Here is a 288,358-nt window from a genome sequence, read left to right as displayed (position 1 = left end):
TCCATCGTGCACGTAGGCAGAGATGTCCAACGCTTACAACACATTACCCAGCATATGACAGCATAAACTTCAACCCTCCTCTACATACTTCCCTCCACGAGAAAGGATTCTCATCCATGTAACCCTTCTAGGCTTTCTCGTCTCCCTTCTTCCCCTCCTCTCCAGAGTGAGAGGAGTTAATTTATCTGATTCGTGACCTTAGTAAAAGTTAGACACAAAGATTTTGGCTCTTTCTTTTACCTTTTCTCTCCAGCTAACCCTCAGAAAGTCTGCTCCCCCAAGCCATGAGTTCCTAGAAGCAGAATCTGTCCTTGCAGCAGGAAGCCTGCCCCAGTCTGGTGCTGCCCGTCACTGGGAAGGTCTGGGCTGCAGCCCATCTACCTGCAGATAAAGCTTCATCTTTTATTATCACACTTAACCAGTGATAAAGGTGATATTTTGGCCTTCCAATTGCCTCATTCTTTTTGTCTTACCCTTTAATTGGTTGAGAACTCAGGTGGGGAAAAGGGTATTACTTACTGGACTCTTTTGAACCCCAACAGCAGTTGCCCCCAAAATATTTACTGAATAATTAAATTTTTAATGGACATATACAGTGGCAACCACAAATCTAGATGTGGAACTCAGGACAGAGCTCAGACTAAGAAGGTGGGTTTGGAGATGCTCAGCTTAATGGAAGTCATGCTTATTGGGCTCGAGTGGGGTCCCTCTTAGTGTTACAGGTGATACCTGTTGGGTGCTTATTACATGCGAGTTCCTGTTGTATCTCAGGCTTTACATCCTCAAAACAACTCTGTGAAGCCCATTACCATCTTAGCCTTATTTTCTAGGTAAAGAAAATGAGGCATGTTTAAGCTGAATAGCCTGCCTAATAAAAGTCAAAGCTGAAATGAATTAAATGGGATTAGATTGCCTAAGGAGCAAATACAGTAAAAGAAGAGTAGTCTCATTCCTTCACTTCTCCCTTTCTTGGCTTCAAAATGGGAACAATACTTTCACATCGCCTTGTAGTAGTGTGAAGGAAATGTAAAGGTCACTGCCTACAGGAAAAAAAAATGTGTCTGAAACCAAGGACTGGCCATGACCCCTTATCCTATTCTTTTTTTGGTAAGCAGTAACAATCTCTTTATTGGTCTAGTTTCTCATTTGGCTGAGTGTTCATGGGAGTGGATAACAGAATGGAACTTCTTTTGAAGAAAGAGAAAGCTCTGATTTTAAGCCAGTTACAGAAAGGTAGAGAATAGGGTACAAAACTGCCCCCAAATGGGGGTAAAAAGTTGTATTAGAAACAACTTACTCTATTCTTCAGGAACTTTTCTTTGCCAAGCAGCCACGTGAAGAAGACATCCAGCTTTTCCTCTGTGACCCTGAACTTTTTTCTCTCCCTTTGCAGACTCTGAGATTAAAAGGCGGAGTCACCTACAGCTGCTGAACTCAAAGGCGTCCCTGGGTGTCTCTTCTTTCTTTGCCATCAGCTGGGTACTCCTGCCTCTCTCCCCTTACCTGATGCTAAAATAATGTCCTCTGGCCACACAGAAACATGCAAAGTCATTGGTATGACAGGTGAGATGAATCACGAATGGTGTGGGGATTGGATCTGTGTGTGCTGTGTTCCTAACAAGAGTCAAGCAACCTCCAGCAACAGCCTCAGAAAGAAACATTTGACAATGCCAGGGCAGTGGGTACTGTTCCTACTAGTCTTGTGAAAGGTAAATATGTGTGAACAAAGAGTGTAGATCTCATCGATACACTTACAGCAAAAACAACTCTGCAAGTCAAATATTTGTGCAAATTCAAACATCTTTTCTTTTACCAAGTTATCTAGCCACAAGGCAAAAAGAGAAAGAGAAAGAGATGTTTGGCCCTGAGAGTTCCTCTGGATTTCACGGTTATCTTATAAAGCCTCAGGACACGCATACACTCACTCACACAAGTGACTTCCTCCTAGCCCCTCAACAAAGCTCCTACTGACCAGAAGTTTGACAAAGGACTCCCCAGCTGGCTCCCCGTGTTGAGACTTCTGCCTGTCACTTCAGTCCTCTGGCTCCAATTATTGGTAGGATATTGCTCCCCGAATAGTCTTGTATGGAGTCTGTGTGGCTAAGTTCATGAAGCTCCAGCCAGCACTGCCCCATGACTCAGCGGCATCACCACAAGGCATCCGGGCTCGCAAGCTTAGAGCTATTTAGATCCCCCTCTATCCTTGACATTCAAGGCCGCATGGCATTTTCCTGGGTTGTCCCTCAGACCGACCCTATTCCAGCCTCCATTATTTCATACACCAGCCTAGTTCTAAAACCCTATACTTGCTTCTTCCTTTCCCTGCATCCACTGATAGGAAATAAGATGCCAAATATATATATATATATATATATATATATATATATATATATATTCCAATGCTATTTTCATCACAGCATTCCTTTGCTCTGGAACCTAAGGTGACTCTCTGGGCACTCTTGTGTCAAAGTCCTCAGCCATGTGGTCACAGCTCTCTTTGAGTTTCTTTCCTTGCGCTTCCTGCTTCTGTCAGCTGCCTGCTCCGCTCTCTGGCCTTGCTCCCTCTCTCACTGCCCTTCCTGGAAGTCTCCTAGACTGCTGGCAGTTCAAAGCCACACTTCCTTCACCCATTTCAATTAAGTGCTTCCCAGCTTATAGCCCACTTTCCCAGTGGTCTGTTTCTTCCATATCCCCTTGGCATGCATGAATAATTCATGATATCTTACACTCTCGAAGGCACGTATAATCCTTGCCCAGATTGTTAAGTAGGGCAGGCAAAGATCTGTTGACCGCTTTTCCTTCTTTCTCTTCTCCAAACACAACAGTGCAGCACAGAAAATGGATTCTTTATAAGGAAACCCACCGGTTCCCACCTCCACGGTTTTCAGCGGAGAGAGATTTCCCTGTGGAAACGCTCCCTTGAGGATCTCACTAGCAGAAAAGGAACACGTTCTTCTTTCCTTGATTCCCCACGACACTATAAATGAATTTTTAACATTCTGCAACTAGATAATCTGACCTACAAAGTATGGCTTATTCATCTCTATCTTGTATTCCCTTCGAGCAGTAATTGGCAGCCTTTTTTAAAAGCCATGACGTGCATGTAAAGAATGTTCACTCACAGCATACATAGGTTATATACGATTATCAGATTAGCTACAACCCCAAGTCTTTCTCCATACAACTACAGAGGCATAACCTTAAATCAATTTTTAAGAAATAAATAAGTAGATCATTATCATTACTTGTAAAACCATAAGGAACTGTGGGGGAAGGTCATTGAAAAGATGTGACTGTCAGTTGACTCATGAGCTAGACCCAGGTGATCAGGGGCTCTTCACCTCCACCCCTGTCCTTGGGACAAGGATCCCACTTGTCTGTCTTGCTCCCAGAGGCTGCTCCAAGGACACAGCCTTGAGATAATATTGTGGCGTTGAGAACACCTTGCACAGTATATGTGACCGAACCTAGTAATGACCTCTATATTAACTTTTACGACTTGCAAGGATCTACTCGTCTTCTTGGTACCCAGGACAAGCCTCGTGTATAAATGACCTTTGCTTACTGAAACTGCCACCCACCAACCTGGAGTGGCCTGGAGTGGCCTGCCTCTTTCTTCTGTCTCTCTCTGCCCTACAAGTAAGGGGGTGTGGTTTCAGACTACTCCCAGGGAGCTCCTGGGAGGGTTGCACATCAAACCGATGCTTAGCACAACATTTTAGGTCACATACATTCTTTGGTTGGACACTCAAGCAGAAGTCATCTTTCTACTTCTACCCAGGAGACTGCTCCTGGCTCATCTCTCTGTTCCTGTTTGCTCTAAGCATGATCCCCTTCCTGAAAAAGAGACTCAAGCCATCTCATCCCCCAGCAACCCATGGTAGCAAGTGGTCTTGATAGAACATCATCAAAATAACAGAAAAATGAGCCCATCTCTGAACAAGAGATACCCTCATACAGGCATAGAGACAACTGGTTCTCCATAAATGTTTACTGAATGGTTGTAAGGACATCCTATTTGTGTTATTTTCAGAATCCCAGGAATCTGCAGAACTATTTCACAGTAAGATCTGACCTAGTTTTGTATTTCTGGGGGGAAATGAATTCATGTCTAGAGGTTTGGAATGAACAAATAAGATCAAGAAGCAAAAAAAAAAAAAAAAGTCAAAAGCAACCCACAGAAGACTCCAATATGAACCAGATAAATCTCCCTTCAAAGACATATATTAAAAGCTGGGAACATAACTCATCTGAACTGGATATGTGTTAGGACTAAGTCAATTGCAAGTGGAGACAAGTGGATCTCTGTACCTCAGGGACCTCCCCTTACTAACAAGCAACCCCCGCCAGCAACATCCAGGGAGTGAGAGGATGGGATATTGCCTCTGACTTGTCTCTGCATCTTTATATTGCTATAATATTGCTCTAAGTTCCCAGAAAGTTTTGACTTGCAATACCTCCACATTTTATAATCCATAAATTAAACCTCAGTATATATAGTAAGAAGCTGCTAATTAGTTGCCACGTCACAATTTAGAGGTAGTGATGGGTCAAATAACTCACCTTTCCTTAGGATGCTGCCAAAAGTGCCTTGGAATCTCCTCCCACTTGACAAATGTTAAAGAAATGTGGGCACGGTCATAATTGTAACTTAAAACATGTAGTTGGGACACCCTGGTTTCCAAATTATCCAAATATCTTCTTTTTTAAACAAACCAATGCCATTTGATTTCTCAGATGACGTGCATCCTTGAATGGTCCGGGAAAGGACCTCTCGTCATCGCTGTATACGGCATTATGTCAACATGAAGTGTCAGGCTCCGACTTTCTATCTTGCACGGACAGCGATAACCTCAGCTTTCAACAACATCTAGAGTGGTGGGACTCACCCAGTGTGATTTTTCACACTCCTCCCCACACAAAGCGGACATCTGAAAATGTTTGGAGACAATTTTAGTTGGCACAACTCAGGGGAGAGGGGAGGGTGCTAATGTTATGGATAGAACCCAGAGATGCTGCTCAAAATCCTACAATGTACAGCATTATCCACCCACAACAAAGAATTACCCAGCCCCAAATGTCAGTCCTCCAAAAGGATCTAGAAAAGAGGGAACTAACAAAACCGGTTTGCTTCCTACAGATAGGCACTCTCCTCTGCCTCTTTGGCTATTGTCTCAGCACAGAGAGCCAGAGCTCAGGAAGCCAGGAATTCCTGACGGAGTCATCTCTAGCAGGTTCCTTTCCCTTCATTCTAAGGTACAAATTAGGTTCTGTGAGAGCTGCCTGAGTTCTATCTCAATGTCTCTCGCTCCAAATTCTGATCTCAGGACCCAGTCACAATTCCAATGAAGGAAATAAAAACGTGTCCCCTCCTTGAAACACACAGAGACTTCTGAAAGCAGGGACAATGGACCTTTGAAATGGGACCGGGGAATAAAGCTTTGATCAAAAAGAATGTATTGCTCACACCCCTCCCCCTTTCCATACTTTTCACATGTTGAGGTCTGCCTCCCTGGCACTTTGGACCCACCATGACTGTATTACATTTTGTTATAGAAAACTTAAGATTTCTGAGTTCTGACCATTCAAGAGAATGATTAAATGCACATTTCCTATACTGTTGTCTGCCTGGCTTGTCAAAGAAAGCAAACATAAGATGGATAAAAAGCCATGGGTCAAGTTCTAAAGATTAGCAACTAGCATGTAACAGACCTTAAATAAATGTTTGTTGAATGAAAAGATAATAAATAGGAGTGGCTGGGCCTACTTTCTTATGGAAACTCCACAGGCTTTGCCAGCCTGCTGTGTGTCCATCTGGGAAAGATCTCAGTGGCTTGAGGCAGGTAACATTTGGGAGAACACATACAGGTAAACAAACCCATTGCTCTGGTGTCAAAAAACCTGATGTTTGCTATTCAGGAATTAAGAAATTCTCAAATCTTAGAGGCGAAGGACCTCAAAATCATCTTTTCTAGTCCTTTCACTTTTCAGATGATCCAGAGGCCCAGGGTGAAGTGTGTGTAACTTGCAATCCTCAGATTATGTGACTTGCCAAAAATTGCACTGACAGTTGGCAGAGGGATAAAATCTATAGAAAATTTAATTGGCAAAGGGCCAATTCTCAGGGGACTTTCAGAACAACTCTTCCCTGCTGTATTTCCAGCTTGGTCCCAATCAGCCTTTTGCAAGAAGGGACCAGTGCTGAACCAAACTGAAAAAGCAAACTGTGAGAGAATAAACATTCCCAACCCAGGTTCATTCTTTGGCCTTGTCCACGAGCACATGGCAGATTCATTAGACAACCATATTGTATCAGCTAAAGTGCAAGAACCAGAATATGACACACCACAAACATCTGGAGAAGCTCAAATCTGATGCCAGAGGCACATTTGACCAAACAAGTCAAATTTCAAGGTGAAGTATCAGCTCCCAGCTATCCCCAGGTTGTTTGAAGATTTGTTTTAAGTGCACAGTGACCTCAATCTGTGCACTATTAATAGAGGGAAAGGGTGTGCACAGTTCAATACTGCATAATAAAGCTTCTGCTTCACAGCATACATGGTATGCTTCGGTTCTATTGATGAAACGGAATTCCCAATCTCCCTCCGGCTGGGGAAGTCTCCACACATCCCACCGGCTGCTCTAATTCAGACTGTCTTAAAATGTGCCTGAGCTCCTGCTTCTTCTGACTTTGTCTTGTTTCCTCTTCCACATCAGTCATCTCCAGGAGTTTCAGTATGAAAGCCATGAGTGAGAATTAACTGTCACAGAAACAGAGCCTTAGCAATGCTCTCTACTGTCTTTTTTTTTTTTTTTTTTTTCGCATTCTACCTCCCCTCCAGCAAAAATTCTTTCCCCGTGAAGCTGTTTCTGAGCAGTTTTATACAACATGATTTTACTCTTGGTTTTTGGTCTATTCACGCAATTTAGCACCAAATCGCACACTGTTTTGTCTATTGGTTTTCACTGCTGTGTACTTGGACTCCCTTGAAGATGATGACAAAATAAGGACGGGGGTCCAGGCAGGCAGCCCTTGGAAGTCTGCTCTTAGAAGAGGGTCAAACAGATACACGCAGGAAGCCTTGTTTCCTGAGGCAAAGCAGTTAGATCGCAGCTTGGAAGGGGGCCCTGCACTTATCGCTACAGAAGCCCCTATGTGTACTGAAGGGTTTGGCTCCCCCAGAAAATTGTATGTCTGCATCTTCTAAAAGTCATAACTTGACCTTCAGTGTTATTTTACCGCTTCGGTTCAAATCTAACCTTCTGGCCTAAAGAGTATCCTTAGGAGGTTCAGTTAGAAGGTCCCTTACCCCAAACTCTAAACAACATTTCAAATAGGAAATTTATGAATACCTTGGTCCTATATCCCTTCTTCATAACAAGCCAAAAGTGATGCTCCGTTAATATGGTCTGTGAGCAGTTCATAGCAGACGGAGGCCATTTCCCTTCTCTTTGCCCTCTATATTTGCAGTTACCAAACACTATGACTACTCATGTGTCATTCTAGCGAGAACAATTTAGGTTCTGACGGATACAATTCCAGGACTTTATGGTACTTAATAGGACTTCAATTAATTGGTTCAGGTTAGCCATACAGGACTCCAGTGGTGGATCCAGGCCTCATACCCAGGGTAGGTAAGACTAGAAGTATGATAGTGTTATCGCATACAGGTAAGAGTTTCTATTGAGAGGGAGTGGTGCCCCAGAAGGAGCCAAGTCACAGCCTGCTAAATGAGGATCTAGGAGAAAAATAATAATTGTCTTCAGTTTCCTCTCCCTCCCCTTTTTCCATTTTCCCCACATGGCCCAATCAACTCTTTGTGTTTCCACCATTCTTTCCATTAACTGCCTCACCTCCACTGCCCAAGGAGGAAAAAAAAAAGTGCTTCCCAGCCTCTAGCTACACATGAGAAGGTAATAATGGACAACCTTGGGGTGCCTGGGTGGCTCAGTGGGTTAAAGCCTCTGCTTTCGGCTCAGGTCATGATCCCGGGGTTCTGGGATCGAGCCCTGAATTGGGTTCTCTGCTCGGCAGGGAGCCTGCCTCCCCTCTCTCTGTGCCTGCCTCTCTGCCTGCTTGTGATTTCTGTCTGTCAAATAAATAAATCTTTTAAAAAAATTAAAAATTAAAAAAAAATAATGGACCACCTTTTTCATTAGCTTCATGTCTTACCCTCCCATGAAGGCAAGTCTTTATTGAAATAAAGCCATGAGTGAAAATATCAAACAACAATATTAAATTACTGAGAGATACTTGGGATATCAAAGTGTAGCCCAGTGATTCTCAGCAGGGAAGTCTGGGGGCAGGGGATGCAGGGGCTTTTTAACCAGACAGACATCACTCCCCCCACCCCCATCACTGCAGTGAAGAATCACTGTGTGACATGAGACAGATCTGAAGAGACTATGTTACCTTTCTACACATTTGACTACTCTGGAAGTTTGAGGTCAACTGATGCAAATAGCTACCTTTAGAGAAGGAAAGGAAATTGAGTGCCTCCTATGTGTCAGACATCATACTAGATATTTTTCTCATTCAAGCCTTATCCTATGTGGCGGGTATCACCTTGCCCCATCACCATCACCATCACCATTTTACAGAGGAGAAAACAGGTCCTGAGAGGTTAAGTAACATACTTAAGATCACACAACCAGCAAGTTGAACCAGAATTTAAGCTCAAATCTGTCGTCCCAACCCATACTACTTCTGAAAGAGTCTGGTCATGTGTAAAAGTGCTATCAGAGGCTTAAAATATTATATAAATATTGGCCACCATGTAATTATATGTATTAAAATATGAGGAGGCATTGGAAGCTTTCAGCTTCTTTGCTCCTGCGGATTCGCTGCTACGTGTGACGACGGCTCTTCTGCCTGAGGGAGACTGGGATGTTGCCTCAGTTACACTTGGGGCCATTTCCCACCGCAGCCCCTCCCTGGGTCATGGAGGGTCTAGCAGTGGAATCTCAAGCCTCTCCTAACCGGTTCTGGCGACACCACCTTGTGTGTTCTCAACAGTCCTTCCGGGACTACGTCTGAGACTTCAGAAGAGGACTGTAATCTGCTGAGGTGAAGTCTTTCACAGTTGATCCAAAATGTCTTCTGAGTGCTCGCTTCGGCAGCACATATACAAAATGTCTTCTGAGACCAGTTTATATGTTCTTTCTTGTCCAGCCTCAAGTACACCTGGAAAGAACACATTTAATTACTGTAAATTCTCCCTTAAATCCTCTAATGTTGAGCACTGGATCACGCATGATCCCTTCTCCTCTGCTTTTACATAATCAAATCTATCAGTTTTTCCACTTCTGTTTCTTCTTTTTTTTTTATTTTTATTTTTGTTTTTTAATTTATTTGGCAGACAGAGATCACAAGTAGGCAGAGAGGCAGGCAGACAGAGAGGAAGGAAAGCAGGCTCCCTGCTGAGCAGAGAGCCGGATTCAAGGCTCGATCCCAGGACCCTGGGATCATGACCTGAGCCAAAAGAAGAGGCTTTAACCCACTGAGCCACCCAGGCACCACAACTTCCATTTCTTCTTTTAGTACTTCTGTTTCTGTATTTTAAATATAACCTTCTGCAACCCTGGATTATGTCAAGGTATCCATCTTTATAATACTTCTATGTTTTTATTTTTAACATTTAAAACTTTACTCCATCTTGGGCTCCTGGGTGGCTCAGTGGGTTAAGCCACTGCCTTCGGCTCAGTTCATGATCTCAGAGTCCTGGGATCGAGTCCTGCATCGGGTTGTCTGCTCAGCAGAGAGCCTGCTTCCCTCTCTCTCTTTGCCTGCCTCTCTGCCTCCTTGTGCTCTCTGCCTGTCAAATAAATAAATAAAATCTTTTAAAAAAAAATTTACTCCATCTTAATTTTTGGTATAATCTGTGAAGTAAGGGAGTTAACCACTGTTTTTTCAAATTCTCCAATACTATTTATGAATTAATCCTTACCTCCAAGTTTTTAAAAGATTACGTTCCTATACGTATTTGTGTCTGTTCTTGAACTTTTTTAAAAATTTCTTTCTTTTTTTAAAAATATTTTATTTGAGAGAGAGACAGCGAGAGAGGGAACACAAGCAGGGGGAGTTGGGGAGGGAGAAGCAGGCTCCCCGCCGAGCAGAGAGTCCAACGCAGGGCCAATCCCAAGACCCTGGCATCATGAACTGAGCCAAAGGCAGATGCTTAACGACTGAGCCACCCAGGCGCCCTTGTTCTTAAACTTTTAAAAACCTTTGAGACCTACCATTTTAATAAGTCTATACAGGAAAAAAGAACGAATAGATAGTTACATGCAAATACAGTCTTCCCAGCTGTTCCCTGGAGAGGGGTAAGAAAGAGACCAAAACAGAGGGGAAAATTAGAAATGAATAGTGAATGATCAGAAGGGACTTATCAGTTCGGTAACTAAACCCTTGTAAGAATCTGCCCAGGTGTAAAGGAAGGTGTTGCCACTCTCGCTTAATGGAGTGAGCAAGGAGGAAACAAACTCAGGGTAGAGATATACCTGTCAGAAAAAAAGCTTGGCTCCATTTAATTGCTCTCCCCACCTCACCCATTTATGAGCCAAAGTATTCTACTTACTTAGCTACCTTCAGGGTCAGGGCCAAGCCTGCTGTGAACAGAGATCCTGCTGTGGGCAAAAATTATATTGGGAGTCCCTGTCTCAACAGGACCTACTCCATTTGGTAAGTGCAACTATTAAAGAGATAATTCATGAAAAGCAGTTACTACATTGCCTGGCTGTAGGACTTTGCTGCCATAACAAAATAATATAGACTGGGGGCGCTTAAACAACAGATATTAGTTTCCTCACAGTTCTGAGGGCTGGCAATCCCAGATCAAAGCGTCAGCAGGTTTCATTTCTCCCAAGGTTTGTCTTCTTCGCTTGCAGATGGCACCTTCTCGCTGTGTCCTTACAAGCCTTTTCTCAGTACATGTGCATCCCCGGTGTCTCTCCCTCTTCTTATAAGGACCAGTCATATTGGGTTAGGGCCTATTCATATGACTTCACTTAACCTTAATTACCACTTCAAAGGCCCTATCTCTGACGAGTCACATTCCAAGGAATACTGGGGGTTTGGACTACAATATGTGAATTTGGGGGGATAAATTCACACAGTGACACTGGCATGTATGAAAGAACTCATAAAAACGAGCTATCCGTAAGTCCATGTGTTGTGCAAGGCAAATAAACATCGATGCAACCATAACAGGAAACATGTGAAGAGCTTTCTGACCAAAAATAGATGTCTAATGCTTGAGCAGCTCGGGAACAACAGAAAGCCTTGTCCAAAGAGCTACTGATTCCAACCAGGTCAGAGGATACTTGAAGGCTAGAGCACAATGGCTCAGCAGGGGGATGCAGCAAAGGGAACTGAATTGGCTAATGGCCTCCCCAAAACCATAGGTTACTATTTTAAATGTTACAAAAGACCGTAGAGCATGAAAAGATGAAAAAGAAAACCAGTGTGGGTCCAGTCTTCAAAGGAGGAGAACTGAGTGATAGGGGCAGTTTGGCTGCATGACACTAAACTAAGTTGCTGAGTACTAAGCTGTCTGGGGGCTAGAGGGAGATCACCATCTCTTCTGTCCTGGGGCTCTCGGGACAGAAAATAGCCTTTTCCCTTTTTCTTCCCTTTTCACTAAAATCCTTTTTGCAATCCTTGAAGATGGAAAAGGGCTGTGTGCTAGCCAAAATCCTGCAAAAGGGACACAAATACACTTACCCCTAGTGCTACTTAATGTAAACATAAAAGAGGGGAGGGCTTATTTGGGGAGAAACCTTCCAAGCAGATTTGAAGGAGCACAGCGAGCCTCTGCACCCTTATAAGAGTGGCCCGCTTAGGCAGGGCGTAGCTGTCCGAGACCCAGCAGGGCCAAGCGTTCAAGTTGAGAGTCGTTACCCAAGGCCATGACAGTGCAAAGTGACCCTCCTCCTCAAGAGAGCAGTAGGTAACTCTAATGCCATGGGAGCCCCCAATTAAGGAAATGGCCTTGTTAAAAAGGGGGTCACCCAAAGCTCAGGAGCTAATATTTCTTTTTAAGATTTACTTGTTTTGTTTTGAGAAAGAAAGAGAGAGCATGAAGGGGAGGGGCAAAGGGAAAGAGAGTGTTAAGCAGACTCCAAGCAGAGTACAGAGCCCGACATGGGGCTCAATTGCAGAATCCTGAGATCACGACCTGAGCCGAAAACAAGGGTCAGCTGCTTAACCTACTGCGCTCCCAAGGTGCCTCTGCAGGAGCTAGTATTCGGTCATTCTCCACCCAAGGGCTTTCAGAACCCTCCAGAGGCACATCTGCCCAGTCAAGGGAAAGGAATATGTATGAGCCATTGTAGGGAGGGTGATCCTCGCTACATATAAATGTCATCAGACCACTGGTCCGTTGAAATAGCAGCATGAAGTGGAACTAATTTTCTTTTAAGAATTCCTAGGTAGGTGTGGCCACACATAGATGTGGTCTTTTAAGAGCCAGGACTCTGCAGGACTCTTGGGTTATTTTTGCATTAGGGCCCAAATGGTGATTTTAAAACAACCAACCACACGAATTACCCTCTGGAGTTACACTGCTAGAAAGTATCATGAATATGGGATCTCTAAATTCCTTTGTGTCATTTGAAGGCCATCAAAATCTTTTATCCCCAGAGCACACTCAGATAGCCCTCTGAGTTCACCAAGGGATGAAGTCTTTTCTTGGACTTTCCTCTCTGCTTCATGTGCTCATTTGCTCCCTGGAGAAACGGTGGTCCAAATGTTATCATTAACACTATGAAAATAGTAAAAATGTCTCAAACATATATTGTAGATCAGATGTGATTCACACCAAAAGAAGGAGGTCTCTTTAGCCAAAAGATTGCATACATTTTTGGTAGTTACCAAACAAACAAAAATCTGATGATTCTCAAATTTGTATCTCCAGCTATCATCACTCTCCCCCAATCCAGACATGTTCCCAACTACTGACCAGCCACTTCCAGCTGATGCTACCTCATTCTAAACATATCCAAAACAAGATCATTTTTGTGAGAGACTATCTACTTAAGTCATCCAAGTTAGAGATTTCAGTCTTTGAAAGCTTTGACCCTTAAGTCTTAATTGGTCCTCACTTTTTATCAATTATACTGCTCAAATGCTTCTATATCCTTACTGTTCCACTGTTCTTTTTTTTTTTTTAAAGATTTTATTTATTTATTTGACAGAGAGAGATCACAGTAGGCAGAGAGGCAGGCAGAGAGAGGGGAAGGGAAGCAGGCTCCCCACTGAGCAGAGAGCCCGATGCGGGGCTCGATCCCAGGACCCTGAGATCATGACCTGAGCCAAAGGCAGCGGCTTAACCCACTGAGCCACCCAGGAGCCCCTGTTCCACTGTTCTTTATCCATATTGTTCCTCAGTTTAGTATCTTTTCTCAAGTGAACAATTGCTCAGCCTCTCAACTAATCTTTCTGCCTACAGTTTCATTTTGATTTTTGAATTTTGATCTGAGAACCAACCCTTTGAGACATGGTAGATGGGAATAAAAGCTTAACCTCTCCTGAACAAGAGGGAAAAAGCAAGACTTCTTTAGATCCAACTCAAAGCAGAAGAGTGACAGAGCTGAGAAACAAAGGAACAAGTCTTTCCCGATCAATGTCGCATGCTGCTGGGGTTTGACCCAATGATTCTGGCAGAGTTCTAGGTATTTTCTTGAGAGGAGACGGGAAGATGTTCTTGATGAAAGAAGGGAAGACAGAGGAAAAATGGCTACTCAACTGAGCGGTTAAATTAGCCAAGAATCTATTAGGACTCAAGACAGGAGACCCTTAGCTTTCCTTTAGTAATACGCAAAAGAACTTGCTTATGTACACACTCTAAAAATTATAGCCAAATTTTAATTTTTAAAGAAAAAAATTACTTCTAAATCTACCCCCTGGTAATGACTACCATGTCTGTATATGCCCTTCTAGTCTCTTCCCACTGCATACATATTTTATCTAGCTGTAATCGCAGTCTTTATCTTGGGTAAATATATAGAATTATGTATCTAAAGATGTGGTAAGTTATAAAAAACAATTGACCTGGGACACCTGGCTGGCTCAGTCAGAAGAGCATGCCACCCTTGATCCCAGGGTGGTAAGCTCAAGCCCCACATTGGGTTTAGAGATTACTAAAATAAATAAACCTGACCTTACCTAATTTCATGCATTTCACTTGAGGACTTTTCAATTTGGTGTATATTGCTCATTAGAGAGTAACTCCTAACTGTGAAAGGTGACGTTGGAGCCTGGTTGTACCTACACAATTTTACTCAAAAGGAATAGTGCAGAATTTGGTAAAGTTCTAGCCACTTAATATCACTGGACCCCAGATATGGGGGAAAATGCCTAATGTCTAGGATATAAACAAGAGAATCTCCTATCTTCATAGCACATTCTGGCTCTTACTGGCAGCATCTTTAAAATGGGGTTAATACCTACTTTCTGGGTATTTTGGTGGCTCAGTTGGTTAAACAACCTCCTTCAGCTCAAGTCAAGATCCTGGAGTTCTAGGATCAAGTCCCACATCAGGCTCTCTGCTAAGCAGGGAGTCTACTTTTCCCTCTGACCCTCCCCCGCTTCATGCTCTTTCTCTCTCAAATAAATAAAATCTTTTAAAAAATAATAATACCTATTTTCCAGGGCTTTTGTGAAGAATAAATTATGTGAAATTACATTGTAAGCTATTAAAAAATGATACAAACGTAAGGAAAAACTATTAGTATCACTCCTAAGTCTGTATCTCTCACTAAACTCCAAATTCCTTAAGAAATGATACCCTTACTTCCTATCTTTGTGTATCTCCCCTCTCCACCCCTCAGAATGCTATTGTAGCAGAAACTGAGCTCTACTGGGGCTCAGAGAAACAATTTTTCTCAGAATTCTCAGGGACATCTCACCAAGAGTTTTACAGGGGTAATAATAGGGATCTGGGAGTTATTTTTAGTATTTATATAAGTCTAACCTGATATTATACTGTTATCAGCAGTAAAGCTTTACAAGCTAAATAAAACACCAGCGTCTTCCCTAATTTTTCTTGTTTTCCCTTGTAAATGGAATTTTATAAAACAAATATGCATCTCATAGAAAAATTAATTGTTGCTTTATTTAGTAAATATTGTGTGAGGACCTGTGGTAACTGCCAAGGAAAAAAAGACGAATAAAAGAACCCTCGCCTTTATGGACGTCACAATCCAGTGAGGGCAGACAAGTTCAATGTGCAAGTATATTATACAACAAGCACAATAACAAGGACAATCACAATAAAGGGAAATGCAGGATGGTCAACCTAGACAAGTGGGGCTGGGCGGTTACGAAAGGCTTCCTGGAGGAAGTAAAACCTTAAAAGACTTCTGGGAGTTATCCAGGCAAAGGCTGGGTGTAAAGGAAGAAACGGAGGCCACACAGTATTTCCAGGCAGAGGGAGCAATATATGCACAAGATCAAAGGTCACAAACATGTCACCAAGAAATTTTGGTTCAACAGGGCCCCTTGTGTAGAATCAGGGTATAGGAGGGGGTAAAGATTAGGATGGCATTTTACCCTGGCTTTTATTTTGAAAATTTTTCACACCTGGGGCGCCTGGGTGGCTCAGTGAGTTAAAGCCTCTGCCTTCGGCTTAGGTCATGATCCCAGGGTCCTGGGATCGAGCCCCACATCGGGCTCTCTGCTCAGCAGGGAGCCTGCTTCCCTCTCTCTCTGCCTGCCTCTCTGCCTACTTGGGATCTCCATCTGTCAAATAAATAAAATCTTTAACCAAAATAATAATAATAATAATAATAGTGCAGTGAATATCTATATACTTTCACCTAAATAATCCAGGGAGTGTTGAGGGTTGGTGGGGAGAAGGAGAGATTAAATGAATGAATGAATGAACAAATGAAGAGGCAAAATGTTAATAATTGGTGATCAACTGGTGGTAGAGATTTCTAACACTCTTCAGATGCTCCCTCTCTCCCAATCTGTAAAGGTAAATCTTCCTACAGCTTTCCTCAGTTTTCTAATCTTCCTACAGTAAATCTTCCTACAGCTTTCTGCAGTTTTTTTCCTTCTCTCCCTACTTGGGAAACTTTGAAGACTAACTTAACTGTTAACTAACTGTTCATAAAAACATTCTGCTGTAATGTGAAAGCTGCAGTAATTTCTTATCCAGATAAACCAGTATTTCTCATCATGTTTCATAACCAAACCCTAAGGAACATTTTCAGACTTCTTTTCTAACTGCCTCTTAGGAAACTATATATGCAGATATACTGTATATTTGGCTTTGTAATGTGTGTGTTTATTATATACACGTTACATATATTATGTCTAAGTAATATATATGCTTATATACTTAAAAGATTTGGGGGGCACCTGGGTGCTTAATTGGTTAAGTGTCTGGCAAGTGTCATGGTTTCAGCTCAGGTCATGATCTCAGGGTCTTGAAATCGAGCCCTGCTTTGGGCTCCCTGCTCAATGGTGAGTTTTCTTGAGATTCTCTCTCTCTCTCTCTTCTCCTGCCCCACCCACCCCTGCTCTCTCTCTCTCTAAAATAAATAAGTCTTTAAAAAAAAAAAAAAAAAGGAGTAAGATATTTCCATACCTCAAGAACCAATTTTTGCCCACTTGTGGGCATTAACACTCCTAATGAGAATGCATGATATAAACAGATCCAACATAGAGAGGCATAAATCAGATTATAATAGAATGAATTTCCATTCCAATTAGTTTTTGTAAACAATATTAATGTATTAGTCACTTAAATACATGTAAAGCAAGATAAATTCAAAGATATCTAACAAAAAATAAGTTAATTCCTAAGGCTTTGTGTCAGATCTTCTACAAAAACTTTTTTATTATAAACCACAGACATCATAATTAATATGCTCCAAAGAACCTAGTGCAGTGATAAAGGACCCAATTCGTCAATTGTCACCTTACTGACAAAATGAGTTAAATAGAGTAAGTCTCTGTTGGGAAAGGTAGGGGGAGGACCATGGCAATCCCAAGTAGCTTGGGGTCAGTGGAGGAACCAACCCAAAGCAGACAAGTCCTAGAGAAGGAGAATGCTCTTTGTAGGAGGCAGCAAAACTCAGGCAGATGTTGGAATAAGAAGACTGTTTTGAAGATAAACTACCAACAGCATCATTTTACCAAGGTCACAGCAGCTCTGTCCAGAAGAAATCTAATGTAAACATTGTATACAACTTTATTTTAGAAACCATATTACAAAAGTAAAAAGGAACGAGTAAAAATAATTTTAATAGTAGATTTTATTTTATAGATTTTTATTAAAATATTATCACTTTTAGATAAACTGTAGCAGATTCACTTTGGAATAGCATCCAGTGTGAAAAAGAAATAGGCTATCAAGCCATGAAAAGATGTGAAGGAAGCTTAAATGTCTATTTCTAAGTGAAAGAAGCCAATCTGAAAAGGCTACATACTATATGATTCCCATGATATGACATTCTGGAAAGGACAAGATGATAGACAGTAAAAAGATCAGGGATTGCCAGGAGTTTGAGGAGAGGAACAGGTGAGTAAATAAAGCATGAGGGATTTTAGGAGAGTAAAACTATCCTAAAATGGTGGATACATGTCATTATATATTTGTCAAAACCTACAGAATGAACAACACCAAGAGTGACCCTTAATAAAAACTGTGGACTTCGGTGATAATGATGTATCAGTACTGGTTAGAGCATACCAAATCTAACTCCCTGGTGCAGGATGTTGATGGTGGGGAGGCCATGCATGTGTGTGGAGACAGGATATATGGGAAGTCTCTGCACTTTCCACTCAGGTTTGATGTGAACCTAAGACTACTCTAAAAAATAAAGTCTGTATTAAAAAAAAAAAAAAAATATATATATATATATATATACACACACACACACATATATTTATAATATGTATCATTTTAACATGCAATCAATATAAAATATTACTAATGAGATGATTTACCTTCCTTTTCGCATTACAAATCTTTTACAACCCACATGTATTTTACATTTCACCATTTCTACTTTGGATTAACCGCATCTCAAGTGCTCAAAAGCCACACGTGGGACAGCACAACAAGTCTAGAGCAGGGGCAGCACCAAGCCCCACTGGATACTTACACGATACTTAGATTTGCTCTGCAAGGACAGTTTCCAATGAAGCCTCTGAATCCTCTTTGCACCCCGATTGCCCCCTCACAGCTCCCCTCTTATAGCTATTTACAAGCACCCTCCCTACAAGCCCTTTCCCCAGGCCAGCCCTCCAGATAGTATCACTCTAGAGATCTTCCCGATGGGACTCTGTCTAAAAGAGAGGCACTGAACACTGAAGAATATAAAGGATTTATCACATCAGAGTTTCCTGAAAACACCATGTACTCCTCTCATTAGTAAAAGGAGAAAAAGCTTTCAGGTTCTGCACACTGTGCAAAAAAAAAAAAAAGAAGAAGAAGAAGAATTTATTAAAATGCAGTGCAGATTTAAGTGCTACCTAGAAAATAGGTACTTAAGAAAGAAAGAGTTGCTGTCAATGTAGAAATAAATAACTTGGCTTTGTCTCATCTGGTGGGGATTATATATATTTCTATACAACTAGGAGCATTAATGTATAGACTTCTCTATAAGCCATGGTATATTATAAACTGCTCATGCTCTAAATGCTATTACCAAGATGTGGGTGCACTTCAGCTCAGAAAAGTTAGCTGTCATTTGAATTAAAAAGGCACTACATTAAATCACAGTCTGCCCTTTTATATTAATCATTTTCAGGTTCTGTCACTCAGAGAAGGGAGAAAAAAAGGTATTTATTTCCTTATCATTTTGAACAGCTCTTCCAAAAGAGGGGAAAAGAAAAAAAAAATAGAAAGTAGCCCCTGTGGTCCCACAGAATCCTGAGAAGCAAACCAAGTGCTATAACACGAGCTGCATATGTATACGTTTTATTTATAGTCACAGAAGTCATTATTAAATGCCCAGCCCCCATCTCAGTCCTCTTTGAAATGAAAGAAGGAATTTTAAAATAAAACAAATAAAATCGGTATTGCACAGTGTACGGTATTCTTTTTAATATTTTGTTTATTTATTTGACAGAGATCACAAGTAGGCAGAGAAGCAGGCAGAGAGAGAGGGGAGAAGCTGGCTCTCTGCTGAGCAGAGAGCCGGATGTGGGGCTTGATGCCAAGACCCCAAGACCATGACCCAAGTCGAAAGCAGAGGTTTTAACCAACTGAGCCACCCAGGTGCCCCTGTGTGTGGTATTCTTAAAATTAAGACTTCTACATGAAAAGTCAAAATATTTTCTATCGTGACAGCTAAATGTTTTCAAATAGGTATCAATATAATCTTAATAAAATTTAATAAAAGGACATGATATCTGGGATTCAATTGGAAATATTCGAACAAAGAAAAATGATAATAAAAGTTGGGGGAGGGAGGCCTGGGTGGCTCAGTCAGCTGAGCGTCTGCCTTTGGCTCAGGTCATGATCTCAGGGTCCTGGGATCGAGTCCCACATCGGGCTCCTTGCTTAGCAGGGAACCTGCTTCTCCCTCTGCCTGCTCTGCCTGTTCTGCCTGCAGCTTTCCATGCTTCTGCTCTCTCTCTCTGACAAATAAATAAAATCTTTAAATAAGTAAATAAAAGTTGGGGGAAATACCTGAAATAAAAATGATACTGAATGAGAGATAAGTGGAGATTCATTATACTCTCTGCGCTGTGTGTGGCTTATGTCTAAAGTTTTCCAAATAAAAAAGTTCAAAATTATTGGTGATAAGTTTTAAAATATGTAAATATCTTTTTTTTTTTTTTAAAGATTTTATTTATTTATTTGAGAGAGAGAGAGAGACAGCAAGAGGCGGAATACAAGCAGGGGGGCTGGTAGAAGCAGGCTTCCTGCTGAGTGGGGAGAGCCCAAAGAGGGGCTCGTTCCCAGGACCCTGGAGACATGACCTGAGGCCGAAGGCAGATGCTTAACGACTGAACTACCCAGGGGTCCCAAATATGTAGATACCTTTAACAAAAGAAATTGTTACCTGGTTATTTCTGACTCAGGGCATAGCACAGGAGATTTACTATTTACTTATGTTCTTTTAAATTAGTCACCTTTTTATCAAACATTATTTTCTCAATTAAAAAACCTATATAAACTCATATGCACACACACATATTCGCACACACATTAGTGTTTTGTTAAGTGTAGAGTACTCTACACTTCCTGAAGAAACTGGTTACGCATTTAGCTTTGCACCTGATTAGTTGTGGGTCCTTAAGCAAGTTACTTCTGAGACTTATTAAGAACAAATTTAAATGAAAAAATATATTTGAAAATACCCAGCACAGTGTCAGGTACAATATAGGTGTTTAAACAACATTAAACACATAGGGAGAACTAGATTTACTATGGAGATATGGCCACGCCTAACGTTTGAGGGGTCATGAGCAAAAGGAAAAAAAGTCATATGCCCATATTGTTTTTCTTTTCTTTTCCACCCAAGAGAGGACACCCCAACAAACTCCATCAAGCTCCACCACCCCCAACAGCTGCCCTTTGACCACTTCTGAGGCCAAAGTGAAGGGGGTGGAGTGGGATAATGTACTTAGTATTCCTTGTCCCTGGGTGAGGATGTGACTGAAGAGGGGCCTAAGTAGGTCCTTCCAAAACAAAGAGCTCAGGGCAGTGGCCAGGACTAAAACCTGTACTGATTAGAGACCAGGTGTTACACCAAACCACTCATGGGTTCATGCCCCAGTTCTTCCAGAAATTCCATGTGACCTCAGGCCATGTCTCTACCTAGCTGTGCCTCAATTTTCTCATATATCCATGTAATAAATATTTATTGGGCTCCAACTATGGGCTAGGCATGCATCTAGATACCATGAATACGTAGAGTATACAAGAGACAATAGGCCTTGCCTTCAGAGACTTACCATATGAACAAGCTAAGATATCTGAGGCAAATGTATTCCAGACAAAGGGTCTCCCCTAAATTAAATTTTCCTGATTAATCTTGCAAGTTGACATGTTCATTAAGCACAAATAAGAAATAAGAAAACACAAATCAGAAAAACATAGCATAAGTTAAATTATAATGCAATATTATAAAGAGTGCAAAACGTCTTTTTTCTTCCTTTTTATTAACCTTTAAAAAAAATTTTTTTAAGATTTTATTTATTTACAAGAGAGAGGGGGCAGGAGAGCTAGTGAGAGAGCAAGCACAAGTGGGAGGGGAAGGACAGAGGGAGAAGCAGACTCCCCACTGGGCAGGGAGCCCAAAGTGGGGCTCTACTCCAGGACCCTGGGATTACAACCTGAGCTAAAGACAGACGCTTGGCTGAGTCACCCAGAAGCCCTGTTTTTGTTGTTGTTTTTTAATTTTTTTTAGTGTAATTGACACATGTTATGTTAGTTTGGGGTACAACATAGCCATTTGATAAATTTAACTATTAAGCTGTGCTCACCACAAGTGTAGCTACCATCTGTCACCATACAACACTATTACAATACCATTGACTACATTCCTTATTGCTGAGACATTCCCTCCATGACTGGAAGCCTGTAGCTCCCACTCCCCTTCCCCTATTTTGCCTACCTCCTACCCCCCACTTTTCTGGCAATCACCAGTTTGTTCTGTGTGTGTACAAGTGTGATTCTGCTTTTTGCTTGTTTATTCATTTAAAACATGCCTTTTAATATCTGTTCTCTAATACACCAGTATGAGCACTCCACAACTGCTGCTCTAATTTTAATCACAAGAATTATCACCATATGCCATACAAAATCCAATCTCTGAATGTGCCATTTTCTTTATATTACCCAGCTTATGTATATTTTATGTGGAAGATAAATTTATATAAAAGATAATGTAATCACAAAGCATTTATCCACATTAATTTTTTAGTAAATATGTTAATATATCAGGCGCTTTATGAAACATCTATTTCAAAAAAGGTTAATAATGAGCTTTATTATTTGATAAACATAAAAAGGGAATTCACAGAAAAAGATAAATAAAGTATGTAATAAAGTATGGCCTAAGAATAGCTTATATTTAGGCTAAACTAGCTAATATTGGGTGCAGCTTTTTGACTCTATCAATTCTGGAATGCTGGGGGTCAGGACAGAGCCTCTGGTCAGAGAAGGAGTCAAGTGAGAAGAGCTAGAAGATCTTAAAGAAAGAATTCTTTCTGAAAGTGTGAGGAGTTAAGTAATAATGGAACTTATATCTTATTTAGTTCCAGTTTAACCTGAAAGAAGTTACACACGGAGAGTTCCAAACCTCAGATCAGTCTAGCCATTTCATCCTACACCTTCTCAAGGCTGAAGAGTTGCCCACTTAACATAAAATACCACTTCTAAGGAACTACTTATACTTGTTAGATCTCACAATTAGAAACATCTCAAGGTACAGTGAATTCCTAGATAAAACGCAAAGCAGCCATAATGCAACATAACCAAGTTTTCTCCTGTCCATCTCAGTTCAACACAAGCAAAATAGAAGTGTGCACGGTCCAAGCTCTCTTAGTAGTGTAGCCGCTATACTACTTAGCTTGGACCGTGCACACTTCTATTTTGCAGCTACTTCCACTAGATGGCACTAAAGAATCTTTTAGGAATCAGGCTCTTTCAAAAAAAAAAAAAAAAAAAAGCCTGGATGGGGCAGTCAAAAAAAAAAAAAAAAAAAAAAGTGTGGGTGGAGCAGTAGAAAAAAGGAGGTTGAGTAGGCCTGCAGAGGTAGAGCTAAGGGAAGTCGCTATTAGAACACAGCTTCCATAAAAGGAGGGATTTTTGCTTGTTCTACACAATGATATATCCTGGCAATCAAAAGTCCCTGCCCTCACTAGTATTCTAGGGGGTAGCTAGCCACGAAGGCATTCTGGGAAAACACATTCCAGGTGCTTAAAGAATATGTGATAAACAAATGAAGGTCCTGGAGTGCCACGGAAGATGATGATCAAATTGGGAGTTTCAGAAAGATCTCTGACAGGATTATCGAGAATGGACTAGAAACAGAGACACCAGTTAGTAATCTAAACAAAATATGATAAGGACTTGAACTTGACTTGAAAGCAGGAATAGTGGGGATGGATGGGAAGGAGTCAATTCAGAGATACGGTGTGGATAATAATGATAACAGTAAAAAGAGCCCTTTATATCAAACGCGGGCTCTAGAAACACCACCTTCAAATCTCACAACAATCAAGGGAGGATGAAGATTTTTATTAAATAGGGCTGAGGAGCCTGGAAAATACCAACATTTCAGAGCTGGGTGGAAGAAGTCATGCTCTGCAGCGAGAAAGACAAGGAGTCGTCAGAGGGACAGGAAGTGGAAGGAAAAATCAAGAATAGTGTTATGGCAACCAAGGAAAGAGAAAGTTCGGTTGTTGTTGTTGTTTTTAAGATTTTATTTATTTATTAGAGAGAGAGAGATCACAAGTAGGCAGAGAGGCAGGCGGGGGTGGGGGGTGGAGCAGACTCCCCACTGAGCAGAGAGTCCGATGTGAGACTCCATCCCAGGACCCTGAGATCATGACCTGAGCTGAAGGCAGAGGCTTAATCCTCTGAGCCTTCCAGGCGCCCTGGGAAGAGAAAGTTTTAAGAAATCTGTCAAGGTCACAAGCAGGGGTGACTGGCTGGTTTGGTTGGTAGGGCCATTTGGTGTGACTCTTGATATCCAGGTTGTGAATTCCAGCCCCCGCTGGGCACAGAACTTACTTAAAACAAAATAAAACCACAGCCAATTCTGTTTGATAACAACTGAAAATTTTTGAAGTAAGGAAGCAAGAGGGATGGTTAAGTGAGAAAGAGGTGCAATGGTGAAAGTAAGTCAGACACAGCTCTCTGGTTCACTTTCTATGTACTCACTCTGTCTCTGGTAGGGCTAGTCGATCACTCTTCATTCTTTTTTTTTTTATATATATTTTTATTTATTTATTTGACAGACAAATCACAAGTAGGCAGAGGCAGGCAGAGCGAGAGGAGGAAGCAAATTAAATTAAATTTCAATGAAATTTAAGGCAGGTGGGCCTGAAGATGATGGGGACAGACTTGGGTGCAGATTTAAAATAGATAGTTGTGACCAAAGCTCAGGGGAGAAAGTGTGGATCTGGGAATCATCTGTGTAGAGGGCATGTAAAGAGAAAAGGTAGGGTATAAAGAGGATGAAAGGGAACCAGTGAGGAAGGAGAGTATGAGAAGCAGCCCAAGAGATCAGAAGGCCAGGAGAGTAGAGCATTTCAGAAGTCAAGAAGGAAGCAAGTCTGAAGGATGAGGAAGTATGTAACAATGGTGACTACTAGAGACTGTATATTGAGAAAGGCCAGTGACTCGGTCACTTGTAATCTATAAGAGAAAAGTTTCAATAGAAAAGAGGAGTTGGAAGTTAGTTTATTTGAGGGAGGAAAAAAATGGGTGATTGATGGTGATGACCACAGAAAGCAGGACTACTCTTCTGAGAAATGTAAGGGTGAGAGTCACAAAAGTCAGTAACTGGAAAGCGAGCTCAGTCAAGGGACGATCTGCTTCCTCCTTTAGGATTTGATCGTAACTCTTGGCATAAAGAATATGCTAGTAAAGGACTGATTAAAAATGTAGGAGCAGGGGCGCCTGGGTGGCTCAGTAGGTTAAAGCCTCTGCCTTCGGCTCAGGTCATGATCTCAGGTTCCTGGGATTGAGCCCCGCATTGAGCCCCACATTGGGAGCCTGCTTCCCCTCTCTCTCTCTGCCTGCTGCCCTGCCTACTTGTGATCTCTCTCTCTCTGTCAAATAAATAAATAAAATCTTAAAAAAAAAAGAAAAAGAAAAGAAAGAAAGAAAAAAAGAAAACGTAAGAGCAGCAAGGTTTTGAAGAGCCAGGAGAGGCTAGAATAGAGTTGAGGAATGGAAGAAAGGCAGTCAGGATGGGTATGAGAGGAGGTGTGACAAACCACAGATTTGGAGGGGGGGGGGGAGGGACAGAGGGAGAGCCCCAACAGCCAGACTTGATCTCACAACCCTGAGATTATGACCTGAGCCAAAATCAAGAGTCAGATGCTTAATCCACTGAGCCACCCATGCCCCTGATAAACCATAGATTTTTAAGTAGAAAGTGAGGGAGTTCTCCAGATAGCCCTGCTTTTCTCACTCCATTAAAGGCAGTTATCTGCTGAGTATATAAGTGATTAGATGCTCAAGAAGAAAGGAAAGGGAGGTCAGGGTCAAATCTTAAACATGGCATCCCAAATAGGAATTCAAGTCTCAGAGGTGTTACCTTGGGCTGCCCACCAGACCTCTCTGCCACTCCATTTCCTCACAGAGTTGTTAAAAGATTAAGTGAAATAATGCACATGTAAATTCTAAAGCACTTCGTAAACAAGAGAAGCTTGGAACACCTACCACGGGAAATGTGACAGTGCATGAATAAGAGATGAAGCCAAGCATCACCCAGCATCAGGTGAAGCTGAGAGCAAGAATATATAGCAAACAAAAGTCTGCACAGTTTTTGTGACTTACTCTGGCACACCTGAGAGTAGAAAGCAGATTCTGAGTCGGGGTAGGTGAGGAAAAGGAGGAGGAGGAGAAACTGAAGAAACCTAGGTAAGGAGTATTTTAAGACCTTGGTAGGCATATTTATTTTGGGGAATCACATGTAATTTTTATATAAAAGTGGCATTTGGGGACACCTGGGGGGCTCAGTCAGTTGGGCGGCCAACTCCATGACTTCGCTAGGGTTGTGATCTTGGGGTCCCAGATTAGAGCCCTACACTGGGCTCGGCGCTTGGTGGAGAGTCAACGTAAGGATTCTCTCTCTCTCTCCCTCTGCCCCTTGCCCCTCAAGCTTGCCAGTGCATGCCTGCACACACGAGCGCACGCGCGCTCTCTCTCTCATAAATAAATGAATCTTAAAAATAAATTTTAGGGGCACCTCGGTGGCTCAGTTAGTTAGGCATCTGCCTCCAACTCAGGTCATGATCCCAGGGTCCCGGGATCCAGCCCCATATGGGCTCCCTGCTCAGCAAGGAGCCTACTTCTCCCTCTCCAGCTCCCTGGCGCTTAAGTTCCCTCTCTGTCTCTCTGTCACAAATAAAGTCTTTTAAAAATTTAAAAATAATAAATTTTTTTTAAAGTGGCATTTGACTTCATCGACATGGCCAAACATTTCAATTCCTCAAAGCTTTTTATAGCTTTCATATTTTAGAGTCATGTTCTACTTTGTTTTGTGTTTGGGAATTCCCTGTATTTGTAAGCTTAGGCTCCAGGCCGTGGGCCTATGGCAGGAGATGAGTAATGGGAGACCCCTCGGGTCCAAACCAAGGAAGGAAGGTGACAAAACCAGCAGGGAGAGAATCAGGCATACGAGACAGGCTGAAGCAACCGGAAATCACAGGCACAGTGGAGGATAAGGAGCTAGAGTGTTACCATTTCTGGAAATTGAGGAGTTACGGGTCCCGGATCCCAGGTGTGGCCAAGCCCCCACAGGGCCGAACGAGGAGACTCCTGGTACGGACACTGAGAGGAGGAGACAGAGAAACTGTCAAGGCTGCCTGACGCGTTCATCTTCGCCATCAGTCTGTGAGCCCACAAAGCGTCCATCCCTCGTCGACATCCTCCCCCCTCCACGGTGACCAGTCACGGGCCCTCCGCCATGATCAAAACGGCAGGACAAACGTGCTCCGTTTCTGGTGTACAGAACTGGAGCGTCCTGGGGGACAAACCCTTACGCCCTCAGAACTTCCGCGGCCCTGGCCCCGAAGGGAAACAACGGCTTCTCCAGCCCCAGACGCCGAGGAGCCGAGCTCCCCAACCGCCACCCCTCGGTTCAACAGTCAACCAGACGGGGCCACAGAACCAGGGCCTCAGGGCCCTTGCCCCGGGAAATGAAGCTCTTGTAGCCGGAACTCTAGGCTTGAGGGATTCCTGAACTAAAATAAGCTGGGCAGGCCCCGAGGGGAGCTCCGGGCTCACGCCGGCTGAGCAGAAACGTCGGTCGTCACGTCGGAAGCCTTTGGCACTAAGACGCCGCCGCTCCTACAACTCCCGGCAAGCTGTGCGCTGAGCTCGGGGCGCCAGCCACCAATGGGAAAGCCCAGGCCGGTTCGTGGGCCCAATCCGAAGGCGCGAAGGAGGTCGTCCCCGGGGCTTAGCAGAGCGGATTTTTAAGGGGTCCTCTGGCCTCTCTGGTCGCTACAGCGATAGAGAGAGAGTCCCCGTAAAAGGGTGACGCTGGCTATACTGTGCCGCTCACTCCCAGCCCTGCTCTTTTCCTCCCCTCCGCCCGAGCTCTCAACATCCCAACCCGGTCCCTCCCCTCCCGGTCGTAGTGGATAGGCGAAGATGTGGAATTTCCAAGCCTTATTGGATGCTGCTGGTGTCACTCTGGTGGGGGGCTGGGCCCCCAGCGGCGAGGGCCGCCCTTCTCGGACGGTGATTGGACTTCCCTATGTAGACCCGGACTGGGATTGGTGCGAAGAGGCCAGAGCCTCCGGGCACCTTGGGCCGCGGTGTTGGGGAGGCGGCGGTCACCGAGAAGCCGGCGGGACTCGCAGCTCCCATGCCCGCCGTGTGCGGTCCGCGCAGGGCCGGTCGAGGAAAGGAGGAGGAGCCCCCCCCCACCTCATCACGCAGAGGCGGGGGAGGCGCTTGTCGCGTGTCGGGCGCGGGGCCAGTAGGGCGGGCGGCGGGAGGGGGGTGGTAGTGGAGGGAGTGAGAGGCGCGGGGGTCCGGGAATTGGCGGCGGCAAGACCAGCTCAAGACCAGACCTGGAAGCGCTTCCGGGGAGGAGGACTTGGGGGGCACCGGAGGGCGTGGGCGCGTCTGGTATGGGATGCCATGGAAAGGAGGGGGCCCTCCTAAGTAGATCTGCGGGTGGTTCCTTTGACGACTCCTCTTCTACCATTTTGCCCTGTGAATTGCCGAAGAGAGAGTCCCCATGGTCTCTGTTCAAATTCTGGGAACTTTCTCTTTGGGTGGGCTTAACCACCTACTACTTCATTATAGAGCTCTCCACCGCCTTTTCTGATACTGGGCACAAACGTGGGGATTATGTCAGAAAAGAGGAAGCCGCTGCTGGGTTTCCTAGGCAAACTCCCCAGGGGGACCGCATTGGGGAACTCAGGCAAGACTCACTGCCCTCTGTGCATGGGGCTTTTCAAAGCCCCCAGGCTCTTGCCTTGTTTGCACACAGTTTGCACCACGTGCCTGGAGCAGCTGGAACCCTTCTCAGTAGTGGACCTCAGAGGGGGAGACTCTGACACAAGCTCTGAGGGGTCAATATTCCAGGAACTCAAGCCACCCAGTCTGCAGCCACAGATCGGCATCCTCTGTCCGGTATGTGATGCTCAGGTGGACCTGCCCATGGGTGGAGTGAAGGCTTTAACCATAGACCACCTGGCCATGAATGATGTGATGCTGGAGAGTCTTCATGGGGAAGGCCAGGGCCTGGTGTGCGACCTGTGCAGCGACAGAGAGGTGGAGAAAAGATGTCAGACCTGCAAAGCCAATCTCTGCCACTTCTGCTGCCAGGCTCATAGGTAAAGATGGGATACCCCTCCCCACCCCCCCACCCCCCAGGTGTGGCTTAAGAGCAGAATACAAAGAGGTATCAAGCCAGAAATCCCCCAGAGCAGATGGGATGGAAAGCTCTCTCAAATGCCATGTAAGGTCAGAGAGCAGTATACGCTGTCATAAATACTCTGGAATGGTAGTTAACTCCTGCAGTCTTACATAATACATCTCAGAATAATAGAAGCAAAGGTTTGCATAGTCCTTTTCAGTTTGCAAAGCACAGTTGCAGTTTCCTTGGATCATCAATCGTTTGTATGGTGAATAATTGTAGTGGGTGCTGGATAAACAGAGAAGAATGCACAGCCCCTGGCCTTGATCACATTTGATGCCTTGCAACTCTTATAGAAAAGCAGGCGCTGTTTTCCCTCCCATTTATTATTTGGGGAAACTGAAGCTCAGCAAAATGTGATTTGCCAAGGCACCACAGCCAGTAAGTAGCATATAACAGAATCCAGTTTTTAAATCCAGGTCTTCTGACCACATTCTGTGCTCTTTCTAGTAATCCGTGCTGCCTTCCCAGTATAAGGGCTATTTGACTGTACCCCATCACAGCCTTGCCTTGGACCCTAGAGTGACTCTGGAGCTTGGGAGGTGGACTTATCATCGGGGTGCAGATTTTTGTCCTTTATGGCATTTGGTGAACAGCTGGTCACATGAATCACTCTCTGTCCCTTCTCCACCCCCACCCCCATTCCAGGACATCAGATTATAAAATAGCCAAGATTTTAGGATTATCTTAAAATAGTTTTTGAATTCTGCCTTCCATTTGTTTTCTGGTCTCACCAACAGAACAAGTTAGTAATCTTCAGTCTTTCTATTTTTAACTTGTAATTATGACTGCCTTGCTACCAGCTACATGGCTGACCCTGTTTTCTCCATAGCCACTCTTCTGGTGCCAGAATAGTCATGCGAGCTTCGAGTTGCTATCATGCTACCGGGGCATCTTCCCACAGTCATCGGGTTTCCTGGGGATTCTCCTGAATCTCTAGAGGGTCACCGGAAAGGGGAATTAAAAGAGAACTGTGAAGACTGACCATTGATTTCAGTCTTTCTAATAATGCCAGTGACTTGGGGAAAATTCTAGCATGCTGCTTTGGGTGATGCAGGCACTGGCCAAAGGAAATGCTTTACCAAAATCTCAAGTGAAAGTGGAGGGAGACTCTGTCGGGGCCAGCTGGACACTTTAATTGCTGGGTCTTCTTGCTGTGCCACGTGGCACAGTTTCTGTCTCTTGGTGCTGGGTTCCCACCATGCTCTCACCTCTAGCTTGCTGAAGTAGGCCATGGCTCTTGTCTCAGCTTGCCAAATTAATGCTTCAGAGAAAGTTCCAGGCCATAGGCTTTAGTGTTGCAACCTTTGGCAAAGTCCTGTCCCAGGTCAGAGAGCCATAGTCTACTATCATTTTATTCAACATAGTAGCCTTTTTTGAATAGGTGTTATTATTTCCTCCCCGCGCAGATGAGGAGGAACTGGAATCAGAGGATTACATGGTTAAGTAAGAGGTCAGAGCAAGGGACTGAACTCTAATCTGTTTGACTTCCAAGCCATGCTCTGAAAACTGCCAGACTTGCCCAGCAGAACCGGCCCCTAATTGCCTGTCCCTGACTCTGTCCCTGACTCTGTCCCTAGGCGGCAGAAGAAAACAACTTACCATACGATGGTGGACCTAAAAGACTTGAAAGGTTACAGCAGGATCGGAAAGCCCATTTTGTGTCCTGCGCACCCCGCAGAGGAGCTGAGGCTGTTCTGTGAGCTCTGCGACCGGCCCGTGTGTCGGGACTGCGTGGTGGGGGAACACCGGGAGCACCCCTATGACTTCACGAGCAATGTTATCCACAAGCATGGGGACTCTGTGCGGGAACTCCTGAAAGGCACCCAGCCCCACGTGGAGGCGCTGGAGGAAGCCCTCCTACAGATCAAAGGGGTGAACACTGCCCTCCAGGAGCGGGTGGAGGCCGTGGCTGCCGACGTGCGAACGTTCTCTGAAGGCTACATCAAGGCCATCGAGGAGCACCGGGACAAGCTGCTGAAGCAGCTGGAAGACATACGGGTCCAGAAGGAGAACTCCCTGCAGCTGCAGAAAGCCCAGCTGGAGCAGCTGCTGGCAGACATGCGGACCGGCGTGGAGTTCACGGAGCACCTGCTGACCAGTGGCTCAGACTTGGAGATCCTCATCACCAAGGGGGTGGTAGTTGAACGGCTCACAAAGCTGAACAAAGTCGAATACAGTGTCCATCCTGGAGTGAACGATAAGATATGCTTCTCTCCTCAGCAGAAAGCAGGCCGGTGCCGTGGCTACGAAGTTTATGGGGCCATCAATACCAAAGAGGTCGATCCGAGCAAATGTGTCCTTCAAGGAGAAGGTAGGAAGGCATTTCCCGCTGGCCTGGAGAGGGCGGTGGGCGAGGACATGGTGTTTAAGGAGGTGTGGCTTTTTCAGCTGGGGCCCTCATCCAGCTAGGAAGAGTTTCCTACCAGCCAGTTTACTGAGGGCGAGACCATAGTGATAGAAAGGACAGTGACTCCCCCCCCCTTCCTCGCCCTTTCTTTCTGTTTCATTCTGGCCAGGGTACAGTTAGTATCCCATACAGCAGTGAGGCGTGACCCTTTTCCAGTTGAGCGAAGCAGTTACTAGCAAGGACCTCCAGGACCATGCTGTTTCTTTTCTTTCTTTCTTTCTTTCTTTCTTTCTTTCTTTCTTTCTTTTTTTTTAAAGATTTTTCTTTATTCAAGAGACAAGGATCACAAGTAGGCAGAGAGGCAGGCAGAGAGGGGGAAGCAGGCTCCCCGCCGTGCAGAGCGCCTGATGCAGGGCTCGATTCCAGGACCCCCAGACCGTAACCTGAGCCGAAGGCAGAGGCTCAACCCACTGAGCCACCCAGGCGCCCCGAGCATGCTGTTTCTATCAGATGGTAGAGCAGAGATAGTGCCCAAAGACGGTAACAGGATAGGCCGGGGTGAAGTCCTGCCTGCCTACAGAGGAGCATGGCAGGGCCGCAGGGGGCTTGGATCATTCCAAAGAGTTTCAGAGGAATGAGGAAGACAAGGTTGGAGCATACTTTCATCTGTGCCCTTCTTGGTTTATGTAAGCCACATCATGACATTTGAAAGATTATGGTAGGCATTTCATTTGGTAGAGGGAGAAATAATTTCCTTTGACTCTCCTGTCCTGAAAGGACCCTTCTGTTCCTAAAAGCAGTTATTCAAACACAGATATGTCGGAGATTGGTCCTGATGGGCAGACTGGACCATGGATGCAGCCTGACTCTGGCACGGGAATTCTTAACCTTTTGGAGGTCTTAGGTCCCTTCGAGAATGATCTCTCCCCAAGAAACATCCACTAATTTGGGCACCCCGCTTCAGGAGATTCTTTGACCCCTCATAAGCCTCTGCAGAGACCACATGGTAGTTTATGAGCCCCTCGTTAAGAAGCCCTGTTGCAACTGCTGGGCCGGAAGCTGCACCTAGTGACTATTTTCCCAGCAGCTTGGCCCAAGTGCTGAAGAGGCCAAGCCGATCAGCTGTACCCCCCGACCAATTCAAGCATGATCTGCAGCTCGGACGGGATAGCTTTGGGCTTACAAGCTTCCCTCACAGGGTCTAGAGGTTTTCTGCTCTGACTACAGAGGACCATCCCAAGTCTTTTCAAAGCTCCCTTAGGGCTGCAGTTAAGGTTCAGGATCCTGGGTGATCCAAGAGCAGCAACTGGCTGAGAGACAACCAGGCTTGCCAGGAGGGACTCCCAAGAGGTATGCTCTGGGGGCCGGAGCGGGAAGGGAAAAGAAAGGGAGCAGGGTGATTACGCTAAACAGGAAGCAGGACCTTTTGTTCTAAAGAGAAGAAGGAAGATGGTGTCTGCTCCGCAGAGGCAGGCACCCCGTCTGGCCTTTCAGGTGAGGACTGAGTGTTTGATCTTCCGCAGATCTCCACCGAGCCCGGGAGAAACAGACAGCCTCTTTCACTCTGCTGTGTAAGGATGCAGCTGGAGAGAGCATGGGTCGGGGAGGAGACAGCGTGCAAGTCGCGGTCATCCCTAAAGATAAGAAAGACAGGTGTGTATTACACAGCCAGGTGTCAAGGGTAATAAGCAGTGACGAAACTGGACACTTAAGGCCCCTTTGTAGTTAGGGAGGTGTGCCTGCAGTAGTTACATCCAACTCCCCCTTCCGTGCCCCCCAGATGCTATTAAAATATGTGATATGACCAGGTGGAGCAGACGTGTTTTCTTCTGCGGGTTTTATGCCAGTGCTCCACTCTCTCCCAAAAGTCTGCTCCCTGAAAAATACTCTTATGTTGGACCCAACGGGCCCCTTCTCAAAGTTCAGCCCCACTCTGCTACTCCATTGGGCTGGGAGTATATGCGTGTGTCTCCTGGAATCAGAGGAGGGAGTCCAGCAAGTCCATTAAAGAGAACACAGTGATGCTTTCATGGAATTCCTCTGTACATCAGATTAAAGCAGCATTTATATTGCTTCCTTCCTGTTGTGAAACTAGTTTTTGAGACCAGTGGAAGGGGCGTCCTGTTTGGGGGACATTTCAGATGAATGTGGGGCAGAATGGTGTAGGGCTCGCACCTCAAGTGGCAGGCGGCTGCAGCAGGCCTGTGAGAGTGAGTGGTTTTTTGAACCCCATCTGCATTCAGTCCGGTCAGAGCGCTGGTGCGAGATAACAAGGACGGGACATACTACGTCTCCTATACCCCCAAGGAGCCGGGTGTCTATACCGTGGTGGTCTGCATCAAGGAGCAGCATGTGCAGGTGAGTAGGACCTATGCCTGGCCCTGGCCTCCTTTCTCCCTGCTTCCTCTGGCTTCTATCATCTCAGGTTGTGGAGACATGACTTGGGGGATCAGCTGTGTGGAGGGATTGCATGGGATCCTTTCTTCCTTCTCTTCACTTGAGAAATGACGTAGATTTTGCTGGTGACCGTAAGAACTCTGTGCCTATTCCTCCTCCTGGCTGTTGAGCTTGTATTTTGTCATTCTTCCCATTGGAAAATTCTTTTTTTTTTTTTAACAATTTTTTTTTTAAGATTTTATTTATTTATTTGACAGAGAGATTACAAGTAGGCAGAGAGGCAGGCAGAGAGAGAGGAAGGGAAGCAGGCTCCCTGCTGAGCCGAGAGCCCGATGTGGGACTCGATCCCAGGACCCTGAGATCATGACCTGAGCCGAAGGCAGAGGCTTAACCCTCTGAGCCACCCAGGCGCCCCCGGTTGGAAAATTCTTAATTTGGGAAAGATACCTTCATCCCAGGGGGCATTCTGCCAGGGGACAAGCATACCCATTCAAGTGATATCCTTTAGCTCAGGATTGTTCAGACTGTAACCAGACAGACTGGAACGTACTGGAACACAACTGTGGAGACTTGTGCCCTCTCCCCTCAACTGACCAGTCGTCTCTCTGCATGACCATCTACCCTCGTAACTCTTTTGCCTATTTCCGTATGTGCTCGGCTCTTACCACCTCCTCAGACAAGGATGACACTTTCTGGTCTAGAGATTGTGAATTTTTTAAAATTGGGCCATACTCAGCAAGTCCAACAGAATCCCTAGTACTCATAGGTTTTCCCCAACCGGAAAGCAGCACTGACAGGGACAATGAAATATCATAGTGTCATGACGTGTTGGGCTTGTGGTGTGTGCAGGAAGGGCGGGGAAGACTCCTGTGCAGCAGCCATTGCCGCCCATCTAACTACATTGGCCGGAGTGGGCTACTTGCCTCTGCCTACATTCTTAAGCCTTTGTTCCAGGCTGTTCAGGCCTAGGGATCATTATGCAGTTGGACTAAGGAACAAACGTGCTGATGTACACAGTCCCTATAGAGCTAAACCAGAACTTGAACCCATTTCCTTGAACTCCAAGGTGTTTTTAAAATGGATCGTAAATTCTTGAAAGGAGGAGAGATGGAACACTTGAAAGGCTTTTGAGGTACCAGATTCTGAGTTTTGTGCTTCTGCAGACAGCATGCTTCTCAGCCAGAGAAAGGCCTATGAGCTCCCTTCTTAGCTACTGATTGTCTAACACAGGACAGAAAGTGGAGAATGGAAGTTGTCCTGGAAGGAGAGGGGCAGGTGGGAGAGTTTTGAGTTTGAGGATTATTGAGCTCTTCACCTTTCTGCCTGTGTCCTCACTGAATGAGACTAGGTGGATGGGGAAACAAATGTCCAGGATGGACGGGAGGGAGGAAGGGAGTGAGGCTCAGTGTGTGAGAGGAGCAGGTGTGTGACAAGGCATTGGAGAGAGGATCATGGGAACGGCGTAGCCTTGTGGTTGTGGCATTCTACTAACGAGCCCCAAGACTCCCCTAGATTGGAGAAGATGGTGACACCAGTGACACAAAACACAGCTTTTTGGGCACCTGGGTGGCTCAGGTCGTTGAGCGACTGCCTTCGGCTCAGGTAATGATCCCGGACATCCAGGATCAAGTCCTGCATCGGGTTCCCAGCTCCTTGGAGAGTCTGCTTCTCCCTCCGACCTTCTCCTCTCTCCTGCTCTCTCTCACTCCACTCTCAAATAAATAAATAAAATCTTAAAAAAAAAAAAAAAAAAACACAGCTTTTTAAAAAATTTATAAATTATATTTATTTATATGGGCTTATTCATGTATCAGGTGGGCTCCATGCTAGAGGGGCTGCACAGAGCCCTTGGCTCTCATGCCTTTGTACATGGCGTCACACAGCTTAAGCACCCAGCCGGTCACTGGTCCCTCATCCGTTTCCCTCCTGCTGTCCTCAACTCTCCAGGGCCATGCCCTGTGACTGACCCTGCATTTAAGCAAATGGATGCTCAGCACATCCCTGTTGACTCGTGCTGTTCTTTGCTCTTGGCCTCAACTTTGAAGGGCTCACCGTTCACCGTGACCGTGAGGAAAAGGCACCGTCCACATCCGGGTGTGTTTCATTGCTGCACGTTCTGCTCCAGCGGAGGCCAGAAGACAGCCCGCTGTGCCTGTGGAGGCACCATGCCAGGTGAGGAGGAACACTCTCGAAAGTCTCGCGGCGGTGCGGGGTCAACTACTACACAGCCACTGGGTTTAGGAGACTCAGACTTAGGCTCTCTTGCTAGGAATATAATCCATGCATATCAATACACCACAGTTCTAAAAGTTCGCTTAAAGCTTCTCTGTTCTGAAAAGTGAAATAATAAGCTTTAAAGTTCTGAGTTCTTGCAGTTCTGATCTAGTTCACCAGTCTTAGGAGCCCTGTGCTTCTCCCCGGGATGTTCGATTTCTGTCTATACCCTTTCCAACAGCCTGGCAGTGTAAAAAAAAAAAATCTAAACCCACTCTGCTTAGAAATGCCAAGCAAGTCAAGGATGGGAAAGTGGGTGATTACATCATTTGACCAGGTCTGGCTCTTTTCTTAGGGGAAGGAGGGTCGACTCAGGCAAGAGACCTTTTCTTTTTTTTTTTTTTTTTTTAATTTTTTTTTTTTAAATGATTTTATTTGTTTATTTGACAAACACAGTGAGAGAGGGAACACAAGCAGGGGGAGTGGGAGAGGGAGAAGCAAGCTTCCCGCTGAGAGGGAGCCCAACTTGAGGCTCAATCCCAGGACCCTGAGATCATGACCTGAGCTGAAGGCAGACCCTTAATGACTGAGCCACCCAGGCGCCCCTCTAATTTTTTGTGTAGCCCAACACAGGGCTTGAACTCAGGACCCTGAGATCAAGACCTGAGCTAAGATCAAGAGTTGGATGCTTAACCGACTGAGCCACCGAGGCGCCCCCCTAATTATTTTTTAAATAGTATCCTATTGTGTCCTTACTTTGGTAGTGGGCCTTAAGATAGGCTCATGCACCCTTTTGCATAAACACTTTAGGAACTATCTTCTTTATTTCAGCCACTCTTCCCATGTCTTTCATTTCAATTACTTTACAGCTAAACCGGTTCATCTCGAGTTAGCAGGATGTTAAAACTATGCTCTCAGAACTTCAGCAAACCTTAATTGATGCGCTATCTTCAGTCCTCAGGAGGTCTCCTCCTAGACAAGGCGCCAGACAGCTTGTTTCTCTTGCCGAGTTTTTATTACATGTTTTCACACCCATGAGTCCACGTGTTGCCAGAAACATTAAGTTTCCACGGAAAACTGCTGGACTTTATTCTTAATGGTTGTCTTCTGTCTCCTCTTGGTACCGCACAGGTGGGTACCTAGGCTGCGGCCACGGACACAAAGGCCACCCAGGGCGCCCGCACTGGTCATGCTGTGGGAAGTTTGCCGAGAAGTCAGAATGCACGTGGATGGGTGGGCAGAACGCACCAAGGAGTCTACTCAGGACCGTGGCACTCTGACGCCTTCCTGAGCACGTGGTCGACCCGTTAGCTGCAGTCAGCACAACTTACAATTACCAGAGGACCCCAGACCTTGATTAATTCTGAAGAAACGGATAGAATTAAAAACAAAGTGCCTTATCTTACACTCTCGAGTTCCAGTCCTTTCTTGTGAGTCACTCGCTGATGGTATGTACGGACGGTTGAGCACCAGAGACCACGCTTCTCTCTTCGTGATGGTCGGCGGTGTTCATTCTACACCGAGGCCCCTTCTCTCGCGCAGGAATGGAGCACTCTATCCTGTTGGAATTTTGCGATCATGCAGGGCGTCTAGTTCCTAACTTTTAGATATGTAACTCGTTTATTTCTCCCAGAGCCACATGTTTCCTGTTTCCCTCAAAGAATTAAGACTGCCTTTCATTGTATCTACTTTTTCCTAGCACACTTTAAATGATTCATAATGGGATCTTGCCATTGGGGTGGAGGTTCCCGGCTTCACCCCAGGCCACGTCCATCTCATACTCTTCAGGCTAGGTTAGTATTTAATCAAGGGCAAACAAACAGAAAGTAAATAAAGGGAAACAGTGTGAAATACCACCTCAGAAATTGGCTACGGTTCTACTCTTGCCAGGCAGTCTAGCTACTTTCATCCTCCTCACATCTCCCCACCTGCTGTTATTTACAGAGGAGTCTTTACTCTGGTCTGTAAAGCTAGGAAGTTCGGTTGAAGCCCCGAGTCCTGGAGCGAGCCTGCTTAGCTGTTAGAGGCCACAGAGAACTGTGGGAAGAGGAAGCACACAGTGTTGGTGCGTCAGGCCTGCCAACGGCTTCACTGTATATACTTGGTGTGACCTTCTAGGACTCTGGATTTCAGTATGTATTAGGTATAAGTACTGAAATCTGCATTTCAGGAGCCATTAAAAAGCAGGTGACTCATTTGAGCAGTGAGTTGGGTCAGGCAAAGGAAGTGAAGCAAGCAGACGAAACACACGGACTGTCAGTCATCGCGGGATGCATTTCTTTCCTCCTTAGGGCTGCGAGATAGCTACGTCACAGCCGTCATCCTAAAATAGTCACGGTATTCCCACCCTTGTCCAGGAAGATTCTTTTCGGTGCTCTCTAACCCAAATCTGATCTTCCCACAAGACCGTGATAGCCCTGTGACCCTCTCAAAGTGTTAGCTACTTGCTTTTCCTCGCTTCTTATAACCGCTGGGTCCCACATCAGGAGGGTGGCCTGTGAGCTGATCATTGCTGCTTTAGGATCAGTGCTGCTTAGCCAGGAGGTATCTTTCCCCACAAGGGATATTTAGTCAAGACTTAGAGACATTTTTCCTTGTCTAGCTGGAGGCTGGTGCCGCTAGCATCTGTTGTGTAGAAGTCTGGAACACTGCTCAGCTCAAGGCAGCCTTCTGCAGCAAGGAATGAACCAGTCCAAAAGGTTCACCGTGCCTCTGTTGAGCTGCTCTGTTCCAGGTCATTACCTCTCTTTTTTCAAAATATGGCCAGCCTTGAGCCTCATGCCTTTCTACAACTTGCTGCCCCTCCATGGTCCCCCCTCATTCCTTGACGATTCTAGCCTGAGCTTGCTGCCACAGCAGAACCATGCCTCATAGTCTCAGATTAATTCAGTATTCACATAGGCTTCTTAATTCCGTGTTCCTTTTCCCCTACCTTAGCCATACAGTCAGTCATCCCCTCCACCTGGCTGCGTTCCAACTGCACCCTCTTTATCGATTCCATTTCAAGCATCCCATGACCACAAGCTCCCCCATCTTTACGGCTCACCCACAAGAATAACCCAACCCTCTTCTGGAACACAATGCAGTGATTCTACCACCTTCTCATGGTTCCCCTCACACCTGCATGTGCTTTCCTTCATCCTCTCTCAGATTCTACAGACCCAGCATTATAATCACTCTCTTGCATGTGGTCTCCCTATCATTTTTGGTAAAACCCCCGGTTAGATCCAACACTCTATCTAACCCAACTGGATGATCCTGGAGAAAAACACGAGCACGAGGACTTAGCCTTGCTTTAAATCTACGACCACAGATTTCAGTGGGCACCTAGTTGTCTGACATCTCCCTTGTCAGTTGGCTCCCCCCTCTACTAGACAATTAGTTCATACTCCCCTCACAAACTCCACTTTCTACCCCACTTCTCCTCCCCACTTATGACCTTGCCTCCTATTTCACCTAGAAAATAAAAGGATTCAGAAGAGAATTCTCCTACCTTCCCACCACATCTACAGATCTGCCTATATCCTTATCAAAAGCAAAACTCTGGGGCGCCTGGGTGGCTCAGTGGGTTAAGGGTCTACCTTCAGCTCAGGTCATGATCCTGGGGTCCTGGGATTGAGTCCCTCGTCGGGCTCCCTGCTCAGCGGGGTATCTGCTTCTCCCTCTGCCTGTTCCTCCCACTGCCTGTGCACACATGTTCTCTCTTTCTCTCTCTCAAATAAATAAAATCCCAAAAAACAAAACAATGAAACAAAAAACAAACCTCTATACTTGTATGCTAGATCTCATTGCATCTCCACAACCCAGGAACATTGCTCCAGGAATTCCCTCAGGAACATGCTACAATATTTCCCCCTCTTAAAAAAACAGATTGCCCTTGACTTTTGTACTAGTCTGCTAGGGCTACCATGACCAAATACCACAGAAATTGATTTCGCTCAGTTCTAGAGGCTGGAAGCCCAAGATGAATGTTTCTCTTGAGGCCTCTCTCTCAGCTTACAGGCAGCTGCTGCCTCCTGTGCCCTCATGTGGCCTTTCCTCCGTGCAGACACTTCCCTGGTAGCTCTTCTCATAAGGACACCAGTCCTACTGAGTTAGGGCCCACACCCATGACCTCATTTGACTTCAGTTACCTCCTTATAGGCCCTGTTTCCAAATACTGTCACACTGGGGATTAGGGCTTCAGTCTATGAATTTGCGAGGAACAAAATTCAATCCATAACATGTTTCAATGCTCCATTTTCTGCTTCCCTTTAAAAAAACTTCAAAAATAATCGTTTACTAGCTCTACGTCTCCTTGCATCCTCTTAGGTCTAACCCCATCAGGCTTTCTTCCTCACCCCTCCACCGCTTCCTCACCCCTCCACCTCTCGTCAAGGTCCCCAGTAATGCCCACATTATGGAACCCAGTGATCAGTTCCCAATGTTTCCATCAACTGTATTTAACACAACTGATCACTTTCCCTTCCTTGAAACATTCCCTTCGCTTGGTTCGCATGGCATCACTCTCCTTCATTCTGTCTCTGACTTTTCCTGACTCTTCATCTTTGCTAGTTCCTCTTCCTTGCTCCCGATCCAACATGTTGGGCTGCCCTAAGGAACCATTCCTGCATTTCTATGTCCTCCCCCTCCCTAGATGATCTCCTCCTCTCCCGACGCTAACTACCATTTAGACACGAAAACTCTTACGTTTATCTCCCCCTCCAAATTCCAAAGGATTATATCCGATAGCTTAACACCTCCACTTGGAGTCATCCCAGGCGCCTCAAATTTCAGACGTCCACAACATGACTCCCAGTTGCCCATTCCCACTTCCCACCTGCCTACACCAGCAAACTGCTTCTCCCGCAGTCGGCTCCACCTCTTTCAGAGGAAAGTCCAAATCTATTCTTACAGGTGGTAGGTAGAGTCAATGTCCTGGCAAACATGTTTGACTCCCCCCCCCCCCTCACGTATACATCCAATCCACGGGTGAGTCCATTTGGCTTTCCCTTCGAAATACATCTGCTGAACACTGCTCTCCACCTCCACGGCCACTGTTCTGGTATAAGACACCCAGATCTCTCCCCCGCCTCCTCCCTGGTCTCCCTGCTTCCACCCTTCCCCTCCTGTGTCCTCTTCTTCAATCAGGAGTTAGAGAGATCCTTCTGAAATACCTCAGATCACGTCACTCTCCCACTCCACACCCAACATCTTCCCATTGTACTCAGAAAGAAGCCAGCGTTTGCATTAGCATGTAAGAGGCTGCACCCTGGCTCCCTGTTCTCTCATTTCCTTCCCCCTCACCCCTAGTCACTCTGTTCCAGCCCAACCTGCCTCCCTGGGCTCCACAAACCCTCCACGGCTCTGTGTAGCAGCCTTTACAATCACTGCCTCACCATCTGGAATGCTCTTCTCACAGATATTTAATGATTGTCTCTCTTTCTCCTCAGGTTTCCACTCCTACATCAAACATCATCTGTCAAACATCATCCTATCAGAGAGGTCCCTAACTACCCTGCATAAAATAGCAACTCGTCACCTCAGGGCTCCATATCCCCCTCACTCGGCTTCATCCCCACCTCACATACATTTCTATTTGTTTAATGTTTGTTCTCTGTCAGCTCCATGAAGACAAGGATTTGGCATTTATTGACCACATTGTTCCTGGCACATAGTAGAGGCTTAATCAATATTTTGTTGAATAAAAAAAAAGATCTCATTTGGCACAAGTTTCAGTTTGGCTGTCCTTGGTATCTGTTTCTATATGCAAGACTTTGCTTCCCCCAAACGCCAGATTTGTCATTTAACCAAATACCACTTGGGGAAAAAAAATATCAGCCTTTCTCTCAAACCTGCTGGATAAATTGTACACACTTTAGGGACCAGCCTTGAATTTTCCAATTACCTCAGACATCCAGGGAATTGCTTTGCCGTGGAGAAGCTTATTGTATTACATCATTTTCCCCATGTGTCTTTTAACAAGTCACGTTTCAGAACCAAGGATAAAAAGCTTTTCATGTATTTCAGTTGGAAAAGGGTTTTGGTAATTGTAGAACTCTACTGTAGATGAAGCTCTGTGCAAAAGAAAATTTCTGTCAGACATCCACGTTCTGGCAAATGCCCTAGCCTTGAAGCAGTATTCATGGTAGCAATTCCTTTACAAACACTAAGATAGTTTGTGTGGGAGGAGGTGGGTGGCTTGCTCATTGGCCTGCCGTACAGTGGGGTCCAAATTCAATTCTACTGTCCTACCAGCTGACAGACCTGGCAAAGTTAAGAGTGATCTGCAGAGATTCCTGAGGTGAGGAAAAAAAAAAAAAAGAGAGAGAGAGAGAGAGAAATCTGAAGATTTAGGAATTGTTAAAGTGCTTCAGAAATCACCCTTGAGCTGTGAGCAGTGAAGCATCAACATCAACAAGGTACAGTGTCATGAGGTAAGTTTTGTCTCTGGTGTTACAGGTAAGACAAGAGAGCCACAGATTATCGCCTCTGTCCTCTGGGATGTTGTCAAGGGATAAACACCTTGGCTGTCTTGGATAACAAACACACACATCCACCAGGTGGCCCGCCCACTCTGATCTCTGAAATGCAGTCCTCACTCAGCTTTACCCCAGAGGATGCATGCCTGCTGAGTTTGTCTCCAGGGGAGGCTGGGTGAAGTGACCCCTAGTGGAAGCAGGACGCAGAAAGGCATTTCCCTCTGCCTGGTTAGCCTTTCGGTACTGACTTCAATTCCCTCACCGCTTTCCCAGTCTTCCCTAACTAGTTCTCGTTCAAGCTCCTTGTTCCAAGCCATCCCAGCGACCACACCTCTCCCAGCAGCCCTTGACATCTCCACAGCCATTCGGGAGACTTTAAGCCTCAGGGAGGACGGGGATGGTTTCAGGTTTCGCTTTGACCCTTTGGCTTTCAGTGCCCAGCAATGCCTGGCATATTTAATATCAATTTTTGAACTGATGTACAAATGATTTAGCAGTGCAAGTATTCTCCCCATCCAACCTTGCATACATCATCTCTGCCCTCCCTCAGATTAGCTAAGGATTCTGGGTAAAAGGACTCAGGCAGGAGAGAGGTGTGTAGCTGCGGATCTGTGTGCTGGGTTCCCTCCCTGGCGGTGAGGTTCTTCCTTACTTCAATCCCCACCTACTGACTCTGGGGGGTACTTGGTACACTCACTGACCCGAATTTCATTTTTACTTCTGAAAATATTTTCATCTAGGTGACATGCTTAGGAATTCTAAGTTCTTATTATAATTCTTGGCGTTGCCAGCTATTTTTAAAATTCGTTCTGCCTTTTCTTAGGACAAGATGCTAGACAGCAAAGAGCAGTACAATCTCCCCCTTTGTAAACCCAATTCTCTCAAGGCATCACGGTCAGTATCAAGATTCCCAATGACCACGGAGGTCACACTGAGCACTGACGGCTCTACGACTGTCCTACTAGTGCAGAAGAGTCTGGCTTTACCTCTGAGCCCGGCTGAAAGCCGCTTCCTCAGGCAACAGAGACAACCACAGAGTAAACAAGCTGGAGGTCACACACAGCTGTTCGCAGTCACGCAAACAGCAGCTAGAGAAAAGGGTCATACTCCACGCAGATGGCATCCTACCTGCTGCTGTTCATGACTGCATGGAAACAGGAGTCCTTGGCGGGATTTTTAAAGGGCTCGATTTTCTGTCCAGCCATGACATGCACTGCACACCCTCTGTGATCAACATTGCTAACGAGAAGTCAAACTGTAAACCTGCCACAGAGGCAGATTTATCACACGAGAAATCCCTGGTAAATTGGGTGCTCCGTGGGGTTGTGCTTCTGGATGGATGCTTGCCAGCTGGCTTTCAGCTGCACCCAGGCTGCTGTATTACTCTCATATGCCCAGACCCGGTCCCACAGCAGTAATATGCACGCCCGTGTGACCCTTCACTGCTTCTAAAGCCTCAGTGACATCCTGTCCCCACCCGAGTCTGGTCCGGTAGGCAGGCAGCCGTAAGAAAATCCTCCAAGTTAATAGTGTTTCTCTCCTAAACAGTGCATGGGATGCACATGTTCATCGAATATGCCTTCTGACGTGACCAATGTCCATCCCCTCAAACAGGCTGCAGTGTATAGAGCAGTTACCACATTCCCAGTGGAGCCTGATGGGATATATACTAATCCATACACCTTACAGATCAAAGAGCTGAGCCTCGTGGGGAACCTGTAGCTAGCCTAGTATCAGACAGTCAGCCCAGGGCAGAGACTGGCTTTGTACATGCGTGCTGGCCTGGGAGCCAGTTTTCCAGGGACTGTACCTTTGCCCTGTGTGTTCATCTTAAAACCTGCAAGAAAGGGCAATCTTACTTCTTTGTTTCCTGATCTCATCACGGACCTTATTATAGTTGCTGGGTTCTGAAAACAATGCCCACTTTACAAATGGGGCAACCAAAGTGCAGAGAAGTCAATGATCTTTTTCAGGTCTACATCCCCAGCTAAAAGGAACCTGGAACTCAACTGAAGACTGAGTTCTACAGGAGAACTCTTCCTATGGGCCATATTGTCACCTTTGTCGGTCTTTAAACCTTGTCCTGAGAAAGGACCTTTTCTTACCCAGGCTCTGATGCCTCAGCCCACACTGTCACTGGGTTAGCTTCAACTCCCACCCCTGACTCAAGGTTGGCACTCATAGTTCCATCTAGGAGAACTACAATCCTTTCTCACAGAAATTAGCAGATGTGTTTTGGAAATGATTGCTAAGAGGAAGAAGGAAAGAGGAACAGCTTCCCAAAGCATACAAGTCTCAAGAGCTTTTATCAGTTGCTATCTGACCAACCCTAAAATCTCAGTGGCTTAAAACAATGTTATTTCATGATCATGTGATAACACCCTGGGTGAGCGGAGGTGAGGAGGGAGGCACACATGCAGGCTTTATTCCAGTCATTTGGGAACTGAGGCTTACTAGTCTGGCAAAAGGTCCATGGCCCCAAAGGAGGTTAAGAATCCCTGATCTCGTGGTTTCTCTAGGGCCTTGTAGGCTTCTATCAGTAGGAAGAAACAGTGTGACGAATCACTCCTAAAGTTGGAGGGGAGGTTAAGAAATGACTTACATTACCTCTCTCCTTATCCCATTGACTAGAACTCAGTAATATGGACCCATGTAACTGCAGTGAACGCTGGGAAATGTAGTCTCTCTGGGTGCCCAAGAAGAAAAGGAGATGGGGTTAGCAAACACACATTATCTCTGTTACACTGTCATGCACACATTTATTGGATTATACCAACCATAATGCAAATACTAAATGATACAATGCTAAATGAGAGAATGACACTACATGCCACAAATACTGTCAATCTGTAAAAACGCAAATACAGGCATACCTTGGCTACTGCAGGTTCAGCTGCAGACTAATACAGTGAATATCATAGTAAAGTGAGTCAAAAGAGTCTCTTGATTTCCCAGGCACATAAAAATATTTACACTATATTGTGGTCCATTAAGTGTCCAACAGTAGAATGTCTAAAAAACTACCTATCTTAATTAAAAAATCCTATATTGCTGGGGCGGCTGGCTGGCTCGGTTGGTTGGATATCTGACTCTTGGTTTCAGCTTGGGGTTGTGGGATCAAGCCCCGCATCCGGCTCCATGCTCAGAGTGGAGTCTGCTTGAAATTCTTTCCCTTCCCTCTGGCCCTCACCATGCTCGTGTGTGTTCTCTAAACAAACACATAAATTTTTTGAAAAAATTCTCTTATCGTGAAAAATACTATCATCTGAGCTTTTAATGAGTCGGTGGAAGGTCTTGCCTCAATGTCAGTGGCAGCTGACTGGTCAGGGTGCTGGCTGCAGTAATCTCTGAAGCTATGATGATGGTGAAGTCGGCCACACCGAAGCGCTCTTCCTTTCATGGATGATTTCTCTGTAGCATGGAATGCAGTTTGATAACACTTTCCCCACAGCGGAAGTTCTTTCAAAAATCACAGTCAGTCCTCTCAAACACTGCCGCTGCTTTGTCAATGAAATTTATGTGATGTTCTAAATCCTCTGGCATTATTTCAACGACCTTCACAGTGTCTTCACCAGGAGTAGGTTCCATCTCAAGAATCCACCATCTTGGCTCATCCAAGAGCTCCTCATATGTTCAAGTTTTATCATGATATCGTGGCAATTCAAATATAATAATGATGAAGAAGCCTCAAACACTGTGAAGTTACCAGAATGGGACACAGCCACCAAGTGAGCCGGTGCTGTCGCAAGAAATGCGGTGTCGGCAAGGCGTGACGAAGGGAGGTCTGCCTGTACTGGAAAGATGCCACGTAGTAAATTGTGTTTCACAAGCAGCACATGATACTCTAGCAACGGGAAATTATGGAACACCACGAATGAAACGAGAACAAACACTGGATGGTTCGAGAATACCCAAACCAGACATCTGTTCATGGATGACACACCTCCTTGCCCTGAAGCTGGTGTGGCAGAACTGTCTGGCCAGAGACAGCTGCAGAGGCCCGGCCTCCGGGTCCACTCTCCGCCCTGCCCTGAGACATGTTACCAGCCTCACTGGTAAGAGAGAGGGAGGGCCAGCACCGGAACGGGCAGTGACACTGGTCTCCCGTGAGCTGAGAAGAACAAGGCAACGGAGGGCTTTCTGAGTTTGTACTGAGGCTTTTGTAACAACTCCCCTGGTGTTGTTTTCCAAAATTATCTAACTCTAAGGCACATTCTTTTTTCTGAAGTAATTTTTTGGTTTCTACGTTACCCTTAAATAAGTTGACTGATCGACCTGACGACCCAAGTGTTTAATGTGATCACTGGCATCCAATTCCTTGGATAAGATGGCGGCTCCTACTGCAGAGGGCCTGGCACTTGCCAGTAAAATGAGAAGCCGAGGAGGGCTTATATCAGGTCACTGTTCCAGACTACCACAAACCTGCAGCAGTACGACCCTGAGCCCTAGAAAAGTTAGATGCCAAAAAGGACTTTGAGGTCAGCCAGAGTGAGCTTCTTGACAGATGTGCCAGATCCTGATAGGACCTGTTTGGCCAAAGTTTTCTTCTTCTCTTGGAGGTGTAAGATCTTCTCTTCTACTGTTCCCTCACAAATAAATCTAAAAAAAAAAAAAAAAAGATAAATAATCAGAAACCCCAAAAAGCATATTTAATAACCTAATCAAACTTGCAATTACGCTTGAGTTTTTACATGAGATTTCTTTCTTAAGTTGTCTTAAGGTTTAGTTAAAAACTCCATGTTTATGAGAGCCAAACAACCTTGACTGAACATGTGCCCATTTAAAATGATGTGGCTCAAATTATTTTTCATTTCTTTCTGAAGCTAAGGTAATTGGGAACGTGCCAAAATAAGCAAACGCCATCCCTATCCAAAAAAATGCAGAGATCCAGCTGTCCCCCAAAAAGCTCAACCTTGGTCAAGTCCGAAGGCCCTAGAGCTTATCAAGTTCCTGCCGTGGGTGCTGGTGTAAGTACAGTGTCTTATTTCTTGGCGAATTTGTACTGAGGACAGGTTTTACCCCCTGAAGAAATGCCACTATACTCATTCCCTCATTCAGCAAGTACTGATTGCGCATTTGCACTATTGCCAGGCGCTGTGCTAGGTCCAAGGATGGAGAGATGCATGCAGCCCAGTCTTGTGCTCTCAAAGAGAACATAGGAAGAAAGGCATGAAAATACACAATCACACAAGCTGGAAGTGCTACAGTCCTATGTCCAGTGTGCACAGAGTAAAAGGAAACATCTCCAGTGTTCAGGGAAGTCTCTGTTGAAGACCGAGTTCGTAATGTGTGGCCTGTAGGACGAGCAAGGGTTTGCCAGGCGCAGCAGAGTGGGTGTCCCAGGGAACGGGAATGGAAAAACCACGCCGAGTTCAGAACAGGGTTATGTCAGAGGAAGATCAGGTGGTCCAGTCTGGCCAGGGCAAAAGTCAAAAGGACTCTACCATGTTACAGAGCAATGACAGAAGCTCTGGAGGATGGTAGGTCAGATCATGAGAGGCTCTGCACTTCATGCGAAGAAATTCAGACTTGAAAGAGGGAGATGGCAGTGTGGATAGGAAAGAGGAGATGGTTTTGAGACATTTCAAAAATAAAATGAATGAAAAAAAAAAAAAATAAAATAAAATAAAATGAATGGACTTGGTATGTGAAAAGGGAGGAAAAGGGAGGGACCCCATCTGTGGCTCTAGGATTGGATTCAGGGATGCTATTCATGTAGAGGCAGTCTTCAGAAGCATCGAGAGATTGGAGGCGGTATCTCACTTCAGTCTGTGACATTCTGAGTTCCTGGAACGTGTCATAGTACTTGCTCCATAGTGAACACTCGGCAGGTATCAGATTTAGAAGCTGAATGAGACAAGTGCACGAGTGAACGGATAATGGATACACACTCGGATTCAGAGCGTTAGCAGGGATTTGAGTATCGAGGTCTGATGCTATAGGCCTTGGGGATGCAGGTTCAGACTTTTGGACTTCCTGGAGCAGATAGGATTACTAGGGGAGGACCATACAGGGTGAGGTGAGAGCTAAGGACAGGGTAACCAGCCGGATCACTGTGGAATTCACGGATGATCTGTAACAAGAGCGGTTTCAGTGGAGCAACAGGGGTGAGAGGCTGAGGAATGAATCTGAGAGGTAAGGAAGACAAGACAGTCAGCGACTGCTAATTCTTCAGGAAACCCAGCCCTGAAAAGGAAGGAGAAAAAGGGGTCCGTTGCTAAAATGGATTATTGCATTAACGCTGGTTGTGGTTCTTAAGGGAAAAAGTCCTGAAGAGTGGAACATTCTATAAAAATCGCTGGCTTGTGCTCTTTAAAAATGTCAATGTCATAAGACACAAAGAAAGACTGACGTATGGTCCCAAATTAAAGGAGACAAAAGAGTCATGACAACTTAATACTACACAGCCTCTAGGATTTTCCTTTGCTGCAAGGGACCTCACTGGGACAGGTGGCAAAACAGAATAGTCCGCAGCTCAGATAACAGCACTCTATCCGTGTTAATGTTCTGATTTTGAGCCGTTTACTGTGGTTATGTAAGAGAATGTTCTAATTTAAAACCACACCCTGCAGGGGGCACCTGGGTGGCTCAGTGGGTTAAGCCGCTGCCTTCGGCTCAGGTCATGATCTCAGGGTCCTGGGATCGAGTCCCGCATCGGGCTCTCTGCTCAGCAGGGAGCCTGCTTCCTCCTCTCTCTGCCTGCCCCTCTAACTACTTGTGATTTCTCTCTGTCAAATAAATAAATAAAAAAAAAATAAAAATTAAAAAATAAATAAATAAATAAAACCACACCCTGCAGTATTTAAGGGTAAAGGAGCACCACGGTGGCAACCAACTCTCAAGTGGTCAAGAAAGAAGTCTACATGCACACAGACACGTGCTACAACACACGAGCAGTTTCTGGTATTATTTTTACAAACATGATTTTGGGGGATATTATTCTTTTAAGAACTCTTACATCCTTTTCTGCATGCCCGAAGTTACGTCAACATAAAAGTTAAAAGCAAAAAACTAATAAACAAAAGGCGGGAGGAGGGTACTTTCCCTAACCCTAACATACAAGCCTTTTCTTCTCTTGCAGGGACCAACCCCAAGGTCACCCCCAAATTGCTTGTGTTCCCTTCTGGACTGTGAATACCAAGGGCGCCGTGACTCAGGAGCATAACTAGTCAAGTGATTGCCAAATATTTTACATTCTGTTAAAACAGGACCCAAGAAAAATTGGCACAAAGGGAAAGCCTGTGAAGGGGCCTAAGCCCCAGCAGGTCTTCACTTACTTGTGCACAACAACATCTTTCTGCTGCCCCACACGGTAAATTCGGTCACAGGCCTGGTCTTCAAGTGATGGATTCCTGTGAAAAGAGAGGCAAGACTCAAAGGGGCTGCCACCCTGGACTCGGTGGTCAAGGGCCCTGGGCAGAGGCGGCCTGCAGCTGTTTCTGGATGGTTCTTCACCTACAAATGGGGTTCACAGTTTTCAAGGGTCAGAAAAAACCCAAATAAACAAAAAGCCCACAGTGAAGAATGCGGGACAGAGACCCATGGGGCCTGGGAGGTCTAAAACAGCTACCATCTGTCCTAAAATATTTACAGAGAGCTTGCAAATCCCTGTCCTTGGCTATGCTGGCCCCAGAAAGGTTAGTGTCAGATACCTTCTTGCCCTCAAGTGAGAAACTCAGGTCAGTTTGCCAAGAGAAACTCAGCACCACCACCAGCTGACTTTAAGTAACACAGGTGAACCAATGCTCCAATTCAGTCACTAACCAGTTGGATGAACTTGGGCAAGTCACCTCACCTCAACCCTTTGCACTTGAGATAGCCGCATGGAAACATGATGGCTACCTAATGAGAGGAAACAGCTTTCTCTTTCTTTTTTTCTGTAAAGATTTTATTTATTTGAGAGAGAGAGTGAGAGAGCGAGCGAGCAAAAGCTGGCGGGAGGGGTAAAGGGAGAAGCACTCTCCCTGCACTACGTAGGGAGTCGATGTGGGCCTCGATCCCAGGACCCTGAGATCATGACCTGAGCCAAAGGCAGATGCTTAACCGACTAAGCCACTCAGGTGCCCCGGAACACCTTTTTGATATTCTGGGATTCAACTAAAGAGACTTAATTTCTTTCCTTCTTTACAGATGCTATCAACACTAAACTAGTTTCTCATCTTATCTCTTTAAAACCTTGGACAACATTCCTCCATTTCAGAAAACAGCATTTCTTTATTTTTTGAAGATTTTAAGTAATCTCCATACCCAACAGGGGGGCTCAAACTCACTACTCTGAGATCAAGAGTCGCACGCTCTACTGACTGAGCCAGCCAGGCACCCCCAGAAATCAGCATTTAACTCCCACTCTGCTCTCCTCCCTCAAACATATCAGGGAGTCCTAAGACCTAAACACATTCTCCCAGAAGATGGTACTGGGTTGGCCTGAGTGTGCCAATCTGGGCCGCCTGGAAAACCAGACGAATATGCAGCGATCTCTGCTTGGCATAACTAGAAAACCCCAAACTGAGACTAATTAGGACATTTTTCTCCTACCAACACACACACTCATTTATCTTATTTCCAGGAAATTTGCGGTTACGCTCCCAATGTTGATACAACTCATGCAGCCAAGGGCCTTGTGTTAAGCATATTCCTAACATGACTAGAAAATTCCTTCTCCTTTTCCTTTTGGAGTAAAGCTTCTCCTTCTTTTCCAGGGCTGAGATTTCCTTGGATGTCCACAAATGGCGTGAAATATGGTATTCTGAAGAGGTAAAACTGAGTGATGTGGCTCTTAGCCAGGAGAAAAAGACTTCTTCCCAGTTTCCATGGAAACAGATGTAAGATTAACAGTAAGGTAAATGCTATTTTAAGCAGTCATTTGAAGCCTGGCTTGCTCAGGAATTCGGGGCCATCAATAGCCCCACACCCTGTACAGACCAGGAACTGTGCACAGGTGTGCAGCCGAGGCAATGGCCCAATACAAAAAGGGCCGCCTCTCCATAAGAAGTCAGCAACCCCCCTGCCCCCACCCAGCTATGCTAAGACAAGGCAAGATAAATCCAGAGTCATTACCAGTGCATGTCCAGAAGAAAAAGGTGGTTTCCTCCAGTCAGGTTTAGACCCACACCTCCAGCTGAGAGAGATATTAGCATAACCTTCAAAAGAAAGCATGGCATTCCCTTTACACAGATCTGATCTAATACACCTCTCCCTCTGTCTCTGGTTCAAATCCAAGATCAATACAGATAAGTACCACGTTTCTATCAAATTTCCCTCTGCTGTCAAAAAAAACTCTTAGAGATGCACTCCCCTCACCCTGAAGAAAACTGTTCACTTCTGATGTTTTTGTGACTCAACCTCAAAACATGAATTGTACGCCTGCCAAAATACACAAACGCTGCAATTCAGAGCATGGGGGGTGCCTGGCTCAAGGCACTTTCATGGAACTTTCCATTAATCAGATTCTGTCCACTCCCACGGTTTCTGCACCCTCCACCCTCCTGCCGCTGCTGCTCTTCCTGCCTCCCCAGGCCACCAGTGCTTTCCACGTTCCCTCTGTCCCTCCAGATCTCCCCACACTTCCTTGTATCCAACTCCCACCTACCCTTCAAGGCTGGCCTCGTCCACAGAGATCGCTTGAGCCAATGAGCTCTGCTCTTCCTCTGCTTTTAGCCCTGGTATTTTATTTTCTTTCAAGTACCAGTATACTTCGATACGTACCCCAGTAAATGTCTAATAAATTAAAAGTACGGGGAAGGATCAAGGCAACAAATGTGTTTACACTGCAGTTCTCGCCACGTAACTGAGAACAAGGTGCTCTCTGTGCTCTCTCTGACAAAGCTCTGGTGTGACCAGCTCATACCTGAGGACCCCTGGAGCTGTTAAAGGCCTCCACCAAGTCCATCCTCTGTTTGGGGCTGACAGAACCATCAATGGTGGCGTAAGTCAGGCCGTGCCTCTGAAGGTGCCTCGCTACAACCTGCAGCATGCTGGTCCACTGGGAGACCACGACACTGGAAGGAAGGAGAACACAACATCAGCACGCTGCCCATCCCCCACCCCAAAGAGATGAAACAAATTCATCGGCAGGGTCTCAATGCCCCTGTTACTCAGTCATCAAATGTGGATCCAGAAAGGCCTTCTGTCCCCTGCGGGGCAAAGGCACATGTTTAGGTCACATCTCAAGGTGAGGATGCTTCCAGTTGTTTCCAGATCCAGGTTGTCATTTGTCTCATGCTAGATGAGATCAGAATACAGTGGTGGTCAGCCTAATCTAAGGGCTGCAGCTTCCTATCACCTGGAGACCTGTGGTCCTGCAGGGAAGGGATGCACGGGCCGCCCTCCCTTCGCCAGCCCCTGTAAGCTACTGGCACGTCTCTACCCTCACACCTTGTGCTGTGTTTCAATTAGGGTTGTAAGTTTTAAAAATCAAAATACTCCACATATACAAATGCAGATCCCTAACACACATGTGAGGCTAACAATGAATGGATCCATGCACCCAGCTCGAGAACATTCCCAGCACCTTGGGGCTCCCTGCTGACCACATACCTCACCCTGCCTTTTGCACCTGTCACTCCCCTGCTTTTCTTTGGGGGTTTCACTACTTTTAAACACTTCTGCAGATGCTTCGCTCACTCTGATCCTCTAGGGACTTCCTTCTCAATCAGTGCCACAAGTAATTTAACTAGGAATCATAGAGAATGTATGCTGTAACCTCAGTGCTTTCTGCTGAGGAGGAGTCAAGGTTCTGGATTTATAAAAAGCTGAGATTCAGAACTATCAGCAATATCAGAGTTTCTGGACTCACCACAAACAATAACTTGGATAATAAAATAACATTTACCTCTTCTGGGACCCTGAATTTCCTCGGATTGCCTCCAATTCCACCAACAGAGATGTAATCTGGGAAATGTTATTCAGTATATGTTAAGTTGCAGCAAATTCGCTTTTCTCCAGCATCCCTCACCTGAACTTCTGAATGGCCTGCCTCTGGTCTGACCCCACTCTAGGCCACTCCCCTCTCTGCAGCCCAAGGACTGTTTCTAAAATGCCAGTCTGTCACTTTCCTCCCCTCCCGCAGGGCCTTCCCACGAGGACCGAACCCAAGCTCCTGATAATGACCTACCAGCTCAGCCCCTCCTCAAATGATGCTCCTGTTATACCAGAGTTCCTCCTCTGCTAAGCCATGCTTTGTCTTATCTTTGTCCACTCTGTTCCCTCTGCCTGGAAAAGCCTTCCATGTCAGATCAACATCACTTCTTAGGGGTCCTCACTAATCCCAAAGTAGGGTTAGGTGCCTACTGCCTCCCTGCTACTAGGGCTCCCTTTGTTTCTAGCACTGCCTTTTCCACACTACCCACTGTGTCTTAATCATCTCTTGCCCTCATGGCCTGAGGTGCTGCAAGGAAGCCAAGCAACAGAAGACTGGTTCATTTTGGTTCATTCTCCTAGCGGCCAGCACGGAGCCAGAGCAGAGAAGGTACTCTCCTAACATTTGCAGGAAGAGAAAATCCAAGAGCTTTACCCAGTTTAGGGCCCACTCCAAAGGCTGTTAAAGAAGAGACCCACCCACCAGTCTGAGCGACACTTGCTAAGGTTTCCCCCAAAGGCTCTCCGGGTATTTATCAAACCCCCTCAGAGCCCATCTGAGTCCACAGGGAGCGGTCGGTAAGAACCGTGCACATGAGCATGAGCTGGGAAAGCAGCTGGATTCACCCCTCCCAGCTGCTAATGCAAAGGACCTTTTGAAAGCCTCTAGGGTCCCTGGAGTTTGTCCCTGGGATGGTGGAGAAAGAAGAAAATGACCAGGAATCGGGAGATGAAGAGAGCTCTTCTGCTGTACTCCTTCGGGGCTCCTGGTGAAGAGCGTGAACGCCTCATCACGGAAACGATGAACTCTGAGACACCCTCAGCGCTTATCTTGTACTGCCCTTGTTTGGGTGCTCACCTCTAAAGGCCCCTACTACCCACAAGGCTGCCTTCCGATCTCAAAAAATGTGCTGGACAGGAAGTGAGGACAACACTGGACCATTCTGAATTCATAGGGAGAAAGAAAGCAGGTACGTGAGGTGCCCGGCATCTTGGCGACTTGAGGTTGTGGTAAGGGCTTGGACTGCCTCATAAAAAAGCTAGTGATAGGTATTTTGAGAAAACATCAGTGGGAGAATGAACTCACGGTCCATGAGCAGAGGTCCAATTCCAGGAACATTCTACATGAGGTTAGTGTGCACTGCCAAAACTCCCTTCCCTGAGTAAAACAACCTTAAATGGTTTGAACTACTATTAAGGGGCTCACATTAAAACACCCTGTGAATAAATACTACCCAAGTATTAGGTGAAGCACACAAATTATGAAGACTCGAAGTTTTAACCCAGTATTTACTCTGAAGGTGCTACGACAGGAAGTTTGTCCACATACGGTATCCTTCCTGTGTTTCTCTCAGTTACTAGTGGTAAAGACCTCAGTAGATATTGTGAAAGTTTAATTAAAAGTAATTCTTAAGTAACACCATTCCCTTGGCAGTGACCTCATTTCTAGTCACATTAAAAAAAAAAAAAAAAAAAAAAGAACCACTTGGGGCGCCTGGGTTAAAGCCTCTGACTTCAGCTCAGGTCATGATCTCAGGATCCTGGGATCTAGCCCCAAATCAGGCTCTCTGCTCGGTGGGAAGCCTGCTTCCCCCTCTGTCTCTCTGCCTGCTTGTGATCTCTGTCAAATAAATAAATAAAATCTTTAAAAAAAAACAAAACCAAAAAAAAAAAAGCCTTTGAAGAGAAGCTGAGGCTGGGAATGGCAGCTTCAGACAGCAGTCGAGAGAGAGGGCCTCGCCCCACTCTCAGGATACGCAGACTAATGGTGTATACTCCAAACCAGCCAACAGAAAGGCAGCCCTCAAGTTACAGCACCTCTCAGCCTCCCTCTACTACAATGCTTCAGCCTCGAAAAGCTTTAATGAAAATAGAACAAAATGACTAATGAAGATAGAAGGCAATTTAGGAAATAATGCTCACAGATGGATGCCTTTCAACAAGTCTAAGCAATTGGTGCTCGGATGTATTACACAGTCTCTGGGGTCAAGCCTTTGTTGTTCTCCTTTAAAGCTTTCCGGCAACAAACTGCTCACTCACTGAGGCCCTGTCACTGGCGTAAACCTGACAGGCAACCTTCCCGGTGATCCATGACAGAAGATGTGCCTTGCTGCCGGGGCTGGCCCAAGTCACTCTCTGAGAGCCCACGAGGTAATAAGACTTGTTATACTTGTGAAATAAAATAAGAATTTAAGACTGGAGGGGCAACTGGACCAGCTCACATCTAATAGTTTTAGCCTCAGCATTCAATGGCTGTGCACACTTGGACAAACGTGTCGCTCTCACAAATGGAAAAAATGTGTGAGAAAATCCATGTTTTTCTATCAGAACGGAGGTGACAAAAGTACCTTGCTGCTCGCCCTTGTGTTCTCAAAAAGCTCTGCCTTGAACCGTTCACCGTTAAGGGAAATGATGGGAGATGCCTCCCTGTCACAGAGTTCAGACAATGTCATGGCACTGAGCTGCTCTTCCAGAGAAAGGGCGAGGTCCTCGCTTTTCAGTTCTGCCGGGTCCAGGGCCTGAGGAGAATACAGGAAGGGGACAGGGTGGGGGGTGCAGATGGACAGTTGAGGAAGCAAGCCACATTATTTGCCAACGAACTGAGGACTATTTAACATTTCACACAGCAAAATGTCTTGTAATTTATCACTGGTATTTCCTCAGAGAAACCCTGATTAAAATGTAATTTGCAAGTTTTTCACAAGATGAAAGATAAATCAAATGATGGAACTTCTTAGAGATTTGCCAGACAGATTACATGATCATTCTGTTTTCCCAGCTAAAGCAGTATAGTTAATTAAGCTATTGGTAATCAAAACACATTACCACAGCTCCTCTGAAAGAGTAACAGACTCATCTTAATTATGGATGTGCCTCTAGCCAGTGTTAAGGCAACTTTTCCAACTGTATTTTTTCCAACTTGAGTTTTCATGACTAGCCTTAAAAGCCCCTGTGCTGCCTGAAGGCAGAAAAAACTAGTAGCTAAACTGGCTTTATGACATCCTAAAATACCGAAGTATCCATGAATGGTTTAGCAGAATGACATTTTCCATTCTAAAATTAAGTTTATTTACAAAAACAAAACCAATACAAGCTGTTCTCAACACTATGGGAATAATCTCAAGATCAATAAAAACTAATATAAAGTAAAATAAAGAAGCTTCCACTTCTCTGTCCCACCAGAAAAACAGAAACACCCCAAAATGCCATTCCCCTTGATCCAGCAGGCTGGACCCCAGTTACAGAGGCCTGAAACGGACCTCTCTGGCAGCCGCTGCGGAGGGGAGCACACGAAGAGCTCTTCTTACCGACTTCAGCAGAGACAGGTGACAGCAACACTGGCGAAGTCTCAGCAACTGGGTCAACAGTACATGGGGGGTGCTGGATCTTGGCAAGCTTGCCGCCACCTGGGGCCCAGGCCCAGTGGATGCAAACTCCTGGGCCACTTCCAAGAAGGGACACAAAGCACATGGAACAGGACAGGGTTTACAACGGAAAAGCAGGGAAGAATCACAAACTGAAGGAGGCTGTTTTGAACTTCTCTGATCTGCGATTCAGTAACAGAGCTATAACTGACCTCTCTACCAAGGAAGCCAGACAAAATACTGGTTTTCTTTATGGACCTAGGTGCATTATAATCACGTGGATTTCAAGAGTAATTTTTAAAAAGTTAGATCAGCAGGTCTGGCGATAGCAGATCGGCTTATTTAGCTTTGGTCTGAGTTTCTAGCTAAGGTCAAGTCTCTGATACCAGGCATTCATAATGTCCCGCAGCCGTGATTTTTACCAGATCTAAATCCACATCTCTGTTACTTGTGTGTACTTATGAGTGTCCCACCGCTTACCTTTACTGAATGGATTATCAGGGCTTCTTCCAGACTGGCTGCCCCCACCTTCCTGCCCTCTTAGATAGGATCGCAGAGCTGACCTGCCTCAGATCGAAAAAGAAAATGCACATGGAATGTTTGCTAAGACCAAAGAGGTTTACTAGTGGTCACTGCTTAACCGAAGCAGGATCTTGACTAAGACTTGTTAAATAAAGTCAGGCTCGTGGCAAGCACTGGCAAAGGTAATGAAAATTAATTATTTTAAAAGCCAAATCATTTTAAAAATAAGTGTCAATAAACACATTAATATTATAAATATTATGTCTGATAATAGTTATCAATTTATAACATATTATAATGTTAATGTTAATTAGTATTGGTTTATATTTATCAATAAATACAATAATATTACATCAGGTATACAAGGAGAAAATAAAATTCACATTGGAAATGAAAGGCATCAAGCAGGAAAGGTTAAATCTGGAATTTTGGGAAGGATAAGAGGTTTAGAGAAAGTACAAAGAACACATGACAAGAAGGATTACAGAGCAGTTTGTTGTTTTTAAGTTCCAATGAGATGCTGAGTAACAGGTTGAAGGTCAAAGAGATGTTCTTTCCCAAAATAGCCCCACAGAACCAGACACACCTGGTGTAGAGAGACCACACTGTTTGGCTTCTACGCAAGGAAGCCGATGAAGAACAGGTTCAGTGTGTATACAAGACAAAGGTAAGCCAGGGAACAGGTGAAGGGAGAGAAAGGGAGATTTAAAACCAAAACAAACAGAAAAAGGAAGGTAGACATCCAAGTCATCAACAACACTATAAATGCAGTCTGAAGAAAGTGGACCCTTAACTCACACCCAAGCAAGGACAGGAATCACACAACAATAAATGTGAGGTACTTCCTCTATGCACACACCTTGATCTTGCCAAAAGGACACTGTAAACATTCTCTTCATCTTCAGAAAGCTTTAAACGGTGCACTTGAAATTTACGTTGGGGCAGCATCACCTGGAGGAGAAGAATTCAGCTACAGAAGTCCGACAAATGACCTGGGCATTACAGAGTACATTCCCCATGGCGGACCCTGGAAACCTAGTCAAGCCCTAGGTAGCTCTCTCACCTGCCCTAAAAACAGGATGACTATGATACATGACCACTGAGGCCCCCTCACAGAGAGACGGGACACTCAGAGGCTCCGGAGCAAAGCAGATGGCTGTTCAAGCCAAGGCAAGGACAGGGCAGCCTCCTTCCCTGGCCTTCCCCAGGGACAGGGACAAACGAGATTACCAAGGGCTGGCCAGTGGAGTCCAGCTGGTCTTTTGTTCTCCTCAGCAAAAGGCTCTTGGTTAAAATACTTAACCGTTCTCCTCCTTTCTTTGAACCATTGTCAACCTGGCTCTTCCACAGTCGGAAATCATCGAATGGAGAACAACGGAGAAATCTTTTTTTGTTAAGGAATAAGAGGGACAGTAGGAAAAAAGAATTAGCGAATGGTTTAAGGAGTAAATAAGGGTCCAAGGAAACACACAAGATGAGAAACAAATCCAATTTTCTGTTATATCTGTCATCCAATCATTTTTTAATAGTGAATTTCATACTAAAGCTCTGCAAGACACAGCAAAAGAATCTAAGTTGATAACAAAACCACATTATAAAATGTGAATTTTCCTATATCTGTATCATCACAAAAGGACATACAACCAATAGCTGGAATTTATTCCTAAAGCTTCAAAGGCCAGCAAAGAAATTCTGTATTCTCTTATGGGCTGACTTGAATAAAAGCAAGGGCTTTAAAATCAGCATTCTTTTCGGTTTGCTTCGAATAAATAGCAGGCCTGACCCTAGGCCATACATTTTACAACAGAAAAAGCCCAAAACATTCACTGGTCTGAAGAAAGAGGGCTTCTGTTTCCTTTTAATCCATCCTATATTTTTCCATATATAGGGCCTGGATAGAATCTTAGTCCTGCATCTGCCAGGCCATCAGCTGATTATCTTCTCATAATATGAATTCATTTGCCCTTTAAAGGTCGAGAAGCTTGCCATCCCCTACGTGAGATAATCTGGCATGTTCTGGAGCATTATTGTGAGATATGCAATAATGACCAAGGGTTAACTGACTGGTTCGCATTTACATAATCCCGAGGAGTTTTACTCACTTCAGCAGTGAATACATGTCCAACAAGGTGTTCTGAATGGGGGTTCCAGTGACAGCCCAACGGGCCCGGGCCTGAAGCCTGCACACAGCCATGGAAGTCTGAACTCGTGGATTCTTCACACAGTGAGCTTCATCTAGTATGATTCGAGCCCAGACTATTCGAAGCAAAGGTGTTTTTGCAGTATCCTGGAAGAAACCCAAGTGACATCATCAACAGTATGGAAAAATGTACATGTCTTCAAGGAGAGGAGGGGGAACAATGAACGAGTAGTGAGGGTTCACTCTCGCCATCCAGTTTGAGGGCTCAGATTGGGTATACTGAAATGAGAATTAAGCTGAAGAAACCAAAAGTGGAGACTCTCAGTGGGTAGAAATAAACAAGTTGACCCAAGGGCTCCAATCCTTGAGTTTAAGATGCTTGAGAGTAGGGGTACCTGGGTGGCACAGTCAGTTAAGCCTTCAACTCTTGGTTTCGGCTCAGGTTGTGATCTCAGGGTTATAAAATTGAGTCCCACATCAGGAGTCTGCTTGAAATTCTCTTTCTCTGTCTGCCCCTTGTGCTCACTCTCTTTCTCCCTCTCTCTTTCAAATAAACAAATCTTTAATTTAAAATAAGATGCCTGGGGCTCCTGGGTGGCCCAGTGGGGTAAGCCTCTGCCTTCGGCTCAGCTGGGCTCATGATCTTAGGGTCCTGGAATCGAGCCCCACATCGGGCTCTCTGCTCAGCAGGGGGCCTGCTTCCCTCTCTCTCTCTCTGTCTGCCTCTCTGCCTACTTGTGATCTCTGTCAAATAAGTAAATAAAATCTTTAAAAAAAAATACTTAAGAGTAAAAATCTTTTAACTTGAGTTTTCAAGTTATAACTCCAAAGTGAGCAACAGCTGTGGGTCAGGACTGCACTAGGGGTCGAGCCTGGAAATTCACCCATTTGAATAAAATATTTACTAAACTGACAAAAAAGTCACTATAAAAAAATTCACTGCCAAGTCTACTTTATAACGTAGGGTATGAAATCAGCCATAAAGGACGGTTCCTAGCCTTAAGGAGTTCACAATGGAGCGGGAAGAAAAACAAGCAGAAAGATTAATCACAGGCAATGTTTCTGTACGAAGTCCCACTGGATAACCCAGTAGATCCTGGAGGACTCTCGTCAGCGTGGGTCACTGCCGTATCCCTAACACCTGAAACAGCAGCTGGCTCATAGCGGATACTCAGTATCAGCTGAATGTGTGGAGGGCGAGGACATAAATAAGCTCAAGGTGCTGAGAGGCATTTAAACAAAGGATTAAAGGATTCTTGAAGGTGAAAAAAACAAACCAAATTAACCTGGAAAAGGCATGAAGGCAAAGCATTCCACTCAGAGAGAAGGAAAAGGCACCGAAGCCATGACAGAGCAGGGCAGACACACATCCCGGGGTACTGAGCATGCGAGGCTACAGGGAGGGTTGGGCCGGGCCGTAGGAGATGAGGGACGCCCAAGCAGGGCAAGGTCATCAAAAGCCTCATACATCATGTACAGGAACTAGGGTCTTATCCTGAAAGCCGTGAGGAACCACTAAGGGATGGGAATAGTTCATTATCAACCAGAAGTCAGAGTTGCTGTGCTGAAGAAGCATTCTAGAGACTTCCGCAAATATGGAGATCAGACAAAAAAATAAGAACGTCCAAAAGATTTGTTCTGGGAACAGTGCTGTATTTTCAGGAGAAAAACGCCCCATAGTAACTATGCAAAAAAGCCTCCATGCTGAGTAACTGAGAGGACCCTGGGCGTCCTTGGGAACAATCAGACAATCAGGGTTTTGGCCCGGTTATCATTTAGCCTCAGGCCCCTTTGTGGCCTTACCGTTTGCAACCTCTTTCCCTGGGAGGCAGAAGAGAGGCAGGCAATTACCGCTTAATACAAAAATACTCGTCCTAAAATACTGGTCTTTGGGGGGCCTGGGTGGCTCAGTGGATTAAGCCTCCACCTTTGGCTCAGGTCATGATCCCGGGGTCCTGAGATCGAGCCCCACATCAGGCTGTCTGCTCGGCAGGGAGCCTGCTTCCCTCCTCTCTCTGTACCTGCCTCTTCTGCCTCCTTGTGATCTGTCAAATAAATAAATAAAATCTTTAAAAAAAAAATAAAATACTAGTCTTCACAGTAAATATAAAAAATATCCTACGAGTATACCCCAGAAGATTCTAAGATAAACAGTGCAACAGGTGGGGCTCCCACAGTCAAGTGATGTCTAGTATAAAAAGAAAGGAAGAGAGAAAAGAACTTTCCCCTTCCATAGATGGATTGTTTAGGCCACTCCTGACCTCATAGGAAGGTACCTTTGCTGTCTGTGATGCTGCGGAAAGACACTAGTTAAACTATGAGGTATGGGGGGTGCCTGAGTGGCTCAGTCGGTTAAGCATCTGCCTTCGGCTTGAGTTATGAACTCGGGGTCCTGGGATTGAGCTCCATGTTGGGCTCCTTGCTCAGCGGGGAGCCTGTTTCTCCCTCTCCCTATGCTCCCCTTGCTTGTGCTCGCTCTCTCTCAAGTGAATAAATAAAATCTTATTAAAAAAAAAATTAGGGGTGCCTGGGTGGCTCCTCTGCCTTCAGCTCAGGTCATGATCCCAGAGTCCTGGGATCGAGCCCCGCGTCGGGCTCTCTGCTTTGCAGGGAGACTGCTTCCTCCCCCCTCTCTCTGTCTGCCTTTCTGCCTATTTGCAATCTCTCTCTCTCTCTCTCTGTCAAATAAATAAAATCTTAAAAAAAAAAATTATGAGGTGTGGCTCCCAGACTCACCTTCCCCACACTAGGGTTTGCACTGGGGGTCACTCCCTCTTCTTTCTGTGTAGGAATCTCCTTGGCCAGAAGGCTATAGGTAGTGATCACGATGTCGTATGTAGAGAGGCTGCACAGATAGGACACAAAGCAAAAGGTAAACAATCCCTCCATGACTGACAGGAGAGGTGGAGAGGATCCCTTTATGAAAATGCCCACGGCTGGAGGCACATCGGCAGAATTCATCAATTCATGTCCTTAATCCACATATACATGGTTCAAGAGAGGTAAATTTTACTCATTGCCTTATGTTTTATCTCTGATCATTTTAATAGTCTGTTTACTATAGCTAAATGGCCTACCTATTCCCATCACATGAGTCAGAAAGAAAAATCTCTAGCTGGAGTCATATAAAGCTGGTTAGGATCTGGCAACAACAGGAGTAGGGTAGGGTTAGGAATTAACATTTAGTAATGCTTTGAGCTAGATAGGTGCTGAAGGCCCAAGGAAGTAAGAAACCCTCAAAGCACTGTTCATCTAGATCTGATCTTTTTTGCCTTATCATCCTATAAGGGATTTCTGAAAACCCATTAATCCAGCCTTGACATTTGGGTAAAAAAACACATGCTGTAAGCTTTGAGTTTACCTTGCCTATGCTCTTTACATGTAAAGATTCTTATCAAAAGGCACAACCTTCTTTCCAATGAAACTTAATACTGTGCACCTGGGAGAATGTCCATAAATACTTTGATAAAAATGATCTGCCTAATTCAGAGGGAGCACTGTTTACACGCTGGCTTAGCATAACAGAGAGAAGAAAAATTAAGAAGGACTCCAATCAGTCAACTAGTACATTCTGAATACAAATGACGTATGACTAAAGTGCAAATCAAGTAAGGTACAATTTATTTTTAACAACTATCTATTACAGCGCCGTCTGGGTGGCTCAGTCGGTTACGCATCTGCCTTGGGCTCAGGTCACGATCCCAGGGTCCTGGGATTGAGTTCTGCATCGAGCTCCCTCCTTGGCAGGGAGTCAGCCCCCCCCTCCTTCTGTCACTCCACCCTGCTCATTCTCTCTCTCTCAAATAAATAAGTAAAATCTTTAAAAAAAAAAACAAAAAACTGTCTAGAACAAAGGCCAGCCACTGACAGTACTCTGCTGGAGAAGGGACACAGGCCTATCACTGATGCCCTGACACCTTCTGTCTGCTAGACTGACCCTCACTCGTGAGAGTGGGTGTAAGACCTAAGGCCCCAGCTTTTGCAACTCACCTCTAAAAGACTACCACTCTGTTCTTTAGGAGATAAAATAATCTGCTAGGACAGGCTGGGGAGATTATTTAGAAGCAGAAACAACTCCGTTCTTGATTAGATCAACAAGTATTCAACCCAGACCATCATATTACAATTAAGAACAAAAAACAATTCCTTTAGGGGTTCCTGGCTGGCTCAGTTGGTGAAACATGTGATTCTTGGTCTTGGGGTTGATGTTCTTGGGGTTGAAGTTCGAGCCCTACATTGGGTGTACAGATTACTTAAAAATGAAACCTTAAGGAGGGGTGGGGTTATTGACATTGGGGAGGGTATGTGCTATGGTGAGTGCTGTGAAGTGTGTAAACCTGGCGATTCACAGACCTGTATCCCTGGGGATAAAAATACATTATATATTTTTTAAAAATTTTAAATTTAAAATTAAAAAAAAAAAAAACCACCTTAAAAAACAAAAAAATCCTTTAAAGCCAAAAGGCAAAGACTAGGACTAAAATCACCATCTGGGGAAACATTTTCCTTCCTCCTTCCCAATCCTCCTCCTTGAGGAGTTCAGTTGGGCCTAATTCTAAACTCTTCAATCTAAAACTTCCTAAGATGATTTCTATATGAAAAACACAGCCAGTCTACACCAACTAATCATTAATATTCTACCAAGATGCTCTGTAAGACTGGGCTGGTTGCACTCACATGAATGGAAAAAGAATAGGAATTTGGAATCAGAAATTCCACAAGAATGCAGTAACTGTGGCAGACCCCTGTTCCAGGGCTTGCTGGCCGAGAGCTCAGCAGCTCAGGCTACCTCGCACAGCTACTCTTGCTGAGGATGGTGACAAGAACAAAAGAACACCATTCTCTTCAAAGATGCATCTCGTAGCACAGGTGACAGATGCTGGGTGGTGACAGTGCCTTTGGTTCTTCACAAGAACCATGAGTCCTGACTATCTGAGAGCTTGGGGGGAACAGGAAGGCAATAGGGCCGCTCAAGCCAAGAGGCTGAGGGCTCGTGCCCACTGCCGTTTTTCTGCACTTACACTTTCGCACGTTGATCCCGATTGGGCCCGTGATAGAGACAGACTCTTAGCATGTTGTTGCTCACACGTTTCATCACCTCATTTTTCCAGTGATGGATCAGGGAGGCAGGACAGATGATCAGCGTTCCACGGGAAGTGAACTCACAGGAGTCTTGAGGGGAAAAAGAAATCAACACCCCATTGCTCTCACTAAATAGTCTTAAACTCCTTCAGGGTATCTCCTCTTCCTCTTGACTTTTATTCCTTCAATCAGTATTTTTAACAGACTGGTGCTCTTATTTCCACACACAGCGCAGAATAGAATGGAAAATGACTCAAACTGCTTCTTTATTTTCCCTTGTACAAAGGTTAGACAGAGAGTAGCTAGAGAGAGGAAGGGTGTGGTCCGTAGCCTTGGTCTAAAAAACCCAATGTGCTTCCACGGTGGTTAAGAGGTAGAAGTGGGATCTTTTCCTACCTTGTCCTGAGTTGATGCGTTACAGGGGCTATTATTACTTTTTTCTGGAAAGCATAACTTAATTACATCCATGCTATAACACAAGTACAAAACCCCTAGGACAGGCCATGTGTGATGTGGGGTTGCTGACATGTTACACATAGGACCTTGAAAGTACTCAGACAGTAATTTTATCTTAACAGCAGCAGCTGTGGTGAGACAGAAATTGCCTAGAATTGGGAAACTTACGGAATTTCAGAAAACTTGGAAACAGTTTCTGCTAAAATCAGAGGTTGTGACGGACCTTCCTTTAAAAAATTATGTATTAACTCATTTGACCCGGTCCTGTACCTGTGTCCTTAATGTTAACAAGAATCATCATCGGAGCCATTCCAGAGGCTTGGCTTTCTCTATACACTTTTTTCGAATCACAGGTCAGGTTATATTTATGGCAAAAGAGGAAATGATCACTGGTAACGAGTAGATTCAGCCTCAGAAATGATGCCAGAGGACAGAGTCTAACACTGGTTTTCTGATCGATTAATGACACAGGACCAAAAGTATTCTTTCACAGCTAAAACACGCCCACACTCACTGCTGGCTCAGACAAGTTAGGAAAGAAGAAGCTATGAAGACATTTGTATACCATCTCTGGAAAGCCAAGTCAAGGCTGTGTTTTTGTCCTCTTCTTTGTTCTTCTCTTGATTCTTCTGGGACAGGATGAGTGCAATCATCGTCAGGGTTTTCCCTAATCCCATATCATCTGCTGGAAAAACAAAACTGAAGTCAGAGAGTTTATCACTTAGAGCAAAGAATCCCATCCACTTCCACAGAAGAAACCAACTGGTAGACCTGAGTCCTTGATGAGCAGCCGCTGCTGGTTCAGGCACTATTATTTCTGACCCTAACAAATCCTTGACCTTGGGAACAAGGAGGAACCCTCGCCCCTCTTTCTCATTATCAAAATCAAAGACATTTACCATGACCTTTGCAAAACTCAAAGTTTATTATTTAGACCTCACTCCTGTGTGCGTTGTAGTGTTACTTACCTAACACATTCACTGGCTGGCTGTTTCAGTCGGCTGACACTGCCCCGTCTTTCTTCACTCCACAAATCAGAAAGATCCAGCAGATGGAGTTAATTCAAAACAGTCCTCCATTCCCTTAACTTACTCATCAAAGAGGAGCATAAACTAACATTCCTCAGACACTGTCATTGTGCCCATCACTGAACCTCTCTCTTTGAATTTGCTATTTATACCCTAAAAAATATTCTCACCCTCACTGTAACAGTTTAAAATGTCCCAGCAAGGGTTCTGGGTCACATTCTGGCTTCGAACTCCAATGCAAGCAGGGTTCCCACCACTCCCAGAACTTCTTAGGGCAGCTCACTGTGCCTACACTCCGTGCACAAACACTGTGGTTTATGCCGAACACCTGCTTTCCTTTGGGAAGCCTGGCATTTCAGGACGGACCAGGCCTGAAGTTACCGGTGTGACCAGCTCCCAGCAAACACCTGCGGCCCAAACTCCCATGCTTGGCAATATCTTATGCATGTCATCACCCTGTGTGACTTCACTGGGAAAGGCCTCTGGAAGCTTCCACCTGGTGTTCCCTGAACTTTGCCCCGTGGTTTTCCCTTTGCAGATTTCAAGTCATAGCACATCAAAATAATTTTATTTTTTTATTTTGCAAGAAATCCTAGCCATGCATATGACTATATGCTGTGCCTCCTCCTTCCAAATCATTGACCCTGGACGTGGTCCTGAGGAGCCCTGTCACAGCCACTTACTTCCTAGCCACTGTGGCCACCTGTCATATTTTCTAGAAGCTGAGCACCCTAGAAATTTTTAGTTTGATGAGTCTCCAAAGCAGAGCATGGAAAACTTGCTTTTAAGGGTTCCCTGCACCTAAGTCCTTGGCAGTGTGCCTTGCCTCGGGAGAACACACGTACTCCCACAAGAGCTCAATTTAGATGCAAGCAACTTGAGAAAAGAGGCTCCTGTGAATCCCTTTCTGCAGGAAGGGGTGGAGACAGGAGTCTGACTTTGGGGTGGCAATGCTTTCCTTTAGAGTCTAACAGAGCAAAGCAGCCATGAGAGTTCCCACAAGACACTCAGTTTGTACTTGGCTTTGGCCATGCTCCTAGACATCTGGCCTCCAGCCTACCTCCCCACACGTCCTCGAAACTCTCTGTGCCACCAGAGAATGAATTCTCCCTCTGCTTAGTTAGCCACGTCAGCTTCTACCACCTGCAGCCACGACCTGCCTGATCCTTCAGCTGCGTACTCTTGACCACATTGCTTTACCATCCTGCACCTCAGTTTCTTCACCTGTAAAAGGGGGGCAGCATAGTGCCCACCCCAGAGTTGTCGAAAGGATCAAATGAAACCATACCATACACCTGTTGCTCTTAGCGTAACACCAGACTCACCCAGAATTCCTCCGTGTGGCTTCTGACTTTCCCGCCATGACAACCAGGCCAATGCCTGCTTCTGGTGTGGTAGCAAAGGGACCTGACAAAGGAAGAACCAAAAGCTGAGTATAAATTCCTCAGGAGGGGCTGGATCCCGACTCCACTGACTCCAAGCTCTCCTCTCCTCTTTTCTGTAAGTGATCCTACCAATAATCCGGCTGTCATGGGCTGCCCACAGCATCTTGGAGGTCCCTGACTCCACCTCTCACCTCCAGTGGCCGAATGTCCTGGGCTGCCCAGGACAGACTTGCCCCTACTGGCCAGCATGTCTATCAAGAGCATCCCCAACCCCCTCAAGTGAGTCTCCCTCTGTCTGCTTTAATCAGCCAGGCAGTTTCTACTGCTTGCAATCAAGACCTCTGACCGGCCACCTTCCTTTCACTGATGAAGCCATTCTGATGGTTCTTCCTCATTTTCTCTCTTAAAATATGACTCTCCTGGGGCGCTTGGGTGGCTCAGTGGGTTAAAGCCTTTGCCTTTGGCTCAGGTCATGATCCCAGGGTCTTGGGATCAAGCCCCGCATCGGGCTCTCTGCTCAGCAAGGAGCCTGCCTCCCCCACCCTCTCTCTGCCTGCCTCACTGCCTATTTGTGATCTCTGTCAAATAAATAAATAGAATCTTAAAAAAAAAAAAAAAAAAAGGTGACTCTCCTCTCTGCAGGCAAGGTTCCCCTCGCACCATGAGTTGTAAATTTTAATAGCCTTTTGGCGAACACCCCCTTCCAGTCTTTTCTTAACTCCAGTTCATCTTGCACTCTGTGAATAAAACCACCTTCAGGAAACTACCTGGCTTGAGATTCTAGATGATTTCGTCCCATCTCTGGAGCAAGTCTCTCTGAGCTGCTTCCCTGTGCCACACCACACTGCCAGGGAGACCCCCACTCAAGGACGTCACCTGCTCCCCACCTTCAGTTGCTGGTCCTGCTCCCGGGACCTTCTCTCTACCCAGAGTGTTTGGCTTCTACCCTCTCTGCTTCCTTTGGGCTTGCAGCTCTGTCAAAGCACAGGGCAGGCAGGCGACAAAGAATGCTTGACCTACAGAGACTTCTCCCTTATTCAGTACACTGTGTCCAGTACAGGGCACACTTTACCTATGTTCCTGTGTCCTTTTCTGTTTCACGGATGTTGTAGATGCACTCCCCCCCTCAACCAGTTAAGAGCAGCAAATCCTCTGCATCCTTGTAGCACCCCTGAAGCTCAATAAATGGGTCTTCTATTGCTACTGACCTACAGAACCTTATGGTTTTAAGAAAAAAAAAAAGTGGGTGTGGTTCTTTTTTTTCTCAGTGCTAAACAAAAGGAGAAAACACTCCAAGGGAAGCCACGAAAGCATTACGTGTAGGAAATGATCCATCAGGAGGGCGCTCTACCAGGCAGCCCCCAGGGTCTCCCTATCCATGGTGCAGGGACACTCTTGGAGGAAGGACATGATGTGCCTCGAGTTTCCCCCAGCTCACCTTCAGCCCGGCTGGGTCCTCTGCCATGGCTGTCTCTCCTGGCCGCGACTCCAGTGACGCGTGCAGCTCATCGATGGCTTTACTGATGATTCTCCACGTAGCATGAGGGCCATCCTGTGCAGGGCCTGCAGACAGACAGGTGGTATGGAAAGGTGTCACAAGGGCCGCAATCTCGCAACTCACGATTCGCCAGGTAACCGATCTGCACAAACTACAAATTCTCACTCCCAGATTTTCCTTTCTCACAGGCTCCACAACCCCATTTTCCATTTGTTTAACCACACGCTTCCAAAAATCAAGAGCAAAATAACAGAAAACAGATGAAAAAGAGAGCTTGGAGTATTTTTGGTGGGCTTTTTCTTCCCCCTCCAGTTTTGAAGAGGTGGCAGAGGAAAAGGTAACGCCACCATTATTTTAGGAAGAAAAGCTCCTTGGGGCTGGATGTAAAGAAGGGAAGCCAGCAATAGGGAAGGCTGGGCTAGTGGAAGTCTGTGGACTTTTAGGGAGACAGAGGGACACCCCCTGATGTGCACGTCACACGCTGACTGCGCCGTGCCAGGATTTTGAGAACGAGCGTGCACATGTGAGCATGCAAAGTAGGGACGGCCCACCCCCAGAGAGACAGAGACAGAGACCAGCAGACTCCCTGCAGAGCCCAATGCAGGGTTCGATCTCACGAACCTGACACTCAAGAGTCCGACACTCAACTGACTCAGCCGCCAAGCGCCCCGAAACAAGCGCATTTTCTGTTTTTTAGGCCACCCTCAGTTGTATCCAGCTCCTAGTCTATTTCTTACCCCTGTTAACTATCACTCTTCCACTTTCTCCCTTTCCTTCCCTTTTCTGTTTCCTTGCTTCCTTCCCTTTCCCCTTCTAGATCGCTAGGGCCTTCAGCTGGGAGAGAACTAGCCTTAGCTTTTCCAGTCACTGACAACCAAACAGACCAGCGAGCTTGGGTACTGTCTCCTCATCAGCAAACCAACCCATCCTAAGACATACGACCTAGTTACTTCTGAGCCATAGTTTTCTGGTAAGTTCAGGACAGAAACTCATTTAAATAGGGTATCACTGCTCTTGGTGGGTCTTTGGTCATCAGATTAACTTCTGCTGCTTCTCCGCTCGGCCTTTATACACAGGGTGCAAATGTGCCCACTGGTGTGCCTACCTCACTGTGGAGTAAGTCTGAGTTTTCATTCACAAAACATTTACGAGAGGATTCCCACATGCCAGCTCCCGGGTTAACTGATTACGGCTCGTGACCAAAGTCAGTGAACACAGCAGGCACAGAAATCTCAACATTGTGCAAGCTCAGCTAAGCAACACAATCTGTATCACGCGGGCAACTTAAACCTCCAGAAGGGCTTCTCCCTTCATACAGGCACAGAGACCTCTCCTAGGCAGCATTAAATTTGTAGGAGTAGCCATTCACACTGGGCCCAGGCCCTTGGATCTTACCTCCATAGCCATGACTGGATCCCCCAGCACCTGCTGGGCAGGCAGCCTTCCATCCTTGAGAACCCAGAGGCTCGAGACCCTGACCCTGCAGGGGCTGGGGAGGCACCCAGGGAAGGGACTCAGTGGTAGATTTGCTGAAGTTTCTCTGTTGCGGCACTGGAGTGTTACTCTTCTCATTGGCGTCTGCTCAAAAATCAAGGAAAGAACAGGCTATAATTCAGGAAAGCAAAGGAACTGTATGTGGGAGCGGAGGTCAAGAGGGGGTGGGATCACTACCATTCCTATAAGCTGGGGAAGACCTCAAGGGCACAGCACTGAAAAGTTCTTAAACAATAGAAAAGAGCTGAGTCCACAGGAAATGAAGGAAGCTTTCATAAATCACAGGGGTCATTTTGAAAAGCTCAGAAGTAGATAATCAAATGGGACAGGTAAATGGAGCAACAGATTCTTTACTTAAAGGCCTTGTCAAATGTGTCATTTAAAGTTCCTGCAGACCCCGAGTTCTGGGGTGTAACCCATTTTACCTGGCTCTGGGGAGAGGGCAAGAGCACCAAGGGCTTCCTCTAACTCCTGAATTTGCTTGAGCAACTTCTGACCCTTGTCTGGAAGAGCCTGGATGTTCACTGACTTCAGTGTGCTCTGAAAAACAGATCCTGTAAGATGATCTCTTGTCTCAAGTTGTTAGAAAGGTAGTTTCAGAATAAAGTAATCTAAAATGTGAAAACACTGCAATTAGGGTCCTTTGAGTATATGTGTGAAAACCTGGGTTTTGTTTTGTTTAAATCCACAAATATAAACCCAGAAAAGACAGAACCTAACTATCCACCTACAAAACCTTTCCCACACTGACACAGTTGACTTGCCTGTAGCCCCCACCAACCACTGCTCAGACCTTAAACACAATGGACACGGTGGGTCAGGAGTAATTACCTTCTTTTGCTTCAGTTGTGTTGTGAGGTACACACGTTGGGCTGCTGGATCTGAAGACTCTGCCTTCCTGGAAACACCTGAGGCAGATGTTTTTGTTTGCATACTCTGACCAGGGAATGGGAGGCTCTCCTCCTTCTGTGAGTCCGGAGTCGAGTCAAAGAACAAGGGAGGCTTAGAGGAAGTGAAAACGGCATTATTCTCCTCACCGTCACCACAACTGGAGGCCGCCTCTGGCCTCTGTCCTGGGGAGCGGACCGTGGCCAGTGGTGCACACCGTGCGGCTGGTCCTCCCGGAGCAGGCCCATGCCCAGGCTCCGACTGTCGGGTGGTCTGAGAGCATGAACCATCCCTTGCCTTTGTTTCTATCACCTCCTGGCTCTTGGGGTGCTCTTTGCTGACCTGTTGTTCTTTCTGGGGCTTGCTTACTGGGTTCTGACTGTGAATAATCCCAGGCAAAGGATTGGTTCCTTTTTCCCTCAGAGGCTCTGACGTTTTTTGGACATGATGACTCTCAACGTGTGACTTCTCCCGAAGAGACCCACATGGTTTTCTCGGCTCCTCACCATGGCACTGCTTGGATTTAACCTCAGAAAGGTTTCTTGTGTGCGTCCCTTCCCTGTCCTTGGCTTCATGCTGAAACTCCGCCTTCTCCCCTCGCTGCTGCTCTTGAGGTATAGGCTGCTTCTTCATTCCCTCCACCAGGCCAGAAGAGAGATCTTTCTTCATCCAGCAGTGGGATTCAGGCTTCCGTTCTTTCTTTTGATCCACGAGCCCATCTCCCTTTTCCTTCGGCTTATCAGCCACCTTTTCCTCACATTCGCCTTTGCTGAACTGCTTCCAGAGTGATGGTGCTTGATTCTTGTCCAGCACCTTGAAAGGGTTTCTCGGCTGGGTGGAAAGACAATGAAGAGGCTCCGAGGCATGCTGAGACTTGTTGGTTACAGAATGTTCTCTGGAACAAGGCTCCTAAAAGACACAAAAAAAATAACCTTAATATAAAACATTAATGCAAGCATCGTATCTAGAATGCCTTTTTTTTTTTTCCAGAGGAAATGGAAACAGTAGTCCGATATTTCTGAACATTTTTAGCTCTCAAAAGGACTATATGCCTAACTCATGAAGTATTAGTTCCTGAACAGTACTTTTGAAGCCTGGTTCCTTCTCTGTCCGTGACCACTGCTTTCCTGGGTCTCAAGGACAAGCACTGACCCAATCAAGTGCTTTTGCAGTTCCAATAGCCACAATGTATACCATTCACAAAAAATTATTCTCTCGAGATGAACTGATCCTCAAACGTATACAATGTCCTATGCTTGGAGTTTGGCTTTAGGACAATTTCACTATAGGAAGCCAGAATGACAAGTCTGAGCTACATTTCGACCAACGAAAGTCTTGCCGCTTCCCCTGCGTTGAGCCTCTCATGCTCTGGGTATCTGTCAATCTCTCACGGTCTAGGAGCTTACGAATAACACGCTATTTATACCAACATCAAGGAGATACAGTCTATTACAAGATGCTGAAATTGATCAAGTAAATCCAAATTTTTTCCTAAATAGAACAGTGACTCCATTTAAGACCTTGATTATTTAAGTGAAACAAGAGGCAAATGATTAAATCTCCACTATAACCAAGAAGTCCTTTGAATTAGAAGACCCAATAGGGTCTACGTTGCTTAAGGAAAAGAACTATTTTTAAGAGACAGTATGACGAAGACCAACCAGTTTATACTGGACTTCAAGGTCTTTTCCGGTGACATCACAGATTAACCAGTCTTGGGAGAGCAGGCTGAAAGACGGGAATAACTCCTACCTGCCACGGGATACTTCCGCACCATTGCTTCCCCGCCGCCTTACTTCTAACGCACTGGAAGAACAATCTAGTGAAATATAAAACACAAACAATCAAGGCTGTGGAAATCCATCACAATGAGACAAACTACTTTTTCATCCAAAAAACATCTTGCAACTATTTGGTGCTGGTTTTGAAAGGTCACTTGAAACCAATTACTCCTATATTTACATTTAGAAATTCTACTGCATGAGGTATGTAGAAGGACTAAGAAATGGAAGAAAAGAAGCGTCATGGAAACCAAGATGTACACAGGTTTATCCTTTTCACTCTGCAAGGAATGACTGAAATAGAAACATGATCAGCAGCGGCTGCTAAAATCAGAAAAAGAGAGAGAACCAGACATTAGGTATCCCTGATGGGAAACCATGATATGACCTATACAGTAAAACAAAACAAAACTAAGCCAAACCAAAACAAACAAAAATTAACCCAGATCAGGTCAAACCCCCAGATTCAATTACCAATTTACGGAAAATACAAACAACAGGAACACACAGAGCTCAGCCACAGGGATATGACCTGTAAGATCTTGACCGTGAGAAATGATCTATGACAAACAACTGCCTTCCTTTGAAACATATATTACAAGGGAGGGAAAAAATGGAGAGAGAACTTCAGAGACTTCACAGACACATCAATCAATTGCAACTGTGAACCTTATTTATTGATTTAAACATATAAACAGAAAATTATTAAAAATAAACTATGACATCTATGAAGCTCCTGGCAATCTGCACTCCAACTGGTTAAAAAGAGAGAGAATCCCTGTCTTAGAGCCATACACTGAAACATCTACAGAATAAATGATGTAATCTGGGACCTGTCTGAAAATATGGCAGGAGATGGCAGGGAAGAGAGGGTAGAGAATACACTGAACAAGACTGGCATGAGTTGGTAACTGTTGGAGCTCATATGTTGTAATAGTCTATCTTGTCTACTTGTATATATTTGCAATTTCCCATTAAAAAAAAAAAGACTGTACTCATACATTCCAATACAAGACTGTCCCTATACCAGTAAATACAGCCTACGACCCTCCCACAGAAATGGCTATGCTGCTCCATCCACAAATGAAACCATGCATGTGCTCTCTGGCACGCCAGATTTTGCATGTGATTCTCCCTCCATCCAAAGAATGTCTTCTTCATCCCTGTTTGCCCACCACGTCCCCCATCACCAGTTCTCAAAGTCCTACATGTCCCTCAGAGCCCAGTTCAAGCCATACCTCCTTTGCAAGGTTTTCCCATATTGCTTTCCCTGTTCATCCACTGTATTGTTTCTGTATTTCTGTTGTATTGAGTTGTATTATACTCGTATCTGCCTGTCTGCCCGACATTTTCAGCAACCAGAAGACTATAGTCATATGTGATCTCTTTATTCGCAACTATGCCTTGCTTTTTGTACATACCTGTTAAGTATCGTGGAATTAAATAGAGTGAGCTGATTTTTTCCTTACCCAAAATGAGTCTTCAAACACATTTAATAATCAGTCAAAGAGAAGCAGCTTTTAAATATCATTTTACTTAACTGTTTAACTAGGCAACAAACTCAACCAGAAAGTATAAAGCCATGAAAAGGATCATCTCACAGTAACCTATTCCCAGTTCCCATCCTTTCCAAGTACCCATTCCTATTAGCTTTCTGTTTACCTTTCCAGAGATTTTAATATATTCAGATCAATATAAATATATGAATCATAATTTCCTTTTCCACACAAATGGATAGCATTGTTATACATTATACTAAATACACGGCATTTTTTAACAATGTAGTCAAGATTTTTCTAGAACACATAAAGGGTTCACACATATATATGTGCATATATTTTATGTGTATATGCGTGTATATATATATTTAATATGTATGCACATATATATATTTTTTTCGTATAGCTGCACAGTTTCCCCCTATCTAGAGCTCCATTATTTATTTATTAAGAACCTTCTTGATAGACAGTTTGGTTGTTTCCAATATTATGCTACTAAAAACAATGTCACAATGAATCTTAATGTATCTGTAGGGTAACTGCTTATTTCTCATATTGTATACTAGGGCCGTCTCGGTTTTTCTTGATCAATTACCTTCTCGATTTTATTTATTGCTGTTATCTGACTCATTAAATTCCATTTTTACCTACATTAATCCTTTCTTTCTTCTTTCAGCTTAATCTCTTGCTCTTTTTCTAACCTCTTAAATTAGTCACATGATATACAACATGAATCGTGACAGTCCAAGTCCCAATTCAAAATCCCCAGATGTCATTACCTCACCTGGACATAAAAGCAAAGATAAGCCTCAAATGAACAAGTGTTCCAGTCAAACTGAAAAGAAAACAGGTCCAGCCCCCCCAGTATAAACTCACAATTTTCCCGTTCAAGCTCACAATTCTCTGAAAAAAATTTGCTGGTCTCTTTAGTTTTTCTCACTGCAATAGGATATTATATTGAACATGTGTAAAAAAATTTCCGAGATGCTTCAAATGCATAACAATCTAAAGTCCTGGCAACTATCGGGCAGTACCACTCCTTATCTAAGTAAATCAGGAATAAATTTCTGCTGTTATTTTAAGTGTATCAAGTACTTGAAATCTTCACTGACTAGAACATTTTATAAATCGTATCCATTTGAAAGCCCAAGTGACTGCAGACTTTCAAAAGGGTGGGACTTAAGAGACCAAGAAGGGACAAAACAACATATCTCTGATTTAACAATTAAGCATCTACTATGTTCTAGGCATGGTGCTAAAAATGCCTGTACTTGTATTTTTATTAAAACCAATCTGGGTGGGCTTCTCTGTTTTTAGGATAAAAAGTCTACTATCTTTATTAAATTGCAAATCAACAAAGAAAGCAACGGAAATATATGCTCAGAAAAAGCAAATATTGATTCTGCCACAAAGAAGAATGTAACTTCTGCAGTATATTCATTATCTCCCAGGATGTAAGCAATAAACAGTAATAATGAACACAGCTAGAGGAAACCAGACCTCTTCAATGCTCCACGAGAAGGCATATCCTCCCTTCCTCCTACAGGTTGATTGTCCAACCCAGATTTACACTGTCAGGCACGTTCACTTTAGTCAGGCCAGGATTCCCTTGGGCCCCAGAGTCTTCTCCCATTGGTCAGAATCCCAGCCTCAATACATTTAGCTCTGAATCCTCAGATAATTCATTTGATTAGCCTCTGTGCCAGTTTCCTATTCTCTAAAATGGCAAAAAAAAAAAAAAAAAAAAGTACCTACCTCTTATGATCACTGTGAAGACCACATGCATTAATACATGTAAAGATAAGGTTCAGACCAAAGCCTTTTCTAAGTAGGACCTAAAGCCCTGCAGCTGAGGGGTGAAGGATTTGGCAATTCTGGCCACATCAAAGTTTTAAACTTCCACCCGCGGGAACCACTAAGGAGCATGGCTCTCCTCTACCCTACGGCCATTAAAATAAAGTTTTAAACTTCCATGTGGTGAAAACATCGTTAGCAAGATTATAACACAAAAGGCAAAGTGGGAAAACTGTGACACTTAGAGCTAACAGCCTTCACATATGAGGATTCCTTCCATTACACAGCACAGTGTATGATACTCTACCATATAAATACACTACAAGATGTACTAGCTTTAATGAAGGGGGCTCTTCGTGGGGGTGGAACTTCATGAGCTTCTGCACGGGCCTGGCTTAGACCCAAATTTCTGTCATCTGCCCAGAAAATCATCACTGGGCTATATCGTCTGCACCCCAATCTTACCCAAAAACCAACCACACAAGGAATCTGCTAGACAAAGACTCAAATGATACTAAAAATAAAATAGATTTTTTCAATTTAAATTTTAAATTTATTTGAGAGAGAGAGAGTAGAGAGAGTAAGAGTGTGCACGAGTGGGGTGGGGGGGCAGAGGGAGAAGCAGATTCCCCGCTGAACAGCAGGCCCATCCACAGGGCTCAATGCCAGGCTCGATCCCAGAACTCAGAGCTCATGACCTGAGCTGAAGGCAGCCACTTAACCAACAGCCACCCAGGCATCCCTAAAGATAAAATATTTTGAACATCCCACAACAATCAGTTATTTAAAGAATTAAAACCTATTTTACCTAGTTACAGATAAAGAATACTTCCTTCTATTTTGATTCTAGATCTTTGAGAAGTTGAAAGACAAAGGAGAGGAGGGGGAAATGGGAAAGGAGCAAACAGAAACTCAGGAAGCTCAATGACATGTCCACACTTGATGTGTAAATCAAAGTGTATCACATCATTCAAGTCAGGGCAAGAGTTCCTTCCTCTGGTTCTACTGAAGTGACTGTTTCTTGTCCCTAAACAGATGGCCAAGGCTGAAGGGCCAGTCAAATGCTGGTAAGTGCCACCATCTGGTGTTTAAGTTAGAGAACTGCACACAAATGCAGCTACATGCCAAGGAATGAAAAATGGGCATCTTTGCCTCATCTGGGCTTATACCTCCTTCCCATTACTTGGCTACACCTGTCACCTAGTTGGGTTAAGCTTCAAACATGCTGGAATTAAGTCAAAGACACGAAGTACTTTAAGTTCAGTTTTCAGAACAAAAGGTTGTATTCCCTGAGGTTATTCTCCAGAGTACAGGGGTCCTGGCTAAAAGCCCTTACTGTCTGCTAGGGAAGTCATCTACTGACATACTAGATGTATCTAATTCTGTTAAAATCTCCAGTCTGGACTATGTATCAGGGTACTTGACTGTTTCTTGTTTTTTATTTATTGTGTGTTGTTGAACTGTATTTTATTATCCTAAAACAACCTCTTAAAACCTCCAGTAAGTACCTCCTAGTAATAATGTTCCAGACTTGGGCTAAAAGAAAAACATTGACATACTTTACTTTTCTATTTTTTTTTAGAGGGGGGAGGGGCAAGAGAGGGAGAGAGAATCTTAAGCAGGCTCCACGCCTAGCAAGAAGCCTGACACAGCACTCCGTCTCACAAGTCTGAGATCATGACCTGGGCCAAAATCAAGAGTCAGATGCTTAATCAACTAAGCCACCCCGGTGACCCTTTACTTTTCTATCTTAAAATAATGATCATGTCTCGGCCTCATCTACCTAGTATGAAAACTATTCACGGTAACTTGTCAGAATTCCATGTTGAGCTTAGACCTTTCTTTGGAGCTGCACTTCCTTCTCTAGCTGGTCTCCTATATATGTAAGACGTGACTAGTTCAAAGCTGTCTGTGTTGTCCACACATCCCAGTCCTCCACTGATACTACCTTTCTTTCCTTGTCTTGCTTAATGGTAAACTCAGCACCCATAGATCCCAACTTGAGCAGCATTCACTGAGCACTCACAGTGAGCCAAATGCCAACTGCATGCATCAGACCCACGACCTCACTGAATCCTCAAACCCAGGGAAGTCGGGACCGCCAGGGTCACTGCTCCTGAGGGGAAAATGAAGGACACAGATACAAGCTTAAATGCCCTACCAAAGCTTTTCACAATCTAAGTACACCCAACTCCACTGCCAGTGCCTCAGTCCAAGCACACCTTTCACTCAGAGACTAAAGGGGATGGATGCATCTAGAACCAGCAAGACCAAGGTCTGAATCTCAGCAATGCCACTTCACAACCCTGGGACCTGCTTCCTTTCCTAACCTCTCTAAATGTTAGTTGTCGCATTTTCCTATCACAGAAGAGTCTATGGTGGTAAGTGATACTGACTATGCCATTTACTAGACATTTAATAGCACCTCTATACCCTAAGTCTCCTTGCCTCCACCGTCTTCCTTTCTGACCAACCTTCTTCAACCATCTGTCTTTTATTAATGCAATTGGAGCAAACATTCTTCAGTGGCTTCCTACAACCTCAAACAGTCTTCCCATATGGTAGAGGGGTACCCCCAGCAGCATGTAAATGGTTTTAGGTGTCAGGACATCCTGACTTCATGCTCTAGAGGCTTACCAGCCCCACTGTACTAACAACAACAACAAAAAAAAAAAAAACAGTCAAAAGGTGAAAATTTCAGAACACCTGGGTGGCTCAGTTGGTTGAGCATCTGACTCTTGGTTTCAGCTCAGGTCATGATCTCAAGGTCATGAAATTGTCCCTGTGTGGGGCTCTGTGCTCAGCGGGTAGTCTGGTTCAGATCTTCTCCCTCCACCCCTTCTCCCACTCCCTCTCTCTCTCAGATAAATAAATCTTTTTTTAAAAAAGTAAACAATTTAAAAATACCATTTATAATAGCATCAAAAACCATAACACTCTCTGAAGATTAAATTTAACAAAAGGAGTAGAGTACTCTACAATGAAAACTATTCAACAATGCTGTGGGGAAAGAAAGCCATAAATATACCATGCTCATAGACTGGAAAATCAACTTTAATGTCAGTTCTTCCCCAAAGGATCTATACAGATTCGGTATAATACCGACCTAAGGAAATGTAGAAGTTGATGCTACATTTTATATGGACATGACTCAGAAGAGCCAATCTTGGAAAAGAATGCTGGAAGACTCACACTATCTTACCTGCTTGTGTCAGGATAGGCAAAAGGACCAACAGAACAGGTTAACAAGTTCAAAAAACAGATCTGTAACATGGTGGTCACTGATTTTTTACAAAGTGCCAAGTACTTCTACGGGGAAAGGGAAGTCTTCCATAACGGTGCCAAGACAACCAAATAATATATTCACTCAGTAACATACGGAAAAATAAATGAACTATTCCTATCTCATAAAATAGCCAAAATTATTTGGAATAGATCACAAATGATAAAAAAAAAAAAAGCCATTAAAAAAATAAACTATAAAATCTCTGTATCACTGCAAATAGAAGGAGAGATAAAAAGGTTCCAGGACGGGCACCTGGGTGACTCCGTGGGTTAAAGCCTCTGCCTTTGGCTCAGGCCATGATTCTGGAGTCCTGGGATCAAGCCCTGCATCAGGCTCTCTGCTCAGCAGGGAGCCTGCTTCCTCCTCTCTCTCTGCCTACTTGTGATCTCTCTCTCTCTCTTTCTCAGATTAAAAAAAAAAAAAAAAAAAAAAAAAAGTCTAAAATTTTTTAAAAAGCCTCCAGGACAAACAAAAACTAAAAGAGTTTGTAAACACCAAACCAGCTCTTCAGGAAATATTGAAAGGGGTCCTCTAAGCAAAGAGAGAACCTAAAAATAGTAGACCAGAAAGGAAAAGACACAATATACAGTAACAGTCACCTTACAGGCAATACAATGGCACTAAATTCATATCTCTCAATAGTTACCCTGAATGTAAATGGGCTAAATGCCCTAATCAAAAGACACAGGTATCAGAATGGATTAAAAAAAAAAACAAACCCATCAATATGCTGTCTATAAGAAACTCATTTTAGACCCAAAGACACCTCCAGATTTAAAGTGAGGGGGTTGAAAAACAATTTACCATGCTAATGGACATCAAAAGAAAGTTGGGGTGGCAATCCTTATATCAGATAAATTAGATTTTAAGCCAAAGACTATAATAAGAGATGAGAAAGGACACTATATTATACTCAAAGCGTCTGTCCAACAAAAAGATCTAACAATTTTAAATATCTATGCCCCTAACATGGGAGCAGCCAACTACACAAACCAGTTAATAACAAAATCAAAGAAACATATAGACAATAATACAATAATAGTAGGGGACTTTAACACCCCCCTCACTGAAATGGACAGATCATCCAAACAAAAGAAAGGCCTTTAATGACACACTGGACCAGATGGACACCACTGATATATTCAGAACATTCCATCCCAAAGCAACAGAATACACATTCTTCTCTAGGGCAGATGGAACATTCTCCAGAATAGCTCACATCCTGGGTCACAAATCAGGTCTCAACCAGTACCAAAAGACTGGGATCATTTCCTGCATATTTTCAGACCACAGTGCTCTGAAGCTAGAACTCAATCATAAGAGGAAATTTGGAAAGAACCCAAATACATGGAGGCTAAAGAGCATCCTACTAAAGAACGAATGGGTCAACCAGGAAATTAAAGAAGAACTGAAAAAATTCAGGGAAACAAATGATAACAAAAACACAAATGTTCAAAATCTGTGGGACACAACAAAGGCAGTCCTGAGAGGAAAACAGTGTTTAGTTGTGTTTATAGCAGCAATGTCCACAATAGCCAAACTATGGAAAGAACCTAGATGTCCATCAACAGATGAATGGATAAAGATGTGATACACACACACACACACACACGAATACTATGCAGCCATCAAAAGAAATGAAATCTTTCCATTTATGACGACGTGGATGGAACTAGAGGGTATTATGCTGAGCGAAATAAGTCAATCAGAGAAAGACAATTATCATACGATCTCCCTGATATGAGGAAGTTGAGAGGCAAAGTGGGGGGTCTGGGAAGTAGGGAAGGAAAAAATGAAACAAGATGGGATCCATAAGAGACTCTTAATTTCACAAAACAAACAGGGTTGCTTGGGGGGGGGGCAGGTAAGGAGAGGGTGGTTGGGTTATGGACATTGGGGAAGGTATGTGCTATGATGAGTGCTGTAAAGTAGGTAAACCTGAGATTCACAGACCTGTACCCCTGGGGCTGATAATACATTATATGTTAATAAAAAAATTAAAACAAATTAAACAAAAAACAACTATAAAACCTACTCTAAAAGAAATCCTTGGAGAAATTTGTAATCTTTGGGCAGGCAAAGATTTCTCAGAGGGAACACATAAAGCACAAAGGACAAAAAAATGATAAATTGGACTTTATAAAAATGAGAAACTTCTACTTTTCAAAAGGGAGTTAAGAAAATGAAAACCAAAGACTTGGAGAAAATATTTATTATACATGTATTTTCTAAAGAACTCGTATAGGGAATATATAAAGAACTCTTCAAATTCCATAATAAAAAGACAACACAATTTTTTAAAATTAACTAATTTATTTTAATAAACATACTATGTATTTTTATCCCCAGGTGTACAGGTCTGTGAATCACCAGCTTTACACATTTCACAGCACTCACCATAGCACATACCCTCCCCAATGTCCATAACCCCACCCACCTCTCCCAACCCCTCTCCCCGCAGCAACCCTCAGTTTGTTTTGTGAGATTAAGAGTCACTTATGGTTAAGACAACACAACTTTTAAAATAAGCAAAAAATCCCCGAATTTACCCTTTATGACTCCACTGATGTAACATTTCTGAAGGAACAAACTTTAGAAATGGAGATCAGATACCTGGTTGCCAGAGACAAGATGGAGGGAGTGAGAGGCAGGGTAGAGGAATTTAGTGATGAAGGAACTGTTCCATATCGGGACTGTGGTGGTGCATACAAAAAAACTACACATGATAACTGTATAGAACTAAATCTACACACACACACACATTACCACAAGGAAAACGATCTTCACAAATAAGATCAGTGGGCTGAATAACATCCTAATTGTAATATTAGATACTATTTATGTATACTTTGCAAAATGGTACCAGGAGGTAAGAAGTCTACAGGGCTCTTTTTGTACTATTTCTTATAAATGCATGAGAATCTACAATTATCTCAATAAAATTTTCAATGAAAAAAAAAAAATGGCTAAAAGATTTAAACTGATACTTCACCAAAGAAGATATATAGAGGGCAAATAAGCCCAAGAAACTGTGATAATCACAAAACAGAACTCAACTCAGCAATAATGAAGAATTATTGATACACACAACCATGTGGATGAATTTCACAGAGACTGTTTCATAAAAGAAGCCAGACATAGAAGAGTAACAGTGGTTGCCTATGGTGGAAGGAGAGGAGTAACTAGAAGGGAGTCCAATGGCACTTAATGGGGTAATGGAAATATTTTTCTATTTTGACTGAGGCTTGGTTATATCAATTACTCAAACTCAACTGTTGAACACTTAAAATCTATGCATCCTACTGTATCTACAACCCAATTAAGAAAAACAGCAGTACTGGCATTTAAGTGCCATATGAAGATGGTACTTAAATGCCAATATGCGGGGGGATTGATCTGGAATATATACATTCTGAACTGCACAGAGTATCATATAGCGAACATCATACCTGGCCTCTGCCTCCTGACCAGCCTTATCTTCTGAAATTTCTATTCAAACACACACTAAATTATTACCCAAGCAAATGCTTGCAATTCCCGGTTACTACCTAAATCTGTGCCCTAATGGAGGATATTGATCCTTCTCTTGCCCCTACTGAATTGTTACTAACCTTTCAATATTCATGATAAATATCACCTGCCATTTATATAGATTTCTCTGCCTTACCTCGGAGTTTTCATACAATAGAAGGGAAACTAACATTTATTGAGTACTTAACATACTTGAGACATTTTTAGACATTACTTCATTCTATGACTAAATGGATAAGTTGACAAGTCACAGCAAGTTAATGACTGTTGGGGGACTGACAGCAGTGGCTACTGAAGAGCTGGAGAGGGAGGAAGGAAAACCAATCGATCTGAAATTAACCAGATCAACCACTAGCTCAGCAGTGAGGAATGACAAGCTCAGAAGGTATTCAATACACACAGAAATCCTCTTTGTTAAAAAATCGTTTTTACAGAATAGTCAGTTCTAGAAAACATACCTGGCTGTAACTCTTCCAGGGAAAGAAAGAAGTAAATACATGAAGATTTTCCCTTTGGACACTTACCTATATTCTTCCTTGCCTGGCAGTAGAAGCAAACCCTGAAGCCCTACCACGCAGTCCTCATGCAATAAACAATGAGAAACAGGAATACTAGAGGGGAGGGAAAAAAAAAAGGAAATTTTGTTTTAGGAGATCATAGAAATTAGCATTCTAAAATTCAATCCAATCTATGGGTTTTCTTTCTTTATTTTTGAGAGTGTGGTGTGTGTGTGTGCGTGCGCGTGTGTGCGTGCCCTCGCAGGCATGCACAAGGGGGAAGGGCAGTGGGAGAGAGAGAATCTCAAGCAGGCTCTACACCCAGTGTGGAGACTGACCCAGGACTCATTCACATGATCCTGAAAGCATGACCTGAGCCAAAATCAATAGCCCAATGTTTAACTGACTGAACCACCCAGGCACCCTTAAACCATGGGTTTTAAACATAAGAATACATGTATGACCTCCATGGGTTTGTATGTATGGGTTTGTAAATCCCATACATTTGTACATCTATGCACATCCCTCTGGGGAAAGGCTCCACAGCTTTCAATTTCCTTCCCTCTCCCCTAAAGACAGGAAGACGATAAATACACCTTTCTCCTGATGACTCAACAGCTCAAAACTACACTGTGTTTGTGACCTCTATGTTGTGAGACACTCACAGCTGAAGTACCTAAGACTGGCTGTGAATTTTCCCCAAGTTCTTCCATCATCTCTCGTCCTATAACAATCTGTTTTGGGGCAGGCTCTCCTAACCTGCTTCATGCCTGGCCTAAGTTTTCTAACTCTCCTTTTGCAGTTTATCATGAGCGAATGTATACAGAACATTTGAGGTGACACAGTTTTGAGTGAAGACCTAAAGTGCTCTCATATGATGTGGGGCGCTTGTTTCTTCCTTTGCTTTGCTTATATTGTGGTTATCAGACATATTCCAAATTGGTCAAGTTTATTAAGTAACTGTCAAGTCAGCTATTATATTGTACTAGTTTGATAGCAGTATATTTGCATAAATGATATTCTATATAAAGGTATCTTTTTTTAATGATTCTATTTTCAAGTTACCTCTGCACCCGCCAAGTTCGACATGGATCACATGCTCCACCAACTGAGCCAGCCAGGCGCCCCAAAGGTATGTTTCTTTTAACATAAAGCTGAGTCTTACGCTACCATTAATGCTTCATTCAAGTCTGAACATGCTTCCATGTTTCATGAGACTTGAACGAGGTACAGGACCTAAGAAACTTGGTATAGAAATTAGAAATAAATAGTAAATCCTGACTTAATGATATGTTGTTGATAGCTTAACTGGCTTATCCCTTCTATCTTAAGATCTGACACTACTTTTTTAAAAACCATTTCGGTATTTAACTAAATTGAGTCCCGGTAATTTCTTTCCAATAAAATGACAACTAACTAGAAGACTAAGAAAGTATTTTCTCTGAAAATTTATCTGCCAAATCTGAAGACAGACTCAAATTCCTTCGCTTAGTTTCAAAGCACAACAAAGACACAAATCATCTAATCATGTAAGGGAAACATAAGTTAATACATACAAGCTAAAAAATAATTTATTTTCTAGTATTGATATCCACTTTATGCCTTACAGCAGATGGAGAGAATTCATGTTTTCTACCAAATTGAGTAGAGAGCAAGAGCAAGAAAAATGTTTAATGTGATTAGGTTTAAAAATTCACATAGGCTGTGGACCTTATTAACACTTTATGACAACAGTATTACTTTTCTCACTTTAAGGAGATGCTTAACATTTCTGGGCCTCAGCTTCCAATTTTGTAAAACCAGAATGCTGATCAGATATCTGGTTTTCTTTCAGCATTAATCCCGAAAGTAACCTGTTTCTTTAGATTATCAATCTTACACCTTAAATGAAGAGAATCCTTTTTTTTTTTTTTTTTTTTTGAGAGAGAGAGAAACATAATCTTAAGCAGGCTCCACACCCACGGCTCCAAGCGGGACTCTATCTCAGGACCCTAAAATTATGACCCCAGTGGAAATCAGATGCTTAACCAACTGAGCTACTCAGACACCCCCAGAGAACCTTCTTTTAAAAAGGAGTTGACAGGGGCGCCTGGGTGGCTCAGTGGGTTAAGCCTCTGCCTTCGGCTCAGGTCATGATCTCAGGGTCCTGGGATGGAGCGCCACACTGGGCTCTCTGCTCATCAGGGAGCCTGCTTGCCCCTCTCTTTGCCTACTTGTGATCTTTCTCTGTCAAATAAAATAAATAAAATCTTAAAAAAAAAAAAAAAAAAGGAGTGGACAATCTGACCAACAGCGAGTTTTAACCTCAAACATTTAAAAACAAATTCGGCCTGAAACTAGTGCAAAACAAGAACCACTTATTTTCTACTACGTCTGCATGTCCTCACTTAGCAAGGAGCAGCAATGTCCTAGCAGAAGGCCTGGCAAACAAGAAGAAACCCAGAGCGGGAAAGGACCAGAAGGTTCCAGATGTAGTCGAACCTCCATTTTACAGGTGGGCGAAATTGGAGGCCCAGAGAGGGTGATTAAACTGCCCAGGGCCAAAGAGCAAGCAGGAACCGAGCGCCTCCTGAAGACGCCACGCTGTCCCGGGACCACCAACTACTTAAAGGCCCTGGCTGCAGAGACCAGGGTCCCCACCTCTCCTAGTGCCAGTGGCGCAGGGCGGAGGGGAGCTGGCGGTGGCGGGCAGTCATGCCCAGCTCGAGACTTACTCGGCGGCCAGCACGTAGCTGCAGGTATTAGCCGGGCACACGTAGAAGCTCTTTCCTTTATTCGGGCCATCACGGACGCCGGTCTTGAGAAAGCAGACGCTCCCTGAAAAGAGGAGGAGGTTGACAGCGATTACGCCAAGCTACACCGACACACCCCGGGAGCCCTTAAAAGACCCGGACCCCTTACCATGCTCCGAGCATCTAACCACTTCCATGAGCGCTCCGGTCTCCAAATCCACGGAGCCCGCCCCCAGCGCCTGCTTCCGCCTTTTACCCCGCCCTCCTCGCTCAGGACCCAATCAGCATCCACCTTCTGCAGGCTCAGCCCCCATAATTCACCGCGCGGGACCTTCACCAACCACTTTCGCGGGCGCCCTGAGTTTAAATAGTGGGGCGTGGCTTGGGTGGCGGGATGGGGTTTCGGAGGATGGGGGGGGCGTTCCCGGCGAGGGGCTTTCCGGGGGCGGGGCTGCGCTTGGCAGGTGCGCTGAGTGGACCGGGCGAGGCAGAGGACAGGGAAGACCCCGGTTTATAATTGAGACCCGGAGGCGGCCCTAGAGGGAGCGCGCGTTACACCTGCAGAGGGGCCCTCTGCAAGGAAGACTCCCTTCTCCCGGTGGCAGACGGTGCCCGGAGCTTCGCGGTGGTCTCCGAGCCCCGGCCTGGGGCTCCGTCCCTTGGGAGGCAAGCCGGGAGAAGCTGCTGCCGCCAGAGGAGCCTGTGAACTTGCAGGGCGGGGGTGCGGTGGTGTGCGGGCTCCTGGGCGTGTCCCTTCAAGCTGCACGGTGAACCGAGAAGTCTGGGGGAGAGCAGGCGTGAAGACTTCTGCAGGGAACCCCCCGCCCCAGCAGTCCTTTAAGTTTGCTCAGTGCTCACGCATCCCCGTCTCTCTTGACTTGACAGCCTGGTGAGATGGGCAACATGATAAGGAAGGCCTCGAGAGGTTCATAGAAGTATGAGTGACTCAACCAAGGTCACGGAATTAGTGAGTGGGCGATTCACGGGTGCCCAGGGGACTGCGCAGCTGCTTCCTGTGTGTACTGAAGGTTCGCTAGGCCCTCCTGGTGCAGGAACCCTGAGTTGTACAAGTCAAAGTAGAAACAGCAGGGAAGAAATAGATAACCTTTAATGAAAAGTACTCTATTTTTTGTATTGTTAAACTTGTCTTATTAGTATGCTTTTGTGTTAAAAATCGAGGCTGAAGATAAATAAAAGAAAGGGAACTGTATTTGAAATGGTAATCAGAGCTATTAGTAATAAGGGAGGAATAGAAATCAGAGACTTATTGCAACAGAGATGGATTCATATTACAGCTATTGAGGACCATATGCCCAGACATCTGGTGTGGCACATGCAACTGTTCTTAAGGGACAGTAGGACAGAAAATCTGTAATGTCTAGGAAATCTGGGTTATATGATAAATATAAGTGGTGGGGAGACAGGAGGCAGAGGCTCCTGGAAGGGAGACAAACCTGAGGTGTCATTATTAATTAAACAAGTACTTATCAAACAGCTTTTCCTGTGCCCAATGTGAGCGAGGTGCTTGGGAAACAGAATTCGTTTATTCACCCACAAAGTCTGAAACAGTTCCTCTAACCACAAGGAACTCAGTGTATGAGGGGGGCTGAGTGAACGCATAGCGAATACTTAAACAACAAAGTAAAATAGTATTTAAATGTCAGGATGAGTGGAGTTGTAAACTCTGTAAGGCTAGATAAAGGTGTGTTTGGAACCAAAGTTGAGGTAGTTTATACATAATTACCTCTCTGAAACACCTATAAACTTAGAGATAAGGCAGGAACAAAAAACAAACAAACAAATAAATAAATAAAGGCATTTTCTTTTCTTTAAACCCAGATTACAATTCTGCATTGAGAGATTTTTGTGTACATATCTACTCGATGCTGTACTGGGAGACGTAGAGCGTGAGTACTGGAGCTGCAGGATGAGGAGCGTGGTAATTTCATTATTTCTTGAGTAAATAAGCCTTCTGGAACAAAGAAGACAAAACCAGAGTCTCCTAAATATCCCCTTTTCTTCTGCAGGATGTAAAGCAGTGTTTCACATCCAACCCCATGGAAGTGTGCACAGCCAAATTACAGAAAGGGGGAATATTTCTTCCATAAATTTGGGATATGCCAGATGAAAATGTTCAGGTTCCAGGCAGTTTATCCCACCTAACCATATCTGTAAGAGTGAGAAAACAAATAAGCTGATCCTTGAGTGAAATGCGGCCATAATGTTGGCATAAACTGTAATGAATTATGTAATATACGCTTTTCAAAATATACGTTAGTGTACGTGTATTAACTTTTATTCTTAACATATAGGTTTAATTTATATTCTAATTAGCCTGTAGACCCCTGGAGAGAATGTGTTTCATTGACCTCTCTTTGGAGAGAGAGTTTCACTTTGTTTCCCTTTAAAGCTTGATTTATTCAAAAGGAATGCCTCTGCTAGGTTCTAGAGCCAGATGGTTTAAATCCACAAGGTAATGATCCAGTAAATTCTTTCCCTGTGGGTCTGGTCAGATGGAAAGTATATGATGGAATTGTTCTAAAATTGAATTGTAGTAATTGCGTAACTGTAATACAGTTACCAAAACTTCGACAACTGTGTATGTTAGGGAATTCTATGGTATCTAAATTATCCCTCAATAAAGCTGTTAAAAACAAACAAAAAACTTAATGTATGAGTCATGCCAGAACATCTGCCTGGAAAATAAAAGCTAAGATCATCTCGGTATTTTGACATCCTGAGGAAATAGAATGGGTGAAGGAGTAAAATAGTAGACACTAGTTAGTTTCAGATAGTGTGCTCCTTATGCAGCCTAGTCCTCTGACCTATGGAATAAAATATCAAATGATGCAAACACTCATTGGAAATCTTGGGAAAATGAAAGAATTCTGTTTCCCTCTGGTCAGCATTGTGCTGGCTGGCATATAGTAAACAGAGCAGGCACCTGTAAGGTACTAGAAGTGAGAGGATCAGCTCCAAGTCACTTTTTGATGTCGTTGTCACTCTCTGTATTGTTTAAAAATAATCAGTGAGGGACACCTAGATGGCTCAGTCAGTCAAGCCTCTGCCTTCAGCTTAGGTCGTGATCCCAGGGTCCTAGGATGGAGCCCCGCATGGGGCTCCCTGCTCAGTGGGGAGTCTGCTTCTCCTTTTCCCACTCCCCTCTTTGTGTTCCCTCTCACTATCTCTCTGTCAAATAAATAAAATCTTTTAAAAAAATAATCAGCGATCCCAAGTTATTTGTAAAATTCCAGCTTTTGTGCAGCCTTTGGCTTTACTCGGTATTTTAGTAATTAAATTGTTCAAATGTGTTTTTCCAATCAGCTGGTAATTCTAAGAAATATATTTTGTTTTCTGAACTTCTTTCAGGGGTTTGGCTTAATTTGGGGGATGGGGTGGGTTAGGAAGAAGTAAGTACTTTGGAATGTCAGATAAAGGATATTTGTCCAGGAGGCACACAATTACTGGTGTGAACCATCACAGCACACTATTTTCTGACATGTATTCTGAGATAAGTGTTTTCACATGCATTTTCACACTTGGTTCTCACACTGACCTTGGCAGTAAGTATTCTTTTATCCCCATTTTAAAGAGTAGAAGAGTCGTTAGGAACTTACCTCCACACCACGCTCCTAACCGCTAACTTGCAGAGAGCCTCTGCTTGAACTTTGGGACCAGGTGGGCCCATACATTAATCTCGTTAGGGCTCAAAGTCACAAAGCTGACTGACACCAGGCAGATCAGGGGCTGGAAGCTATTTTTTGAGATTCCCAATCCAGTTCTGGCCCCTACAGTTTGTGTGTGTTTGTTTGAAGCATAAATTATTCAGCGATCCATTGAGATATTTAACCTACACACAGCCAAGCATTGAGATATTTGTAGTATACAGACAGGGCTCAACAAATCCAAGGTTTACAAAAAGGGGGGCGCAGGGAGGTGGGGGCAAGCCAAGTGGCTCCATTTTATAAATGACCACGAGGTGGCGGCATAGGAACATAAAAACTAAACACAAAGCTCTCTTCCGGTGCTGTTTCATTCTTTTTGTCTAAGGGTATGTAATGGTAACTCAATCTCCTTCCATATTGTGCCTTTCAAAGATATGACCGTTTTAAAATTCATCCTTTGACATAGGCACCGTTACGATGACATTATGGTTTTTTTTTTAAAGATTTTATTTATTTATTTGACAGAGAGAAATCACAAGTAGATGGAGAGGCAGGCAGAGAGAGAGAGAGAGAGGGAAGCAGGCTCCCTGCTGAGCAGAGAGCCCGATGCGGGACTCGATCCCAGGACCCTGAGATCATGACCTGAGCCAAAGGCAGCGGCTCAACCCACTGAGCCACCCAGGCGCCCACGATGACATTATGTTAAGGATAAATCTGGTTATCACCTGAAAAGCCAAGAGACTTTACAAATTATTTTGTTGTGCCCTATTTCTTCTTAGGCTCCAAATTTCACTCATCTTAAAATAGTGTCCCCAAAATGTTCAAAGCACCCTCTCCTTCATCTACTTTCTGTGTGTTTGTTAAGTGTACAATTCAATACTTTTTCAGTAAACTTATGAAGTTGTGTAGTCATCATCATAACCCAGTTTTAGGACTTTTCTATTGTTATGCCCCAATAATGGGTCCGTGATTAAAGGAGCGAGACTGATACAAAGCGAAGGTCAAGCAAAGCTTTATTTCGCGCCAAGCATCAAGAATCTAACCAAATGCTCCGGGACACACCTCTTACAAGAAAGGGCAACCCTTCTCTGTTTCACAGATTAGCTTTTAAGGGCAAAGGCCATGCGGACGGGCCTGGCCTCGCACAGGTGGCCAATGAGATTGTAACACACACAGGGAACTCCACAGTGATGCTAGGTGACCAATTGAGTTACCATTTACCCTAGTAAACATTTGAACCAGCCTATTACACCTTGATTGGGATTGGCGCCCAAAGGGCGGGGTGCATACTCCTTGGTAACCACGGAGACAGTATGCATCCCCCCACTGATCCAATGTCTCCACCTGGTCTGACCCACCTTTGTATCTGGGCTTTGTTACCTGAAGCTGGTTTCCGGGACTTGTCTCCAAGTAAATCCCCTGAGGAAAGGAGAGCAGGGACAGTTTCTAAATAGGTCCTTACACTATCACCCCCAATATGTCCCGCAAACCTGTGCATAGGAATCCTCACTAACACTTGCAGCACCAAGCAACCACTGATCTGCTGGGTCTTTATAAATCGCCTTTTCTGGACATTTCCTGTAAATGGAGTATACAGCGAGTGAACTACTGCCTTGTCTTCTTTCATGAAACACAAAAGAATTTGAGTTTCCTCCGTGTTGTGGCACGTATCCATACTTTATTCTTTTTATTGCAGAAGAGTATTCCATGGTATTCATTCATCAGCTGATAAACATTTGGGTTGTTTTCCCTTTGGGGTCATTAGGAATAACGTTGTTATGAACGTTAACAAGTGTCTGTGTGGGCATTTGCTTTCATTCCTCTCAAGTGCATACCAATGGCCGGAATTTCTGGTCATGTAAATTTAGGTTTTGCTTTTTTTAAAGATTTTATTCATTTATTTGACAGACAGAGATCACAAGTAGGCAGAGAGGGAGGGTGGGGAAGCAGGCTTCCTGCAGAACAGAGAGCCTGATGCAGGGATCGATCCCAGGATCCTGGGGTCATGACCAGAGCCAAAGGCAGAGGCTTTAACCCACTGAGCCACCCAGGTGCCCCTAGGTTTCACTTTTTAAGAAATCGCCCAACTCTTTTCCAAAGTGGTTGAACCACTTTATTTTCTCCCAAGTAGGGTATAAACATGCCGCCTCTGCACACCCTCACCAGCACTTGTTATTGTCTGCCCTTTTTTGTAATAGTCATTCTGCTGGTTGTGAAGCGGTATCTCCTGGGGTTTTGATTTGCATTTCCTAATGACTTTTGACCATTGAGCTCCTTTTCATGTGCTTATTAAGCCATCGTATTCCTCTTTTTCAGTGGTTTTGAAAGGCTTTTTCCTTTAAAGGTTTTTGTAGGAAAGTTAAACTAAACCCAAGTAAAAATGACATCAATCGTTACTAATCCTAGGAGATCAAAGAAAGAGTTATAGTTTGTATAATGCTAAGTAACACAATTACATATATTATGATCATAGTCATGTGAGAATGCTTGACTACAACAAACTATTAGCTTTTTCTTTTCTTTTCTTTTCTTTCTTTCTTTCTTTTTTTTTTTTGGAAAAGGGTGGAAAACCCCTGAGCATGGGATGGGGAAGGGGCAAAGGGAGAGGGAGCAAGAGAGTCTTAAGCAGGATTCCTGGCCAGCACAGGACTGCACAAGGGTTACATGCAGGGCTTGAAGGGGGATGAAGGCGGGAGTAAAGGATTGCTGGATCTCAAGACCCTAAAGTCATGACCTGAGCAGAAACTAATAGTCAGATGCTTCACCGACTGAGCCAGCCAGGTGCCCCACAACAAACTATTAACTTTTAAGGCTATACACTGTATGGTTCTGTTCCTACGGCTTTGAGAGTTTGGGTTGGATTGGATTTTTATTTCATGCAACTCACATGTAGGATTGGGAAAAAAAATTCCAAATGTCTTTACATTAAAAGCAGATGGATAGGAAAAAATAAGGAGGGAATGACCTAAGCAATAATCATGCTAATTTAAGATGGTAGGATTATTGGTGGCTCTTCTCTTTTTTCCCATTTTTCTGTGCAGCGTGTGATGCTGTTAGCCTGCCCGCGGAAAAGCGGTTGGAGGACCCACATTTCCACACCTCAACCGCAGCTCCTCTTAAAAACTCCTTCACTTCTCAGTCTTGCTCATTAGTCCTGACCTTCCTATAATCCTTTCTTTCTTTTACTTTCTTTTTTTCCTCCCGCCCACATTTTGGTATCTTGCTTCAAACCTTACAGCATAATTATCTTTTCCCCAATTCCCTTCATTCTATATTAGTTATTTTGCTTAATTCCAGCTTTATCCTCAACCCAGATTCCAAATAACATTAGAAAGCAATGACACTTCTTACTTGTTCCCTAAGACCCTTAACGCTTCACAAGTTACAGACGTCCTAGTCCCAGGACCTCGGTGACTGTGCCCTGGTGTCACCTTGAGCTGTGTTTCTTCATGAATAACAAAGGGCACTGGAGTAGATTCCAGGTTCTTCAAGTGGAGAATGAGAGCAAAGAATCCACTCTGAAGACTTTTGCCATGAAGTTTTGAGCCTCCCCAGGTGCTAGGATCTTCAGGCTTGAGCAACTCCAACAGAGTCCTGGCAAGCTCCCCCTCCACTTCCTTGTTGAGCTGACCTAGGGGCTGGGGCAGAACAGCCTCTGTTTTCTGCTGCTGTTCTTGTGCACTAGATTGTTCTTACAGAACTTATCAACCTCTTTTTTTTAATGATTTTATTTATTTATTTGACAGACAGAGATCACAAGTAGGCAGAGAGGCAGGAAGAGAGAGAGAGGAGGAAGCAGGCTCCCTGCTGAGCAGAGAGCCCAATGAGGGGCTCCATCCCAGGACCCTGGGATCATGACCCAAGCCGAAGGCAGAGGCTTTAACCAACTGAGCCACCCAGGAGCCCCACTTATCAACCTTTTAAAAACGTGAATCTGATTCCATTACTCTTTGCTTAACACAATTCAGTGGCTCTCCACTGAACTTAGAAAAGTCTTTAAATCCTCATCCTGTCTCATGTGCGGGGGGAGAGGTGGGGGGATTTGACCTTGACCCTGTCTGCTTCTCTCTCTCTCTCTCTCTCTCTCACCCTCTGCCATTCTTTTCCGTGCCCCCTAGGTTCCAGCCATCCCGACCAGCTCTGCTTGCCTTACTGTGACCAGCTTTGTCTTATACTTTCTGCCTGGACTGTTTTCCTAGTTCTTTCAAAACCTAGCCCCTAGGTCTTCAGGTCTCAGCTGAAGTATCACCTCAGAGAGAGTTTCCATGACTACTTAATCTAAGAAGATCCTTTCTGGCTCTTCCCCACCTCAGTACCATTTGCTTTCTGCATAACATTGAGTTAGCTTTCTGCTGTTTCCTGGTTGATGGTCCGTCTCTTCCTCATGGATTATATACTTATGTGCCAAGAAAGCAGGGACAAGTTAGGTTTTGTTCCCCACAGTATGCAGAAATTCAATACATACCTGGTAAGTGAAATTAACTATGCCATAGAGCAGAAGGGACCTCGGGACACCTCGTGTGCCCCCCCAATCCCCTCCCACATCACCCCTAATGGCTTCAGCGAAGGAACTTCGGGTCACAGCAAATTCTTTCTTAGAGTATATCAAAATGACAGTTAATTCTCATGTATACGGAGGACTCTGTCTTTCCATCTGAACCTTCCACTTCCTAGTAATCCGGAGTTACATATCACACACTTAATTCTTCTCAATGTCACTTTCAAATATATGAATACGGCTCTCTGCTCCTCCCCGCATCCCTCGTATTTCTGGTCCTCAGAGAGTCTGCTGCAACGACTGCAATCATGTCTCTCCCCTCCGGACCCCCTTGCCAGCACTTTTCAATGAATGTTTGCTTCATTTGAGACATCGCAGGTAGAATTCAATATGAAGAATCCTGTGGGATAATTATCTCCTTTATTTTGGATATGACCATGATACACATGCGATATAAAACAGCAAAAAAAAAAAAAAAAAATTCTCTCTCCTTTCTAACAAATATGTCATGCTAGTAATTCATATCAAGTGTGTAGTCAACCAGAACCACAGCTTTCATTTTTCACGCATGAACTCGCATCTCCTTTACCTGGCGCATCTAATTGCCTGAACTTAACTCTGGGTTCTATCTTTCATCCTGTTAGTGTGGCTCCATCATTCTAAGCTGTCTAGATCTCTTTGAATCTTGCTCCCATCAGCTGACCTATTGGTGCCATCTCCCGACTCCGGGTCAACCGAACAGTTGACAAGCCAATTCCCTCGGCCGCCATCTGAGTTGCCAAGAGAAATGCTGAACACTTGAGCACAACCCGGAGAGCTCTCCTCCGGGCAAACACCGCGCCCGAGGTGCCCTGCCTTGGGGGTGGTCCTTCGGGCCTGCACGGAGCAGAGCGCCAGGCTGTTCTCGCACCGAGAGCCTTGCAGCAGCTCACGCATGCTCTGTACCTGTCCCTTGACTTACCAGCGTGCAAAGAGGAACGGAAAAGGAAATGAGGTTAATGTGGGCGATTTTTTTCTCGGTGAGCGGCACCGGAAGCAGCCTGGAAGCTGCCGGGGGTTGTGGTTCTTCAGGACAGAGGCCCTCGCCGGGCACCAGTCTAGTGATTTGTTCAGCCGCACCATCTCCCATCTTGTCGACTTGCCTGACAGCATCTGTCACTTCCCACTTCTCTTATCTAATCTGCCACCTCCCTGCTGGTTCTCATGCATTTGGATGAGGGCCAGCCGGTTCTGGGTGGTGGATTTGCCCCTGTTCCACTATGAGAAGAAGGAGAGTTGGTAACCCTTTTGATGGAGATCTGAAGCTGGCCTTCCTGGGTAATCCAGCCCAGGGCATCGCCTTCAAAAGATGGAGCTCTTCCTAGCTCTTCGTTTCTCCGTTAGAGCTTTCCCACCCTTCCTTTCCTGGACCAGCTTCCACCTTACTCCAAGCAGAAGTCCTCTGCACAGCAAACAGAGCTTCTTGTCCTCTAGGGTAGCGGGGAGACAGCGAGGCCTGTTCTCTGTGCCGAGGGGCTTGCTGACTCTCCTGGCATCTGGAAGATTCTTCCTGTAAGCAGGCAGCCTCCTTCCTTCTCCCAGTCATCAGGTGCCTTCAGACCCTGCTGGTGCCCCTTGGTGGGGATGTGACCCACCCACCTGAGCCCCAAAGAAGAGCTTGGGTAGGGCTGTGAAGTTGTGCTTTCAGTGGTTTCTTGTCTTTTATTTCTGCTTTCCCACTCTTAAGCTAATTGTCTCGTTCTCTCCAATTCCTCTTTTGCTCCTGCTTTCCCCATTACCCCTCCTGCCAACCCTCAACACTTCTCCTTCAGTCCAGAGGAGACAAAAACAGCATTAAAGGGGCTGAGGAAGAGGACTCGCCCAGGCTCTGCGTATGCCAGCCCGGAGCTCTGTATGCATGTTTAAACATCTCTTTCCAACCTCACGCTTTTTTCCCAGATGACACATTTCCTACCCCTTTCCTACTTGCCTACATCTGACAGGACAGCTGGAGCATGGCTAAGTGGAAGGTGGGGAAAATTCTGCCCACTTGAGCAGCTTTGCTGTTAAGCTGTATACCTTACCTGAATGTGTGCATGTGCAAAAAAAAAACCAAATAACTTACTCCTTCTGAACCCTCTGAACCATGCTAACAGGCATGGAGACCACGGTTCAACTCATTAATTACACCGTCAGTTCCTCTATGGACTGAGTTGTGTCTCCCCAAATTCATGTGACAAAGCTCTATTTCCCAGTGATGGTGTTTGGAGGTGGGGCCATTGGAAGATAATCAGGTTAAATCATGTCCTGAGGATGAGGCCCTCAGGACCAGGATTAGTGCCCTTATAAGAGATAGCAGAGAGACTCTCTTCGTGTGTGTGTGTGTGTGTGTGTGTGTGTGTGTGTGTGTGTGTGAGAGTATGTGTTCTCTGTTTCTCTTTCTCTGTCATATGAGGACATAGCAAGAAGTTGGCAGTCTACAAGCTGGGAAGAGAGCCCTTGCCAGCTGGCTGGCATCATAATCTGAGACTTTTAGTCTCCAGAATGGTGAGAAACTAAAGTTCTGTTGTTTAAGCCGCCCAGTCGATGGTATTTTGTTATGGCAGTCTGTGCTGACGAAAACAAATTCTCAAGCTAATTATTTGCTACCTACCATAACATTTGTTTTCCAAATGTGCCATTTGCACGCAAATCTACATGCAAATTGAATTAGTTAATTAATACAGGTATAAAGTACCTCAGGATAGGAGTCTCTAGTGACTCCATTCCCCATTAATTGCCATATATTTATATATCTTTACTTGGAACTCCTGGATTAAACTACCCTGGCTCTTCATTTAACTATAAAGCACTCAGACGATTTTGTCCAAATGCTCCTCTTTCCTGAAACTTCATACTTATCTTTCTCTAAATTAGGCTCTTGGGCTGTGGACCCAAACAATGATCCTGTTTTGTAGCAAAGCCCATACTTGCATTCCATGTCCATACCCAGTTCTGTCCACTATCATGTTAAGAATTAGAATGTCAGGGCGCCTGGGTGGCTCAGTGGGTTAAGCCGCTGCCTTCGGCTCAGGTCATGATCTCAGGGTCCTGGGATCGAGGCCCGCATCGGGCTCTCTGCTCAGCAGGGAGCCTGCTTCCCTATCTCTCTCTCTGCCTGCCTCTCTATCTACTTGTGATTTCTCTCTGTCAAATAAATAAATTAAAAAAAAAAAGAATTAGAATGTCAAATGCAGGTATCTGGTTTCCTTCTTAGGGGTAGAAAGGATTAGAATGTCCAGCTTGTCAGTGATGATAATGGTGATACCTAAGATTCAAGAATTCTAACCCCCATACATGCAGATCTCTTTAACCCTTGCAACAGACTCCATGAAGTAATGGGCTTCACCTTGTATGGATGAGGGAAGTGGGGAAAAGGAAGATTAACTGGCAAAGATGACACAGCCAGTGATGGATGTCAGGATTTGCATGCAGGCAGTCTAAATCCGGAGCTCACTGTCCTGACTTAAAAACTGGATATTTTCATTGAGCATACTATCTAAAAGGAGCAAAGAGTCAAAGTGGAGAACCCTAAGAAGGAGAAGTTTAGCAGCCTCAATTTTATCTCGATGCCTCTTACTTCCCAAAAGGGTCCATGTACTGATGATTTCTTTTGTGTGAGACAATACTAAATATCACAGTCCTCATTTAGCCCGCTGTTGCCAGATGAGGAGTCTCTCGGTTTACTGTGTTTGAATGACCCATACCCTGAACACCTTCCCTCTATCAAGAAAAGTTTCAAGCAAGGAATTTAGACCTGAAACTTAGACTTTAGAGTTTGGTATGTGTATGTTAGGACCCAAAGTTGGACAGAGCCATAACTCTTCTTCAGTATCAAAGCCAAGTCTAGCCATTCCAGACTCCTGTACCATTGTTCCAGCTTTGCTTTAATAGTGATAGTTTTTGAGCAGCATCCCCATTTGTCAGCTCTAGGACTAGAAGGTGTTTGGTCCACATACAGTAATAAAGGCCATTCTGACATCAGCACCATCTTATTGGGCTGGTTCTATCTTGGGTACTGGGAATAGACGATCCTCAAAGAATTTTCTGCTGCCAGCAGGGCAGTACAAAGAGCTGCCATCAGACTATTAAATACAAGTTTCCCTAAAGACAGACTCAAGAACTTGTAGCATTTGCCTTCAATCATGGGAGCCCATAACAAAAACATGCATTGGTTGAATGGACACCTGTGGGAACCAGGGCAAAGGGTGCCAAGAGATCCCTTGTTTTCTAATCCAAATTCCTCCTCGCGTTTTTAGAGCAAATGGGCACTTAGCATGTGATGAAGCAAGCACCTATCATTTTTTCTATGCCAGTGGTCCTCCTGTTTCACCTTGTGTGTACAGATCTTTGCTCAAAATGAGACGGTAGAGTCCTTACAACTAGAGGAAGCACACTGCGATAGACCGTTGCTTTTGGAGTTAATGCACCTGGGTTTAAATACTAGCTCTGCCACTCATACTTAAAGGCACGATGTTTAACTGCTTTCTCTGGTTTATGGTTTAATCTGAGCTTCACAAGTTTGTCATAAAGATCCAGTCCTCATAACTCGTGATGGTTGCTCAGTATAGAGAACATTAACTCCTTTCTTCTTTCCTCTTAGAGGGAGTGGATGATTCCTGTTGTTTCTGCATTCCTAGCTCCTACCATATGTCTTGGCACATGCAGAATATCAGAAGATGTTTGTGGAATAAATAAATCTTATAGCCCTCTATATTAAAATCCCTCACTCTGGTTGGTCATCTAGTTGGTTCTCAAATACTCTTTTTTTTTTTTTTAAGATTTTATTTATTTATTTGTCAGAGAGAGAGGGAGAGAGAGAAAGGGAGAGAGAGCAGGGGGAGTGCAGGCAGAGAGAGAAGCAGGCTCTCTGCTGAGCAAGAAGCCTGACTCAGGACTCGATCCCAGGACCCCGGGACCATGATCTGAGCCAAAGGCAGACGCTTCACTGACTGAGCCACCTAGGTGTTCCTCAAATACTTTTTGAAAGAGAGACGTTATTTTAAAAATGTAGGTTTAAGTTATTTACACACAGTAAGTTATGTAAGTTATATATTATTATATTTATGTAAGTTGTATATTATATACAGATATTCTTCAATCTTAAGAAAATAGCTTTGTAAATTTTTATATGGGTATATACCCATGAAACCTCTACCTAGATAAAGATAAAAAACACTTCAGTTGCCCCAGAAGTTTCTTCATGCTACTTCCCAGCCAATACCCGTCCTGCCAGGGGAGCTGATTGTTCAGACTTATGTCACCATAGACTCCTTTGCTGGTTCTTGGACTTCAAATAAATGGAATCATAGAGTGCATACCCTTTCATGTCTGGCTTCTTTTACTAAAAAAACATGTTGTGCTATTCATCTATGGTGTTATGTATGTCAGTAGTTTATTTTATTTATATATTATTTATTTATACTGTAGAATACTGTATTTATACTGTATTATAGAATATAATACAGAATGTTATACTGTATTGTAGAATACTGTGTAGTATTCTACAGTATAAATAAATTCTGTATCCATTCACCTATTGATGGATAATGGGGTTGTTTCCATGTTTTAGGAATGATGGCTAAAGCTGTGAGTATTTTTATATGCATCTTTTAGTGGATGTAGGTATTCATTTCTCTTGGGTAAATGCAAGGAGCAGAATTGCTAGATCATAGGGCAGGTATGTGTTTACCTTTATCAAAAACTACCAATCTATTTTACAAAATAGTTGAACTATTACACTGTTACCAGCAACATATGAAGTTTTGGTAACTCTAAGCTTTTATCTGTGTTTGATATTTGATATTATCTTTTACATTTTAATTATCCTGATGAGAGAGAGATCTCATTGGTATCTTACTTTGCAGGTTGCTGATGAATGATGATGCTGACCATCTTTTCAGGTGCTGTGTCCTTGGAGCTACACAACTCAAATCTCCCTTCAAGAGAACCTTCTGCAGGAAACATAGCTGACTGACAGCTTCCAGCAGCTAGATCTTGACATCCATCACCATGCTCATGCCTACGCCACATTTTCCCAGTTCTGCTTTCCGTCAAAGACTAAGCCTGGCCGGGATACTAGAGCTAGGCCATTTCTGCCCAGTGGAGCACTCCTCCAACAGCCAAACTTTGTTCAACAGACTCCCATCAATGGCCCAGATTATCTCAAGATTACACTGAATCCAAAGTTCTTCCTACCTAATCCTTCTTCCTTCCCTGTTTCCTTTTATAGATGTCCAACCTGCCCCAGTCCGGGCTCTCCCTACCTTCTCCTGCTCCAACCTCTTTTCCTTCCTAAGCATTTCCCTCAGTAGACCCACTGCATGTCTAATCCCATCTTGGCATATGTCTCCTGAAGCCTGAACTGATACATATGATTACTGACAGTTCCGATAACTCTCTCTTGTAAAATCCCTTGTTCAAGTCCTTTACTTATTTTTAAATTGAGTTTCAGACCCATACTCCTTTAAAAAAAAAAAGGGGGGGGGATGTATAGGAGTTCTGTATATATTCTGGATGTAAGTCTTCATTAGGTATGTTTGGTGACTATCTTCCCCCCATCCATGCCTTGTATAATCACTGTATTAATGATGTCTTTGATGAACAGAGATATTTTATTTTAGTGATGTCTGGTTAATTTTTTTCTTTTGTAGTATGAAACATGAGGTAGATGTCAAGGTTCATTTTTTTTCATACAATTATCCAATTGGATCAGCACCACTTACTGGAAGAATGATTTCCCTACTGCAATAGCACCCATAATGGAAATTAGGTAAAGGTACATATGTAAGTATATTTCTGGATTCCATTCTCCTCCATTGCTGTTTATACCTGTACCTATAACACACTGTTTTTTTTTTTAAATACTATCACACTTTATTTATTTATTTTTAAAGTAATCTCCATGCCTAACATGGGGCTCAAACTCATCACCCCGAGATCAAGAATGTTCCACCAAAAGAACCAGCCAGGTGTCCCATAACAGACTTTTTAAAATTATAGCTTCATAGAACTTCCTGGAATTTGAGAGCGTAATTCCTCCAACTTTTTCTTTTTAAATATTGTCTATCCTAGATTATTTATATTTTTATTTATTATTAGAATGAGCTAGCCAATTTCTAAAAATTACCTGGGATTTTCATTAGGATTCCATTAAATCAGGGTTTCTTATCCTCAACACTATTGAAATTTGGGGCCAGGCAATTCTTTGCTATGGGGAAAGGTGATGTCCTGTGCACTGAGGGAAGTTAGTAGCATCCCTGGCTTCTGCTCACTAGGTACCAGTAGCAATCCCCTACCCCAGCCTGTGCCACACAAAAACATGCTTCCATAAATTGCCTAAGGTCCTTCGCAGAGCCACAACTGCCATGCCCTCCCTCCCCCACTGATAACCACCACATCAACTCTATAGAACAGTTTGAAGAAAATGGACCTCTTAACAGTATTGAGACTTTCAATCCACAAGAATGGATTATCGCTCCATATAAAATTGAAGCACACACTTTCAACACCCTATACCATTGTAACCTTAAAGGCATAATGAATTTGGATTTTCATTTACTGGTTATTTAATGACATATGAACTTATTCATACCTCCTATCCAAAATGGTCTTCCATCTCTGCAAATGGTTTAATGTGATAATTAAGCTTCTAGTCAAAATACCACTATTTGAAAGTCAGAGCTAATCCAGAAAGAGCCTTGGATTTAAAGATGACATGGTAGAAATTGCAAATATCTAACGAGTAAAATAAACATAAAAGCAAGGATCAAGGGGCACCTGGGTGGCTCAGTGAGTTAAGCCTCTGCCTTCAGCTCAGGTCATGATCTCAGGGTCCTGGGATTGAGCCCCACATTGGGCTGTCTGCTCAGCAGAGAGCCTGCTTCCTGCTCTCTCTCTGCCTGCCTTTCTGCCTACTTGTGATCTCTCTCTCTCTCTCTCTCTGTAAAATAAATAAATAAAATCCTTTAAAAAAAAAAGCAAGGATCAAAAAAATAAGGTGCCTGGCTGGTTCAGTCAGTGGAGCATATGACTCTTGATCTTGGGGTTGTGAGTTCGAGCCCCACATTGGGTATAGAGATTACTTAAAATTAAAATCATAAAAAAAAAAAAAAAAAAGATAAGGCGGGGCACCTGGCTGGCTCAGTCTGTTAAGCATCTGCCTTGGGCTCAGGTCATGATCTCAGGGTCCTGGGATGGAGCCCCGTGTAAGCCTCTCATGGGGCTCCCAGTTCAGTGGGGAGTCTGCTTCTCCCTCTCCTTCTGCCCCTCTGCCTGTTCATGCTCGCGCTCTCTCTCTCTCTGTCTCTCTCTCTCTCTCGCTCTCACAGACTCTCAAATAAACAAAATATTTTCCTAAAAGAAAGATAAGACAAAGGGAAAGCCAGGTAAGTGAAAAGATTTTAACTCTCTTACCAATAGAAAATCAGGTAAACAAATATTTACTAAACAGAAAAAGAATCTCATGTTATCATTATATTTAAAAAATACACATTAGCTACCTCTATGAACTTGATGTGATTCTTGAATCTTTCTGATAATTTTTTTTTAGTCCTCAAACCTCACAAAATTGATTTTATCCCTGTTAAATGAATTAGGAAAATGGAGATTATTTCCTGAGGTTGGCTGCCCTGCTTCGCCTTGGTACTATCCCAGGCCTCACTCAACTCCTACCCATCACCTATGCTGCTGCTCTTTCAATTCTCCTAAAGGAGAGCTGCTCCTTCCATGCTAAATAACATTCAAGACTCACCACTGTCCACCAAATAAAGTCCAAGTTTTTATGCGTGTTCAAGATCTGTTCTCTTGCCCCTCCTCACTCTAACCTTTCCATATGTAATATCTCTCATTGCTCCATACATCTGACACTTAAATCAAACCAACGCTATTCTACATACTTTGCTTTTCATAGAGCCCTCTCTTCCTCCAGACTACTATTTATCCCAACTTCTCCCCTGTCAAAATATTTCCTGACTTGAAAGCCTAGTTCAAACGACATCTTCTTTGTGAAGTTGTGTCTGATTTCTCAATTGCCCCAGCACTCTACTGCATTAGGGGTAAAAATTAATAGCCATCCGGAAGTCCCAGCTGAGCCTACAGGGAATGCAAACTTCCCCGGGGCCAGTCTGATGAGTGAGCGGACTCCCCAGAAGTACAATTTGCATGACTCAGCAGCAGGGCAGACAGGAGGCCTGGGAGGAAGATGTACTAACAGGTTCCCAGGAGCTGAGTGGGGGGGTAATGGAAAACAGTGTGATGTCTCTCTCTCCCAAACTGGGCCCAGACTGGGTGGGGTCTGGACCCTGTGGAGCAAGGAGGTACTGGGCAAAAGCTACAGGACCTGTTTTTACAGTCTTTGGAGACATGGGGGCACAAGCAATTTTGAATTCGTTTGCAATCCTGAGTGCGACATGAGGACAGAGTGAGAGGTGCTTTTCCTTGCTTACCATGGAACAGCGACCAGCTTTGATACCTCGTACACTCCAGCATCCTAACCGCAGTGGGAGCCCAGAGATATGAACAGAGCAGCAGGAAACCATGCGGGAGTGGACTTGTTTGTGAGCTCATATGAATTCCCAGAATGCTATGGAATCCCCAGAAATACTAGAAGAACGCTTTATAGATGGCCAACAACCTGTGTAAGTAGCTTGGGGGCAAAAGTCTATAGAATTTGATTATCTTTTATTTAATTGCTTTTATGTGTAGACAGGGGAGGCCTGAAAAAAACTTGGCTATGCCCATATGCACCTACGACTTGAAGCGTTTTAAAACTTATCTCCATGTAAGGGTCTGATTCTATGCTCCACCACCATGCAAGGTGGATATTATCATCACCAGATGTTCCCCATCGCTGTGACTTTGAGCATAGTATCCACTGTGGGAAGACTCTAGGATTGGGTACCAGCAGACCTACATCAGGGCTCTTTCTCTTCTACACATGGCTGGATGATCCTGGATCAACCCAGACCCTCTAAGCATCCCTGTCTCTCCTGTAGGACATGGTAATCGTCCCTTTTGCATGGAGGTGCCCTGAAACTCTGAGACGATGAATAGCTTCTGTGCAACTGTAAGAATGTATTATGGCCTTGACATTCTACCATTGTATCCATATTCTGCCATACATCAGCTGTTTCCTATACATTATCCATAGACTAAAAAGAATGAAAACAGCCTACATATGCCTTATACACGTCCACGTCATCTCGTCCTGTACAGAGCAGGAGGGCCTCCAGGGTGATGAGTTTTCCATCTCTAGGAGGAGTGTAGCAGAGGATTCAAACTTCACAACAGCTTGGACCAGACACCAATCTGGAGGGCCTCAGATTATTCTTCAGTTAATTGGGTATATAACAGATACCAGTACCATAGGCCACGGGTCCCAGGAACACAGTGCATGGTTAAGAGAAAACACAGCCACTAAAACAGGGCAGGGTTGGAAAACTTTTTCTGCAAAGGGCCAGAAAGTAAACATTTTAGGCATAGAGTCTCTATGGCAACGACTCACCTCTCCTGTTTTATGATGACAGCAGCCTGGGGTAATATGCAGGCAAACGGGAGAGGCTGTCTTCCAGCAGCTCCTATTTTACAAAATGGGTGGTAGGCTGCTCAGCCTGCGGGCCATAGGTAGCCAACTCCCGAGACGGTTTTGTTCTGTTGCCGAGGAGGACTGAAAACCCAAGATGCTGAAAGGAAAACCAGGTGCTTACATAGAATGGAAAAGTTAAAATCAGTGAATAAAAGTCAAGTTCTCCACTGAGTGTTAGAGAGTAAAATGGAACAAGTACATCATTGGAAAGAGAAGAGGTTTTGCGTAAAACGTCAATTGATTTGGGTGAACACAAATTTTATTCAGTTTGGAAAAGAGAAAAGATGACTTTGGGGTTTAGTTGCCTAAAAATTCGTGATGGGCCAAAGAGTGCAACGTGGCTTCTGAGAACATGTAGCGTGCTATATGAAGGCACAGGATCCGGAAGACACAAGGGGATGATCCCAGGGGATTAGAGCTGTGTCTGGCTGCATCCCTACTGGATTCCTCACACCTATCCTAGGCCCGGCACAAGGTGGTGCTCCCTGGGGAATAAGCGGTCCCAAGCTTGGCTCTGGGTGGCGCAGTTGGACATCTGCGTGTCTGCTCTATTGCCTTGTCTGGGCTGGATCCAAAGGTGAAGAAACAGCTGGTGAGCTCTGAGCGGAAAGGCGGGACCCAGGTGAGCAGAGAGGGAAGGAGTCAGGGGAGAGAGGACCCCAGGCAGAGGGCAGCACTAGAATCCGTTCTCATTATCTGATGGGTTTCGATTCTGCTCCCTTTTCCTTCAAAATCCCAATTAAAATACAGGTTTCGGGGGGGCAGGAGGCATCACACTTTCTAAGAAGTCTTACCTTTAGCTTTGTTTTCTGAAAAATATGCCACCCTCCCTTTGAGAAAAGAGACAAATGCATTGACACATTTAAGGAAACACTTGGGATATTTTAAATGAGCCAATAAAGGAAGATGAGCAGAAGGGACATGGAGGTCTACACTGGGAGTTCTCATAGCCTCCGATGCTCCCCTTGCAAAGGAACTAATTATGTTTGGAGAAGACATGTGTGCTTGATAAAATAATTAAAAATAAATTGCTCTCCTTGGAAATGCAAATTAGCGAGTGTTAAAGCAACCCCGTTGGTCATATAGATAATAAATAGATGGGTTTTCTCAAGTCTGTTAGGCTGCACTGATCGATTTCCAGTTCTGGTTCCAACAGGCCCAGAGCGGCTTCTGAAACAAAGGTGAGGAGATCTCAGGCCCACTGGGAACCGGGGTTGTATCCTGAGGGCCGATGTTGAAAACCTTAAGCCAGGACACTCCCGAACCACACCCCGCCCTACCCCCCCGACTATGCCTGGCTGAGAATAGGGGACCCCTGAGGAACCAGACTTGACCCACTGCTTCCCACGAGCTCCTAGCCGCTGCTGGGGGAGGACGGGGCAGGGGCACTGTTCCTCCTCCTCCCTCGATAACTACCGCAATGCCCTGAGCTACTACTAATGCTGTCTGGTCACAGAAAATAAGGCCTTGGCTCAGAGCCAGGACCCAGATGGATCTTTGGGCGTGGGGAGGAAGGGGAGGTATGAGGCCTCGGGGGGGCTGATCAGACCACTGTTACTGAAACAACAACAAAAAAAGTTTTCCCTTAGCAATGACCTAATGCTAATAGACAGAAGAAAGAAAGAAAGGGAGAGACAGACAGACAAAGGAAGGAAGGAAAGAAGGCAAAAGAAGAGAAGAGAAAAGAAAAGAAAAAGAGGAAGGGGGAGGGAGAGGAAGGAAAAGCAGCAGGAAGAAAGAAAGAGAGGCTAGGCTAGGGAAGGAAAGGAAGGGAGGAAAATAGAAACTCAGACTACAAAATGCTTTACAGCTTCATGGAAGGACCAATATTGATCAGGGACCCTCGACACAGAGTTTGTTCTTGCAAAGCATTCATAGATGGGATGAGGGAATGATGGGCGTTCTGCTTTGAGGGAAGTCACACTCACCTTGCAAGACAGATGGAATATGAATGAAGGGCACATCCCTAATACCCTTTTGCCTTGCTGACGTCAGGGCCCTTCCTGCGCCTGTAATCTGGGGGCAAAGGATGCCCAAGGCCAGCGTGACTGGACCACTCGGAGTGCTCTCCTGGGAGTCCGCGACATAAGGGAGGGAAAGGTAGCGGGTACTCTCACCGAGGCTTTGCTGTAGGATCTCAGCGAATACCCAAGAGGCTGTGTGAGGGAGGTTCTCTCCTTACAGACAGGGACCCTGAACCTCTGTGAGGTACTGCCAGTGAAAAACAGGGTAAATTGTCTAGCTCCTGGGAGGATACAAGGGGTAGATGAGGGCAACACGCAAAGAAACACTTCGTGGTGTGGGTCCCACAAACACGCTCAATGAACATTCCCTATGATTCCTAGGTAACTTGCCCAAGGTCATAGACACCAAGAAGGACCCAACCTGGATTCATTCACATTCACAAGCGGCTCAGTTCAATTCCAAAGCCCGCCCTTTCCCTGGGGCTGATGGACGCTCTCCGGATTCAATGGTCTTCCTCTTCCTCGTCCCTCTGGTTTATTGTCCAGTCTCCAGTCCCTTTCAAGTCCATCCAAAGGGACTTTTCTTTCTGTGCTTTTAGAATCATTGCCGACAACTTCCTGGCCTTGTGGCAGTAGCAGAAGAGAGCAATAAGCAGAAGAATCAACAGAATGCAGGGGAAGGCCAACAGGAAATAGAGTAAAGATGTCGAGGAGCAGATCCTGGAAGGAAGCGTGGGCTCTGCAATGAAAAGGAGAACCACCAAGAAGATGATCAGTCTCCAACTTCCCTGCAACAATCAACCATAAACGCCTGGGGGATTTATTGTGACAGGCAAATACGGGCAAGAACCGCGGCCCCCTCAGATCAGAGGAGGACAGAAAGAGGGAAGCAGTGGGGAGAGGAGAAGCCCAGAATGGTGCTTTTCCAGCCTCGCTGCCTTCACCCAGCAAGTTCCAACCACTGGGGTTCCCATGACCTACTTAAAACCAACAGCCTCGAAGAAAAGCAAAACAAAAAAGAAAACCTCTCCTTTAATCTTCTATCCTCAGAAAAGAGATCTATAATTCAGCCCTCGTTCTCAACTCTGTTGCTGGTCCTGAATTTTTAACTGAGTTATTCCCGCTGCTGCTTCTTGCGTGCGCGTGCACGCACTCTCACAACGTCTTGTCTTCCCACGACAGCACCCAGGGTGAGCAGCTCCCTCCCTTCCCCGCCCTCCAGATGGGTCTCCCCTGGGACACCCTCCTTTGGGCTCCTTTCCTGTGTTGCTCTCACGATTGCCTCCCTCTGGCGCACACACACACTCTATACCCGAATCCTCTGGGTCCTTCTGACCCAGCTCATATGACCCTCTTCCTCCCCAGGCTTATCTTCCTGCCTCAGGCATGGTCTTCCAAGGTCCTCTTCTCACATACCCCTTGGTGTAGATCTCTTTTGTTCCCCCTTAACCATCTCCTTGGTTTCATCCACCGTTACTTGAGCCTGCCTGAGAGTGTCATTTGGCCCCGTGTCCCCTGCAGTGTCCCACACACGTGCATGAGAGCTTTCGCCGATCTGAACTGAATGGGACTGATGGCAACCGGAGGCAAAGGATACTATATAAAGGCAGCCCGAAGCACATGACCGTCAGGCAGCTGCAGCCCGTGGGGAAGCCCCATCACACACAGACACACAGAGCACGCACGCGCCTCCCCAGAGTGATTCCCGGCCACGTGCCCAGGGAAGCAGAGGGACAGGACTGCAGACTTTCCCAGATTCCAGGAAGCCCCTCCCGGAATTCCTAGTCCAAGGACAGGGTTTACAGACTCTCCATGCAAAAAGACACAGGCTCAGAGAGATACCAGCTGCTAGATATAGTCTTCCATCTACATGTATTTATGACAGGATATTTGAAATCTGGGCTCTTCCGGAAAATCGGATGCTAATAGTAGTTGTGTTTTTATTGGAAAATTGTAATGACTATAAACACATTCTTCTTCAAAGGTGAAGTTACAGGATTCAAGGGATTATAGATTCTTAGAGATGTAAACAGCTTTACAGGTCATTTCCATCAACCTCTGCTGCAAGAAAATTCCTGTTTCCCGCATTGCTGATGCATCTTGCACTGAGAAGAACGTCTCTTTGGTGGAAGTCAAGAAAGAATCTAAACATTTGTCCAGCTCCTGCACTGTGAGCTCCTGAAGGACGGGGCCTACATCTGATGCATCTTTTTACTTTGTCCAGCACTTGGTCTGTGGGTCATCAATGGAAACTGATGAATGAATTAATTACATGAGTACATTGCACCCACAAAAACACAGGGGTGGCAGCCATCATGTTACAAAGAGTAAAGATCATCACTGAACATTAGACCGGCCGCAGCGCTCGGGACTCACAGGCTGCTACGGGGGTTTGTGGCCTGGATTTTCTCTGGTCTCATTTATATTCTCCAGCCTAATTTTTGTTTTCCTTTTTGAAAGGGTGGACAATGATAAAGCTGGATTTTTAAATCCTTATCACCCTCCCACTCTGTAGCCTACCTGACCCTTCTCTCCAAGGCCCTGCTTGACTACAGTAATTCTCCCAGCTCTTATGTGAATGTATTTGAAGGCACTGGGATAAGGAGGAGTTATAGATAGACATGCTGAAAGAGAATGGAGCTGCAGGGAACAGTGGGTAGGAGTACGGGGTTTGACACTTCGCACTACTCATACACAGGGTAGGGACTGACTACCATCCCCAAGAGACCTGGGTTCACATTCTAGCTCTTCAACTTACTGATATTGACATTAAACAAATTACTTATCCTCAACAGTGATTAGTTTCCTCATCGATCCAATGGGGATAATAATTTCTAGAGTTGTGATGAGATAATGCATAATAAGTTATTTAACAGAGTGCCCAGCACACTTGTTGAGTCAGCAAGAAATAAATGTTAGTTGGAAGGCTAGTGAGGATGTTAGGATGTTAGGAAAAATGATGGGCAACTTCTCTCAGGAGATGGGACAGAAAACAGGGCTGGACCAACTGAGTCCTCACACGGGTCACCCACCTGGCCATGTTCTCCCACAGGCCAAGACTCTCCCTTAAATCTCTGGTCCCTCTGTCTCCACGACTGGGTGACAGTCCACTGAGAGTCTAAAGACTACTTAGTAGGAGACTCTGACTTCTCTTCCCAGTCATGGGTGTCAGAGAACTGGAAGGTGAGAGTCTACCTTGGTCTCACCGTTGTTAGACGATGGTATGATCATGAGGGCTAGCATACAGAAGGGGGAAAGAAATCTGGTACTTGGTTTTTTCTGCCACTGAGACTCTAACCTTCAGCATGAAGGGACTGCCAGAGGGCTTGACTGTCTTAATGGGGAGGAGGCTACTCTGTTTGGAGCAATCTGCCATCAAAGGATGGTAAAGTGTGCTCTTCACAGTGCTGAATTGGCCAACAGCTAGCGACTGTCAGCTCCAGTGCTTCTAAATTACCTCTCCTGGGAAGGCAGGGTTTGCTCTGGATCCCACGATCACCATTTCGAACCATCTGCCTCTTACCCCTATTGGGATTAGAATTAGTGACATTCTAAACCGTTAAGGTTCGGCATTTTTAATCAATCCAAGTAAGTGCCCCATGCTCAAAGTACAAGTTCTGCAAGGCAGGGCCAAAAATGTAATGAGACTACTTCATCACCAGCTCCAGTTAATAACTGTCTTCCACCCACAGCCAAACATGCCAAGAGGAGCACTCCTTTTCGCTAGGGCTTCAGAAATATGTACTTCAGCAGAAGAAAGATACAAGATAACGATGGGGGCTATCAACTCCTCCCCCACCTCCCACCAAGACTTTGGCAACTGTCTATGCCAAGTGTGGCCATGTGAGAGAGTTGGCTCCTGTCCAACAATAAAAGTAGGGTTAGGGAACCTGATACGAGTGCATCCCGGAACCACTGGTGCCTGACAGCATCCTGTTTCCTTTGAAGACTTGCTTGCTCCTTCTTTCATCAAGCATTTGTGAAGTGCTACATGCCAGACATTGTTGGAGGCATTAGGGTAGCATGGGTAAATTCTATGGTCATTCCAGAAACTTCAGTGCGGTAGGGGCACATATCTCCTTTGAAGGTTCACTTTCTAAGTATATCCTTACCCAAATAGAAGTTGGGGAATAGGAACAAACACCATATAATTAGAACTAATCCAGTCCCCAGGAAGCCTTATAGTCTTGCCTGTTAATTAATCCCAGCAAATTCTGTAGAATAAGACATTTATGTCTGGGTTCTGAGGGTGAGATAAAAAGATGAAGATATCTCCAGGCCCTACATTGGCATGGTCAAAGAGAAGAAAGTAAGATGGAGAAGAAGATGAGAGGTCCATTCCCCCAGGGAATTCCTCTTAATTTTTTTCTGTCTTCATTTGAGCCACATGCCCCACAGTTTTATTAGGTGGTCCTAAACTACCCAACCTGACATTGCCACACAGAGGTGGTGGAAAAACCACCAAAGAAGTGAGAATTGCTAGCATGTTAGATCTGATCTGGACTTTATTAATACATAAGCAGGTCCTTACAAGGAGTGTGATTACACTGTGATTTGGTAAGACCTTGAGCATCTCTACTTGCTAGGCATTGCGCTGTGTTAGGAATGAGACACTCAGTCTGTGCCTTCTCAGAATGTACGGTCTGACGGTGTGGATAGATGTTAGCCAGGTGTGATAACTAAGAGAACAAGGCAAATCACAGATCGTGGCAGTTATACTTGGAGGTAGAGGATTCATGGATGTTGACCAGAGAAAGATGACATGGGAGAACATTCCAGACAGGAGGTGGTCTGTGTTGATGCAAGGTGTTGGACTATTGGTCTACTCTCTTCTGATCTTTCCCTTTGTCCTTGCCACTGCCTCTTTCCCCTCCAGAATGTAAAGGTTCTCAAGTCTCTACCACCTCCAAACCAACACGGAACAAAGTAAAAGTTCATTGACACCTCTCACCACTCGTTATTTCCTTTCTTGTCCTTTACATCAAAGTTCTTGAAAGTGTAATCTGTATCTGCTGTGTCCACTTTCTCACTGCAGTCTGAATTTTCTCATTACTTGTCTACAATGGCCCTATAGTGTGAAATCCAAAGGATATTTCCCCATTCTTATCTTCATTGATTTCTCTGAAATAGTTGAGTCTGTTGGCTTTCCCTTCCTTCTTGATACCCTCTCTGCTTTTGGTTTCTACAGTACCACTCCTACCTCTTAGCTACTCCTTTCCTTCCCCTTCACAGGCTCCTCTTCTGCACTGATCAACAGTGATAGATCTCAGGAGTCCCTCATGGGACACCATTATTGGCTATAAGTTGATGCCTTCTAATCTACAACTCTGGCAAAGATCTCACTTGGAAGTCCCCATGTCTATTGGGTAGAACTCTTCCGATAATTTACACGTACTCCAAACTCAATTCCAGCTCAGTTTATTAAAAATTGAACTAATTTCCCCTTCACACTTTTCTCCTATACCCACTAGAAATTTGATATTCATCCTTGGTTCTTCCCTTCTGCTCATGTACCCTTCAGTGTCTAACTCCTGAAGATGACGCCTCTCAACACTGAATGCCTGCCCTTCTCTCAACCCTTGTGTGTACTGCCTTAATTTAGGCCTTCATCTTGTCTCACCTGGGTTCCTACAATCAATTTCAAATGGTTCTCCCTTCTCTGTGTCTGCCTCCCTTCCAGTTCATCTTTAACACAGCTCCAAATGGGAGCTTTCTAAAATGCAAATCTCATGCTGTCCCTCCCCTGCCTGAACTTGTTTGCTGACACTCTACAACGTTCATGAATAAGTTCACCTTCCCCTTTGATATCCATACCCTCTCCATCTCACTAACTTCATCTCTGTCCCTTGTGCAACAGCTTTTAATATCATCTTGCGTAGTTTTTCCTTTTCCTAAAATATCTTCTCTTCCTTTCTCTTGCATACCCCAAGGAACTTTCTGGATCTCCTCCCCACACAGCCCTTTATCCCAGCCCTGCCTCTGTTCCTTCATCCCGAGGCTGCTGCTTTGATGACTGCTATCATTTTGGACTTCAAGTCTCCCATCGGAATCTGAGCTCTTTGGGAAAAGACTCTGTAATTCACATTTTTGTATTTTCAGATCCTCACATAGTTACTTATTGAACAACTTAAAATATTTTGTCACATATATGGATATATCCATTCGTGTGTGTGTGTGTGTGTGTGTGTGTGTGTAGCACGTTTGGTGGCATTAGGGGATAGAGAATTAACATTTCTTGACCACTTACAATATTCTAGGAACCATGTTACTTTATGCACATTTGTATTATTATCCTCAATTTATGAGTAAGCTGAGGCTCACAGAGGTTAAATAACCAGGGTATGAGTTTGTAGGTAGGTAGTAGGGCTGTGATCTGAGCCTAGGCTTGTCTGATTCCGAACCCCAAGATTTTTCATACCCGCTCCTCCACTGCCTCCACAACTCTGCAACTCCCAGAAAGGAACAGCCAGGTAGAGGAAGCAAGATCCTGTAATTGAGGATTTACTTGGGAACCCTTAAATGTGGTTATAAAAAACCCTCAGCTGATTGTGGCACAGGCTTTCAAGCTTCTTCACCTGTAAGGAATACAAAGACGACCTAATTTTTAACATTTTCTTTCCAGAGTTCATCTTTTTTAAAACCTCTCACCTGATTTAGAAGGATTCCACAAAGATTAACAGTATATATACATATGCTGTGAAGGATCCCATCTGTCTCAGAGGAGATGTGCTTTTTAGTCACAGAATAGGTACATTTTATACTTGTTATCTATTTATGCTGCTACCAAAACCCCCTGATGCTATAGGGTCTGCGGATTCCAGTGAGAAAACAGGTACGGAATGTGCTCAGGGTTGTGGGACTTCCCATAATTGTTAGACTAGAAGAAAAGCCAAGAGGAAGAAAAATTCTCTCTGGACACTTGGGAGAAAAGTTCTGCTGAAGAATGGTCAGGGAAGGGATGATGGAGCCCCAGGGAACAAATCAGGTAATTGGCTTCCTCTCCAGAAGCTTGGCCGGGGCTGGGTTCCAACTAACCCTACTTCAAAGAAGTGGACACCTTTCTGGGCAGCACCTTTTCTCCATGCTAAGGACCATCACCCAAGCTAGCTGGTGTTTTAGGAATGTGACCTTTCATTGATCCTTCTTACCCTTCCTGGTGTAGGACACCGAGACCTCTCCAGTGTCCCTTTCCCAGTGTAAGTTCAGCTAATAGCTCACTTCTCAGCCTCACCTTAAACCCTGCCATAAAGGAGCGGCTCAGAGATGAGCTTGGCTACATCAGGCAGCACAGTGATCACCAGGGAAGATTCACGGGTCTGGCTGGCAAAACAGTTGCTTTCATGAACAAATGCTTCGTGAATGTCTATTACATGCTCGGCACCAGGTTGGCTGGAAGGATGCTGTCCTCTCTTTCACAACCACTTATTCCACATCCCACCTGAAGCTGTGCACTGAGTAGGATGGTCTTCCTACATAGAGAATGGCCAGGCTGTGGCCAAGGTCTTTCAGGAGCTACCCTCCTTGTCGACCCTGTGAATGAGTTCTGTGGGGCACACTTCCTCCTTCGATGCCTTGCAAGCTGTCATTAGGAGACACACATCAAACGACTATCATTATCAAAATCCTGCTAATCTGTTGAACATATAGAGTGATAAGAAGCTGGGCACTTATTAATTGAGAAAGGTTTCATTTTGTTTTTGAGGTGGGGAGCATTTAGATGTAGTTGACTTGGGTTCAACCCAATGAAACCTCAAGTCACTATACCCCTACCCCTCACTCTGACTCCCACTGCAGACCTGAGCCTTCTGAGAGTGGAGAATCAGCCAAGGGGTAAGGATGTCTACTGTGAACATTATTTTGTTCTTTGAAAGGGTACGAAGTTGATGGTTTTTGTGTGTCTGTTTATTTGTTTGTTTGGGAGGGTAAGGGGGGAAGTGGGCCAGATGCCCCTGACATTTAAATGTCAATGCCAAAAACTCTTGTAGACCTTGTCAGTCCAAATGAGGAAAGGAAATTGGCACTGAGAGAAATGGCAGAGTCACTTTCTTTAGGGAATCTGTAAATTGTTTTCAGCAAAACATAACTGAGAGGGAAAGCGTAAGAGAGGAGACCAAGATTCTCCTGACCACGGGCCAGGACAGATTAGCCCCTTGTTACCTGAAGGCAGCACTGTGAGCACCATATGCTGTGACTCGTCTGAGGCTTGCTTGACCCACTTGCTTGGGTTGCCATGCAGCTGCCACTCGGCCACTCTGCACCAGTAGAGCCCAGCATCCTCCATCTCTACCCAATGAAGCTGCAGGACAAACTCTGTAGAGGATGAACGGTAACAGACCAGAGGCCTCCTGAGCTCCTCTTCGCCATACTCCAGCAAGCCATCATGCTGCAGGTGCACCAGCATTTTCGTTCCAGAATTTTCCCTGTTCCGGTACCACATCACAGAGAACAGGGAAGCTGAGCTGCCAGGACTCTCCAGGCTGCAGCGGATGGCCACCTGGCTGTGCTCGGTAGCATTCTCTGTCCTGTACTCTTTGGACACACGTACTTTACTTCCTAGGAAATAAAATGGCAATATGTTCGAGAAGAATCCAGATTTTTAGTTCGGATACTGTGTCTGAAAAATGTAGTTTTCACTGAGGAGATGCCGTCTTAAAATCCTTAGACATCAGGTCTTTCATCTGTAACATGTTTTTCCTTGACCTCTGTTCCTCCTCCACATTTGCTAGAACATTCTGTGCTAAGACTCAAACAGGCCATTTTCCTTCTTCAGCCTTATCTCTTGTCTGTTGAAAACCTGCCCCAGAAACCTCCTAGCTTCAGTGGGTGTTCTGCCCTGCTGCTTTTACCCCTCCCCGGTCAACTCTTTCCTCTGCTTCCCAGAGGGATCCTTCAAAACTTCCAGCCATCCTCTCAAGCTGTGTATGGCACCAGTGCCCCTCGTTCTTAGCAGATTACCCTCCTCCCATACGCCCACACATCATCTCAGTTCTAGGGGCAAGGAAAGAGGAGGCTATCAGAGAGAATGAACATGTTTATACAAGTGTTAGACTACCATTCAAGGAGACACTAAATTACTGGATTAGACTAAGCTGTTTTTTTTATTATGTTCAATTAGCCAATGTATCATTAGTTTTTGACACAGTGTCCAACGATTCACCAGTTGACTAAGTTTTTTTTTTTTTTTTAAAGAATTTATTTATTTATTTGACAGAGAGAGATCACAAGCAGGCAGAGAGGCAGGCAGAGAGAGAGGAGGAAGCAGGCTCCCCGCTGAGCAGAGAGCCCGATGCGGGGCTCGATCCCAGGACCCTGGGATCATGACCTGAGCCGAAGGCAGTAGCTTAACCCACTGAGCCACCCAGGCACCCCCAGTTGACTAAGTTTTAAACAGATTTTGACATTTACTTTTTAAACATTCCCCTCCTAACCAGCAGGTGAGAACTTCGAAGGCCAGAATAGTCACAAACAAAATATAGAAATTATAGTACACACTAAATTTTCGACTCTACTACAAACACATTTATTAAACTGTCTTTAAAAGAATGACTTCAGGGGCACCTGGGTGGCTCAGTGGGTTAGGCCTCTGCCCTTGGCTCAGTTCATGATCTCAGGGTCCTGGGATTGAGCCCCACATTGGGCTCTCTGCTCGGTGGGGAACCTGCTAGCCCCCTGCCTCTCTGCCTTCTTGTGATCTCTCTCTCTGTCAAATAAATAAATAAAATCTTTAAAAAAAAAAAAAAAGAATAACTTAAAGAATGACTTCAGGGCACCTGGGTGGCTTAGTCAGTTAAGCATCTGCCTTTGGCTCAGATCATGATCACAGGGTCCTGAGATCGAGTCCCCCATCGGGGTCCCTGCTCAGCGGGAAGTCTGCTTGTCTCTCTTCCTTGGTCTCTCCTCCTGCCCATGTTCTCTCTCTCTTTCAAATAAATAAATACATACATAAATATCTTTTAAAAAATAAAATAAATAAAAGAATAACTTTATCTGATCCTGTATCTGTTGCTGTTATTGTTACCACCTTGACTCTCTCCTTCCCTTCATGGCAAAGTATGTGATAGATTAGTTTATATGATAGTGTCTCTGCTTCCTCATCTCTAATTCCTCCCTACTGGACTACAATCAGTCTTCCAGTCATGCTCTGGCTAAGATGCTCAGTATGGGCCCAATTTCTTAGCTCAAGACACTTTGTCTTGTTGTCCTCTCTGTGTGTTTTATCCCTGAAGTCCATTTTCTTCTTAAGTCCTCTCCTCTTTTGATTTCAGAGAAAATGTCTCTCCTACAATTCTGACCACTCCTTCGCAGTACCTTTCCCTGGGGCCTCTTCCTTAACTCACACCCCACACCAGGGTGCACGGTTGGCCACGCCCACCCACAGATACGTTTTGTTTGACACCCTCAGAATTTGAAAAGAACTCGGATTCCTTGCGTACATTCTCCAATCGAGCGATGTCACACAAGAAAGATTTTAGGTATTTCTTGATATACTAAAAGATCAGACAATACTGAGCCCACATTTCTGGATGGGAAGTGTTTGCTAGCTTGAGCTAAGGAGTGGCTGCCTCCTTAAAAAGGGTGCGCATACACTGTCAAGATCTGGCTTGGGCAAATGGGAGAAAGGGCTGCCAGCCACACAGATGGAGAGTGTTAAAGTATGCACGGGTCTCGTGGGATGGCAAGGATGATAATGCAATTTGGGACCTGCTGAGTGTAAGGGTCTCAAGGGCATCCAAGTAGAAATGTACAATAGCCAGTTGGGTAGAAAGATTTGGAGCTAAACATCAAGACTGAGAGCAATTTCATCGAAGGTGGTAGTTGAAACCAAGGAAGAATTGAAGAAGTTCTGAAGCAAGCAGAGAATAAGAAGACAAAGGGGCCCAGGATCTGTCCCTGAGGAACACCCACATTTAGCAGGGAGAAGAAGCGCCTGAAGAACATGGAGAAGTGGAAGCAGAGCAGCAGGAAGAGATCCCAACGCTAAGCTATTGTCTTGCTCTGCTGCCCCCAAAAGAGAGTAAGCTCCTTAAGGCAAGAGCTGTGCCTTATTCCTCTTGGTATCTCTAAACGTTCATTATAATCTTATTTTTGGATGTTACGTTGCAAATAAAATTTTAAGCACCACTTATTTGCATTGTGCTCTTGGATCTCAGCCAGTTCCCAAACCTTCGCTGTGACATTCATTTAATTTTAATAAACATTGGAGGTGACCTAACTAACACCGAGTGATCTAATGAACCCTGCCCACATTTCAACCACAGCACTCCTAGACCAATGCAAATGGATGGAACTTCTATTACATCTTTAAAGATCTCCTGAGGAAGAGGAGACTCCCTCAGTAAGCCATTCCAACAGTTAACTACTCTTATTCGCCTTATGTTTAGGCAGCCAAATGTTGAAAAGCAATTTCTCCACACATCCCTATAGAGTTGTACAGTTTCTGTTCACAGTGGGAGAAATATGCTTCGTATTACTCTTTCTTTGCCAAATTACAGTAGAGCCCCACTGGAATGACACAGCTTGTTATTACAGAGATCTAGAGATACAACACGCTACGTAGCTCCAGAGACCAGGCTGCCAGGCTGATAAGCACCAAAGGGATCTAGTCCTCATCCAAGCACCTTGAAGCCACGGACTGATTCACCTTAAGTGATACCTGCTTTCTCTGCTGGACTACCAGGTCCTGCATTCATTGTGTAGGTAGACACTCTTCCTATGACCCTGGGTCATAGTTCTACCTTCACATAACCACTCTAGAGAAAAGCTGCCCAAGAAAAGATGGAAATCCTATTGAAAGACATGTAAGAATACACTTGCAAGGTTTACCTGTGGGCCTGAGTTTCAATTCTGTCAGACCCGACTTCTTTTCTCCAAGTTTGTGCCAAGTGCCATTTGTAGACAAGAGCCATTCCTCCACAGTGCAGTGGTACTTGCCCTGATCGCTGTCTTCCACATTCAAAATGTGTAGCTGAAACAAGTCTTGGGAAACTTTCTCGGGGTAGAATTTTTGTTTTCTCCTTGGGGTGTGAAATTCATCCCCATATTTTACAACATTGGTTTGGTCCATTTGCAGGATCCTCAGCCAGATTGCGTTAGTGGAACTGGGAAAGAAGTACCAAATGACGGCTAACTGAAGGTCTCCAGTGGACTGGGACAAGATGCTACATTCTATGTTGGTGTTGGAGTTGATGAGGATCTCTCGGACTTGACTGCTTGAGTTCACTTGCAGCTTGCTCTCTAAATTAAAAGAATGGTGACAGTAACTTTTGTTACTTCACTAGAAAATAGAATTTTAAGGTAGAAGGGACATTAGAGGTCAACTAAAGCAATGCATCCTACATTCATTGGATATAGGCATTCCCTCCTGCACAGTCCCACTAACTGCCCACAAAGCCTCTGGATAGCTCACCAACGGACAAAGCAGCTCGTTCCATCTTTGGACATCACTGCCACTAGAGAATTCTTTCTGATGTCAACTTGGATTCTACCACTCTGTACCTTCCAGTCACTGGTCCTGGTTCTACCCTTAGCTGGCAGAGTAGGATAGGGAACATGGGGCGGGATGGGGTGTCATACGGAAAACCAATCTCTTCCACGTGGTAATGCCTCACTAACAAAGCCTAGACATTTTCTCTTCTGTCGCATTTTATAAATCAGTGAGAAAAAGTGGCCCTATTAATGCTTTGTTTGTGTACTCACTCTCCAGAATACTCCTGGATTTACAATTTGCTGACATGTCCTTGCTTGTTTTTGCCTTCAAACATGGGTAAACAAGAGGTAGTTGTAGGTGGGCTATTAAAATTGTATGTCTCTTTGAAGCCAGTTAATGGGAATCTCATACAGATATGGAGTCAGCTATCCTTTTACTCTAGCAGCTTTTCTGCTCTATCAGAAAGAAGATTGCTACAACCTGCTTTCCAAACCTTATTCTAACTTCTTGCTGTTATCGCTAATTCTACTTTTGTAATGGCTTCTTGAAGTTGCCAGGAGGTCTCTTTCCTCCTCCTTCAACAAATACGTATTAAGCACACACTGGGTTATGTGCCAGACCATTCCAAGCTCTGTGGATACCTCCATCAGCGGGTTCACAGTCTAGGGAGAAACTAGTGCAGGCACAGAAGTTTACAGATCACAACACTGTGTCAGCCAAATGTGACACAGGTATGCAGAAATGGCTGTCAGAGCCCAGGGCAGGACAATCTAACTCAAATATGGCAGTGGGGAGAGGCTTCCTGGAGCAGAGATCTCCAGACTAAGTCTTAAGAGTTAATAGGAATTTGTCTGGTGGAGAAAAGGTTAAAGAGTTCACACAAAACCCATGACTTGAACAAAGACTAAAAGTGAGGGAGAACATAGAGTATTTGAAAACCTGCAAGTAGTTTAGTGGGGCTGGAGCTCAAATTCAAGATGGAAAGTAGAAGATGATGCTGGAAAATCATAATGTAAAGACATAAATGTGCCAGGTTATAAAGGATCTTGCAAGCTGTGCTATGGGAGTTTGGATAAGGTGGATAGGGAGGCTTGTGGTTTCTCACCTGGGCCACTGGTGGTGGATTGTATATACATGGAGAGCAGTGTAGGAGGAGTAGCTTTGGAAGAATAAAAATAGTGCATTTATGTTTGGACTTACTAAGTGTAGATATGCCTCAGAGCTAACTGCATAACGAGTCTGGGGACCAAGAGGAGACTTTCAGGATAATGGATTTGAGAGTCGTCACTATATAGGTTGAACCAGGGGAAGGAATAAGCCCACTTCAGGAAACTGTATAGACTGAGAAGAAAACAAGCTAAAGCTGAAACACAAAGGAATGGATCTGTGAAGGAGGAGAACTCTGCAAAAGAGAATGAGAAGAAACAGAGTGTTAGGAAAGAAACCAAGAAAATCTTATGTCATGAGGCCAAGGAAAAAGAAAGTTTCAAGAAGAAGGGATTGGGTTGATGATTTTAAATACCACAGGAAGGACAAAGCAATTAAGGCATGAGTTAATCAACAAGGAGATTATTAAATGTCGCTCAGCAGCAGAGAGAATAATGGCTGCCACCATGTCTGACCATCCTCTTGGTACGTCAGGCACTGTCCTGGGCACATTACATATATCACCACCTTTACAGTGCACAGCAGCAATTTAGGGATGAAGTACCTAGACTAGGACAGACTGAGTGACTTGCTCAACGCTAAGCCACTCACTGGTGCCTGTCAAGTGGCAATGACTTCAAAGTCTCTTGAACACAATGTCTTTAGAAACAGAAGTCATAAAAGAAGATACGTTAACCCAGCATGACTTTGCCCAAGGTTGTGTCTTACTTTTTTTACCTCTGCTGTTTCACCAGCTGATGAGGTAAATTCTATTTGACTATAATCAGATATTCTCTCTTTACATTAACATGTTAAATCAAGAGGATAAATGTATTCTAATGGAATTGACATTATCCTTACCAGTAGGGGAGACTTTGCAAACATTTAATGATCAGTAAGGCACAGACAGTGACCAATCCAAAGAATGCCTCCCTCCCGACCAGAGCTGGTCCAAGAAGCCCCCTGTTGTGCCACATGATACCTTTCACTTGCTGGGTAGTGGGGACTTATGGAAAGAGGGGGATGGTGCCTGGAGCAACAGTAACTAGTAGTCTGTGTGGAGGTATGTCAATGCTTTAACAACAAGTATGGCTGTCCCATGTGTACTAACTTCATGTTAGCCTGGATATCGGTTTTATTCAGTGCTAACTTACACAGTCAAAACATGGGGGGGGAAGGTATTTTATGTTTTAATTCTATAACTTGCCCCAAATAAGAGAAAGGTGCTTGTTTGATTTTAAAGCAAGGATTAATTTCCAGTGGTGTTTACCTGGTAGAGCGATGGCTATCATCAGTGAGTGAGAGATGGCAGAAGCTCTTGCGGGGCTGCTTGTGCATAGGGAATTTCTGACATAAACTTCGACTTTACACTGATAGACTCCTGCTTCTTCCTCAGTGGCATCATGGATTAGGAGTTGAGAATGAAACGAGGACTGGAGAACGTTTGTCTTCTTTTGGAACTGAGCTAGTTCTTCCCCCCACTCAATAGTGCCATTATGGGTGACTCGAACAAGTAGATGAAAGACTTGAGATCTCGATGGTTGGAACAGCCACGTCACAGTGAGTGGCACCTTGAGGTTGGCGTAGTCAGCCTCCACTACGCAGGACAAGCCAAAGGTCTTGCCTAATTCTACTTTGGGCTGACGGCTCATCAGCTTAACCCGTAAACTTGACTCTGTGGGCAGAAACACACGGGAAACACCAATGCCAATATGTTTATCAAATCAAAGTTCTCCTACCTACCGCCTCTTCATATGGAACCATGCATTCATACATGGGGAGCTCCAAATATTTGGGGCTAAAAGTTGACTCATGGTACAGTCTGTCCTGAATTCTGGTTTCAGTTTTCCAAAGTTGATCCTATTCTGAGAGCGTTCCTAGCGGGAACAACAAACCGGCAGGGTTTCTCCAGCCTGCCGCTTAGACAGCTGCTACTGAGTAGGTGGAGTGCTCTCCCCTCCCCAGCCCTACCCCTGAATGGTGGGCCTCCCCTGATTTCCACTCGTGGGCTCAGCGTCTCTCTGGCGCACAGGCTTGAAGAGATTCTGCAAGCCCAGAGCTGCAGCTATAGAAGCCTGGATATACAAAACTCATGTCCACGGGCACAGGTCCTCTATACGTCCACTCTAGCTCATAGGCTTTTTTGTTTAGCTCCGACCAACAACCAACAAGTGGCACCCTACACATGATCCTTATAAAGAGGAGTAAACTTTAGAGACTGGTGGACAGACATGGCAGCCAGAGACTATGCTTTGTGTCCTGGGGTGCACGTGCCACAAGGAGGGGTTTCGGGACGACGCACAAATTCCACTGCATCCCACCGTCAAGAAGGTACTGCTGATATATTTAAGTTTAGAACAGGATTTCTTCGACACTTACCCAGAGACTTGACAGTGACTGCCAACTTCTGAGTCCAGCTCTGACCTCTGGAGTGGCTCTGGGTGCCCTCAGACACTCGGCACTCATACACACCGCTGTCTGTGATGCTGGTGGGGCTGATCTCCAGCTGGAAGGTGGCCCAGTCCATTTTCTCCAGCCTCATGGGGCCCCGGTTGTTGAGTTGCTTGTAGGAGGCCCCCAGCTGCACGGCACCATCTTGTTGCATACTGGCCACCAACTCCGGCTGTGCCTGGCCTTGTGGGAGGTGCCACCATTCCACGGACAGGAGACTCACAGCCCCATCTGCCTTGCAAAGAAGCGTTAATGTCTCTCCTTCCCACATGGCTTCCTCCTTGTTCTTGGTGGATAAGACCACATTTCTTCCTATGGGTTACAGATTTGAGAGGAAAAAGAAGTATTTCAAGTAAATGAAAATTTTACTAAAACACAGTGAAATCTCTTTAATTAGGCCTTGACTGGTTTGTGACAAATCAGATCAGGCTGTTGACTGTTCTTACCACCCCCAGAAAAGAGATTTGCTAACCACTTAACTAGTGGCAATAAGACAGCAGAAAGAATATCAGGAGCACTTATTTACACTTAAACAATTTATAACTTGCCTTTATTTTTAGTGCTTTGTTAAATCAGCCCTTCATTAAGAACATCTAGTTGGGAAAACATCTGGTAATATTTTGTTAGATTAATTAGGGTGGGTGTATGAGCCTAAAAGTAACAAAGCTGTGTTTATTTAAATTTTTAGTCTTTTAGAATTTTATATTTCATAGATCAAAATGACATTGCTCTCCCTACTTATTTTTCCCCTAATTAGTATGTGTTGTGAACAGGAAAGGAGTATTGGTAATTAGATTTCTTTTCAAAAACTACCATTAGGGGTACCTGGCTGGCTCAGTCCATAAAGCATGGGACTTTTGATTCCAGGTTCATGAGTTCGAGCTCCACCCTGGTTGTAGAGTTTATTTAGACAACAACAACAAACAAAATACTGCCATTAAAAACAATTACTAGAAAAGAAAAAACAATTACTTGGGGGGAAAATACACAGATAGATACATTTCCCTTCTTCAAATCACATATTCTCATACATACACTATTGGTTGAAGGGAGATCCTTCTTTTATCTGAACTATAATGTTAAATTACAAAATACAAATGGCTCCCAGATGGGAAACTCAGAACGTATAGAAATGCAAACACTCATTCAACAGACACTTCCCGTGCAAGGCTTTGTCCTGGGTGCTTTGTGGGCAAAGCAAAGAGACCTCAGTAGCTCATGCATCTCAGGTTTAAGGCCAAGAAAATAGAATTGGGATGAGAAATCTCAATAGGATCTAAATGAATTTGCAAATTGTTTTTCCCTGTTGGGGAAGGAGCTGGGTCTTCTCCAGCTCTATGTATATACGTAGATGAGGTACAAAGGCAGAATGAAGCCTGATGTCCACAAGTACATCCAATACATGTATTTAATATTTTAATTATCTAATAATACAATTAAATAAATGATCATTATTTAATAATTATTAGTTAGATAATATTTAATATTCTATATCTATATCTTTATCTGTATCTGTATCTATATATGCAAACCTACTTCCAGATTTTGGGTAGTGAAGGCAGGATTATACTTAAAGTTCTTTTCAAGTTAAAAATAGACTCAAACTGAAGTTTAGAAAATAAAGAGGAAATTATTACTCATAATCTCACGACTTGAATGTAACCATTATGGTTAGTTTCAACTAACATCAATTTTTTTTTTAAGATTTTTATTTTATTATTTATTTGACAGAGAGAAATCACAAGTAGATGGAGAGGCAGACAGAGAGAGAGGGAAGCAGGCTCTCCGCTGAGCAGAGAGCCCGATGCGGGACTTGATCCCAGGACTCTGAGATCATGACCTGAGCCGAAGGCAGCGGCTTAACCCACTGAGCCACCCAGGCGCCCCAATTTTTTTTTTTAAAGAAAAAAAAAAATGAGGTCTCCTTAGTTCTTTACAGTCATTACTGCCTCTTGGTAAGAAGTAATAATCTTATCAAGTACATGTAAGTTACACATTCACAGTGGTAGTGAGTACCCCCTTCTGTTTAAAATATTCATAAAGTATGAGTTTCACGATAAAACTGATCAGACTTTGGTTTGACTTTCAAAACTGAATGCTCAACAAAATCCTTAATAAATTTGCTAATAACTTTTTCTGTTTCCACATACCAGGCCCAGTTTGGACTCCAGCCTACACAAAGAACTATATTTCGCTTTGGAAGACCATCCTACGGACAGGCTTGTGATCTGAGGACCACAAAGCACATCTTCAGGTCCCTCTGGCATAGATTCCCATATGCCAAATTTAAGAAAGTTTTACAGATCTGTTTCAGCAGAGACTGAGATGAATGAAGCCGAGATTACGCTTCATGTAAATATGTAAACCCACCCACACAGTTCTTCCTGAATCCTAGAAAGTCAGACCAAATGTTTAGTGTGAAAACTAACACCAACACACTTCCTGGCGTGCCATCCTAGGCCAAGGCTTGTGCTTCTTCGTTGCTCGCAAACGGGGCAACAGAGAAGAGCATGAAAGGGAAATTGATCTATCTTTGGAGATGCCACCAATGAGCAAGTGAAAACGAGAGTATCTTTATTTTTAGCTAGGTTTTGTTTTGTGCTCTTGGGCAGTGGATGCTTCTAGGCTTTGAGTATAACACCCAGTCCAGAGCATCCTAACATATGTTGTAGATTTGTCTGTTTTCTCTGCACACAATAAACACTGAGCGTTCACCACGTTTAAGGTTGTCCAATCTTCATAAACTTGAAACAAGAGCTGAGTGGCCTTCCACGTCCATGCCTATGGTAGCTACGTGGACCTGTTTGGACAGGCACCTCGCATTATAGCAAAATGCAGGGAATTGAGTCTGCCTGCTATCATTTACCTCTTCATTTCTTATTCTGAGTCAGGCTTTGATGCAGAATTAACACGTACTCTCATTCCCTGTATCAGGTTTAAGCGAACAGAGGATGAACAAAAGACATCTGAAAGATGTTTGTGGGGCGGGGTGGGGGGGGGCACAATGCAGGTGTTTCATCCACAGGAAGGAGGCCAAGTGTCATTCTTTCCCCTCACCATACTTGCATCACACAGACAACAAAGAGAAGACGGGGGTTTCATTAACGCTGGTGCTTTCCGCGTGGAGAAAAACCCAAAGTACATAAATGAGGACTGATGGCAAATAGAATCAAAGAATCTAAGACAGCAAGAGGGGACTTCAGGGCAATCTAAATGTATGTAATTATTTTATATTTAAGGAAGCTGAGATTTAAAGAAGTTAAGCCTTGGATCTGTGGTCACAGCCTGTTTAACGGTCCTGGAATAAGACCTAGGTCTTCAGCCAGTTTGGTGTCTTCTCTTTTTAAAAAAAAAATTTTTTTTAAGATTTTATTTATTTATTCGACAGACAGAGATCACAAGTGGGCAAAGAGGCAGGCAGAGACAGAGAGGGGGGAAGCAGGCTCCCTGCTGAGCAGAGAGCTCGATGCAGGGCTAGATGCCAGGACACTGGGATCATGACCTGAGCTGAAGGCAGAGGCTTTAACCTACTGAGCCACCCAGGCGCCCCTTGGTGGCTTCTCTTAACTCCACCTCAGAGTGATGGGACTGACACTGGACTCTCCAGGGGTGTGTCTGCTGTGTCCAGGGAGGCAGCCTGGCTTCACAAAGGGCGGAAGCAGAGAGCAGTCCGGGCATGTCGGGCTCTGACTTCACATACCTGCTGGCTTCCTCAGATGCACGTGGCTGTCTGGGGACTGCTTGCTCTGAAGCACCTGCCAGGAGCCCATCGGAGCTCTTGCCACCTCTGCCACGGCGCAGCTGTAGGTGCCTTCGTCCTCGGGTCCCACAGAGAAGATCTTGAGATAGAAAGCTTTGGGGCTTAACTTTGAAACCTGGAGCTGTCCTTGACTTGCTCTCTCTCTGTAGTCTCCCTTCAGGTCCAGAATACCCCCAGCGTCCATGCGGGCCATCTCATTACCATTGAAGAACCAAATGCCCTGAAGCCATGGGTCCCGGCCACCACCTACAACCAGGCAGACCAGTTCTAAGGAATTCCCTGCAGTCCATGCACTCTCAGCTGAAATGTTGATGTGAAAATCTCTCACTAGGAAACAAAAGCAACACAGGTGTTTAGAGAAGCCTCGGCATCTGTCCTTTCAGGACCACAGAGAGATAATACCCCCTGTAAGGGTAGTGTGGGGATTGCATTTCATGTGGGAGTCAAGCTCTGAAGAGGAAGTCAGCCAAAGCAATGCCTAGAATCAAAAATGTCCTTGCCTATTCCTTCAGTCTTTCAGGAAGACCAGCGCACATAGCTTTTCTGATTGCAATCCTATTAAGCAAGATGTATGCATAGAAGTATAAAAAGTAGGGTATATTTTTTGAATAAAAAAATATAAAATATAATATGTTGAACTGCTATAAACTGTGACTGCTTTGCTCTCTTTTTGGGGGGGCTAAGACTATCCAGTGGAATTTTCCTAAGTTAAAGCCATGTGACGTGACGTATGACAAATCCACAGCTAACTTAACACCTAATGATGAAAAGCTGAAAGTCTTTCCTCTAAGATCAGGAAAAGACATGGACGTCCACTCTCACTAGTTCTATCAGACATAGTACAGGAAACCCTAGCCAGAGCAGTTCGTCAGGAAAAATAAATAAAGAACATTCAAGTCCAAAAAATGAAGAAAAATCATCTGTTTGCAGATGATGTGATCTTATATATAGAAATCCCAAAAGCCTCCACCAAAAAACGGTCAAAACTAATGATTTCAGTAAAGTTGCAATATACAAAATCAATATACAAAAAAAAAAAATCAGTTGCATTTCTATGCACTAGTAGACACAGTATTGGAAAAAGACACTGAGAAAACCATTTCTGCAGATGGCCAATAAACACAATGAAAAGATACTCAACATCACTCATTGTCAGGGAAATGCAGATCAAAACCATAATGAGACATCATCTCACACCTGTCAGAATGGCTATTCTCAAAAAAGACAAGAAATACCAAGTATTGGAGAGGATGTGGCAATAAGGGAACACTTTTATATTGCCGATAAGAATGTAAATTGGTGCAGCCAATTTGAAAAGAGTAGAGAGATTTCTCAGAAAATTAAAAATAGGGGGCCTGAGTGGCTCAGTAGGTTAATGGCCAACTCTTGGTTTTGACTCAGGTCTGATCTCAGGCTCTGTGCTCAGCACTGAGTCTGCTTGTCCCTCTCCCTCCCCCTCTTCTCCTGTCCATGAGCTCTCTCTCCTTGCCTCTCTCCTAAATAAATAAAATATCAAAAAAAAAAAATTAAAAATAATATTACCTTATGATCCAGCTGTCCCTCTTCTGGATATTTATTCAAAGAACATAAAAACACCAAAAAGATATATGCACCCCTATATTCATTGCAGCATTATTTATATTAGCCAGGATATGGAAGCAGCCCAAGTATCCATCAATGGATGAATGGATAAAGAAAATGTGGTATATATACACACACACAAAGAATACCATTTAGCCATAAAGAAGAAGGAGATCTTGCTATTTGCAATAACACGGATGGACCATGAGGATATTATTCTAAGTGAAATAAAGACAGAGGAAGACAAATACCACATGATTTCACTTATATGTGGACTCTAAAAGCCAAAACAAATGAACAAACAAAACAAAAATAAACTCTCTATAGAGACAGAGAACAGGTTTGTGGTTCCCAGAGAGGAAGGGGGTTGGGGAGTGGGCAAAATGGGTAAAGGGGCTCAACTATATGGTAATGGATTATAACTAGACTTACGGTGGTGATCACATGGAGTGTATACAAGTATTGGATTAGTATTGCACACCTGAAACTTATATACTGTCTTATACTAATTTTATCTCATTTAAAAAAAAAATCTCACTTGCAATAATGTCAAAAAGAAGAAAATACTTAGGAATAAATTTAACCAAGGAGATGAAAGACATGTGCCCTGAAAACTGTAAAATATTGATGAAAGAAATTAAAGGTACAGGTAAATGGAAAGATGTCCTGTGTTCCTGGGTTGGGAGAATTAATAACACGTGTTGGTGAGGATGTGGAGAAATGTGTGTGGAGGACATGCTCTGTTTTCAGGGAGGTAATGTTATAGAAATGGTGTGGAGGGGGGCACCTGGGTGGCTCAGTGGGTTAAGCCTCTGCCTTCGGCTCAGGTCATGATCCCAGGGTCCTGGGATCGAGCCCCACATCGGGCTCTTTGCTCTGCAGGGAGCCTGCTTCCTCCTCTCTCTCTGCCTGCGTCTCTGCCTGCTTGTGATCTCTGTCAGATAAATAAAGAAAAAATCTTTAAAAAAAAAAAAAAAAAAGAAATGGTGTGGAGGTTCCTCAAAAACTAAAAATAGAACTACCATATAATCCAGTCATCCCTCTTCTGGGTATATAGTCAAAGGAAATGAAGTCAGGATCTCAAAGAGACATCTGCATTGCCATGTTTATTATTCGTGATAGCAAAGATATGGAAACAACCTAAGTGTCCACTGATGGATAGATGAATGAAGATAATATAGCAAATATATACACATTGAAATATTATTCAGCCATGAGAGAAAAGGAAAGCCTGCCATTGTCAACAACCTGGATCACCCTGGAGGACATTAGGCTAACTGAAATAAGCCAGACACAGAAAGACAGATACTGCAGGGACTCACTTATATGTGGCGTCTGAGACTGCTGAACTCATAAAAGCAGAGAATAGAATGGTGGTTGCCAGGATCTGGGGGGTAGGGAGTAGATATTGGTCAAAGGGTACAGAGTTCCCATTACACAAGATAAGGTCTATAGATCTATTGTATAGCATGGTGACTGAAGTTAATAATACTGTGTTGCATACTTGAAATTTGCCAAGAATCGATAGCTTAAGTGTTCTCACCATACAGCACAAGCACACACCCACTACACACAGAAAATAACAAGGTGAGATGGTGGATATGTTAATTAGCTTGATTGTGGTAATCATTTCAAAATGCATATGTGTATCAAAACATGCACACCTGGGCGCCTGGGTGGCTCAGTGGTTAAGCCGCTGCCTTCGGCTCAGGTCATGATCCCAGGGTCCTGGGATCGAGTCCCGCATCGGGCTCTCTGCTCAGCAGGGAGCCTGCTTCCCTCTCTCTCTCTCTCTCTGCCTGCCTCTCTGCCTACTTGTGATCTGTCTGTCAAATAAATAAATAAAATCTTAAAAAAAAAAAAGAGCAACAGGACAATTTCTTAATGAAAGAGAGTAACTATCCTCCTAGGAACGAAGGGAGAAGGAAGGGAAAGGAAAGGGGAAGGGGGAAGAGGAGAGGAGAGGAGAAGAGAGAGAAGAAAAGAAAAGAAAAAAGGAAAGGAAAAAAAAGAAAAGAAGCCTTGAGTGATCCACCATTGGATAACTGCTTTTAGTCTGGATATATACGGCTTTTGCAACCTCTTCCTGTTGGACCATAGCCCATGTAGAGAAACCAGGAATGACAGCTGAGCCTTCCCGCTTGCTTTGATGAAAATGCCAGTGGATCATGAAAAGTAACACCATCCCAAACAGGAAATGGGGTCAGATGGAAGGAAGTCCTGGCAGTGACTAAGACAAGACTCCACGATGGAAACTGCTAGAGCTACTCTGAGGCCCAGGGGTCTGTGGTGTGGAGGCTTCCGAGAGACACACCTGCTTCGAGCACCAGCTCCACCTCTCACCAGCAATTTGCCTGTCTGAGGCTCAGGTTCCTTGTTTTAAAAATGGGGAGTCAACCGCTTGCCCCATAGGGCGAGGACTAAATTAGATAATATAGATAAAGTAGGAAATGTAGATTAAGTGCTTATACAGGGCTTGGCAAGGGTGGTAACAAAACCATTTTCAGGCATGCCTTGCAGAACCTACCTAACCATTCAACAGATCTTATCCCATAGAAAACCTGCTATGGACAGACCCAACGCCAAATGTCCCTCTTCTTACTTATGCTTCCCAGATGCCAAAACCCAAATGTATTTAAACTTTCTATATTTTTTTTAAAGATTTTATTTGTTTATTTGACAGACAGAGATCACAAGTAGACAGAGAGGCAGGCAGAGAGAGAGAGAGAGAGGGAAGCAGGCTCCCTGCTGAGCAGAGAGCCCGATGCGGGACTCCATCCCAGGACCCTGAGATCATGACCTGAGCCGAAGGCAGCGGCTTAACCCACTGAGCCACCCAGATGCCCTCTAAATGTTTTTTTTAAAGGCATGACTGAAGATCAGAAAAACACCAAAAAGATACCCCATCAATACCCACTATCAACATACTAACAAGTTTCTTGAGAAGATCATTACCTATGGGTTGGATCCTCAGAGCGGTTTGAGCTGTCCGCTTTCTCGCGATTGAAGTCCAGGTTTCATCTGGATCCTTTATCCATTCGGTGGCCTCACAGAACAGCTGGCCTTGATCTGAGGGCTGGAGGCTCCCTATGGACAGCCTGAAGGTGGAGACCCCAAGCTTGCTGAGCTGGACGTCACCAGCCGCAAACCTCTCTGTATACGAGGGCCCAGGAATCAACAGGAAATCTTTGGAGAGGGAAATAATCTCAGTGATTTGGTTTTTTTCTCTGTCCTGCATCAGGTACCAGGTGACAGAGAGGTGGGTGTGCTGAGCTGAGGCTTTGGCTGCTTCGCAGGTCAGTTCTAATGATTCACCTTCCTCCTTACTGAGGGTCTGGGAACTCATGGTGGCAGAGAGGGTATCTGGAATAACTGGAAGCAAAGGAACAATGATAACTGACTGGCCCAGTATCCTGCCAGACAAGCCTGCTCGGAAGGAGATGGCGCCCTCACCCACCATCCGTAAAGCACCTACTTGGAGTTGCTTTTCCACTAGCCACAGGCTTTCCTTATTGCCAAGGGGAACATCGGCGTCTGTATTCACAGTCTGTGGAACTTGGCAGAACTAATGGCTTAGTGATGTACTGACCCTGACTTTACGTTTTTAGCTTAGGCAGTGACCAAATTAGCTACTCAGACACAGAGTATTTAAAAGGGAAGAGCACTGGGAGCCAGAAGACCTAGATTCTGGACCTAAATCTGTCCCTATTTGACTACAGGAATTGGAGCAAGTTGCTTCATTTCCTGATGCCTTAACCTGCTTCTTCGTGAAGTTCTGAAATAATCTCTTATAATCGTTCAGAGCTCAAATGCAGCCCTTACCAAAGTTTTGATAACCATCCTACTACCCTCTAACTGTGTTCTTCCTCAGAGGAAATCACACAGCCTAAGCTTATGGGAAAGCAACACTTAGATTCGATCAATGAGTATTTACTGAGCAGCTACCCAGTGCTACCCACCATGCTAGGGGCTGAGATCATGATTCTGCCGGAGCTCGAGGTGAGGAAGGAGTTGTATAAGCAGCCAAATACCACATACACTGGAGGAGTGCTAATAATAGTGATGTGAATAGAGCATTAGGAGGAAACAAAGATGGGAATATATTGCCTGAGACAGGACGGATTTCACAGAAGAGGTAAGAGCTAAACTGGGTCCACCAGTACATGTGGGTTGGCTAGATTGTAAAAGGGGTGCCAAGGTATTCTAGGCAAAGGGGCAAAATGGTAATTGCAAGGACGATGAACCTCTCTATGTAAATCTGCTTGAGATGACTAGCTTGGGAATATTCATTTCCAACTGAATGACTTACCACTTGACCTTATTAACTCCAGCTCTCTTACCAAGTTAACGTCCTGCCCCCAAGAAGAGACAGGACATGGGAAGAACTCTCAGAATTTTGTTTGATGCTGTTGCTACGATCACCCCATGGCTAGCTATGGACCAAGCCTTTGGAAGATCACATGCTATCTAAATCTTGGCAGTGGGCCAAGTTGACCAGAAAGACAAACTGAGTGTTTGAGAGAAGGGGAGATGCCAATGTGTGACCCATCTGCAAAATACCCAGAGGGCTTCCAGGGTTCTCTTGCCAAAGCGAGGACATGACTCGAAGCCCTGTCACACGGCACAAGGCATTGTGATGGTGGGGCTCTGGCTTCTGGGGGCTGCCGGACGCAGGCGGGCCCATAGCTTACCAATCAGCCTAGTCTTCGCGCTGTAATTGCCATAGTATCTTTCATCCGTGTTCGGTGTGTGACACTCATACTCGCCAGAATCCTTCAGCTGGGGCTCTGAGATGTGCAAGAAGACTGAGTTGCCCCGGACCCTCTCCACATAGATCTCCCCGCTTCGCACCCGCTGTGCGTACACCACATAAGAGAAGCTGGCATCCTTGGTGCTCACGATCTGGATTTCTTGTTTCGGGGTTTTAGGCAGGTAAACAGACCACTGGAAATTCTGCTCAGCAGGTCCCTGGTGGCCCGTGACATTGCAGCCAATGCTGATAGGGTAGCCCGCGACCCGAAACAGTGGTCCTTTCTGGATGGTTACCTCCCTCTGGCCAAGGCTGAGCTTAGCTTGCAAGGAAGAGAAAGAACGGGGAATAAAAATAGATTAGCGCTCCAGTCCCCAGTGTGCCACCTTATTGCAGCGCCCTGTATTAGAGTTCTAGCAAATGAGATCACAGGTTATTAGCTATAATCAACTCAAATGTTCATACACCTCCTTCAGGTTGAGAAGCAGTGGAATGGCTTGATGAGTTCCTGTTCTTTCATGACTTCAACTTCCATAGTAAGTCCTAATCACGTTAAAAAAAAAAAAAAAGGTGAGCTTCAACAGAATGATAACTATTATAACTAGTATAACACCTAGTGCCTGGTGTTATCTAAGGGCACTTATTTCAAAGTCAATATGAGGGGCACCTGGGTGGCTCAGTCATTAAGCAGCTGCCTTCAGCTCAGGTCATGATCCCAGAGTCCTGGGATCGAGCCCCACATCGGGCTCCCTGCTCAGCGGGGAGTCTGCTTCTCCCTCTGCCACTCCCCCTGCTTGTATTCTCTCTCTCACTATCTCTGTCAAATAAATACATTAAAAAATCTTAAAGTCAATACGATGCACAATAATTCACCTTTTACATTATTTTATGGGACAATTCAGCAAATTCTTCCTTCTGACTCTCATTCCTGGCTACCTGTTGGGCCGTTCTCTCCGAGATGGCTGGAGAGGGGAAATCTACCCACAGCCTGTGGTGCCACACTTTCTCGGTCTTGCTAGTTCGTTGGAACTATTTGTAGCTCCTGGCCACGTCTGATGCAGGACTAGCTAAAATTAGCAGCAGAAGAGGCAGCAGCACTTCCTTTCTATACTGTGGAGGGTTTTTTGTTTTGTCATTTTTAAAAGAACCACTACAGCTTTATTGAAAAGCTTCATAAAAGACGGCCTGTCAAGTCTGCCAGAATCTGGGCTCAAAGTCACCTTAGTTCTTCTCTCACCAAAAGCAGTCAGTTGGGATGACGATGAAGTGTTTCCTGTTGAGACAAATCTCAAGTATTCAGTTGCAAGGAGAAAACATTCACAAATGACAAAATTTTCTTTTGACGTGCACGTGTTCAAAATCAGACACTTTGCAGAAATGAAAAATGCATGTGTTTATGGATTAGGCTAATATTAAAGGCTAGTTTGTGTGACAGAAAGAACAGAGAGCAAATGACAGAGTTGCCCAAGGGTGAGCACGATCTTTCACTAGGGGCCTGGGTCCCAGTGGAAGGAGAAGAGGAGGGGAAAGACCTCAGAAGAGTCTCACACGGAGCAATTGCTGGCATTGTGGGATGAACAGAACAGAGCTCCGAAGAAGACATGGGGAGAGGGTGCCTGGGTGGCTCAGTCGGTTAAGCATCTGCCGTCAGCTCAGGTCATGATCCCAGGGTCCTGGCATCAAGTCTCAATTCGGGCTCCCTGCTCAGCGGGGAGTCTGCTTCTCCCTTGCCCTCTGCCCCTCCCCCATGCTTGTGCTGCCTCTCTCTTTCAAATAAATGAATAAAAATCTCAAAAAGAAAAAAAAAAAAAGAATATCTGCTGAATTTTGCAAATCCACAAGAACAGCAAGTAAAGGAAACCAGGGTGGAAAAAAAGTGAGAGAAAGGAAAAATGACCATATAGAGATCATGTAAGGCTAAGGAGAGGAATTTTGGAATGGAAACAATTCTGAGAGAAGAGGGACTACACAAAAACCAGGGAGAAAGTTCGAGTGATCATTTGAGGCAGTGCACTAAAAATTGCCTATTGAATGCTTCATGCAAAACTGGAAAACAAACATACATCCAACCAACCATACACACTTCCAGTAACAATTAAAGTATAACAATTTATTCGTAAATCCCAGTTCATGTGATATATTGATATTATGCTCTTTTTGTAATAAATCCTGAGGGATAGAAGGAAAAAATGTAACTTACTACTTACCAATTATTGAACAGAGAACTTAAAACATTTTCAGCAATGCCAGTTAGACATATATCTCAGAGAAATGTGTGTGTTGGGCACCAGGCTACGAATGGAAAAATACCCATGTCAACACTGTTCATCGTAGCCCCATCTTGAGACTACTGGTATGTCCACCAGCAAGAATAGACATACTGTGGCATATCCATAAAATGAAATATTACACAGAAATGAAAGCAAAAGAATCCTAACCGGTTATAACATGGATGATTGGGTTTAATGAAAGGGACCATATGTTGAGATTTTTTTTGACGCACTACAGAATGATTCCAGGATTTATCAACTTAAAAACAGGCAAAACCACACTGTATCATTTAGTAAATGTGAACAGAAAACCACTTAAAAAAAGAACAAAAGCTAGGAAGTGGTTATCAGGGGAGTCAGGACAGTGATTGTGTGTAGGGGGGATGGTAGAGATCTGGAGGGGGCTCATGGCACAGTGAGTGGGTACTTCTAGGGTCCTAGCAATCTTCTGTTTCTTGACCTGGATAGTGATGACATGGTTTTATTTTTTTAACTTATTTCCTACACTCCATGTTTATGTTTTACTAACTTTTCTTATGTGTTATATTCCACAACAAAAATGTTTTTAGAAATAGGGTTTCTGAGGTACCACTTTAGTGGTATGTTACCACAGTGTTATTTTGGTCGCTAGGCAACACTTTTCATTATCTTCCATGGCATCAGGAGATGGGTACCATATCTGAAACATTTTACTGTGTAAACTAGCACCCTATCTTCTACTGCCTTATTTGCCAATTCAATAAATACTTTTTCAACAACTTATAGTATTTCTGATGCTTCAGGAGCTAAGACAAAAAGATGAGTTAGGGATCATCTTTGACTTTGTGATTTTATAATTTAGTCAGATAGGATGGTAGTCCTCTCTCTGTAACAGGGAGATGCTAAGAGTGCTTTAAGGAATTTGAGGGAAGGAGAGATTACATTTTGAGAGGAGGGAAACAGGAGAGATTTAAGAAAGAGACCGTTTGAGAAGTGGAATTTTAAGAATTGGAAAGATTATGATAATTCATGACAAGACTGTATGAGTAGGAATCAAAAGACTTGTTTAGGAATTAGGGAGTGATAAAATGGATTGGGGGTGGTGCCTGGGTGTCTCAGTTGGTTAAGTGACTGCCTTCAGCTCAGGTCATGATCCTGGACTGAGGATCAAGTCCCACGTCGGGCTCCCTGCTGAGCAGGGAGTCTGCTTCTCCCTCTGACCTCCTCCCCTCTCACACTCTCTCTCTTTCTCATTCTCTCTCTCACATAAATAAATAAAGTTTTAACAAATGGATTAGGGGAAAGTTTACACACATGAAGATGAATGAAGGAGGTAAGGCTGGACAGGAATTTGGGGCCCAAAGCATGAAGTTCTTGACTATCACATCTTAAAGTTTGGATTTGACTGATCAAGTGATGCAGGATCCACTGGAAATGTTGGAAAGAAAGGTCTTAGGAAAATCAATCTGACAGCTGTGTAGGATGATGGAAGTTAGAAATAAACATTAGGGGGCGCCCAGGTGACTCAGTTGGTTAAGCAGCTGCCTTCAGCTTGGGTCATGATTCCAGGGTCCTGGGATCGAGCCCCACATCAGGCTCCCTGCTCAGCAGAGAGCCTGCTTCTCTCTCTCCCCCTCTCCCTGATGCTCTGCTTACTTGTGCTCTCTCTCTAACTCTCTGTTAAATAAATAAAATATTTTTTAAAAAAAGGAAATAAACATTAGGAAATCATGGTAGCCCAGGAGAGAAATGATTGCTGCAATCGGAATGCAAAGAAAGCTACTATAAGAGCTACTGCGGAGATAAAATCTAGTGAGTTTTTTAGTGACTTGGATGCTCGGAGGTAGAAGAGGTGGATGGAAGGATGGATGGCTGTTAGAAATCGAAAATGATGGCAAGTTTTGTGAGGTTGACTGAGAGAATAATGATTCTCTTAATAGAAGTAAGGGTATCACAGGGCACCTCGGTGGCTCAGTCAGTTAAGCGTCTGACTCGTGCTTTCTGCTCAAGTTATGATATCAGGGTTGTGAGATCAAGCCCTACATTGGGCTCCGTGCTCAGCACAGAGTCTGCTTGGGATTTTCTCTCTCCCTCTGCCTCTGCCCCCTGTTCTCTCTATAAGGAAATAAATAAACAAACAAATAAATAAAATCTTTAGAAAAATAGAAATAAGGGTATCAAGAAGAGACTGTTGTGTTCAAAGGTAAGGGAGAAGATACTGCATTTGATTTTGAAAGTACTAAATTTGAATACCATAAATTAAATAGGAAGGATATCCAGCAAACATTGGGAAATAACATTGAAATAATATATATTCTATATATGTGCTTATAGATACATAAAAGTATAAATTAAGAAATAAATGTTTTTTTTTTTAATTTTTAAAAAAGATTTATTTATTTATTTGACAGAGATCACAAGTAGGCAGAAAGGCAGGCAGACAGAGAGGAGGAAGCAGGCTCCCTGTTGAGCAGAGAGCCCGATGCGGGGCTCGATCCCAGGATCCTGGGATCATGACCTGAGCCGAAGGCAGGGACCTTAACCCACTGAGCCACCCAGGTGCCTCAATAAATATGTATTTTTACTTTGAGGTCTACTCAACCCTTTGAAAATCTTTGTAATCTAGTCCTTTTAAGAAGTCTGTGATATTCCCACATTTAGCAAAGTCAAACTTGTAAATGGCTGAGCCTGACTTGAAACTAGATTTGCAAATGTGAAATCCCTGGCTGTCTCCATTGCTTCTCACCATTTCCTGTGAATGCCTGTTTATAACCACAGAAGGTTCTGGGCCACGGGCGCAGATTAGGTCACAGCACTGGGCAGTGTGAGGGAATAGAAGGAGGAGGGCTAAAGAGAGATTTCTAGAGGGTCTCTCTGTTTAGGGGATAGGATGAGGAACACACCTACAGAAGGAAAAGTGAGGGAGATAGGAGAGCAGACAGGACATAGTAGCTTGGAAACCAGAGGACGGAAAAATGTTCCACAAAAGGGCTTGTCTGGGGGTCACCTGAGTGGCTCAGGCAGCTACCTTTGGCTCAGGTCATGATCGCAAGATCCAGGGATCAGCCTCACTTTGGGCTCTTGCTCAGCAGGCAGCCTGCTTCTCCCTCCCCCTTCCCCTGCTTGTGTTCTCTCTCCCCCTCCCTCTCTCTCTCTCAAATAAATAAATAAGTAAATCTTAAAAAAAAAAAAGAAAAAAGAAAAAGAAAAAAGGTCTTGTCTGCTTGCTGAAAAGCTGCTGTGAGGGCAAGGACCCTAAAGTCAGGGAACAGTCCTTTTAGTTTGATGAGGACGGTATCAGGGGAGATCTTTGTAAAAGAGATTTCAACAGAGCAGAGGCCGAGGATTTCAAAGATAAGAAGCGACCGCAAGAGGTGGGAACTTCTTCGAGAAGTTTTGTGGAGGCAGGAAACAGAAGAATAAGGTGGCAGCGGGCAATGGCAGCTGAGAGGGGAGAAGCAGGGTGGGCCGCCAGGTGTGCTTAAGGGCAAAGGAGCTGCAGAGGGGAGATGGGCCGTGAATGGAGGAAGGCCCCACAGAGGCACGAGGTCACGAACACGAGCGGGAAGGTACCGCTTTCTCAGAAAGGTGAAGCAACAGCACGGAAGTATCACAGGTATTTTTGAATGGTCCACAGAGGTCACTCAAATGGCTGTGCACTGGGGCCATTCGCTGAAGCAACTATTTTTATAAAGACATTCTCTGTGGGAGATGTCCCTATCTCTCCTCCTCAGCAGTAAAATACTTCAGAGGACTGTTCTGTTGCTTTCTCTCCTAATGGACGGAGGGTGAGAACCCTTTGCGTAAGCAGCTCAAATTCTCACTGACTGACGAATATACAGCTGGGCCCCGACACACCACACCGGGGCCAGGCTTTTGAAACCCAAACAATTCTTGGATGATAATGGGATTTTCTTTTTTTTTTTTTTTTTCCAAAAAGATCACTGGGATTGCCAAATTTACCATTACAATATTATTTAAAGGGAGGATGTTAGGTTGATCATATAAAATGGCCCATAAATGACCACTTTTTAAAAGGATTTGTTTATTTTGACAACGAGAGAGAGCGAGCACAAGCAGGGAAAGTGGCAGAGGGAGAAGCAGACTCCCTGCGGAGCAAGGAGCTCAATGTGGGGCTCGATCCCAGGACCTTGGGATCATGGCCTGAGCTGAATCCAGACACTTAACCGACTGAGCCACCCGGGTGCCCCTATAATTGACCATTTTTGATACACAAAAATAGCACAAATACACAAAAATAGTTTTGTATAATTACAAAACCTACCCAGAGAATATCAAACACAACAAGCAACATCTTACACGTACACATACAAAAACCTTATGCCCTTGAAGGTGGAGAGAACTTCCAACCCAAAACAATTTCTTCTATGAATACAGTCTCTGTAAGATTATAAAAAAATGGGTCTCTCCCTAGGTCCCTCCCGAATTAGTGGTTTTTCTATGGAAGGAAGCTAGTCAGGGTGAAGGGAGACAGGTCTAGATCAGGGAGGCCAAGCTGAGTGCTAAGTCCATGAGCTCGTTCACTGATAACATTAATTCATTGAGCGCTGTATTCTGGCAGAACTAATCAGTCTTTATGTTTATTAAAAAATTAATCTAGGGGCGCCTGGGTGGCTCAGTGGGTTAAGCCTCTGCCTTCCGCTCAGGTCATAATCTCAGGGTCCTGGGATCGAGCCCCGCATGGGGGGGGGCGGGTCTCTGCTCAGCAGGGAGCCTGCTTCCACCTCTCTCTCTGCCTGCCTCTCTGCCTGCTTGTGATCTATGTCTGTCAAATAGATAAATAAAATCTTTAAAAAAAAAATTTAATCCAGACAAAGTATACCTTTGCTAAGTAGTGCAACCAATCAATTGATCAGCATTCAACTTCTTCCCTTATTTATAATTCTGCCTCCATAATTGTCAGGACAAAGAGCAGGCTTCCAAAGTTCTTTCGAGTTGCTTCCTGACTCATATGCCCTTTACATAAAAACCATGGTTCTATAAAAAATGAGTGCTTTAAAGGGAGTCAGTACTTAGAAGCAAGAAATACAGGTCCAGTTTGGATAATTGTCTATGTGGGTTTAAGAAAAGCTTCCAGCTTCCCTTTTTTGAACTTGGTTACTACTTGCCTTCACCCTGGGCTTCCAGTCTGCTCACCAGAATTTAAAAAAAAAAAAAAAAAAAAAAGAAGTGTGTGAAGGAGAGAATTTGCAATGTCTGACTTGTTGCACAACACACACCCTGTTTTCTACTCTACACAAGCTAAACACACAGTACAAATACACAAAGCATGTTTACTTAAGAATCACCCTCTAAATACATACATACATACATAAAATTTAAAAATAAACAAATAATCACACTCAGCAACTGAACAGGACAAATTGGAACGTACCAGCCACCGACCTGCCCAGCCAAGCCAGTCTGGTGAGCATCCATCCACCCAGCCACTAACCTAGTCTCGTAACTAGCCCCACAAGGCCCCCTCTCACCCCATCAGGTCCCAGATCTGATCCGTGCCTCACATGATCTACCGTCTGCTGAGACATGAGCCCCGTTCGGTTCAAGCCGATGTTTACGAAGCACACCATTGTGCTGAAGGCTGTCACTTCTTCATGTGTTAGCCACAGCTCTGGCCACACTGCTGATTAAGTTCACTTAGTTCCCCTAACTTCCCACTCAGGTCCCCGTGTGAACTCCGTCTAGTCTCCACAGCAGTTCTTAGCCTGAGTCCACACTCAGGATTCAAGGTCCATAAACTCAAATTGGGGAAAAAAAAAAAAAAAACCTACATCTTGATTTTTCACTCGTCTTAATGAAAATTTAGCATTTCCTTCAGTCATGAAGGTAGACAAACAAAGCAGAGATATGTTCACGTTACATTACTGTTGTTGAAGACATCTTGAAACATGATTTACATTCATTACGCCTTCAAAGTTTGGTGGTTAACAGACCACCTCTAGATCTTGCGATGGAACCGCCAAGAAGCCAGTAAATGACTACATCACCAGTTAAAACGATACCAATAATTGCATTTAAGTATGATGGCTTTCCCCTATAATCCTATGCATTTTATTTTAGGCATTTTACAAATTATCCTAAGGTGGGATTTATAGGCCTCGCCACTAAAGGAACCCATAACACACAAAAAAGTACCTGTTACCTGCTCTGGAATGATTCCATTCCCAGCACAGGTCATCTGTTCTATTCCAAATCTCCCCATTCCTCCACGGTTATATGTTTAAGTGCTCCTGGGCCAGCTAAGACCCTCCATGTGCCCTTTAGCAGAGCCCGGTGAATCTTTCAGCCCCTTCTCAGTCCTCAGATCAATTCCCACTTCTCCCAGGGATATCCAGAACTTTCTTTGCCTAAAATTTCTAAGTGCTCTCCTAACTTTCCCTTCCATTCATCCACATTCCCAAAGAAAATACATCAGACAAGACATGAGGTCACCTCTCAGTCTGGGCAGCTGAGGCCTCCACAGATGGGTTAGCCCAGGAGGATAAGGTAAACTCAGGGCAGCATAGACAAATGTGAACATCGGTGGGCCCAGGTTCACGAACTCAACCAAGCACCGCATCTCTCTAGAACTCAAGTGCGCTGAGGTAAACCAGGACACCGTTCTTGGTTAAGTCAAAAATTAGTGCCTAAACTCAAAATGTGTGGCACAATTTTTGCCTTTAAATACCAAATTGTCCTCCTCCACCACCCAACAGCCTCCTGTTGACAAGCTCCTGGGACGACAGAGACATGCAGAATTATGACACTTACTCAGAAAGAGAAAGAAAGATGCCACATGTGGGATGTGTGCCATTTGGCCCAGTACAGACCTTTCCTCGTGGTGTCACTGAAGTTGCTCAGACACTGAGTGACAAACGCTGTGCTCTCGCTACAAAGGTAAAGAGGAAGCCAATGGTGTGGTTTGCAGCACAATGGGAAACACAGATGGCTTGCAAAGAGCAAAACCGTTTGCATCATATGGTTCTTTGCTAATCATTCGAATCTGGGTGAGAAAAGTGAGTGATCTTTATGGGTAAGTAAGCGTATACGGATGAAAATAAGAAAAGATGGGCCTCATCCTGGCTAAATGTGCATCATTAGGTCATGTAGTAAACCGGATAAATAAAAAAAAATCAAGCAGAAATGTTCTCTTCTTAATGCCTCCCTCTCCTTCCCCCTTGGGAAAAAGGGTCAACATAAATGTGGGGAGATACAAGGTGGTAGTAATGACGATGGTCTCCTGAGCCAGGCTGCCCAGGTTGGTATGCAGGTTCTGTTTTCAATAGCTGGGTGATCTTAGAGAAGTTACTGACCCTCCTCTGTAAAACGGAGATACTAATAATATGTACCCCATCAGGCTGTGTGGGTTGAATGAACTCATTCACTTCAAGCACTTAGAACAATACCTGGTACATAATAAGTGCTCAATGAGTATCAGCAGCCATCATGTGACATTTAAGTGTGTCTTCATCTGCCCAAGGATGGCGAGTAAATACTTAAATCTAACAGGTGCCACTGAACCCAGCCCAACTCAATCCTACCTAATCCTGGAAGACAAGGCCATATAAAGAGGAGCTTATCGAAGACAACAGATTTCTAGGTCAAGGCTACATCTAGATGGGCCAGTACTAAACTGGTGTGCTTTGGGCCACAGTTTCAGGCATATTCCCACTCCATCCACCCACTGAATCATTTTTTTAGTACTGCTATGTGCTGGGCGCTTCGGTAAATTCTGCACCTATGGAGATGTTAACAACCCAGTCTTTGTTCTCAGGAAGCTTCCACTTCATGAGAGACCCACAGTGCAATGTTGCAAGCACAACCATCAATGCAGCTCCTAAAAGGAGTGAGAAAGGTTGGGGAAGAGGAGGGAAAGGCAGGATGGGCTGGGTTGGGCCAAATGAGACAACTAGGGAGGAAGAGAGGCAGTTACAGCTGGGGAGAAGCAGCCTAGTGTGAATAATGATGCACAAGCCCCCCCCTCCTGTTTGAGTGAAGTTTGAGGTTGGTCTACAAGGTTAGGCTGGGGCAGATCTTACTGGGCCATGCATGCCAAGCCTAGGACCTTGGCCTTTATCCCACAGAAAAGGGGAGATCTGAGGTCTTCTTCTTCTTCTTCTCCTTCTTCTTTTTCTTCTTTCGGAGGAGAATGGCCTGATTGGATTTTTCCTTTTGAATTGAATTCCATGTTGTGTATTGCTAACTAGTTGAAAGATGAGGGAGGGAAGCAAGGCTGGAAGCAGGAAGGCCAGTTACAGGATTTTTGTAGTTTCCCGTATAAGCAATGATGAGGTCCTGAATTAAGTCATTTAAGATATTGCAAAGGAATATCGATGCATTTGGAATTACAGGGTAGCCTCTCTGATCTTCTACATGGGATGGTGGAGGCAATCAGGAGCATGACTGGCTCTCACACAAGGTAAGTTAGGTGAGGTGGCCTAGGAGAAATACGAGTAAAGAGGTACGGACATTTGAAGGAGGGAGAGAGCACAGCTGATTCGAGGAGAAAGGGAAATCAGGCCAATCTTCAGGGGAAAGGTAACATTTTGAGACAGTTCTTACTTTCCCCATGGCCATTCTAGTAGAGTAGGGTGATATTCAACAAATTCAGGTCTGGAAGCCTCTAACTTTTACCCCTTTTCAAGTTTTCACTTCCTTCCCTTTTGGTTTTATTTATTAGTGATGATACCTAAAAATTAACCCTCCACGGTCAGTGAAACTACAAATACTAATGTCTTTAGTGAAAAGCTCTGTACTTCCCTTGTCAAGGTACTATGCAAGACTTAGTGGAAGATGAGCCATTCCTTCCAGAAACTTGAAAATTAGCTTAATAAACAACCACAGATAAGAAACAGTAGCCAGTTGGCATGAGCTCTCTCATGTGGGCCTCTCCACAGTAACACTTGAGTGCCCTCACAACATGGCGGCTGGCTTCCTCCCAGATGGAGTGATCCAAGAGACAGACCAAGGAGGAAGATGCAGAGCCTTTTATGGACTAGTATCAAAGTTACACACTATCACTTCCGCCTATTCCATCTGCTAAAAGCCCAGCCCACACTCAAGGAGAGGGAAATTAGGCCATGCCTTTTGAAAGGAGGAGTGTCAAGAATTCATGGATGTGTTTTAAAACCACCACAAACCTAACTCGTGATTTTTAAACATTTTCCATATGTCCTTTATCATATGTGTGTCTGTGAATATGTATGTATTTGTTTAAGACAAAGAAAGAGAAAGAAAGGAAGGAAGGAAGAGAGAGAAAGAGAGAGAGAGGAAGAGAGAGGGGAAGGGGGGGAGGGAAAGGAAGGAAGAGTAACCAAATAAGGCAGCATGTGTTGAATCCCCCATTTATGGCTCAAACAAGAAATATCCTAAGAGTTAATAGGCTGGAGGGGCTGCTGTAGGCAGGGAGCAGCCATAGGTCATTCAGGAAACACTGGTTTCAAGTAGGTCCTTGGGGGTCTGGTGTGATTCAAATAGGCAAAGGAACGAGGGGAGGATTCCAGTAGGGAGAAATGAAATGTACAAAGATACAGAAGCACGAGGTGCAGGTTATACTCAGGGAACAAGTAAAAGGTAGTTTACCTTGAATGGGCACTTCACACTACCTCTACAGGCTGCTGACTATAATATCAGTGGGACCTAAGGTATGGTAATTGGTCCATCGTTTCAGTTGGAGAAACCATGGGTCATCCCCAGGCACCGAAATTATAGGCAAATACACTGAATCATTTAGTTATTGCTGTAACAGTACACATTATTTTTGTTCTTAAGCCTGTGGGTCACCTGTCCTCGACCAGCCTTGGCTAGCATCCCTCTTCCATCCCTCCAATAGGCTAGCCTGAGCAGGTTTTCATGGTGATGTGAGGGGTCCAAAAGGACTCGTGGAAATACAACAGCACTTTTTAAAGCTTCTCCTTTTATCATAGCTGCTAACACCTCATAGATCAAAGAGAGTCACCTGGCCAAGTCCAAATGCAAAAGATGGGTTAACAGGCTGCATCTTTTTAGTGAGGGGAACGGCAAAGCGACAGGGCAAAAGGAGAGAATTAGAATGATGGACGCAGTCAGTGCGCTACGTGCACCGGAAAGAGAATTCTTCTAGAAGTGACCATTGACCACAGAGACGGTCATTGTCAATAATACGTCATAATCAGTATTCCTGAAAAACGTGCAACCAAATTAATGCTAGACAAGTTCTCATTTCTATAGCTTTGCCCCCCCAAAAAAGAAATTTTTTCCCCTCTTTCCATTTTAAATGACTCAATTTCTGCCAAAATTAACATTGACAGAGTGATGTTGCTTCTTTTCTGGGGCAAAAAACCAAAAAACCAACCAAACAACAACAACAACAACAAAAAAAAAAAAAACAAGCAGTTTTCTGTTGTCAAGGGGGGAAAATGAAGAAAGAAAAAATAAAGCCAGAGAAAGAGTGTTATTCTATTACCTTGGCAATCACTGCATTGTATCAGCTGAAAAGAATGTAAAAACGCACTTCCTGAGTCAGACGGAGGGAGAGAGCCAGGAATGGACAAAACGACACAGGAATGTACTAATGAAAAAAATTCTGTCCCCGTTCCTGAAAGATTAAGAAAAAAGAAATGTATTTTCTTTTCCTTCAGATTTGACATGCACAAGTATTCCACAGAAATCCCAGGTATTTTAGCCTCCTCTCCGAAGCATGTGGGCTGAAAACTTATTTCGACAGGGACCTTTTCACATGGGCAATTTTTTTTTAATCCTTTTTTTTTTTTTTAAGATTTTATTTATTTATTTGACAGACAGAGATCACAAGTAGGCAGAGAGACAGGCAGAGAGAGAGAGGAGGAAGCAGGCTCCCTGCTGAGCAGAGAGCCCGATGCGGGACTGGATCCCAGGACTCTGGGATCATAACCTGAGCTGAAGGCAGAGGTTTTAACCCACTGAGCCACCCAGGCACCCCCTTCACATAGGCAATTTTATAGAAGAGCTCACACCACCATGTGATGGGTATTACAAATCCCATTTTACAGAGGAAGAAACTGAGGCTCAGAAGAATCAACCGGCCAGGACTGTAAGGATAGGAAATGGCTGCCTTCTTGCTCTTGGCTCAGTGCTTTTTTTTTTATTCATTCCAGTATAATACGTATACAGTGTTATATTAGTGTCAGGTGTAGAAATATAGTGATTCAACAATTCCACACATCACCCAGTGCTTACCATGATAAGTATACTTCTTAATCCCCATTCTGTTTCACCCATCCCCCGCCCACCATCCCTCCGGTGACCATCAGTGTGTTCTCTAGAGTTCAGAGTCTGTGTTTCAGTTTGTTTTTTCCTTTTTTCTTAAATTCCACACGAGCGAGATCTTATGGTATTTGTTTTTCTCCGACTTATTTCACTTAGCATTATACCCTCTAGAGCTATCCATGCTGTTGAAAATGGCAAGATTTCTTTCTTTTTTATGGCTGAGTGATATTCCATGGTGCATACATACCACATCTTCTTTATCCATTCATCTACCGATGGATGCTTGGGCTACTTCCGTAATTCGGCTATTGTAAGTAATGCCGTAAACATAGGAAGGCATATATCTTTTTCAATTCGTGTTTTCATATTCTTTGGGTAAATACCCAGTAGTGGAAATTGCTAGATCATAACGCAATTCTATTTTTAACTTTCGAGGAACGCCTATACTGTTTTCGGTAGTGGCTGCACCAGTCTGCGTTCCCACCAACATGGAAGAGGGTTCCCCTTTCTCCACATCCTCGGCAACATTTGTTTCTTGGGTTGTGGATTTTAACCATTCTGACAGGTGAAGTGATAGGGCTCTTCCCATTGTATCTTCTAGCTTGCCATTCATGACTTCAGAAGGCAGAATGTGCGTGGGATAGAGTGTGACTGGAGGTTGGCAGAGAAAAACCCCAAGGGGTCAGCAGGAAGCTGGGCATGATTCCCCCTGCTTGAGCTCTTCCAATTCAGGGTAAATTGAGAGTCACTCAACAAGTGCTGAACTTGCCAAGATACAGGAAGCCCAGGGACTGAGCCCACATTCATGGCACATGAAGCAGTGACCCCACAGGAAGAGATCCCGGTGACCTCAGTCAACGCCCTTGTGGAACAGAGGAAGAAACAGGCCTTCAGCGGGCCCAGCTGTGAGCTGGCCCTGGGCTGTGACCTTGCCCCTGAGCTGTGACCTTGCCTCCATAATGGGAGAATGATACCTAGGTCTCCTCCCACTTGCCCAGCTCCAGCAAGAGTTAACAACTAGTTAACCTTGGCTGAAGAGGTTTTCGAGGTGTGTGGCAACCCCTCCTATGTGTGTGGGAAAAGCCTGAACTGGACTTCTGTGGGCAGAAGAAAAAGCCAGGGTGATGGGTAGGGGTGGGGATGGAGTTTGGGGGGTATAAGATGGGGAATAGGGGCACTAGCAGAAGAGAAAGAGCAACAGACGGGATTCCTAGGTCATTGGCTGTTTCCAGATATTCCCTTGGTAAAGGCTATTCCTTCAATTTCCTACCAGGGATTAAGTGACATCCAGCCCTGATTTTTGAAAAAGAGAGTGCGGCTGGGGGGCACCTGGTTGGCTCTGCTGGTAGAACATGGGACTCTTGATCTCAGGGTTGTGAGCTCCAGCCCCATGCTGGGGGTAGAGTTTACTTTAGAAAAACACAGAGTGAGGCTCCCAATAGTTCCCAAAGAGAGGAGAAAGGGAGAAGAGACAGGAAGCTGGCTTTGCCTGGGCTCTGGGTCCCTCCTACACCCTCAGATACCGATGCCCATAAAGTAGCTCAGGTGTCTCCTACCCTATTCAATAGCCACATTTTCTCCCTAGCTTCATACTACCTTGTCTTTCCCCTCCTCTTCAAACTTCTGACGGTTTCCCAGTTTTCTGTTTGATTTCCTAACTCATCGCCGCTTCGGCCCACTGCAATCTGGGGCGGTTCACACAAACATCCATGATCACAACAGTGAACCCGGCTCAGTTCTCCCCTACACTCCATCTTTGGGGGCACCAGAACTGGCAAACCTGCTTGCAATTCTTTCCATCCTGCCCTGATGGCACTCTCTCCAGGATCCTTCCTCAGCCCCGTTGGGCCCCTTCTCACTGGATCCTCCTCCCAGCCCACCCCAACACTGTGGTCTTCTCCTGGGTCCTCAGCAGCCCTTTGCTCCACAGGCTGCTCTCATCCCGCATCTGTCTGCTGACAACCACAGATACACATCCAACCCTGTCTTCTCCCTTCAGTGCCGGACCAGCCACCTAGCTGGTGTGGAACATCTCCATTCGAAGGTCCCCCAGGAAACTCAAACTGGAGTCTGACCCTGAAAGCCTTGTCTTCTCTCATTGGTGGTGTCCATCGTGGTTGGATGAACCAGTATCTTCCCAGATCCACGCTTGGCCTCCACACTCGATATCCACTTCTTCCTCAAACCTTTTATGAACTCATCCTACCTGTTGCTGTCACAACCAAAGGTCTCGATTTTATTGCTGGATCAACACAGTTCAACTCATCTTCTGGCCTTGCTTGCACACCCTAGTCCCTACTACCAGAAAAACCAAACATGTCAACATTGCCATGCATTCTCCTGATTAAGGTGTTCCAGTGGCTCCCCAGATATTTCTAGAAGATTGAGTCCAAACTCCTTGACTTGACCTTTACAGGTTGTCCCTTATAAACTCTCCCATCACCTCGCCCTTCAGACATAGAACCACTTGTACTCCTCCCAACCTGGGCAAAAGCTATCCCCACTGCTTCGAACCTTGTCCCCTTCTTACCTGGGAAATGCCTGTTCATTCAAGAAACTTAAAAATCTAGGTTTGTAGATTGTATAATTGTTATATGATAATAACATAATTATTTCGTGCCTCTTTCTCCTACAAGACAATCAATTTCATAATGACAGGGTCCAGTGCTTACTCATCTTCCTATCTGTTCAACAAATACTTGCTGAGAGCTTGAAATACTCAGGCACTGCCGCTGGTGTACTGATTTAGAATACGTACAGTCATTCCCCCCTGCCTTGTCCACAGCTTCACTTCGCGCAGTCAACTGTGGCCTTCTGGAAGCGGATGATCCTCCTTCTGTCATGTCATCAAGAGGTCAGGAACAGCCTAACACTACGCCCCAATATTTACATCATTCACCTCACTTCGCCTCATCACACACGCCTGGTACCATCTCACGTCATCACAAGAAGGGTGAGTACAGGACAGTAAGATATTGTGAGAGATGGAAAAACCACGTTTGCTAGTTCTATCATTGTATATTGCTATAATTGTTCTATTTTATTATAGTTATTATTGTTAACTTCTTACCCTGCCTAATTTATAAGTAAAACTGTATCTAGGTACTTACAGGAGAAAAACACAGTAAATAGTAAATACAGGGTTTGGTCCTATCTGGGTTTTGGGGCATCCACTGGGGGTCCTGGAATATGTCCTCTGCAAGCAAGAAGGGGGGCACTAGTGTGCACACTTTGGAGTCAGACAGGTCCGCGTGCCAATCTTACTTCATTTGAGCAAATTAATGCCGTCTTAATCCCCTTATCTCTGAAAATGGGAACTGTAACAGTAGGAACTCCATTATCTGAGGTAATTAGAGCTGTTAATCAATTAACAGAAAATGTCAGGTAAAGCTGAGAACTGTAGGAGGATTCCCGTGTAGCTGACATAGGTATTCTCACCTCAACCAACACACTCATTCACCTATCTCTGGGCATAGGCCTAGGTTTTTGCTTTGCGTGGGGGTCTGCTGTCCTGAGGCTCCCGTCCCATCCCTGCGTAAATCAAACCTATCGTGTCTTGTCTAAAATGTTCAGCTTTGGGCACCTGGGTGGCTCAGTCTTTAAGTGTCTGTCTTCAGCTCAGGTCATGGTCCCAAGGCCCTAGGATGGAGTCCCTCATCAGGCTCCCTGCTCAGCGGGGAGCCTGCTTCTCTCTCCCTCCCCCTCTGCTACCCCCCCAACTTGTGCTGTCAAATAAATAAAAGCTTAAAAAAAAAGAAAGAAAGAAAGAAAGAAAAGACAAGGCAACTTGCCTCTACTGAGTCTTTCCAGAGAATTCTTCTCACATTTACCAACACCTGGTTAGGAAGCGGAGCTAGTGTGCTGAATCAAGAATACGTAGGGTATAACCTGCTACAGGAGGGGGCACAAGCCACGCACACGGGGTCAGCAGGGAGCTTCCTCAGCACCCATGTTCCCCAGGGCCGTTCTGATGGAAGGTGTAGTTTCAGTGCGCTCACACAGAGGAAGTCAAGTCACAGGATTTGTTGCTTACACATCTCAGCAACAGGGCCAGGGGCAATGAACTGGGGTGAGGGTAGCCCCCCATGCCAGTCATGAGGGAGCAGGAGACAGAGAGCAGGGTGGCAAGCACCTATTATTTTTAAGGAGCGTGGGGGAGAGGTCACTAACTTTTCGAGGGTCACTAACTTTTCAAATAAAATAAGTGGTTATTTTATTTTTACTTTTTTAAAAAGTTTATATTTGCTTATTTGAGAGAAAGAATGAGCATGAGAATTGGGGGGGTCAGAGGGAGAAGCAGACTCCCTGCCGAGCAGGGAGCCCGATATGGGACTCGATCCCGGGACTCCAGGATCATGACCCGAGCCAAAGGCAGTCGCTTAACCAACTGAGCCATCCAGGTTTCCCTAAGTGGTTATTTTAAAAGGTACCTAGGGAAAAGCAAAGTAGGAACTCATAGCAGGATCCCTAAACAACAGTCCTTAGCTAAGAGTCCAGATTCTGGACCACACGGTGGTGGTGTCCCCCGTAAAATGCCCAGGCATCTCCTCACAACACCTGTTTGGCACTCACATCTCAATGGAGCACACATGCTACGGAGTGGGTCTGTGTAAATCACAGTCAGCAGGACCGCTGGCGAATCCAAAGAACAGAGAGGACTCAGGCGAACACCAGCTCCGCGGGTGGAGCTCAGGTGTGCCCGAGCAGCCGACAAGCCTCGGGCTGGTGAGCACATCAATCATGTCATTCTGTACTGTTTTTTGAGGCTTTGATATCTAGGGCCTCGTTGATCCCGGGGACTGCCTCTCTCCTAGAGAGAGGAACTGACGCACCGTGAGCGCGCCTTTCACGCCACCAATCCCGAGTCCACAGTTCTGCTACCCTCTCCACCGGGGCTCCCGCTCAGGACCACTGTCCCCTGCCCTGCTCCTCAGGACCAGGTACCAGAAAACTAAGGACAACCTCTGCACCCCAGAACCCACTGAAATGATCCAGTCGAATCATCCCTAAGCCTGAGGACCCTGACTCACCTGTCCTTCCCGTGAAAACCACAAAAAAGGCGCTGCCCATCCTTTACTCTCCCTCTGCCTCCTGATGGCCGCCGGCCTTTCCTGGGTGGCCTCCCGGACTGCGGCACGCTGTGCTCCCTCCTCTTGGAATCTATGAGGAGAACACTATCGTTGTTCTGCTATCCCTGAGTTACCCAATAACCATAAAACCTGTATTTTAAAAAACAGGGTGCCACACGCCCTGGGCTGTGGGTCTGAGGAACGAAGCAGCTTCTCTCTGAAGATCCAGCTGCACGGAGAGCGGTGCATGGATTGGCCGCGTGGACCTTCCACGTGTCCGGAACTGCCAATCTCTCAGCCAGGTTAGAAACTAGGACACAGCCCCAGCCCCTGCAGACCTCACCATGAGAGATGCTCCCTGCCCAGGACACATATGGGGCCCACAGTGGAGGGGGGCAGCCAGCAGGGAATCGAGGTTCTCAGTGTTCTCTCCTGTCCGGGCTCTGGAAGCTGGTGGCCCGGGAAGGAACACTGTCCTTACATCACAGGGGCTGGCACCTTCTGGACCAGTTTGGCTCCAGACTGGGTCATGAGTCAGAAAAGCCATTATGCTCCAGTCATGATACGGTCACAGAGCCTTGGGTGTCTGTTTCCTCAGCCACAGACAGGAACAACATCTAACTTCCCGCTTTCGTGATGAAAGACCTGTAAGGTCATGAGAATTCACCGAAGAACGAGGAAACTGTGCTAGGTAACGGGACCCCGGCCCACAGCTTTCTGCTCGGCAGGGATCCAGTGCGGCTCCTGTTAAATCCACTCAGGGAGAACCTCCAGCGTGATGCCAGCATTCAGAGAGCCTGGAGATGTCCCCTGGAATTCAGCCATGGTCCCTCACGCAGAGGAGAAGAAAGGGCAAGGAGACCAAGATCAAGTTCCTCACACAACTTCAATTTAAATTAAACTTCCTTTAATGAAATAAAAAACAGATGGTGCATTGCATAATATTTGTGGTCACAGTATAAAACAATACAATTAGTTCATATAACATCGGATATGGACAAAAATACACAAGACCCTTTCTTTGTCTACGCGAAATCCGGCAGATCCTTATGTGCCACGCTAAGAAAGACAGAAAGTCACCTTTTTTTTTTTTTTTTTTTAATCTTAGTGATCTGCACACAATATTTATCACTGAGAATTTGTTCCAACAGCAGAGGAGAACTTACCCAAATTCTAGTTCCCTTCTTCCTCTGTTGTCCTCGATGAAGCTAAAAAAAGAAAAAGTTTTCTGAAAGTAGCAAGTTGTGTAGTATTGCTTATTATTCCTGCCAAAAAGGCTCAGTCTTTGGCTCACAGATGTCAGTGACAAAATCATGGCTGCAGACGGTCTGCAAAGCAAGAAGCAAGAGCCACGGGGGAAAACAGACAAGGGTCTGGGTGGCAGGGGCGTCCTTTGCCAGGATCTTAGGGGAAATGCCACATGGGTGGGGAGGGGAAAAACACACAAATAAATAAATTTCTAAATTAAGATTTAAATCCAGTTGGTGAATCAAGAGTTCCACCGTCCCATGAAAAAAATCTGAAAAGTTGTTAAAAAGTCAGAGTTTGCTTTTTTTGCTTTTTTTTTTTTTTTTAAGCGAAAAGTGTATGTAAACATCACAAAGTAAACAATTTAAAGTAATTTCAAGGCTTCTATCTGAACATAGCTTAGGCTCTTTCTGGGGGTATTTTTGTGATTAGGAAAAAAAAACAACAACCCAAACTTTTTAAAAGTTTCTTTTTGTTAAGAAGTGCAATCTCATCCATGTGAATTGTGGCTAGGTTCTTCCATTCCTATGAGTGCTTCTGGCAGGAACAACTTCCAGAAGAGCACTTTGTGGGGAGCCCTATTTGGTACAGTGATAGAGTGTATCTAAGACTTTTAAAAGGACACACATTCCAGGCCCTGGGATCTCTTCCTCCTCTGGACCAGCCCCTCCAGGCGACTTGCTGTTGGACCCGATGATCAGAGGACCGGGTTGGGGGCCGTGCCTGAACAACCCCAGCCCTGAGCTACAAGGTCAGTTTGAAAGGAGAAGGTAGAGTGCATGAGCACAGATTACTTCTCCTCCTGCCAAGTGTCTGCTGTGGCCCATTGATGGTCTCACATCGTCCTGGGGCCACCTGGTCACATGCACGGCTAGGTACCCTTTCTTCTACCAACGAGGGCTTACTACAATAATCCTGAACCTTCTTAGAGGACTGATAACTGTGTGGGCTCAAAGGGCACTGGTGTCACTAACATAGCACCTGTGAATAAGTGTTCTCTCTTTAATTCCCGTATATACAATCACCTGTGACCCACCTCCTCTGACTTCGCATAGGCAAGAAATGACAGGTGGACAAGACCTGAACCTAGCGCTGTCAAGGCCTCCCCCTCTTTCTCTGGCTGTCTGTGCTCTGGTGGGGCAGATGCTGGGCCTGGAGTGCATCTGTGCCATTACTGTTAGCACAGTGTCCACCATGAGGGGTCCCCTAGGTGGACAGAACCAAAAGGGGAAGCTGGGTGGTGATCTGCACCTCCCCCCTTCCTGGGGTGGGGGAGGGGAGACTTGGTGACAAGGACAGAAAGGATTTCGGGCAGCACAGTGAGGGAAGTGGAGGGGGACGATGGTGAGCTGGGATGGGGGGGTGGGGGAGTGTGGCTCGTCCGGCCCATTGTGACAAAGAGCCACACATGAATGGCCATCATTTTGTATGACTTTATTGCTCAAAACAAACGAATCTTTTTTCCCTTGGGAAGACAGAGCAGTGTTAGACCCGTCAGAGCCGGGACAAAAGCAGAGAGGATTGCAATGCGGGCCGTGAGTCACCAGTGGGCCTCAGAAAACCCCACTGGGATGCTTCTGAGAGGCCAGTGCTGTGCAGGGGCAGAGGCCTTGGGGAGCGGAGGATCTCTTTTGGTCTGTGTCCTACTCCTGGTACGAGCAATCGGGCAAAACAGATTGCTCTCAGATCTACTTTGTAGGCTGTTCACACAGCAGTAAATTGCTGGTTTCCTCCGTGCTCCTAACAGGAAAGCAAACCTATCACAAAGCATACCCTTCCTCGCTAACCCCCTGCAGGGGATCTTACAAAGACTTGAAGGACTGAAAAGGTCATGGAAAATGCATGGTTTTCTTCCAGGTAATTTCTGATTCTGTGAAGGCAGACAGTCTTGCAAACAGCAACACACCTTCACGTGAAGGAGCCCAAGCAGCCCGTGAAGGACATGGGGCATCCTTGGGGGCCACAGGCGGTCCCTGGGTGGCCAAGGCCTCTGCCGCCCACAAAGGGCGGGAAGGGGGGACAGGGACGGCTCCCCCTCTCCGGACACAGCCCTGGCACCGCCACCCCGCCCGGCACGAGCTGCGGACATCTTCCCAGGACCCTGTTCCGCTCTCCCTGGGGCCCCCTGAGGCACAGTGGCCTCGGAACCACTGCAGTGAGTGCCTCCTTCCCTCGTTCCCCAACCTCCCCCCCCCCTTGAGGACCCCCTTACTGCCCTGGACAGAGGTGGCTGTGTATTTTTCTTCATATTCATACTCATTCTTAAGGCTAAGGTGGCAAGATAAGGTGCTTGGTGGAGAGCCAAATTCTAGATTCCAGGGCCATGCCAGGGCCATGTCAGCACGCTCGCATAAAAGCAAATATCAAAGAAATGGAAAGGGGGCAGAGAAGCATTAAAAATGTTAAAAAATTAAAAAAGAAAGAAAAAAAAAAGGAACGCATTTGGGCTCAGTAAGAAGTTACATACTGCAAGTTTAGATTTCAAATGTCGTCTAAACCCCTGAAAATCCGGGGTGGGTAGGGTGGTAACAGCCACCAGTCAGCCTTCTGCACAGGCCCGTGTGGGGCAGAGGGCGGCGTTGGCAGCGCTCCGAACACCGGCCCCCCACGTGGAAGCTGGCTCCCGGCGGGCGACTCCGTCCTCCGCCCGCCCCAAGACCAAGAACTCTGAGAGCCATCATCCTTCCTCCCCGCAACCCCTCGGAACCAAACAGACGCACACACACAGGTCAGAGATCTATAAACCGGCAGGAGAAAAAAATTAGACGAAAGGGGTAACCATTAAAAAGCCGCAGCTGGGAAGACACACACGCGATTGTTCTACCAGAAAGTGCCGTGGGGAGAAGAGCCGTGTGCTGGTAAACGTGTCCGCGCTCAGGACTGGACATGCAGAGAAGAGAGCGCGCCAGGTCCCACCTGAGATCAGAGGGCTGGGTCTGAGTGTCACACACTGCCGTGAAAAGCCTGCTGTCCTCTTCCTGCCCCGAGGGCTCCCTGGCCGGGCCCTAGTCCATCTCCATGGACATGAGCCGGCGGCGCTCACGCCTCGTCTCCTGGACCTCCTTCTTGCAGCACCAGTGCGAGCTGCAGTACCCGATGAGGCAGGACAGGAGCCCGATGACGGTGGACAGGCCCACGCCGATCAGCAGCGGGTACTTGAAGGCATTCAGCACTGGGAGGGATGGAGCAAGGGGATGCGAGGTCAGTGGTGCTGCAGGCAGACACCAGAAGCCCACTGCCTGCCCCCTCCTTCCCCACGGGACAGGTAACCACCCCCCAAATACCCACCCCCCAGGGGACTCGGGCTCCATCCAGCACCTGGCACAGTGCTCTAGGAGACGGAAGCACCCTTATCTATGCACAAAGTGAACAGATCACACCCCACCCAGACCTGTGGGGAAGAAACAAAAAACCAGGAAAAAGAACTCATTTGATGTCTTTGAATGTCAACTTGCTTTTTAGGGTTTTGGCAGGAGATGGATTTTTAAAAGTCAGGATAAGGGCATCGTGCATATAGCAGCAGATGAAGCCTTAAAAAATAGTTCATAAATCAATTCTCTGCATCAAATAACTGAAGTGTACTCGGGGAGCTATTTTAAGTAACACTACAGTAAATTATCTAGCAAAGTGAATAATCGCTCCCTTGTTTGGGAATCTGGGTTTTCGTATGGAGCTACTCCATGCGAGGAATTTCTAAGATGCAAATAGGGTCTAAGCGATGAAGTTTCAGGAAGGCACAAACACCATACAGATCGCGTGCATTCAAATCCCAAGTCTCTTCTCCCAGACGCACCAGCCCTCCTTGGGCGGATGCTGGCGCGCCGAGGGCTGCCTGACATTTCACGCGGCTTCCGGAGCACCTTTCGGAACAGCCCGACGCAAGATGGTCACCCCGTTGTATGAGAGAGGAGACGAAGGACCACAAAAGTGAAGTCACCTGTGGACGAGCTGGGTTCGATTCCAGCCTCCCCCAAGCTGACAGCCCGTCAGGGAAACACACTCTAAGGCCCCTCCCAACCCTCGGAGGCGCTGGGGCTTTAGCGCTCTCCATGGAATTTCCCTATTAACTTGGACTCTGACGCTTTTCACAGAGAAGACCAGTTTCTCGCTAGCCAAGGAACAGCTGGCCCCACTCTGGGATGTTTGGGGAACAGAAGGGTGGGAAGGGGGCCCTCTGACAACTGAGTTAGAATGAGTCTGGTGGCAAAGCCGCCCTCCCATCTCAGGGGTTTGGAGAAAACCCCGTCTATGCTAATGACAGCAGGCGGAGCCTCTCTTGTCCAAGAAGCAAAACTAGAAGGAGGACAGGAGGGGCAGGAAGCTACTCACTGCCTCCGCTGGGGACCTGAACCCACTCTCTTGATGATGTTCTCTGCCTCTGCCTGGCAGAATCCAGGCCAACCCTCTGACAAGGAAAGTGGGTTTGCAAAGAATTTAGAGAAAGCTTCAGAAATCTCTCTGGGAATTCTCAAAATCATTTCCCAGGGGTGCCTCCTGTGGGCGATATCACAGCTGGGGAAACAGCACAGCCTGTGTGTGCTCCCTTGGGGTCCAGGTCCAGGCCAGGTCTGGAGCAAGCAGGCCGTGTGGTGGCATGGTCTCAGATAGTGGCCACCTGATCCCATGAGCTGCGGCCCAGCCCAGAGATTTTGCTGCATATCATTCTTACCATCCATCTTCACAGTTACAAAGATGGGCTTGGAGTAGATCTCCGCCTCCTTCTGCCAGGAACCCGTTGGGGACTTGACCCACGGAGTCACAGAGCAGTAGTAGTTGCCAAAGTCCTGATCCTCAGAGCCATGAACTTGCAGCAAGAATTCCAGCACGCTCACACGCTCCAGGCTGAGCTCGCTCTTCCCGTCTCTCTCCGCCGTGGTCACGATCCCCTTCCGATCGAGAGCAGACAGGAGGACGGGAGCCTTGTCCAGACCGAAGGAGTGCACCGCAAACCAGGACACATCAAAGGCCATGTCGTCTGTGGATGACAGACCAAGCCGGAACCCTGGGTCAGTGCAACCAGCAGAAATCGCACGTGTGGCTAACACATGCACCACATCACTGGGGGCCAGCATGGCTCACCATGCCTTAGGCCAGGCCAGCCCCACGATGAAGGTACTGCCACACTCCCCACCATGGTGGGGCCCAACACCTCTTCCAGGTCACAGAGCCAGAAGCAGCACAACATGTAGCTTCACCCAGGGACTGAAGCTCCAGAGTCCTCCCTCTTAACCACGCTGCCACCACCACCCAACCCAAGACACACCCAAAACCATCTCCCACAAGGAACACAGGACATAAAGGGCCTAGGTGGTGACAATCCCAAAGCAGGGTCCTCTGACATGTCAGGCAGAAGAGCCCAAGACTCTACATTAGGACACTAATGTAGTCAAGAATGAAAAGTACATAGAGTGAACTAGACAAAATTTAGAGTCATAGCAGTTTAGGGGTTTCTTATTTGTTTTGGGGTCTTGGGTTTTTGTTTGTTTGTTTGTTTTTTAAAGATTTTATTTACTTACTTATCGGAGAGAGAGAGAGAATGAGTGCGCACAAGCAGGGGGAGCAGCAGAGGGAGAGGGAGAAGCAGGCTTCCCGCCGAGCAGGGAGCCCAATACAGGGCTCCATCCCAAGACCCTAGGATCACGACCTGAGCCAAAGGCAGATGCTTAACTGACTGAGCCACCCAGGAGCCCCAGCAGTTTGGGTTTTATTGTTCATTGTGTTTTTTCCCCTGCAGATGTGCTTAAGTTCAAAACAAGAGGAAAACACGTCCAGCTGAGAAAGTGGAACACCGTTAACAGCCCCAGAAAGGAGGCTGCTGCATCTCAAAGGACTGCGAAGTTAAGGTTCAAACAAATGAACACGGGCACAGGAGGGGGAAGACTCTGGCGTATGAAGACGGAGGACACGCCGTAAGCCCCTGACCTCTTCTCTCAGCCATTCCCTGCCATGGTGGGCCTGGGGCGCGTTCAGCAGGCAAGGGAGGACGGCAAGGCCACACACACTTTCTATCTTACATTCACCTGATAAGGCTTTTTATATAAATGTTAAATGATACCATTTTTGTTACACAAAAAGTAATATTTATTCAGTTTGTGAAAATACACTAACAACCTCAAAATCACTATACACCCTCACACCCTCAGGGTGTGCTGCCTTCACGGGCAGGGGCTGCGTGGATCCGGAAGGCAAGAAGTCACAACTGTGTCGCCAATACTCAGGCACAGAGTCTAGCCCCAGTCCCGCCAGGTGTCATGGAGCTGTGGTCAGTCTGCAGGGCCAGGCTAGCGTGCCAGACTCCTGGCACCAGCCCCTGCTGGCCGTGTGGCCTGGACGAGTGACTTAATGCTCTGTGACGTAGTGTCCTCAGCTGGAAAAGGAATACTAACACCTTCGCCCATGGTGAAGTGAGTCATCTCTGCGAAATGCTTAGAACCACACATGCCTGGCACACAGTGCTCACTGTCTGCCCACCACGAGCATCCTTATCTCCACACTACAACACACCCAGTCCATGACGCTGGCAGGGACAGCCTTCCCACCAGCAGCAGAGGCTCTTGGTGCCTCGAACATTCTCACACCCCTACCCTCTTCCAGAGGACTGGCTTCCAAGGATGGGAGCCACTTCCCGAGATTAAGAAACACCCCTGCTCCCCAACCATCTGGACTGTGTGCAGCGACTGGGGAATGGTGGGGATCTAAAAGCCCAGTGCCTTACCTCCCGGAGGCTGTCCTCTGCGGTACCACCGACGCTCCAGAGCTCCCCGGGGGAGTCAGACTTGCTCTGAATTCACATCTTTGCCTGACTTCTTTCCCTGCTCTGTCTCGACTCCCTCACTCCCCGGGAGCACATCATCAATTAACCACCTGCACGCTTGTTTCAGGCTTTGCTTCTGGAGAACCGGACCTAAGACACGGCCTCTAAAGGGCAGTGATATGCCCTGTCCCTCCCCTCCCAGCACAGGAGTGCCCTGGCGCTCGGCCCACTTGCACGGTATGCCCTTTCCAAAAGAGATTTCCTTCACGGCCCAGCAGGTGCGTGAGGAAAAACTAAATCACAGCGTGTGCTTCATTATTCAGAATCTTCTACCCACATAGTCCAAGAGGGCAAAGTTCTGGAAAACTGTGATCTGCATGATAACAGCCACCTATACCTTCTGTAATCACCCAGGAGGAAGACTTTTATATTAAGGCCCAAACCGGTGACCCATTAATTTACCGAGAAAGAACATGTAAATGATTTATTTTTGTATATACCGTCCATGAGCTTCGAGGGTAAACATGGTTCCAGTTTTTGAACACGATTCCCTCCCCCGTTTTCTGGCAGCCTCTTCTACTCTCACTTTCGTTTTCTCTTCCTAACCCCACTCTGTGTCCCCGATCCTCCACACCCCAGCATCCTCAAGACCTGAGCTACTTGGGTACCTTTTACCCTTGAGAACACAGCTCGCCAGTGGGTGGCTTGAATGGATGGATTCCTTCTCCTTTTCTTCTACCTTCTCTTCCCTACCTCTGTAGCTCAGCCATGTTTGGGTTCCCCGAGAGAGCCAGTTTGGGACCCATCAGCTCGTGCAGGGCTCAGCAGCCTACATCCTGCAGGGCAAATCCAGCCCACCAGCTATGTGTGTCAAAAAAGGTTCATGGAGGGGTGCCTGGGTGGCTCAGTGGGTTAAAGCCTCTGCCTTCAGCTCAGGTCATGATCCCAGCGTCCTGGGATCGAGTCCTGCATCGGGCTTTCTCCTCAGCAGGGAGCCTGCTTCCTCCTCTCTCTCTGCCTGTCTCTCTGTCTACTTGTGTTCTCTGTCTGTCAAATAAATAAATAAAAATCTTTAAAAAAATAAAAATTAAAAAAAAAAAAAAAAGACTTCATGGGAACACGGTCAAGCCCATTTGCTTACATCCCGTCTATGGCTACTTTCACACCAACAGCCACAAAGCCGACTAGTTGCTGCGGAGACCATCTGGCCCATGAGGCCAAGACATCCTACTGGAGTAACTGCCAACCCAGAACTAGTTACTACCTACACCTCTGATCTGAGGTCCCGAAGAAGCTGGATCTCGGCTGGTGGCCACCCGGGCCTTTGTTCCTTGACGCCAGCTCTACCCAGTCCCCTACTCATGCTGTCCACTCTGGTTTCACTGCGGGCTGTCCTCACTTTGCTTACAACCTGCCCTTGCTACAGAATGAACACCCGCTTCTGCTTTCCACCCCAGGGTCACAGGCCCAGTGGTCTCTGCACAGAACGCTGAGACTTTCGTATACTTTTGGCCTTTGCAAGGTGCTGATCGGTGGGAGGCCCGGGCTCTGCCCATGCTGGGGTGGGCAGTACGAAGACACCCAAGGACAAAGCGTATGGGAGAGAGTGCAGGTCCCACGCAGCAGATCAGGTTCTCAACGGTCTCATTAGGAGAAGGCAGCAGTGGGTACTGTCCTGCTCGGCAACAGACACCTTATGTGCCTTTAATGTCCTTTCAAACCCCAAGGGTCTACAAGCGAGGTGGGGACACCAACTGGTCACTGAAGAAAAGGTGTAAGATTGACAGCCCAGGGCTCTTAGGCATCCCATGGGCAATGCTAACATTTTTTGCAAAGAAAAGGTCCACAAAGATTTCCCAAGAATTTAAACTACCAAAGTACCATCTGGTCCCTTGCTGCTCGCTTACTCTGCTCCATCCTTCACCAGAGAGTTAACACCATCTGATAGTATATTACATGAGGATTGCTTTCTTGTTTATCTCCTTAACCAGTCTGCGAGCTCCACGATATAGGGCGTCTGGCCCCTCCTCTAGAACAGTGCCTGTTACTAGAAGCAGCTCAATAAATATCTGAATGAATCAAGGCTTAAAAGACAAACTAAAGGAGCTGGACCCTGCTGATAGGTTTCAAACCAGCCTGAACTTGAATCAGCCCTGGAAGAGGCCTGGGACAACTATGATTCCAATACCTGGATGGGTTTCCAAATCATCTAACAGACAGAGGCGTTCATCAGCAAGGATTTACTCAACACCTACTGAGTACCAGGTACGGAGCAGGGCAGTTTGGGGATTCGCACCATCTAATCCGTGACCTCGGTGTCCGGGTCGCACAGTGGGGATGACACGAGAGGCATTTACAGAAAGTGACATGGGCAAGGGGAGAAGACAGAGCGAAATACCTGGATCCAGGGCCGCTCCTTCAACAGTGATGATACAAAACAATTTGATCAGATCTCCCCGGATGACTGACGGTGTGTCTGAGTGCACGGAGGCATTAAACACCGGCCCTGGAAGAGAGTGAGAGCCCCTCATTATTTCCGCTCACGCTTCTGTTTCAATTCCACTCCTGGCGCTCTCATGAGCCTCTGTGGGCGGCCCCCCTTCCTTGGACCTGGGCGAGATGGTGTTCTCAGGCTGCTTTTCTTCTCTTCAGAGAGATAAGTGTGTCAGGCACAGCCAAATGAGCAATCACCTGAATTACACCCACAACAGAACTCTTTTTGTTTCTGGCTTTTCCTTTACCCCTTCTCTGATGACCACCGTGGACCCCTTGGCCTTCCAAGGGTGCCGCTTCTGGTTCTGTGTGGTTCACTTCCAGACCGAGGTGGCAGGACAGCAAAAGGCATGGGACTGGACCAGTGACACTTCTGGCCCCAACGGAGTGAGAGGCCTCACTGTGCTGGGGACAGGGGCTCTGCCACTGGGAGGCTGAAATGCAGTCAGGAGACAGACATGCCAACCATGACAACATTCTGTAGGGGACAGTGGGAGCACCAGAGGCCCGGCTCCAATCTGTCAGGGGAAATCGAGGCAGCACGGGTTTTGCTTCAAAACACTACCCAGACTCACACACTTGCCCCGAACATCCCCTTGATATTCAGTTCGTTTTAAAAAACACTCTTTCGGGGCACCTGGCTGGCTCAGTGGGTTAAAGCCTCTGCCTTCGGCTCAGGTCATGATCTCAGGGTCTTGGGATCAAGCCCCGCATCGGGCTCTCTGCTCAGTGGGGAGCCTTCCTCCTCCTCTCTCTCTCTGCCTGCCTCTCTGCCTACTTGTGATTTCTGTCTGTCAAATAAATAAATAAATAAATAAATCTTTAAAAACAATAAAAATAAAAAATAAAAAAGGCTCTTTCCTTCTTCCAGAGACCAAAAGATGTGTCTACCCAAACTAAGCTAACTATGCAAGGCAGAGATGTTCCCACTGTTTTGAGTTGTGAGCACAAAAATGAGCAACAAAATAGGAAGTATAAAGATCAAACACACAGAGAGAATTTAGTGCCAGAATTTAATAATAGTTACCATAGAGTCTGCTGGATGCATTTGACTGTGGGTACGATTATTGTTATGCTGTTTGATGATGGGGCATAAATAAGTAAATTTATTAAATTTTTAAAAAGTATGCCTTGGATGTAAGGAATCTAGCTCCTATCCCCTTCTTAGAGAGAGGGGCTATCTACTACCTTCCTTTTTTTTTTCTTTTCTTTTTTTTTTTAAAGATTTTATTTGTTCATTTCACAGACAGAGATCACAAGTAGGCAGAGGCAGGCAGAGAGAGAGGGGGAAGCAGGCTCCCCGCCGAGCAGAGAGCCCGATGCGGGGCTTGATCCCAGGACCCTGGGATCATGACCTGAGTCGAAGGCAGAGGCTTTAACCCATTGAGCCACCCAGGCGCCCAACCTTTTTTTTTTCTTAAAAAACCTTTTACTCCTCAGTTTCAGGCGACAGCATCACATAGCTTTAAGTCAACCCAATCCTAAGAGCCCAAAATTTACCTTATCCTAACAAGAACAGGCAAACCTGTAGAAGGTTCCAGAATACCAGTGCCATGGGATGCTCCTTGGGTTCCCCGGGAAGCAGAAAGAGATGGCCCTGGACACTGATTCTGAAAATCATTAGATGCTAATAACACAAGTATTAATACCCTTTAAATCAGATCACCAAGAAGGAAAAATAAGTAGACTTTAACATACACAAAAATGACTAAGAAAATGTGTAAAAGGTCATGCAAACCAATGAGGCAAAGAGCTAGAAAGGCTCTGTTTTTACTTCACTGTGAGCGGTAAGATGAACTCATCAGACTCTTTCCTCAAACCAAGAGTGGGAGCAGTTGGTGTTCTGCTGGGAGAAAGGCAAAGGGTGAATGGAGGAGATGGCAACCTAGGGAGGTGGGACAGCCCTGAGCAGGTTGTGGTGAGAGTCCAGACTAACCAGAGAGCAGCAGAAGGGCACCAACTCCGGGCACAGGGGAGAACGTAACAGGACGGTGGTCACAGAGCAAGGGGAAAGGAAGGAAAACAGAGGAGACAAGGAAACCTGACCTGCTTGTGGGTAGCCTGCCCTTCAATCAACCCCTCTCCCAGCCACAGTTCCCACAGGTCCTGACCACCCTGGATTTGCTCTGCTTGTTGGAGTGAGGTGGGACAGGATTAAGCCAGTGGCTCTGACTTGGCCCAGTGTTCATGACTGCAGAGCACTTCATACCACATATGGCCACCTGGGAGCACAGGCCAGTAGCGACCCAGGTGAGCAACAAGGACCATGTTTTTTTTTCTTACTAAAAATTTTGCAGGGATGCCTGGGTGTCTCAGTTGGTTGGACGACTGCCTTCGGCTCAGGTCATGATCCCGGAGTCCCAGGATCGAATCCCACATCAGGCTCCCAGCTCCATGGGGAGTCTGCTTCTCCCTCTGACCTTCTCCTCGCTCATGCTCTCTCTCACTGTCTCTCTCTCTCAAATAAATAAATAAAATTTTTTAAAAAAAAAATTTTTGCAGTCATAAACAGAGCTACACCAACAGGTTTCTTCCAAGTGTTCAAGGGCCCTTCTAAGACCCCACAAAATGATAAAACATAAGGACCCTTATAATGGATTTAGGTTCCTAAATTTGAAACAGCACACAAAGACTTACCAATTTGGACACATTTCACTTTCTTTTCTTTATATTTCCAAAGAAAACCCCAAATGCCTTCTAGGTCACAAATTATGGTTCTCATTTCCCCTAGTAGCTGTGGCTGTAGGAACAAGAGAGCATCTATGCTATGGCTTGCCATGTGGACATGGGTCTGGGAAAAGGCCGTTGCTGTAAAATATTCACAGCAGTGGATTTCCTTCTAATGAAATCAATAACTCACTGTTAATGTGGGTCATTATCCCAGGCTTGGAAATATTTTTATTATGGTCAATTTCTGTGTTAATGCTCTTTTTGTGAGGGAATTTATCTGGTTAACTTCACAGATGACAGACTACAGCACAGAGAATTTAAGTGAATCAGAGTCACTAGATGTCCCCCCGATTCCTAGCCTCTGGAGAATAGGTGGACCACATTCAGCTTTCTAAATACAAATGTTGACAGAACATGTTCTAACTCCAGCTCCTAAAAAGGGCTGTAAACAGCAGTCCTCTTGTGAGAGCCAAAATTGCAGACCATCTGCATGACCATCAATAGGGTTAAATGACTGACTAAATTCTAGGAGGTGTAGTCATTAAAATTATTTACCTAGAATTTGTTTTAACACGAAAGCTACTGATCTTAGAAGGTTAAAGAGGGGAAAGCAGGTCACAAAATTGTATAGACAGCCTGATCTCACAGCCATGAAGAAAACATGCAAGGGAAGATTTCTAGGAACAAAAACAACACAAATGAACAGTGTCCGGTAGGTTATGGCTAATTCTTTTCCTTCTTTCTACTCTACCATATTTTCAAGCTTTTATCCATTAAGGAGAAAAACTTTGTTCTTATTCTTCTTTAAAGGCCAACATCCTGAACACCATAACATTTTATTTGTATTTTCCCCCGACACTTTGGGTCAGTGAAATTCGTCACTCAGCCGCGCTCCTTTGGAAACACGGTCTGCATACCAAGAGGCAAGCACCCCAATACCGGGGGAAAGAGAGGCAGACACCAGGAAGGACCTCTCTGTTATGGGTATCTTATGGTGCTGTTGCTGATTTTTAGGAAGTGAAGACTTTTCAGTATCAAGTCAGTATTTGCTGGGAGCCATTCAGGGCGAGGGCGCGGTGCTGGGTGGATCGAGCAGCCACTTCTAATGAAACTGTGAACTGACCATGACAACTCCGTGGACTAAAGAAAATAAAAAAACTCAGCCAGTCTATTCAACCTGGAAGCTCTAGTCATTTTATCTGTTATGCAGAGATGTAAAGAATTGAGAAAAAGACTCAATGCCCATTCCTCACCCAGAAATACAAAAGATTTTATGTGTCCCCTGTTTCCCATAACAGTTCTAGCGAAACATCAAATAACAAATGTAAAACAAGATGGAATAAACTCCTACAGAGAATAAAACAGTGACACAAATAAAAGACAAAACCCCCATAATCATCTAACTCTCAAAAGACACAGACAAAGCATTTAACAACATCCAACATCTCTTCATGGTGAAAACACTCAACAAACCAGTAAGGAAGGGAAACTTCCCCAGCTCAATAAAGGGCATCTATGGAAAAAAATAAAAATCCAAAAAACCAGTTACAATGATTTTTAATGGGAAAAGGTGGAAAACCTTCCCCATAAGATTAGGAACAAGACAAGGATGTCCACTTATGCCACCACTATTCTACATACTACTAGAGGCGCCAGCCAGGGCAATTAGGCAAGAAAAAGAATTAGAAGGTATTCACTCTAGAAAGGAAAAAGTAAAATTGTCTTTATTCACAGATGTCATTTTATTATATTTAAAACACCCTAAGGAATCAACCAAAAAACAATTAAAACTAATAGTAAGTCCAGCAAGGTTGCAGAATCCAACATCAATATATAAAAATCAGCTGTGCTTCTATATATTTGCAAAGAACAAACGGAACAGGAGACTGAGAACAATTCCATTTACAGCAACAACAAAAAGTAAAATACTTAGGAGAAATTTAATGAAAGAAGTTCAAGATTTGTGCACGGACAACTACCAAACACCACTCCCAGAAATTAAAGAAGACCCAACTAAACAGAAAGATGTTCCATGTTGACACATTAGAAGGCAATACTGTGAAACGGCAATACTCTCTAAACTGATCTACAGATTCAACACAATTCCTAGCAAAGCTCCAGTGGTCATCTTTGCAGAAATCAATGGGTGATCCTAAAATTCATACAGAAATGCAAGGGACCCAGCATAGCCAAGACAATTTCGAAAAAGAACAAAGTTGGAACTCTCATACTTGCTGATTTCAAAATTTACTACAAAGCTACAGTAATCAATCAAATGTGGTCCTGGTATAGGAAAAGACATACAGAGCAATGTAACAAAACTGTGAGTCTATAAAAATCCTTACATTCATGGTTAAAGGATTCTTGACAAGTGTGCCAAGACAAGTCAAGGGGGAAGGAAGAGGCTGGGCCACAAATGGTTGACTAGAAGAACCAATGGGTGTTCACATGCGAAAGAACAAAGCTAAATTCCCACCCCTGCTACACACAAAAATCAGGGCACCTGGGTTGCTCAGTGGGTTAAGTGTCTGCCTTCAGCTCAGGTCATGATCCCAGGGTCCTGGGATCGAGCCTCATGTCAGGCTCCCTGCTCAGCAGGGAGATCTCCCTCGGCCCTTACCCACCCTCTCCCCGTGTTCATGGACTCTTCTCTCTCTGTCTCAAATAAATAAAATCTTAAAAAAAAAAAATTAACTAGAATGGGTCATAGCACTAAAAGTAAGAGCTGAAAACTGTAAAGTTCCTTAGAAGAAAACAGAGGCATAAATCTTCACAACCTGTGATCAGGCAATGGTTTCTTAGCTAAGACAGCAAAAACACAAGCAACAAAAAGAAAAATAAACTGGACTTCATCAAAATTACAAGCTTGAGTGCTTCACGGGACACCATGAGTAAAGTGAAAAAACTACCCACAGAGTGGGAGAAGATATTTTTAAACCATGTGTCTGTTAATGGGCTTGTATCCAGACTCTCTGAAAAACTTGACTACTCAACAATGAAAAAGATGAATAACACAATTTAAAAATGGGCCAACAATCTGTATAGACATTTCTCCACAGAAGATACACATACGAACAACAGCCACATGAAAAGATGCTCAACATCAATAGTCATTAGGAAAATGCAAACTAAAACCACAATAAAATACAACTTCACACCCACCGGGTCGCCTACGATAAAAAAGATGGAGAATAACAGGGTTAGTGAGGATGTGGCACACTTAGAAGCCTCACACATTGCTGGTGGGAATATAAAAGGGGGTAGGGGCTTTTGAACACAGTTTGGCAGTTCCTCAGACTTAAACAGAGCTCGTATGAACCCAGCGTCACTCCTGGGTGAGAAATGAACTCTGATGTCCACCCCCAAGACTTGTACACTAATGTTTACGTCAGCATTATTGACCGTAGCCACGAGGGTGGAAACAACCTCATGTCCGTCAGCACATGAATGGATACACAAAATGTGGTCCATCCGCACCACAGATACTGCTCAGCCATAAAAAAGAACAGAGTACTGAAACGTGCCATCACGTGGATGGACCTAGAAAATGGTACAACAGATAGAAGAAGCCAGCCAGAAAGTCCGCATATATGGTTCAATTTATGTGAAACATCCAGAAGAGACAAATCTCCAGCGACAGAAAGATTAGTGGTTGCCAGGGGCTGGGGATGGGAAGGCAGTACTAATGGGTACAGAGCTTCTTTCAGGAGTGGTTAGAACCTCGGGGATAAGATCGTGGTAATGGCTGCACGACTCTGTGAATATACTAAAAGCTACTCAATTGTACACTTGACATGGGTGAATTTTATATGTTAACTATAATTCAATGAAGCCATTATTAAAAAACAAATAAGCAGATACACAATAAAAGAAACCTGTGCTTTCTCTGCTCTTTCCAAATCTAAGGGTTTAAATCTCCAGTATTTTCTCCTTATTCAGCTAAATGTTAACAGACTTAGAGCATGCTAGAAGATATTGAAGTTTATATTAATATAAAATAATACTAATAAAAACTTCAATGGAAAAAATACACTTTAAGGTCTAGTTTACCTGTACTCTAAAAAGTAACCACGTAATTCAACAAATATCTTGTATTCATTATGCTGATTCAATTAATACCTGAATTTTTACAAGTGAGTAAAAATTTACATAGTCAGAAACTTCTAATTGGAATCCATGGAAGATTTAGTGAAAACATTCATTATTAAACTCATAAATGATGATCCTTCACCTTGATAGCCTAAATAAAATTGGGGGATCAAAAACTTCTATCTACCTGCTGAAACACACACACACAGAGATTGTTTCAGAGGAGTTTCATGAATTACACGGACAAATAAGAAATATTTCTATTTAAGAATATGTATCCATACCATTAAAAAAAGTTGACCTTTCTGTCTTATGGCATAAAAATGTTTTACTTAGCCAAAAACAAAATCAATTAAGAATAGACATAAAAATGCCTGTTTTAATTAACCTTGCCATACATGACCACCACCAGGAACTAGACTTAACAAGCTGGTTGACAGATATATTCAACCATACCAGCACAGCTCTGGCAACTCGACTAATTGACAGGAAATCTTTTTCCAGTCCTAAAGCAAGATGAGGCACAGGGATGGGATACTCAACCCCTGTGTGGAAATACCACTTTGTAAGTCAGGCCAAAAGTAGTGCCCATCACCTTCAGTCCTAGGGACCCCTGATGAACTTGGCTTGAACCTTGCACATGCAGCAAATCATGTAACCCCTGTGGAGGTGCAGCACCCTTTTCTCTTTATTTATACTCCACAGTGTTCTCTAAAGAAGCTAAATTGCTGAGTTTTGGTTCATCTATTAAAAAAAGGTAATGAGGGTAGTATGTGTATACAAAAATTTGTACAGAAGAGCTCCTAATGGTCCAAGAAGTGGAAACACCCAAATGGCCATTGTTTATCCAAACCAAATGTAGTGTCCCCACACCGTGGAGTACTATTTGGTCATAGAAAGGAATGAAGTACTGATACATGCTATAACACAGACGATCCTCGAAAACACTGTACAACGATTAAGAATAAAGACCAAGAGAAAAAGAAAGAAAGAAAATGATGGGTTACAGTGACAGAAGACAGACGTGAGGACCACGTATTACATTCCATGAATGCAATGTAAAATGTCCACCACAGGCACGCTGACAGAGACAGAGAGTAGATAAGTGGTTGCTGGAGGGCTGGGAATTGAAGGGTGTCAGCTAAAGGAGACAGGATTTCTTCGGGGGATAACGAAAATGTTCTACAAATCAAATGTGGTGATGGTTTGCACAACTCTGTGAATATACCGGAAGCCACTGAATGATACCCTTGTAATGAGTAAACTGCATGGCTTGTGAATTACATCTCACAAAGAAAGCTGTTTAAGAGAAACGAAGCCACTGGCTCAAACTCCTAGGGTCACGTTCTAGTTCAGTCTGTGTTCAACAGGGTCCCCGCTCACCTGCAGTTTGGAAGTCAATCTCAATAGGATTGGAGAGACTGGTGGCTGCTTCTCGCCACAGGCTGCCCCTGACAGGAGACCAGGCTGTCACCACGCAGCGGTACAGCCCCGCGTCAGAGACCTGAGTCTGGTACATTCGGTATCGAAATTCATCTTCCTGCACTTTCTCTAACACGACGCCATCCACCCGTGACGCATCTGTCCAATTCTCCAGCTTCACCACAGAATCCTGGTCCAGGGAGATGATGTACTTGGTTTCATTGGGACTGGAGAGGTCCCCCACAGGCTTCTCCGCGGTGATGAGAACAGAGTAGCGTGGTGATTTAATATTCTTGGAAGACACTTTGCAAGTCATCTCAAATGTATTTCCTGCGGCAAAGAAAGGCTTCGGCTGCCTTGCCTTCACCACGAGCACAGAATCTGGAAGGAAGTACCAGAAAGAGGTGATTCCCAACAGGACTAGTGAAAATGGATATGCATCTGAAAGCACAATGACACGGAAATTGGAATTTATTTGCAAATTGCTGCACAATAGCACTTAAGAAAATCTGGAGACTCAGAAAGAAAATCACGTGTATCTGTAAGCAGGCTACAAACCACCCCGCTGGATGAAGCAGAACAGTCTGAAATGATTTAATGGGTGTGAAAGAATCCGGCAGACTGCTGGGATCCTTAAGGATGTGAGGCAGGACTCACGGTTCATGACTAGGAGGAGATGCGCCAGAACCCAACTCCCAAGTCCGGCCCTAGACCATGCCAAGACCTCTCCCTGATGTTCTGCTGGGGAAAGTGCAGGGATAGTCTGCTTGGAAGATCAGGGGAGGGAGATATGGGTTCTTTCTGTTAAATCTATATGACAGTCACAATACAGAACAGATTGTGGGTCAGGGGAATGGAACACACACCTGTCCGTCAATGATTTCCACAGAGAGGACATTTTAACATTTTGAGCAAGTGTCCATGGCTACGTTAACTTTAGGTTTAGGTATGTTACCCCCGCTTTTCTGTGAAAAAAGAAATCCCTAAGCATATACACATTAGAAGCCATCTATATTCTAATGGCTCACTGTCAGGCACTTGGAAGGTACTTAAATATTTGTTGAATGGATGAATAAATGAATTAAACACAGGCTTTTTATCCTTTAATAAGATTATTAATTCTATAATCTGTCTCATTATAAAACAAAATTTTTACACTAGGTTTGGTAGGAATAGCTGTTCTGCCAAACCTATTAAGCAGAACATGCATGTCGGAGTGTCTCTCCATGCTCACGGATGCCTGAGGTTCCACTGAGCCCCCTACATTCTTTCCTGATTCTCCTGTGAGTTTGGTAATCCATCCCTTCACTGAACAAGTACTAAGTGAGAGCCTCCCGTATTCCAGGCACTGGGAATGCCACAGTAAACAAAGCATACAGAAGTCTCTCCCTTTATATGCTAGTGAAGGAAGATGAACACAGCAGGGAACCTAAATGGCAGGGTTAGATGGTGATATGCTTGAGAGAATAAAGCAGGGAAAGAGGAGAAAAAGAATGTGGGGGGGGGGGCAGGGAGAGACATTATAATTTTACATAGAGTGGCCAGGGATGGCATCCCTTGTGAGGCATCAAGGAGCTGCGAAGGTGAGGGAACGAGCCCTGTACCCATGTGGGGAACAACTATCTAGGCAGAGGGAAGAACGGGCAGGAAGCCGAAAGGCAGAGGTCTGCCCAGCATGCTGGAGGCACCATGGGCAAGGCGGAGGGGCTGAAGAGGAGTGAGCCTGGGGGAGAGTTATGCATGCGGTCCGAAGATAAGGGGAGCTAGATGCCACAGGGCATGCAAGGCTACCAAGAGGACCCTGGGTTTTGCTTTGAGTGAGATGCAAAGTCTTTGCAGGTTAGGGCAGAGGAGTTTCATCATCTGACATTTTAAGAGGCTGCCCCAGCTGCCATGTGCATGGGCGGGAGCAAGGAGAACAGTCAGGAGGGCAGTGATGTAATCCAGGCAGGAGGTGGCGGTGGCTGGCTAACAGGGAAGCGTGGCCGGGGCAAGACTCTGAGTCCCCGGGAAGGAAGAGGAATTGAGGATGAAGGTTTTGGGCTGAACAAGTACAATGAAGGTGCCAGAGAAGGCCAAAAGGAGACCAGAAGCGCCATTCTGAACGGGAGTTGGAGATGCCCGTTAGACAAGTGGAGGTGTCAACGAGGCAACAGAGTGCTGAATCTGGCATTCTGCGAAGGAGTCTGGGTTAGAAATATACATTTGGGAGTTCCGGGTGTGTAAGCAGTGTTTCAATTCATGAGGTTAGAAGACATCACCAAGAGAGGGAAGTCAACTAGAGAAGAAGTCCGACAACTATGTCTTGAGGCAGTCCCAAGTCTCAGGCTCAGGAAATGAAAGATCCAACAAAGAACGTGGAGAAGGAGTTGCTGTGAGGTGGGAGGAAAGCTCGGGGAAGGGGCGCCCCACAGCCAAGGTACTTCTGGGAGGAGGGAACGACCACCTGCATTAAATCCCGCTAAGTAAGATAATGAACCACGGGATTTTGCAGGATGTCAGTCACTACTGATCTTAACACGGGGACCAGGGGCCGAAGTCTGGTCAGAAGCAGGCGCCAGAAAGAAAAGGAAGAGAGAAAGCGGAGACGCTAAGTATAGACAAATCAAACGCTTTGGCTATAAAAGGAAAGAAAGAGCAATGGCTGGGGGCAAACGGCTTTGGGGAAGGGGAAGACAGAGGGAGAAGTAAAGTGAAAATTACTTTACAAACTACAAAAGCAGGAACAGGTGTTTAGAGGCCAACAGGAAAGGTCCAGAGAAGACAGGGAAATTGATGACATAAGAGAGACAGGCCTCGTGCTCGACCAGTGAGAGGGCCTGGCCTTTGCTAGGACACAGGCTGCGGGCAACCCTGTAGAAATTCTCTTTAGGGAGAGAGAACCCAGGACCAACAGCTGAGGGTAAGGCTGAGAGAGAAGGTTTTCAGTCCGGGAAGGTGGTATGCAATAATCGTTTTGGAGAGCAGGGAAGTAAATAGATTATGGAAATGCAGAATGATTGCCAAGCAGCCACGAGAACCCATTGACAGAAACAATCACAGACTTAAAGTGAAGCCAGTCAACACGTTTAAATGTTTTTATCCAACTACAAATGTAGGTAGGCAGGTAACAGAAGGTTGGCTTTGGGCGGCCTTGTGGTCTGGCCAGAGTGTAATGCAAAATTAAGTGGGGCAAGGGAGACTGGGGTGCAGGGGGTTGTTATGGCCAGGAATCTAAGCGGCATGACTGCCGTCTAGTCCTCTCTTCCACCCCTGGACATAATCTAAGAACGGAAGAGGGTGCTAAAATGACACGGGAACGGTGCCTGGGTGGCTCAGTCATTAACTGTCTGCCTTCGGCTGGTAGGTCATGATCCCAGGGTCCTGAGACTGAGTCCTACATCAGGATCACTGCTTGGTGGGAAGCCTGCTTCTCTCTCTCCCACTCCCCCTGCTTGTGTTCCCTCTCACTGTGTCTCCCTGTGTCAAATAAATAAATAAAATAAGTCTTTAAGAAAGAAAAGAAATGACACGGGGCAGCAGGCACAGACTGGACTGCCCTGGACAGCTGGTCCAGCTACATGAGAGAGAAATGGAGGCCAACACAAGGCGGTAGGGTTCATGGTGGGCTGCAGGGGTGACGCTGGAGGCGTACAGGAGTGATCTAGAAAAACAGACGGTATGTTTAGAGAAGAGGATGCATGGAATTGAGAGCATGGAGGGCTTTCAGCTGTCACAACTGATATGGTCTACTACAGGGTGTGAGATGGGAGAAAATGACCAAACCAGAGGGAAGACAAGATGACTCAAGCGGAGGATGGGAGACCAAGAAAGAGATGTTGATCTTCCCCAGGGTTCCCAGCACCGGCTGCTCGGGAGAACTGGCTTAAAACTTCCAAAGCCCGGGGACGTCTGGATGGCTCAGTCAGGTAAGCGTCCAAATTTTAGTTTCTGCTCAGGTCATGATCTCAGGATCGTGGGATAGAGCCTCGCACAGGGATCCACACTTGGCTGGAGTCTGCTGGAGATTCTCCCCCCGCCCCCGCCCCGTTCCTCTCCCCATCTGAGTGACCTGCTCACTCACTCACAGACACACATACATGCGTATGTCCATAAAATGTTAAAAAGAAAAAAATCCCAACGCCCAAAGCTGTATACACCCTCAGACCAACTAAGATAGACCCTCTGGTGGGACTCAAGCTTCAGTGTTTTTTTTAAAGCTCCTCAGATAATCATGAGGTGCACGGTCCGAATGTGGGCCAGCATTGTGCGTGGAGAGAAACTACGAGTCAGCGAGAGCACCAGAGAGCACGGCTGTGACACAGAAGTTAACCACTTCCCCGAGGGAATGAGGAGGACCCAGGAGTCCAGTCAGTGGAGAGGGGCACGAGCTGATGAACAGGTCCTGCTGTATGAGGAGAGTGGGAAGGAAACCCCTCTACTCAGGAGACCCCAGGGCCGACAGTGGCCTCAGCGGGGAAGCGAGGTTGGTCATGTTTACTGTGGGAAAGAGCAAGGAAGGTTCCAAGCTGAGTGTCAGGCAACAGAAGATTCTGCTGAGTCCCAGAGAGCCCTGTTTGGGGTTGGGGACAAGGAGAGGGTGGCAATCAGTCAACTGAGGCATGTCGAGGGGCATGTGGTACTTCACATCCAGGGGCACAAGGGGGACCTAGGAGGCCTGGGCTTCGTGTCGTGCTGGACTTAACAAGTCTGATGTCCCAACACAGTGCTCCGAGGATCAAGAGGAGATACAGCAAAGAAACCGTTTCCCTTGAGTTCTTATCACCCCTCTCCAGAAACAATTTTTCTGATGGGGTGACCGGCACCTCAGGGGTATGTGCAATAGTCTGGGCCCCCGAGCCTTACCCCCTACCCCCCGTTTGTGGCACTGCACTCAGCAGGAACTCCCAGACATGAACACACCCCCAAGGCCCAAGAGCACCCGGCAGAGCAACAGTGACAAGGACTGTGGGCACCGTCGAGACGATCGTCTAGCAGCCACCAAGCACCAGCTCTCTCCCTGGGACTGAGCCTTCACTGGCGTCAGCATCTCAAAGGGGTTCATGCTGTTTTTACAGCAGTAGTCACCTGAGCTTGCATTTTCTTGGATTCCTAGCAGGGAGACCCAGCATATAAAACTACACAGTGGGGCGACGTGGGCCACAACAAAAACCCCGAACCTCAGCCAACAAGAATAAAGCGCCCACCTTCAGATGCCCAAAATATGGTGACGGGTTTGGAGAAGACATCTTTGCTCTTCACCCAGCTGTCGTTACGCTGTCTGGTCCACGCAGACACAACACAGTAATAATTGCCTCTGTCTTCCTCTGTAGTCCTTTGGATTCGGAAACTGAACGTGTCCGTGTGCTCCTTAGAAAAAATGAAGTCTCCGTCCTGGGCACGCTGCTTGCTCCGGTCCCCATACTTGAGTGTCCAGTCCCCGTTCATGACCGCCAGGAGCTCGCTGGCCACCACGTCGTCGCTGCGCCGGTTCACCCTGTAGTACCAGGACACGGTGAAGCGGACGCTGGCCTCCGAGCTCTTCACGTCCACTATCCGGCACTCCAGCTCCGTGAGGTCGTCTGAAAACTCAGGGGCTTTCGAAGCATTCAGGTACACTTGGTAGTCTGGTTCTGAACAAGAGAGGTGCCAGGATTAAAACAAAACAAAACAAAACCCCCAAAAATCAGACAGCAGCACACTAAGAATGAGCAGAAGGAACAAAGCAAGCGCTACTCTTGTCCAGACAATCAAACGCCTGTCCTACTAACTACAGTGATGGAAACGGAAGTTTTCACTCTGGATAGGAAGGTTCCAGGAAGAGTCTGTTATGGAAAAACTCATACAACACGGCACCACCATGGTCCCCAGGACACCTTCCAAGGCCAAAGCCAAATATCTGCAATCCGAGTCTGGTCCTTTCCATAGGGTTGGGAGCTGCCGTCAGTGACCCCGGGGGTTAGTCCTCTGAGAAGGATCTAAGATGCTCAGTGCTCACACTCCACCAGGGTTTTGTGTAGAATGCCAAGCAGAGCCCACAGACCTTCAAAGCCACCTGCTGGAGCAGCACAGGGAAACCCCATCCAGAGTACATACCAGCACTTGAGGCCAGTCCCCACTCAGTGGTATGCAATAATCGTTTTGGAGAGCAGGGAAGTAAACAGATTATGGAAATGATCTGAGCTCCCGGCATCCCTGGCCAGGCTCCAAAGGCAAGGCCCTCGGGTCATCATTCCCCCTGCCGATTCTCATTCTCACCTTCCTGGTCCTCTGACTTTTTCAGCTCAGTCTGTGCTCAGTGGTCAATAAACAGCCATCCTCGCACTCCCTGAGATGACATCTCTTCGCGGCCACACATAACCCTCTCACACAATTCTCCAACCCTGAAGCTGGCTCCCGCGGATGCCGGCTCCAGTAAAGCCCGCTCCCTTAGGACCACCCCACTCCCCTGCCCAGGACAAATTCTGACAGGGGTGCAAGGAAAGCCAGCCCTCTCCTGGCGTGCTCTGCGGCCGTCACAGCCCGCTTCTCTTCACTTGTGTGGAAACCCCTTCTTCCTCTGAGATTCCCTGCACCTGTTTCATCCGTTTTGGGGCCTCTACATTTCTGTCTTCGCAGACCCCTAGGCCTTCCTCCATGCTTGCCAAGAACTGGTGTTGGAACCTCTCTGTCGCCTTCCTCCCTGTGTCCCCACCCCCTCCCCAGGTCATTTCCAAAGACCTGAGGAACTCCAGCCCCCATACCGTGTTACACCACTGTGGTCACCTACCAGCAGTGTCCTTCTCCTCTTGACCACCCTGCAAACTTCCACTCATTCTTCAATGTAACCTCCTCTGGGGTCCCCTCTTAGGTCCCCAGAGCATGGCCCCCTTTCTCCATGCTCCCACAAGCCGTGGAGGGACACTTGGTCAGCAGCAGCCCCTCCCTGTCGGGTCCCCAAGTTGCAAATACAGTCTTGTATGCAGTAGGCACTCGGTCAGTGTGTGCTGCCTGGCTTTTAGGGAAAGCTACATTTTTCTCTTACGGCACATGGCCTACTAGAACATGATTTCTCCCTGAACAGAACTTTCCATCTGCCACCTCTATCTTTATTCCCAACCCCTCAACCAGTTTTGTTTTATTTAACATTGCTTTTATTTATGACTCATTTGGATTACAAACTGCTGAGGTCAAGGAACGGTTCTTTTGTGATTTACGGTTCTAATAAAATGTGTAACATCATGACTTCTCTAAGAATGATTCAGTGGCCAGGAAATGGAGAGAACTCAAAATCCCACCTCCTTCAAATGTTGTCCTCACGAGCATTTAGTGCCCCGAGTGTGGTCCCCACGGCATACATGATAGTCAAATCAGCGGGCCCCAGCTGCCACCAGGAGCCTGCAGAGTCATGAGGTGGACACTGTACAGGGACAATACGCACTGCTGGAATGTTCCCCTGCCTTCTTCCCCAGCAGGTGAGCGTGCCAAGGCTGTACAGCTCAGGGGTGTCCTGCCTCCTGGCCAGAGGGTTAGCACCCCACACTGCTTCTGAGGTGACACCGTCTACGGGATAAATACCACCGAAATGCCTTGACGCCATCACGTGCAGAAGACAAGGTGCTCCCCATGACCCCGCATCTCAGGCTTTAGACCCTTCTCTCCTGGAGAGCAACCCAAGGGCAGGCAGGACACCCAGGTTCCTCCCACGTGGCAGGGACAGCCCTGCGGGCTGGCTGTGCACGGAGCACAACGGCACCCCTCCATCAGGGCTGGCCGGGGATGCCACACCATCCCAGGCGCTCAGGACACAGCAGCGGCTCCCACTGCCACTCACGGAGCCCACCTCCTGTGTGGAGCATCATACGGAGACCCTTCCCGTGCTCCCGTTACCCTGAATGACAACCCGAAGCCGTGAAGAACAATGGTGAAGAGCCAGGGACCTGGAGCCAGACTGCTGGGATCCGGCTCAGCCGACCACTTGCTGTGTACTCAGGCACATTCCCTCACCTCTCTGGTGCGTCACTTGTAAAAACAGAGGGAGTAACAGTAACCAGCTCACAATGCGGCTGTGAGGATTAGGAGTCAAAACATACAGGGGTGCCCAGCTGGCTCAGTCAGGAGACTATGTGCCTCTTCATCTTGGGGCTATAAGTTTGAGCCCCATGCTGGGTGTAGAGATTACTCAAAAAAAAGTACTTACACATGAAAGTGCTTAAACTAGTGCCTGGTACATTTCCGTATGTGTATATTCACACACATATATACACACATGCATAGGTATCTGTGAACTGCTGTTCACCATCCGAAGCTTGGGAGAGTCAGTCACATGCTCATACAGCTCAAAAGTGGCAAATCTGAACCCGGTGCCATGCACCTCCTATCACCTTTCAAACATAGCTGCACCTCAGAGATGGGCCAAGCTCCCTGTCTTCTGAATTCCTTATTTTCTCCCACCACTGACTGGCTCATGACCTGGAGCAACACAGAGTGCCATGACTGGCAGTGACAGGGCTGTGGTCTGCCACCAGGGATTGGACCCAGGAAGACCACGCCCCAGAGGCCATCCTCTCAGCCTGGACGACCAGCACCATCCAAACGGCCAGGAGGCAACCTACGAGATTTCCCTTCTGTCTCATCGGTCACCAGCTCTTAGGAAGAAATCCCTCGGTCCTTCAGGGTTTACTTCCTTCCCCTGAGCATAATCCTCTGAAGTGGCAGTTTGAAAATTAAGGCTGTCCAAGTTAGCAAAAAAGATGATAGAGAAGCGGTGACCTCAGTGGTCAGACCATGGGACACACGGAGGAGGTGGGCAAACCAGCTCCCGCACCATCCACCTGAGCAGCTCTCTATATACCCTCTCCTCCTATACCCTGGCCTGGAAACACCCAGAGTGCACTCCCTGGACCAGAACCCAGATGCTCCGCTTGGTTCTTCCTTAGGCTCAGACCCTAACACAGGCACAGAGTGGGCTTCTAGGCATCTCGGTTTCATGCTTCCTTGGCATCACCAGAACAACTGTACCCTAATCCCCTCGCTCCCCACCTGCCTATGCCAATGCACATGTACATGCACACACATGTGTGCAGGTATACAAACATGTGCACACACCCACACATGTATGCACACACATGTGCAGGTATACACACGAGCACATGCATGCATGCACACATGCATGTGTGCATATACACACGTGCACACATTCACACTCGTACATGCATGCACACGTGCGCAATTCACTCATTCATGCATGCATGCACACATGTGCACGTATACACGCGAGCACACATTCACACACTCATACATGCATGCATGCGCACACAAGCATATATTCCTTCCTACACAGGCACACTGGTTCACACTCACACGCACATACACATACACATACACACAAGCACACATCCATACACACGCACACAGCTGACTCCCACTCCAAACAGACATGGCCAACTCCTCCTCCTAACTCCTCAGCCACTCTTCCTGCTGCCACACCCAGCACTCACTCTGGTGGTCACTTCTGCTAGAAATGTGTGCCATCCCCAACTCTCCACTCTGAGGGTCCCTAGCTCTCACATGGCTCCCATTCCGAGACTTGTGCACAGGAGATGATTTATAAATAATCAGTGAACAGAAGTGGGGACTTCATGAACACCATCCTCATCTGGGCTCTCTTTGCCTTCAGCCAAGACGATGATAACCGCCCAACACAAATCTAGGCAGACACAGTTATCAGGTCACCTGCACAATAAACCTCCCGTGGCTTTTCTTCCCACCTCCTGAGTAAGAACACGCTCCCCAGTCTGGCCCACAAAGTGCTCCTCAGTGTGAGTCTAACTCATCTGCCCAGCCTCACCGCCTCCTGCCTTCTGACACATACTCTACGCCCCACTGAGCCCACAGCTCTCACCATTCCCTCACCACCCCTATGGTTCCTGGTTTTCTGCCTCCCTTCCCGCTGTTCCTTCTGCCTCAGCACCTGGGACACCCACCCAGTTCGTTGCTGAACAGAAGACTGAACAGACTCTCCCATTCTACTCCAGCCTCTCTTCCTCCAAGTGAGTCCGTTTAAACCCTATGGTTCCAAATACAGAGAAAGGTGAGCGCAGCAGGGTCATGGTGTATGCGCCTCTAGTGACAGGAACCATAGCTTGGCAGGAGAGGAGAAGCCCTTCGCTGACTGATGTCTTATTTTCTGTTCAGTCAGTATAGACTGAATCCCAGGCCCCCCAAAGGGAGGATTTTTGTTTGTTTGTTTGCCTTAATGCAAAGGCAAACAAAAATCAGTGGGTTCTTGGCTTGGGAACTCATAACGCATAGGTTCCAGGGATTTAAAGGATGTTCGAAGGTCATCTGGACCACCCACCAGCCTTCCAGGTCGACTTTGGTCTTGTACTTCTGGAGAAGCTGTGGCTCCACTATGTCCCAATGGCAGGAGTACAGGGGGGTTCTTCTTTGGTTTTTGTTTTACTGCACGTGTAGACATTTTCCCTTATTGTTGTTTTACAATTTTAAAGATTCTGTTTGGAAACTGCCTGTTCCTTGAACTCCATCAGGCACGGACGTCTCTATAGGATATAGTGTTTCCTACTTAACGGAGAATGCCTGCTTCGAATTTACCTGTCATTATCTCTACTGTGTGCTCAACAAATCTTCACCCTACCACCCACCTGGCTTCCTGCTCTCTAAGGATTTTATCTGAATGCTGTCTTGAACTTTGATGATTATTGTATATATGTCTTGTGGACCTTCTATAGGACTCTTCCTGGGGTCAGTGACCCCCTACTTAAGTCATCTGTATGTGCTATGCCTGCAATGCCTTATACGTAAAAGACATTAACACGCTTGCTGAATTGGAGTAAATTTAATATTTTGCATAAAAATGCTCATTTTTGGCATAAGCATTTCATCACTACTGATTACCGCTATATCCTGCTTGATCTCATCAAGAAATCAGCTAAGAATGCAATGGTGGTTAGATTCAAAAAATGCTTATCAGTTAAGGATGCATACTAAAGTACTTAATGTCCAAATGACATGTGTCTGGGATATGCTTTAAATTCTTCCAGAAGAAGAAAAAAGAAAATATGGTGTGTGTGTGTGTGTGTGTGTGTGTGCGCGCGCGCGCGCGCACATGTTTGTGTGTGTCTGCAGGAGGGAGGAGAGATGAAATAAGATTCACAGAACACTGGTAATGATTGAAGCTGGTGCTTCTTTCTACTTCTGTGTTAGTTTTTTTTTTTTTAAATTTATATTCCAAAAAGTAAAAAACAAAACAAAACAAAAAACCAAAACACAAACAACTCACCCACATTGCAAGCCCTTTCACAGAATACTGAGACCAGTCTAACCATGACATCATCATTTCTACTCTTAGAAATAAGGGTCTACTCCCTAATCTGGCTCCAGGATGCTGTCTGCTTATATATATGCCACCTCCTGAAGCTACAGCCTCCAACACTACAGCCCTCTCCCCACACCCTGCCCAAAGAAAGACTTGGTTTTTCTAATACGGGTCATCACATTCCCATGTTAAATCTTTCAAAAACAGTGAAAAGCTGTCAGAATCCTTGGCTAATTCAGTAAAGCAGATACTTTGTGACTACTGTGTGCAGAGACCTGCACTGGAGATTTTCACATAGATTGCCTCCTTCTTCTCTCACAATAATTCCACAAGGATGGTATTAGCATCATCCCTGTTTGACAATGACAGTTACAGCAGCTGGCATTGACTTGGGGGCTTCCTACATGCCAGGGGCCGTGCTGTACACTTTCCTTGCTTCTCACTTAACCACCATTTGACAGAGGCACCTGGGTGGCTCAGTCAGTTAAGCGTCTGGATTTGGCTCAGGTCACGATCCCAGTGTCCTGGGACGGAGTCCCGCATCCGTAGGGGGCCTGCTCAGTAGGCAGCCTGCTTCTCCCTCTACCTGCTGCTCCCCTGCTTGTGCTCATTCTCTCTCTGACAAATAAATAAAATCTTAAAAACAAACAAAACAACAACAACAAAACCAACCTTATGACACAGGTATGATTTTCATGTACATTTCTTAAATGGGGGGAAAAAAAAAAAACAACAAAGCAAAACAAAACCCAAAACCCAGAGGTGTCAGGTCGGAAGCCTAGCATCTTGCACAGCGCATGTGAGCAGAATGATGGCGTGGGTTCCACCAGCACCAAACTGCACAACCCCCTTACACACCCAGTTATTAACGCTTTCTCAAAGCCGACTCCATCCCAGAAGGCGAGAGTGGTAATCACAGCCGAGGCACTAATCCTGAACTGTGTACAACAGGGCCCTGTTCTAACACCCGCTTTGAAGCTTCGTTAACTTGGGAGAGCTCATCAGAGGAGCAGGCTGCATGCCCAACTTAGAGGAAACCAGGAGAGGGCGGGCCCTTGTCTCTGCTGATCCCGGTTCTACTCTCTTGAACCAGGCGGGTACGCTCCATAGCTGAGCAAGTGGACTTGCTGTCAGAGTTGCTACTCTCATCATTTGTAGAACAATTAAGTGTTCTCTCCAGCTTAAACAGACAAGGCTATAAAAGCCTGTTGTTTGGGGGAGACACTTTTCCCCACCTGAGTTGAGCCTTTCTGATGAGGTTGTTTTCAGCATTCACCATTTCAGAGGAAACAGCAGTATCATTCGGACAACCCTAGTGCAGTTCTCTCTTCATCCTCACTCAGTGCTCCCAAAGGAGGAGGAGTGAATTCCCAGGTCTGGGAGCAGGGGCAGAAACGGGGCTGGGTGTGGTCAACCCAGCCCCTTCTCCTTGGGAGCAGCTGCTTCCAGAACACACACCCCTAGTCCCTCCATGCCTTGAGACAGACTTGCATGTCTTAGTTAGGTAAGAACCTGGGTGCAGAAGGATATGCTACATACTGACCCTGACTTCCCCCAAACGCCAATGTCATTATCACCATCCTGCGAAAGTACAGAGACCTCGGGTGCCAGGCACTGTGCTAAGCACTTCATATGCATTCTCCCATGGATCCAAGGAAACCAAAGCAACACACCCAAGCTAACACGCCCAGAAAGCAGTAGGCCAGGACCCCAGGACTTGCCCACTGCTACTCTGCCTTCTGAGATAACTGCGGACAGAGAGTTGATAAGAGCTGCCGGTAAGGTTCTGCAGATCTGAACCTTATCTCCTATGGATGGCACAGGACTCTGAAGTCTCTACCAAGTACTGAGCAGATTAGCAGCTCCTTTTAAAGAAAAATAATTACCTTCCTCACTGGTACACTGCTGGAAGAGGGGACAGTCCTCTAGTGGGGAAGAATGCAAATCAGGTTCTTAAGACTAAAAAGCCCAACTCAGCTCTGCCTCCTCCTGCTCCTGTAGCTGAAACCCTGGAACGCCCTCCAATTAACACCACAGAAGCCTGGTACTTTGGGCAGAGAGCTCAACCATAAACTGATTAGTATCCAACTCGTGCCAAAGACTCATTTGAGACATCTGATTGCAGAGAGAGATGGCCTACTATGCAGATTAGGTAGCCCTGCCTCCTTAGATTCTCTAGTTTTAGCCCTAGACTAAATTGGATCGACACAATGCAACGTTTGTCCTCCATGGTAACTCAGCTTCTTACAGAAACTCCTTCACACACTCAAGATTTACGCCCTCAGCTTTTATAGAGAGTGGATATGAGAAACGTCCATTTAAACAATCACTCAGAGCCTTTCATAAAAGAACAGTTGAAAGCACTGTCCATTATGTTACCCAATGCCCTTAAATTAAAAAAGCGCATGATAAATTCGGTGCCAACACAAAGTTTGGCTCTCCCGGTTTCCTTCATCAGAGGTGAACCGCGCAACCACGTTTCTCTTTGCCCCAACTCTTCAGAACTTCCGAGGCAAATTCAGCGCTCCAGTTGGGGCTAACTAAACGCACCCCAGCCACCTTGCGATATCTCCTCTTTGATTTGGTTTTATCCCCTTTGATCTTGATTTTATTTTTATGTCTCTTACTTTAAATCGAGCTTCATTTTGCAAGCCAACTGAATTTTTTTTTCCTCCTGCAAAAGTAGGACATAAATCCTAGTAAAAGAAGCTTTTTCTTACCCTCTACAAAACCGACACCATCATCCCAGCTGCTGCAAGTGCTCTTGGACTCGCTGGACCCGTGCGTGTCGCTGCCCTGATCTCTGTCTGGTTAACACGATGGAACGTATGAGAAGACCCCAATTAGCTTCGGCTCCCTCATCTGTTCTCTGCACCAACCCCAAGCAAATAAGGACAAGAAAGCCTCCTCTGGGGCTTTGAGGACTCTATGCTCTAGCATTTCAGGAATAAAGCTGATTCCCAAAGCCAAAATGTTTCCACACAAGAGGACAACACTTGGGACAGGCTTGACTTTGGGGCATCATTTTCTAAGTCACTATAAACATTTCTTATGAAATAAAAGAAACAAGCATTCACCATTTGGTATATTCTATTTTCCAAAGACATCTGCAGTTCTGTTTCCAATCCCTCATGCCCTTTTGCTGTGTGACCTTGCCACTCTCTCATTAAGAGATGGGATGGGGTCTCCCTCTGCGTCCCTGAACTTGGGCAGACACCGTGATGGCTCAGACCTGTAGAAAACAGCCAAATAACACTGTGCCAGACCCCGGGACAGCTTTCAGCTGGCTGGGCACTTCCACTTCCTGCCTCTTGGAAGCCAGTCACCACCTAAGAAGTGTGACTGTTCCGAGCACAGCATGCTGGGAGAAGTCCAAACCATGTGGAAAGGGCCCGAATGACATGCCATGTGGAGAAGGGGAGAGGGCGGTGGACATGGCATCATGCATCATGCATCATGAGAATGCCATCCGGAAGAGGATCCCCAGCCGTCCCTGTGTGCCTGAGAGAGGAACCCTGTTGAGTCCTTCCCTAAATCCTGACTGTCAAAATCATAAGCAAAATAAAAATCAGTGGTTTTCAGATGGGAATAGGGGCAGTACCTCACTCATAAGGTTATTGTGGGGATCAGGTATTTAACGTGTGTGCAGCCCTTAGTCCAGGGGCCAGTGTACAGCAAATGTTTGATAAGCAGTAATTATGATTTTTAATCTATCAAGCAGCAAAACTGAAAGTTCTGGATAACACCTGCACAGGAAACCAACTTCCTCCAGAACTCTTTTGTGCCAACATCCCATAATCACATCAGGTAAGATGACCAAATAAGCAGAGTCCTTGGCCGGTCATCTGACTTCCTGTCTCTTTCAGAAACTTCTCAGTCACCTCCAACAGGCCCCAAGACGCAGGCGGTAATGTACCCACATCCACGTGTATCTGGAGACAATCATGTGGCATCAGGCCAGGCCCACCTATCTTGGCACAGAATTCAGACCCGAGGTCCTGGAGAAAGGTCAGTTGCTGGACTCATGCCCGACTCACCTCCTGAACAAGTGTCTGAGCAGCTGTAACAGTGTGAGGCGCAGGGAAGGAGGAGGAAATTTAAGAGGAAGAAAGAAAAACGCGGTCGGTTTCTCTACCGCTTCCACGCCCAGGAGGCTTACCCAGGTGCAAACATCTCTGCACAGTCTGTAAGTTGAATGTGATTGCTTTCTCTGCAGTTCTCATCTTCCTATGCACACACTTGCACACTATCCAGGTTTATCTACCCATTCAGCCAACGTTTACCGAGGGCTCATCACGTGCAAAACAGCCGTGCAAGGTATGGGTTCTGCGCCCCTTCCAGCGGCCAAGGTAAAACCCGCTGCGGACTTTCGCGACAGGGGTGATGGCACTCCACAGGAAAACCAGCAACTGGGTCCTCAGGATCATAATGGAGCCTTTCCCCACAATTTAGTCCCTTTATGTCTTCTCACTCTCTGAAGAACAGAGCCACCAACAAATTCTTTCCGTTGAAAAGAGCCCCATTCCCTCCCGGAGCAACCCTTCCGCTTTCTGACAGTCCCTGCGTCTCCCCCGGGCGACGCCGGGATCAGTGCACCAGCACTTCAAAGAGGCCCTCACCCTGGAGTGCAGGCAGCGCTTTCTAAAAAAAAAAAAAAAAAAAACATCCACGGGAGCTGTGATTCTACGTTGGGGGCTGAGGGCGGGGAGGGGGTACCGGGAGCCGGCGCTGGGATTTGACGGCAACACACAATGCACCGAGCATCAGAGCCGAGAGACAAATTCAGCTCCAGAGATGAAAAATCTTCTTTCGGTGCTGACAACATCTGTTTTATTTTGAAGGTTGCTAAGGAGAGTTCTAGCTGGGCCAGCATTGTTCCAGTTCAGTACTCCATAGTGAGACTCTCGCACAGGGTTCAGACGGCAGGAATAAAAGCTCACCAGATAAATCCTGCTCCCTTTACTGTGCAGATAGCAAAAAATCACTTTGCTACCAGGGATGATTAACACCCTGCCTGGGCTCACTCGGAATAGGCCATACCTTCTGCTCACTCTCTTTTTCCTCCTCTTCTCCCTGCCCCCTGTCCCCACACTTGCCAACTCCCCCTCTCTGCCAAATAAAGGCTCATTAGGAAGAAACAGACAGCGAAAGGGCCACTAACCCAGGAGTTTATGATGCAGGCATGAGGAAGAGTGACCTGAGAGACGGGGGCGGGGGTCATGGTGGGAGGACACTCAGCACCAGATGATGGAGGAAATGATTTCCTGGCCTTTAAAGGTCTGGGTTACCTACTAATGTCAGAGCGTTGCCAAATACCCACATCGGGGCTCAGAACAGGTCAAGCTCAAAACAGAGGAGTCTCCACCTTTGTAATGGCGTGGGAGGTGAAGCACCCCATTCTCCACTCACCCCTATCCTGCTTAAGCTTACCAGCAAGTCATTATAAGACAATAACAGAAATTATGGGCGCCTGGGTGGCTCAGTGGGTTAAGCCTCTGCCTTCGGCTCAGGTCATGATCTCAGGGTCCTGGGATCGAGCCCCACATCAGGCTCTCTGCTCAGCAGGGAGCCTGTTTCCTCCTCTCTCTCTCTGCCTGCCTCTCTGCCTACTTGTGATCTCTCTCTGTCAAATAAATAAATAAAATCCTTAAAAAAAAAAAAAAAGACAGTAACAGAAATTAGAAAGTTGGGCGTGAAGGGCAAGCACTTAGGAAAATAAGGGCCAGGGAAGATGAGAATAAAAGAAAGGCACGATAGTTTCACATCTAGACCGAGTTGTTCTAAAGTGAGGGCCGCAGGAGCCAACAGCTTGAGAGCCGCTCTGCTCCCCCAACTGGGGACTCGCGGATGACTGAAGGAGCCCACCACGACAGCCTGGGGTGGCAGGAAGACTTTTCCATTTAACTGGTATCTGCATATAAAATCATTTTGGGATTCCAGGACCCTCAGGAAAAAAAAAAAAAAAAGAAAGGAAAAAACAACAACAAACCACCAAAAACACCACATTCTGTTTACTGAAGGAATTCTCTTTTCTGTTCTGGGCTCTAGGAAAGCACCAGCTCCTGCCAGAGAGCACCTCAGAGTCTAGGAAAAGGAAAGGAAGAATGGAAGTGTTCTCACTCCAACAAAGATCCATTTCAAAGAACCATTCAGCAGGGCCGACCCTGCAAATCTTGACAACAAAAGGAAACTATATCCTCTCAAATGAGGGCATTGAGACAACTGAGTCCACATTATCTAAACATTTCCCTTGCCTGCCAGATTCTATTTCAGCCTGCTTTGCTCCCCACCCCCCGCCCCCCAAGCTTGGGATCTCTCCAGGCTGAAGCATGCTTGTCCTGATGTAAAGGCCAAGATGATGCAAAAAGGCGCAGTGCCCAGAGGAGGGAGGAAAGCCCCAGAGGCTAAGAGCCATCTTCCCAGCCACTCACCTAGCCAGGTCACATCCACGCTGGCCGGGGCAGACCTGGCCTCTGCCACCTTGTGCCAGCTCCTGTTGTGTCCGGGTGCCCAGAGTGCCACGTGGCAGAAATAGTAGCCGGAGTTTTCTTTGCTAACATCTCGGACCAGTAAATGGTAGGAGCGTGCATCCGCATGGCTCAAAGCAATGTGGGGAGAGCTGTGCACCAGGGAATCCCGGTCCAGCCGTGCCAACACGGGCGAGCCGGGCAAGATGCTGTCGGGGGACCTGCTGAAGTACCACGTGACCTCGGGTCGGACATCATCTGCTCGGTCTGTTGTGATGTTGCAGGTCAGATCCAGTTCCTTTCCCTCGGCCACAGACACACTCCTGGCCACGGCCGCTCGCAGAACTTGAAGAAAAAAAAAAATACATCTAGAGCATCTGGGTTAGGTTTGCCCCTCCCCTCCTTTAGATCATCTCCTTCTATGTTCTTATTTATGGCATTAGAGTTAGAAGGCTTTGTGCAATTCTAAGTGCTTGAGAAATATTTACTGAATAAATTAAGGAAATTATAACACATTTCTTTTCATTCCATGGAAATACTAACAGCAGCAAATGCTTACATACACTTACTAAATGCCAGGCACTGCTCTAGAGTGCCTTGGAAATGTTAACCTTCAAAACAACCCTAGGAGTTAAGTACGATTATTATCTTCATGTTACTGATAAGGAAACTGAAGCACAGAGAAGTTAAGTAACTTGCCCAAGGTCACACAGGTAATACATGGCAGAGCGGGGATTCAAACATAGGCTCTCTGCCTCCAGGGACTCAGCTCAGAACTGTTAACATTTGTTTGAGAAGAAGTCAGAACATCACAAACTAGCATTATATTTTTTCTCCATGTGTACAGTTAAGCCTTGGGTGATTTTAAGGAGAAAGGACAGCTCAGTGCTGACTGGCATGGGGGTTGCAGGGGTTGGGGGTTGAAGGCTGGACTGCAGGAGGTGAGGGTGAAACCATCTTCTGGGTAAAGAGGAGAAAATCCTAAACAGAAGGACCAGGAGGATGAAACCAGACAATATGCTTCATGAGTCAAGCCTTCAAAGTGCAACGTAATGGGATAAATGCGAAGCATCATTTATTCCATTAGACATACCCACCTTAAAGCCAAACATCAAGCAGATATTCTAAAACCAAACCACAATGACTTTCGGGTTATCCATGCCCCTGCCTTCTTGCAAGAGTGTGGATAATTAAAAGTAGACTATATTTAGAGGAAGCATTGAAGTATTTGGTGTTACAGTCTCAAGGCAGATCTGGTTTCAGCATTCCCCTGTCAAAGCTTTTTACATGGAAACATTTTACTTTATTCGAGTGTTTGTTGTTTTTTTTTTAAAGAAGTTGAACATCTGTAATCAGAGTAGAAAAACATTCAATTCGTGGTAATGCTCTGGGAACCACTGCTTAGATGAGGAATAGCTAACACCTCCCAGGGGATTCGAGTAGAAGCACAGCCCTGGTCTTCCAAGACTGGCTCAGCAACAAAGGCTGGTGCCTGGCTCAGAAAAGGCCCAACCCCAAAGCCCATGCCCTTTGGAGCAAGTTGCTTTCATAGGAGTATTTCCAAAGCCCGACAACATCTCCAACACGCATTTCAGGCCAAGGTCAAGATCCACCTTGACGAAGACAGAAAATCAGATGGGAACAGTATTATAAAAGATAATTTAAAAGTCTGATTTCTCACCTATACCCACCCTCCAAATTCTTCCTCCTCCTCCACCCCTTAAAAGGGCCCAAAAGGAACTTGAGGGCCTCTTGTGAGAGTAGTCAGTATGGAAACTGCTGCTCTGAGCCTGCCCTGGGGTTCAAACCGCCCCATGAGTACTGCTTGTGATCAGAGACTCTGGAATCCTGCTGGAGTCCCTGTGTGCCAGCTAGAGGTAAAAGAAGGCTCAGGAGGGAAGCAGGTTGAGTGAAGAAGGGGTAAAGACACAGCTGTGGACTGCATGTATGGAGAAAATGGATTCTTAGCTTGAGGAGTATCGGCAGAAATGTCTCTTCAACTGAATAGTTCACTCTATAATCGTCTCTCTGCAAATTGCTAAAAAGCTTGCCGCAGCACTAACCATTGCTCCCATATGTTCTGGACTAGGGGGCAATTCACAGCTGGGAGAGAGGATAGAGCAGGTGCAAGGGGGAAAAAAAAAAGAATAATTTCTAAGGACTCGTAATACAAGGGGAGACCCTGGACAAAGCCTATAGTGGGGAAGCTTTCTCTGGTTGGGTCAAACTGAAGCCATAAATTAGACACCAAGATCTGCATGAAGCAGACCACTCCTAATATGAGGGGAGCGGGTTACTGCTATATCCACCACACAGCCCCAAGTTTAAGTAGCTCTGGGCTGTTCATCATAACAAGACAGTAAGAGTATTTAAGAAGCTAGCTTTGGTTAGTGCAGGTGTTGACAAAAAGAGAGAGGCCAGCAATCCAGGGTGGTGGTTCTTAACCTGGGGTCCAAGAAGATAATCTAGGAAGTCTGTGACTTGGGTGAAAAAAAAAAAAATCTAATCTTTGTTTTTACTAATCTCTACCTGAAACACAGCATCTCCTCTCATGATGAAAGTAAGCAACAAATCACTATAGTATTATCTGTCCCTGGGACTTCGGCCCCATAGAAGTCAGGGATATTTTCAAATCTCATTGCAAGTAATTGCAGTTATCTTCAAATATCATGTGCACTCATTGCTACTTGGGAATTACAGTGGTTTGTTAAGTCTGCCAGTCTGTATTATTTAATGCATTAATAAAGCATAATATTACTATGTAACAAATTTGTCTTAAAATACTTCAGTAACTATTTCAATAGAATCACTTTCCTTTGTCATCTTATGTACATTTTTAATGAATTAAAACATGTTAAGTCCGAGAAGGGTTCTGCGGGCTTCAAAGCTGTCAAAGAGGTCCATGGCAACAAAATGGTTATGAAGCCCAGGCTCAGGAGAGAGCCAGATGTTATTACATGCCTAAGAGGTTCAGTTTCCGACTCTTACACTCGATATTATGGGTTTTGTGGCTTGTCTGAAATAAAAAATACCTTTACAATTAAAATTACGCAGAAAAATATAACTTGTTGCAAATCTGAACCTCTTAATCATTCTGTCCCCAGGGAACAGTTGTGTGATGCAAACTGAATAGGACAGATTGTCATCTTAGGACAGATCTTAGGACAGATCACATCCTTAAAGGAAGGTGACCTGAGTCCACTTAGAAAGTGAGCACCTGGGGGCACCTGGGTGGCTCAGTGGGTTAAGCTTCTGCCTTTGGCTCAGGTCATGATCTCAGGGTCCTGGGATCGAGCCCCACATTGGGCTCTCTGCTCAGCGGGGAGCTTGCTCCCCCACCCCCGCCCCCACCTGCCTCTCTGCCTGCTTGTGATCTCTCTCTGTCAAATAAATAAAACCTTTAAAAAAGAAAGAAAGAAAGAGTAAAGAAAAGAAAGAAAGTGATTTCTGCAGCCACTGCAAGACTGAACAAGATGGGTAGCTCCTTTCCTCCGCAAGAGCACCTCCCACCTCACTGATGGCCATAGTCGCTCAGGAACCTTAGTCCTGCTTTTTACCAAACCCAACTCCTGTGCAGTGATACAAATGCAGAGTAAAGTGCCCAGGACCATGCTGCCTACAGGGGGAAAATACTCCCCATGAGGACTGTCTCCTGCTTTCCGTCCCATCCAAGCAACAGAGTGGCCACACATTCACATTGACACTCAGAAAATGAGTCTGCCCAAGGTCCTCCCAGTTTACAAAGCAGGAGGCGGCAGCAACAGATCTGAAGATGTTAGCCTCCCAGAAAACCTAGGACAGCCATCCATCTACAGCAATGACCTCATCCTGAGATAGTCTCTTTATACTGTTTCTGCTAAAGCCCAAGGCTCTACGGGGCCCGGGAACGTTTCCCAAGCACCTCTGACCCCAGGGCCCAGACAGAGCTGATTACCCAGTAGTTTCCTTACCAATACTTGTTGGACACTGAATCAGTAATAGCTTACTTTTGATGGTTTTTTTTAAATGTATCTTGTATTTTCTTACTTTCTAGGAGGAGTAGGAAAGTACGTTATGTGTTTTTTTCAAAAACAAAGGCTGGTTCCAAGTGAGAGGACAGAGAACTTCTCACAGGGAGACCCCAGGGCTGGAGGCACACTCCTGGGGAATGTGTCATACACAGCCCGAGAAGAGGCCCAGGCCTAGAGAAGTCTCACCTAGCTGGGACCGCACAGCTAGAGGATCTACAGTACACCAGACGTCGGGTGGTGAGCCAGATGCACTCCAACAGTTGTGCAAAAGAGCCAAGCCAGAAATTCGGGAAATACCCAAATAAGATAAAACCAAAACAAAATAAAGAGAGCAGAGTGGGGGCAGCTCGGCCCCAAAGTCTCACGAACACCAGGTCAGACCTCATTCTGGCACCTGAAGGGACTTAATCTTGGTGTCAACAACTGACTTAGTATTTTATGCAACCTGCAACGTCCCAGGAGTAGGAATCCAGAGGAGAAGCCGCTGTAAAGCAAAGCCGTAGGCACCCGGCACAAAACGCATACACACACCTTCCTCAAACTCACCACCACCCCACTCCCCCAGGCCCTCGACGGGAGGCCTCACGCGGCCAGCTCCAACAACCCTGTCAGCAGAGGACCGGGCTCCCGCCTGGTCCTATGTGTAAGCCAGACACGTTCCAGAAGCTCACCTGTGGGCTGGATCAGCACAGTGGCCACTTCCACGGCTTTCTCTTGAATCTCTTGCCAGCTGCCCTGCTCTCCGATCCACTCGCTGACCACGCACCGGTAGGAGCCCTGGTCCGAGGCCAGGGCGCGGGCCACCGACAAGCGGTAGCCGTCGCTGCCCACGGTGTCCAGACGCACGTCGCCGGCGCGGTAGCGCTGCTCGTAGCCGGGCCCCGGGTGGAAGCGGCCCTCGTGGGTCAGGGCCAGCACGCTCCGCCGGGCCGCGCCACGCTGCAGCTCCCACAGCAGCGCCAGGTGCGTGTGCAGCGGCGACGCCGTGGAGGCCGCGCAGCGCAGCTCGAACGGCTCACCTAGGCGCAGGCTCAGGTCCGAGGCGGGCGACGGGGCGGCGGCCACGTGCAGGGCATCGGCCAGCACTGCGGGAGGAAGCACAGCCGTCAGCGTGCCGCGCCGTGCCCCCTCCCCCGCTGATCCCCGCCTCTTCTGGGGGGGGGGGGTTCTCCGCGGGGGGTTGTGTGGCGTGGTGCCCTTGCCCTGTTCTAATGCTCACGCGGGAACGCTCTCCCATTTTAATTCGTGCGTAATCCCAACTGACTTTCTGACCCGGAAAATAAGAAAAAAAAGGGAAAAAGCAAAGGGGTGGGGGGATAAAAAAAGAAAAAAGAAGAGGCACTAAAGACCACCCTCCCACCCTCACCCCCACTCCAGCCAGTCTAGAACTGAGTGGAGAACACTCCCTAACTCTCTTTCCGGAGCTGTGTCTGGGGGATGGATTTCTGCCACCCCTGAGCAAGTTACTTCACTCCTCTGAGCCTCAGTTTCCTCATCTCTAAAAAGGGATGACAACTGGACCCATAGCAGGGAGGCGACAGAGTTGAAGGAATGATAAGCCAAGGTGAATGGTGCTCAGCAATAGGGGTAAAATTCCTGTTAGGGTACCAGGCTCCAGAATCTAATACCAGTTAAAGCAACATGATCCAAGGAGGGCAGAAGCTGGCATGAGCTGCCTGTGCCCCGAGGCCTGGGAAATGCTTACAAACAGCGAGTGAGAGTAGAATGTACAGGCCGAAAAGAAACTGGTCAAGGAAAACTGAACCCTCAGCTATGTGCCCTATCAGGGCCACTTGGGGAAAGGTGGGCTCTTTACTAAGTCTGGAATGAGGGGGCCAGAAAGCCAGAAAGTATTGGTAAGTGCTAATTAGGAAGGGAAGCGATAATCAAAATAATCAGAGAAAAGGCCTCTACGAAGGGGCGTGGACCATCTCTGAGGCCTGTCTATAAAGCTGGATAGAAGAACCCTCCAATGCTACTATTCATGATGTCTTTCGTTTTTCTCGAAATTTCACACTTGGAAACTAATTCAGTGTCCTTGAGGAAAAAAAAACTGCTCAGTCCTCAGAAAGACCTATCCCAAAGACCCATCTCTACAGCAAAATGAATATAATGACCTTCTAGTATATCCATCAGTCTGGGAGTCCAGTTAACAGGACTCGCTTCTCATGGCCAGATATCTGTCAGCACATGGCTGAACAGTTTCAAGACCCACAAAGCTGAAGGCCAGAAAGATCCCGGACCCCACCAGAGGCCCCACCTGGGCAGCCAGCCAGTCTCATTCATGGCCATCTATCTGCTTTCCTCACCCAAGAAAAGCCTCTCCTTGCTCCTTCCTTCCAAAGACTGGAGAAGAAACAGGAAGACACTGGGGGACACGGTCGCAGGAATTCTCCAGCTGCCCCTAGTCCTCAAGATGAGAATTACAGGGGAGGTAAGTGTGCACCTAACCTAATGAAGGTACAGCATGGGTGTGATAACTAAAAGCAACACATTATTTAACTTCAGTGCAAGAATGTCTTGCAGGACTTTTTTCTAAAAGACATCTTTAGGGGGCGCCTGGGTGGCTCACTGGTTAAGTATCTGTCTTCGGCTCAGGTCATGGTCCCAGAATCCTGGGATGGAGCCCAGCATCGGGCTCCCTGCTCGACGGGAAGCCTGCTTCTCCCTCTCCCACTCCCCTTGCTTGTGTTCCCTCTCTCAACTGTGTCTCTCACTGTCAAATAAATATATAAAATCTTAAAAAAAAAAAAAAAAGACATCTTTAGGATTTCCTACAAAGAGGTAGATTTGATGTTTTGATACCTACATAATGGATATGGCTGTTTTATTCCCTCCTGAGTTGAATGGAGGGAACAGCCCCTAAGACATGCCGGGGTTCTGTACATCATTACAGAGGGGGATAAATACCAGGATCATCCCCTTCTTTTTATTTTTTTCATTTTTTTCTTAATATATAATGTATTATTTGTTTCAGGGCTACAGGTCTGTGAATCATCAGTCTTACAAAATTCACAGTGTTCACCATAGCACATACCTCCCCCATGTCCACCACCCAGCCACCTTATCCTCCCCACCCCCTCCACTCTAGCAACCTCAGTTTGTTTCCTGAGATTAAGAGTCTCTTGTGGTTTGTCTCCCTCTCTGTTTTCATCTTTTTTCATTTTTCCCTCCCTTCCCCTATAATCCTCTGTCTTATTTCTCAAATTCTTCCTGTCACTGAGATCATATGATAATTGTCTTTCTCTGATTCTCTTAATTGGCTTACCATAAAAACCTCTAGTTCTAGCCACATGGTTGAAAAAAGCAAGATATCATTGTTTGATGGCTGCATAGTATTCCATTGTATATCTATACCACCTCTTCTTTACCCATTCATCTGTTGATGGACATCTGGGCTTTTCCCATAGTTTGGCAATTGTGCACATTGCTGCTATCAACATCCGGGTGCACATGCCCCTTCGGATCACTACATTTGTATCTTTGGGTAAATATCCAGTAGTGTGATCACTGAGTCATAGGGTAACTCTATTTTCAAATTTTTGAGTAGCCTCCCTACTGTTTTCCAGAGTTGCTGCACCAGCTTGCATTCCCACCAACAGTGTAGGGGTATCCCTTACCAACATCTGTCGTCGTTTCGTGACTTGTTAATTTTAGCCATTCTGACTGCTGTGAGGTGGTATATCACTGAGGTTTTGATTTGTATTTCTCTGATGCTGAGTGATGTTGAACACTTCTTCATGTGTCTGGTGATCAGCCCCTTCTTTTTAGATCATCAAGTACATCTTCTATTGTCCCGATCTTTACCTACACTCCCTATTCTGATATAAATGCTTTTTGGAATAAGGCAGGATACAAAGAAATGCATCATTAAGTAATAATAACAACAATCAGGCTTCTATTTTATTGACCCCAAATTACTTTGTTCTTGCTCATTTACCAATTAGCTATATGATTTTTGGCCAAGTAATTAACCTATGCTCTTTCATTTTCTCATTTGTAAATCAGGGAAATAGTCTGCCTGATCTTCTTCACTGGGTTAGAGAACTGAATGTGGGAATAAATCTAAAAGGACTTAGAAAATGGAAAAAACGGCTCGGGTCATGATCTCAGGGTCCTGGGATCGAGTCCCGCGTCGGGCTCTCTGCTCGGCGGGGAGCCTGCTTCCTCCTCTCTCTCTCTGCCTGCCTCTCTACCTACTTGTGATTTCTCTCTGTCAAATAAATAAATAAAATCTTTAAAAAAAAAAAAAAACAAAAAAAAAACAAAAAACCCCCACAAAACCCCAAACCTTCCATATATATAAGGCAAGATTCTCTGCAGAATCAGGCCAATAGGCTAGTAGGATTCCATCATAAGCTAGCAGTGATGACACCGTTCTTTCTCTACCTATAACCCCCCACAAATTCCAGAACAAACTGCCCTTTGTGAAGCACACAAAGACAGACATGAGCTTCAAAGCATCTGATATCCCCATTAAAGTAAACATCGTCATGACCATCACCTTCTGAGTGCAGACCTTACGGATGCTTACTATGGAACTGCTCTGAGGCCTGACACATGCTAACTCATGTTGTCCTCATAACCTTTAAGGGAAGCCCTGTTTCACAGAGGAGGAAGCTGAGGCACGTAACATGCCCGCGGCCAGTTGGTGAGAAGCGGTAGAGCCAGCAATCAGACTGAGTGCAGGCAACCTGGCTCAGAGCTGGGGCTCTGCCACCACCCCAGCCACGGTTGGTTCAGAATCACAGGGAAGAGAAAGGGTCCTCAGAGGGGACCTGGCCTTTCCTTTCCTTTCAGTCAAGTAAGACACTTCTGTTCACTGGACAGAGGAGGGGGGCAGAGGCCCAGAATATTAGTAAGTTTCTTGACAAAGCAGAGTGACTGAGCAAAGTCTGGCCCCTGATGTGATGATCCCTCCATGAGGACGTACCTTTGACCTGCACTGTGTCCTCATAGTTGCCCTGCACGGTGGCGTCTGTGCTGGGGGTCGAACATTTGTAGTGGCCCTCGTCTGAGGTCTGGACGTTCTTGATGTGGAGCTCCACAGCATCGTTGGCAGTCCTCCTCAGGGCGATCTCGCCCCGCTGCAGGCGTTCACGGTACAGCTGGGCTGCAAAGCCCGCCTCCCAGGTGCTGGCAAGCTCCACGAAGCTGCTCCCCGAAGACGAGAAGCTCCAGTCAAAGTTCTGCTCGCTGGGGCCGTCATAGTCACTGACATTGCAGGGGATGACCAGCTCAGTGCCTACCACCCGCACCAGGCTCCCTGTGGGGACTCTCACCACGCGTCCTCGGCAAAGAGCTGCAATGACAAGAGATAAGAGGTGGGACCTGAGTCATGGAAGGTCATCCTGCTACCAATGTGTCAAACCCGCGGGTGTTCCTGCTCACAGGCTCATGGCAAAAAAAAAAAAAAAAAAAAAAAAAAAAAGGGACATCTGGCCAGCTGGGGAAAAAAGGGTGTGCTTTCTGGGGCTCAGTAGAAATAGGGTAAGCCCCTCCCTAGAACCATGAGCCAGGAATACGACCGTGAAATGAGTGCCTCTCGCACAACAGTTTCCTAGGATTGACAGGGAAGAAGACAAGTATTAAAAGTAGGCTAACCATGAACCTGAATAGCTTCTTCCCTCCCGTTACTATTTAACATACCATTGTCACTCAGTGTGATGTAGAAGTATTTTAGGGTTGGTGTGAAAGAAAAGGACACAGCTAATCAAGTATTTACATTTCTGCCCACCCTAGATCAACCCTCATCCCTAGAGACCATTCCCCAGGGCTCCTGAGACCTGATTTACAATGATGGATGCCAATTTTTAAACCCTAGAGCAGCCCGCTGATAAAAAGATTTAACTCTGGTTATCTGACATTGCCTATAAATTAATATTAAAATATGACGACTCCACCAAGTATTAATTTTCTATTTTCTGGCTCATTTCCTTCTCTCTACTCTTCGCCCTGATCTAAATTCAGAATGAGGATAGGGAAGCACAAAGGGAGACAGTGCCTTGTCTGGCTGGTTGCTGGGCGTTGTTAGGAATGCGGCAGTTTGTGGGGAAGATGAGTTCAGGGGACAAAGCCAGGAGTTTACTGGCACTCCTTGCCCCAAGAGCACATACCTCCCAGGCCTTCGATAGGGCCCTAGGGACCCTCACCTGTGCGTCCTTTAAGGGGTCACCTTTGCCATGAACTTCAGTGAGATTTTGTAGTATATTTATTACCTGTGCATAACATTTCAATTTGGACCAAATGAGCTTGTCTGGCTCCTGCATGATGTTCTATGAAGAGGTACAGCACGAAGGCAGACAAGGAAAAGCATGGATTCTGAAATCCAGAAGGCTCAAGTTGGTTTTACTTTTTTAAGTCAAAAATTCATTTTATTTTGTATTTGAGTAACATAACAGAAAATAGAACACCCACACTCCATACATATTCCTTGTACTGGGATAAGGGTACATTCACTAAGTTTCTCTAAATTAATGTCTTCAGTATTAACATCAGGCATAAGCTATGTCAAAAGAAGTATCACTCAGGGAGCCTGGGTGGCTCAGTCGGTTGAGCATGTGACTCTGGAGTTCAGCTCAGATTTTGGTCTCAGGGTTGTGAGATCCAGCTGACATCAGGCTCTGCACTCAGCACGGAGTCAGCTCGAGTTTTCTCTCTTCCTCTTCCTATGCCCCTCTCCTGCGCCTGTATACTCTCTCTCCCTCTCTCTCAAGATAAATAAATTTAAAAGGAAATTTTTTTTTAAGATTTAAAAAAAATCTATCTGAAAAATGGGGCGCCTGGGTGGCTCGGTGGGTTAAAGCCTTCGGCTCAGATCATGATCCCAGGGTCCTGAGATCCAGCCCCACATTGGGCTCTCTGCTCAGCGGGGAGCCTGCTTCCCCCCCTCTCTCTGCCTGTCTCTCTGCCTACTTGTGATCTCTCTCTCTCTCTGTCAAATAAATAAATATAATCTTTTTAAAAAAGATTTTTTTTTTTTTTATCTGAAAGAGTCGGAGAGGGAGCACAAGCAGGAGGGAGGGGCAGAGGGAGAAACAGACTCCACAGTGACCAGGAAGCCCAACATGGGGCTCAATCCCAGGACTCTGGGATCGTGACTTGAGCTGAAGGCAGATGTTTAACCGACTGAGCCACCCAGGCACCCCTAAAAAAAAAAAAAAAATCTTTAAAAAGTTTTCAAGGGGCGTCTGGGTGGCTCAGTTGGTTGAGCATCTGACTCTTGGTTTTAGCTCAGGTCATGATCTCAGACGTCCTAAGATGGAGCCCTGCCTTGACTCTATACACAGCACAGAGTCTGCTTGAGATTCTCTCTCTGCCTGTCCCAAGCACACCCATGCTCTCTCTCTCTGTCTCGAATAAAATCTTACAAAAAAAAAAAAAACCACTCAAAAATTATAGGAATTTTGAAAAATACTCACTTCTTAAAAAACTGAACAAAATCAAAACTATGCTAACAATTATAACGAAAGGAAAAGCAAGCATGAAGTCGTTAGAACGACTGGGAAGCACTCATTCCTGATATGAAGAGGTTATATTTTTATAAGGGAATCAGTTATGTTTTATACAGAAATCACACACAAAATCGATGCATTTGCCCAAAAAGTTTAGTTGCAAGAGCAAGTACCATGTCAGATTTACCCTCAAGGATACCCTCTGAAGGAGAGTTTAAATCTGGGAGACTGACCTCTCTCTGCTTTGGCTTCCTCAACTCTCCTATGGGACAAGGAAGATTCACTGAGTTCATAGAATAAAATGCCTGGCGGAGAGTCTGCCATGTCATAAGAGCTCAGTAAGTTGGGAACTTCTATTATGACTTTTCAATTTTGTATTTTTATCATTTCTTATGGGTTGAGTTCTGCTCCCCCTGCCCCAAAACAAAACTCATATGGAGAAGTCCTAGCCCCTAGTACCTAAACATGTGACCTGACTGGGGAACAGGGTCCCTGCAGATGTTATCAGTGGTTATTAGACAGCATTGGGTCAGGTTATACGAGAAGAGGGTGGGACCCTAATCCAATGACTGGTATCCTTAAAAGGGGGGAAGCCTGCACACAGACAAGCACGCAGGAGAACGCCATGTGAAGATGAAGGCAGGAATAGGGGTGAAGTCTCCACAAGCTAAGGAACATCAAAGACGGCTCACAAATGACCAGGAGCTGGCAGGGAGGCCTGCAGAGGACAGCCCCCCCCCCCCCCCCCGCCAAGGAAGCCACCCCGCCGACAAGTGGACTGCTCGTCCTTGGAGCTCTGAGAAAGCACATTTCTGCTGCTGAGGACACCCAGTCAGTGGGTCTTTGTTACAGCAGCCCAAGCAAACGAATATACCATTGTTGCTTGTCTTTCAATGATTTAATTCATTTCTTTTTCAAAGTCTGAGCTGCCATTTAGTGGTTGTGAAATGAATTTAGAGCCGTTGTGACCAGCATGTGTGTGTGTGTTAATACAATGAAAAAGAAGAGGAAATATTAGAGCCCACCGCATTTTGTAAAGAGTAAATACTCTTTCATTAAATCTTAAGTACACAAAGAGGTGTGTGTACCAGAATATGATGAAAACATTTATCATAATTTGGGTTGGCATAGAAAAGAAAAAGGAAGGTGAACACTTTTTAAAAGCCATCTCTTGTTTCCTCCACCCATTATCACTTCCCTGGAAAAGGGAAAGCATCCACAGGAGAGAAATGGTAATAAGGCCAGCATGTGCTCTGAGCATGGGGCTATGGGCCAGCCTGGCCAGGAGCAGTTCGTAGAAAAGATGCTGCACCTGGGGTGCCTGGATAGCTCAGTGGGTTAAGCCTCTGCCTTCAGCGCAGGTCATGAACTCAGTGTCGTGGGCTCGAGCCCCGCCTCGGTCTCTCTGCTCAGCGGGGACCCTGCTTCCCCCTTTCTCTCTCTGCCTACTTATGATCTCTGTCTGTCAAATAAGTAAATAAAAAATCTTTAAAACAAAACACAAGATATTGTACCTGAAAGCACTCTCCTTAAAAATAGAGTGACAGGGGCACCTGGGTGGCTCAGTGGGTTAAGCCTCTGCCTTCGGCTCGGGTCATGATATCAGGGTCCTGGGATCAAGCCCCACATCGGGCTCCCTGCTCAGTGGAGAGCCTGCTTTCCCCCCTCTCTCTGCCTGCCTCTCTGCCTACTTGTGATCCCTCTCTCTGTCAAATAAATAAATATTAAAAAAAAAAAAAATAGAGTGACAACTCAGGCCTGGGGTCACATCTCTTCCTGCAGACAACAGAACCAACCCCAAATATTCTTGCGGAGTAGGGCTGAAACATGCTGCTTTTTTCTTCCTAAGGCAGCTCAGTGCCAACAGGAAAATGCCCATGACCTCACACCTACTACTTCTGACAAACATGCGGCATACGCGTTCCTCAACCGCTCCTCAGCTGGGGCTGACCCTGAATGCCCCAGTCCCAGGGATGGACATGGCTAAAACCAGGTCACTCGGGGTCCTCTGGGCTCATTTTTGCTGAAGCTACTGAGAAATTTTCAATTCCTCCCGAATCAGGGTACTATAAAGATGATTTGCAAAAAAAGAGTCCAAGATGGTTGTGTAGGAAAGTACTGAACTCCCCTCCTGCCAAGGACACATGAAATCAACAGATACATACGGATCATCTCCCTCTGGAAAAAAGATTTGAAAACTAGATGAACTGCTCCCCACAACAAAAGATAAAAAGGACTGCACTGAGATGGATGGGAGAGGCAGGGACAAGGTCCTGCCAACCACCCCCCCAACTGCCGTGACCCACCAGAGGGAAGGATCTCACTGGACAGACACTTCTCCTGGAGGAGTGAGGGGTCATAGTGGCCCATATCAGGCCCTCCAGCCCTTGGGATCTGCATCAGAGAGACAAGCTCCCAAAAACATCTGGCTTAGAAACCCAACAGAGTTGACATCCAAGGAACCCAACTGCCATAGGAAACTGAGATCCTCCTTTTAAAGGGATCACCTGCAGTCTCACTTTCTGCAGAACCTAGCAAAAAAGCACCAATTTCAAAAGCACCTAGACTGTACGTAAAGGAGATTCATCTGCTGGTCTGGGGGCATGGGCAGGGGACAGTCTGTGCTCTCTCCAGAGCTGGAGGCGCTGGGGGGCACCATCTGTAGCTCTCCACTTACCCTGCTAGTGCAGACTAGGTGCTTGGGCACAAGCACCCTCCCACTGCCTCACCAGGTCCGGCAGGGGTGAATGGTTATGGCACATCCTGCCGCCTTGCTGAGGCTACATATCTTGGGAGGCTGCAGCAATTCCTGGCTTCCTGGCAGGGGCAAGTGAGCAGAGACAATCACAGCATTCTCTCCCTAGCCTTCTACTCCAGTCCGTGAGTGTAGGTAGCAGTTATGACACCTCCTCACCCCCTGCCTGGGGCTGGTGAGCACTCATGGTCATGGCATTCCCCCATCCCGAACGTGGGCCAAAGCAGGCATGCAGACAGGGCCCACTCCTGCTGCACTGCTAAACCCCATAGGCATGCATAGTGAGGGCATTTTTCCACTGCCTTTATGGGGTTATTGAGTGCGCCCCGCCCCTACATGTCCAGTTGCCCTGCTAAAGTCAGCAGAGAGGCAGAACCACATAGCCCCTGGCCCTGGTGGCCATGGGGGCTGGCGTTCCTGAGCTCCAAGGTACTGTAAGAATCAGAAAAACAGTTCTTAGCAGGCCAACACCTGCAGGGCACTGTACAGACAGCAGACTGAAACACACATACCATCTTCCTATGAAAAAGCCCTATTTACTTATCTAGAAGCTTCAGCCTGAGGGACAACCCTCTGGTTTTCAACAAATCTAGAGGCTATGAAGGTACTCCCTGGGAATTACCTGTGTATCTCCCAAAGAGATACCATCCCGTGTACCCCACTGGCCTCACTACAGCCTGATGAGATTATATGCTCCTTTAGAGTCCCAATTTTTGCAACTGTTGCCCAGAGAACACCTGCAAATCTCCTGGTCTGGAGGCCAGTAGGGTCTACAGCTACAGTCCCACAGGGCTGGTATATATTTGCATACTTTAAAAACTGCTGCCTAAGGGTCTGGCTTCTAATCAACCTAAAACTAGGTGATAAATGAGATTCGTCCCCTTGGAACACTGACAGGTCTTGGCACAACCTCAACAACAGGGACATATCAAGAATAAATCAGGCTACTTAGACAATCACAAAGGTTCCAGAGACAACCAAGAGCTGGGGCAAGGTTGAACAAGAAGGATCATTATCCACAAAGCCTCTCCTTCAAGACTGAGAGAGGTAGCCATTTCACCTAATACACAGAAACAAACTGAAAGTCAAGCAAAATAAAGAAACAGAGAAATATGTTACACACACACACACCCAAAAAACCTTAGAAAGAGACCTTAATGATATGGAGATAGTCATCTACCTGATAAAATATTCAAAGTAATGGTCATAAAGCTGCTTGCCAAACTTGGGAGAACAATGTATGAACCCAGTGAGAAGTTCAACAAAGGTAAGAGTTAAGAAAATACCAAGCAAGGTTCCTGGGTAAGTTGGTTAAGTATGGAACTCTTGATCTCAGCTCAGGTCTTGATCTCAGGATCATGAGTTCAAGCCCAATGTTGGCCCAGTGTGGAACCCACTTAAAAAATAAGAAAAAAGAAAAGAAAAGAAACCAAGCAAAAGTCGCAGAGCTGAAGAATACATTAACTGAAATGAAATATACACTATACAGGCTTAAGAGCAGACTGGATGATGCAGAAGAATGATTCAATGAACTGGAAGACAAAGCATTGGAAATCACCCAGACAGAGTGGCAAAAACAAAAAACAAACAAACAAAAAAAAACCAAAAAAAAAAACAAAAAAAACAAACCCCTCCTCCCCACACACAAAACACAACTAAAAATTTTTTTAAAATGAGGAAAAGAGATCTATAGGACACTATCAAGTGGAATCACATTCACATCTTAGGGGTTCCAGAAGGAGGAGAGGCAGAAAAAGGGGCAGAAAACTTACTTGAAGAAATAATGGCTGAAAACTTCCCTAACCTGGAGACAAAAACAGACAGAGAATTTCAAATAAAATAAACCCAAAGAGAGCCACACCAAGACATATTATAATTAAGATGTCAAAAGTTAAAGAGAGAACCTTAAAAGCAGTAAGAGGAAAGCAACTTATCACATAAAAGGGAAACCTCATAAAGCTATCAGAAGATTTTTCAGCAGAAATTTTGCAGGCCAGAAGAGAGTGGAGGGACATATTTAAAATGCTGAAAAAACTTCTGACCAAGAATATTCTCCCTGGCATGGTTATTGTTCAGAACTGAAGGAGACGTAGAGTTTCCCAGATAAGCAAAAGCCAAAGGAGTTTATCACATAAACAAGCTTCATACAAAATGTTAAAGGGACTTCTTTAAACTGAAAAGATATGTCACTAATTAACAACAAGAAAACATACAAAAGTAAAAAATCTCACTAGAAAAGGCAAATGTATAATAAAAGTAGTGGATTAACCACTTATAAAGCTACCACAAAAGTTGAAAGACTGAAGTAGTAAAATTAAAATTATGATAATTAGTTAATAAATGCATAAAATAAAAAGAGGTAAAATATGACATTAAAACCAAAATGTGGGCCCTGGGGGTAGTAAAAGTGTAGAGTTTTGGAATGTGTTCATATTTAAGTTGCTGTCAATCCAAATAGACTGTTATATACATAGGACAGGAAATATGCACCTCAAAGTAACTACAAAGCAGAAAATTACAGTAAATACACAAAAGAAAATGAGAAAGGAATGTAACACTAAATAAAGAAATCATACCACAAGGGAAGAGAAAAACAGAAGAGAGGAACTACAAAAACAGCCAGAAAACAATGAACGAAATGGGGAAAAGTACATGCCTCTCTATAAATATAAATGTAAATGGACTAAATTCTCCAATCAAAACACACAGAGTGGTTGAGTGAATTTTTAAAAACAAGTCTTATCTATACACTGCCTACAAGAGACCCACTTTAGGGCACAGACAGACTAAAGGTAAAGGGATGGGAAAAAATATTCTATGCAAATGGAAATGAAAAGAAAGCTGGTATAGCTATACTCACATCACACAAAATAAACTTTAAAACAACGACTGTAATAAACAAAAAGGGCCACCACATAATGATAAACGGTTCAAGCCAACAAGAAGATGTAACACTTATATATTTTTATGCAATCAACATAGGAGCACCAAAATATTTAAAGCAAATATTAACAGATGTAAAGAGGGAAACTGACAGCAATACCATCAGAGGAGAGGGCTCTAACACCCCACTTACCCAGTAGATAGATGTCCTAGACTGATAATCAGTACGGAACATCAGCTTTAAACAACAGATTATTGGGCCAGTTGGACTTAACAGATATACAGAACATTCCACCCAAAAGCAGTAAAATACACATTCTTCTCTTGTGCAAGTGGAATATTCTCCAGGACAGCTCGCGTGTTAGGCCATGCAACAAGTCTCAATAAATTCAGAAAGACTGAAATAAATCATGTCGAGCATCTTTCCCAACCACAATGCTATGAAACTAGAAATTAATTACAAAAAGAAAACTAAATAAAAACCCCACAAATACATGGAGATTAAACAACATGCTACTGAACATCACTGGTTCAACAAAGATATCAAAAGAGAAAAAAAAATAGCTAGAGAAAAACAAACAGAAATGGTATACCAAAATCGACAGGATACAACAAAGTGGTTCTAAGAGGTAAATTCATAGCAATGCAGGCCTGCCTCAAGAAATAGGAGAAATGTCAAATAAGCAATCTAACTTTATGCCTAAAGCAACTAGAAAAAGGAGAACAAAAGAAGCCCAAAATTAGTAGATGGAAGGAAATAATATAAATCATAAGTGGAAATAAATGGAATAAAGACAAAAAAGAGAAAAAAAATCAATGAAGCTAAGAACTTTGAGAAGATAAACAAAATTCTTTAATAAACAATGCTGACAAGTCTTCAGCTGGACTCACCAAGAAAAAAGAAGAATCAAATAAATAGAAATGAAAGAGGGGCGCCTGGGTGGCTCAGTTGGTTGGACGACTGCCTTCGGCTCAGGTCATGATCCCGGAATCCCGGGATCGAGTCCCGCATCAGGCTCCCAGCTCCATGGAGAGTCTGCTTCTCCCTCTGACCTTCTCCTCGCTCATGCTCTCTCTCACTGTCTCTCTCTCAAGTAAATAAATAAAATCTTTAAAAAAAAAAAAAAAGAAATGAAAGAGAAGTTACAACTGATACCATAGAACAAAGGATAATGAGGCTATTGTGAGCAAATATATGCCAACGAATTGGACAACCTAGAAGAAATGGATCAAGTCCTAGAAATACTCAATCTTCTAAGATTGAATCAGGAGGAAACAGAAAATCTCAAAGGACTGATTACTAGTACGGAGATTAAATCAGTAATCAAAAACTTCCTAACAAATTAAAGTCCATGACCAGATGGCTTCTCTGGTCAAAGAAGCTTTAATACCTATCCTTCACAAACTCTTCCAAAAAACTGAAGAGGAGGGAATCCTTCTAAACTCATTTTATGAGGTCAACATTCCCCCAATACCAAAACCAGACACCACCGCAATAAAAAACAATGAAAACTACAGGCAAATATCCCGATGAACACAGATGCTAAAATCCTCAATAAAACATTAGCCAACTAAATTCAACAATATATTAAATGGATCGCACAGCATTCACATACACACACCATTATATACTACCAACAATACGTTAAATGGATCCCCACCGTCAAGTGGAATTTATTCCAGGGAGCAAGGCTAGTTCAACACCCACAAATCAATCAATATGATACACTGTATTAATAAAATGAAACATAAAAATTATATGATCATCCCAATATATGCAGATAAAGCATTTGACAAAATTCAACATCCATTTATGTAAGCATTAAACCACCAAGCTCCTGGAAGAAAACATAGGTGGTAAGCTTCTTGACATTGGCCTTAGTGATGTTTTTTGGAGGATCTGACTTCAAAGGCATGGGCAACAGAAGCAAAAATACACAAATGGGACTACATCAAAATAAATTCTCCTGCACAACAAAGATAACCACTAACAACATGGAAAGGCAACAGAGTGAACAGAAGATACTTGCAAATCATATATGCAATAAGGAGTTAATATCCAAAACATATAAAAGACTCATACAATAACAAAAAAAGCCCAAACAATCTGATTTAAAAAGGGGTACAAAATCTGCATAGACATTTTTCTAAAGAAAATCATATAGACAGATGGTCAATATCCCTGATATCAGGGAAATGCAAATCAAAACCACAATCAGATATCATCTTAAATATGTCAGAATGGGTATTATCAAAAAGAGAAGAAATAAGTGTTGGCAAGGATGTACAGAAAAGGACCCTTCGTGCACTGCTGGTGGGAATGTAAATTGCTACAGCCACTGGGGGAAACAGTACTGAGGTCCCTCAGAAAAATTAAACAGAGAACTACCATATGATCCAGCAGTCTCACTTCTGGGTACCTACCTGACCTTGAGGGATAGTATCCTGCTAAATCAAAGAAATCAGACAGAAAAAGACAAATACCATATGATTTCACTTATACGTGGAATCTAAAAAACTAAGCAATCAAACAAAAGCCAGACTCCAAGACACTGAGAACAGACTAGTGGTTGCCCAGAGGGGAGTTGGGGGAGGTGAAAGGGCTGAAGGGGATCAAGAAGCACAAACTTCCAGTTATAAAATAAAAATGTCATGGGATCTACATGTGGGGAATACAGTCAATAGTATTACATTAACTCTGTGTGTTAACAGACGGTAACTAGATTTACTGAGGTGATCATTTTACAATATACACAAAGGTTGAATCACCACACCATACACACCCGAAACAAATCTGACACTTTCTGTCAATTACACTTCAATTTAAAAAAAAAGAGAGAGTGATGATTTGCTCTGAAGCTGCACTTGGGCAGCCCTCCTGACTAGGTGAGGATGCCATCTAGAGCGAAGAGAGCCAGGCCAGCACCTGGACCAGAGAGGTGGAATGAACGTGACCTAGTGACCCAACAGCGTCACACGTGCCACTGGATCCAGCCACACCATTTTATCATTCCACTCACACACACACAGGGGCACACATTTCAGTTTCTTGCAATTTCTCTCCTGCCCACTTACATTCCTTTGGTGAATTTCTGTCACTGGCAACCCAGGGCCTGAAATAACACAGCTATCTGGCCCTGAAGCCGACCTCACCAGAGTTCACAAAGGAAATACGCAATCTCTTTTTTCCGTTTAATTTTAGCCATGAGCAGACAATTCTGCATCTCCCTGAGAGACCTTTCAGAAGGAACTGTCGTGGGGGGAGACCCTTCAGAAACAGTGTGGCCTGCTGCTTAACCTCCTTGGGGCCCATGTTCCTCATCTGTGAAGCGGAGACAGCCGTAACCCCCACCCCCAGACTGTGCACCCTCACCACAGAACCCTGCGCAGGAACGAGCTGTAGCTAGCTATCTGCTTTGCAGACTGTACCAGAATAACCTGATCACAAGCCCTGCACTCTGCTTTCTTGGCAAGGTTGACAAAGGAATTCCCTAATGTGTAAATCTTGTCGATTCCTGTCCCCTTGTCAGGAAGTCGACCAGGGTTAACAAGCTGCTCACAGCGCCCTGAGGCGGGAGCCTATGGCCTTCATAAGGTCTCTCTCTCTCTTCTTAGTGATCCGAGCTTTGGAACCTGATCCAGCCCCTAGTCTCAGCCCCGTAATCCTTTCTCCAAATGGCTGCCAAAATCATCTTTTTAACACACAAATCATATGTCCGTTCCCTGGTCAAGGTCTGTAATGGCTCCTCATCACCTCCAGGATACAATCAATCTTCCCAGCAGCCCCCCACACGATCACCCCAGTTCGAGCCAACATCCCTCTCACCTGAATGATTACAGCCTCCCAACCGGCCTCTGGCTCCCGCTCGCGCCCTCCACTCCCAACATGGCAGCCAGTGCGCTATTTTAAACACTTAAGCTCCATTATGTCATCACCCTGCTGCACACTCGCCAATAACTGCCCACCTCAGGAAAAAGCCCAAGCCCACAGGGGCCTCACAGGACCCGGCCCTCTATTTCCAGAACCTCCTGCTCCTCTATCCCCTAGCCAGCCATGCTTTCCCCCTATTTCTAGAACAAACCAGATCCACTTCCCTCTCGGGGCCCTTACACATTCCCTGAGTTGTGGCACACTCCCCCTGTAGGCCCCCTCCCCACCTTTATTCCTGGGTCAGCCTCCTACACGCATGCATGTGCGTGCGCACGTGCGTTCTTGCACGGCCAAATTTTCTTATCCCGTATCACTAATACACTTAATGGGTATTTGTTTATTTCTACTATTATTGTCCATCTCTGTGCTCGCTTCGGCAGCACATATACTAAAATATTGTCCATCTCTCCTTACTAGAATGTGAGTTCTACAAGAGCAGTGCTTTTGATTTGCTTTGTTCACAGCTAAATGCCAGTGCCTAGAACGGGACCTGGTACATAGCATTTGTTCGGTAAATATTTGCTTAATGATGGAATAAGAGACCTACAAGATCATTCACAGTCTGGCCCACAGCAACCCCCTCACCTCCTCCCATTCCCCCACCCTCTAAAGTTTACCCTCCAACAAAACGAATGGCCCTTCACATTCTGGAAATGCCCTGCTTTCTTTCCCATGCCCCCTGCTTCTGTGTCCCCTTCCTGAGATGCCCCTCATGCCCCCACAAGGAACTGCTCCAGCGCCACCTCCTCTAGGAAGCCTTCCACATCTCTCCTGGGATCATCTGAGCGCTCCTGCCTCCATGTTCCAACTCAACCTGCAAAAATCCCTCCAAAACTGACTATGTTATCGTGCCACTGGGAAAAGTAAAGCAGGTAGGAACAGATGCTTGAAAGATCAAATTCTAATCTAAAAAGATATAAACCCAAGCAGTGTCTTGCATGCAGAACAGAGATGTCTCCTTATCCGTACAAATCAAGATTTAAAATTTTGGGAACAGAATTTTAACTTGCCATGAGCAGTCTGGTATTCAGCACAGATTTCCCTTAATATTGCTAAATAACAGCTAATAATATTTTTAAGTAAATAGAACTTGTAAAATATTAAAGCATATGGCTCTTTTCAAATCAAGAAGAGTATCTGCATAGCCACCCATTGCCAATTTTGGTCAAAACCTCTTGTAACAGTTGATAACTGAGGGGAACAAGAACGAAATTTTCCTCTGGTTTTCCAAATCATACCAGTATTTCAAATTAGGAGCTCCAGACCCTTAAAGGTAAGCGAACTGTATTAATTTAGCTCTCTATAAATATGTCTTTTCTAAGTAACAATTTTAAATTGTGGTTTCATTTGTTTTTAGGGGTCAATATAAGAAAACTTCATATGGGGACGCCTGAGTGGCTCAGTTGGTTAAGCAGCTGCCTTCGGCTCAGGTCATGATCCCGGTGTCCTGGGATCGAGTCCCACATCGGGCTCCTTGCTCCGCAGGGGGCCTGCTTCTCCCTCTGACTCTGCCTTCCACTCTGTCTGCCTGTGCTCGCTCTCGCTCGCTCTCTCTCTGACAAATAAATAAATAAAATCTTTAAAAAAAAAAAAAAAAAAAGAAAACTTCATATGAAAAGCATTTTTTTTTTAAGATTTCATTTATTTATTTGACAGAGAGAGCCACAGCGAGAGAGGCAACACAAGCAGGGGGAGTGGGAGAGGGAGAAGGAGGTTTCCTACTGAGCAGGGAGCCTGATAAGGGGCTTGATCCCAGGACCCTGGGATCATGACCTGAGCTGAAGGCAGACCCTTAACAACTGAGCCTCCCGAGCGCTCCATGAAAAGCATTTCTTTATCAGCCTTAGAAATACTATTGGGGCCACAAGAATCCATACGATAAAATGCCCTCAAAATTTTAGTACCAGAAAAAAAAGTACCTATTGAAGGACCACTGTACATCCTTTCCCCAGAAAACAAGAAGTACGTGGGTATTTCCTACATTCATGCCAGTTAGCATAGCCCCAGAGTACCTCTGAAACTCAAGACAAAATAAGGACACTCTAATATCACATCTGTGCAGTGGTATGAAGGCTTCTAGGCCAAATGCATTAGCACTCCCAACTCCTAAGTGGCCCAGTACCACATCCCAATGCCCTGATTAGACCCTTATAGATAAGTCTCAGCATCTTCTACAGTCTCCAACTCCTGTTTTTTTTTTTTTAAATTCCCTAAGCCTACCAAAAAAACACCCAGAACAGGGGCACCTGGGTGACTCAGTGGGTTAAGCCTCTACCTTCGGCTCAGGTCATGATCTCAGGGTCCTGGGATGGAGCCCCGCGTCAGGCTCCCTGCTCAGCGGGGAGCCTAATCCCCTACCCCCCACTCCACCTTCCTCTCTGCCTACTTGTGATGTCTGTCTGTCAAATGAATAAATAAAATCTTTAAAAAAAAAAAAAAAAAACCAAAGCAAAACAAAACAAACAAAAAACCCATGTAATCATTACTGCTAACTTTATCTCCTTTTTTCTATCCCAACTTTCAAGTCCTGTTCCCCAACTTAATAAAATTCATGAGTCATTTGTATCTTAGCTTCAAGACTAGTACTAAAGATGATGGTCAACTATGGAAACCATACATAATCTAAATTTCTAATAATTCCCTTTCTCTATTTCTATATTTTACCTTCCTCTGCCTTCCCTGCTACCCTTGCACTTTGTTTTTTTTTTTACCATTATTTTAAGGTTTTTCTTGCATGTGTATATGTATTTCATTGCAAATTGCCTCAAATATTTTTTTGGAAGGAGGAGAGGTAAGTAGGTATAAATTTCAAGAGATCACTAATTCAGCTTTCCTCTTCCAGGAGACTTTCGCCTTCTGCTACGATGGAGTGGCTTGCATCAGATCAACTTCAGCCCTGAAAACAACTACAAAAGATGGACAAAATACAAGAAACAGCTAATTGAATGCATTGTGAGTAATTAAGGTATGCAGGCTCAAGGTGCTAAGATCACAGAAAAACACCAAGGTGGGCCCCACTGCTTTTTCTCTTGAAATATTTGCCAATTTTTAAGTGATAGAGGCCAGAGAAGTTAGCGTAGCTCCAGAGCCTTCCAACACCTCATGGGGTCCAGAAGACAAGTAAAGTTAAGGACCCTTTAGAAAGTCATAGTTTGAGAAGTCAGGACTCCAGAGAAAAAGGCAACAGCAGAGAAGCAAGCCTGACATGCTGCACTGCTTTCTCCTGAAGGCAAACTGATATTATGAAAGTTACACTGGGAGGGAACGGACTGGGATTGGGTAAGTGGTCGAGAAGCTAAGAAGAAAGTAAATAGTAAAAGGTTAAAAGGTTAAGAATTTTAAACCATCTCCCAGTACTGGGGAGACAAAAATTGGAATTCTGACATTACAAAGGAAGGTAGATGATAGTAAACACCCCAGGCTTTTGGTTACAACCCCGGTAGGGCCATGCCCTTGGAATGAGAGCAAAGCTGAAAACACTAGCTCTCATCAACACTGAAGTCCAGGCTCAAAACATCTTAATTCCTCATTGAATCATGGTAAGCGTCTCTTATTCTATTGGACCATCAAAAAATAAGCAAATCTTTTTAGGAAAAAGAGGACATCATGCAGAGTCTCCACAGTTTTTCCGTATCCAACCAAAATTTACCAACACTGCAGATGACAGGACCAAATGGCTGAATACAAAAGAGAGAAAAAAAAAAACAGACAATAGATGTTGGTGTGATCAGTATGGACTTTACAATAACTATGATTAATTTACTAAAGAAACAGGTAACGGGATTTCACGCCTTAATTAAAATCTCTTGAAATAATCAAACTGAAACATAAATATATTGAGTCTCTGAAATTAAGAGCTCAAATTGGTTTGAGAGCAGATTAGAAGTAGTAGAAAAAAAGTCAGTACAAGCTATTCAAACTGAAGTCCAGGGTACAAAAAAAAGGACAAAAAGTACAGAAAATAGCATACAAGACACATAGAAATAGTTAAAAGGTTAAATACATGTGTGAGAGAATCCTCCAGGAGAAAGAAAGAATGTGGTAGAATTAGGCAAAATTAACTTTTGAAGAAATAATGACCAAGATATTAAACTGACTAAAGATATCATGCCACAGATCCCAGAAGTCCTATGTACCCTACGCAAGGTACATACAGGTACATACAGAGAAAACCACACCTAGGAACATCATGGAACTCTAAAAGGACAGAGAAGGGAGAAACAACACAACTGACAACTGATTTTTTTAACAGACTCTGCTCGGGAGACAACGGAATGACATCTTTAAAGTAATGAAAGAACAGAACTGCCAACCTACAACTCTATACAGAAAAAAAAATTCCTTAAAAGGCAAGCAAAATAAATATGCGTTCAACCAACTCTGAATAAGGGAAAGAGAATTAATTTAAAAAGTACTAAAGAAATACCAAAAAGGAATACTAAAGGGAACTATTCAAATGGAAGGAAAATGATCCCAGATGGAATCATGGAAATATAAGGAAGCATAAAGAGCAAGAGAAAGGATAATGGGGGGGGGGTGTGGTGGTAAAGGATAACTTGTGGTAAATCTACTGGATACTGACTGCATAGTTGAATATTACTAATGCCTTCTGGAACTTAAAATAGAGGCATAATTAAAATATATGACATCAACGGCACAAAAAAGTGAGAGAAGGGAGTGGAATAAATGGAGTTTCAGTGTTCTAAGTTCTTTCAAGATTCTGGAAGTGATAAAAGGACCACCAGTAGACACATTACTAAGTCAACAATGCATACTCAAATCTCTAAAATAGCCACAAAAACGAAAGCATGTGTAACAAACTAATGGAAGGAGGGGAATAATACAAAATACCTAATAATTAATCAAAGAATCCATAACGGCAGCTAAAATTAAGTAAGCATTTCTCATTTATTTTGTGACCGTTCACTTTGATTCATCAGCAACTATCTCTCAACAATAACGCTGGGACAGAGTATAAGCAGGAATAACATACCGCATGTCTCTTACACCATGCACTGAGCTAGGTGCTGTTCGTAACTCACTTCAGAGCAGGATACTACCTCCCCTATCACAGACCTAACGAAACTAGGAACTGAAACAGAAAACTGAGATTCAGAGAAGTTACAAGAGCTAGCAAATGAGGGACCAGATCTCAGATGCCTCTGGTCTCTATGTTACCAAGTCAAGGCAAAGGTGGACTAGGCTGGTCTGCTTTCAATTGCACTGTTGATGTTACCACCTTCTATTGGTTTTGCCCTTGCTCTTAGTAGGAAGAAGAAACAGCTTCCAATTCCCTAACTAGAGGGTATAGATGCTACGTGAAATAAGTCGATCAGAGAAAGACAATCATCATCTGATCTCACTGATAGGAGAAATTTGAGAAACAAGACAGAGGATCTGAGGGGAAAATGAAACCCGATGAAAACAGGGAGGGAGACAAACCATTAGGGACTCTTAATCTCAGGAAACAAACTGAGGGTTGCTGGAGGGGAGGAAGGTAGGTGGGGTGGGGTGGGGTGGGGTGGCTGGGTGATGGACATTAGGGAGGGAGGGTATGTGCTATGGTGAGTGCTGTGAATTGTGTATGATGAGTCACAGAACTGTACTCCTGAAACAAATAACACATTATATGTCAATGAAAAAATAAATAAATAAATAAATAGCAAAAAAAAAAAAAAAAGAATTCAAATTCTCCAAGGGCAACATGAACCAGACAGGCAGCAAAGTAAAAACAATGAGAGCCTAACAGAGGAAATAGTATACATCCTCAGTATGAAGTGGAGAGACAAGAGAAACAGAATTGTTAAAGATAACTTCCAGTTTCTTCAAAACCTTTTCTGACCTATAGCCTTTACTATTTTAAGTGAGACCAACTCTAACATCTCACACATTTGTATTCAAAAAAGGTGAAAGGAACTTTATCCCCAAATCCAAAGAGGAAGTGCTCTTGGAATCCTACTGCTGTGACTTTTCAGCAGCAGGAGTAAGAAAGCAAGAGGTAAGAAGTTTCCAGAGTCCCATTTCCCTCCCTTTGAAGTACTCGAGAAACTAAGTGAATGCCTTCAACTTTCTTCTATCACGTAGAGTGTGGATGGGGACAGGAAAGAAAGGCAGGCAAGTTTTTCAAGGTAAGCTATTCCTGCAAAGCTTATTTCAGTAAGTGCTTACTGGCAACCATGAGGCATCATTAAGAGAGACAAGCTAATGAAGACTAAACTGTATTTATCTACCCTCTTCCACCCCTTCATGATATCCATGGGAAATATGTAGATTTTATTTCTTGGGTTATCATCAACATTATTCTAAATCAAGACCCGCAGAGTACAGCCTATCTGAGAAGGATTTTTCGCAACTGTTTCTATTATGGCTCAAATTTTATCATCTCGCAGAGCTGCCTAGAAGCAAACAATCCGACTCTCCAACCTGAGCCATTTGTAAGATAAATATTGGCAGTTCCTGAATCCACTGGTACAGGTAGAAATACTGCAACAGAGAGCTTATGGTATTTCAGCTTGCCTTGTCAAAGGACACCAAAACCCTCTTTGTGAGTCCTTGCGAGGCCATTAAAAGAGACTGGGGGCGGGGGGGGCTGTGGATTTCCACACGCGGTCCCTGTCCACAGGCAAGCTAGAGATGAGTGCACGGAAGGTCAAACTTGTAAGCTCTCACAGAGCCTAACTGGAGTATTGGACGCAACAAATGAAAAACCTTGTCTCTTCACGTCTGCCATTGGGAGGTCTGGCAGGAAGAGATGGTGCCAGCTTTCCCTAAGTGAGGAAAATGCAGCAATGTACACATTAAACAAGTCCCAGCCAGCAGAGAATGTGTAATGAAGTCACATATGGCCATGCTTCAAAATCCCATCTGAACGCAAATAAGGTTCTACTAGAGCAGGCCGTATAATCATTACAAAGAAAAAAAGAAGGTTCAGCTAAGACCTCACAGAGGTACACTGGACGAATATAAGACGGTATTACTCATTCAACAAAGAGCTATGGAGCAGGAAGCCCATGCACTGGAGGATGGGGGAGAGAAAGGTTAATCAGCCTCCTGATCTTCTTTTACGAAATTTAGAGTACATTAAAAGCCACGTGGGCCACGTGAGAACGGCAATTAAAGGAAGCACAGAAGAAACCAAAGAGAGGTACCAACAAGTGCCATGGGGTTCGAGAGTGATGTCGTGTTCATCCAAAGGGATCAGTGGAATGCTTCATGCAGTGCCAACATTTGAATGAGGCCTTTGAGAAATGACTGAGGGGGAGCACTGGACAGGGGACACTGAGCACTGGACAGGTGACTAGAGCTGAAGGGAGGAGCACGAGCAAAGACCTGGAGTCTGGAGTGAGGGGGGCCTGTGGGGAGCACGGGGGGGGGGGGGTGAGGGCAGTGTACCAAAGGCAGACTGGAACAGACACCTGGGAGGTCCATTGGGAGCCCTCTACAAGAGGACAGGGGACACGTTATAAGGACCCAAACTGGAGCAACATGGGAATGGAAAGACAGCAGCTCTGAGGGCCACGCTAGATGCAGCCCCAATTGACAGACCCGAGGCATGAGAGAGACAGTGAGGGGAAGCTAACAGCTGGAGGGAAGAGAGCCAGTGACATTTAGGCAAGTTGAAAGGTCCACGAGGCCATGGGGATGGAGACCCCCAAAAGGTATCTGAGCCCAAAGTGAATGTGGAGTCACACGCATTGGGGGAGGTGGGTAAAGAGGAGGTCTGCCTAAAGGCAAAGATGTGGGATCACGGTGGTCACTGAGGGACAGGGTGCAGAGAAGAGCTGGAGGGACAAGCCTTCATGAGCTCCTATATTTCAGACACAAGCAGAAGGAAAAGACTTAGCAAAGAAAAAAAAAAATCTCGGGCAGTTAAGAAGAAAACCAGAAAAGGTTTATATCCTAGAAGCCATGGGATGCAAGGATCTCAAAAAGGAAGGGCTGAGAATACATCTGCCATTGCTCCTGGACATACCCACTTACTTGCTCCCGGAAGCCCGCAAACTCATCAGGCAAGACCTGCTTCCTACCCCCATGGCATCTAGAGCGGACTCGTGTGTTCAGGTTGGAGGAAGGAAGGAAGGAAAACGAACAGCAGTGTCAAACCTGCAGAAAAGTCAAGGGAGAGAACTGCTGAGAAAAGCCGATGGAATTGATGACCACTGATGATCGGTAACCACAGCGGGAGTGCACTTGCAGTGACGAGGCCAGGTGGAATTCGCAGAGAAAGAGCCAGGGGAAAGGCACCAATCAAGGCGGCAATGAAGACAGGGCACAAGCATGAAAAAGATCCAAAGCAGGCAAGAGGAGATGAAGGGCGCAAGTGGGAAGTTTATTCCGTAAAGTCAGCTCATCGGTTCCCTAAGCATATTCTAGGCCCTGCAGACGTGCAGCTCAGGGTCCTTGCTTATCAGAAGCTGGGGTTCTAAGAAGGAGGAAGCCAGGAACGGATCCATAGGACTGATAAACACTATCAAGATAAATAACCTGATGTGATAGTGACCGGGGGCGGGGGGGGGGGGGCTGTTGGGTTAGGCTGCTTTAGCCAGCCTGGTCTGCAAAGGGGACCCTCTCACAAGGTCACCTTGAATTTGAGTTCATACCAGAATGAGGAGGAGGCAGGGGGGCAGGGATCTCTGGGGCAAGAGTGCTCTAGGCAGAGAGAACAGCTAATATAAAGGCACAAAGATGGTGCAAGCTTGGTGCGTTCACGCCATAGGAAAAAAAGATCAGCATGACGGATTATGAATGAGGGGCAGAGGCCTTGGACTCTGGCTGAAATGGGAAGCCTATGAGCGAGGGAATAACAAACACTGCTTTTCTGCAGAAAGTTCACCCCAGCTGCTGTGTGAAAGATGGATTATGGCGGGGCCAATTTGGAAGCAAGGACATCGGTATGGAGGAAGTTACTGTAGACCAAGTATGAGACGCCGGACCTCAGGCTGTAGTGGTGGTGATTGTCAGGAGGGGCTGGAGTCAGGATACAGCTTGTAGAGTGGATCCTTAAACTACATGGGGATTAGGGGCACTAACCCCCTCGCACACAGCCAAAATGTACATATAATTTTTGACCCTCCAGAAACTTAGCTACTAATTAGCCTACTCTTGACTGAAAACCTTACTAAAAACATGATGTTGATTAACACGTATTTTGTGTGTTTTATGGATGATACATTATATTCTTATAATAAAGTAAGCTAGAGGAAAGGAAATATAAAGGAAATTGTAAGAAAGAGAAAATATGTTTATAGTACTGTAAAAAAAAATCCCCATGTGAGAGAATCCGCATATATAGTTCAAACCCATGTTGATCAAGGTCAACTGTGTGTGTCTGGAGCTAGGGGGATGCCCAAGCAGAGACCTTCATTAAAGAGTCATCAATACATAGACGGTGTTTCAAGCCACGGGTCACATGGGTTCACACAGGGAGAGAGTATGTACGTAAAGAGGAAAAAGGAGCCAAAAATAGGCCCTTACTTTTGTTAGAATTTAGGAGAAAAGGATAGATAAAATTACAGAAAAGTTTTGAGGCAAAAGCTTGAGGCACATTAGGTTTGTCTCCAATGTCTCAGTAAAGTAGCAGAGAGGGGTCATGACCCTTATCACAGAAAAGGTTCAGAACAAGCATCAGAAGGAAGGTAATCGGAAGCCATCACAGAACCAACACAAGGGAGGGCTGACATGCGGCAAACACACCCTGACTTTTGGGCAACTCATGTGGGCAGGGTTTGAGACTTTCCCCAGCAAGATGATACAGCTCAGGCTCAGAGACAATGGTCGGTGGGGATCACTCAACCATAGCGTGACCACAGTGTGAGGACCGGGAAAGGAGCATGGGAGAGGGTCCTGGGATGCTACAAGCCCCCTGCTGAAATGCACACTGAGAGTAGAGCCCGGGACAGTGAGAGTGGCCTGGTGAGCTGGACAAAGGAACATTCAAGATCAAGGGATCCCAGGGGAGATGAAGAGTAGGTCTCACAAACACGGGGGAATTTGAAAAGAGTAAAGGGAAAAGACTGTGGTCACAGAGGAAAATATCAAAGATGACAAAAAGGTGAAGGACTTCTGAGTGACAAGGTCCAGGTATGGCCATTAAATCTCACAAACTGTATTTCTTTTCCCAGGGGCTAAGATTACCATAGTAGGCACTCCCTGGGTCCTTGCTGGCCCAGGCTGGCTGCGGAAGCACGAGGGAGGACTGGTGTGCCTAAGAGACCATGCGTGGAGAAGGGTGGTCCAAAGATCGAACCCTGGTTCTCATCTAACCTCTACATGACAGCTTCTGCTCTAGTCTGCAGCCATTCATACCTGGAAACCTTGGGGCCTTCTTACAGGGTGAGGAGCAGTAAGTATCTTTATTTCCTGAGTCAAACAAGAACTCTGTAATAGAAAGGAGACTGATTCCACCAGAAGAGACATGCTCTCCAGGACCTAGCCACCTTTACTTAGCTTTTGGTGCCGAGATAACCATTGCCTCCCGCACCATAGACAGGATGGCAAGGAAGACAGGAGAGGTGCAGAGCCACCAGCAACTGAACAACACAACTGAAAGTCACCTCTGAAAAGACTGGATCATTAACTGACCTTCTCACTGGTAAAATGCTGCATCACACAACCATGACATTGCGTCCAGTTCTGTGGGCTCTGAGAGATCTTGGGAGGCTGGAATCTTTAATTCTCTATTATGAAATTGTGAGGCTGGGTACCATGTCAGCTTGGCCAAGTTGGAAATACATTTCCCAGAATCCTCCTCCCTGTGCCATTCCGTGTTAAGAGTCAGACTAAATAGAAGTACACTTGAGATTTGGGAGGTGGAAGCAAGGAAGCCTGCAGCCATTGTGCTCTGCTGGTTGCCATGGTCAACGGTGGTGAGACGGAGGCACAGGTGCTGGTGGGCACTAGTTTGTCCTCATTCTTCTTTCTGCTCCATGTTTCTTCCTAAGAACTATCCTTACTGGCCAAGGATAGTGATCCCAAGACCACCAGATGCTTGGCTGGAGATTTGGATGGTAGCTCTAAAGAGCTCTGAAGAGGTGGTAGCTTTCCATGGACTCCTATGCCATCCCCCTTTCCCTGCCCTACTCTGTGTGGCTCCCAGCTCCTCTGCAAGCCCTAACCTGTCCACCCGTGCTTCTGGAGGGCTAACTAATGGTTTTCCTTGGATCCTCCAGCTCGCCTTCCCAAGCTATTACTTCCCCAACTCCTCCCATAATTGTGTAAAAATTAATTCCTCTAACACATGCTTTATTCCATAATATTTATGGCAGCTCTGCTTCCCTGATGGAACCCTAACCGATACAGTAAGCCAAGTATTGAGCAGACGGCTTTGCCCTCAAGGACCCAATAATTGACAGAAACCACCTTACATTTATAGCACTGCTTTATAGTTTGAAAATCCTGTTCACATGATTGAATACTCAACCTTGAGAGGATTAAATAAGGAAACTGAGGTTCATAGAAGTCAGGTGACCAAAGGACAGATGTGAAAACCACTTGGCAGCAATCTGTGCTGATCAGTCACCAAAATAACTCAAAATGCATGGAATGACTTAAACAATTCCCTGTCCGAGGACCAGAGACTGAAAAGGCTGAGACAAGATCTACCCACAAGGATTACTCTAGAGCGTTCTATAAAATTAACAGCTGCTAACGGACCAACCACTGCCCACCATCCCTCACTACTCAGCCATTTTTAATTTTCCCCATGTTCGAATTAGCCTACATAGTCTGCCAAGTTCTGTGTGAACACCTGGTCCTCCTTTCAGCCTCTAGTGTAGAGAGAATGGGGGATTCAGGCTGGGTTTAAACTTGCATGTGGGCCTGAAAGGCACCTGAGGTAGTTGTTGAAATTTCCCCCCACTCCCTGCCATGGGCAGCTTTGTCCTGTCTCCCTGTTTTACTATTTCCTGTACCGTATTCCTGTTCTTCCCTTGCCTTGACCACCCTCCCTCCCCAACAAGGCCCCACCTTCCACATCTCCAGGCATGTTGCCAGACACCACGGGTGGTGTGGAGGTCTCTGCCCAGCTTCCCCACTAAGGCCCAGTGAAGAATAGTGTGGTAATCTGGCTTGAACAGATGACTCTGGATTTACATGCCCTTCAGAGAGAAGGCTTTGGCTTCATCAACCTGATATTTCATTCCTCCATTCAGCACTCCTTTACTGCACACCCAGCCTGTGCTGAACCACATCACCAGGTGAGCTCCTGAGCATACGCCCAGCCCAGTGTCAGAGTTGAGGAGGGAACAGTGTGGCAGCTATGCAGAAAGGCCAGGAGGAGATGAGTTCTTCAACAATGGGAATCTTAAAATATAACTAAATAAAGGACATGAAAGGTTAGGGTCACTCTAGGGAAGACAGACCGAAAAAAATAAAACAAAACAAATTCACCTATGACATCAGGTTTAAAGTCCTCCAGGTGACATTCAAAGAGCTTCCCAATCTCACAACTTTCTCTCCAGTCCCAACTCTTTCCCTCTGAAGGACCTGCAACACAACGCTCCACTCCAACCACAAAAAGTTCTCCTCATGCAACACCAGCATGCTCTTATAAATAGGTCTATTTCTTTACCCATATTCTTCCTTCTGTCTGAAACAAATAACCCTACTCCTTCTCTGGCAGATAAAACCCCACTGATCGATAAGACTTAGGGAGCTTACATGAGTCCACAGGAAGTCTCCTGCTCCTCCCCTCCCTCCGGCCCTGGCCAGAACTCTGAATGTGTCTGCTGGGGATCAACTTGGCTCCACCACTGCTAACAGTCTGAGCTTACTTGCTTACCTGCCTCCCTCACAGGATTGTGAGCCCTTTGAAGGAGTAGATCATTCCCTACTCATCATCACATTCCCAGCCCCACAACATGCCTGGTGATAGAATGATGTGATCACTGCAATCTCAAGGAGCTTCTGCAAACTGGAATTTTAGAACCCAAACTGACCTTTGGATCATTGTCTAGGTGGGTTAACGGGCATGACTTCATCTCATTTATATGAGAAAGGACCCCCAATCAACCATTTTAAAAAAAGCTCTTTGCTAATAAGGTCATCACAGGAAGAGAAACACCCACAACTAGAGCCACCATGAACACATAGCATCAGCCAAGAGACCCCAGAGTAGGGGACCTCAGCACCTTGGGATGGGACACAATCACAATATTCCAAATCCCAAAGTCTGACGCATCGGTTTTATTATCACTCTTCACTGGGGCTAGAGAAGCCAACATATCTGGGTGCTTTGGAAACTTCTAGAAGGGATTCATTCCAGACATGGCACCAAAGACTAAAAAAATGTATAGACAGGTACAGAGGAGACACGGGTAGTAATACAAACAAGTAGAGTGAATTATGTCCGTCATCTTACCTCTTCTGCAAGAGCACCTCTGTCTAAACTAGTCCCTAATACTCTCCCTTTTCTCCAAATTTTCGACATTGTTCTGTCTCGAACCATCCTGGGCGCTTCTTCAATGCCACCTCTCCTCCTGTGCATGTGTCCTGCCTCCACCAATAGACTGGCAGCTACAGGAGTCGAGGGACTGTGTCTCGGTCCCTATGTGCCCAGAGCTCTAGAACAATGTTTGGCATAGTGTGGATAACGAGGAGTTGCAAAATCGGCAAACGGAGAGACGAGGCTTATGCTCCCTGCAGCACCATGGCTGTCCCTTCACTCAGACGTGGCCAGAGCTGGCTGCTGGCCGGCCGGAGCAGGGATGACAAGCAGACAGTCTGCGGTCAGGGCTAACACAGACTCAAGGCATTTGCAGCCTGTTCTGCAAGGAAGGATGGCTTCTCCACACCGGGAATGACCCAGACAAAGCTGCGGAAGCGAGGGGGATGTTGGTTTGGGTTGGGAGAGGTGGTTTCAACCCCACCAAGGGAGGAAAGGGTGGAGGGAGCACGGGGACAATAACGAGGACCTGTGAGTCATGTGTCTCCCATACCAGCAGCCACGGAAGTAACTGGGGAAACGCTCATGAAGGGGTACTGGACACATTCCCATCCCTTCGTTTCCGTGTGTGGACTCCCCTGCTCCACAAACCTCTGTCCTGGAAATGGAGTCACAAGCCAGTCTCTCAGAAATCGTGTGGGAGTAACAAAAGGGAAAAAAAGCGAGCAAGGACACATGGATAACCTCTGCCTCCTTTACAACTTACGGCCCCACAACATAGACTTTACATGTGCCTTTCACGTGGGTGTTGTGGGTCCCAGACTGCACAGACGCTGTATGTACCTGTATAGAGATTACAGATGTCCTCTATGCACAAAAATGAGCCTAATTATTCACAGACTCGAATTCCTAAGTACTGGGATAAACAAAAACAGACACTGTCGCATTTTCGTGGTGTTGACAGCTGGGATGAGACCAACAGCCCTCCTAATAAGCAGATCACTATCAATGGAAGGGCTGTGCTCTCAGGGGACGCGGCTCAATGAGAGCCCACGACAGAGGAATGGGCCACGGGCACCCTTGCTCCGGATCAGAATGTGCTGTCCTCTCGTCCTCTCAGGGCAGCGATGCTCCACCTGGGCTCCAGAGACTCAAACAAATGGAAATAACTGACAGATAAACAAAAGAGGGGCACTGCATACGGAGACTGGATAGTCGTCTCTAAGGGCAAGGAGAGAGGGTTACTTGGGAAAACTTCAGGAAGCGTCCCCGCAGCTCGATCATGCATCCCGTTTTCACACTTCTCTGTTTGGAGGGCCAGAAGCCTCTATGAACACGCTGGGTGGAACAAAGAGCTTGCCTTAGCACAGCTGTTTTCTTAGGACCAAACTCAGAGCCGGCTTCGTGGAAGTCCCTTTAGGCCCATGGCTCCTGAGGCTACAAATGGGCAGCTCGCCTGGCCTCGCTACCTCTGTGAGAGTCCAGAGATGGGCCAGTTACTTACACGCCAGGTACGACGCTAAGCTTTCTGGAAACTCGTACTGCTGCTCTGAGCGCAGCTTATTTGTGGGATAAATTGTTATTAAAGTGGGACTCTGATGAACAGGCCACATGATTGCATAGATCTCGTTTCCCCAAGAAACGCATCTACAATTTCCCATCTTTCCTCTAAAACTTATCTGTGTCTCTTATCAGGTGTTAGTCCTTCGAAGAAATGCTCTGATCAGCTACCTGAGGGGAGTATCAGTAATTGTTTTGTGAGCCATTTTCCTTGTAAGAAACCACCCAAAATAGGATTATGGCCTGACTTATCACCTTAATTTAGCCCACTAGCTTCCTGTAAGCCCCAGCAGACCTCACCAGCCTTACGCATGTGGGCTCTTAGCTGTTCTGTGGGCGCTGACAATGCTGCCAACACCTTTCAGGGTGACTTTGCTCACATTCTGCCTCTCCACCAACCTCCCCCTCCTCAGAGTTTAATATCCACATCCGCTGAGGTCTCCCTTACGGTTCCAGTTTAAGTCAGCTAATTCCCAAATGGAATGCCAACCTGCACACACTGATTTACTCCTACCTCTGAGAAACTGTGCTAGTCATTTCCTCCCTGAAGTGGTCTGCCTGCTCCAGGCTCAAACCGCTTTCTAGTCCTACCTGCTCCATGGGGCCTTTCCCCATTAACAGCTCCTGGCCTCCCTATGATTCTGACAGCCCCATATGCACAGCTATCTAATGATTCAGCTACTTCAACATTTAAAAAGCACCAATGATCCATTCTGTTATCACTGGTTCATTTCCTAATTCCTCTGTGATCTCCCAGTGGTAGAAACACAGTAAACAGTCCCTAAATGCTCCCAAAGTTCTAAAAGTTAAGATCATGAGAAAGAGCAAAAATGTCATAGATTGGAAAGTATGGTCGTAGTTGGGCATGAATTATTTATTCACAACTGTGTTCACTTTGCCCAAAGGAAGCGCCCACTGTGTGCCAGGCTCCAGGCAAGACACTATGGCCTGAACTTGAAACTTACTGGATAGATTTCTCAATCAAAGATGATGGACTATATATAATGTCTTCTAATAAATAAGAAAACATTTGGATATGCCAGCCTTTGGAAAATGGAAAAATGAGGGCGCCTGGGTGGCTCAGTGGGTTAAGCCACTGCCTTCGGCTCAGGTCATGATCTCGGGGTCCTGGGGTCGAGTCCCACATCGGGCTCTCTGCTCAGCAGGGGGCCTGCTTCCCTTCCTCTCTCTCTGCCTGCCTCTCTGCCTGCTTGTGATCTCTCTCTGTCAAATAAATAAATAAAATCTTTAAAAAAAAAAAAAAAAAAAAGGAAAATGGAAAAATGAATAGCTGTGCCAAAAGTGGTTTGGGTTTATTTGTTTTTTGTTTTTTTGTTTTAAAGTCCTCACTGCAACCTAAGCAAAGCAGTGGCACACTGGACAGACACCAAATCGGCCACTATTCTGCTCTCAGGACATCCTAGGGGGGACAGTGCATTTATAAAAGGCTCTCCACCCCTTCACCTCCAGAACAGCGCAAGCCAGCAAGGCACTTTGAACATTTGCAAGAACTCACTCCTACAAGGCTTTTTCAGGCATCCAAGATGAGTAAAAGAGAACATGTGGGGTCAGCACTAAGGGTTACATCCCAAAGTAGTCAGACCACAGTGAAGACCAAGGCCATAAACACACGCTCTAGTAATAACACAGAGGTTCTCCAGGCTACACCCTTTTCTCTGGTGTTACATCCCACATCATTCTTACCTCCCCTCTTCAGATGAAGAGAACGAAAAGGAAGAAAGTCCCCAAGCCCTGGAAACACATTTCTTAGCCAATTAAGGCTATTGATTAGAAATGTCTGAGTTTCGACTCTCCTATCCTTTAGGAAAGTGGAAAATCCAAACTCGTGTCAATATTTGGACACTTTTAAAGATATCTTTGTCTCTTTTCATGGTAGCATGGAGAGTATTCGGGAAAGGAGAGCCTGTGCAGCCTGTGCACCTGCCAGGCGAAATGGGGAAGAACACACAAGTCACATTTCTGGGGGCTAAGACTCAATTATCTCAACCCCAACTTACTTATGGCTGATTTCCTCAAACATAAGTTGTTTTTTTTAAAATAATAGTAATAAGAAAAACTCTTCCATCTAGAAACGCCTATTGGTTTTACTGTTTCTGCAACTTCTCCCACAAGTTGGTCTGAAGGTGTAGTTAGCCTGGGGGGGTGGGGGGGGGACACCTCCATAACCTGAAGAACCACAGGGATTATGCCCTGTTTCCCAGCAGGGGGAGCAGTCTGGAAGGAGGAAATAATTGCCAATACGGAGACTAAACAACGAACTATTCCCAGAGCCCTCTGAGGCACCAACCAACCCTCTGTGGAGGGGTGTCAAGCAGGTGAGACATGAGAGGGGCAGGCTACGGACAATGGGCCAGCAGCCAGGGACTCCAGGGTTGGACCAAGCAGCCCATATGGCCACCAGCAGGGGTCAGCGTGGACTTAGTGAGTTCTGGAGATGGAAGGGAGCCTTCAGGAAACAACTAGCCTAGACCCCACTTGACTGAAGCTAAGAGCTAGTTCGCAACTTGTCCAAGGTCACAAAGCTAGTGAGTGGAAGGTCAAGGGCCAGAATCCAAGCCTCCTGATTTAAAAGACAAGGAAACAAATGTTACCACATTTTGGCTAATTGTATCAATTCCTCTCCTAAGTATTCAGACACATGTTTGCCTTTGAGTGTCTATACTGACACAGAGATGCAAAACAGCCTACTGTGGTAATGAGCCCAGACTCTGGAGCCAGGCCCTGTGGGTTTGAATGCTGGCAGTTCTGTCAGTTACTGTAACCTTGAGCAAGTCACTTCATGTCTCTGCAACTTAGTGTTCTCATCTGTCAAATGGGAGTAACCACCACCCACCTCATGCGTTATGAGTTATGTGCTAAATAATTTCCAGCACAAAATAAGTGGTATGTAAAAGGCAGGAAGGAATTTCTTTGGGAGGAAATAATCCCCATACTGGTTTCTCCCCAGCCCCTAGTTCATCTTAGTCACAGGTTACTGCCTTTTCCCTACAACACCTGGACATAATCCATCTAAAATCTCACACTGCTGTCTCTTCCCCCTTTCAGGCCAAACCCAGTCAGTTATTAGAAGTAAACTGGCCAAAATGCCCCAAGAGGTATGAACTCTAGCTAAGGGTCTACTTTGGCTACTGCCTGCCCAGCCTACTGCACCCTCAGATTTCCACTTTCAAGATCATGGACTCAAAAGTTACCTTTTCAGATCCTCGCCTCCTACCTTCTGAACCCACCCACTCCTGTGAATCTTGGGGTCTGCTTTGCGACCCCCATGATACGCTCTAGTCCCTCAAACCTGCTGTAATCACAAGCCTTCCAACCTCACTTACTTGCCTGTCCTACCTTGGACTCCCTGGCCATCCTTTTCTGTGATGCTGTCACCGACTCCCTATAGATTCCTGCATCCCTCATCCCATGGAGAGATCACACTCATCCCTCCCAGGCTGCCAAACTGGGTGGAACAGTCCAGAAACCAGGCCAACTGCCTCCAGGACAGACTACGCTAACCTCACCCTTCATGGCTAACTGGAGGTCTGCCACATTTCCATGGAGCCCACCCTGGCCCACTCTCCTGTGACTCTGACCATGGCCTCTGCCTCGGAGTTCACCAAGGAAGCCAAGGCCACCAGAGAACAGAGATGACAGGCTCTCTTTCAGACTAGGGCTTCTCAGACATTAGCAGGCATTCGAATCCCTTGGGGATCTGGTTAAAATGCAGACTCTGATTCAGTGGACTGGACTGGGCCCTGAGCTTCTCCCTAGTGCTGCCAATGCTGCGGGTCCCCAGATCCCACTCTGAGTGGCAAAGTTCAAGGGATCACTTAAAATTCAGTGGCTACGGGGCACCTGGGTGGCTCAGTGGGTTAAGCCTCTGCCTTCAGGGTCCTGGGATCAAGCTCCACATCGGGCTTTCTGCTCAGCAGGGAGCCTGCTTCCTCCCTCTCTCTCTGTCTGCCTCTCTGCCTACTTGTGATCTCTGTCTGTTAAAAATAAATAAATAAAATCTTTTAAAAATAAATAAATAACAATAATTAATAAAATTTAGTGGTTACACTGTTGCAGATCTATTCTTTTTCATCTTCATGACAAACCTGCAAGATAGTCATCCCAGTTTACAGATGCAGAAAACTGAGGTTCAGAGAGATTAAGAAACCTGTCCAAGGCCGGGGGGCTGCTGGAGAGAAGATTCCAAAACCTGACACCTACTTTTGCTCTACATAAGGGATTTCCATGAGCAGAAATCATTAAGAAAAGCACATGGAATGGTTTATTCGTAATACGAAATCTTCTTAGCTGATGAGGATGAGATAAAGTCGGGTTATAAAACGGCCACAGCGTCCCCATGCTGGAGAGTCCACCTAACAGCTGAAGGCCTAAAAGCAGCTCTCAGAAAGTAGGTTAATTCTACCAGTCAACATGGAAGAAGACATCCAGGGGAACAGAAGGAAAACTTTCCATTTGTGCAGGGAATGTAGGGGAATGCACAGATAACCTCTAACTGGCATGTTGGAGACTTTGTGGCCACTCCTTGGGCTAAAAAGGTTGAGAGCATGGTGAGGACCATGTTTCCTACACCATAGTGCTCCCTGCACATTTGACCTCCACCTTGCCCTTCCCTCCTCTCTGGGAGACCACCTAGCCCTCTGACCTCCAAGGCCAGGGGTGCCCTGGGAGCCCCCCCCCCACACACACACTGCTCCACCTTCCCCAGAAGGCAAACCCAGCAGTCATCCTCCCTGTGGGCACACTGGAGGCCCTGGGTACTGTCAGGTCCCTGACCCTGCCATGCTCTAAGCTACTCCCCTCATGGTGGTCTCCCACCTGGGACCACCTGAAAAGGTGGGCTGAGGTGTCTGATGGCGACCCCACTCAGCTCACTCCTCCCCATCTCCACGTCGGTGATCCTCAGCCTCCTCCTTCTGACTATTGAGTCCGACTCAGTCTCCCAGTCTGGTCCTTCTCCTCATCTTGATCTTCCTTCATTTCAGCAGCATCTGCCCAATCCCTTTAACGGGTCTCCTCGAACCCCCTCTGTCTGCTTCTGACGGAGCGCTCTCCTGGGTCTTCCTCCGTCCTGGACTACACCTTTCCCGGCCCAGCCCCTCACTGCCCTCATTCCCGAGAACGTGCCCTTGACCCTCACCTCGATCATCCAGGTGGTGCCACACTTTGTGCTGACCCCACCCGCCACATGTCCACCCGCCACACATCCGAGACACACCCTGCCCCATGCAGGATGGGAGCCCCAAGTCAGCTTGGGTCACCAAGGAATCAGCACTCAGAACAATGCCGGGGCTGGACTAGCGTGCACTCTCTCGGGGCCACTGGCTAAAAAAATGATGTCCTCGCCAGATCACCAGGCTGCCCAACTTCCATCTTCCAACAGCTCATCCCAAGGCCAGGCCAGGGCCCATCCAGAGCAGGCTGTGGCTCACCGGGTTAAAGAAAAAACCAGCAATCTCCATCAAATCAGAGGATACAGGGGAAGTGATAATAACAGTACAACTGTCTTCAGTAAACAGAGTTTCTGGTTTTAGGAGCAGCTCTGACCTGTGGGCTCCAGAGGCTGAGGGTCTCAGCGTCCTAGCACACCTCCTATCCACTTGGGTCCCCTTACTGAGGCCCACAAGCTGTGAAGTTCCGGCCCTGTCCAGGTTGAAGTAAGGATAAAGAAGAGCCATTGTCAGGATGCTCTTGGCCTCGCATCCCTTTTGAGGTCTGAGGAGTAACCCAACTCTCTGCACACCACTTGTAGTTCATTAAGATTCAAAGGTAGCACCCATTCTAAACTGTGCCCCGAACCTTAATCATAATTCTGTTCTTTGCAGTGCTAAGTGAAAACTCCTCCCAGACACAGCAACACTGGCCAGTGTTTCTCAATTCCCCTGAAATACCCTTCGTGATGTAAATGCTCACGTCCCAGCTGCTTATAAAGGTGCGAAGCAGGATGCAATTAAGGTCCCAGAACATCATACTTAAACTCGAATCATGCCGCTTAGCAACTCCATTATCTCACACAAACACTTACGGAGTATTGTAGAGGAATCAGCATTCGAAGAACACAAACGTGGACACAGTGCCATTATCTCTAGCCTCCTGAAAATCACACCGCTGGTCTGCAACAGTGTTAACTACTGGGTCTAATTCTGTTGCTCTGCGAAGACTATCCAGTTGGTGTGGGGGAAAAACAGCCCAAGATCTAAAAACCACTGACTGTGCCAACTGCAGCACTTTGCCTTTTCCAGAAGATAAATTATGAAGAATTTTTGCCAGTTCAAGTTATTTTTCCCAAAGCCGAGAGTCGAATGGCCTTGGTACCCTGCCTTGAAGACACAGATGCAATTACACTGAATAGCTATGAACTGCCCCGCCAGCTTCCCCCCAACTTCATTTGATAAAGTGAGACGTAGACACACACTGACAGACAGGCACACACCTTCTTTAACTGCCAGATATAGCACCAACAGGAAAATGTACATCCAATCTACAGGGTGAAAATCAGCTCTGCAGCTCATCACTGAAGCAAAATAGCCATATACACGCCGACCAGCCCGACTGCCTTGTAAGGAACGATCGCTGACAACTAGGGTTCCTATTCAGCAGGCTAATAAGAATAATTATAGCCAGGGCAGGCATTAATCAGCTTGGCAGATACAGGAATTCTGTTAACAAGGCTAAAATGAGTGCCAAGGAATCTCTGAAGGCCACAGCACTTCAAAGACTGTTAAGCTGGGGGGATTCACTAAGGTTCCTCCTGCCAGCCTTCCCCCACCTTCTGCCTTTGGGTCCCACCCCTCAGAGCAGGCGCAGGTGTGGGGACCTGCTAGGAGTCAGGGGTCACCACATGTGGGAATAGGGGTCCTTGGTCTGGCCCCTCCAGGAATTGTGCCTGGACTGCGCTCACCCCAGACTCTTATTTGCAACTGCACTCTGGCTGTCAAAACACAGCCGTCCTTTTTTCTGCCAAAACTAGTCTCAGGCAACACACAGCATGAGGTTACGGAGAGCACCAGTCAACGCGTTCCTGAGTGCAGGCACAGTGGAGCCCCGTGATCACATCCTGGCTCGGCCTCGGAACAGCTGTAGGACTCCGGACAAGTGATTTAACTTTTCTGGTCGTCGCTTTCCTCGCGCGCAATGGGCAGGAAAGAACAGCACCTTTCTCAAAGGGTTGTGAGGATTAAATAAGAGAAGGCACAAAAACCCTGGTGCTTGATATGTACTCTCTAAACAGCAGCTATCACTTCCGTTCCATACAGAGCCCTCTATAGAAACTGAGAGAAAAGAAGAAACCAAACATTTGGTATCACGGACACGCGCACGTGATAGGAGCGGCTTCGCCTGGGCTAAGCTTTTTACCTGACCTCCTTCAGAGCTGACAAAGAGACTGCTTAGCTCTCCCCGCAAGTCCACTGTTTTTGCCCACGGATGTTGGTCCTCGGCAGCCGCCAGGCTACGTGGCATTCCTCGACCTCCCTTGCAGCTAGTGTGACGAGGCTAAGTTCTCTTGAATGGAATGTGTGGAAATGATGCATGCCCCTTCCAATCCTGGTCTATGAAACCTCCATGTGTTCTCCTCCAGGCTCTTTCCCTCTTTATGGGGCAGGAGAGGGGATGAGGGCAACCAAAGTGATCTGAGATGGGCTGAAGACAGGGGAGTCGCTATCAGCCTGGGCACCAGGCTGGCTGCAAGGACCAGGCATACCACGCACCCTCGTCATGTGAGGCCTCCCCTTGGCACTGTTGTGAGAGACCTTTCTATTGTTTGAACCCTGATGCTTCTGAACTGTGAAGCTTTGAGTCTCTTCCTTTGTTAAAGCAGTTTGGCCTACCTAATTAATATAAAAGTCTTCTATCTAATTTAAATTTGAAAATGCAGATATAGGGGCGCCTGGGTGGCTCAGTGGTTTAAGCCGCTGCCTTCGGCTCAGGTCATGATCTCAGGGTGCTGGGATCGAGTCCCGCATCGGGCTCTCTGCTCGGCGGGGAGCCTGCTTCCCTCTGTCTCTCTCTGTCTGCCTCTCCATCTACTGTGATTTCTCTCTGTCAAATAAATAAATAAATAAAATCTTTTAAAAAAAAAAAAAAAGAAAAAAGAAAAAAAGAAAATGCAGATATAATGCTTCCGTCAATTAAAAACCATTTCAGTGGATTTGAAAGTTGTTGTGTGTTTTCTTTAAAGACACAAATGAAGAAAAATTCCTCCCCCCTTCCTACCTTTCACTAATTCATGCTGCACAATAGTGAGGACTCACCTCCTCCCGCACATTGCTGTGTTGTGTTAATTTCACCCAGAACCAATGAGCTTTTTCTTTCACAAAGAACCAATGAGCTTTTAATGGCTACCCAATACCCACAGAGAGAGGGATAGATGCATGTATCTACTCAGTTGGCCGACACTGACCAAATACCTACTACGTGCAGCCCACCAGGAACCCTATTAGTAACAGGACTACTACAGTGAACAGGATGAACGGGATCCCTGCCCCTGGGGATATAATCCGTGTGGGGATTCAGACCGGAAACAGACAAATATTATATACAGTGAGATAAGCGACATGACAGGAAGAGTACGGGCTGCCTGGCAGCACCCCCAAAACCAATGAACCCACCCCTCACAGCCCAGACTGCTCAGCCCAGCAAGAAAAGCCTTTAGGAGATACCCCAAACCCACCCTTCCAGCTTGCTCTCCCATTAGAACCTCCCCGTCCCGCCTCCAGCTCCATGGACCTCACATGCCCTTCCTGAAAGAGCCTAGCACTTTCACACGGCCCCACTCAATACCCTTCCACAAACGTGCTTTTCCTAGAATGCTCTTCCACTCTTTCTTTCAAAATTCTAATCATCCTCAAGGCTCAGCCCAAATGTCACCTCTTCAGCAAAATCAACCCCAACCCCAAGTCAAAATTAATCATTCTCTTCCCTACTTCCTCTGTCAGGTATCTCATTTGGCCTTGGAGTTATCTGTTTTTATTATCTGTCCATCTACCTGCACTGACCACTCAGGGAGGTATTTGTCTGCGATATTCTGTGGACTCTGATGGACTTTCAAGAAATGCCGTAGTGAATGGGTGGACGAGACAGGTCAGACACAGGGACCAGCTCCGTGAAGCTGAGTGAGTTCTGATGTGATTGCAACCTTTGAGAGGGAGACTTAGGAAAATGTTGTGGAAGAAGCGAGTTTGGGGGGAAACGGGAATACAGAGGTGAGAGAAGAGAAGCAGGAGGGACATTCCCAGGCCATGGAAAAGGGAAAGGCCGGAAGGTTCACACAATTCTCTGTAAGGACAGCAAACAGATTCCTTAGAATGAAGTATTTGATTCAGAGGGAAGCGAACACAAGGGGCAGAATATCCTCGGAAGAAAAACCACAAAGAACCAATGAGCAAAGGTGAGACACTCCCCAAAACGGATCCTTCTGGAAAATGACCTAAGAAGGGAGGACAGAGGAAAAGATCAGCCAGGAAGACGTCCGAAGTTAATCTGTGCAGGGAATTGCCAGAACCCGGGCTAGGGTAGCAGCTGTAGAAACAGGAAGAATGGGAAGATGCCCAAGTCTGTGCTTGGAGAAAAGCCACAGAACTGAGGGACTATGTGAACGTGGAGGTCACAGAGGTCAGTGATGGCAAGATTATGCCCAGGAGGCAATACAAGAGGAAAGATGAGCTTGTTGATTGACATATTAAGTTTCAGGAGCCAGTAGAACATGGAGGGCTTCCCAGAGGTCACAAAGAAGCCACACTGGGTGAGTGCTGGAGGGCAGAGCTGTCATCTGGAACACCAAGTTCAGAAGCTGTTAGGTGGAAAGGCATTGGCTGGGGATGCCTCAGATATTTATGTGTAGTTAACATGAAATGTCCTGCCAACATACAACCAAGACTTCTCTGAGCTGTGCTTTTCCCACTTCAGTTTTTTTCCCTTTGTCCATCTCTTTGCCCCCGATCCCTTTTTCTCCCTCATCATAATTACTCAAGGGCATCCTTTTCAGACTTCTTCATGAGCCCACCATCTGAGCTGGTACAAGGGTTGTCAAGAGCACAACTCTAGGGGGTCATTCATCTTGGCTCCAAAGTGAAGAGCAGCTCCTGGAGTAGTGCAGTGCACAATCTGTGTGACTATAGGGCATGGCCTGGTGTGACCCAGACACATTAGCCAATTAATGTGTATAGACTATCACAACAAACGGAGAACTTCAAGGGTCCCAGTATGAAAGGGAAAGCTCTGGGGCCTGAGACCATACAAAACATGCTACAAAACCAAGTGAAAGATCTGGAAGCTTTCTGCATGTGGTTGCAGCTAAAGCAGCATGGCTGGATGAGCTCTCTTGGGGAGTGAATTCCAGAAAACCCTTCAAAGAAAGAAAACACAGTATCGGCTAGAAAGGGCAGCGGCAGTCATGGGGGTGGGGACAATGTGGGCCCTGGAGTGGGCAGGATGGCAATGGCTGTGGAAGGCTTCCACTGGGACCCTCTGACTGTACGTGCAGAGTAGTCATTTGCCCTGTGTGCAGCTGGGTCCTGGCTGGGACAAACGCCACACACCATGCATTCTGCAAAAGATTCAGATCTGCCTTCTCTAGGGGCTTGGAAGAGAACCCTGGGTCAGGTCACAGGGCTCCTTCTGTTCCAGCTGACACAGACCAAAGGGATCCAAGAATATGAAAGAATATCAAAGCACTGGGGTCAGTCCTCCAGCACCTCAGAGGGCATTTAACAAACATATATATTTCTATGGCTGATAACTGCATAGTTATGTTAAATAACCATATTACCATAATCATGTGTATCTACACGAAAATGGTGTCTGTGTGTATGGGGTAAAAGGAAAATGGAGAGGAGGGGGAAAAAAAAACCCACCAAAGATTCCTTGGGTAGGGGGGACCCCGCTGGGTCAAATGCTCAAGAGGCACCCAGGTTTGGGGAGGGTGGAAGACGGGGGCCCTAAAGGGAAGAAAAGTAACAGGTAGGAAAAGTTAGAGAAGCCAAGGCGCCCGGGTCTTTGTGTGCAAATGTGCAGCTAGGCAGCTTCAAGAAGAGCTCAAGGAAAAGACTGAGGAGGCAGAATATCGAGCCACCGCCAACATGACTAAGGACGCGCACACCGATTTTTTCCTTTAGCGCTCTGGGCCACCCCGTGACCTTCGTAGAAGGAAGTTGGCGGATTGTCTCCCTTCCCTGGAAAGGCAGCTCGGCGTGGGCTGGCATGTGCCAGGGACGACTCGGCCGGTCTCGGCTACGGCGGGCCACATCAAAGGCGCATATTTCCGCCCCCGAGCTGGGGACGCGGCCGGGGACCGCTGGCACCTTCCGGGCCCGGAGTTCAAGGTGAGCCGGGCTCCCGGCGGCCAACAGGTAGGGAGGGCTGGGGGAAGCCGGCCACCGGCCACTCCCCCCCGCACAGGTGGGGCGAGGCGCGGCCTGGCGAGGCGGCCCGGCCGGATTCGCGCCCGGCTCCCCGATCCCGCGCCGTTCCCCGCCGGCCCGCGCCGCCCGCGGACCTCGCCGCCTCTCCCGGGAGCCGCCCGGCACCTCGGCGCCCCAGGCCGCGCGCCGCAGCTGCGCCCCGCCGAGCCTCCCCCGGCCCCCGCGCCCCGCCGAGCCCGGCGCGCACTCACCCAGCCCCAGGAGCGCCAGCAGCAGCGGCCTCGGCGCCAGGCGCCCCATGCTCGCCGGGCGGGAGCGACTCTCCCCCGCCTCCTGCGTCCCCGCCGCCTCTCCTCCTCCTCCTCCTCCAGCTCCGGCTGCTCCAGAGTCCGCGCTCCCCCGCCTGGGCCGCGCGCCTGCTCCGCTCTCCTCGCGAGCCGAGAAATCCCAGCGCTGGGCCGTACGTGCGCCCCTCGCTCCGCGCCGCCCGCCCGCCTGCCCCCGCCCGCCGCCCGCCTCCCGCCTCCCGCCGGCCGGGCACCGGGAGCCGGGCGCCGGAGCCGCCCCGCCGAGCCGAGCGCGCAGTCCCGACCGCTTCCCGAAAGCAAAAGGGAAGAGCCGCAGCGCCCGCCCGCCCGCGCCTCCCATCCGGCGCTCTGCCAGCTACAAACACAAACTTTCCCAAGCCCCTCCCCGCTCCAGGTAACGGCGGCAGCGCCCGGCCACCCGCTTAAAGGGGAGGAGGCGTCGGAGCCCACCCCGCTCTCCCCTCGGGCCCCCGCCCCACGACAAACTTTCCTCCGACCTTTAAAAGTTGGCCTGGGAAGGACTCGTCTGGAAACCTCATCGCCTGTGCTCCATTCCGGGACACCCCGTGTTCCCGTCCCTCTGGAGTCACCCACGCGTGTCTGCTCTTCCCTCGGCTACCTCCCCGCCGTTCACCCCACTCATCTCAGGCTCCGCACCCCACCCACCAGCCTCTGGGTTCTTGCTAAAAATTGCTCAGGTAGGACTTTCCCCGGAGATGAAAGGACTTTAAAGGTCATGAGTTCCAGCCTCTTCGTGGTGCAAGGCCAGAAGTGACCTACCCAAGGGCTCACGGCAAAGTGGCAAGAGCGGAACTCCGATCTCACAGGCTCTGCTCCCTGCCCTGCGGCCGGTGGGCCTCCCTTCCCTCTCCAGGGTGCCTATGGCATTGATTAGAACGCGTCCCACAAGTACACCCACGGGGAAACAAACAAACAAACCAAGTGTATTAATAGCTACAGTTCTTCATATGGAATGTACTCTGAAGTCTAAATATGTGTTGCTCTGAGTGGACACAACTAGTTGCCAATAAAGACCCCTTTTTTCCCCCACAATAGGGTTTTGTGCTTCTACTTTGAATACAAAAGGCCCAGTATTGAAAAAAAAAAAAAAAATTAGAGTTCATTGTTTAAAACTTCACAAGGGTTCTTCACAAGGTGCTCCCATAGGGAGCCATCCTGATGCCCAGTGACTGCCCACCCACACCCCCTGGGACCACAGCCTTTCATTAATAAATGCAAAACACATTGCAGATGTGAATGGCCAAACTGCCCAGACTGGGAAGAGAAGCACTGCTTGAACTCTGATGCATCATTGCTTCCACTAACAAGCATTTCTTATTTCTGCAAAAAAAAAGTGTGATTAGGGGCACCTGGGTGGCTCAGATGGTTGGATATCTATCTTCCGCTTGGGTCGTGGTCCACAGGGTCCTGGGCTCTGGCCCGAATCCAGCTCCCTGCTCAATGGGAAGCCTGCTTCTCCCTCTCCCACTCCCACCCCTTGTGTTCCCTCTCTTGGTGCATCTCTCTCTGTCATATAAATAAAATCTTTAAAAAACAAACAAACAAACAAACAAACAGGGGCACCTGGGTGGCTCAGTGGGTTAAGCCACTGCCTTCGGTTCAGGTCATGATCTCAGGGTCCTAGGATTGAGCCCCGCATCGGGCTCTCTGCTCTGCAGGGAGCCTGCTTCCCTCTCTCTCTCTCTCTCTCTCTCTGCCTGCCTCTCTGCCTGCTTGTGATCTCTGTCTGTCAAATAAATAAATAAAATTTTTAAAACAAAAATGAGTGATTGGCCAGATAGGGACCCCTTTGAAAGGGACTCAAAAACTCTTGGTGGCACAACAATGGGAATGTCTTAATGCTACTGAACTATTCACATAAAAGCAGTTAAAATGGTAAATTCTGTTTTAACACAATAAAGAAACAATTTTTTTTTAAGAAACGATTTTTATTTCATGTTTGCCACGAGCCTTTCTTCATACTGTTCACCCACCCTGAAACCCCTTTCTGCTCCCCATCTCATGGAACCCTCTAGAATTTTTCTGGAAAGTGTTTAATTTAATTCAATCGACCTCAAATGCCAGGCCTAACATTAGGCCTTGGGAGATGCTGGAACTACAGAGAAGGGTAAGGCCTGGCCCCTCTGGAAACTCAGAACTTTTCCTTTCTTAACTACCCACAGCCCTTAATGTCTGGACCACACATTTTGGCTCTTCAAGGTTACTCATGCTTGGACCGAATGTTTGATTGCCCCCCCATTCGTATATTAAAACCCTAATCCCTAATGGCATTTGGAGGTGGGGACTTTGCAGGGGGCGGTAATTAGGTCCTGAGGATGAGATGGAACCCTCATGAATGGGATCAGTGCTTTTATAAGGAGAAGTGCCAAATATGATCTCTCCACTGTGTAAGGATACAGCTAGACAGTATCTGTCTGCAAACCAGGAGGAAGGCCCTCACCAGGAACTAAATCTCGGGCTTTGTTTAAAGAACTATGATAAATAGTTTTTGTTTGTTTTTGTTTTTGTTTTTGCTCCAGAACTATGATAAATAAATGTTTCTTGTTTAAGCTACCTAGTCTATGACATTCGCCATGGCAACTTGAGCCGAAACAGCACAACATACATACCACTCCCATTTTTGTCTAATATAGAAATGAGGCAATGCTAAAAGCTCTTTTATTTAACAGATAAGTACAAGTCTGGCGGTGTGCCTGGCACATGATAGGTCTTCAATAAATATTTATAGGCTGAATGCATGCCAGGTGCTGGGCTGGACCCTGGGAATACAGAGATGGGTAAGACAGTTCCTGCCCTTAAGGCACTCATAATCTGTGCTTCATGACTTGGTAGGTGTGACAGCATATGCAAGGTACAGGTGTGACACAGGGAGTGGTCAGTCCTGGGTCAGTCCTGGGAAGGTTGCCCAGAAAAGCTGCTCAGAGAGGAGGATGTCCATGAAATGAGTTTGGAATGACTGCGAGGTCTTTAGCTGTACAGTGGAGGGATGTGCTTACTGTAGATGTTGTATATTTAATATGATAGGGATTCTTCTCCCCTCCCCTCCTCACCCCCAGGTGTTATTAAATTAATGGTGCATTTTCAATCATGGAAGTAACAGTGGATAGTAGTTGAAATGGAAATAATAAATAAGACTGTCCAGGCAGGGCAAGCAGAATGAGGACTAAAGTGGATAGCCTATTGGCGGTAGGCAGTCAGCTGTGTCGTGAGAGTCAGCCCAAGACAGGCGTTTTGTAGCAGAAAATGAGTGTCAATTAATAACTCAACTCTAGACACTTGCTCATAACCACCACCTTTTGCATAGCCCTGACTACCAAAGGATAAAATCCTAAAGAAACATAGTACCTTCAAGCAGACCAGCACACTTCGTTAATTCACGACTCTGGAATCTGATGATGCTTTTATTATGAAAGATATTTATTTGTCAGAGTGAGTAACCTCCTACACAGGTAAGGCTTTTGCCCCAACCAATTGTTCTCAGTTTGGTTAGTCTTCTTCGGGCTTGCCTGGGGCAGAAGAGCTCATTTTTCTAGCAACTCTGACCCACGCCCATTCCTAGGGAGGTGAGCCCTACCCTGGGTTTCCTTTGCCAGATCACAGTGACCCTGGGAGGCTCTGGTTACAACAGCCAAGCCTTGTCTCTTAATGACACATAACTGCCTACACACACTGCTCCTGAAGACCCCAGGAAGGTCCTCATACTCTCACTCCCGATAGATTTTCCTGCTGAGATCAGGAAAGTCACCTATTATTTAAAGTCGAGAATGGAAATATTAGAAGGTCCCAATGAATGAATTTGCTGATTGGTCTAAGATTCACCAGGGCCTGGTGCATTAGTTCTCCCATCCTAACAACCCATGCACACACGTACACACACACACACACACACACACATACAGTCTTCAGATGACCCTGACCCTATTTCAGCAGAGTGGGGAGGCGAGTATTCAACCTTTCATTCCATTAATCATTTTCATTAAAATAAGTCCTTGTTTTTTTTAGGTGTCTTTTCCCTATGGAAATTAAGGGGATTACTAATTAAAAAGAAATGTAAGATTTAATCATAGAATTAGAAGTTGGAATTAAGAGTTAAAAGTGGGGGAGGGGGGACACCTGGGTGGCTCAGTGATTCTGAGCAACCGACTCTTGATTTCAGCTCAGGTCATGGTCTCAGGAGATGGAGCCCCTGGTCCTCCAGCTCTGTGCTCAGAGTTTTGTCTGCTGAAGAGTCTCTCCCTTTTCCTCTGTTCCTCCCCCTGCTCACTCTCTCTCTCTCTCTCTTGCTCTCTCTCAAATAAATACAATATTTTTGTAAAAAGTTACAAGGGAAGAGTGGGGAGAGGAGGCTTTCATTTTCTGATGAGTGATAATCACTCACCGTTGCCGGGGAGCCCACAGGGAAAGTTATGAAATGCCCAACTGACCAACTTAGAAGACAGTAAGGGCCTTATTTGTTTGCACTGTGTCAAACAGGGTCCTGCTGAGGGCTGTGCGCTGTGACCTCCGTTCTCATGCTGGCACAGAAGCAAAAGGTGGCCTGTCCTGGGAGAGGCAGCAGGGTCTGAGGGTGGTGCGGGGTCTCTGGGAGCTGGACTTCAGGATGTCAGCGGAGACTCTTTACCCAAGGCCAGAGGTGCCCCACCAGGCCTAACCTTGTACCTGGCAGCCGGAGTGGTGGCCAGTGGGTACGGAGAGGACTTCATGCCCTCCTGGGAAGACACCACACCGTAACATTCACGCATGCACTTGGAGGGGCAGGAGGTGAAGGGGGGATGTCCTCCTTTCTCTTACGGGTTCCCCCCACCAGCCTTTCTCATCCCACTTGAGCTCTGCTTTGGGGTTCAACTGGAACATGAACACTACACATTTAAAATATTTGCAACCTAAAAGGCATTCGGAATAGGGCTGCTAGCTAAAATACAGGAGGGCCCATTAAATCAAATTTCGGATAAACAAGGAATACTTTTCAGGATAAGTATGTCCCAAGAGTGCACAGAGCACCCTCGTACTTAAAAGTATTCCTCATTTATCCGAATCCAAGTCAACCAGGCATCCTGCATTTTTATTTGCTGAATCTGGAAACCCTTGACCAGAGAGGAGTTTCCATATATGGAAATAGGTTCTTTCTAGATGACAACGGGGAGCTCTAAGTAGTGATCTTCCAATTATTTTGGAGTTTTGCATTTCAAAGGAGGAATAGACTTGCTTCGGGGTGTTATGTTGAGTCACTGGGTAAAAATTGCCAAGAGACAGAATCGGCCTCATTTGTCATAACCAGAGTGAGCTCGATGATGAGGGGACCTACGGGATTTGTTAGAATCCTCTCCTCTCTAAAAATTATTCGGCGAGACACTAAATGCCTACCTGTAAGCGCAGTCTCAGGAGAATTACTGCATTGGGTAGGGGGTTACAGAGAAGCTGATCTCAGAGGCAATGCTTTCCAACCTCAAGATCCTGTGAATTGTCCAAGGCCAGCCATCTCTTTCCTAGTCCCTCTTCCAAAGCCAAATCTTTGTCCATGCCACTTCTCCCTTTTCTGGAACGTCTACCCCTTGGGGCTAGGCTGTCTGTCTGTCCTACAGCGTAGAGCACATTGCAAATTCATGCAGATGCCAAACCTCATTTGCAGATTAAGTGCAATAAGGTAATAATCACAATGAACTCTGCTTCCAGGGAAAGGCTGGAATAAGATGAACCTGAGCCTGCGGCTGCCCTGGAACTTGAGGAGACACGGGGAGTCCCATCAGGTGCTCCTGAAAAAGGACATCATTTCTGAGAGCAGCAGACTCTCTTCCCCTCACCCTAGCACGGGGGCACTGGGTCTCTGTCCACACTGGCTGGCAAATACTAGAATTCACTTGCTATCTCTAAGCACACGATGGGTGCAGGGTTGAGGGGGTCCGAGCAAGTCCTGAGCGGATGGATGGTAGCTCACCACGAGTTCTACATAGTCAAAGGCTCAACCGTGAAGGTCCAGCCAGCCCTGAACTCTTGGGGTTCCCCACACTCTGCGGCTTCTCACTTCCATTTGCTGCCACCTGGCCCAACTTCTGAAACACTCTTCCTACTCCTCCATTCCTCTTGTAGGCACCTGTCCTCGCCTAGAGCAGGCAGGTTGAAAGACACGGGTGTGCGTGAGGTGGGTCACTGATGGCATTGGCTGGACAGTCCCCCACAGCTTGTTGAAACCCCAGGAGAGGCCAAGGGATGTGACTCGGGGAGTCACTCCTCTCTCTAGGCTTGTGTCCTCCTTCCCAAGATGCCCTGCGGGTAGCTCCCGCTCTTCATTTAATGTGTCTTAGGGTTCTACAACAGTTGTGCAAGTGTCTGTCTCCCCACTAATGAGAGCAGAGGCTGCATTCTACTCAGCTTTGGACCCCAGTGCCCAGCACAGCGCCTGACACAGAGTAGGTTGACTCCATAAATGTATCATTTCTGACTAGTGTGGTTTGTGTCTCTTTCAAATGTTGGAGTGTCAGTAACAGTTTATTTGGGAAAAAATAATCCAAAACCACTTATTTAGTCCAACCCCCTTGTTTTACAGATGAGACAGTGGAAGCCCAGAGAGCCTGAGTAACTTGTCTGAGATTACACAGTATATTAAAGTGATTATGGAATATTAAAATGATTCCAAAAGTATGCCAAATGCAGACAAGGGAGATGGCGGGAGTTACAATGTAAATTATTAGCACTTCAAATGGAGGGTATGACCACTCTGTGCTGGATTTCTAACAGGAAATTGCTTAAAATAAATTAACTTGGAAAGTTCCTGAGCTCCGATTAAAGAGGTGAATGGCTTGAATGGGGCTCTCTCTTAGAGAAGAAATTCACCCTTTGTAAACACATTTTCAAGTACTGTACCCAGGATTTTGAATCAGAATGAATTCACTTAGCATTCTCTTCCTCCAACCCATTCATCCGACAGTGGCAGCTATAGGGAGAGGCGTTTTCATTTTTAATAATAATAATAATAATAAAATGGGATGTGGATAGTACTACTTAATAAATGAAAAACGCTCTGAAGGCCCCCTCTTCACCTGTCCTCCCTCCTACCCCTAAAAAACCTGCTGCAGTCTTCAGCACATGTGTGAGGTACAGAATGCCAGGGATGGTCAAAGATTATGATGAAAACCAAGAAAAATAACAGTTTACCACTCCTCATTGCATGGTAAAAAACAAAAAAATGCAAAACCAACAAAACAGTGAAAAACTTTAACTTGAGCGGGCAGGAGGGAGATTGTGAGTCATGGGAACTAGTCTTCCTGCCAAATGAGAGAGAAGGACTCATTTGAACAGACATACTTGTACTCAACTTCTCATTTGCCCGGACATGGGCCAAGATTAGTCTAGAAAAAAGGGGCTCATTTAGTGTTTTCAGAGTCCATAATACCGGGACAAACCCCCTCCCCCCACAAAACCAAAAAAACTCAATTGGATGAGTGTAAAGCAGATTCCTGCTTCTTATCTGCGTGGCCCATTTCTAAAGTCTTCCTTCTGACACTCACCTGGCTCAGAAGCTCCAAAGGTCAAGTGATAAAGGAGTAGTGACACTTTCCTTCGGGCAATGTAGAAATGAAGGTTAACAGGACTGAAGTCACACAGTGTAGGTGAACATTCAACCTCTGCCGCTTACAAAAGCTCTCCAACCTTGCACCAGTTATTTAACCTCTCTGGCTCTCAGTCTCCTGATCCGTAAAATGGGTACAATAATAATATTTATGGCAAAGTGTTATTTTGGGAACTGAGAAAGGGTTCATTACATATTCATGAGGTAGAAGCTATAGGTTTGTCACTCAACAGTGAGTGGCCCCGCCTCCACCATGACTGCCTACCAAAATGTGTGCCCCATTCTCCATTGTGGAACCATCACTGGAAACTCATCCTCCCGTGGAGAACTGCATTTCCAGCTTCCTTTCTGCCTAGATGACATGACAGAAATGACACATGTAACTGGAGGGGAGCAGGTTAAAAAGCAGTTATGTGGCTTTTCCATACTCTCTTCCCATCTGCTAGTTGGAAGCAGAGGCTTAAGATGGTAGAGACTCAAGATGGGAAAGAAACAAGAGTCCCCAAACCACGACATGGAGGAAAGCGTCCCCCAGCCAGGAGCACCGGCATTGTCCTGTTAGGTGGGGAAGAAATAGGCTTCGATGGTGTTAAGTCACTGGAACGTGGGCCGTACTTGTTCCAGCTGTTCAAGTTACCCCAAGTAGTACATCTCCCTCCTTTTTTTCCAAGAAGCTTCTCTGTTGCTGAGTCTGGCCACCTCTGTTGAACCATATGCACCAAGGGAGGCTGGCTCCTTCCCCAGGGGAATTCTTGATTACTCTACAACTCCAGGTCTCTAAAGCTCTACACTCCAAGATTTCTAAGTGTAATTCCCTGGTCAGTGATTGATTTAAGCATGACATGTGAGAAAACTCTGGCCATCGAGACGTAAGGCGAGGTCTTCTAGAGGAGTCTTGGAAAGATCTCTTCCTCACATCAGTGTTACTTCAGCTTTTTTATGATTATCGCTTTTTCTTTTTGTTTTCCTCTTATCATTTTTAATCTTTATTGAGATATAATAACATTCATCAGCTTGAGGAGTGTTTACAAAGCCATGCAACTACCACCACAATCATGATAAAAAGTATTTCCAGAGCACCTGTCTAGCTCATTGGAAATAGCATGTGACTCTTGATCTCAGGATTGTGAGTTCAAGCCCCATGTTGGGTGTAGAGTTTACTTAAAGAAATAAATTCTTTAAAAGGGGGGGGGGAACATTTCCATTTCCCACTAAAGATTCCTATGCCCCTTTGTAGTCAATCCCCTTCCTTCACAAACCCAGGCCCTGGCAGCCACTGATCAATTTTCTACCACTATAGTTTTACCCTTCTAAAATTTTCTGTAAGTCAAATCATACAGGTATAGTCTTATATGTCTGGCTTCTTTCACACCACATAATGCTTTTAAGATTCATCCATGCTGTTGTACAGCTCACAGTTGTATGGATAAGTTCACTTACTACTATTTATTGCTGAGGAGTATACCATTATGATATAACCCAATTTGCTTATCCATTTACCAGTTGATGTGCATTTGGGTTCTTTCCAGTTTTTGTTTATTATGAATAAAGGTACTATAAACGCTTGCAGGAAAGTGTATGGGTATTCATTCCTTTTTGTTTCTCTTGAGAAAATAGCTGGAAATGGTATTATTGGATCCTATGGTATTATTGGTATCCTATTGGTATTATTGGATCCTATGATAAGTTTTATGTTTAAATTTATAAGACACTGCCCAACGGTTTCCAGAGTAGCATTTTGGACTATATTCCAAATTTGGGCATCTCTACCCATAACATATGAGAGTTTCAGTTCCTCTGTGCCCTCGTCAACACTTGGTATTGTCAGACACGTTTAACTTAAGCTATCCTAGTGGGTCTGTAGTAGAATCTCATTGTGTTTTTGTTTTTGTTTTGTTTTTTTAAAGATTTTAAAAATTTATTTATTTGAGAGAGAGAACATGAGAGCTGAGAAGGTCAGAGGGAGAAGCAGACTCCCCATGGAGCTGGGAGCCGGATGTGGGACTCGATCCCAAGACTCCAAGATCATGACCTCAGCCAAAAGCAGTCACCCAACCAACTGAGCTACCCAGGCGCCCCTCATTGTGGTTTCAATTTGTATTTCCTTAGTGACTAACAATGTGGAATATCTTTCCACGCACTTATCTTCCAACTGTATATCTTCTTTGGTAAAATACCTATTGAAATACTTCACCCATTTTTAATTGGGATGTTTGTCTTCTTATTCATGAGTTATAAGGGTTCATTATATATTTTGAATACAAGTTCTTCATCCAATACACGTTACACAGATTTATTTTCCAGAGTCATGTTTTCATGGTTTATCTTTTGTCATCCTTTTACCTTTACCTGTTGGTGACTTTATATTTACAATACAATTTTATTAGATAGCATATTATTTGGGTTTTCCTTTCTTATCCACTCTGACAATTCCTGCCTTATAATCAGGATATCTGAAACATTTACATTTAATGCAGTTTCAATGTAATTGAGGTTAAGCTGTAATCTTTTTTTTTTTTTTTTTAAGATTTTATTTATTTTTTTTAGAGAAATCTAGAGACAGAGAGTCTGAGCAGGGGGCGGGAAGAGGGAGAGGGAGAAGCAGACCCCTGCTGAGCAGGGAGCCCAATGTGACACTTGATCCCAGGACTTCGGGCTCATGATCTGAGCCAAAGGCAGATACTTAATTGACTGAGTGACCCAGGAACCCTGCTATTTGTTTTCTATTTGTCTCGTCCATTCTGTTCTGTTCTTTTTCTGCCTTTATTTGGTCTGAGTTTCATTTTGTTTTTTAGTATTCTTTTTTATGCCTTCTTTTGGCTTTTAGCTATACCTCTTTGCTACTCTTTTTAAAAGTAGTTTCTGAGTTTCCAATATGGGTCTTCAACTTGTCATGATCTACCTCATGTAAATATGAAAATCCTTTTTTTTTTTTTTTTTTTTAATCAGAGAGAGAGAGGGAGAGAGCAAGCACAGGCAGACAGAATGTCAGGCAGAGGCAGAGGGAGAAGCAGGCTCCCTGCCGAGCAAGGGGCCCGATGCGGGACTCGATCCCAGGACGCTGGGATCATGACCTGAGCCAAAGGCAGCTGCTTAACCAACTGAGCCACCCAGGCGTCCCAATCCTTTTTTTTTTTTTTTTAAGATTTTATTTATTTATTTGACAGAGAGAGATCACAAGTAGGCAGAGAGGGAGGCAGAGAGAAAAGAGGGAAGCAGACTCCCCCCTGAGCAGAGAGCCCAATGCGGGACTTGATCTCAGGACCCTGAGATCATGAGCTGAGCCGATGGCAGTGGCTCAACCCACTGAGTCACCTAGGCGCCCCTAAATATGAAAGTCTTACAACACTGCACTTCCATTTCTTTTTCTCCTCCTTTGTACTATTTTTCCCCATTAATTTTGTGTGTTATATGTTATAAATCTCAGACTACCTCACTGTTATTTTTGCTTCAGACAATTACTTAAAAAAATTTTTTTAAATAAGAAAAATATCTCATGTTTGTTTACATCCTTACACTTCCAGAGCTCTTCATTTCTTTGTGTGGTTCCCAGTTTCCATCTGGTATTGCTTTCATTCCACTTCAAAAACTTTCTTAACATTTCTTGTAGTGTAAGTCTTCTGGTGATAAATCCTCTCAGCTTTTGTTTACCTAAAAATGTTGTCTTCATTTTTGAAGGATATTATTTCTCTTGAATAAAGAGTTCTAGGTTGTAAGCTTTCTTTTTCTCTCAGAACTTTAGAGATGTTATTTCATTGTCTCTGGCTTACAGGATTTTTGACAAGAAGTCAGCGTTACTCTTATCTTTGTTTGCTTATTTACAACATGTCTCTCTCTCTTTAGGTTTTTCTCTTTAGCACTGATTTCCAGCAATTTTATTATGATGTGTTCTGCTGTGATTTTCCTTGTGTTTGTCCTGTCAGGAGTTTATAAAAATCTTAAGATCTGTGCTTTTATAGTTTTTAGTAAATTTTGAAAAATTTTGGCTACTATTTCTTCAAATACATTTTTGGCTTTCATTTTCCTTCTTTTTTCTCTTTCTGAACTCCATTTATGGTGTATATTAGTCACCTGGTATTATTCCATGGGTCACTGTGGCTCTGCCCATTGTTTTAAGAGATTTTCCGGCCTGTGCTTCAGTTTTGATAGCTTTTATTGCTATGTCTCCAAGTTCATTCATCTTTTCTTCTGCAATGTTGATTATTCTGGTAAGCCCATCCAGTGAATTTTTTATTTCAGATATTGTATTTTCAGTTCCAAAAGTTCTATTTCATTATTTTTATAGTAGTTTCCATTTCCATCTTTATTATTTTCATGTTTTGGTCTTGAATTCTTGGACATGTTTATAATAGCCATTTAAATTCTTTTTTTGATAATTCCACCATGACTATCACCTTTAAGTCTGATTTTTCTTCTGATTAAGAGTCACATTTCTTGGGTACCTGGGTGGCTCAGAGGGTTAAACCTCTGCCTTCAGCTCAGGTCATGGTCTCAGGGTCTTGGGATCGAGTCCCACATCGGGCTCTCTGCCCCCCCGCCCCCGCCTGCCTCTCTTCCTACTTGTGATTTCTCTGTGTGTGTGTGTGTCAAATAAATAAATAAAATCTTTAAAAAAAAAAAGTCACAATTCTTGGGGGTGCCTGAGTGGCTCAATCAGTTAAGAGTCTAACTTCAGTTCAGGTTATGATCTCAGTGTCATGGGATCGAGTCCCCCCGTTGGGTTCCCCGCTTAGTGGGAAGTCTGCTTCTCCCTCTCCCTCTGCCCGCTGTGCTCTTTCTCTCTCTCTCTGTCAATAAATAAATAAAATCTTAAAAAGAAAAAAAGAGTCACTTTTCTCTGCATCTTTGCATGTTTAGTAACTATTGGATGCTAGGTATTGTGAGTGTTATGTTAAGTATCTGGATTTTGCTGTCTTCCTTGAAAGAGTGATAGGCTTTGCATGAGGAAGCAATTAGGTTACCTGAAGATCAGCTCAGTTCTTTTTAACTACTTTAAATGTTTTTATTATTAGAAGTAATGTTTCCTTTTTACACAAGAGTTGGAAATCTGGAAAGTATAAAAAAATTAAATAAAGCAGTCTAGAATATAATTATCCAGCAATAACCACTGTTAATATTTATATATTTATTTTCAATTTTTTTCCCCTAAGGATACATTTTATTTAAAAAAATACATAGATATTATCACAATGAATATACAGCTCTGTTTCTTGCTCCTTTTCATGTGAGAACATTTTCTCATATCATTAAAAATCTCTTATGACCTTGGGGTTCCTGGGTGGCTCAGTCAGTTAAGCATCTGACTTTGGCTCAGGTCATGATATCAGGGTCCTGGAATTGAGGCCCAAGTCGTGCTCCCCACATGGCATAGGGTCTGCTTCTTTCCCTCTCCCTCTGCCTCTCCCCTGGCTCATGCTCTCTCTAATAAATAAATAAAATCTTCAAAAAAGGGCGCCTGGGTGGCTCAGTAGGTTAAGCCGCTGCCTTCGGCTCAGGTCATGATCTCAGGGTCCTGGGATCAAATCCCGCATCGGGCTCTCTGCTCAGCAGGGAGCCTGTTTCCTCCTCTCTCTCTCTCTGCCTGCCTACTTGTGATCTCTCTCTGTCAAATAAATAAATAAAATCTTAAAAAAAAAATCTTCAAAAAAATATTGTATAAACTTAATTGTTTAGCCTTTATTTTGAGATAATGTTAGTTTTACAGAAGAATTAGGAAGGTAGCACAGAGTTCCTGTGTTTCATTCCTGCAGCTTCCCTGGATGTTAACATCTCTATAACTGTAATATACTCATCCGGTGTTGCCAGATTTAGCAACTAAAAACACAGAAGGCCCAGTTAATCTTGAACTTCAATGAGCAATTTTTTAGTACAAGTATATCCTGAGTATTGCATGAGACAAAACAAAAACAAAAACAATCCCCCCAAACAAAAAAAATCCGATTCTTTTGAGCATTTAAAAGCTATTATTGGGGCATCTGGGTGATTCAGTGGGTTAAGCCTCTGCCTTCGGCTCAGGTCATGATCTCAGGGTCTTGGGATCGAGCCCCACATCGGGCTCTCTACTCAGCAGGGAGCCTGCTTCCTCCTCTCTCTCTGCCTGCCTCTCTCCCTACTTGTGATCTCTGTCTGTCAAATAAATAAATAAAATCTTTAAAAAAATAAAATAAAATCTTTATTTTAATCTAATAAAATCTAATAAAATCTTTAAAAAAATAAAATAAAATAAAAATAAAAACTATTATTAAGCAAGTTGCTTTTAATCTGGGGTTACTCTTAAGGCATGACCCTTCCAGAGTCCTTAGCCAATGCCCAGGTAGCCAGAGAAGATTCCACTCCAGCCAGCTAGAATATAAACAACTGTCTTTCCTGTGTGAACAAAGAATTAGGAAGCTTCAAGAATTGTTTTATTGCCCAGCCCCTGCAGTTTTACTCTGAATTTATGCAACTTAGTTTCAAGCAAAGACTCAAAGTTTCCCCTCAAGGGGATTGCTATGCAGTTCTTTCTGTGTGGCTTTCATCTCTCCAGGGCTCTGACTCCTCCATTCTAAACTCCATGGCCCCAAACTCTGATCTCTGTCTCCCATACTTGGAGAGGTTGTCATGTTCCATGTATGTCCCCCTCCTGCTCTGGGATCCAGAAATGTCTGCAGGAAGAAAACCAGGGCGATTGTAGTGGTCATCTAATTTTTCCACTTCTCTTGAGAATCATCCTGGATTGCCTGTGTATAATGATAGAAAACAGTTTTTTAATATATTTTGTCCAGTTTTGTAATTCTTTATGGTAAAAGGTAATTCCATTATGGCCAGAAATGGAAAAGTCTCTTTTTTAACAAAACAGCATTGTGTAAGACTGATGAATCACAGACCTGTACTCCTGAAACAAATAATACACTATATGTTAATAAAAAATAAATAAAATAAAATAAAATAAATTTGGGACACATTTAAAAAAAAAAACCTCACATACACATATGATCTTCTCTTGAGTGGATGCTGCTGTGCCCGACTGTGAGGTCAGCTATGTGTAAGCCAATTTAGAGACATGATAAGAGCTGGCCTACACACAAAGCTAACACGACAAGAATGGCAGGAACAGAAGTAAAAATGACCTGGGTCCTTGGTGACATTGTTGATCCGCTGATCCAATTAACCCCGGAGCCCCTGCCCCCCCCCCCCACTTTGGAGACTTACCCCTATGTGAATATATTTTTTTTTCTTAAATTTTAAGCCAGTTGGGTTGGGATTTTTGTGACTTGACATTAAAAGTACCCTCATTAATACAAGTTAGCGTACTAATAAAACCGTGATTGCTTAGTAATTGCCAGGAGGTAATTTTTAAAATAGGATTGTCTAGCACTATGTGCCAACTCGGTGGAGTGCTAAGAGTCGCGTACATGTTATCTCATCTACTATCATACCAAACCTAGGAGGTAGTTAGGGGTAACCCCATTTTACACGTGTGGAATCTGAGGCTAAGAGAGCAGTACATTTTTCAAGCTTACAATGTTTAGTCTACGGCATGGCCAGGATCCAATCACGGCCTCTCTGCTTTCAAAGTTACATTATTTAGTCTTCCAACATTGGTTTTTGGGTCCTTGAACTTAATCTAGACCACAGTTCTTTTCACTAAAAAGGAAAAAGCTGATCAATGAAAAAAAAAAAAAAAAACCCTTTGAGACAGGGATCCAGGACAACAAGTGTTAGTCCAGACTCAGTGGATGGAAAGTTCCAGACCGAGTCCTGTATCCTAACTTCCCCTGCCTGCCCGTTTCTGAGATATTGGTTTGCACATCTTCTGCTAAGCCATGACAGGTAGGGGAATCATAATACAAAATACCCCAAGAGAAACCCTAAGCAAGCCAACACCCAGGAAATAGCTAGGCCCCCTGAAACAAGAGGCCCGGATGTGCAGCGAGATTGGAAGGAGCAGCGGGGGAGCATCATTGGGGGTCTCAGAACTGAAGGAAGAACTGGAAGTGAGCGACACAGGAAGTGGGAGACAGAAGTTGTTGGGGTAGGGAGGGGCAGGAAGCCCCCAAGGCCTGTGGCATGGTCCTATTACAGGCAGGAACCTGAATGGTGTTAGTTTAGAGGTACTGCAAAGAGCCACAATCCTTAATCATACCCAGTGCCTGCTAGGAATACCAAAGTCATAGTTTTAAGACTTTGAGAAATGAAAAAGATGGGCTGCATTATGATGGTGTACAAACACTATAAATCCTTTTGAAAACCCTTCCCATAGTCACTTAATGTAAGCACAGGCTCTGAGAGCTGTTATCAGTGGAGAGAGAGAGAACTCTGGAGCAGGAGCCTGAGGGGCAATCTTGGCCCAGGGCCACATGCCCAGGCTGGGCTCCAGGAGGTCAACTGTACTGACACATCCTTCTGCAATGACACACTTTGGGCAGGCTCACAACCAGACCGGGCAGGAGGCTGAAAAAGCTCATTTCTGTTCCTAACAAGTGCCTTTCCCAAAGAAGGTGGGCAAAGTCCCGGAGTCAGCTAGTCATTGGAGATACATCCCCAACAGAAAGGAGGCACCTGGAGGGAAGAAGGGAAGGAGAGAAGGAGTGTGTGTGTGTGTGTGTGTGTGTGTGTGTGTGTGTGTGTGTGTTGGGGGAGTGAGCCAAGAGACACAGAGAAGGAAGGAAAGCCATTGCTCTTTCCCCCTCTGATCCCAGAAACGTGCAAATGACAACATTTTGGGTAGAACTGCCTTCAGAGGTGGGGAGGAGACAAGAGAAATCCAGGCATGACTGATGAAATAAAAAGAGCAATAAAAATTGCATTAGCTGTGGAGGAGAATATGGAAAAATGAAAACAGTGAATTTGCTGGGGGGGGGGGGTAGGGTGGGACTCTGCACAATTTTCAGTCTGTTATTTCAAAAGAAGAACTTTTTAAAAACGATATCCTGTGTTTGAGTCAGGATTCTGTCTGGAGAGCCCTGAGTCCCTATTCCTGGAATTGAAGTCCCTGCCCAAGAGGCTGGTAGCACTTTAAATCGATCCTGAGAACAAAGAAGAGAGCCTTTGCCACATTTTAATGGCCTCCAGCTGTTGAACCAGCCCTTCCCTGGGGCCTTAGCCACACCCTCAGTGCGCGCTCTCTTTTTGGGCCGGCTGTGCTCCCGAGGTTTGGCTGTCTCTGAGTTAGACTGGCTCCCTGGAAAACGTTACGGCTAGAGTCACCAGTTGCAGAAACCATCCTGCCTTTGGCATAAAGAACCTTGCTGGCTTTGCCTTCCTTAGGCTTTCCCGTGGGAGGAAAGCCGCGCAGCACTGACACGGGGCCATCTCTCTTCTCTGCGCTGGTGGGTGGGCAGAGGGACTTCCCAAAAGGCATGGGCTGGTCGGTCAAGAAATGCAAAGGCCTGACAGTCCCCTTGCTAAATGGTCCAGGCTGGGTGAGCTGATGTGACCTACAGCCCTCCTTCCAGCTTTCCCTTCAGGGTATCTTATAGGGGATGTGAAGCAAAGCTGTCATTTTATGAATCACCAGATTTGAAGGTCATTCCTCCTTTCTCCCAGCCAGGAGAACCTAGATGTTTAAATTGCTTATCTCCTGTGCTACTTAATTAAGGTTTTAAAATTTAAAATGAAATGAAATGCGATGGAGCCTCCTCAAAAAAGTTAACCAGAGAAATACCATATGACCCAGGAATTCCACTTCTGAATCTATATTTACCCTGAGGAATTGAAAGTAGGGGCTCATACAGAAATCTGCACACCCACGGTCAGAGCAGCACTATTCACTTAGCCAAAAAGATGGAAACAACCCAAATATCCATGCACAGGTGGGCGGACAAGCATAATGTAGTATAAATACACAGTAGAATATTATTCAGCCTTTAAAAGGAAGGAAATTGGGTATGACACGCTATGACACAGATGGACCTCAAAGATACTATGCTCAGGAAATAAGCCAAACACAAAATCTGCAAATGTCTTATGACTTCACTTTCCTGGGGTACCTAGAGTAGTCAAACTGAGAGGGACAGACAATAGAGTGCTGGTTGCGGGAGAGACGGTGAGAATGGAGAATTATCGGTAATGAGTATGGTGTGTCATCTTGGGACTAGGAGAAGCTTCCAGAGATAGATACTGGTGTTGGTTGCACAACAGAGGTGAGTATACTTAATGCCACTGGAATTGTTCACCTAAAAATGGTTAAAATGGCACATTTATGTTTTATATATTTGACCCAATTTAAAAAAAGAAATGAAGTGGAATGAGTAACTGAGTCATTCATTCATTCCGTCAGCATTTGTGAAGACCTCGGACACCAGTGCTGTACTAAACGGAATATGAAAGTGAGGACAAAATAACTATAGTCCCCTGGGGCGCCTGGGTGGCTCAGTGGGTTAAGCCTCTGCCTTCGGCTCAGGTCATGATCTCAGGGTCCTGGGATCGAGTCCCGCATCGGGCTCTCTGCTCAGCGGGGAGCCTGCTTCCTTCTCTCTCTCTCTCTCTCTCTCTCTGCCTGCCTCTCTGCCTATTTGTGATCTCTCTCTGTCATAAAATAAATAAAATCTTAAAAAAAAAAAATACTACCGTCCCTTTCCAAGGTGCCAAATACAGCCATGCCCAACTGGCCTGCTCTCCTTCCTTGACCCAGTCCGGATGGAGAATCCGTGGATAAAAATCCATTTAATTCTGTCTGACCTTTTCTTTTTTTGTTGTTTCCAAGTCTTTGTGCCCTTCTACTCTGTTTCTTTCTCCCCTCTGCTTGCATGCACTTACATAACCCTTTGTTAACACTCATTACATTATAAAGTAAACAATGGCTTGTGTATTTACCGGCTGCTGGCTCTTATTTCCCTGACTTGCCCCTGTGCCTAGATTCTCCTGCCGTCAATGCTGTGTTCCTGTGTCAGAGGTTCGGGAACTTCCCTCCTCAAAGTGTGGTCTGAAGACCAGCAGCCCCAGCGTCCCTGGGCAATTTATTGACCATGCAGACTCTCACACCCGCCCCTCCCAGACTGATTTAGTCGGAATCTGCCTTTTCTAGAATCCCCAGGCGATCTGTATGCATGTTCCAGTTTGAAAAGCCCTGGTTTGGAGGCTGATGGAGGTGAATGGTGAGCCTGTGTTTTTGAATTCACAGGCACCTTTTACGGGTCTGACTGCCCCCAAAGGAGGCTTTGATTGGCAGACTCTAGAAGCATCTCCTCTGATCACTCAAGCTGGCTCTTGCCCACAACTTTACTTGTATAAGAAGTTGCGAAAAATGAGCTGCCTTGGAGAGGAATCCAGCCGGCCTGGGTGGGGCTCCATTTGCCTCTATGAACGTCACTCCTCCCTCAGACCAAATCTTACTACCACAGCAAAACTGGCGTGGCAGAATCCCTAGAACCGGCATGGTTTCTCCATTCCAGCTGACTGTCGACTTCTCCTAAGGAAGAACTTCAAAGATCCATGTGTTTTTTGTTTTATTTTTTAAAATATTTTATTTATTTATTTGAGAGAGAGAGAGAGCACGCAAGCAGGTGGGGAGGGGCAGAGGAAGAGAGAAGCAGACTCCCTGTCAAGGAGGAAACCCATTTCGGGGCTCAATCCCAGGACCGCAGGATCCTGACCCCGGCTGAAGGCAGCTGCTTAACCGAGTGAGCCAGCCAGGCACCCGATTCCTATGATTTTTAAAGGTACTCAATTAACCAACATTTGTTAGGCTTCGACTTTCATTCTTTCTTTTCACAGGACAGCAAACCAGAGGCCAACCAAGGCTGGAGAGGCCTGAGCTGATTCGCCCCGCAGGATCAGTGCGGACCAAAATTGTCGGCACCTGGCAGGCTAATGAGCTGTTTTGAAATATTTGTTCAACATTTATTTAGTGACTCAAGGAATAAACTGATCCTTCTATTAATAAAATTTGCATCTAGAAACAGATTCTCTTGTTCATTTACACCCATTGGCCAAAACAGACTTGATGTTTTTGCAAAAAAAAATAAAAAAAAAAGAACTTGGCAAAATATTTTCCTCTCTTCTGATGTTCTTGTTCTCGATTCAGTTTTCTTTCACAATTTTCTAAACGAGGCAGCTTCATGATAGGAATACGAAAGGGTTTAAAATTGAAACAAAAAAGAATTCATTCCTTCAGTCTCAGTAAGTAGCATTATGTTGCCCCATTCCAGTTCAGAATTCACTTAGTGGTGACTTTTGGCTTCAGGTTTGGTTGCATCAAGCACATGGAGGTGACTTATCTGAGTGTAGTCCACAGAGACAGGTCAATCTGGCAGGGTTTTTCAATTTATCACTCAAGCATGCTGTGTGTTTTCAGCAAAGAGACCAATGTTCGTATGACTTCGGTGGGGGGGATATCTGAATTAAGTGGCAATCATTCCCATTTATAACAGTGGTATTCTGCTACCCTGGGTAGTTGCTTGGCTGGATCATCTTAATCTATCTCTGATTGAAATTCAGATGTGTCTGGGCATATCTGGAGGATTAAAAGCACAAGCTGTCAGCAGACGATTTGCATGAAGGGGCTGGGAGTGTTTAGACTATTAGAAAAAAGAGTCATCCCAAAGAGCGAGATCTATAGTCTTGTGTCAAGACCTCCCATTCTCTCGCGGTGCCCTTCTGCCCCAGGAGAAGACTAGGGGCTGTTGGGTTGTTCCCTGGCTTCCTCCCCTTCCTCTTTCCACTCCAGAATGGTAGACTTGACCCAGAATGGCAGCTCTGGCTCTGGCATTGAGGACCGGCTCCAGGGCTCCTCACCGCCCGCACCAGCAGCAGAGCACCACGGGACTGATGGGAGAGCGGAGAAGAGGAGAATGGAGGGTGTCACGTGACAGCTGAAGGGCTTGTGCAGGAGCACACACAAGTCTTCCAGGGGCTCCCCAACATAAGGGCGATAGACTTCAAGGTGGACTAGAGAGCCAGCTAGCACTTATGAGGGTAATTCTGTTTGCATCCTTAAAGCTCCTTTGTCTGATGGGGTAAACAATAAACAAGGAAAATGTTTTCTTAACTGTAAGTGAAAGTAAGCAAGCTGTATTTCTAAGCAGAAGAAATGTCAACACCCAAGGTCACAGCATAGGGGAAGGGACTGTAAGACGAGAGAGATGCCTAGGAATCCAATGTCAGAAGTATTGTATTTGTACCAAGAGAACTAAGAAACGACATAGGAGAGCCCGCTCCAAGTTGTTGGCAGAATAATGTGCGAACAGCGCCCCCTGGAGTTGTGCAACCCAGCCGCTCGGGTTCTTTGGATCCCCACATTTTTTTCATATTTTACTAAAATTGATGTGTGTTTGAATCACCTATCCTAGACTTCATGGGGCAGAACTGTCAGGACGGTACCTTAATGGGGTTGGGGGGTGGGGGTGGGGAAAACCTGAGGAAGGTTTAGAAATGATGGACCCAGAGTGAGTGGACATACCGACCTCCATATTTCTCCCGGATGGTGGCAGAAAAATTTAACCCTAGATCTCCCAGACCAATATGTCCTATGCTATCTGAAAGAGGGCTTTCCCAGGCAGAGAGGAGACTCATTCAGCATTCTGTGGAGTACTGCCATTATGTCACAGTCTTGGGCTTTCTGATAAGAGGTAACAGACTGATGAGCACAGGTCAGGGCATGGAGTGCTCCAACAGGTTCTGGCCCCGCAAACCAAGGTGGAGCCTTAGGTGGGTAGTAGAAACCTTTCCGTGGGAGATTTCAATGGCCTGAGTTATGTCCATAATTGAAGTTAACCTCACCCTGGTGGATCCCATCACAATGGAAATTTGGGGTGTTTTCCCAGCCTAAGTAGGGTGTGCTTTTCTTGGGAAGGAACATTGCAGAATGCTGTGTTAATCACATTTGGACAAAAGGTATTGCAGAGATTTCCTCATTCCATATAGAAAGCTGTAGCAGTTCAACCAGAAAATGCAGTCTTGGCAGGGACCGCTGGGGTTCCTGGAAAGCTCCCCAGTGCAGAGACACCTGAGGCCAGATCTCGGAGCAACAGAGGTGTTCCCTTCTTCTCCTGGGCAGTGACAGCTGTTCTGTGGTCCACTCCCAGGCTTCTAATCGGTTCAATTTTCAATCAAACAATCTTCCATCAGCTATCAAGGTCCCTTTCAGCTTTAAATGTCTACAAGTCCGTCATCAAATATTGATTGTGCAACTAAGTGTTCAGCGCTCCGTCCCTGGCACTGTGGAAATTATGTGCTTTTTTTTCTTCCCAACACCCCCCTCCCCGCCCCACCACCCTCCCAAGAGCTTCGCTATCTGAGAAGCCAATGAAAAAACTAGAGAACACTCGCGTTTACTTAACATCTTCCGTTAAAACATTGTGAGCAAATTATTTTTCCAGATAACTGAAGCTTACTCCATTAAGTGCCAAGATCTGATCTGAATCTGTTTTGATGGAAATCATTTGAAAATGTATTACACAGGCCTCTGTTTTCTTAAAGTGATGGTGCTGAATATTATGTAGCTATTTGGGGTTTTATATTTTCGGGTTCCTATTCGTTTGCAATCATTTGTTCAACAAATGTTGATTAAGTAACTATTACTCTGTGGAGAATGTCCTGGTGACCAGGACCCAAATCCTGCCCTCCCAGAGCTTTCAGGTGTTTGAGACAGAGAAATCAGCAAGCAATTGCCATATGGTGAGCTCCTGTCACAACAGAGGAAGCAGAGTGAGGACTTTATCTAATCTTGAGGTCAGCAAAGGCTTCTGAAGAGGTGCCCTCAAGGCTGAGAATGGAAGTCCCGGTAAAAATTAGTTGAAAGGGGAATGAGGAGCTAAAGGGAATCCCTCAGGAAAAGCAAACTGTGAAAGCCAATGCCAAGAGCCAACATGGAGTTTTGAGGGAAGACACCTAGAAGCGTGGGGGAGGGGCGCAGCAGTGGAATGCTGTGTAGGTGGGGTGCTCCGCCGGGGGCTTGAGCCTGGACGCATTACCAGAGCTAGGACGCAAAGAGCCTCCCAGTGCCTTTGGATACAAATTGGATCTTTATCTTCTTTTCAGACAGTGGAGAGCACAATTTGATTAATTAGTGCACAAATGTTAGTTGGCCACTTACCAATTGGCAGGTGGTGATCGTAAGGATTGCTAACCATGAACGCTTACTATATGCCAGACATTACATGAAGCAGTCGCGTGAATCGCCGTATTTCATCCTCATGGTGCAGGCGTTAGTATCATGCCCATTCTAAGGATGGGGAAATGAAGGTTCTCAGGATTTAGGCAGCTTGCCCACAGTCACACAGCTTGACTGGTGCATACCATGGGAGGTGCCACAGACGATGAAATGTCTGGGGAGATCCTTGTAGAAGTGCATGGCATGTTTATGACCTAGCTTCAGAGGTCCCATGTCCTTTCCGCCATCCTCTGTTGATCGAAGCAATCACAAAGATCTACCCGTGTTTTTTTGTTTTGCTTTTAAGATTTTGTTTTATTTATTGGACAGACAGAGATCATAAGCAGGCAGAGAGGCAGGCAGAGGGAGAGGAAGGGAAGCAGGTTCCCTCCCGAGCAGAGAGAAAGCCCAACTCGGGGCTCGATCCCAGGACACCGGGACCATGACCAGATCCGAAGGCAGAGGCTTTAAGCCACTGAGCCACCCAGGAGCCCCAGATCTACCCATGTTTAAAAGGAGTGGATTTCAGCCTCACCACTAGATGGGAGGAGTGTCCAGATCACGTTGTCAGAAGAACAAGACAGATAGGAGATATTGAGGCTGCCATTTGGAAAATGCAGTCTGCCAGTGCGGACCTTGGGAAAAGGTAGCAGATTGAAAGCTGATCTATCACCCCACTGAGCAGCATTGTGCCATGTACCTGTTGTAGAAACATACATGACACCCTTGGCCTCAGGGAAGACCCCTGACTGCGTGAATTGAAGGAGATGAAAAGTTTTCCGGATCCCCATACTATACCTCCTGGAATTATTTTTACTTCATGATGCCAAGATCTCATCATCAAGGCTGGTGTGGCTGGTAGTCGTTCCCGTGATGCTGATGCTGGGCAGTCTATCAAGCACTGGGGGCAGCTGTGAGTGGTGGAGGCAGTTAACTGTAGCATTTGTCCATGAGAGTTGATTATATCTGAGTCACCGCCTCCCTGGACGACGGTGGGCTCTGTTTTATTCTTCTCTAAGCATCTTAGCTACCCTTGGGGAGCTTATTTAGGACGGGCTATTCTAGAAAGGACTGGCGTCTCTGCTGGTAAAGCGGTCGGAGGGTCATTGGATCCGAGCGAACACAATCTCATTTGAGAGTGTTTGAGCAGCCAAGACACAAGAGCAAGAAAGTGTTAAAAACGAACGCAGACAAAAAACTCCAGAATCTCTGGTTGATCGGATCCACTTTACTGAGGTGGGTGCGCTGAGAAGTCAAATAGTGGGACAGGAGGTAGAACAGAGCATTGCGGGGGACCATGAACGGCAGACTGAGGTGGTTCATCTTGCTTAGACCAGTACCTTCCAAACCTTTTTGCTCATGCAACCTGTTAATATGACAACTTTTGCACAGCCCTTGCTGAAATGAAGAGTCATCACAGCTGTACTAATATACAACCTATTTAAGACTAGACATTGAGGCAGAGGCCAAATAATTGTTAAAGATAATCTTTTAGGGACGCCTGGGTGGCTCAGTTGGTTAAGCAGCTGCCTTCGGCTCAGGTCATGATCCCAGCGTCCTGGGATCGAGTCCCACATCGGGCTCCTTGCTCGGCAGGGAGCCTGCTTCTCCCTCTGCCTCTGCCTGCCATTCTGTCTGCCTGTGCTTGCTCTCTCTCCCTCTCTCTGACAAATAAATAAAATCTTAAAAAAAAAAAAGATAATCTTTAAAAAAAAAAGATTTTATTCATTTATTTGACAGACAGAGATCACAGATAGGCAGAGAGGCAGGCAGAGAGAGAGGAGGAAGCAGGCTCCCCGAGGAGCAGAGAGCCCGATGCGGGGCTCTATCCCAGGACCACGAGATCATGACCCAAGCCAAGGCAGAGGCCCAACCCACTGAGCCACCCAGGTGCCCCTGATTTGTCAGTACACATACATGCCACATTGGAGATTCAGACACTGGGAAAACTTTGAAGGTTCTTGCTCCAGGGATAGGCACGGTCAAGGTGGCGTGTAAGGAAATCTAAACTAGTTGAGACTCAAGAAGAGGGGCTTGTTATCTCTGGACCTGGGCTGGCCCCAACCTTCTCCGTGATTTGGTTACCAAGAGAACCTCTTATTCAAGTATGAACTCACCTGGCTTCCTCCATGCCCTTCACATCTCTCCTTTCTCAGCTGTTCAGGTGGGAAGACTCACCGCATTGTTCCATACATGGAACAAATTGCACCGAGTTCTCTAGACCCGCAACATTTCAAATAAAGGCAAATCATATCTCATCCTGTCAAAGCTTTTTCTTGATCCGTCCTGAAAAGCTATCTGGTCTACCTTCTTCTGTTACCACGTGCTCCAATTTCTCTCATCACCACAATCTTGATAGGTCTCTTTCCCTGGCGGCTGGTGTTGGAACCTCGTGAATCACCCAGTGGGCCAATAATCTGCTCTGCGTAGGAGAATGTCTGATAATATTGTGTGATACGCATTTAGCAGTGAGAATATGCACAGCTGTTGAATGTTAATTCTCTCGGCAGGCTTAAAACCATGAGTATCAGTCCACCAGAAGTCATGCTTTGGGTTGTCTATACCTCTTGTTTGTCTAAAACTCCTGTCCGGCAGTCAGTTGGAGAACACAGGCTTATACTTGCAAACGGGGCATGGAAAGACTGTCAGCTTATCCCCTTCCATTATTGTTACCTTTTAGTGGAAGTGAACTTTTTTTTTTTATAAACATGCCATGTTTAATTAGAGTCTGATGGGGAGGTAGGCTGCCGGAGGGTGGCAATGATCAAGTCAGAGCCTTGCTGTGATTTTAGAGCAGGGCCAGGACTAGGGTGAGGCCAGTGAGGTGCCTTTTAAGAAATGAGGAGATGGGGGGGCACCTAGGTCGTTCAGTTGGCTGGGTGTCCGACTCTTGATTTCGACTCAGGTCATGATCTCAGGGTCAGGAGATTGAGCCCCACATTGGGTTCTGTGCTCAATGGGGAGTCTGCTTGTGATTCTCTCCCTCTCTTTCTGTCCCTCCCTGCCCACCCTGTTCACATATACGTGCACTCACACTCACTCTCAAATAAATAAATCTTAAAAAAAAAAAAAAAGATATAGGAAAATGGATCATTTTTTTAACCAGGGTTTAAGCTGAATTCAATCTGGTCTAAACATACACTAGATCCTGAGAGGTTTTCCTATCAGTCCAGAGGAGTTGAGCCCAGATGGAGTTGGGAATGCAGTTGGTGGTGATTCATAATTTTAAAAGCCTCTACCTGAGGCTAGGAAAATGAAATAGCAGAGATCAGGGAGGTTAGAGGAGCAGAAATAATTCACATCTCCTGCATATTCACACACGGCATTGTGGCCCTTGGCAAGTGGACAGTGGCAGCTCTGCAGCTTGCAAAGAGCATTTGAATCATATGCCTGCATCCCGTTGGTTTAAGGAGCCCCGACCTTTTGAGCTCTGGCCAGTGTGCCATCTGTTACCAAGTTAAAAATGTCACTTCTGTGAGGCTGCGGCTCAGCCTGCTCTGCTGGTCTCTGCTATCCACAACCACTTCTGACACCTCGGTGGCAACATTCCATTACAGAATGAACGGCATTCTGGCCACTCTTCCGCATCTTCTGAATCCTTCCGTAAAGAAGAGCACCTGTGAAATCCTTCCAGCTCACAAACCTCTAACCTTCGAGTAAACCTTGGGTGCAGGCCTAAGGTTATCAGAATGGCTCCAACTGCACGCATTCCTCGCCTCTCCTCTGTCTCAACACAGCTGATGCAGTCAATAAAAGGGAAAAATGGGAGCCGAGATGGTTTGGTTTTGTCTTTTCCTTTTGAAATGGTGACATCCTGGAAACAATCTAAATGTCCGAACGAAGGGACTGGCTAAGTGAATTATTGTACATCATCCCGAAGGAATGCTGTGCAGCATTTAAAATCAGTAAGAAAATAACCTTATGAAAATATCCTTATAATGTCACCCGAAAAAGCCCACAGAATACAGAATTAGACGTTCACTCTGTGAAACCTATGAGTTCCTGGACTGTGGAAACAGGCATGTGTGGAATCAAAGGGGTAATTTTAGCAGCCACTGCTTTCCCCCGCCATTCGAGCATGTTCTTAATGATGTTATTTCTATAAAGGTATTGGGGTTGAAAAAATTCCTAAACACTCTGAAAAAAAAAAAATGAAGATAATCTGATGAAGACTGGCGGTTTGTGTCTCTCAGTGAAGGCTCAAGCCCCACTCTGAGAGGCTGGAGCGTGGCCTCCGGCTGGAGACACTTGGCCACTCTCTAGCTCTGCGACCTTGAGCATATTCTTATCTCACCTGTCAGACAGAGATAAGAATGATGTCTATTTCATAGGCAAACGTAAGCCTAAGTTAGTATATGTATAGTGCTTGGAAAAATTCTGCGCCCAGAACGCGCACTCAGTAAATATTAGTTCTCTTGATTATATCGTGGATAAGCCATAAGCCTGAAGTCACATCAGCCTGGGTGAAAAACTAAAAGCACAATTAAAAAAAAAATTATATATATATATATAACACAACCTAAAAGCACAGAAATTTCTTCTCTGGCTTGACCACAACCTGGTCTTGCAGATCTTTCCTGATTTTCTCCAGGAGGTTCAGGGTGGTGGGGTGCAGTTTACTGGCCATTCGGAAGGTCCTGGCTGCCTTAGTGAGCTGGCAAGAGGAAAGCCCTCCTGTGCTTGCTGCAGGCCAGCAGGGAGAGGCTGGTTATCTCCTCCAAGGACAGGGAGGTGCCTGCTGCTGATGCCGCGGGGCGGGCAGATAAGGCAGAGGTCACTGCGGATGCCCCAGCTGGTGCTGCGTCCTGCGGATGGCCAGTCTCCTGCCAGCTGCCTCACACCCATCTACCCTGGGTCCTGCCACCCTGTCCTTGTGAAAACATGGCTTTCGCTCTCCCCATGCCCACAGCCCCCACACATTCAGCCCATCGGGATGGAGACAAGTCTGGGTGACAAATCCTTTACTTCTCTTCACGTTGCCCCTCCTCTGTGTAGTGCAAGGGTGGAAGTGTGTGTCTGACTGACTCTCTTTCCCTGGAGGCACCACAGGCGGCCCCGCCTCCCAGCTTGACAAGCCCAGACTTGACCATATCCTCCCAGGAGGACAATTCTGCTCCTGCTAGGACCCCAGGAGGCTCAACGCCGACTGACATCCAACCTGGAGAAAACACTGGGAAGCAGAAAGGAGGCGCAGATGCCTAGACAGCAAGGTCAGCGATGGCCAGAGTGGAGGGAGAGGGGCGCCTGAGGCTGCTGACTGGACACTAAAGATGTGGGGGGGAGGGAGGGGGGAGGGAGGCAGCTGCTGTAAAGGAAGAAGGGAGGTCCCCAGCAGATGCTAAAAAACCAAATCAAACCAAACCAAACCAAACCAAACCAAAAACAAAACAAAACAAAAAAACCCTGAGGCTGGTTTGCACAAAGCTGCTTCAACCTCCCCAGAGTGTCAGGAAGACCCCAAACCACTCCACTCCCCCATTCTTTTCTGACTTCTAATCTATACAAAAAAGGGTTTTTTTGGGGGGGGGGGTTATTCATAAATGTGATGGTCTCACACACCTCATTCTAGACACAGACCTCTTCTCTCCAGTGATGCTTTCTTTCCCCCTCGTGTGAGTGGGATTGGAAATGGGGACAGTGTTCCTTAATAAAGGGGGAGGGGGTGTCTGAGGAAAATTGGATGTTGCGTAAAGGGAAGAAGATACACGTAAAAAAGCCCTGGTGGAAATAAAGTGTTCAACCAGTCCTGTATCCATTAAAGTAATAACATCGTAGCCTGGCAGGTTTATCACTCCCTTGCAGCCCCTCGGCATGGGAGCTGTGGCTCTTTTTAAACATGAGAACAGAGTTGTGTGTTGCTGCTCCGATGTGGAAGGGCAGGTCTCACTGTCCCTCTCCCCAGCCATCTTCCTCTAACCGCCCCCCCACCCCACCAACCTTGGACTTCTCCCAGTCTCCAGAACCATCCCTAAAATTCATTTCACTCTTTAATTAGATTTCATGGAGTAAGGGATTGGGAGGGGTTTTGGAAAAGGCGTTCATATGACCTCTTTCTGTAGAAAGGGGTAATGCTGTTGATAGGGGAGGTGGGACAATGGTTGCTATGGAAACATATTCCCAGACATACAGACACACACTCATTTTTATGCCTTTTTTTTTTTTTTCCAGCAGGGGAAGGATCCGGTGCCCTATTTTTAGTGTCAGATTTCAGCAAAACAATTCACTTTCATTTCATCACACACACACTGCTGGGTTTTAAAGTAGGTCACATTTTCTCACCATATCAGGAGCTCAGATCTGTCTTGCTTGAGTAGTGCAAGGTTCCACGGAAGATTTTACTGATTGAGACGAAGATCTCAGACTTGCCTTGGTACAGCTTTCTTTCATCTCTGTTTGACAGGCTTTAGAATAGGCAGAATGAATAGCTGCAGGTAAATTTACATTTTAAAGACGAATGCAAAATGTCTAGGCAGTAATAATAGTAAGGGGAGGTATAGAAATTAAAAATGACAAACTGATCTGTTATTCTATTATCAGATTCTCACTGATTATTATAAAAATAGTCCTTGGGTGCCAATTTCTACACAGTCCATTGGGGAAGAAATAAGTCCTGACTGGTAGCTGTCCAATTTAAATTTTTGATCTTTGTTTCAGTTTGCCTGGGTATGTCAGAATATGTAAATCCAGAGTTAGGGGTTTTCTTTCTGCCCTGTGCCAAGTTGCAATTTTTAAGTGTTTCTGTCTGCATTTCTTGCTTTGTGCTCTCTGCCAAATCTCACAACCCCTCTGAGACTAGAATACCCTATTGACTGGGATGAGTACTAGACGTTCCTCAGCAGAACTCGCCTGAGGCACTCACCCACGCCCCCCCCCCCCCCCCCCCCCCCGAGATCATCCCAGAGCCTCCTAATTTAGGAAAGGCTACTCTCTAGTCCCTTGCAACATAGTAGATATTAACAAAGCCTTTTTGTTTCTAATGGGGGAGTTACTTTCACACTCATAGACTTCTGGCTTCCCTTCCGTAACACAGAGTGGGGAACTGCCTGCGTGTAATAGAATCAAAGGGGACGGCGTGGTCCACAGTCTTAAAGATAATAGCCTGATAGAAAGAGGAAGACTATAATGAAGTCATCAAGATATAATACTGACAGTGTCATCTCCAGCAGTAGGAGTTCAGCTGAGTTTTATTCTCTCCTTCCTAACTATATCTTTTCCAAACTTGAATGAGCACCCATTGTCTTCTTAATAAAAAAATAAAAACAAAAGTGATAACCTCATCTTGACTGTTTCGTGCTAATTGCTGTGCTGTATGCTCCTTGTTCTTTTGCGTATAATCCTCATGACCACGCTCTGAGCTGGGCATTATGATCCCCATTTAATGGAAGAGGAGGCTGACAAGGAAAGTGTTGGCCCCCCGTGACACCAATTGCAAGGGGCAGTATGAGGATCCAAACACGAATTGTCCAAATTAAGACCCAAGTTCTAACATCGTAATCACCTGCTTCTAAATAAGTGTAGCTACTATTTATAGACACTTACTAAATCCCAAACACCATTTCATGTACATGTAAAAGTGTATATACGTACACACACATACATACATAAGTATACACATATACACACATAAAATTCTCTTCAAGTCTATGTCTAAATCTCTGCAAACAGGTAGTTTTGTTTTTCATCTCTATTCCACAGTTAAGAAAACTGAGATTCAGAAAGGTTAAGTAATTTGTCCAAGTCATAGAGGTAGTAAATAATGAAAGTAGGGACTATTTGAACCCAGTTTTGTGTAAAACTCATAGGAGTTCCCCGGGGCTGTGGGTTCAGATTGGGGAATCAGAGGAAGCCAATCTCTCAATTAGGGAATAAGATATTCTCTTATATGGATGCTCTATTGTCACTCACATGAAACTCTATCAGTTGAAAACTTTTGAGTTTTGCCTACAGAGCAGTCTAGGTTCCCTCAAGACCTTTTCTGGGGCCAGCGTCTAGGATAAGCGGCTCTTATTCATCCTCTTCACTAATACTAGTATAGCTGCTTTGTTTATGAAGATGGTCTCAGTGATGCGGAACCCTAAATCCCTGGAGCACCTATCCCCTACAGATATGTCAAAGGGAAATTCATTTCTCGTATCTTAGAGAGATTAAATTATTAGGTCTACTTTCAGTAGTCATTTTGCCTATCTTAGCTAAAACATGAATTGGTATCGGGATTTGGGGTTTGTGGAGTATTGTCATTATACACTCTTAAAATCTTTGAACAGCAGGAAGAGTAGAAAACTAAAGCTAAATCTATCCAATTTGTAAGATGTTAGGAATTGGGCCGCTGCCTTCCGCTCGGGTCGTGATCTCGGGGTCCTGGGATCGAGTCCCGCATCGGGCTCTCTGCTCAGTAGGGAGCCTGCTTCCCTCTCTCTCTCTCTCTCTCTGCCTGCCTCTCTATCTACTTGTGATTTCTCTCTGTCAAATAAATAAATAAAATCTTTAAAAAAAAAAAAAAAGAGATATGCTTCCTGCCTTTGACCTACCATCGAAATTGACTAGCAGTCCAGGTGTTTGGGAACTTAAAAGTGAAAAAGATAGATGTTCTGAATGCCCCCTCCCCCCAAAAAAACCTATGTTCACAAGCATGGCTGGCTCTAAATTTGTGTTAAGTTCCATTCTGGTAAGTACCATTAAAATCTCTGTGCTAGACAATGGGTGACAGCTTAGCGGTTAATATCCAATTAAACGTGTTGCTTTCCTTCCCAAATTTATGGTTTCGGATAGCCTCAACAAACTGCCCTTAAATTGGGGGGAGGGAGGGACAGAGGACAAACGTCTGTAAGTAAAAACCTGAGTCTTCACATTCAAACAGCATTTTTAGACAAGATCTTTGGCTGTTGTTCCTTGTGCACGGTACTGATGGAAGGCAAAGGCAAGAGATGCTTACCGAGTTTTTTTAAAGAACTGCATTCCCAAAGAAACCACAGACCTAACGCACAAAAGCCTATTCAGTGCCAAAATAACCCTCGTGCCTCCACATCGGCATCTGCAGGAAACAGTTGCGAAAGCTGTGCAGAGGGCGCAGCCACTGCTCCTTGCCTCCACTAGTACCATGGAGGGTAATGGATGCAAGGGAACCTCCCAGAGGACGGTTGGCTGGCCTCTTCTGTTTAAGAAGTTGGCCTCCTCTACTCTTGCTCGGCACGATTTGGTAATTGCTATGGACGGCGACTTCTTGGGCTTTCCCATTTTCTGAATGGTAGTTTTAATTGTGGCTTTCCTGTTCTTACTCTGTCACTGTGGACAGAGTATGGTAGGGGGCAGATAGCTAGTTTTTCATTGGTGGGTTGCAAGATCGTGGAAGATCACCTCTGGACTCATGCAAGGAGACTACATACCATTCACTGTTCTCAATTTTGAGCTGGAGGCAGTCCTTTCATAAAATTTTGGTGGTTCTCCTTTTTGGGGAGGTAATATGTCTTGCACATATATTCTGGGGACATCAAAGGGGTTGACTATGTCAGAGACTGCTTAATTATCTGAAAACATTTGTTTTCCTTGATTCTATAGGATTGAGCACTTCATATTTAGGCAGGCATATGCTGCTATAAAGACTCCACTTCCCAGTTTTCCTTACTGCCTTCAAGTTAGGTAAGTCCATGTGGTTAAGCTTTCGTCAACTGGGTATAAGTAGTAGTGTGAACAATTTCTAGCCAGTGTTATTTTTTTTTTTAAGATTTTATTTATATATTTGACAGAGTGAGCACAAGTAGGGAGAGCAGCAGGCAGACGGAGAGGGAGAAGCAGGCCTCCTGCTGATTGGGGAGCTGGATATTGGGCTTGATTCCAGGACTCTGGGACCATGACCTGAGCCAAAGGCAGCCACTCAACAATTGAGCCACCCAGGCTCTTCTCTAGCAAGTGTTCTTAAAGGAAGGGAGAGTTTCCTTCTCTTTATTTTTTCTTCTGTCTGCTGGCTGGAATGAGATGTAAGGGCTGGAGCTAAAGCAGCTGTTTTGGACCATGCAGTGATTTGGGAACTCAAGGTCATGCAAAATTAAGAAAAAGGAATCTGAATCCCTGATACTCTGAAACACTTTGCAATCAGTGATCTACTTACCTGGGTTCTTTGAAAGAGAAATAAACTTTCATGTTCTTTAAGCCACTGTGTTGTTTTTGTTTTTTGTAGGGGAGAAGGGTAAGAAAAGTTCAACTTCCTGCAGCCAAACCTAATCCTAACTAATACATGTGAAATTACTTCCTTGAGTTATCCCAACTTCCCTATAATGAACATATTTTGGAGGCTAAAGACCAAAAAATGGCTTACAGAGGCCACAGATTGAGGTAAACAAGATATCACCTTGTCCTATGACACATAAATTCAAGGAGAATCCCACACTCAGGGAATTCACGTTCTGATATACCATAATTTACATTATTGTCAATCTCTCTAGGAAACACAAATACCTATCCCTCTGTATTGAGAAACTGGGGCTTCAGAAACCCAAATTCATTTACTTCTCTGGGTTTTAGCCAGGAAGCTTGTCTGCAAAGCTCCCTTATTAGACAATTGTCTGCCAGGTTGGTTTAGGAAAAATTTCCCAACTGGCACAGAGTATCTGTGGCTCTGGAAAATGACTAAACTATTCCAAACTGTTTTAAAAGCAAATCCATTCTTAATATCCCAACAACTGCTTAAATTTTGTTCCATCTAGTTTGGTATAGATCTATTTTTATTCCTTAATTCCTCAGATCTCCATTGGCTTCAGGTTTTACATGGAAATTTTCATATTCCATTTCTTCCAAATTCTGTTTTATTAATTTGATGCAGTTGAAGCCTGCCTCTGATTCCACATCATTATTTAATCACCTCAGTATAACACTGATTCCATGATTTTGCTATTGGTTACCTCAATGTTACTAGCTCCCTTCCGTTTCCTCTCTCGTACAATGATAGTGCTTGTTTTTAAAACTGCTTTGAAATTACCAAGGGGAAAAGCTACATCAAGATGAAGTGCTGTGTTGTTCTTCCCTTGGAAATATGCCTTGGCTCAAATTGGAACATGGGGTATAAATCGTTAAAGATTCTGCCAAGAGCACTCCAGTTCTGATATGCAGTGTTGGATGAATTTCTGCTTCCAAGCCAGGTCATTGTGCAGCTTGAGGGAGATAGGAAAGGAGAGGCAGGCAGGAGAAGGATTTCATTCCACAGCTATCCATACAACCATCACACTCAGAAATGGGAGTAGAGCTCTGTTTTCCCCCTCTGCCCCCTTTATGCCTCCTCCCCCCCTCATTTCTTCCTTTCTAAAGTCTCCATTCTTCCTCCCCCACCCCCATACTTCTTGAATGCTGTGGTAGATGTCACTCCCAATGTACCGGGAGAGGTCACGTCACGTGTAGGCACTCGAGACCACAGCCCCAGCTGAACTCTTAGTCGGCAGCGAGCACCGGGTGTCAGACGTATCTTTCAGGTGACTCAAGCTAAGATACTGTTGACCCCAACCACGCAAAAGATTCCCAGTGAAGAACCACCCAGCCAAGCCCCGTCAACCCACAGGATTGTGAGATTAGAATGTACTGTTGTTTTCAGTCACCATATTTTAGGTTGTTTATGATGTAGCAATAATTGCAATGAGCCAGGCACCGTTCTAGAACTTGGAGAGTGAACAAAATAAATGAAAATCTCTTCTCTCGTGAACCCACAGGATAGCAGGAAAGAGAGTCAATTTAAAAAAAAAAAAAATCACAAATAGTAATAAAAGCCATGGGAAGAAAAATAAAGTAGAAAGGGGAGTCCGAAGCGTACAGGAGTGGGGGGTGGGGTTAGGCTTGGTGAAGGTAGTTGGGGAGGGATCACTGAGGAGATGACTTCTGAGTCAGAAACTCAGAGCAGTGGGAGGTAGCCATGCAGCTGTCTGGAGCGTGTCCTGGGGAGCCAACAGTTACTGCCAAGGCCCCGAAGTGGGGAGCGTATCTGGGAGAATTAAGAGCAGCAGAAGCAATTACAGCTGGGACAGAGAGAAGAAGGGCGAAGTAGCTGGTGTTTGAGGTTGAAGAGGGGGAGGGGGGCGCTGTTGCAGAGCAGCAGGGCCTTGTGGGTCTGAAGGACGTTTGTCTTCATTCTGGATGAGATGGAAACCACTGGGAGACTTCAAGCTGGTGGGTGATATCATTGAACCCATGACTGAATGAGATCACTCCAGTTGCTGTGTTGAAAACAGAGAAGGTAAAATGTAGAAACACAGTCCCCTTAGGAGATTTTACAACCATGCTATAGAAACATGATGATGGCTTGCGTGGGCAGTGGCAGTGGTAAACGGTGTGAGGAGAGGCTGAATTCCAGGTGTATTTTCAAAGTGTGGGGGATGATGGTTTGAACTTGGGTTGGGGGAGAAGAGAGGCATCAAGGATGATACCAAGATCTGACCCATCAGAAAATGAAAATGACATTAATCGAGATGGAGGATTCTGTGGAAGAAGTAGTCCGAGGAAGAGTATCTGCTGCTCTTCCCCTAATTTCCTAATTTCTGTCCTTTGTTCCTTCCTGTTGAAGTGGGCTGTCTCTCTACCCATTTGGAGATGCAAATAGTATGTCCAACGGGCTCCCAGAACATGTCATTTAGGACCCCATAAGCTGGTAACATACAGGAAGTCCAAAGGGAGGAGCCAAACCTTCCCCCTCCATATCTGTAACCACCATATTATGTCCAGGGATCCCAGAAGAAGGCACAAGAGCAGAAATTTGGGCTGGGGAGCCATGTGGCCACAAGGTAACTGAGAAACTTAGTAGAAGAAAAGTTGTATCAGAAACATCATAGTGGTCGAGTCTTCCTGGTAGACGGTAACAATTTCAGGAAGCTGAAGCAATTCCAGAATCTTTCAAGCCTGGAGAAAAGAGGTAGGACCTGAGCCCACTGTTCCACATCCTTCAGGGTCCTTCAGTTAGTGTGCTGGGTCAGGAGGACCCAAAGCCTAGCTGGTCTCATCCCGTAAAGGCTGAGAGAATGAGTAAGTCTCACGGGGTAGTCAGGGGTGTGCTGCTAAATGTCTGACAACTGGCTAGGGGGAAAGGAGGGAGTGCTAATTAACAGTTTGCCAATTCCCATGGTGTAAGTACCCCCCACCATGGCTGCTTTCAAGCTACCAGCATTAAAGGCAGAGTTGGGGGTGCATAGTAACCCACATTAGGTGTAAAATTTCCATCCACCATGCTGCAGCTATGATCAATATATATTATCTCAAGAGTGTAAGTAATAGTAACATGTGGTCAAATAATTAGTAGGTGATGACATTTGAGTATTTATTACCCTTGTTTTTAATATAATGATTTAGTTGAAAGTTTACATCATTTAATATTGAATAATGGCTATATTGAACAAGCGGCTGGCAAAACTCCTGACAAGTTAACAACGAGTTCTTGCAAGCCGGTTTCCAGAACACCATTGGTTTACATCTCTGACCAGTCAACTGTTTTGTTCGCGCACATACACAGTCACTTCCCTGATATCACGCTGGCTGAAAGCAGTGAATTCAGAACTGGAGCTGATGGAGGAAGGATGTTAGGTTTGAAGCCGATGGCCAAGAAAGAATTCTTGAGACATCTTTGGTGCAAAAAGGTGATTTTATGGAAGCCTGGGGGACAGTACCTATGGGCAGAAAGAGCCACACCAGGGTCAGGAGGAGTGGCCCATTATACACTTTCAAGCTGGGAAGTGGTTAGGCATAGTTTAAGTCTCTAAGGAATTTTGGAAGCAAGGTTTCCAGGACCTTGAGGGGGCCTAGCTTTTGTTGGGAAAAGGTCATTCATTACCGTCTAATAAAACCTTAGTCATGAGACCCTTCAGATGTGTATCAGTGGGCCATGTCCTTGGGGGATGATTGCCAGCACATAGCTTAGGGGGTTTAGAGATAAAGGAAGTTTCCAAAGGAGTTTTTATTTGTTCAAGTAGACACTTGGGGGAGGGAGTCAGGCTAGGATTGCCTTTTGCCTTTAGCAAAGTGTTAACATGGAGGCAGTGGAGCCCCTAGAGGAATGTCACTCTGCCAGTTTCAAGGACTTGTCAATGGGCTGTAGGCAGGAAGGAAATTTAGTAATTTTCTTCTGCCTTTGTTTCCCACATCAGTGCCAGCCTTTGCCCCTGATGGACTCATATGACTGGAGAGTCCCCACCCTCAGCGGAGGCTTGCTACCGAGGGCTAGTTAGCGGTGCCAGGTGCCCTGTAGCCTCAAGGGAGCTCTACTGCCTCGCCCCTGAGTCACCATGCTAGAGACTCTTGACTTTGAACCTCAGGGAGCAGGGTCTTGAATTTTAATCCTTTCCCTACCAGGAGGCACTGGGCTCTCAGGAAAACAGGTCCTCCAGTTCCAGAATATCTCCATCTACAGATGAAAGACTGGAGACTGGTTTCAGAGGTGGGGAGAGGGGAGGGAGGAAAAAAAGTCCTATTACAAATTGTCTCAGGACAAAGGGCCTACTTGTCCGACATTTCTAGAACTAAAAGAGATTGTGGTGACTTTCACTGAGCCAGGGATATCTGCCTTAGGATAATTTAGCCCTCTACAGGACAATGGTCCAACCCTTCCACATTTGTATAAACAACAGCAGGAAACCACTTAAGAGAGTTTCACAGAACAAGGAAGATACACTTCAATGTGATTTTCGATCCTTGACTATAGAAGGAGGCAACTTCTACCACAGACAGAAAAGAAAACCACAAGTGTCTCTGTGGTGTATCCCTCTGGGGAAACCTCTGGCCCCCCTCTCTTCTTCATTTTGTCTTCTCTCCTACCCTTCCTTCCTTCTCCAAACATTTATATAGTGCCTCTCTGAAAGCCTGCTACCGAGCGCTAGGAATGCCAAGATGAGTCAGCGGTGAATCTATTCTTGTTTACTTTCAAGTCTTTCTCCAAATCTTCCAAAGTGCTTTTTCAAAAATGCAAATTGAAAGATGACCCACCTCTCTTCTTTTTCATTCCCTTCCCTTCTCTTCCTTTTCCTTCCTGTCTTGGGGAAAAAAAAAAAAAAAAAGTATTGGCTTCTTCGCTTTCTTTTTTAACCCAAAAGCATGAACAAGGGAGCTGCAAGCTCAAAGAGGGATGCGGGGGGTCGGGGGGGGGGGCACGAGACAGTAGTGTTGGGACATGGGCCATGGAGAGGTAGGTTGAGCTAACACAGATAGGTGTTTTCTAGCTCTGTCCAGTGAAAGAACCTAGAAGGATTGACATCCCAAGCAACAATAAGAATTCTTCGTGCTCAGATGTTGGTTTCCAGCACTACTCTCCACCATAAGGGACATTGGCTTCCTTGAACAAATGGATGATTCCAGGGGGGAGGCAGGGAAAGAACAAGATGCTACAAGGACAACGTTTGTTGCACCAGAATAGAATGTAAGGAATTTCTCCTAAAATGATGAGGATGTGTCAAAAGGACACAGAAACTGTCTCGAAGGGGCTTTTGTTGACCAAATCTGGGACAATTGGATGATCAAAATAATGATACCCCATTAAACAAAATGGAAGCCTTGAAGTCCATGTAGAGAGAATTATATTAAAAAAGTGAAGAAAATCATTCCTTATAGTAGAAAGCCACTAATACATGCAGAAGAAATAATGGTATAAGGAAGTTACCATTTGACAATCATCAGCGTAATAATTTAGGCAGGAAACATCAATGGATGGTGGTGAATATGGGTAACAGGGGTGTGAGGAAAGAGCCCAGCCTCTCCACCCCCTATGTCCTGGCCATTCCTGGATCAGAGTGGGTGACAGTGCTCGGGCAAGGGTCGCTCCAACTTACACCTGCAGGGGCACCTGGGTGGCTCAGTTGCTAGTGCCCAACTCTTGGCTTCAACCCAGGCTGTGACCTCAGGGTCATAAGATCAAGCCTCCCATCGGATTCTCTCTCTCTCTCCCTCCCTCGGCCCCTCCCACAGGCATTCACACTCTTACTCGCTCTCTCTCTTTCTCTAAATAAATAAATAAATAAAATTATACCGGCAATGCTGACCAGGATGCATACCTCTGTCTGTCTGCGGGGTTCCTTCTCTTTCTTTATTGCCTGCAATCTAATTCACAAGCTTGAATTTTATGAAAGATTTTTAAAAATTGTTCCTTGGAATTAAGCACTGTCTATTTCATATGTTCTAATAGAATAACGACAAAGGTACAAAGAGGGAAGAAGAGCAAAATAGGGGAAGGAGAGTGGGAGACCCAGGTTTCCGGCCATGGAGTGAATAAGTCACGGGAATAAAAGGCACAGCATAGGGAATACAGTCCATGATAACAGTAATAGCATTGTATGGTAACAAACGGTAGCTACATTTGTAGTGCGCGCAGCTTAATGTATAGACTATGTTGCGCAGCTTAATGTATAGACTATGTTGGACACCTGAAACTAAAGTATCGTTATGTGTCTACTATACTTAAGTTCAAAGAACTCACACTGGGGCGCCCGGATGGCTCAGTGGATTAAGCCTCTGCCTTCAGCTCAGGTCCTGATCTCAGGGTCCTGGGATAGAGCCCACATCGCATCAGACTCTGCTCAGCAGAGAGCCTGCTTCCCCCTCTCTCTGCCTGCCTCTCTGCCTGCTTGTGATCTCTCTCTCTCTCTGTCAAATAAATAAATAAAATCTTAAAAATAAAAGACCTCACACGATTTAAAAAATAATAGCAACAAAGAGCTGACAATTTAACCATACAGTATGCCTCCCATTTAATTAGTTACCATTGTTTACAAATATAAAGTGAAATCTGTGCTTAAAAAAAAAATTAATAATAACAGCAAGTAACATTTTTTGAGTGCTTATGTATATTCTCCTGTTTAATCCTTACAATAATCCTTCCAGGAAGGACCGTTCTTTCGTTCGTTCTTTTTTTTTTTTTTTAATTAGGAAGGATGGTTCTCAGCCACACTCTACACGTGAGAATACTTGAGCCCAAAGACATGGAATAATAACTTAACAAGGAAAGAAGCTGGCTCATACGTGCCAGTAATGTGACTCTGGGAGTGAGGGTGAGGGAGTGCTTCAGGCCCCACACAGATCAAGTCCCATGCACTAACACTGGCATTAACCCGCCAGAGGAGCTCAAGCCCAGTCAGCTAGGGGTCCCTGTCTTCTGGTAACATTTATGTCTTCAGATGCAATTTTTTTTCCCCCTCCAGCACCTTCTCAGAGTGCTTGTGGTTGCAAGCAGAAGGCTATGGCGAAGGAGCCGGTGGGAGAAGTCAGCCCAGGTGCAGGCAATAAGGGGTGTATTAGTCTGTAGAGAGCTTAAAAATAATAAAACCGACTAAAAGCCATCTGGTTTGTATTATCACCATGTACCATGGCAATTCTAAACAATGTCAGTGACATAATGCTCCTCCCAGCCCAAGGCTGACTCCACCACCCTCCACCACCCTGGAATGCCCCTGGTGGGATGAGATCCATCTTCCTAGATCGCAGGTTTTATCTCGTTTTGAATTCCCGGAACTTGCAGAGCCCCAGTATAATAGATGCTCAATAAACATGAAACTGACTAACTGTAAACTTCAACTCAGATAGGCCGGTGGCCCTTTAAAAAGGGCTGGCCATCCCCAAAAGGCACTGCCTCGGGTGTCACCTATCACAAAGGAAACTTGCAGCAAAACAGGCCCACTCTGTTAAAGCACAGAGGAAAGTGGAGGCAAGCACCCAAGATATGTAGGCGAAGTTGGGGCTTTGCCGGGAAGATATAAACAGCTGCCTTCATTTCTCGCTCTGTGTTGGCAGTGGTTATCAGGCACGCCAGCGGGTGGCTTTATTTATATATTTTATTTCCTTTTTTTGAAAACCTGGTGAAAATCACCTCATAATTCAGAATATTAAAGGATCCATTAGTTCTAGCTGGGCTTGGGATCCTAGTGCTTAAGAGAACCCTCCTCCTACTGCACAGACACCCTCCACACTCTTAAATTACCCCAACCAGCTCCTAATTGGGACCAGCTGGCAGGAGGAGAAAAGGGGCCCCTGCCCCGAGCCAGGAATCATGTTACAAATTTCATCCCTAGAAAGAAACTTGACTTGCTCCTTTAAGGGTTAAGATGTGGGGAGGTCAAAGGCACAGTGCTGAGTGGCTGAAATTTAAATGGGCTACAGGAAGAACCTGCAAACAAAGGGTGTTGGCATTAGGAAGCGTGGCTCCTTGCTTTGTCTAGAAATGAAATAATAAGGCAGCGGTGTCAGGCTACAGCATCAGCCGAAGTTCCGCTCGCAGTCTGTCTTTCTAGAACGGGCATGACTGATTTGCCTACTGCCCCAGAGCTTTTCTTGTCCCAAAGTCCTCCCCACAAAGCAGAAGAGCAGACCTCCAGTCTGTGCACCAGAACGAGGGTGGGTTGGAAGCAAGTTGTGTCTGTGACACTGGGAGTTTCCGACCCGCTAGTGTTTCTGGAGATCTGCTTTCCCCAGCTTTCTCGTTCGAATTCTCAGCCCCCATTTCGTGTTGAGCCAGAACTACCGCTCTGCTTTTGGAGAGCAACACATGAGGCCTGGCCTTCTTCCCTGCCTTGGCATCGGGCTCTCTGGCCTGGACGGGGAGTCTGGAGGGTTTGGAGTGAGTGCACACTCATTCCTTACGGTCAAATGGCAGTGGTGGCCAGTGGCTGTTAGTGGCCAGGGGCTGTGGCTCCGGTGGCACTGTCCCAACTGAGTGGTTTTTAGTGGTGTGACCTTGGCTATCTTCTCTAGTGCCAGTCTCCTTTGGTTCTTGCCTCTTGGCCAAGCCAGATTCTGTGGGCTTCCTGTTGATTCTGTGAACTACTTGATCACTCTCCAAATTTTTTTTCTTTCTGCTTAACAGAGTCAATTTCGAGTGTCAGAAACCAAGACCCCTGACTGGTACAGCATCTGTCCCTGCAAGACTTAGGAAACCAACTCCGGTGCTTGAGACGGGGAAGGAGAGATGAAAGATGGGAGAAGCAGAATAAAGAAGAGGAATTAGCAGAACAGGGGGAGGCATTGTAGAAGTGCAAGGAGAAGGAAAGGGAGGCACAGTAAGGGGGAGGAATGGCGGGGGTGGGGGAGTTGGGGGTGGGGGGGATTTGGAATCCAGGGATTGGCAGGTGAAACAGAACAGCCTAGAGGGGGTCGCCCACCTTGTTAATGCTTGTAATAGGAGCCCTGAAGGAAATTGCCAAAGTGGCCTCCCTGAGGTATTTCTACATTTCTATTTTTGGCAGACAATGTGGTTTAAATGGTTTTATGTGACTGTTTCTGGAACAACAGCTCCTTGATTTGGATTTGCTTCTGGAGAGAAATGAAGGTGTGAGCTTTTAGTTCATACATTTATCAAATGTGCTGCATGCTTGGAAGCACACAGATATATGGGTATGCATATGCTTACTGTGATATGATAAATATATGCATGAGGAACACGGGTCTTGGGCTAGTTATATAGGTGGGGAAATTTTATGTAACAAGCCTATTTAATATCTCAAAGGAAAAACATTACTTACTATGCCATATTAGCATATCATTCATCTTACCAGGAAGACAGAATGAAGAATATTTAACAATTAAAAGAAATCATAGGAAGAATTATGATTAAGTGCCATCTGCTGGCTTCTGTGGGTTTTATTTTTATGCAGCTTCAAGCGTGTCCTCATAATTATTGAATGTTTCTCTTGTGCTGAGGGTGAACTTGGTCGGTCCATATTTGGCTTATTAATGGATGCCTCATTTTGTGGCATCATGTTTACGTGTGTGTGTGTGTGTGTGTGCGCGCGCGCGCATGCGTGCGCACGCCCTCACACGCACACACGGGTATGGATGTGTGTGTGTGTGAGAATGAAATTAATTTGGGAAAACAAATTCACCTTACAAAAACCCATCTTCTTCTAAATTCTGATTTGAGAGAGCAGACTTGGGTTTATTTTAAAATTCTGTTTTCGTAGCAGATTGCAAAAGCTCTGTGTGCTTAGCATGTGTATAGAGAGGGAAGGCAGGGGGATGGTTCTTTGAAAGTGACTTCTCTCTTCCGTTTCACTCCTCTCCTCTGAGAACGTATGTAGTTTGCATCTCAAAAGCTCTGTCTAGCTCATGGCAGGTGAAGCATTTCCATGTCTCATTTTGATGACATTGCAACAAGCAAGCGTCTAATCGCTTAGAAGTTAGTGGAAAGGGAAACAGGTTCCGTGTGAGCATATCTGACCTCTTCCCCTGTGAGTAGTTCTGGAGCTGGGGCGGGGAAGTGCTCAGCAGGAAATAGTTCTTGCTGTTAGTAAATTACTCTGGCTTGTGTTTACATGGTGAGTCAACAGGCATAGGTCAGCTCTCTTCTCCAACGAGACCCTTGAGCTGATTGTGTATCTGGGTAACTCATATTCCAGATCCATTGTCTGCCTGGGATTAATAAGACTGATGGTCACTAGTTCCCAAGTAATAGCAGCAGCCATTTAATGAGTGCTTGCTGTGTACTCTGAAATTGTGATGCACTATTTAGAAAGAAATATGAATACTTATATTCAAATACTTATATATTTGAAATTAGTCTTAGAATTTCAACAATACATAATGTCAAGTGAGTGTCTTTCTTATGTTCGCCTTATAGTGACACATAAAAACATGGGTATGTTGGAAAAGACAGTAATAAAACAACGTGACCCTATCACGTGACCCCAGATTAGAACCAGAAAGTCACCAGTACTGTTACAGTGTGGCAGATTCTTCATGTGCCTTAGTTTTGTTTTTCACGCTCAGATAACATAGGCCTTACTCGCCCCACTTTACGAATCAGTAAACTGAGGCTCAGAAAGATAAAGGGACTTCTCAATCCCTCCCAGCTGGTAGGGGAAAGGTGGTATGGTAGATGATATTAAGGCATAGCAATGTCCACTTCTCCTTCCCTCCCTGAGGTCCAGGCCGACTCCTCCCAGCCCCACACAAGTGGCCCAGGTGACTAGTTCTCTCACTTCCGGGCTGAGGCCGACTATCCCCTCCCTGGTGTGGCCGACCCTGTGAGTGCTCATGGTTACTGTTCCCACCAAAGGCTTCTTTCCACAATCACCCAAGCCTCTGCTCCGGTGGGCCTTGGAGGTTGGAACGGCCATGGAAGGGTGACCTCCGGGAGTGGCCAGGAGTCAGGATGCCAAGGATTTGGTGATTAAATACCGCCCCTCCTTCAGCACCGGAGTGGGGCAACTGCAGGCCTGTTTTATTGGGTCTCGTAGACTCACCAGCAGTGCCCTGATCGTGAAGGCCCTCCATATTGATTTCCGTTCCTTCCCCAGCTCACTCCCATGTTCCTAAGTAAGCTACACACACTTCCATCCCAGGCTGGGGCGTGGCAGAGGGGGAGAGGCCTCAGGAGAAAACCCAAGCCCAGATGGCCTGGTGTGGGTTCCAGACGTGCACCAGCTACTAGATGACATGGACCGTCTGTGGGCTCGGTCCTTCCTGGTTTGCAGCCCCTTCCGTGGAAGACATGTGGCTCCCTTGGGGCTGAGAGTGCTGTCTGTCCCTGCGGGGATCACCTCAGCTGCCCAGAGCCACCTCACCTGTGGTCCACCCCTGCCTGATATGGAAGTATAAGGACCTAGCTCTCCACTTTTTTGTGTCTCCAGCTCCGGACAGCTCTGGGGGTGCTCTTCAAGCTGCAGACATCCCCGGGATTAGGCCAAGATTGCAGCAGGCCTGCACTGCTACTCATCTCCTCTGGCGCAATCCAGGCTCTCTCTGCTCTTTTTCACAGGTGTTGATCCCAAGGGTCCTTCCCAACACCCCGCCCCCCCCATGTTCGTTTCCTTTCAGTGTCCGCTTCGCCCTGGGACTTCCCCACTCCGTCAGCCAGCATGGGTCCCCTTCACGGACGCTTACTGGGAGTGAAACTAGCCTGTGCTGTGCTAAGTCGGCGATATTTGGGAATTAATTTGTTAGTACAGGATAACACTGTGATTTTGCCTTTTGGGACTCCCAACACCTGGGTTCTGTCCAGGCAACCTTTTGCCTCCTAAAAATGATCATTCTTCTCCTGACTTTCGCTAGCAAATCTAACGTCTACTTACATCTGGGCTGTATTTCAGCTTCTCACACATTACGTCCTTTGACCTCAGTAGTCTGGGAGACTGCTGAGGCCAACATCTGGGTCTAAATGCAAGGTTTCCAAGGCCTGGGGTGACTCAGCCAGCGTCATGCCTTGGGGCAGGGACCTGGAATCTGGACCTGGGCCTCTAGCCTGCAATGAGTTTTCATGACACTTCCTGACCTTTATTGGATTTCTCCAGAGCTCTAGAAGAAGGCGGGGAGGGGGTCAGTGCTTCTTTACACACAGAACATGTACACTCCATACACATTTTTTTTTTAAGATTTCATTTATTTATTTGACAGAGAGAGATCACAAGCAGGCAGAGAGGTAGGCAGAGAGAGAGAGGAGGAAGCAGGCTCCCCGCTGAGCAGAGAGCCCGATGCGGGACTTGATCCCAGGACCCTGAGATCATGACCTGAGCCGAAGGCAGCGGCTTAACCCACTGAGCCACCCAGGCGCCCCTCCATACACATTTTTTAAAGGAACTCCTGTGTACCACATGCTGAGAATATAACAACAGGTAAGAAACAGCTCTTATTCTCAGCCTTGTCCCAGAGACGGGCAGGTAGTCAAATCATTGCAATGCAAGGTTGTAAGTAAATAAAAGGTACAGAGGGGCGCTTGGGTGGCTCAGTGGGTTGAGCCTCTGCCTTCGGCTCAGGTCATGGTCTTGGAGTCCTGGGATCAAGCCCTGCATTGGGCTCTCTGCTCGGAGGGTAGCCTGCTTCCTGCCCCCCCCCATCCCAACTCCCTGCCTGCCTCTCTGATTACTTGTGATCTCTCTTTCTGTGTCAAATAAATAAACAAAATCTTAAAAATAAATAAATAAATAAATAAATAAAGGGTGCAGAGAAGGGGCCCAGGAACCTGGAGAACTTCAGAGCTGGCATCGTGGGGAAGGTGCAGTTTGAGCTAGATCTTACAGATGCACGTGTGCTTATTAGCAGTGTGAGTGGGGGGAAGGGAATTCCAAGCAGAAGGAATAGTCTATGCAAAGGCACAGAGACAGGACAAGTGAGGAATTTAACTGAGTAGGGCAGAAACGGGGGTCAGTAGGTCAGGTCCTTATTTGGTCTTTAGACTTTATTATGCAGCCAGAAGAAGGATTTATATGACCAGATTTGCCTTTTAGGAGGGAGGTAGGAGTTCTAATATGTATTGAGGAATTAGCATGAGCTATATATTTTACATAGATTATTTTACTTATTCCTTGTAAGAGCCTTATAAGATAAAGAGCATTACCACCATTTATGGATTATTACGCTTACTAGAGAAGCTACTTCTGGCAGGAGACTGGGGGATAAGCTAGAGTGCGCAGATCCTGATGGCAGAGAGAATAGGAAGTGTGTGACATTTTGGGCAAGAAATGACAAGGCCCTGAGAGAAGGGGCAGCAGAGGGAAGGAGAGAGAAGTTTGGAAGTCTGTGCTGTTTCTCCACAATCTGGTGATAGACTGGCTGAGGCTGGGAGGCCTGAAGACCCCCCAAGAACCATGGACGGGATCACTAGAGGGGCAGCTTCATAGGGAAGTCTATTGCCTTTGACGTCCAGGTAGGGATTTCTACAGAGGAATGGGGTGTATGGGTTTGGAGACCATGGGAGAGGCCTGGAGTGGTAATCAGATTTGGGATTCTCTCTCCGTAGATGGTGCGTGAGGACAGAGCAAGGTGAGTGACAGAGAGGAATAGCTCTGACATCAAATCCCACTCCATCATTCACCGATGGTCTGACCTCAAGCAAGCGAATCTGTGACTTCAGTTTCCTCATTTGGAAATTGGGGTTGATAATGCTAACCTCAGAGTGTTATAATAAGCATTACAAGTCCAACATGATAAGTGGAGGAGATGAAATCACAGGGGGCTAGTGTGAGCAGCGGAAAGCAAGCAAGGTGAGGTTGGCATCATGGAGAACGGCACTATTCCAGAGGTAAGAAAAAGAAGCCAGCAAAAGACAAGAAACAGGAACCAAAGACTCCAAAGATGGCAGTGTCCCGGAGGCAAAGGGAAAAGATCTTTTCTAGTAGAGGTTTTCTGCTGGTATCTGTACTGAGATGAAGTTTGCAGGGGGAAAAACAATCAATGGCAAATAAATACATGAAAAGATGCTTAATCATACTCCTCACTATAGAAGTGCAGATTAAAATAATAATGAGTTACCGCTTCTCATTGTGAGACTGGTAAAGATGACAACTGTTAGTAACACTCAGTCTTGGCCACGGTGTGGGAAACAGATGGTCCCAGACACTACAGGAGCGTACATTCACGGACAGTCACGTCATTTTTTAAACAGCAGTTTGTCAAAATATACCCAAATTGTGAACGCAGATGTCCTTGACTCAGACACTGCACTTCTAAGAGTTTACAACAAACTCACAAGTTTACAAGGCATGTGTTTAGTGGTATTAATGATGACATTATTTAATGGGGCAAGAGAAAACTGGAACCACCTACAAGTCCATCACAAAGGGGCTGGTTAAATAAAATATGTTGCAACCTTATATTTTAACTGGGTTGGGAGAAGGTATGGGGTTGGGGTTGGGGTGCAGAGGCCTTGCAATAGGTATGGCATAATTACTGAGATTGCGTACCTGTGTACGTGCGCGTGCATGCATGCGTATGTGTCTGCGTGTATGTGTGTTGGCAGTGAACAGGGGCTAAGAGGAGTATGCCCAGTAGGGGCTGGCTGCACTGTGGAGGACATGCATATTGAACACAGTTATGTTTTATTGGAGTGAGAGATGAGGATGTCAGACAACGAGACCCTTCTTCCCAACCCCATCGATCTTTAATACTACTTGAAACATCAGAATATATTTGGTATAATTTGGTATGATTGGATTTCTTGTAAATGCTGGTCAAGGGGCTGAGTTCTGAATCAAGCATGGCGTGGGACCAAAAGAGACTCAGTCCTGCCGATGAGGTAGCTGGCCAACATCTGGGCCACACATGTGCACATGTGAAATATTCTAGAAGCATTTGCCAAAATGTTATCAGGGTGACATCCAAGACGGGAACCTGGGGATGTTGTGTGGATAAGGACTTACTTTTCAGTTGTTATTCTTTCAAACGCCTGGCATTGTTACTTTAAAAATTATTTTACAGGGACGCCTAGGTGGCTCAGTCAGTGAAGCGTCTGCCTTCGGCTCAGGTCATGATCCCGGAGTTCTGCTCAGCAGGGAGCCTGCTTCTCTCTCTACCTCTGCCTGGCACTGCCCCTGCTTGTGTGTGTGCACTCTCTTTCTCTAACTAAAATCTTTTAAAAAATAATTTTACAAATGGTATCGTTCAGACAATGCAAGAATGGAGCATAATGACAACTCCTCACCAGCTGAGCTTAGATTCTCAACTTTGCTTCTAACTTCATTCTTGGATGGCTGTAAAGAGAACAGTGATTTTCTTTTCTTTTCTTTTCTTTTCTTTTTTTTTTTTTTTTTTTTAAGATTTTACTTATTTATTTGACAGAGAGAGCTCACAAGTAGGCAGGAGGGGCTGGGGGAAGGAGACTCCCCACTGAGCAGAGAGCCCGATGCAGGGCTCAATCCCAGGACCCTGGGATCATGACCCAAGCCAAAGGCAGAGGCCTTAACCCATTGAGCCATGCAGGTGCCCCGAGAACAGTGGTTTTCACAAGGAGGTGGAGGTGGAAAGATTATGCTTGCAAAGGTTGGAATGAAACATGTTCCTGGAATTACATAATCACACCTTATAGAGAAAGGAGTGTTTGCTCTACTCCCTTATATTGATATGGTATGAGTAAGGGTGCGACAGGTTTTATTGGCTTCAATAATATTTAAAATATTTAAGCGTTTGTCCAGAGTTAAGATATACATGTATACTCTAATTTCACAAAATGCTAAGGGAACTGTTACTCAGTTGGTTGTGAACCGCGACTCTGATAATAAGCCCCCTGCTCTGGGTTTCACATAAATATGGCGCCATTTTTCTGACCGATACCCTGTGCGATCCATCAGACCGAAACATGACATCCGAGTTCCGATGAATCACCTGCACCACACTTAGAGGTGGTGCCCACACTCTTCATTTTCAGGACGTCTGAGGCACCCTTTTATGAGCTGCTCCGAAATTTCATTTCATTCTCGAAGAGTGGGGTGCCTCTCACCAGCTCCTGAAGTTTCTGTTGAAATCCTGGGGCTGGAATTTTCCATCTTGAAGCAGAGGAATTGTTTGTAACGTGGCTCCCCCAGGCAGGCTGGAAGCAGAACTGGAAATGATCATGGCTCGGCTGGTGGGAGAAATCCCGCACAGATGTTCCAAGTGATGCAAACTTTCCTGGCTGCACCAGCAAGACCCTCTGGTTTCAGCCCCGTGTCCACAGGCAGGAAAGAGCTGCTTCCTCCGCCTCCCCAGTACATACCAACCCTTTTTTTTTTTTTTTAAATATTTTATTTATTTATTTGACAGAGAGAGACATAGAGAGAGAGGGAACACTGGGGGAGTAGAAGAAGCAGATTCCCCGCAGAGCAGGGAGCGCAATGCAGGGGTCCATCCCAGGACCCTGGGATCATGACCTGAGCTGAAGGCAGGTGCTTAATGACTAAGTCACCCAGGTGCCCAGTACACCCTGACCTTCAGCTCCCGGTCCCCACTGCCCGTGGGCTGATGGATCTGACAGTTGAGATCCCTGTACCTGGTCACGGTTACTCATGGCCATGAGAGCTCGGAGGGACCTCACGATAAGATTTTTAACTTTACCTCCTAACATTTTGTTATAATGATTTTCAAACATTCAGAAAAATTGGGGGAAAAGTGCAGTGAGCAACCGTATACTGAGCACTGAGATTCTAAAATTGACATCTTACACTGTTTGGTCACCCGTGCAGGCCTCCTGTTTTGAGCACCTCTGGTGTTCAGTCACTATACCAGGTCTCCTTCTCTGAGCTCCTATGGCAACTGTAGACCTAAATGCATAATTTAATAAGTACTTATATTCAAAGAGGCAATCACATTTAGTACCTGCCTTGTGCCAGGCCCTGAGAAAGGCATAAGGTACTTTTAAACATATGATATATATATATTTAAAGATATTTATTAGAGAGAGAGGGCACACGCAGGGGGAGCAGACTTTCCGGTGAGCAGAGAGCCTGTCACAGGGTTCGATCCCAGGCCCCTGGGATCATGAACTGAGGCGAAGGCAGACGCTCAACTGACTGAGCCACCCAGGTGCCCCTGCACATATGATCTTATTTAATTTTTAACCCATGAAATAAATATTATCATTGTTCCTAATTTATGCCTACAAAAATGGAGTCTGGAGACAATGGGACTTCCAGAGTTATTTATGGCAAAAATTATTACCATAAAATAAGAAATAATTATAAGGGAAATAGCTTATTACAGATATTTAAAACAAAATAGTTATACTCTAGTACTCTTTTTTAGAACTATTATTTTATTTATTTATTTGATAGAGCGAGAGAGGAAACCCAAGCAGGGGCAGTGGGCGAGGGAGAATCAGGCTTCCTGCTGAGTAGGGAGTGGGATCCCAGGACACAGAGATCATGACCTGAGCCGAAGGCAGACGCTTAACCACCGAGCCACCCACACGCCCCTAAGTGCTCTTGTTCGTATATAACTAATACACTGGCAGAATTACATTGCACTCCTGGCAGGTGTGTTTCGGAGCACGACATCTTCAGGGGTTGTTTGCAGGTATCCAAGCTGATGGCGGTGTCTAGATGTCCACCCCAAGTTCCCAGCGAGGTTTTGTTTTGGTTGGCCTCTGCAGTTGGTGTGGTTGTTATGGTCAGTGGTTGGTACCGTACCACTCCACTCTTGTCCCCCACCTGGAGAATCCAGAGTGTCTCTCGCGTTTCAGAGTTGCTTGATAAAAATTAATGAGTACGGATGACTTAATGTGGACAATCTAATAGACAATTATGGACAACAGCAGAAGACACCGCACCATTTTTACTCATTTTCCTTGCCTAAAAACGAGCCATAAAACTTGCAGTTATAAACAGTTCTTGCCGAGCCTCTGCTCCCACAAGCTTCATAACAACACAGTACACCAGGGGCCATGGCAAGCATTCAAACGGGCCACGAGGAAAACATCTTAGCCATTGCCAGTGAATACTGATAGGAGGGATAGTGTTTCGAATGAGAGGAGTTCTACAGAAAGGGGATGCAGAAGTCGCCAAGGGCAAGATTTGCATTGCTCAAGACCAGCCTCTGAAGCCCTCCCCTTTCTTCCACTGTTGCAGCGGCCCTGCCTGCGAGAAACCCCATCGGCATGTGACACATTTATAAGGCCCCCTACGATTTACAAAGCCCTTGTCTAGAACTTACCAAACTCGAACCTCCCAGCAACTAAGAAGGCAGGTTCTAAGTGGTATTGTTCTCATTTTTCTAAGCCTGGGAAGTTAAATGACTTAACCAGGAACATCCAGTCCTCTCCTACCTCACCAGGGAGAGAGCATGGGTGTTAGAGAGGAAGGACTTGAATCCGAATTCCAGCTCTGCCTTCTGCTAGCTCCAGGCCTCTGAGCCGCGGACTTCACTCCTCTGAAATGGCTACCTGTGAAATGGAGATAATAAAACCCATCTCAGAGGCCTAAGGTGAGGATTACAGTAAATTACGTACAGAAAGTGCTCTGTAAACTGCAATGTACGATATGAATCGGGCGATTCTTAATATGGAGGTAATATGCCACCTGTGGTAGCATGCACTTGATTTCATGAAACTTTATTTATTTATTTAAAAGATTTTATTTATTTATTTGACAGAGAGAGATCACAAGCAGGCAGAGAGGCAGGCAGAGAGAGAGGAGGAAGCAGGCTCCCTGCTGAGCAAAGAGCCCGATGTGGGGCTCGATCCCAGGACCCTGAGATCATGACCTGAGCCGAAGGCAGAGGCTTAACCCACTGAGCCACCCAGGCGCCCCTTTCATGAAACTTTCTATGATGACATTTTCAAACGCAGACTGCAGTGTGTTAGGATATAATAAATATATTTACAATGGAACTCTATGAACCTATTGCCCAACTTCACTGTTTACCAACATGAGATCATTTGCATTAGATAACCTCTACTGTCTCACCCATGACTAGATTATTATTATTTTTTTATTAACATATAATGTATTATTTGCTTTAGGGGTACAGGTCTGTGACTCATCAGTCATACACAACTCATAGCACTCACCATAGCACATACCCTTCAATGTCCATCACCCAGTCACCCTATCCCTCCCCCACCCTCCAGCAGCCCTCAGTTTGTTTCCTGAGATTAAGAGTCTCTTAGGGTTTGTCTTCCTCCTGATCCCATCTTGTTTCATTTTTTCCCTCCCTACCCCCCATGACCCCCCACCCTGCCTCTCAAATTCCTCATATCAGAGAGATCATATGACAGTTATCTTTCTCTGATTGACTTATTTCACTCAGCATAATATCCCTTCGTTCCGTCCACGTTGTTGCAAATGGCAGAATTTCATTTTTTTAAACCTCTATTTATTTTTTGAAGATTGTATTTATTTATTTATTTGACAGAGAGAGATCACAAGTAGGCAGAGCAGCAGGCAGAGAGAGCGGGGGAAGCAGGCTCCCCACTGAGCAGAGAGCCTCATGCAGGGCTTGATCCCAGGACCCTGAGATCATGACCTGAGCTGAAGGCGGAGGCTTAACCCACTGAGCCACCCAGGTGCCCCAGGATTTCATTTTTGATGGCTGCATAGTATTCCATGTATATCTATACCACCTATTTATCCATTCATTTGCTGATGGACATCTAGGTTCTTTCCATAGTTTGGCTACTGTGGACATTGCTGCTATAAACATTCGGGTGCACGTGCCTCTTTGGATCACTACATTTGTATCCTTAGGGTAAATACCCAGTAGTGTGATTGCTGGGTCATTGGGTAGCTCTCTTTTCAGCTTTCTGAGGAAACTCCATACTGTTTTCCAGAGTGGCTGCATCAGCTTGCATTCCCACCAATAGTGTAGGAGGGTTCCCCTTTCTCTGCAACCTTGCCAGCATCTGTCATTTCCTGACTGGTTAATTTTAGCCATTCTGACTGGTGTGAGGTGGTATCTCAGTGTGGTTTTGATTTGTATTTCCCTAATGCCGAGTGAGGTTGAGTACTTTTTCATGTGTCTGCTGGCCATTTGGA

The 288,358-nt window shown here is 45.5% G+C and overlaps 5 protein-coding genes and 1 long non-coding RNA gene across 13 annotated transcripts in view; 2 read left to right on the top strand and 4 right to left on the bottom strand.

Moving 5' to 3' along the window:
- VTCN1 (V-set domain containing T cell activation inhibitor 1) overlaps positions 1-5,617 on the top strand; it is a 57,453-nt gene extending 51,836 nt beyond the window's left edge. For both annotated transcript variants that reach the window (XM_059135183.1, XM_059135182.1), the window contains 2 exons: positions 1,394-1,563; positions 4,738-5,617. In XM_059135183.1, the coding sequence (XP_058991166.1) occupies positions 1,394-1,518 (125 nt within the window). In that variant the 3' untranslated portion in view covers positions 1,519-1,563; positions 4,738-5,617. The remainder of the gene's footprint in view (positions 1-1,393; positions 1,564-4,737) is intronic.
- Positions 5,618-8,149: 2,532 nt separating this feature from the next.
- Positions 8,150-27,265, bottom strand: LOC131808911 (uncharacterized). The gene is made up of 2 exons (XR_009344989.1): positions 26,385-27,265; positions 8,150-9,184 (listed from the first exon to the last, which is right to left on the bottom strand). It is a non-coding gene; the product is annotated as an uncharacterized LOC131808911 (long non-coding RNA).
- Positions 27,266-27,682: 417 nt separating this feature from the next.
- Positions 27,683-36,946, top strand: TRIM45 (tripartite motif containing 45). The gene is made up of 6 exons (XM_059135180.1): positions 27,683-28,495; positions 30,159-30,892; positions 32,452-32,581; positions 33,172-33,286; positions 35,371-35,497; positions 36,671-36,946. The coding sequence occupies exons 1-6, from the start codon at positions 28,008-28,010 to the stop codon at positions 36,817-36,819; spliced, it is 1,743 nt and encodes a 580-aa protein (XP_058991163.1). The 5' UTR covers positions 27,683-28,007; the 3' UTR covers positions 36,820-36,946.
- A 7,784-nt stretch (positions 36,947-44,730) lies between these two features.
- On the bottom strand, positions 44,731-86,304 carry TTF2 (transcription termination factor 2). 5 transcript variants are annotated; one of them, XM_059136452.1, is made up of 23 exons: positions 86,224-86,304; positions 86,037-86,139; positions 83,350-83,436; positions 72,687-72,753; positions 70,878-71,843; positions 70,472-70,586; positions 69,948-70,130; positions 68,493-68,617; positions 66,995-67,076; positions 65,207-65,326; positions 64,125-64,275; positions 61,840-61,948; positions 59,066-59,250; positions 58,194-58,347; positions 57,823-57,914; positions 56,922-57,004; positions 56,385-56,521; positions 55,425-55,595; positions 52,832-52,890; positions 51,848-51,998; positions 51,058-51,140; positions 49,278-49,352; positions 44,731-46,599 (listed from the first exon to the last, which is right to left on the bottom strand). In XM_059136452.1, exons 1-23 carry the CDS (start codon positions 86,249-86,251, stop codon positions 46,455-46,457), a joined length of 3,471 nt encoding a protein of 1,156 aa, XP_058992435.1. In that variant the 5' UTR covers positions 86,252-86,304; the 3' UTR covers positions 44,731-46,454. The 5 variants fall into 5 exon arrangements, 2 of the variants coding, with proteins under 2 accessions (XP_058992435.1, XP_058992437.1); XR_009345159.1 differs by lacking the exon at positions 51,058-51,140 and having other exon boundaries at positions 46,458-46,599; XM_059136454.1 differs by lacking the exons at positions 72,687-72,753; positions 86,037-86,139; positions 86,224-86,304.
- An 18,757-nt stretch (positions 86,305-105,061) lies between these two features.
- CD101 (CD101 molecule) lies at positions 105,062-142,072 on the bottom strand. 3 transcript variants are annotated; one of them, XR_009345139.1, is made up of 10 exons: positions 141,920-142,072; positions 132,841-133,221; positions 131,105-131,521; positions 126,509-126,895; positions 122,737-123,120; positions 121,628-122,032; positions 118,608-119,018; positions 114,942-115,337; positions 107,206-107,523; positions 105,062-105,990 (listed from the first exon to the last, which is right to left on the bottom strand). XR_009345139.1 is itself a non-coding variant. In XM_059136306.1 (9 exons), exons 1-9 carry the CDS (start codon positions 141,960-141,962, stop codon positions 107,288-107,290), a joined length of 3,060 nt encoding a protein of 1,019 aa, XP_058992289.1. In that variant the 5' UTR covers positions 141,963-142,072; the 3' UTR covers positions 105,062-107,287. The 3 variants fall into 3 exon arrangements, 2 of the variants coding, with proteins under 2 accessions (XP_058992289.1, XP_058992291.1); XM_059136306.1 differs by having other exon boundaries at positions 105,062-107,523; XM_059136308.1 differs by lacking the exons at positions 105,062-105,990; positions 107,206-107,523 and adding an exon at positions 107,543-113,359.
- Positions 142,073-155,684: 13,612 nt separating this feature from the next.
- PTGFRN (prostaglandin F2 receptor inhibitor) lies at positions 155,685-235,744 on the bottom strand. Its single transcript, XM_059135909.1, has 9 exons — positions 235,486-235,744; positions 196,826-197,194; positions 192,564-192,977; positions 187,847-188,227; positions 175,306-175,731; positions 170,081-170,500; positions 161,844-161,951; positions 157,361-157,666; positions 155,685-155,863 (listed from the first exon to the last, which is right to left on the bottom strand). The coding sequence occupies exons 1-9, from the start codon at positions 235,532-235,534 to the stop codon at positions 155,697-155,699; spliced, it is 2,640 nt and encodes an 879-aa protein (XP_058991892.1). The 5' UTR covers positions 235,535-235,744; the 3' UTR covers positions 155,685-155,696.
- Between the last annotated feature and the right edge of the window lie 52,614 nt (positions 235,745-288,358).

Source organism: Mustela lutreola, chromosome 10, assembly GCF_030435805.1.
Source record: "Mustela lutreola isolate mMusLut2 chromosome 10, mMusLut2.pri, whole genome shotgun sequence".
NCBI lineage: Eukaryota > Metazoa > Chordata > Mammalia > Carnivora > Mustelidae > Mustela > Mustela lutreola.
This window is presented reverse-complemented; position numbering and strand designations above follow the sequence as displayed.

Bases quoted from the DNA above. Each gene is read 5' to 3' on its own strand.
- PTGFRN (XM_059135909.1), bottom strand. From the start codon at position 235,534: ATGGGGCGCCTGGCGCCGAGGCCGCTGCTGCTGGCGCTCCTGGGGCTG. The intron at 170,501-175,305 runs GTGGGCGCTTTA...ACTTCCTTCCAG, and splicing joins CATATTTTGGGCATCTGAAG to ATTCTGTGCTCGTGGTGAAG. The intron at 157,667-161,843 runs GTATTTCGCTCT...TGTCATCCACAG, and splicing joins AGGAGCGGCCCTGGATCCAG to ACGACATGGCCTTTGATGTG.
- TRIM45 (XM_059135180.1), top strand. From the start codon at position 28,008: ATGTCAGAAAAGAGGAAGCCGCTGCTGGGTTTCCTAGGCAAACTCCCC. The intron at 33,287-35,370 runs GTGAGTAGGACC...TCAACTTTGAAG, and splicing joins TCAAGGAGCAGCATGTGCAG to GGCTCACCGTTCACCGTGAC. The intron at 35,498-36,670 runs GTGAGGAGGAAC...GGTACCGCACAG, and splicing joins CTGTGGAGGCACCATGCCAG to GTGGGTACCTAGGCTGCGGC.
- CD101 (XM_059136306.1), bottom strand. From the start codon at position 141,962: ATGGCACACATCCCACATGTGGCATCTTTCTTTCTCTTTCTGA. The intron at 115,338-118,607 runs GTAAACCTTGCA...TTTATTTCCTAG, and splicing joins ATTGAAACTCAGGCCCACAG to GAAGTAAAGTACGTGTGTCC. The intron at 107,524-114,941 runs GTAACAAGGGGC...TTTTCATTGCAG, and splicing joins GCTCACAGTGCTGCCTTCAG to AGCCCACGCTTCCTTCCAGG.
- TTF2 (XM_059136452.1), bottom strand. From the start codon at position 86,251: ATGGAAGTGGTTAGATGCTCGGAGCATG. The intron at 61,949-64,124 runs GTAAGTGCAGAA...CTATCTGTGCAG, and splicing joins CGGGATCAACGTGCGAAAGT to CCTCTCTACATACGACATCG. The intron at 52,891-55,424 runs GTACTTTTGTCA...AACATTTCCCAG, and splicing joins ACACAAGGGCGAGCAGCAAG to ATTACATCTCTGTTGGTGGA.